The sequence below is a fragment of the Aythya ferina genome (assembly GCF_964211825.1).
Source record: "Aythya ferina genome assembly, chromosome: 19".
NCBI classification, from domain to species: Eukaryota; Metazoa; Chordata; class Aves; order Anseriformes; family Anatidae; genus Aythya; species Aythya ferina.
In genome coordinates, this window is record NC_140309.1 from 11,929,704 (window position 1) to 12,205,403 (window position 275,700).

At 42.6% G+C, this 275,700-nt stretch overlaps 7 protein-coding genes and 2 long non-coding RNA genes across 18 annotated transcripts; 6 read left to right on the forward strand and 3 right to left on the reverse strand.

Annotated features, from left to right (window-relative positions):
- Positions 1 to 8,224: 8,224 nt before the first annotated feature.
- On the reverse strand, positions 8,225 to 34,399 carry AKAP1 (A-kinase anchoring protein 1). Of its 4 annotated transcripts, none has more exons than XM_084492945.1 (11): positions 34,279 to 34,399; positions 19,259 to 20,945; positions 17,149 to 17,282; positions 15,967 to 16,093; positions 15,270 to 15,397; positions 13,876 to 14,053; positions 13,054 to 13,204; positions 12,380 to 12,447; positions 10,850 to 10,923; positions 9,981 to 10,046; positions 8,225 to 9,853 (listed from the first exon to the last, which is right to left on the reverse strand). In XM_084492945.1, exons 2-11 carry the CDS (start codon positions 20,919 to 20,921, stop codon positions 9,791 to 9,793), a joined length of 2,652 nt encoding a protein of 883 aa, XP_084349071.1. In that variant the 5' UTR covers positions 20,922 to 20,945; positions 34,279 to 34,399; the 3' UTR covers positions 8,225 to 9,790. The 4 variants fall into 4 exon arrangements, with proteins under 4 accessions (XP_084349071.1, XP_084349070.1, XP_084349073.1 ...); XM_084492944.1 differs by having other exon boundaries at positions 34,283 to 34,396; XM_084492947.1 differs by lacking the exon at positions 34,279 to 34,399 and adding an exon at positions 33,483 to 33,506.
- Positions 34,400 to 34,568: 169 nt separating this feature from the next.
- On the forward strand, positions 34,569 to 39,073 carry LOC311421257. The gene is made up of 2 exons (XR_014684767.1): positions 34,569 to 35,418; positions 35,873 to 39,073. It is a non-coding gene; the product is annotated as an uncharacterized lncRNA (long non-coding RNA).
- NF1 (neurofibromin 1) lies at positions 38,783 to 132,000 on the reverse strand. 5 transcript variants are annotated; one of them, XM_084492952.1, is made up of 60 exons: positions 131,702 to 132,000; positions 121,620 to 121,763; positions 118,979 to 119,062; positions 116,715 to 116,905; positions 114,961 to 115,067; positions 114,681 to 114,748; positions 114,358 to 114,433; positions 113,586 to 113,743; positions 112,791 to 112,964; positions 112,208 to 112,330; positions 111,831 to 111,905; positions 110,828 to 110,959; positions 109,760 to 109,804; positions 107,547 to 107,681; positions 106,626 to 106,739; positions 105,564 to 105,643; positions 104,093 to 104,216; positions 103,454 to 103,597; positions 102,484 to 102,730; positions 102,092 to 102,165; positions 101,889 to 101,972; positions 100,882 to 101,322; positions 100,305 to 100,444; positions 99,646 to 99,768; positions 99,152 to 99,235; positions 98,584 to 98,700; positions 97,853 to 98,034; positions 97,523 to 97,734; positions 96,785 to 96,946; positions 96,215 to 96,318; positions 95,203 to 95,338; positions 92,819 to 92,881; positions 90,986 to 91,144; positions 90,135 to 90,232; positions 89,834 to 89,980; positions 89,216 to 89,362; positions 88,784 to 88,894; positions 68,396 to 68,828; positions 67,839 to 68,179; positions 66,884 to 67,086; positions 65,722 to 65,915; positions 64,102 to 64,242; positions 63,589 to 63,868; positions 62,220 to 62,434; positions 61,834 to 61,895; positions 61,593 to 61,707; positions 60,616 to 60,717; positions 58,934 to 59,074; positions 58,225 to 58,351; positions 57,519 to 57,650; positions 56,854 to 56,989; positions 55,872 to 56,029; positions 54,892 to 55,014; positions 54,061 to 54,188; positions 53,237 to 53,337; positions 51,676 to 51,818; positions 50,837 to 50,883; positions 49,828 to 50,044; positions 47,774 to 47,824; positions 38,783 to 43,624 (listed from the first exon to the last, which is right to left on the reverse strand). In XM_084492952.1, the coding sequence occupies exons 1-60, from the start codon at positions 131,759 to 131,761 to the stop codon at positions 43,482 to 43,484; spliced, it is 8,598 nt and encodes a 2,865-aa protein (XP_084349078.1). In that variant the 5' UTR covers positions 131,762 to 132,000; the 3' UTR covers positions 38,783 to 43,481. The 5 variants fall into 5 exon arrangements, with proteins under 5 accessions (XP_084349078.1, XP_084349074.1, XP_084349076.1 ...); XM_084492948.1 differs by lacking the exon at positions 109,760 to 109,804; XM_084492950.1 differs by lacking the exons at positions 92,819 to 92,881; positions 109,760 to 109,804.
- EVI2A (ecotropic viral integration site 2A) lies at positions 69,977 to 73,908 on the forward strand. Its single transcript, XM_084492954.1, has 2 exons — positions 69,977 to 70,176; positions 72,415 to 73,908. The coding sequence occupies exon 2, from the start codon at positions 72,431 to 72,433 to the stop codon at positions 73,235 to 73,237; it is 807 nt and encodes a 268-aa protein (XP_084349080.1). The 5' UTR covers positions 69,977 to 70,176; positions 72,415 to 72,430; the 3' UTR covers positions 73,238 to 73,908.
- Positions 77,425 to 83,150, forward strand: OMG (oligodendrocyte myelin glycoprotein). The gene is made up of 2 exons (XM_084492953.1): positions 77,425 to 79,491; positions 80,230 to 83,150. Exon 2 carries the CDS (start codon positions 80,236 to 80,238, stop codon positions 81,553 to 81,555), a length of 1,320 nt encoding a protein of 439 aa, XP_084349079.1. The 5' UTR covers positions 77,425 to 79,491; positions 80,230 to 80,235; the 3' UTR covers positions 81,556 to 83,150.
- An 18,152-nt stretch (positions 132,001 to 150,152) lies between the features above and the next one.
- Positions 150,153 to 158,325, forward strand: WSB1 (WD repeat and SOCS box containing 1). 2 transcript variants are annotated; one of them, XM_084492889.1, is made up of 9 exons: positions 150,153 to 150,341; positions 150,657 to 150,825; positions 151,560 to 151,828; positions 152,270 to 152,401; positions 152,807 to 152,907; positions 155,092 to 155,264; positions 155,622 to 155,735; positions 156,552 to 156,663; positions 157,176 to 158,325. In XM_084492889.1, the coding sequence occupies exons 1-9, from the start codon at positions 150,302 to 150,304 to the stop codon at positions 157,326 to 157,328; spliced, it is 1,263 nt and encodes a 420-aa protein (XP_084349015.1). In that variant the 5' UTR covers positions 150,153 to 150,301; the 3' UTR covers positions 157,329 to 158,325. The 2 variants fall into 2 exon arrangements, with proteins under 2 accessions (XP_084349015.1, XP_084349014.1); XM_084492888.1 differs by having other exon boundaries at positions 156,552 to 156,659; positions 157,169 to 158,325.
- Positions 158,326 to 175,443: 17,118 nt separating this feature from the next.
- On the forward strand, positions 175,444 to 177,523 carry LOC311421550. Its single transcript, XR_014684903.1, has 2 exons — positions 175,444 to 175,517; positions 176,404 to 177,523. It is a non-coding gene; the product is annotated as an uncharacterized lncRNA (long non-coding RNA).
- A 12,462-nt stretch (positions 177,524 to 189,985) lies between these two features.
- Positions 189,986 to 253,340, forward strand: KSR1 (kinase suppressor of ras 1). Its single transcript, XM_084492782.1, is given in 20 exon segments — positions 189,986 to 190,375; positions 222,217 to 222,357; positions 232,026 to 232,173; positions 234,365 to 234,835; positions 234,838 to 234,840; positions 238,073 to 238,133; positions 238,898 to 238,981; positions 239,515 to 239,576; positions 239,681 to 239,787; positions 240,091 to 240,259; positions 241,507 to 241,548; positions 242,177 to 242,231; positions 242,511 to 242,556; positions 243,640 to 244,019; positions 244,867 to 244,963; positions 245,689 to 245,822; positions 246,258 to 246,389; positions 246,696 to 246,831; positions 247,190 to 247,323; positions 250,404 to 253,340. Coding segments are annotated over 20 exon segments (2,811 nt in total). The 5' UTR covers positions 189,986 to 190,045; the 3' UTR covers positions 250,483 to 253,340.
- Positions 253,341 to 256,374: 3,034 nt separating this feature from the next.
- Positions 256,375 to 275,449, reverse strand: NOS2 (nitric oxide synthase 2). 2 transcript variants are annotated; one of them, XR_014684726.1, is made up of 27 exons: positions 275,311 to 275,449; positions 274,071 to 274,149; positions 273,335 to 273,457; positions 273,097 to 273,245; positions 270,894 to 271,056; positions 270,316 to 270,407; positions 269,774 to 269,915; positions 269,247 to 269,386; positions 268,500 to 268,674; positions 267,633 to 267,734; positions 266,791 to 266,985; positions 266,329 to 266,411; positions 265,873 to 266,017; positions 265,519 to 265,623; positions 264,989 to 265,038; positions 264,720 to 264,894; positions 264,050 to 264,182; positions 263,546 to 263,624; positions 262,471 to 262,649; positions 261,669 to 261,832; positions 260,663 to 260,873; positions 260,254 to 260,341; positions 259,541 to 259,662; positions 258,803 to 258,951; positions 257,872 to 258,066; positions 256,547 to 257,254; positions 256,375 to 256,488 (listed from the first exon to the last, which is right to left on the reverse strand). XR_014684726.1 is itself a non-coding variant. In XM_084492770.1 (26 exons), the coding sequence occupies exons 1-26, from the start codon at positions 275,415 to 275,417 to the stop codon at positions 257,153 to 257,155; spliced, it is 3,447 nt and encodes a 1,148-aa protein (XP_084348896.1). In that variant the 5' UTR covers positions 275,418 to 275,449; the 3' UTR covers positions 256,375 to 257,152. The 2 variants fall into 2 exon arrangements, 1 of the variants encoding a protein (XP_084348896.1); XM_084492770.1 differs by having other exon boundaries at positions 256,375 to 257,254.
- Positions 275,450 to 275,700: the final 251 nt, after the last annotated feature.

Sequence of the window (275,700 nt, forward strand, 5' to 3'; positions counted from 1 at the left end):
TACCCAGCTGGGACCAGAGGAACTCTCAGATCTCTGGAGAACACCCACAAGCCTCACCATGGCATGCTACTTAAAAGGTGAAAACAATTTTCAGAACAAGCCGAAGTCAATGGAAACCCCCTAAGGGTTTCTTCAGTTTTCATGTTGTGTTTGCTGGCAGCCCGATGAGCTGTGGCTGCAGCTTACCGAAAGCAAACAGCCCAGGGGCTGCAGCCCCACGGACTCCCTCAGATGGAGGGATGGTTTGGTGTGCCAGGACACAGGCACGCTTACAGCCCTGCTGGTACCGTATGGTGGTCGAGGAGCGGGCGATGGGCAGCCATCATCCAAGCTTCTTCCCACTTAGAGCTTTCTCTTTTCTTAAAATGCACGGAAGTTTTAAAAACTTCTCAGTCACTTCTCCCCCTGCTTTTTGCTCACCTCCCTGTATGGCTGTGGCTCACCCCGCTGCAGGTTTGAGCCACTACAGGGACAACGCTTGGCTGTTCTCTAGCAGGAACAGAAAAATAAGATAAAATTAAAAACAACACCAACTTAGCTGAGAAAGTAATAAGAAGGCAAACTCAATTACTGTTTCATCTGGCATTATTGTAGCTTTGCTGCTGTTTGTCAGGGACTTCTTCCAGGCAAAATTGGAGAGATTATCTTGTCTGGATGTTATGAGGTAGCTAATCCCTTCCGCAAGCGGAGGGGCGCCAAGCGCGCCGCGTTGGGCCCGTGGGCGCGTGGAGGCGGGCGAAGCGCTGCCGCCAGCTCCCGGCCTGGCACGGCCTCTGGGAGAGCACCACCACCCCGAGATGCTCTCATCTCCTCCTCTCCCTGCCTGGCCGTGCCTTTGCTGTCCATGGATGATGTGTCCCCAGAAGAGCCTGCACGCCCCCGGTGTCCCTGCTGCTGGAGCTGAGCTGAGGATGAGGCCGGTCCTGCCTTCCTCCAGCCCACTGCAGGGGTCCCTGCGGCACAGCGCGGGTGGGAGACACCAGGAAGCACATCCCCACCTACACGGGGTCTTAGACAGTGCATGTCACTCTGGGGCCATTCCTTCCAGGGAAGACAGTCAGCTTTCCCTGTAAGGACAGCTATTTCTCTTTCGTTTCAAACTCAGATGTAAGCGGGGTGAGGTTCAACAGAAATTCATAAAGGTCTGATTGTTAATCACACTGTACATTAACCCAGAGCAAGGTGTTTAGGCAAACAGCACCGACACAGCTAACGCCTCGCAGCAAAGCAATGGATCACTATTGCAGCCTGGGGAACGAAATGTGGAGCCCCCCTACCCCCTGCTCGCAGGACCAAACTCTCCGTCTGCCCCTGCTCCCCATGAGAACAGGGAGCAAAAACCAAAAACCAGACCTCACTTGTTCCCCTGGCCCCCAGGAGCTCAGGGAAAACATCTTTGCAATTGGGGGAAATGTAAAGGGTTGCTCAGCTGGAAAAACTGACCAGCCACTCTACCGTGTGTGTATGTATATGTGTATGTACGTAGGGGTGTGCTTAATGATAATGACTTCTTTTCAGCAGCAAGCAATGTGTCTGTTGCAACCAAAAACGATTCTGCTATTTCAACGCCGGGAAATCTGCAAGTCAAAGGTGAGGGAATGACTGCACGGAGCAGCCAATATTAAAAAATCACAATCTGGCAGCCAGCAGCAGCCTGTGATTTCTGGGCGAGCTGGATTGCCAATCATTTTTATACCTCTGCGCTTTAAATAGCAATAATGTGTTGAATGTGAAATTGCCTGTGCTGATGTGGTTTGCTCCGCGCTATTAAAATACAAGCATCGGGACACATATTACACATTTGTGATTCCTCGGAGACATTGTTGGGGGAAAAATACAAACTCCACAAGAAAATTGTGGGGATAAAGAGTCAAATGGGAAGGGAGAACTGGACAACCAGGTCCCTGAAAGATCACAAGCATGAGGAAAGGAAACGGGGGGAACATTGTCTGGTGCATCTGGATACGTCCAGGAAATAGCCAATTATTCCAAAGCCACCGGAGCACATTAAGTGACGGAAATTATTTCCGATAACGTTTATTCCCCGTTTGATTTTTATTTGTTTTTTTGCTCTGGCTTGGCCCATTCCAGAGCAACACTTGGCCCAACACCTCTGGCCCCATCTTGGCACTAGGTTGCTGCTGTGCCTTCCTACGGAGCCAAAGCTCCAGCAAAAGGTGCTCTGTTGCACCTCGCGCAGCCTTGGAAGAGGTGAGGCAGGCGCAGCCCCAGCAGTTCCCGGTGGCAGGAGGCTGGCGCCCACCAGAGTGGAGCCCCCAGCAGTGCCAGCCGGGCCCGGTGCTGCCACCCTGCCACAGGGCCACGGAGCTGTTCGGGTTGCTCACCCAACCCCCCCCCTCCCCTCACATGGTGTCCCCATTGCGTACCTTCCTGCCAGCAGTTTTGCCAGGACTTTCCAGGACCGCGGGTAATGCTGCTGGCAGCTTTGCCTGGACAAGGACACAGAGTGCTAAACCCTCAGCCATGCACAGCCTGCATCTTCACAGGAGCTCTTTTTGTCCCGAAGTCGGTAGCCGTTACACACTCTGACAACCACATAACTCTTTGTGGATGATCAAACCCTTTAATGTATGACTTTATAGCCGTATTTATATATAAGTACCCACATGTAATGCATACTTGTATAAAAAGTACCAAGCCATCTGCGTAAACAGCTATATTCCTGAAAGGGGAAAAAACTGTGATGCATGCACAGTGTTATTTCCATCCACCTAAAAAGTTATTGCATGATTCATTAATCTCCACCCTGCTTTCTGCCCTCTACCCTCTCCCCTGTCAGCACATAAATAGCCGCTCCTCAGTCCCACAGTCCAGGTGCCAAACTACTGCAAAGTCTTTCAAGAATAGGACATTCCTAGCTCAGACACATACAGACCAGGGGCTGAGGGTGAATAAAATAAAATAAATAAAGGAGCCTTCGATACTCTCAGGATTAGTTTTGCTGTAGCATCATCTAGTGACCGGAGCAAAGCCGGGTCCCTGTGGGCAGCTCCTGCCATCAGCAGCAGCACCAGGAGAGAGGGAAGGCACGGGTGGCGGGGGGCTGGGATGCTCGTTCGGCAGACGTGGAACAAAGCAAAGAGATTTAAGGTCCTGTCATACTCGGGAATTTTATTAGTCCTTCTGCAGCAGTTATAGGGCTGATTTTTTTATTATTATTTTTTAAGAGAATAGGCATAGCGGGAAGGTCCTAGTAATAAAAGGTGCCAGAACAGAATAAAAAACGAAGTATCTCTGTTCATCATACTCACGGACCCCATGCTATTGAACCAAGGTCACACAAAACTAGAACTCGAGCCCGTGTTTCTCCAGCCCCTCCACTGCCTTCGCTACGCCCTGCCAGCACGCCCGCTCCTCATCCTCCACCTCGCTTCGTCGTTGCTGAAGCTCAGCCCCAGCAGCCGGAGCGACCTCACCTGCAGAGGAGCTTCCTCTCCACACACAGACCTCAAACCCAGGCAACCAGAGTACAACGTAATCAACACAAAAAGGCCGAGAAAATTAACTTAAAAACGTTAACTGAGAAGAACAAAGACTTTAGACGTGAGCTGGAAGACAAATTGCGCCCAGAGGAGAAGGCGGCGCGGGCAGTTAGGTGCAAAGGCGCTGTGTTTACAGAGGTTGCGACGCAGAGGAGATGGCAGGCGAGATATTGATTTGATAAGCAGATGAGCTGAAATTCTGAACGCACTGGAGATGCTGATAGAAAAAACAGGATAGAGGGAGAGACAGGGGAACGCAGGAGAAACAGCTGTGTACACTGAGATGCATGAGATGTTATGGAAAATAGAAGGTCATCACGATCCACGAAATTCTCAAAAGAAATAGGAGAAGTGGAGATCGCAGGGAGACAGCAGATGTTTTCATGCCAAGACAATGATGGAACCGTAATTACAGCGAGATAGAGCATCCTGCATAGTCACAGCAACAAAGAAACAAAACAAAACCCCAAACCAGACACGTTTGATTGGCAACTGGAAAAGACTAAGGAAAGGTAATAAGCATTTAGCCCTTCTCTTACACACAAGTCAGAAGAGTGAGAGAGGGCACCTCTCCACTGCAGGGTGAGAGCCCTGACCAGGAGGTCAAGCTGCTGATGAGAACCCAGGGGCTCACCTGCATCTTTCACGCGAGCTACAGCTGGGGGCTCACAGCTGAAGCCAGGAGCAGTTTTCTCTCCCTGTTTTCAATACTGGGGACTCCCAACACACAAGGACAGAGGCAGGGACGTGCCCCAGCCAGCACTACCCCAGGCACCTCACCTGAGGTCAGAGCCCAAGCAGTGGCACAGCCAGAGGCAGCAGGGGCTTGTGTACCACAGGGGCTCCATCCCCTCTCCGCCGCCACGGCTCCTACCTGGCAGGGCTGCCTTCGTGGCATTTCCTCCCTTCCTTCTCAAGTTAAGTCCAGGTAGATCATTTGCAGCCAAAAGTCTGATGGTTTGGTACAGCAGGACACAAACCACCTGAGCACCATTCCTGCCCTCAGCCCCTGTCTGTGTGGGCTCAGCAGCACGAGGCCTCGCCCGGTGCTCGCTCTCCTCCATCCTCCTCAGAGCAGTGCTCATGTTCCCGGCTGGGGGACAGCACTGCTGCCTTTGTGCTCCATGGGACTGTGCCCTGGTGATCTCTGAGCCTCTGTCCATGCCCCAGGGCCCTGAGGCCGGCTTTCCCTGCGTGTACCTGGGGCAGCACGGTGCAGAGACTGGGAGAGGTGGTGCTTGGCCAAGGAAAGCAGTCAGGGACGGTAGCCTGTGCCTCGTCAGCCTCCTTGTGATTCTTCTCTGCCTTCTTCCCCAAAGACGAGAAGAGCCGTGCATTATTTTTGTCAGGTCTTCAAAAAAATAAAGTTACAGTTGTGGTACATGGCACCTTAGCTTGCCCACAGGCTCCCGAAAGTGCAATTTTTGCCTGTGTAAAATTAATTATATACATTCAGCATGCTCTCGGTCTCTAAAATACAAAAGGGCTTAGAAATATGAAAATAAAGCTCGAATTTGTTGCTAATTAAGTAAAATAACACCTCTGTGCACTGTATTTGCAGCACCTGAAGAGGAACGTTTCCTCCAGGCTCGTTCATACTTGTCAGGCAGGCCCCTCTTTTATTTATTTATTTAAGTGCACCGAGCTGTGTTTCCAGCTCCCTCAGCCCCAGGTCCGCCTTTCAGTGCCGGCTCACCCCAGGCTGGCCGGGTTTGGGGGCAGAACAAAGCCGGGCAGCGGCCCCGGGGCAGGGCGGCGAGGCCGAGCCAGGAGGGGCCAGGCCCGGCCCGGCCGGTGCTCGGGCGCCCTCTGCTGCCCCGGGGCTCCGCGAGGCCCTTCCCCGCCGTGGGGCCTTCGCGGCCCGGCTGGGGCTGGAAGGGACCCCGCAGGCCCAGGGAGGCCCCGGGGACTTGAGCAGGGGACCCCCGGAGCTGGCTGAGGCGCCTCACGCTTCCCGGGAGCCGAGCATGGCAGCAGTGCCAGGCTGCTGGCCCCAGGCAGGACGGGGCCAGAACTGGAGCCCCGGGGTGTGAGCAGGGTGGTTGGCATTGCTGTCTGTAACTACAAGTGAGGAGCAGCTCCTGAGGGCCAGAAAATGGGCTTCGATGCCTCAGACACACAGCTTCTAGACCCAGACAACACCTAGGAAAGAAACCCAGCTCCACAAATTACGTTGAAAGTGTCATTTTCCAGAAATGAGAGCACCCTCCTGGAACAGCCTCAAATATCACTTCAGCATCCTTGAATCCAAACAGTAGAGTTCAGGCATACTTAAAAAAAAAAAAAAAAAAAAAAAGTCACCCACTCACAGCTCTGGAGCTGGAACAGGCGCTGAGCAGAGGGGGAGCCCCTTCAATCCGAGCCCCCTGTCCCAGGGGAAGGACCCCAAGGCCGCACCACAGCCAGCGCCACTCAGCGCCAGAACTCTGACATCCCAGGGGCTGAGGGAACCAAGGCTGCTGTTGTAAAACACCTGACCACGTTTTTAGGCATGAAAACATAGTCCTAAGACTTTGCAGCAGCTCTTACATTCCTGGTTCAGCAAAAGGAGGAAAGACCCTGGTGTGTGTTCATCTCCCAAAGGCCAGTGTAGAGCTAGAAAAGGTGCAGGGAGGATGCACGGTACCACCAGCTTCCACGTAAGGAGCTAAATGGACTTCAGACGCCTCCCAGAACACAAGCAGGTGACAGAAGTCTATAAGCCTGCAAGTGGCACAGACAAGGCAAAGCAGGGGCCATTACTCACCTGAGGCAGCATCAGGGTGATGGATTATCTGGGGTTGTTCTCAGGCAATTTAGAAGACAAACAGGAAGCAATTCTTTCACCCACACGTAATTATGTTGGGAGACACATTGCCACAGGATCTCGTGAAGGTCAGAAGGACAAACAGACTCAAAAAGCCATCACACGAATTCAACATGTCTGTTAAGTACAATAGCTGCGTGGGGCTCAGAAGCCCCAGCATCACTCCTAGCTGGAAATGGGGCCAGCCCCCAGGGCAGGACAGCTCTGCAGGGGATCCAGCTTCTGCACCTTGTATCTGAATTACATGGGCAAGTACCAGACCGACCTCCATCCCCCCATCCCATGTCAGGGCCAGTCTTGGACCACAGAGCCCCAGAGCACTGGCTCATCCCTCTTACACCAGCCCCAAGCGCAATCTGGCTGCTTTGGGCAAACGGGGCAGGAGAATCTTTCCCCTTTAGCTTTGCGTTGGTGCTGGTCTTTTCTTTTGACAGGAAGGGGGAGGAGGCAGAGGTGGCTGGAGCCAAAACCCAGCCCTGGAGGCACTGAACTAAATGCAGGACACATGTTGGTGGTTCTTGCTCTGTGGCCTCTGACTTGCAGGCTTCCTACTGACAGCACCGAGACAGGGACACGATGTATTTGTATAACTCAAGAGCAGAGAAAGTCATAGCAAACTTTATTTTTACTTTTATAGGAAGAAAACCAGCCAATGAAATTTCCACCACCAAAGGCCAGAGCCAGGTTCCCTGCTGGGCTGTGAGCAGGCTGCATACGTGGCTATGAGAGGCAGGGAGCTGAACCACCCCATGTCAGCACTGCCAGCAGCAGACAGGGGCACCATTCATTACGCTCCATCTGCTCCAAAAACACCCTCTTTGCTCCTCCCCTCCTCACTCTTTAAGAAGTCTTTGACTCACTGTGCTGCAGGAAAAACAGCCCTGTGCCCCCTGAGGACCTGGCCCAGGCACTGCTCAGCTGCCCTGGTGTGGAGGGGACAGGGACAGAGGCCATGGTGGGAGGCCTCATTGAAAGCAGCCCCCAGGCTACCAGAGGTCAGAAGAGCAAGGTCTGGGCTGACACGGGGCCACTCAGCAGAGGAAAGCAGGAGCACAGCTTCGGGCTGGGAGGCAGGAAGCACTCCAGACGGAAGTTATAAATTAGGCATCTCCAGAGACCTCATTCATTTTACCCATAATAAAATTACCACTTCTCAAAGGGGAAAGCCCCTTTGAATGACTTCAAAGTAAGCCCACGGGAAGGCTCAGCTCAGATGCACGCATGCTCAGCCCCTGGTTTGCAGCCAAGAAGAACAGGGCCGCTTCAGGGATGGGGCTGGTTCCCTGAACAACTGTGTGTACATGCACCTATCTACGGATGATAAAGGCAATACTCTGAGTTTAACATGCGTTGTTCTGTGCAATCCTAGATAAATCAGTCCATTCAATGCCTTCATTTCTTATCCATCCATGAAGTGTAGATACATCCTACTGAGAGAGACGTTACCAACTGCAAGGTGCTCCAGTACCAGGGTAAGGACAAAGTGGTTACTGGGACACCAACTCACATCATTGCTCTGCCTGGCTTAAACAAGGAACTTGTCAATACTTTAAAGAGAGGGTTTTATTGCTTGTACAGTAGGAAGACTCCAGTGTTTTGCTTTTTAACACACAAGTGTAACCAAGGGGCTTCCCAAGTCCACAGGGTAAGTTAAAGCTGTTTTATATATGGTGGAATTGAGTACCAGTGCTCAGGGTAAGGCTTTCTAGTAAGTAATTCGTCATAAGATTAAATCCAGTTTTCAGCTCCTTCACAAAGTTTGAAGTAAAATAAACTCTAGGAGATCTGAAGCTTGACCTTTCTGTATCTGTTGAAAACCCATTGGGATCTTATCTCACCTGCTTATCCCACTAAGCTCCCTTCCCAACCCTGCATCACAAGAGGTCTGGAAATGAAGGCTCTTAGTCATCACAGGTTGATTAAGACAGCTTAAAATTCGAGCTTTAATTGAAATGGAAAATAAACATTCCAAAAGGATATATGTTTTATAGATTTAACTGAGTTACCAAATTTAGTTTTCATTGGACATTATTGCAAACATGAACATTAAATCATAAGCGCCAAATAGAGAACTCAAAAAAAGGATATAATCATACCATATCAGAAGGGATCGGACCAAATGCTTTTGTAGGCAGCTATCCAAACATATGATGTACTGATGCGTTAGCTCACAGGATGTAAAGGCATCCTTGAATCCACCTGAAAAAGGTTGAGGCCTGACTACATCATTTTCCTGGCAAGTATCTTCTCCGCCAGCCATAAATCCCAGCTCAATACATATCTAAAATGATATACATTAGAGGGCATATGTTTAAGAGTATTAAGTCAGCTTAAATTACTTGAGCAAAATTTTAAGTTTGGGATAGAAATCTAAAAAGGAGCAAAAAAAATTGAGAAAACACCACTGCAATATTAATGCCAAATTGTTACTTTTTTTTTTAAAAAGAGATCTGTACAGTAACATAGCAAAGAATGCAGTGATCACAATTCAAACCAGACAGCAATTTAAGGGAATGCTAATCCTGTATACAGCAGAGCAGAAACACTCCCCCATTTGGATGCTCCATATATGTTGGCTACCCTAATGCACTCCAAACCAATTCTACCTACATAGGACATTTTGGTGTGAAAAAAAAAGTTTCTGTAAAGTTCCCTTTGTTTCCAGTGTTTTTCTTGTACAAAATATTACAATGTTTTTATATATATTTACAGACTTGCACAGCTAGAAAAATACAAATTACAATTGGGCTTGGCAATCAGTTCTTTTCTTTAAATACATATTTCAAGAGCAAAATCATAGTGGTAGCATATCCTGCACTTCAAGCATCTGCACAGAGAAGCCTTCTTCGTTAAGCATATCAAGCATAAAAAACATGACTGCAGTGAGACATGTGCCACAGTAAGCACAACAAATGCGATTCATCAACCTCCTGGCATCAAGAAGATACAAGATGAATGCAGTTTGTGTACATCAGTGGCATGATATAGAAAATCCATTACTGAATATTAATTTCCTTAATAACATTCATTAATTTCACAGGCAGAGCCTGTTAAAAGAAGGACAATCAATGTAACTTTTTGGAAAAGCAGACATCAGCTTCATGGGGTATTACACATCTTCAACAAGAATGCAATCACAGTTAATATTTCAGGGGCATTTGCTAACTTCAAGCAAGCCCCAGGGTTCTACAAGTTTTTTTCCATTCAATTTTTGAATAGAGGCCAGGGAGGATTTTTTGCTTTAAAGCTACCGTATCTCTCATTATGGCTTTTAATACCCTGCCTTTTACTGAGATGAGGTATGTGTTTCTAGTGAAATGGTAACAGTTGAGCAAAACAAGTTTCAATGGACCACAAAACTCTGTATGCAGGTGTAAACAGATCTTCCTGTAAGAGGTTGCCAAACCGAATTGTAACAGTGCAAAACAGGATTTTTTTTTTTCCCTGTTAGGAAAAGGTTGTCGAGGCATCTAGGACATTGCTAGTAGTTGTCAACCCACTGAGCAAATCCTCTTTCCACCAGAGTTCTGTTTATCGACACCACCTGAAGGCAGAGGAAAAAAGAAGAAAAGGTGAACAAACCACTAGCAAGAAGCACCAAGTTCCTTATCAAGGAATGAGTCTGCACAACCATAAACTTGAACTATACTGAAAAAAGTGCGCCAACATACCTCATCTCCCATCATACTCCACAACTGTATTAGTGGCAGACCTGTTGCATTGTCATAATTTGTGACCTGGAAACAGAAAAACGTTAGCGTGCAGCAATTCTGGTTTCCTCCATGATAGATGCAAGGCTAGCATCAGTGATAGTACTGAAACTCAGGCGCAGGTGTAAGAAATGTAGCTGTTGCCAACAGGCAGATGAGACACTCTGCTGGCAAGTTTGTTGCCCCATTTCTTCAATTCTGTAGCCTTGCTAGAATTAGTGATACATTTGAGAATTGCATTAAACCAAAGGAAGTTAAGGGATTGTCACAAATACTACCAGCTTCCCACTTGTCCCAGTTAGCTTACCGGGATATCTACAGCCACTATTAGAAACACTTCAGAAAAGGTAAGGCCCTCTTTATTAAGATCTGGAAATGCACATGAAAGCCTGTGGGACACTACCAAAAACCTTAGCTTCTGGCCTCTGGCTGGCCAGAGGGAGATCTTGTACATCAGCGTTAGGAAGGCATTCAAGGTTGTCAGAGCAGTGCAGGCCCAGGTGAATACTTGATCTGCCAGGCACTTTGGGCTCTGTAAGCCCATTCGGGCACCCATGCTCCTGGTCTACATCAGCTGACAAAAGGGAATATTCACCCCTCTCCTTGTGCATCCCTTTGAGCAACACAGTCCCGAGCAGTGGTGATGCTTCACAATGAAGTTCTCAGTCTGTTCTCACAGCTGAGACTTCCCAACAAGAACCTCGCTCAGCAGCCAGGCTTACAGGCTCTGCACTTTGTTTCTGATTAACACACACAGCGTGCTAGGGGCAGAAAGAATGACAGCAGCAGTAAAATTATCAACAAGGCTTTTCTGGACAGCTCTCATGTACCTGCGCCAGTAGTGCTGCCCCTCTGGTCATCTCACTAACAGCGGCATCAGCTTCTGATGAAAAGTGATCCTCGTCTTTGGAAAGAAAAGAACAGGAGAAAACAAATTAGATATTCACAGCCTTTAAAGGCCAGAAGGCACTATTAAACTAATCTCATCTGACCTTCCACATAAGTTAGGCCAGAGAATCCTCACCTACAGTTGCTATAGGCACTTGCTGAAACCAGTCTATTAAGCTGGAGAACACAAGTATTATGCCTGCTGTGTTGCTGAAGGGACAGGATGAAGTGCTTTTTAAAGCCACTAGCCAAGTTAATGTGAATAAGTGACTGATGAATTAGGAAGCTTTAAAAAATAAAAGTATTCTTCTTCTGCAGTGCCTTTGAGCTGCCATTAATATTTTGAAGCTTAATAAACTAAGGTCAGGGACCTCAGGACTCCTCAGGACTTTCCTGACCTTGCACTGAGTGCAATACTATATGCAGAAAACTCAAATATTTGTCCCACAGGCTGGCTGGCACCTGACCAATGCCAAATGCATGCTCTGCAAGCACTGGAAGCCCAAATCTCACAACCTGCACAGCTGATGGTGGTGCTGCTGCTAACACCACACACACAATGCAGCAGGAAGCTCATGTCCCAGTCAATGAAGTTACAATCCACACTGTGAAGATGAGACAGGACATAAGTGCTTTTATTTCAGACGAAAGCTGCTTATTTCCTATTAAATGGTTGAAAAATAAAAGTTTCACCTTTGTGGTCCCTGCCCTGAGATAATCTCCAGCAACAAGTGAAGTCCCTACATCTCTGCAAATACTGAAGGAGGTAGATGGCCTCAGGCAATGTGTAAACCACTCACCTCATCTCTGCTAGCAGCAGCTTAAACCTTGCTATCTATCTACAGTCTTGGCAGGGCCTGTACTAAAGTCCTGCCAGCCAGAAGCTCCAGTAATAAAACCCAGCCTGACCCCTAGCTTACCCCTTCTGCACCCTAGGAAGGCCATTTTTTAGATACCAATACAGCAAGAAACTAGGAACCAGGAAACAGAAACCAACCAAAAATATAGAAAACATTTCTAGGCAGTGACTGACATTCCAGTGCTCAGAGGGCAGTCTTTTGAACACAGAATGTACACATCAGGCATTTCAGCAGGAAAATGTCAGGTATTTGTCTAGCAAATTAGAAATCAAGTTTGCATTTACAGTTACTCTACAGCAGAAGGCAGAGTAGTTACAGATGCTTAGTTACACCCTGCCAGACCTGCAAGCTTGCTGTTTAAGAGAGTAATTCATTCTCTTCTTCATGCAGAGAAAAGCCTGGATATTTATGAACTTCCCCTTGAGTCAGACAGCTTGTGCCATACTAGCTGATTCAGAAGAAAAATATTTCTTCCAATCCTTGCTTGTCACCTAAAGGCCGCACTTGCAATAGAAGAGAGAAAGTTTAGACCAAAGCACTGCTTGCAAGTAGCAGGTATTCATTTAAGCCTGCAGGAGGAGTGCCAACAGTAGCTCTCAAGAGTTCCATTACCTGGAAGTGGCACCACGTTGTCTAGTAAAACTTCTGCTCCTTGGAAAGGTAGTGTTACAAAATCAGACCTTATAAGAGAAAGAAATTAAGAACATACCTTTAAATTACTTCTGTATTCTTTAAGGTGACATTGATTAATTAATTACACTACCAGGAATTCAGTTTAAAATTGATGACAGTCCAAAACAATCAGACTGTTCTTCCACAAATCTAAGCAGCAAGAAATTGTCTGATTACCACATCAAATTGGATTGGGCTCCAACCAAAGATCACCTCCATAATGCAGGCTGTGCTTCTTACCCCCCAAGCCCCTGTGGGTTCTTCATAGGGCAAGCGAGTATTTAACAGGCTGGTATACAGCTCTGACAGCCAGTGAGGGTGAGGCATACAGAACTTCAGTTTTATTCCTAACTCAATTATGCCGTTGGGACTCCTGAAAGCATCCTTTTGCATCCACGTGCTGAAGGGGCAGAAGTTGTATGACTTTTTTTCAAGGGGAGAAGAGAAATTGCAGGAGCACAGTAAGCTCTTAAGAAATCCACGCCCTCTGCTGGGACAAGTCATTCTAACACTTCCCATTTCAGCAGTGAAAAACCCTATTCAAACAACACGGATGCCTCTGATGGAGTTTCAAGCCAGATATTGCCTCAGGCTACAGAAAAGGAGCTAGAGACCTGATTTGTCTGAGTGTGTCAATCTTCACTCTATCATATCCTCCATAGTCCACGTATCTGATCTCCACTTCGCTGCTCTCTTTGATGTAGCCAACAACTTGAGCCCGCCACCATGCCCCATCCAGGCCTGGAGCTGCGCAGATAATACCAACTGCAAAGCACAAGAGCACGGAGAGGCTCAGCATTAGAAGACTTCCAGAAATCAGCACTTCACACATTAGCAGTACTGCAGTTATCTACTGAGAATCAACAGCACTTCTTCCACTGCTTTTATCTTCTTTCAGCACCACCCACACCCCCATCAGATAAGGCCTACAGGTGAGACAGAGGTGGGTTTTAGTCTTAAGTCTCTGCCAACATGACGCTGTTCTATGCAGGTATACACCTCTGTTCCAGCCTTTGATCACCAGCAGTGAGGTCTGTCTCCAACAGGAAAGCGAGTGCTAATAACCCCTTCCATGTGATGCAGCTTCTGCTTTACACTGCGTCCCAACAGCTGCACGATAGATTCAGAAGCAGTTCTACATTGTTAGCAAAAACATACCAGACACTAAGTTAATTAGAAAGAAACTGAGATGGATTTGATCTCATACTGAATTTCAACATGCAACTAAGTGGCCTGGGACACACTCCAGAGATGAGTGGCATAAGAAAGTAAAGCAACATCTGTACCCTGACAACAGCTTGAGAAGCCATGAAATGACAAGTGAAATATTCTCATCTACTGAGAGACTTCCCAAACCTAACCCAGGAGCACTGGGATTTTGTATGACTTCAGAGGAAGCCTCAACTAAACAACTTGTGAGCAGCCAAGTTACTTGCCTTCTACAGGTGTTGGCAGGGTTGGAATTCCAGGTTGAGAATAGCAGACATACATCTGCTGGTCCAGGCTACGCAGGACATGGAAAGTGGGGTGCGTATGTTGCTGTAGAAACATGTGTCCTGCATTGACTTGGTTAGCCACAACCACTTCTACAGTGACTCCATCTGGGAGCATCAACTGCCACAGGGAGGAGAAAAATACTCATTAGTGTTTATTACAACACAAGCTTCAGTCACATTAGACACTCAGAGCAACTCCTTGTTCCGCCACCAACTCCTGAGGCTGACAGACACCAGTGGGAAAGCACTAATGTGATGATAATTCACTTCCAAAGGCTGCTTTGGATCAGGACCAGGAAGTACTCAGTGTGCTCAGTACTATGCTGTAGTACAGGAAGTCAGATTTAGGGAAGGGCCCATATTGTATACAAAAAGACTATCAGCACAGAGCAGCTGTAGGACTTATTTACCCAAAAGATCAGTGAGCAGAATTAGCAATGATGCAGGTCAAGTCACACTGCACTATCAACACAGTACAACTGCCTTACCCACAGAGCTTTTAACACCAAATAATCTCTGTGGGGGCTGTCCAAGATTCATCAGAGGTCTCATTTTAAAATTAATATCCCCTGCCTGACATAGAGACACTATGTCTTGGACAACTACATAGAACACAGAGCATTATTGTGCATAAAAAATATCTAAAGTGCCTTTAATGTCACTAGACTCAGTTCTCCTAAACAAAGCCCATCTTTACATCCATGGAGACAGTTATGTGCAGTTACTATATACATTTTAAATGTCCAATGCAAGCAAAAGAGTTTCTAAGCATCTGTACAGCACAAGAAGCATGAGAACTCCTCTGGAACACTAATGTGAAAGCCTTCTCTCAGTGCAATTAGATACCATTAGAAAGTAAAACATTTTGAGAAGACTAGCTTCAAGATTTAGGGCAGTGTCAGTAATGACAACAGAGCAGTGTGACATTTTGATCTCTCAGCAAGTGGCCCCTAAGCAGAAGGGGCAGGCAACCCAATCAGCTCTAACCTGAAGTGGTATTTCCTCAGGCAAACCTCTAGTCTGGAGGACAAAGCCTACTAGGCCAGATGCACAATTACATGACATTAACCCCAGCCTGGTAGAACATTCTGCTACATCTCCCAGTTCTATTTCCATTCTATGTGTAGCAGAACAACAGGCAGCTAATCTCATCTGTAGCAGTTACGCAAGCTGGACAACAGGTAACCACACAGATTCAAAGGTGTTTTGAGGGAACCTCTGAACCAGCATGTTGTTACTGGTAAAGGGCCACGTGGCCATGGCATGCTATGGTGGCAGTGACCAACAGCAGTCTTCCACCCTGACACCAGGGCAGGCAGCAAGCTGAGGCTTACCCAGGAAGTCATAGGGAGGGAATGAAGCGTCAGCGATGGTGGAGGTGGAGCATAGATGTTGGTGAGACTTAGCTCTTTGAACTTCTTGCCAATAAGGCTCAGTGCTTTTTCTACATCATGCTGGGAACCTGGAAAACAAAAATCCAGTAGAAGATCTGTTACAGAAATATACTGGGGACACACGTCCTATGAGAAGCTAGAGAACACTACAGGAAACCTTCTGGGCTACACCAACAATTTAAAAAGTTTTAATAAACTGGCCATGTAATCTGATGACTGGATCAACACGAGCAATGCAGGCTTTCAGGCCCCAGCTTCAACAGCTTTAGCCTCCAGGGTGACCTATTTCACAGTACTGGCAGATTTTTTCAGCTGCATTTAGTCTATCATTCTTCACAATCAGATTCCATTGCTGATACACACCCCATAGCTCCTCCCTTAAAAGCCAGAAGTCATCCCACAAAAGATCTTATTTTTGTTATGAACTACAGCTGCTGAGGATGCTACACTGCACTCTCACCTCTAGAACAGAGGGTTCACGTGCTAGGCTCAGCATATACCTCTACTGTAACAGCGTTGTCTGTGAGCAGAAAAGTTTTATAAAGCACCAGACTCAGACTGTACAACTGTTCTGAAATCCTTGCCCATCTAATTACAACCAACAAGCTAGGTATCAGACTGAACAGAGAAATCTCACCTTCAATGTGACAGATTTGGAAGTCATGGGAATAAGGTAGTGTTGAGATATAAATTTTGGCACCAGATGTTTGCTTCAAGAAGCTCACATACCTCCCTTGTTTGCCAATCAAGCGGCCAACTAAATGCTTCATGGAAGAGAAAAGAAAAACTGTCAGGAAGAGAAATACAAATCAAATAACAACGCTCTCCATGCCTTATTTCACCCACATTCCCAGTTCCTGCAGAGCCAGGCAGGATGAACACAAGGTAACACCATCCCAGTGCAGACTTCAATTGGTCTGTGATAAGTCAAGGCAGATACAGATCAGTAAGTGCAGCTCATTTTAACAGATTTATCTTTATATCTTGCAGAAGAACATAAAACCCAAACAGAACAAAATCAGGCCCAGTAAATGCTACTGTCTTCCTACAGTAATGAAGTCACATCCTCTCCCAGTCTGGACTTCTCTTTTAAAGGTTAAAGGAAGGAAAACATGCTATATTCATCTTTCATTCGAAATATATACTATTCTGCAGCAATTTTAAAGCAAGCTAATTAGCCTGGTTTACTCCCTTTCTAATCTATCATGCCTATTAGGCTACATAGCCCTGGGGCAGCTGTGCAGGGTGCACTCAAGGCAGCAGCACATTTATCCTACCAGGAGATGCAGTTTCGCTTTACTGATCATCAGCATCCAGATCTGCTGAGGAGCAGAACTGCAAGAGCAATGACACGTCTGGCAGCCACGAGCAGTTTTGCATAAAGTTGGAAAGAAGGGATGAACACAGCCCTAAGAACACATCCTCTCTCTTTATAATGACCCAAAAGAAGTTTCATTATGAAGATGGAGATGCAAGCAGCTCCATAGAATAGCTCAGATCAGCATTCAGCTTGTGAGAAGGAGTTTAGACAGGCAGTTGAAACATCCCTCCTACGTAGCAGGGAAAAAAAAATCTCTCTAAATGGGGAGTAATGAGTTTAACGCCCGGTGTTACCCTGGGCATAGCCCTTACATGCCTCTTCTTTACAGCAGTGCACAGCCTCTTCACTCCTGTTGAGTTGTAACAGGAGCTAAACGTTTAAATCCTTGTTTATTTGTTGATCTCCTTGGGATTGCACTGAGCCACTACCAGACTGCAAGAACCAGAAGATCACTATGTAGGACAGGGCGAGAAGCACGATGGGCTGGTGCCTGGTTACCTTTGGAACCTCGATTTCCCAGATAGTGAGGTCAGACTTGCTGGATTCTCCTCCTGGCTTAGAGTTCTGGCGAGTTGCTGTCTTCCCCAGGGCACAGCCACTGTCCACAGAATCCATGCTATTTACATCCGAACCTACAAAACACAGGCACCTATCAGCACTCAGATAACCCACACAATTAACCCAGCCACCATACACAAGGCCATGAAAATATATCATTTAATACAAAGGTTAGGTTGAGCTTTTCCCATGGATTCATGCAGGACGTTCCTGTACCAAGCTGCAGTATTTCAGTAAGAGTCAAGCCCTATCACGCAGTTTACTAGGAGTTTCCTTTTGTTCCCAGAGGAAAACCTGAACACCTCTGGGAGTGCAACAGAAGGAAATTCAATTCCAGCAGGAGCCTTTCAAACAGTGACACCTTAGACAGCAGAGAGACAAGACACTAAAAGTCAGTGTTACCAACTGAACGAGAGCTCTAACATCAGCACAGAGCTGCTGCTCTAGAAGGATATTTTGCATTTTCTGCATGGCTTAGACAGGGCTCATCACAGAAGTTCAGCACACCAGGAGGGGGGCACAGAATATTCATCTGCTCACCATGCTGACATCCCATTCCTGCCCAAACAGGGGCTGCACGTGGAATTAAGAGTGTCAGCTGTGCTCATATTTTGCCTCTTGCCCAAACTTCTCATATGCTTGAGGAAACAAGGAACCTGAATTGATCTATGGTTTGTTCCCAAACCATCAGTCAATATCAAGGTGGTTTCCACTTGGGAAGGAGAAGAACTAAAACAGCTTCCTCCTGCTCAGCATATCACAAGACTGGTCCTTCCTCCAGATGGACAGGCAGGAACACAAAGATCATCTCCTCCTTGTAGGCATTCAGACCATCCAACGTAAGACCAAAAAGAAAAAAAATCCAATAGCTGCTTTACATTTGCTACATCTTAGCTAGCAATACAGCACAGATGCCTAGAAAGTCAAAGGCAAACAGTGCAGCTGTTTGCCACAGCCCTTCTAGACAAGGAGGAGGATTTGAGTCTCAGAGCTGGGTGTGAAGGTCAGCTGTAGGACCTCTTATCCAACACAGACACATCAGCAACTTTACCTGTGATATCCCCTCTCCCTAGCCTTCAGCTGTCTCAGCACAGACCTTTTAGCCCCCGTCATCACCAGGCTGCACAGCACATTCCCATCGCACCAGCATTCACAGCAAGACAAAACTATTTTCTTCCTATAGTTACTCTCACTAGTCACAACACTTTGTGGGTTTAATCCTTAATTTCTGGCAAACTCAGTCCATGTCTTACAACAAGCAGGATCCCCACTACTTTGCAGCAATTACAAAGGCATCCTGTCATGAAGGGCTGTTGGCACCACAGGGTCCTATAAAGGATTTTAACATCCATCCCCAAGGTCACATGGGTCAACATTTGCTCAGACAGCTTTGTATTCTGCCAGGCACACATCATCCAGGATCTAGAAGGCAAAAACAATAGAGACAGATGGAGGAACTCTTTGAGCATCGCTGCCTGTTGAGATTACTTGGCGTGCACCTACCCTTCCAAGGGAGAACAGGCTCCAGGGTAATTGGTCTGCAATCAACTGATTTTATCATGATTTATTAGAGTACTTCTTGGGTTCATGCAGCAGCACCCCAGAAGGCCCCACACAAGAAGAGATTAGATCCCAATGCTTATTAGAAGCTGCCTGATCCAAAGCAGAAATTTGCATTAGCACGTCTCAAACCTGTAAGGTGTTCACCAGCCTGACCTATGCCCAGACACGCTCCAGTTCACTGGGCTGCTCAAGCACACGCTTCACTTTCAGCAATAAGTTTGTGCTGAATGGGGACCAGCCTGTTCACCCTGTTGCAGAATATGCTGAACATCACTGAGCTAACACCAGGTACTACAGAGATGGGAATTCTGACAGCAGATGCTCAGAGTAGTTATATCCACCTGAACAGGGGGCTTAAATATTCATCTGCTGGGAAAAAGTTAAACATGAAGAGGATTTATCTGAACATGGTAGTGAAGCAAGGGGGATTCAGCACATCAAGTGCTTGTTCACCACGCTTTTGTATGAGGTTTTTCAAATCTCTTACCTCCCGAGTGATCTCCATCAATCTCTGCTGTCCAGTTACTGTCCTGACGCGGGTCTGGCCCGTCTTCCTTCAGCATCCCGTTACTGTATGGCACTTTGCTGTCTTCAGGGAGCTTCGGGGTAGGAGGCTTTTCACTTGGTACCGAGCTCTGCTCAACAGAAGTGTCTTGGGCTGCAGATGTGCTCAGTAAGTCCGAATGCTGGCCTGATGTGACAGACAGTGTTGTGTTCTGCAGCGGGTACTCTGCACTTGTCGCACCGTCAGATGCACACATGCTGCACCCAGAGTCCTCCATAACCAAGTGTGACTTTCCCAGTGACCCTCCATGGCTTGCCACAGGAGTCCGATCGACTCCTTGTGACTCACCATGCACACAGTTCTTTACCTGACACTCTTTCGTGTCTCCCTGAACAGGGCTGGATAAACAGCTGTGTGTTAAACAGCTGGAACACGTCACACGCTGATCACATTCCTCCACCTGCGTGGATGTCAGCACCGCAGCACTCTTAGCAGCAGCGTTCTCACCTCCTCCCACAGCTTCTGCTGCAAGCACCTGATCAGAAGGAACAGTGCTTGCCCTCTCCAGAGGCCTCTCGACTCGGCTGGCTGCAGCCTGGCAGATCCGACTGGACACATCACTTACAGAACCAGACAGCACTTCCTCGGTTGCTGCCAAAATGACCTTAGAAATTATCTGTATTGCTACTTGCTCAATTTTCTCAACTTCTTCCTTGTCCAGACTCACTCCTCCGATCCTCTCTCTTTCTAATTCATCTCCTTTGGGCTGCGTGTCCTCCTGACACACAGGTACAGTACTGCCACTCAACTCAGACATCTTTTCTTCCCTGGACTGCTCCGAACAGGCAGACTCTGAACTATCCGGTAACATCCTAATCGCGGAGTCCTGGTGACCTGATACAACTTCAGCTTCATTATTGAGAAAGGCTTGTGGGGTATTGGCTTCCTCCTCCAATCCCAAGTGAGGGGCTGTCACACGGCCAGCATCCGATAGCACAATTTCTGGCATCTGGCTTTCCTTAGGGGGCTTAAATGAAGAATCATCTGACTGCTCTGCATTGCTGATCTCCTCCGTGGTTCCCAAAGACTCCTGCGTCAGTGTCACGGATGCCGATGGCTGCTGATCTTGGTTTGAACTAGAGCCTGAATCCTGTTCAGGGCTGACTGCAGCACTGCTGTGACACTTGGAGCTCTTTGAGACCAGAGGGAGAGAAACACAAGCAGGGACACTGCTTTCATCTTGAGATCCTAGTATTTCTAGTTTTTCACTGTCGTCCTTGACGGTGCTGGGCTGAGTTGTCGTTATTGCTGGGGCTGGAAGGTCCCGTGAGAAGTCTAACCCCTCATGAGACAGATGCAGAAGAGAGGGTGTCATCGACCCTGCCGGCAGCAGGGAGGTCGAGGTCTCGTTCTCTGGGCGTTCCTCTTCTGAGGAGAGAGGCAGTCTTTGAGCAACACGTGCTTCTGTTTTGGGTGATGAATCATTCTCTGGCAGTTCTTTCTGCTGCTCTTCTGCAATGGCTACCACTTGTCTGTTATGATTGCTCGGATGCTTTTTTCTATAGGAATAGATCCACCAGCAGCCAAGAAGTGCCAGCACTCCAGGTATGGCGTACGGGAACAAAGTGCGAAAGCGCAAAGCCATTTTACAAAGCCTCAGCAATTAGACCTAGAAAGGGAAACAGAAAACTGGTATTAAAATAGTCACATGAAAGGTAACAGGAAGGCTAAAGTTTCATAAACGCCGTGAGCTATTTCTGTTAGCGTGGACAGGCTTGTTTTCCAGCCACTCTTCAAATTCGCGTCTCTGCTCTATCAGCAGGCTGTGGAACAATGGAACAAGACCTTTCCCTAGCAGTAGGGATATCGGGACATCTCTCACCGGTACGTTTATCTTGGCAAGCAGCTTCACCTTGCCTCACCTTTGCAGGTCAGTACTACACACAAGGACAGCATCCAGCACTGCACACTTCTCCAGCAGCAGGCTGCGCTCACAGCACAGCTGCACCACAAACATCCAAAAACTAAGCGCTGATACACCGCAGGTCTCCCCAGTTCTCTGCCTGAAAGGCACATCATTCTCAAGAGTTCATAGATGGACACCACACACTCATCTCTTAAATACAGCAACTAGGTCAAACTGAACTGCTCTGCAATCTTCTCATCTACAGTGTTGCAAGAGGGTGGTGCGTGGGCACAGGACTCAAGCCTGCAGTTCAGTAGGTACAGAACAGCAGTGTGCAGCTACTCCACTTTTTTTTTTTTTTTACACACACAGTGAAGGCATTTCCAAACAGAGTGCCTGCAGCCTCATGAAGCGAGTGTCTCCCAATAACCATAAGTCCTTCTAAAAAGATCTTGTACTTTCCAATGGAAAACCAACACAGCTATCAGAAAAAATTCCTGCTTCCCCACATAGCCATTACCACCACAGGATGGGTGTACATTGAAGACCAAGGGACGTTAAGTCCAGTCAGAACTCGCATGCCCCTCCATGCCATACAGTAATCAATGGATTTGCAAGCTAAGCAGATGGGCAGTAAGATCAGTGTCAACGCGCCCATCTGCCTGCCGCTTGGTTTCTGGTAAAAGAACATAGCTATATAAAGGGAGCGCCGCGGCAGTAAATCAGGTCACAGTGCTAAGAAAGGCAAGTTACCTCCCCTGGAAAAACGAACCCCCAAGCCAAGGGGTGTCACAAGATCAGCTGGATATGACCACATTGGACAACACGGACAAGAGAGAGTTACTCTGCCCTGTTGCGGAAAGATGCCAGTGGATACCAGCAACAGGAGGCTCTGCAGGACCAGCTCCTGTGCACAGATGCCCAGGACATGTATGAAAGCTGATCTCAACGGTTTAGTGACAGATGAGGGACAAGATTTACAAGCTTTTATGCGGCTACATGGACTGATATAACATGGGAAGGCCTGCAGTTTAAGATAGCTACAAAGACAGCAGCATGCCAAGGACTGGAGGAACATCCTTGTGCTTGCAGACATTGCTACCCAGGCCCTGAGAAGCACATAAAATGCCTGGCTAGTTAAGGTGTGTTCTAAAACAGCCACAAAAAAAAAACATCTAACAGCAGCTTTTAGAGTCAGAAATACAAGCGCAGTCAGTCACTGAGCCAGGAGGTAAGTGAAAGAGCTGGGCACTTGTAGGGCTGTCGGACAGCCGCGGCAGTAGGTGCATGAGCCAAAAGCCAGGAACTCCAGAGGGGAGAAGAACTCACACATTAGAATTCAAACCAGGCCAGGAAGAAACATCCATCTGAGAAACCAGTTTCAGGTTACTTACACAGAGCAGCTTACATTGGAGCACACCTGAGGCCGTGTCTTCAGCTTGCCAGGCCGTTCTGCATCGGGTGCACTGGTGTTTCAAAATGCCAACACCACCCCCATGAGGCAAGAGGCCCCCAGGCCTTCTGTGACTTGTAAGTCAGCAGGTGGGAGCTGCAGTGAAAGGTGCTGGTAGAAGGCAGCGGCGCCTGCCCCAGCAAACCTCTGCCATCCACATTAAAAGGATCCCAATACCTCTTTTGTGAAGCTTTGTGAAGAGCCCCAAATGACAGAGGACCGAGGTTCAGTTTTTCCAGGAGAGAAGCACGACTTGCAGTCTGCTTAGTGAAGTGTTATTTCAGTTACTTCAATTTCACAATGCATTAGAGGAAAATCAAGCAAAGCAACTCCAAGTGCCTTTAACACCACGGGAACTGTGGCTGGGTTTAAGCTGCCAACAGCTTGCAAAAGCACACAGCTCCTGGTGCAGCGCATTACGGGGGGCAGCAGGATGACCTTGAAGCTTGCTTATACTACCGAAGTGACAGCCGTCATACCATCACTAATGGACAGGCAAGAAGAGATAATTTAGTCAGGACTGCTCCAGCAAAGGACATCACTCACATTGTGCAGGTTTCATGCCAATTTCAGACAAGTACTGATAGATGAATAATCTCCTGCCTTTGAATGACTGAACTCCCAGCAACAAGGACCTCTTAATATTCAGCAGGTGATGCTGTGCTCCCAAACACAAGTTGGGAGCCTCAGCCTGCTGCACATGCTTTGCAAAGATGCTGGGAATTTCGGGAGCACCTATCCACACAGGGAGTGCCAGTGAAGGAACGCACCCTGACTGCTTCAGCGATGGCTCCTTCTAATCACGTTTCGAGCACAAAGCCAGGGAATGGTGTGAGACCGGGGTTGCACTTTCCGAGCACGCAGCCCTCTGGGCCCCGACGCACCACATCCTCCTCCAGCGCTGCTCGCCGCCAGGGAGTTGAGTTTATGCTACGACCAGAATCCAGGACGCGGGCACACTTCTAACATGCTGAAGAGAATCTCTTAATTGCAGTTTCAGCCTTTTCTTAAAAAGGGTTCTGTGGCTTTTTCAGGCACCAAAACAACTTAGGAGCATGCTTTCATGTCTATAAATAGACCAGAAAGCAAGATGGCACACTATGCTTTGCCTCTTCTTTGCATTAGCATGCTGCTTGGATAAAGACAGACGTCATTATGAATCAATTCCACCAAATTAGTGAGTGTCTAGGTCATTACAGTGGCTCGTGCACTGCCTGTTCTCAGCTGGGTCAGGGCATTTGCGCCCCAGGTCCCTGCTGCTCCCTGAAGACAGGCTGCTGAGAAGGGACCACGACAGGGTTTGTCAGAGATGTGAGGCCGTGTCAGCTCCCTTCACAGCCCTGCCTGCTCCAGTGCTTTCCTGCTTCTAGGCCCAGCTGGAAGTGCTCCCTGCCCAGCAGCACAAGGCACTTCAGCATTCCCAACAGGTTATGGCACGGGACCTGCAGGAGTGTGCACACTGCTTGGGCACCCTGGGCTGCTCCACTTCCAGTGCCACTGCAGATAAAGGAGGCTTTTTCTGCACTCTGAGGACCGAGGTTTGACCTCAGACCCCTGCTTTTGATAATCCTACTGCAAACTCTGCCCCTCCCAAAAGGCAAGAGAGCTCTGTGCACCTCAACTCACCAGCCAGCCAGCAGACTGTCAGCCAGCCAGGACTGGAGCTGCAGACACACTGCACCGCCCTGCAGACTTGAAGGACAGCCCACAGCAAGCTGTTTCCAAGAGTGGTAAGGATGGGAAATACACATAACAGCCTTGTAACAGTGACATTAGTCTAGGAAAAGCAGTCTCGATAGAGACACTACTTCAGCATGCAGCTCCAAAGTTTGGTCTACACTAAATTTACTAGGCTGGCAGCTGTTACTCATCTGACTTTCAAGAGGTGAAAGCTGCCTCTCTTACTGTAGAGCGCTTGCAAACCCTTCCCTGCCTGGATGCTGTTGGCACTCGCATCACAGTCATGCTCCTCCATTTACAAGCCTCACCGAGCTACACAAGGCAGTGCTGACATGCCTTTCCTTAAGGAAAGCCTGCAGCTGGAACAGAGCTAAACACTTACCCACGTCCCCTGAACAGCCTTGCTGCAGAGTGCTTACAGTTTACATTTTCCCTGAGCAGGAATTAAAGCAAAACACAATGTGCCTGACGATGCTTACATACAACGGACTTTTCTCCAAACAGGCCTCGACTTTTGCCAGTAAGCAGCAAAAATAAAGATTGTTTTCAGGAGATAGCAAAGTCATAGAAGTGGGAACCACCCACTGGAAAAAGAGTATTATCTAGTTCTTTTCTAAAAGCATAATATTTCTTAGACAAAAGAAGACAATCAAGTTAGTCTGTCGACTATGCTTAGTCTGTCTCCACCGGAAGAGACTTGTTATCAGAGCAAGCACTCCGACCACAGCTTCCAAATACATCTCTGCTCCGGGGCCCCAGTCTTCATGAGGAGCTCCTCATGTTCTAGCTGGGTGACAAAAACATGCCTCCCTCGAGCTCAACCTGAGCATCCAGGTCTCAAATAATCCAATGTTCGCTGCAGATTTTTCACCTCTTCCTCCAGCCACACCTTTCCACCACAGGAGCAAACAACTTTATCTGAGCTAGTTTGGATGCCAGCCTCACCTCCTCATCTCAGTTGTTAGGACTCGGCAGTGAGACAAGTAAATAATGAATATCCAAAATCATGACTAGAAAGTTTCTTGCTCAATCCCAAGTCAGAAGGTAGCTACAGACAATTTAAGAAATCCTGTAACATCTCTAGTACATCATGAATGAGTTATCAATGCTGTTCTGTGCAGGCAGTTGGAGCCTGCATTCATTGGACAGTCCTATCAACATCTTTCACATGAGATACTTCCAGCTGGCTTTATACAGTCAGGTCTGAAGATAAGCTTTTGGTTAATGGCAGCTTCTGAATGCTTCCTCAAACAGATTTGACAGTGAGGGGAAAAGCAATACAAACCTGTACAATAATTTGGATTTAGTGTTTCATTTTTTTAATTTGAACTTGGTAATTAGAAAGGGTGAAGTCTGCGCACTGCTAAGACAAAAGGTTCACGTTTATCCTCTGCAGTACAATGGCACATTGTGAGCCACTGCTAGCACTCATCTGCTGTCCACTTAAGTTTGTAATTAATGCAGAATCACCCCACAAGCTGTCTCTCAGGCATACCACAAACTCAAATTAAAGCCCATCACATAAGCCCATTCCCAGCAAGCTTCCCTGATTAAACAGACAGCCCCATTATTATCCGATTCCCTATTTAGTTGCACCAACTGCACAAACAATAGTCCCACACAGCACTGTAGCACAGGAGACGGTAGCAGGATGCCCCACAGAGGGACAGGCCTGTCCCAAGCCTGGCAGACAAAACAGTTCCAAGCGTTCTTTTGAGCACTGTTATCGTTTAAGATAAGACCTTCCCTCTTCTGCAATATTTAAAGCAGTGGGGATTGGTGGTTTAGCTGACTGCTCCTTGTGGAGCTCCTTTAATTTCTTGGTTTTAATTTAGCTAGTTTCAGCAAGAGCTGCATTACACTATCAGCGACCGTGCCAAATGGGAAGTCCACATCCTTCCATCAGCTAGGCCGGGATGTGAGGCGGCGGTTCCGCACACGATGCCAGCAGACATCGCAGTGTGTTGGCCTGGCTAGGCAGCAGCCAGCACCCACAGGCAGCTCCCGAAGCAAGTGTGACAGGAAGGCTCTGCCGGCCTGGTTTTGGCAGGCTGGCTGTAATGTGGCTTTTGATGTGATGCCTAGAAGATGGCTGATTTTTAACCTGCTTGACTGAACGGTGCCAGAAAGCTTGCAGGATACAGCACCGACTTCTCTTCTGCCTCCTCTGTGAGAAAGCCCCTGAAGCCCACTGCCCAACACGTTCCGGAGTGACAGAACCCCCTCCCCATTGCTAGTCTGACAGCCAGTTCAGGCGTGCAGGGGCAACGGGATCATTTAGGCACGCAGGGAAGAACGCCTGGGGCTCTCCTGCCAGCAGCAGCGCACAAAATGGCAGCTTGTCAAGTCACATGGCCTCCAGCACTGCCAGACCGCAGGGAGCCCGGCCCGCCGGCCTTCGTGCTCCTGGGGCAGGAGCAGCCTGCGGGGGAAGCACAACAACCCCAGGGTCTGGGACCAGGGACAATCAGTGTGCAGACACCAGAGCCAACGTGAAGCACTGACGCCCTGGTGCCATTCCCCAGGACACAGGGCCCCATGCGGTCCGGCACCAAAAATAGAGCCGAACCAGCGCTGAGCTCGCACACTGTACACGCTCGGCCAGCACCACCAGCCACTTCCACTTCCTTCTGGCATCTCAGGAATCCGGCCTAAATGTCACACCTTACTTCAAGGCAGAGCCACACAGCTGCAGCCAGGACACGAGACTTCTCCAAGCAGCTAAATAATCCCCTCGGTAGGTCAGGATGGGACTGGGACAGTGAGGGGAAAGGAGGGGGCAGCCGGCTCCTCAAAGCTGCATTCTGACTTGATTTATGGAGAACTGCTGGTAAAGACAGTGAGATGAGGACAAGAATGGACACACGCTTGCCTACCTTAAGAAAAGTCTGAGGACAGTCAGCTTGTTCACATTAGGGTCCCAGAGCAGTTTTAAGCCACCTTGTTTCTCTAGCCAGGACAAGCAATCCTTCAGCATGCACATCCTTATAAGGCCAGAAATGTTCGCAGCATGAGCCTCACAGAGAAGCCAGATAACTCATCCTTACGGCCTGAGAGGGGAGCTCAGCAGGCTGCTGCTGCAGCTGATTTTCAGGGCACAAGGAGGGTTGTTCTGGGGGAAAGCTGCTGCGAGGCCCCATGGGGGAGAAACACACACAAGCTGCAGGGACCGAGCCCCGCAGGGACGTGCCCTCCCGTGCCGCTGCTCCCGGCCTCCCCCGTGTCTCCCTGGCCCGGCACCGCAGAGGTTACGCTCCAGACCCCGCCGGCAGGGCGAGCCAAGGCTGGAATTAAATACCGGCCTGACGGATCGCAGAGCGAGCAAGCAGGCAGCTAAATTGGAAATGTGGCTTCGAGAGCAAGGCCAGGACGCCTCCCTGCAAGCCCTATGGTTAGCGATACAGCACTCGGGAAATAAATACTATCTGGGTGAAAGAGAACTGGACAAGGCTGGCACAGTTCAACTACATGGGACCACGTGAGCTCTTAAAATTTTCCATGCTAAAAATAACCAGGAGCAAGTGCTCTGCCTTATAGGAGGCATATGAACAAGAGCTGACAAAAACCTAAAGAACTGGAATCCCTACCAGTAAGATTTAGGTAAAGGAAACTACCACACAGGACCAGCCACAGAAAAACTTACTTCACCTATACTTAGCATAGGTCCCATTTTCAACACTGCACTGAACTGCCACAAGACAGCCACCACCCAAACTGCAGCTTCTGTAGAAAGACACAGGTGGTGAGCCTGCGCTGCGGGGACCTCCTGCCTCTGCCAGGTCCCCGGGAACCTCCGTGGTTGGGAGGCTGCAGGTTCAAACAGGGGATGGAAGGGTGCCAGAACCAACACCGACCTCACAGCACAGGCCCGTGAAGTCACAGCGACCTGCCGCATCACCTGGCTGCCAGCCCTTGCATCATCACCCACTCGTGGTCTCTGTGGTATCAGGCAGCCGCAGGAATTTGTGGCATTTCAGATTCCTGCCTTTCCCACCACTTCCTCCTAGGACAGCCTGGTGCACCCGTCGGAACAAACATCACCCAGAGGTGAGAGCTCAGGAGACATGACTCAGTAGCAACAAACAGCCAAAGACAGGTAGGAGCCAGGCAAGCAAGATCTCAAACTGGATGGTACTTACTTAAAAAGAAATAACAGGTGACTTTCTCTTTACTTAATTAAAGTGAAGAGTTCTGCAGCAATTCCTGCCTCAAACACCAGCACTGGGAGACAAGAACAGCAAGAGATACTCCTTAAGCAATACCTTCTTTTTACAGCCTAGTTAACATTGGTTACACAGCTCATGAAGCCATCTCCTCTGTGATGGAAAACTATTAATGAAGCCACCCTACAACCTTACAGTATTAAGGAACCAGCAGTCCTATTTGCAGAGGGATAAATCATGACAAGCAAAAGCCTGAAAAAGCTGGTTGCTGTAGACCTAAACTAGAGCACTGGAACAAGAAACACCACAAACACCAGGCTGTCTTTTATCTCTAAGATAAAAATTGCTTTCAGTGTAATCAGCTTCACTGATGTTCCTACAACAGCTCACTCCCCTCCTTCACAGCTGAAGCTGCTATGCTGACAGCCCAGGCTTTATTAATATTTCATTTTACAGTGGGAGAAAAGTGCATGGAAACAGGGACTAAGAAGTACCGGACCAGCAGAGATCCTCAGCTCAAGCAGCAATATTTCTAAGCCAAAACAGGTCTCAGAGAAGTTTGTATTTACACTCTCACAAGCAGAGGTTTACAATAAAACTATCAGTCTAGCCAAACTGTAGGGTTTTTTTTTGCAGGTGTATTGGAAATCGCCAAGAAGCTCATACATATGTGAACGGCAAGCACCAGCAACCCTTGCCACCTGCACTGCTGCATGGATTAATGCAAGGCCCTGAGCTGATCACACCTGCTATGCAATAAGCCACAGGTTACACTTAGTAATTAACATTAACCCTATCAGATTATCAAGCTCCTTACTTCACTTTATATCTTATTACCTTTCTGCTCTAATCGTTTCATTATTTATAGTTTCCTCAGCCAAGCTAGTGTGTCCCAGTGAATCCATCTCTATCACAGAGAAAGGCAAGATCAATTTTTTCACTGCTTTGTCAGGAAGATGTCTCAGACACAGAAGTGAACTTCACAAACAGTGCCTGCACTGTTTTACTATTACCACCTCAATCCTGGCTATTCCTCAAAATTGGGTAAAGTCTGCCACTTTGAGTCTGCTCCAGACACAGATCCAGACCAAATGTCCTATTGCTTTGAGCTAACCAGAAAAAGTTTAGCATGTTGGCTAGAGACCACATAACCTTTCCATTATCAGCCTGCTTTAAACAGCAGAGAAAAGTCCTCGGATTCAGCCCAACCCACTCCGTGCACAGATATCCCTGACTGGGCAACGAGCAGCACTTCTTGCAGCCAAGAGGCTGAGGCTTCAGGCATTGCTTTCCATACTCCGTACCTTCAGAGACCCCCGGCCAGCTGACACACACAAGAACAGCTTCCTCCTCACCTGCCTGGAGCCCACTGGGACCTGTCTGGTGTGCAGAGATAAGCAGCAGTCAGCATGGCTGCTCTGGCTTGGCCCTGTCCTTACTGCATCTCCCACGTTACCAGGCAGGGGTTTTGTGGGGTCCTTTCCAAATGTAGTTTCTTTCCTCCCCGACACACCTACCAGTCTACATTCAACTCTTTCTGAAGCATTTTTCATAAAATGCTGAAGAGAATGAGTCGTCTGCAGGACAGGCAAAGCAGCTTTTATTATCTTCATGATCTACTGCCACATCATGAACATCTTCCATAAATCCAAGTTTTATCTTTCACTCTTTCTGCATGTTCACCCAGCTTGGAGAATAAAACAAGTTATTTTCTGGAACCTCTGAAGAATTGCATCTGATACTTTTGGATTTTGCATCTGCTTCTCTATCAGTGAAACAAATGCAGCCCTTTCTAAGGACAACACGAATGCCCACTACAGGTGCAGCTTATAAATGAAAATTCAAGCAACCAGTTAAGGTAAAATGCCTGGCATCTATACTGATTTCCAAGGAACAGGCATGCATAACACATAGGAACAGAAACTAAATGAGCCAAATGCTTCCAATATGCTCTGCACACAATAAAAAAAACAGACCTGAGTTTTCAAGGAGACAGAGCGGTGAGGTTTACATCACAAGGCACTGATACGGCTGTAGGAGACAGCACGAAGAGGCAGCGCTGAGACCAAACAGGTATCTGGGGAACAGCATCCAGCCGGCTCACTAGAAGGCTTACTGCACACAGCAACGAGACCTTGACAAGCAGCTTCTCAAAACAAAAGCTGGGCTAAAACAGAAAAGCAAAAAGTGGTGTTGTTTGGTTAGAAGCCTCGTGCCTTGAGCCTGGCTTGCTGCAAGTAAACCGCAGGAGTGCACAGAGAGGAAGGATTTCGAATGTTTGTGAAAAAAGCACTATATTCATCTACATCAGGAGGGAACAGCAAAGGCTTCACTCAGATATTTAGACTGAACAAGCAGGAAGATAACTTGTAGCAAGCTTGTTAATGCACACAAGAAGTTACACAACATACTTCAGACCTAATCAGAGAGAGCCAGGCTTCACTTTGATCTGTATTACAGTAGCACTTACAAGCCCTCACCCGAACTACCTAGGGGCTGTTCCCATACACAGAACGGCTTTCCCCTAAGATTGAAGGCTGCATCCTTCCCTTGGCTTTGGCAGCCCGCTTTTAAAGAACAAAGTGAAGGTAGGCCAAGTGACCTTCCTATAATTGCCCAGAGCTGGAGGAAACAAGGAACAGGTACTTCTGCCAGCCAGCAGCCCATCCTTTTTACAGAATGATACAGGACACTACACTCCATTCAATCTCAAACATTTTAGAGAATTGGTGTTTGTGTTTCTGCCCCCCTAGACACCACAGAACTCTTCTAACCTCACATTTCAGCAGAAGGCAGAACACAAAGCCAAGCTCACAAAGGATGCTCCTGATTACAGAAGGGGAGAACTGCAGAATCACATGCCTGAGTTTTATGAGGAGATTTCTCTCTCCCTCTCCAATCCTTGTTTCAGAAACTTGAAGCTTCCCATTCACTGATTTATCCCCACACAAAGCTAAAGCCCCCAATACAAGAGGCACATGCAGATCATGAGCTTTTGCTAGGAACTGCTGCTATTTATACACAGGGAGTTCAAAACCAGCTAGAGCACATGGTAAGTTTCTCATCCTCATTGCCAGGTGGCAGTAGAGGTCAAAGGCAGTTTTCCCCAGGACCTCTTCAAGGTCTACAAGCAGTGATTTGTAAAATAAAGAACGATTTTAAAATGATCTTTCATGAAGTATTCAACTCTGCTATGAGTAATGTACTGGGGCTGTAAATTCAGTCTGTTTCCACCTAGGGCACAAGATGCATCAGCAGAAATATTGAACAATCTGTGTAGTGGGCAGTAATAAAACAGCTGAAGAGATTGTCTGCAAAAGCCATGAGTGACATGAAAATATAACACCTTCTACAATTCCTGTAAGGAGCAAACTTAATGGCCTTAATTTTCAGGAAGCAAAGCACCTGCAAATGAACAGCTTCTTGCAAGCATCTCAAGGTGGCTGCCCCAAGTGAGTAACTTCACCAGCCAGCCATTTGTGCAAAGCGTTCCAGAGGAGCACTGTAGTTAGAAGTCAGGATTTTAAGAAGGCTAGTCATTAGATCTGAAACACTACACAATTAGAAGTAATTAATGGTTTTTAATGACTTCTAGATGTTACTAAGGGCATGCGGGGCTACCAACCCTAGCTTACTACAGTCCCCTTGGACACCAGAAATATCTTAAATCATTTTTTCACATCAGTTAAGCACACATGAAAGATGAGAGTCAGAGATAAGAGGGGTATGTTGCTTTAAAGCACTACGCTCTTCAGATAACTCTACTATTGCAAAAACACGCTTGCTCCCAAATACACCCCAAGTCAGCCTGCAATGTTTTCAAAATGAACACAGGAGTCTCAACACAGCAAGACAACTGCTGCTGGCTCTGAGCAGCTTTGGCTCAGACCTCAGCACACAAACTCCCATCACAGCCCACTCCCAGGAGAATCTGCAGGAGCCAGGCACCTGCGTACCCGGGTGGGTCTGAACCACAGGTACCTCCACCTTACACTGTGGGTGGTGAGGGGAATTCCTGCTGTCTAATTTCAGGCACCAGGGAATGGCTACGGAAAAGCCAAGGCTTTCTAGGCAGCTGATGAAAGAGAGGGAGGTTTTCAATGCAAGTATCCCAAAGCCTCTCTAGAGAGCTTTAAGGAGGAATCTGTTTTTTCAAACAGGTGGCTGAACTTGGCACAACTAAGGAGAACACACCTAAATAAGCAGCACCTATCAGAACATAAAAACATGTGTTCCTGCAGCACCATCCCATGCAGATCCTGCAATAGTAGCCATTGTTTTTATGTCTGACAGCAAACCATCCGTAGCCCTGCTATACAAGGAACTGTACAACCATGATGAGAGTCACCTGCCTGAATCCCCCAACACTGACATTTCATGAGAGCTTTCAGAAGTCCTTCAAGAGCTCAATGAAACACAGGAAACAAGGTGTCAGATGAAGTGCTAGCCGAGCAGTACCAGGACAGCCAGTGTCACAATGCAGAGATGGATTCGAGGAAGCTCCAAGCACAGCTTGAGCCATCCAGGCTTCCTACTCCCTTTACCTTACCAAAAAACTTTAGTTTTTTTTTTCAGAGCACCAGGTGACACATACAAACAAACCAATGAATCAAGAGTTAAACCGTATGATCAAGATCCACGCAGTGAAGCTGCACTGTCCTTGTTCTGAAAGAGTCCAGGTACTCTGAGAGCACCCCCTGACAGGTACAGCAGTCCTGCAGCCACCTGTGCAGCATTTCACCCCTTACCCAGGAAGCTCATTAAAGAACGAGGAGGTGAAGTGACTTGGTCACCCAGGGACTCTGGCTGAGCAGCAAGCTGAGCTGCGTTGCTCTGACAGCTCTAGCACACGCTACCAGGACGAGCCCTACCTCCCTCGCCAGGGGCTGTGCCACTCTCCATAGCGCCATGTGCTCCTCCTCGGCTGCGCTGCGCGCACGCTGCGGGCTGTAACTCGGTAGATCATTCACAGGCACAAAACAAACAGGAGAAAACTAAAGTTACCTTCTCCCGAGCCTACTCTCCCCAACGACGAGCCGTTTCCTTTCACCCGAGACAAAGTCCAGGGCGCCTCTGATAACACCCCGCAGGTGCTGCTGCGGCCACCCCAACCTCCGCAGGCGGCAGAGACCCCGGGAGCGCAGGAAGGCCGAATTACCTCCCCCGCTCCCATCCCCGCGACCTTCACTTGTGCTCAGCAGACCACGGGCGGCGGGGGGCGGCTTTCGGGGCCGTTCCCCACCGCCGCAGGCAGCGCTCGCCGCCGGGATGCCCCCGAGCCGCCTGCCAGCCCCACGCCGCGCTGCCCGGGGAGCGCCCAAAGCCGGGCCCAGCCCCGGGACCGCGGGGCTCGGCCCCTCCTCGCCTCGAGAGCGGGGAAACCACCCGAGCCCGCGGCGGTGCAGCCCCGGGGCCGAGCGCTGACAGCGGGGCCGCGGCACTCCCGAGCCGGGCCGAGGCGCCCCGAGCCCGGCCGCCCCCCTCCGCCTCTCCCAGCCCCGGGACCCGCAGCGGCGGCGGCCCCGGGGGCACGGTGCGGGCCGGGCCCCCCCCCCCCGCCGCCTGCCCCCACGGGAGGAGCGGGGCCGGGGCCGGGCCCCGGGCGGGCCCCGCCGTGACCTCGGCGCCGGGGCGGCGCGGCGGGGCCCGTGCGCGGCGGCGCTGACCTTGGGCGAAGCCGCTGCGGCCTGAGGGCGGCCCGGGGGGGGGGAACGGGAACGGGAACGGCACCGGCAGCGCCCCGAGCCCCCCGCCCGGCCCGGCTGACAGCGGGGCCCCGCCGCTCTCCGCCGCACGGTACTTACTTACGGACGGACGGCGCTGCCCCTCCCGGTGCCGGTCCCGCAGCCGCCCCGGTGCCGCTGCCGGTGCCCGTCCCGGCGCCCCCCGCACCCCCCGGTGCCCCACGTGCCGCCCGGCCGGGCCCCCGCGCTGGGACATGCGGCCGCGCCCCGCCCCGCCCCGCCCCGCCCCGCCCCGCGCCCCGCGCCCCGCCCCTCTCGCGAGAGCGCCGCGCAACGCCCGCCCCCGCCCCCCTCCTCCTCCTCCTGCCGTGCGCATGCGCGCTGCGAGCCCCGAGCGGCGCCTCAGGGAGCGCCTGAGGGAACTGAGGGGGGAGCTGAGGGACAGGGGGGCATTTCCTCGGCATAACTAACGGCATGGCCGGAGTTAGAATCGCTCGGCTGTTTGTTTACACGTGTAGCAGCGAGCGGTGCGTTAGAGAGCGGGAATGAGTGGCAGAAAAATCACAAAGGTGCCTCAGCAGGGCTGTCAGCCCCCAAGCGCTGCTCTGTGAAGAGCTCCCGCTTTGCCCAAATCTTTGTGGTGAGGGCAGTCGGAGATGAATGCTGAAATCTGCTTACAGGCCATAAAATGTGCGGCCCGAGGTGAAGAACATGCCACAGCGCTGAGACTTTGCCCTTTTAATGTCCTTAATCTGCAGATCGTACGCTGAGAATGCCGTTAACTGACGGCCATCCTTGGCTGTTACGGTTGGGCAATTCAGGCGTTTATGGTGCCTGATCATAAGATGTTAGATTTATCAAAGGTCACAAAGTGTCAGACCTGGTGACTATAAACACTAAGCTTTTGGGACAGAAAGGGTATCTTTCTCTGCGTGCAATACATAGCTGAGCCCTTATAGCAAAATCCACCAAATTTACTATAGGGAAACCAAAAATATGCTCTCTTGAGTAATAATGTTATAATGATAAGTCAAATAGAGCAAACACTGCTAAAAGAAGGAGTAACTGCTTCCGTGTCTGACAAGTCACGGTCCTACAGAAACAGGCCGTGTCTCTGAATTTTTCATGAGTGGGCAGCAGGTCTCTAGGCTGCTAGTTCAACCTTCACGATGATTTAAAAAGCAAAGAAATGTTCCTGGTAAGAAAGATTGGCACCATATGAAATAAAAGGAGTACTGAAAATGAGAAAGGAACAGGTAAGCACCCTCCAGGCCAATTTATTCTTGCCTTCTTTACCTGTGCCTTTGTTGTAAATTACAGGTCTACCCATTAACATCTCAAACAGAACTGGAAAAGTAAGGCCAACAGAAGCGTACTTGCTAAATTTCTTTGTAGGGCGTTTGATGAATCCTCAGAGTGCTGGAGCAGGTTCCTTGCTCTCAGGTGAGCCTGGTTTCATCTGGCCGAGCCCGCACACTCCTGTCAGCAGCGCTGGGTGCGCTGTGCCAACGCTGCAGGTCCCTGCTCACACGGCCACGAGGGACCCCTCGGCCCTGAGCAGCAGCAGCAGAGCTGCCGTGGAGTGAGGCTGCGTTGCCTCTGCCAGCCCTGCCAACCTCTGCGTGGGACTGGCTTGGAGCAGCACGGCTGTCTTTGCGCTGCCATTGATGATGGGTATGCCCTTCAGAAGGTAACTTTTCCTTCTTCCAGGAACTACGTGAGACCAGGAGTTAAAAGCAGGGATGGGCCTGGCTGGAGGGAGAGCAGAGGAGAATCAGACCTGGAGGACAAGATGCAGTGCAGCTTTCTGAAGGACAGAATATGCAGAACTGGTGACGGCCTCTTCTCTTTCCATGAGCAGCTTTTCATGTAAGTAACCTATAGCGCAGCAGGATTCAGCAGCACCGACAAGGCCTTTGTGTTTAATCCCTGTTTCACGGAGACCTAGATGCCAAGTGTTTTGGGCAAATACAAAAGTTCCTCCCCTTGTTTTGCTGTCCTTCCACCTCAGTGGCCTCACGCCTGTTTGCACTGTGGGGCCTTTATGCCTTTGTATGTTTTGCATTGCTCTGAACCAACCTCTTTGGCTCACAGCCACTTTGTGCCCTGTGTCTGGCCCGTGTTCAGTCATGCCTGTGTGTAGACGGGTGGGTGGGTCCTGCAGACTGTGCAGAGCTCTTCCCTGCACCCTTTTTGCATGTGCCGTCACTGTGAGGAGCTGAAGGCCTCACCTTTCACTTGCCTGGCACTGCACGAAATGCACCGCAGGCCTCTTTCTGAGAATGGCTTGCAGTGAGCTCTAGGAGAGGTTGGGAGCAGTTAGTAAACGGAAACAGACTCACCAAGAAGGGGAGGGAACCCTGGCTGATAGTGCAGGTAGGGAGGGCACAGCCAGCACGTGAAGGCACTTGAGAGAAAGCAAATTAAGGTAAAAGGAATGGAGCCCGGGACAGGTAAGGCAGAGGCCAGGTCACTGCCCCACTGACCTGGCATCTTATATCTGTATCTTGAACCAAAGTAGCCTCAGGAGGCTGAGGCAATAAGCTAGAGCGTGGAAAACTCAGTCCCAGTCAGGTCTGTCTCTGATCCGCCTGTTCAGGACCCAGCCACGTCATTTACCTGTATCTTCCAAGGCCGTGGTCGGCACAACCAATTTGTGTTTGGCTCAAGAAAGCCGTTCTATGGAGCACCCAGATCTCCTGTGCAGAGCTTGTTCTCTAAGAATGCTAACCAGGGGTAGCAGCAGTGGAGTAGACCTAAGGTTTCTGAAGGACAGTGTGCTATGAGAAAAAAAATTGTTTTAATGGATCAGTGGGAGTTGCTTGAACATAGAGTTACTTGTCAGTATTTATAGTTTTATCATTTGACTAAGCCTAAAGATGTAGTTGCCAGACTTTTTTTTCCATTACTGCTTTGAACAGCAAGCTTGTACTTGTTTTAACAAGTCACATCACAGGAGGCATTATTCTACGCTCGCCACCCACACAACCCTGGGATTTACTTTCATTTGAGAACTCGTTAAGCGTACCAGCAGTCACCCAAAGCAACCAATGTTCCAAGACGCACAGGATTCACACATATAAATCATGAGTTTTACTGGTGGGAAGAGAACACGGTTGGTTTGAAAGGGAATGGTCAGTAGCAGTCTCCATAACAAGAGACTGGCTTTAGTTTTTACTTCTGTGACACTGTGTGCCCGGGCACATTAAATCTATTTAGGTTCACGTGTTTTCTGCCCATCTTTAAAATCCAGATGGACCTAAGGGGAGGAAAGAAAAATAAAAAGCATTTGACAATCGTGCAAGTGACCGACTTGCAGTAGAATTCAACCCTATGGGAGGATGTACAGGACCAGATTTTACCTGTATCTCATGCACGTGGGCATTTTTCTGAAGTAGCTTTTAACCCAGAACAGTATCTGGTCGTGGCAACAGACAGCTCCAAGCCATTCTGGGGTCAGCCGACTGCAGCAAAGAACAACACCCTCTCCCCCCAGCCCTCAGCAGCTTACTATAACAGATAGGACGGCGCCTTCCCTTTCCGTCCGACGCCTTTTCTTAAACCAGCTGCTCGCAGTTGTGAAGCAGCCTGAGATGGGGCTAATCCTGGCAGTTACCTTCAGACATACCTGCCTCAGTGCAACATTTGTGCCTGTCTGTGTTACCTGGTTGTTTTTGTGTGGCCAATAGACACATGTAGGGGAGACAAAGACAAAGCTTGTGTTTTCTCACTGTTTGCACTAATCTCGGGGTTCATTTAGAGACCAGAAGTCTACTTTATTGCGTGTGTGAAGAGAGGGTTCTTGACACTGTTTGGTTAGGCAGAAAATGTGAATCCAAGAGCTCCTCTAAGACAGGAGTTCAGAGACTGCTGCTCGTCTATTCCTGCAGTCTCTGCTGGCCCCAGGAACGTGGCAGCGAGGCAGCTGAGCCATACACGCCTGCACGACTGGTTGTACTTCCAACTGAGCAGGCTTAATAATGTATTTATTATGCAGGAACAATAAGACGTCTTAGAAGCCAATGCAGTCACACTTTGTGTTTTTACATCCTTTTATGATTCAGAAAGCCAGAATGTAAGTACTTACACATTTTTAATAGGAAAGTAATACAGTCTCCTAAAAGGAAAAATAGATTTGAGTATCATAAAAGTTGCCTGACAGTTGAAACTTCAGGCTTCTAAGCTAGAAAAAGCCCAGATGGACAAATTATACTGAAATGTTCTTTAAAGACCAAGTAGCTGTTTTATTAAAATATTGAATTTACATTTAAAAAAGAAATATTCTGCTTATTTCAGTTACGATCATATTATTGAAGTGATGTGAAATTCATGACAATGGGCTTTATTCTGTCCAAATTCTGTCCTCAGTTATCTGCTGGCAAACAATTTTTTGTTGTTACTTAGGACCATGCAAGATCACACACACAGAAGCACATTTGTCTGGAAAGAGAAATCCAAGACAATGGATTTCAAACTTGATTCTAGTTTTCCCCAGTGTGGCTTTTCAAATCTCAATTTCAAACCCATCCAACTATCACTGCTCCAAGAAACAGGAAAAGGAGTTCAGAATACACCGACCTTATCCCATACCACAAGTGAATGACCTTCGAACAACTTGAAGCAGGTTGAATTTACATTTTACTTCAAAAAAAGGGAACGTACATACATGAGGGGGGAGTGGGGTGAACAACAATTATCAGAAACCAGGTTTCTACCATTTTTGCCTACAGTTACCAACTGTGTTTGAATCAGCATGGCTCTTGCCTGCTGATGCACAATTGCTTGCGCTATGAACAGGCTTGTGAATCAAGGAAACATTTTCAAAGTTGAGGCCCAAATGGAAATAGTAAGATATCATACACAGTGTAGGTTTATAGTACACAGCATGTTTTTTTTTTTAAATGATGTAACGCAACAGCAGGAAGGAGAAGTAGTAGTTAACAGTTACTAACACTAGAATAATCAAATTTGTATGTTATACATATACAGCAACTAACTGCTTTACAAAAAAAGCAAAATAATACAATATATTGTCACATGTATTTACAGTGTAGTAAATATACTTTTCTGTCAAATTTTACACAAAAAAACTATTTACAGGTGAATATACTGCATTAAAAAAAATTGTGGGACCAACACTAAAAGTGACTTTTTGTGGTAAGTTTGTTGCATAACAGTAAGACGTGCTTCATTACATTTGGAAAAATTAACCTTAGAACGAAACAAAAAGCCCTAAAACCTACAACCCAGTTAGGAATAGAGCACTGGAATGCTCCCAGGTGCTCAGTCCAAAATACTTATTTGAAATGTTTCCTGTTCTTGGAAACCTCATGCACATTAAAGCAGAAACATCGGCATAATTAACAGGTAGGTTATGCACTATTCAAATACTACTGAATTATTTTTAAGTCAGGGAAAATACAAACACAAAATGTTAATCATCTTTACAGTACTGTACTGTAGTTAGTGCGTAATGGATAGCATGTTCTAAAACAGGGGTGTCAAACATACAGTCCCCATTATGTAGTTACATGGTCCACGTGTTAAAATCAGATTTTTCTGAAATTAAGTTTTCATTTTAAAGTACACAGACCCCATGGCTGCAGAGGTAATCTTCAAACCGTGACTAAGGTAACCCGTGCAGTGGTGAGTGCCCTGTAGTCTGCAGGCTGCCTGAAGCAGTGACTGGAAGGTCTGAGCTCAGTCTCCCACTTCTTAGATCAGGTTTCAAGCCTGAAGCATCAGCAGCAGCAACCAACTGCTGATCACTAAGGTCAATGGAGTGACAGGATGGGGAGCGAACTGAAGCAGGCTGGACTGGGAATGGAGAGTGGTGCTCAGGGAAGGAAGCAGAGCAAGGTGCGGAACATTCAGAACAGGAAAAGGGAACAAATAAAGAAGGCTGTGAAAAAGAAACCAAACAGGCAAGGTAACAGCAAGGGCTACTACAGGGAGCAGGCTTTCTAAGTGATGAATGATAAGGCACTGAACAACCAGTTACTAACAAAAGTTTAATTATTAAAGAAAGGCCATGTTTTCCCCCTTGATCTAAGCGCGAACTTCCTGAATACTGGCACTGGGAGATTACTTTGCTGTGTATCAGGGCACACACGGCCCTGAATTAAATCTTGGCCCTAGACTGTGGCCACCTAGAGTGGCCATCGCTGCGTTCAGCTCTGCAGCCCCCAAATTAAGACAGACTTGGACCTCTCGGAGCAAGTCCAAACAAGGGACAGGAAGATGATCAGAGGGTTGGAGCATCTCTCTCTCCTATGAAGACAGGCTGAGAGAGCTGGGGGTGTTCAGCCTGGAGAAGGCTGTGGGGAGACCTTACAACAGCCTTCCAGTACTTAAAGGGGGCCCACAGGAAAACTGGGGAGGAACTCTTTGTCAGGGAGTGTAGTGGTAGGACATGAGGGAAGAGTTTTAAATTAAAAGGGGAGATTTAGATTAGATATAAGGAAGAAATTCTTCACTGTGAGGGTGGTGAGGCACTGAACAGGTTGCCCAGAGAAGCTGTGAATGGCCCAGCTCTGGAAGTGCTCAAGGGCAGGCAGGACAGGGCTTTGAGCAACCTGATTTAAGGGAGGTGACCCTGCCCATGGCAGGGGGTTGGAACTGGATGTGCTTTAAAGGTCCCTTCCAACCCAAACCACTCTATGATTCCATGACTATAATTACACCAAAATTCACCTCTCTTTACCTAACACGTTTGACACCCCTGCTCTAAAAAGTTCAGGTCCTCTCACTGAACTATGCAGTGAAAAAATTAAATGACTCCCCTACCTTCCAAAATATAGAACAAATTAAATTGTATTGACTTGCTTTATATTTTTTTAATTTTTTTTTTTCAGCCAGGACTGAGAGCTTCTAGTTCTAGTTCTCACACAAAAGGTGATTTTAATAATTGTCCATTTTGATTTTGCATTACTTGTATTTCTAAGACTGCTTAATTCTATTTTAATGACACCTTTTTTATATAAGCAATGCAAAATACTGGAAGAGTTGCAATGTACTCAGTCCTAACAAAACTGATTTGGTAGTTCATCTGGAATTATTTCTTTTTAAAGAAAATTCGCTCATAGGAGGAAACTGAAAATTACCTTTTCCTACCAGCAAATTACAAGATATTCTTTTTTCTTCCAACCTATGGCAAGAACAAGTCTTCAGGCTTCAACAATTCATTGTCTTCATTAAAATGGAAAGGGCTGGAATTAGCTTGGTTCAGTATAACCAAGAGCAAACTGACAGTGACACCAAAGGCAGCTATTAGCAATTTGATGTATGAGATGAGAAAGGTTTTTAAATCAGTGACTCCCCAAATTACAAATGCATAGCAGCTTAAAAACATGGCACGAGTCACTGCTCTATTCCTAAATTCACTTCTAGCCTCATAATCCCTTTCATAGATCTGTATCAGTTCAGTAATCATGTTTCTACTGCAGCTTCTACACAATCGAGAAGAAAAGATTTGGTTAATTGCACAAGTCTTAATATTTTCCAATGTATCTATTTCAAGATCGCTAATTCTACTTTTTCCTCTTGTTTTGGCAAACTATTTGCATATTAAGTTTGTGTTCATAGTTCTTCCAGGACTGTAAACGAATTAAAAAAAATTAAGTTGTTATTTTATGAATCAATACAATAAAGGCATTTTTATTTACATAAATGTTACATTGTTACTGTGTGGATACATGTGAATTACGTGCTATATCAATAAAATCTGAACACTTAATTGTACCATTCTCTAACAATTTAGCTGTGGAGTTTGATTTACTGAAAGCCACTAATAAAATTACACTAGAGGATTTCCTTTTTATTATATAGTGGATATTTTTTTCTCCTTTAAAGCCACTTATAAATTGTTAATTTCTAACATACAACAGGGATCTCAAACTAGGAAGTACAGCTGTTGTTAGCAGTAGATATACTTAGCCCTAAGATGAGCACCTGGATGACAGGCCTTTTTGTCAGAATTTCTGTTCACCGCTGAGATCCAACACTCCGCACGTTTTCAGTCCGTGCAGGTAGCATCTGTAGCACCCAGTGCCACATCTTTACATGTCACTCAGCATAGCAGCATATTATCACAGTCATCCATTGCTAATACACTACTGTGGCTGACAAGTGATACTGTGGCTTTCACAGTGATAGCAATTTCAGTTTTGTATAACCCCCAAGTACGAACCCTTGCAAACTGAACCCCCTTGAAAGTTCTGCAAGACAGGTTTGACTGCAAACGTCTGTACTGATACCAGAAATTGCACTGCAAACATTCAAACGTAACCTGGATTTGACAAAGTGTCAGTTATTTTTTAAGTTCATGTACCTTAAGCAAACATTACTGTTTTTATGTCACTGCTTGGGCAGCGCAAAAGCAGCTTTGCCAAAAAACCTCCCAGAGCTGGAAGTTAATTCATAAAATTTTCCCCTCCATACCGCAATGGTTTTTCTGCCAGGAATTTCTTGAAGGTGCATATTGGTGGGAAGGGCAAAACTAAAGTATAGGCTAAATGGAAGAAAGAAGCAATACGTTTTCAACATTGCTACAATGACACCATAATAGTCAGTTTGTGATGATTTTCTTTCCACTATCCAACCTTCTTTAGTGCAGTTAAAGTACAGCAAAAAAAAAAAATTGCTTTGGAAAAAAGCCAGTTTGTCCAGTCTGGTCCATATACAGTCCAAGTGTGTGAAGCTATGGTCTGGGGAATGAAGAGACTCATGCGGCCTCCTTGTCCTCTTTAAATTTATTGCTAATTACTAGAAATTTAATCTAATCAACCACTTCTGGTTAAGCTCATTGTACTGCGGCTATCGTAAGTTTCTTTTAAGCATGGTAAAAAAAAGTCCACAGCTAAAAATCCTACAGGTTTGAATTAAAACCAGAATTATAGGAACTTCCCCGGCTCATAAAGCCACTACCTTGACAAGTGTGCAAACAGGATTAAGTATTAACACTTTCCTTCAGAGAAGAAACAAACAAGGCATATCACAGAAGCAAGGTAGAACCGTCTATGGAAAATGGCTTTCATATTTGGACAAGATACTGTACTGCAGTGTTAAAGAACTCCACGCTTTCTTCGGCTACAAAGTCCGTCAGGATCTATAAGCGGTTCTGAAACACTGGCTTAAATCAAAAACAGAAGAAAAGAAAAAGGCATTAAAATTCAGGCAATGTTTCAGGAGTTGATCATCTGGCAACATGGCTGACAGGATGGGAACTTTAAAAATTAAGTGCAGCATCACAACTGGTGGGGGGCCCTTTGCAAGAGGCCCACGTACGTCAGTCAGTTTCAAAAAAAAACAAACCCAAATTTCACACAATCTTTTTAATGCTGTGACGTTTCAAGCTGCCAGCACTTCGCTGCTTTTGCACCTGGCTGGCGGAGCCGTGGCGCATCCTCCCGCTGTTGGCGTGGCCGGCGGTGGGCGAGAGCTCCACGTTCTCCTTGTCGATCCCTGGGGAAATACACAGACGGAGGTTAGCCCCGCTTTGCCCACCCTGCGGCTTAATGCTCTAAGGACAGATACTTCTGCAAATAAACGGGTTAGCATGTAGGCACCTATGTGGTACAACAAACTGTGACGCCTCTGACGCCAAAATAAAGGCATCGCAGGGTGCACGGAGACCGCGCCTGCCAGGCAGCGCCCTCCGGACCACGCAACGGCCAGGTACCGGCGACACGGTGACGGTCGGTGACGCTGTGCTCGAGACACGGCCCAGTTCTGCCATGCGTACAGGTGGCAGTGCGGAAACAGCCCTTCGTAACGCAAGCGACCAGCGGTGCTGCCCTAGCTGGGAAAGCACTTCAGACATCTGAGGAACAATTTATTAAAAAAAAAAAACAAAAACAAAAACGAAAAAACTTGTAACTGTTATAGCAAGACATAACACAGCCTTACTGGTGATGACGACTCGTAAATGAGAGATCTGATACAGCTGATTTACTGCAGTTCTGTAATATGAAAAATCATTTTTTCAGGATCAAACGTATGACTCTCTGCTCAGGGAACGCACAGCCTCTGACCTGACCAAACACCTCCATGTGCTAACTTTTTTTTTAAGCTGCAGACTGGATTTGTTAGTTCAAGCTGCGTCCAAGAATAAAAGACAAAATACTTCCGCAGACACGGGCTGATTTCTTTCAATACGTCACAACACTATGAAAATACACAGGGGTTATGAAGTGGTCACTGAATCCATCGAGTCATCTCTAGCCAAAGAGAAATAGCAATTTTATTTAATATTGGAAATAGCACATATATGTGTAAAGAAAAAGGAGATGATCGATATGATTTAGATGCATGCACATCAGAGATGCACTGAATTGCCCAGTCTGGGAAATTGCTAAATTTTCTTCTCAGAACCTACTTATTAAAAAGATGCTTTAGGTAGGCATTATTCATCTACTTAAGCTGAATGTGCATTAAGGATCTGAAGATGAATTTCTTCCTTTGTCACTCTAACAAGAAAATCCTTGACAAAGCGTGCTGCCATCAGCAGCGGGCCTTTCCGTTCTCCAACAGTCTGTCAAGTAGTACCATTAAAATCAAGTTCTAACAGTATCATATTTGCAAGGTTTCCAGCTGTTTGAAATTGCACTGTAACAACACCTGACATGTAGAACAACCTGGGGAGAAAGGGATGCATTTCGGATGGCCATTTAAATACCTTCGGAACTGCCTGATCTGAAGACCATTACAGAATCCCATTTTCTCATTCACAGTTTGTTCCAGGCACCAGTCACCTACATGTAATAGCAATCGAAATGCAAATATTTGAAAATAGGTGCTAAGCACATGCAAAGTAGCTTGTCCTAACTTCTTATCTACTGCGTGCCACAGCACAACCTGGGCAGTAAAACCAGTGTGCAAATCCAGAGTGAACTGAACGGAGACGTGCGACATCTGCACTTCAATACTGCTGTTCGGTTTACCTATACACATATATTGTAACCATAAATATATACTGACATTCATAGTGACAACAAAAATCACTGCAAATACGCTTGGAAGCTCGCTCGTAACCAAGAGGCCAGTGAGATCCCGGTCAGAGCGCTCCATTTCGGCAGCTGGCAACCCCTGCAGCCGACGGCAGCGTCAGCACCTCCCTGCAGACACAGCTCCTCCTTCGCAGAAGGGACACACTCCAAAATGCTCATTGGTAGAATGTACGTGGGTACTTGAAATAAAATACTCCATACATAACCCCAAAAAGAAGCCCTCCTAAATTAAGAGTAAGGAAACACTAGGGCCAGAGCTTGGAGACCATTTGCATCATCCCTTTTGGAGACCGCTCTGGTAAACAAGGCTTTCCAGCTAGCTAAGAAAGTCTTGTTTGACAAATTGATTTAAAAACATAACTGGAGATCTGCACTGAATGCTTCATAAAGTTACACCAAGTCTGTACAAATGAAACAAGTTCACCGTCTTTAGGCACCTACAGAGGGAAGGCACACTGCAAAGTGCATGGAAAGAGCCTGCCTGAGAGAGACGGGCAGTTCGTGCCTGACTTGGATGCACAGCGCTGCTGCCGTGGGGCTCTTACCAGTGCAGACCCTTGCCTTAATAAGACATTAGCAGTCACAGGGCTGGAATATGGTTTTTAGTATCTGCCAGTTGAGATATGATTACAATTAAAATCATACACAACACCAATTCGATGCAGTTCTCAAAAGCCCAAGTTTTGCTGGGATATCAGGCTGGTTAGCTTGGCCTGGGAACAATCCCCTGGCTCAAGGCCTGCAGATGACCAGCTACATGTACTTACAGAATGGCCAGCCAGCAGATGAAGGTTTCTGCTCCATCCTCACAGCATCCGTATCACTACACGTACTCACTGAAAACCCTAAATGCAAGGCCACACAGCCCTTTTCAGCTACAGTTTTGAGAACAACAAGCAAATTAAATTTAACTCAAGTTCGCAGTAGCAGAGGTTGATTCTTGCTACCAGAAAAGATTTGTGTGTATACAAGGACATCAAAATCCCCCCAGCACTGAGCCTTGGCTCAGAAAGAGAAAGACAAGTGTAAGTATATGAAGTACAGATCAAGGTTTTAAGGACTGTCTCACTGCCTGTCAGGTATCGACAGAGGGGGTAAGTAGGCTTATTTTGGATACATCAGGAATAGAACTGATGCAGGTACTCACTTGAAGAGTTGAGAGTAGACACCAGTTATAATAATGATTTAAGCCCTGGCAAATCAAGAGGGGAAGAACCAAGAATTAACTTTAAACAAGAACAACTACAGAAGCAGCTTTCTAAGAAGGATATTACCAGGAAACACAGAGAACACGTGGGTCTGGCAATTTTAACGATGGCTGCTTCCCCAGACAGAGGTAGGAGGAGGCTTACGGGGTACAAGATGAGGATGAAACCACAGACAAGATTTATACCCAAGTGCATATACCTTTCCTAGAAGCCTCAGATGTTCTCTGCAGGACAAGGTAACTCTGACTATGCTGTGCTAAAAGAATCACGTGAAACAACGCTCCAGAACAAACCCCATCAGTGTGAGCTTAACGCTGACATACAACAACATGTGAAAGCCTTGGGTTATGAGCCTTTACTCTACCACCTTTGGACAGTCTGTCATTCAAAGATATAAATCTAAGACTTGGGCTTAGCGCAGTCATACTTCCCATCAATTATTACTTTTATGATGATTCTACTTCAAGTTAATCATTCGTGTAGCAATATCTTTGTGTAGCTGTCACATTACTTCTGCAACAAAATGATTGTCTGAGGCATGTTTAACAACACCAAACACTTACAGTACACGTGCAGCACTGGGATGAATAGCAGGAATGGTATTTTAATGGGAGAGGCTCGAAGTACAACCAGCAGCAAAAGTTAGGATGTCTGGCAGCAAATAAAAAGGTTAGAGCAAAATCCTATTACTACAAATTATATCTTCCATACTTTTACACCTCATTCCTGTAAGAGATTGATTCTCATCGGCATGAGCAAGGAGAGCAAATACACTCCACTATTCCACAGTCACAGGGAAAAAAAAACTCCAGCCAGAAGCTGCCTGCGGGCTGTCATCCTTCCACTCCCTGTGTGGGTGTGAGCTTACAAAAGTCACAATCTATGATGAGAATAGGAAGCAACCCACGGGTGTAAGTAAAAAAAAGTCTTCTGCAGCTTTTTTCTTTTTATATATATATTTCTCCATATAGAAGCAGAAATCAAATGGTGTTGATGAGTATCCATTTTAGTGAGCCTCTTTCAATTTAGTCCAAACAACTTATGCCTGCTTTCTGGTGGCGTGCAACTGAAGCTTCAGAGGAAGTCATCTTTAACATTACAGCTAATATGAGGCAGTTTTACATTTTACCTTAATACCTGCAACAGAATAATTTTGCATACCAAGATTCCACTTCTTTATTACCAAATTTATATTATCCTTAAACACATTAATGACTTTTTTTGTCTGCTACATCATCAAATGTTATCAGCATCACACAAGAAATTCAGCAGCTTAGCTCTTATACTGAAGCCATTCCCGTGTTCAAAGGATTAGTAAACTACTTCTCATGCCACAAGCCCAACCCTAAAGCAGATCAAGCAGTATCTCGTGCAAATATGATGGAAGTAGAGTGTACCTTGATGAGGAAGCTGCATGAAAACTGCAGATTTAGAGCAAGGCAGAGAAGCTTCACAGACACAGAATGAAAGAAAAACCATAAGTGAATAATGTCCATGACACGGGGAAGGGGAGGGGGTGGAGATGCCGACAGACAAAACATTTATAAACAACCTTGCCTATGTGTTTCCAGATGCAATAAATATTATTTTTCATGTTATCTGCAATTTAATATATTTCTTAGCATAACAAAAAAAGTACTTGGATGTAAGTTGTTTGTTTGTTTGTTCGTTTTTTAAACTCGGTGTGACCAAGTAACTCAGCACTGCTAAAGACCTGATTTTCTTGTTCAGTCATTCTCAAATCAGAGTGAGCGGATGGCAGGTCTGCATTCCATATTAGTCCCATAGTTGCCGTGCTGTTTTAAGAAATTCTGCAGCCCACATTTACTTCATATTCTATAATTCTTTTACCAAAGATTTTTATCTTGGCAGATATGCTTACTCCCTCATTCTTGTCTCTACAGTGAGGAGAGAATGAATAAACACCACCATCAGTGTACAAGAACACAAAAGTCCTGTATGCAGCAATGGAGCTGTATAAAGTGCCAGAAGACCAATTACATTTTTAATAAAATTAAGCAGCTTAAAAAGCAAAGCATGCAAAGTTGCCCTGGTTAACATAACACTTTAAACTAGTGAAACTGTATATTGACTAAGGTGGAACAGTATCATAAATGTGGGATGGAGGAGCAGGTTGAAATGCCCCATGTTGTGACCCGGCCCACAGTTTCAGAAAGCTGGAGATCCCCTGATCTTTGACCAAGGCTTTGCACTGAAATTGCTAGAATGAATCAAGAAAGATCAAACAAATAAGACAGACACTAAAAACCAGTGAAAGATGATGGGAAAATAATCAGTCAACACAAGACTTTCATAAAATAGTAAATCACTTAAGGCAGTTTCTCACTAGCCTGAAATACCTTTACAGGCAGACTCCTTATGAAGATGCCTCCAGTGTGGTTACACAAAAATGGAACCATTAGAAAGTTTTTGCCTATATGCAATTTACAGTGTATCTGTGTTCTTAGTACAAGACTACAGAAAATGAATACAAAGCAATACTTTATTCTATTTAAACAATCCGAAATTTAAGTTTTAATAAATTTAAATGTATGACCTCCTGTATCTGCCAAAAATCTTGTTAAAATGTTCCTGTTTAAAATACTGCTTAAAAAAAAATACCTGAAGTCAAGAGATACAAACCTGCAAATCCACTTTCTAACTTTTTGAAGGAATTCAAGACTATTCAAATAAGTAGTCTTCATAGGCTGTACTTCATTACAATTTATAACTGTTGGAGTTGCCACTGATGCTACATTTACATGGGAAGAGGCTGTCCACAATGTACTTATTTTCACATTGATGGCCATCTGTATTTTTCCTCCTTTAGTTTTATCCTTCTGCCTGTTCTAACATCACAGATAATTTTTAGCTGTATGCTAAATGAGAATGTTTCTATCAAACCACCTTCCTTTTCCATAACCTGGTTGTTAACTAACCCTAACAGAGTGCAGGTATGGATAATGCAGAAATATTTCTCTATACAGGATGAATTGCATAACACAGCAGTTGCATTATGCCTTTGTAACAAATAAATGACACCGTAAAATAGTAATCTGCAAAGCTTCTCCAACCTCAGCTTTTACCTGTTCTTACTGCTCAAATCAAATGGGATGCCAGGAATGCAAAACAAGGCAACAGTACCATGGCCACAATGACACAAAGGTCTCCTCTAAGCTGAAGTGCCATTACTTAAGTAGCAGAAAGAGAAGTAACAGCTGTGGAAAATACCCTTCACATTTTTTCTCCTCATTTCAGACGAATTTATTTAATATAATAAATCATCCTGAGTTGGAGGAACGGGAAAACAAACAGTTTAATATTCATTTGACTCAATAATGCAATGATGCATAAAAGCACCCCAAAAGACAATGAGACTGAGCACTTGGCTGCATAAACAGTAAATTCAATATATTCCCCTTACCTATGTAGTATCACAACAGCTACTGACCTGGGGAGTGCTGGGAAGTTGCGAGCGAGGTCATAGAATTGGAAAGGTTAAGGTTAGCAGTAATGCTAAGTTGGCTCTGCACTGCAGGAGGATATGGAGATGTGGGTGTCAGGAGAGATTCTTCACTGGTTTCCTCATCAATTCCAGGCAAATACGTGTCAATCAAGGCATCAAGAAACTTCACTATGAGTTCAGCATAGTCTGGGATTTGTGTTTGCTGTGGGTGATGGGGGAAAAAAAGATTGATTCCTTTCTTTCTACTTTTCTGTCAATATGAGCTTTGCCCCAGAACTCACTCTAAGATTATGCTGGTTTTGCCTGGAAATTTTAAAAAGCGTCTGAGGTAAGTATAAGCAAGAACTGATTTGTGGTCTTTTCCAGATTAATCTAAATGCACTTATTAAAGATCACTTGTAGGTGTGATTTCAGTACTGCTGGGAACTACAAAGCCAGAAAAGTTTCACTCATTAAGTGCCACAGATACCCAAGCCTAACAGATTATTAATGCCCCGCACTCATTACTCATGCCCCATAACTGAACATCCAGAACGCTGCCTATCCTGCTCATCTGCTTCTTGTTACAATACTAGAGGGAACAGATAGCAGTACAGATGGTAAATGCTTTTATTTTTTCTGTCGTAACAAAATTTATTCTTATGGAATTATAACTCTTATCAATTTAATTCCTTAAACTGTAAGACAGAGATGATAAACTAAAGAGTTTCTGAATGATGTACATGTAGTGAACTTAGGAATGCTGGAAAGGTGCATTTACACACCTGACTGCTTGTAGCCAGCTTTGGTTAAGTTAACTTTACTGTGTCTATGAAAATATCCACTGCAGGTTAGAAAACTGTTTTAGACACAGAAGTGAGCCTTATGGTACTAATTGCTCATATCAACTCTGTAATTTACCATTTATCTGCACCCCTCCTGGAGCATCAATGTTCTTTATAAAGAGAATAAGGGTAAAACACTGATGAACTTACATACAGCATACTATTCTTACCTTAGAAAATGGGCCAGCAAACCTCCATAACCCATTAAATCCAAAACCTACAACAACAAATTGAATGTTACCACAAAAACACAGTTCTCAGTTGACAGAAAACAATTAGAAACTGTACATGGAGGATTACCTGGATTTACTTCAGCATGGAAATTCAGTATTTTACTTGGAGACTGAAAATACTAAATTTTTGTCCAAACTGAATAAGATAAAATGATGGAATTCTAATTTATTAGATACATGGGTTAAAAAGCCTCAAAATCTCAGAACTGTCATGCAGTAAATTCTTGATATTTTAAAAAGTAAATTTAACCTGTGAATATGTATCTCATTTTGGAAATTATATCACCACATTTTTTTCTCAATAGTCATCTGTTTCTTATGAATCTTCCTGGAGAGTCTTTGATTAAGGATCATAAAAAATATTTAGGTTTTAAGTGCTCAAGCGTCACATGAAAGGGAAGCTTAGGTGTTAAAAAACAAATGTTGCTCTATAAAATTTACCCATCATTAAATCAACCCATAACTTAAAAGGTTAACTTAAAGATCACCATTCATCACCACCGTATAATTTGGTTAGTGGAAACAGAATACTGAGTATTATACTTTTAATAGCTGGTGCATAACTACAAAAACCAGTTTTAATGGTCATGTCAGTAGCTGTTTTTTTAATATGCAAACACTTAACTATTATTTGGCTTTATGAAGTTGGAGAGCATCCACAAAGCAAAGCTGACTTGCTGTTTCATTAAGGCTGCAATAATTCAGAAACTTTTCATTAGCACGTCTAACTTAAAATTCAGCAGTTTAAAAAATAAATAAATAAATAAAATATTTACTTTGTAGATAAGAAGTTTGGTATTGGGGTGGAGACTCTTCATGGTAGACAACACTCTGAACAATCCCATGAATTGGATTCAACAAATTCGGATCCTGGCACAGTGACAAAAGGGTATTGATCTTGGAATCCAATAAATTATGCCTAAAGAAAAGAACAGTGGCTTATTTTTTTTCCCACAAAATAAGAATACAGTTTACAACTACTTTAAAAAACAGCAGTTAAAGTGGGATTTTCAAAAGTTCAGTGATTTTAGAAGTACAATGCAGCAAGGATGTTAAGAGGAATAACACTTCTGAAAATTTGTAGTAACAACAGGACCCATCAGAGCATTCTCTTTTCCTAGCATTTTATATTGCAAATATGTTTATCATTTTCAACCAAAAAAATCATTCCCTGGATTTGTGTGCATGTCAAAGGTGAACTTTCAAAGCAGTTTTGTAAACTTGCAAGGGTACTGCCTCATTTGAGCTCCCTTGCAGAACTCAGGCTTTGATCACACTATTACTGCACTAGATCATGCCCATCAAGCTCGACAGTCAGTTTAAGCCTACACAGAAGAGGACAGAACAACATCGTATGTTAAGCTCACCCCATGATTTAACGGAAGAAAAAAACAAAACAAAACAAAAAACAACTTATAACTTGGGCAGTAACAATACAGGCAATTCAAGCTACCTCTGTGTTGACCCTTTAAGACATCATGAGCTCAGAGAAATCCCTGTAATGGGAAAGAGGGCTGTCTGTGCAAGGCTTCCTAATAGCATTTTTTCTTTTGAAGCAAAATGCCTGTTCTTTACAAATGTGATTTCAGTAACTCACAGAACTTGTTTATATTCTGACTATTATTTTATAAAACCAGAAAAAGGTACCATTATTTCAAAATCATGCACCAGTCAGTTTTAAAAGTCTCCTCACTTTACCTTCTGATAGCTGGGTTTCCCTTGTATATATTGCCTGTAGTGAATACTACTTTTAACCTATATCTAAAGAGATGCATTCAAAGAGTACGTTGAACCACACTTTAAATCAGTTTTTTTGGGTTACTTATTTAAAAAAAAAAAAATCTGAGTCTAACTGGTACAAAAATAGTACCTAAGAGACACTACATATAGACTTCTATAGAAAACTATATGACTACATTGAAACATAATTTGACTCCCTACAGTAACAAGTAAGTGATAAAGCCATGCTGAGCCACTAGAACAATGGCAGCAGTGATGCTGAAAGCTTTCAGGAGAACCTGATGTGCACAGCCCGGCTCCCTAGCAAGAGTGACACAGCGCTCTCCCACGCTCTGCCAGCCTGCCCAGAACCCGGCGCTGAGGAGTGCTTTGGGACCATCTGGAGCACTGCTATCTGAGGGTGCCTATTCTAGCATGAACATTATATTAATTTAATGTAGGGAAAAAAGGATAATTCCCAAATTGCAATGGACATTTGTCTCAACGAGGCAAGGACAGATTGCAGCTAGTAACCTGCGAATGAGAAGTACCTCATACGTGCTTGTCTGCTCCAGAGACTTTTTAAAGGAAGGCCAAGTCAGAGCTTCAAGTACTTACACAACAGGAAAGACCTTTGGGAAGACAACACTGGCTTCTGCTAAATACTCGTACAGAATCCGCTGGTCAAACTCGTCAGTAGTGTACTTCACTAACGTTGCCTATGATAATGTAAAGGATTAAATTAGCATGCTTTAATAGGAGAATTTGAGTAGTTACAGGCTTTTTTATTTGTTTTTTGTTGTAGTTTCCGATTTTAGTACTTCTGGGTTGCAGAAAAAGCAGCACTACAGAACATTAATTTGTCCTCTTCAGACATGGAATCAAGTGACTTCATGTCTTCGTGGGACACAATAAGAACAACTGGCAATAGCTTCTACTTTGGCAAAAAAAAAAAAAAGGCCTTTTTTTTTTTTTTTTTTTTTTTTACATAACTGCAACTGACTCTGTGAATTATAACAGGAATGCAAACTGTACTGGAGCATCTGACGAAAGCACTCTCATACTGGTAGCTACATTACTAGTTAGTCAAATTTTAAATTGAATCATGCTGGAATTTCAAAAAACGTTCACTTAACTTTTAAAATATAATATGTGATACCTTCTTGCTATATAAAATTAGTTTATAAAACAAATCTGCAAGGAAAATGGATCAATTGTTGGACAAGTTCTGCAAAACAATAGGCTCTCATGCATTTTTCAAATACATTTATAAAAGTGATTCCTAGAAAGTCTGAAGAAAATCGACAAAAGTACAGATTTACACATTACATACTGATTCTGATCCACGTGAATTTAGAAGCACTGCAAGGAACACACATGCTTCTTTGGAAGATAAAAGAACATCAGAAAATAATACAATAATACACAGAAAAAAGGCTTACAAGAACTGTAAGCAGCAGTGCTTGAATTTTTGGGTCAGTCAGAACTTCTTCATCTAGGAGGACGTTTGACTCAGAAACAGAAACTTTTCGAAGATGTGGGTGTTGCTGTGGTGATATTCTCTGGGTCTCTGCCAGATAAAAAAGAGCAGCTCATCCAAAGAAAAATGTACCCAAACCAAAACAAAATTAGCTCTTGCACAACAAATTCAGTTATATGCAAACTTCAAAGTTCAACAGAATTTTCATAAAGTATAAAAGCAACAATTATGCTGTAATACTAGCGGCGCTAGGCTGTCACATGGGATGTATTATCAAATGGTAAACAGTAACCCCAATTTCCTATTTAGTGAAATACAGGCCCAGGGGTGGTAAGTACCATATTCAGGGTCAGGCGGCAGACTGACATCAGATACAACAGAAGAACCCTGGTCTTGCATTGCAATTGGGGATGGGGGCACAGGAAGCAGATGTGGGAGAAGATGAAGAGAGGCATTCTAGGCATTATGTCACTTTTCATCTGCAAAAATTTGCAGCTAGGGCTTAGTAAGTCATAAAAAGTCAAATTTTACTTATTTAATTTCACTCCTGTATACAGTGCTTTGTAGCTGCCCCTTATTCTGTGTCTGCAAACTGAGCAACTCTAATTCCAATCTCAATTGCCAGTGATAAGGAAGACTGTATTCTCCACAAGCCATTATTAAGATATTTCTCCCTTACCTTGTAGTACCTTACCTAAGCAAATAAACACTGAATTTAGAAATAATCCTTTGTATATATATACAAAGCATTTATAATTAGTGTTATTCTGAAAGTGTTAGTCCTGTTTCTCACCCATTTCATAATCATTTTCGGCTACTCTCCTCATTTTGGGAGGCGTTGTGATTCCAGATTCCATGTCTTGCCTTTTAGGAGCCTTTGTGTCCGATATCAAATGGTCAAAACTTTTCCTTGTACCTAAAAACAATTTATCATGAAATTAAAAACATTAAACCTAAATCCATACACTTAAGTATTTCCAATTTTCTGGCCAAGCTATCCTATCTACAATATATTGGTAGGAATCTGGGGACATTTTCACCAGTTCCAGGGATGGTAAAGAAAATATGGTCACACCATGCCGCTCTCCATCACAATTTCCAAAATGCTTCACAATACATATGAGGATAGCATGCAATTTATTCCAGTATGTAAGCTGTGGGCATGCTATGGTTTCCTGATCAACACATCACATTGAATAAACATGCCAAAATGTGATTACTGTAAAGAAAGCAGTAACAGGATTGTAATGAAAGAAATGTCCCTCTTCTTCCATATATGCCACAATGTAAAAGGGTAACCAGAAGTTATGAGAATGAAGTCATATCATTTCTTTGATACTAAGACTTGCTTGTAAACATGATGCACTGATAAGCCAAGTATAAAAGAAAAAAATGATTGCTTCCAAAACATCTAAAATGTTTTGGGACCATTTCTCCCACCGTAAAATAGAATACTCAATATAGCAACTAAGCTTAAGTACTCAGCTTCTTGGTTTTACTAACAGAGGGCTGGTGGCAGAAAATTAGCACTATGAACCTTTGGTATCTGGAATATCGTGGGTTTTTTTTGTTTGTTTGTTTGTTTTGCCTCTCCCCTCTCTGATCAAAAGAACTTAATTACTCCTCTCTATTTGCATTTTGTAGAAACTACATACATTCCTCTGACTTGGGAAAAAACACTTGAAGTCAGAACAAATACTCGTAAAATTTTTCTCTAATAACACTTCCTGGGGTATTCTGTAGACAAATTAGTAAATTAGGTATCTTAATAACCTAGAAGCTTTTTAGTGTTTGCTTGTGAAGGCTGCCCCATATCCAAACTCATGGATTTTCGTGTTCGAGGACTTATCTGTCCCACTGTCGGGTAACTGGCAGCCAGATGTCTGTCTGACCCCTTTGGTGATGACCATGGTTGATTTTCCTTTAGTGTCCTGAAAGTGCAGAGAAATTAAAATAAGAAAATCTTTGAAACTGTTGCATGTTTAGGCATTAATTTTTAAACTAGCCAAAGTATCCTTTATTAAAGCCATCTTTTCTAACAAGTTAAACTTCCAGAAATACATATTAAGAAATAGTAATTACTTTGCTAGCAAAAATGTGTGAAAAATAACAATCTATTATGAATGTAATTTTGAAGAGATAAAAATAAAGTAATAACAAAAACACAAGGAAATCAGCATCTAATAAGGCAAGATGCAAGAGATTTAATAAGCAGCTCTCCATGCTGGATGCTAAAAAGACAGGTACCGAGTAAAGCACTCTGTATTGAAACAAACTGGCTCTGCATGTCACTTCTAGGTTGACTTCCTAGCTACCTCAGCGGCCATTTATGGACAGACTGTAAGATGTCAAGGTTTTCCAATGACAGGAACCAAGTGATTAACTTAGTATATGTCCTGGAGCTCTCAAAAAGACACAGAATTTTCTTATAGAATATAAATGAAAAATGAGGTGAAATTAGGTCTTGTAAAAAGGGGTTAGCAAAAAGATTAAGACCTTCCAAAGAATTTAAACTCTGAAACAGCTTCAGAGATCTCAAAATTAAATCTATACAAATTCAATACACAAATTCCTCTATGACTCTTGAGCACACTGGTCAAGAAGCATGCTGGTCAGGAACCAGCAATATGTAGCTGAACATTCACGTAGCTTTAACGAATATGGGTTTTAGCTTTCTATATACTACAGGTTACCTTTAGATAACTTACTAAAGGAAAGAGATACTGAAATTTTATCTAAAAGTCAGACAACCAACCTATAGCTAGTGTCACTGTGATGTATGGGATATGTATCCATAGGAACATTTTCCATTGAAACATCTGTCAACAAGAGAGACTTCCTATGTTTTAGGCTGCAGCGACTTCGAACTTCCTCAGACACTGTGAGCAAAGCTAAAAATTAAAAGAAAGCTAACGTAAGTTTTCCATGGCAGGAACACATTAAAGAATGTAAGCAACAGTCCCTCAATTTAGATTTTTTACTTAGTACAAAGATGACCACAGAGATGTAATTATACCTTACTGAAATGTACAGAGTAAAAGTAGGTCATACAAAAAGAATTATATTCCCTAGCCAGTTAGAATTACATGACTTAAACATTTGCCCTCATATAGTCACAATTTCTATTTCTAGACCAATATGAATGCTCTAAAGCACACACTCCAGTATTTAAACCAAGAAACCTTCAGCCTCACTCAGATATTTTCAAAGTTGCTCAATAGGTCCTGTGCTGGCAAGCCTTCAGTCCACAAAGAGCTGTGGATTGATGTACCTCAGGCTAACCAGACTCTTGTCCATTTCCAGTTATAAGTTTCCTTTATATTGATACAACTTTAATCAACCCAATAACATAAGAATTCCCACAATTAGTTCATTTCAGTTAGCACAAGCTTAAAAGAATGTTTGTTTGTTTAATTTTACCTGCTAGGTAAGCCACACTCTGGGTGTTCACCTCAAACTTGTCACAATTCCTATGCTTATTAACCAGAGCTAGTAGTGTATGTAAAATCCTCACTGTTCTTGCTACAGTGGTAGGAGAAGGATGCCTGTACCCTAAGAAATGAGGTTAAAAAAAAACAAATACTGTATTTAATTTTTGAATGCATATTTATGAAGCATTAATATTTTAAAAATATTTATAAATATTTTTCAGTGTGTCCTCAGGATGCTTCATATAAAGGGTAAGGAAATACACACTAACATAAATTGCACACTTGGGACTATTATTTCTGTCCCTCTGCATAAAAACTTCACATAATTACAAATGTCTCTGCATATGTTATCTATTAGCTCACAAATCAGTCTTCTAAAAGAAACAATGAGCCCAAATAACAGGCACACATAGAAGGAATTCTTGGAAGAGGACATAATGAACTGTAGCAAGTGAAGCCACACACTCCTGTGACAGCAAAGAATTTATGTCATTTGCACTGAAAACCTTGATAGGATATGCATAATGGAAACCCAGCAAAGTCCTTTAGTCAAAGAACATTTAATTTTCTATCTGTTCTGTGATCTGAGTTACCTAAAATCCACCACCCATTTTTATTCCCTTTATTCTTGGGCTTGTGTTTACTTATGAATTAAGAGTATTCATGTAAAAATAAACAGCAACATCTGTATTTACCTTTCAGGAGGTGTCCCACTAGTGCGAAGTTGAAGTTGGAGTTGAAATTTAGCCCTACAAAATGATCCATCTGCTTGCAGTGCCATTCAAGTGGTCTCCTGATCTCCATAAACACCTCTTCTGGGCTCTGACCCAGAAAAATAAGATACAAGAGTATTGCATACAATCATACAATGGTTTGGGTCAGAAGGGATCTTAAAGAACATCCAGTTTCAAACCCCCTGCCATGGGCAGGGACACCTCCTACCAGACCAGGTTGCCCAAAGCCCCATCCAACCTGGCCTTGAGCATTTCCAGGGATGGGGCATCTGCAGCTTCTCTGGATAGACTGTTCTAGTGCCTCACCACCCTCACAATAAAGAATTTCTTCCTAGTATCTTGTTTCTTTGAAAATTACTCCTCTACTCATTTTTTTAAGGGATAAAACTTGGTAATTCTAAGAGTTTACAGGAAAATATCAATTGCACTCTTGATTAGAATATATCTATGCATTTCTGTTCCAGTTTAGAACAGAATAATAAGAGCTTCATCTCTGCTTCTAGGTTTACTGTTGATATTGTGCAAGTTCACAATGCAAATTTCAGTTTTAGTTGCTTGACTACTGTTCAAGAGGATAAGGAACTATTTTTTTCTTTTTAACAGGTCTAACTGCTTACATAAATTAATTATCAATTAATCACAGCTGGTTACTAAAAGAGGGCTCGCTTACCTTATCATTAAACACTCGAAGGCTATCCAAGGTATGCAGATTCTGTTCAAGTAGTGCTGTACCTGCTGAGTACAAGTTGACTTCATCTAGCTGCAGTACTGCCATAGCTACCCAGAAGAGGGCCTTGTGCATAGGGGAGTCCTGGAAGGAGAAGGAAAAGGAAAAGGCCATGATTCCACTTTCAAGTCAGTTCCTGTAAGTGAAAGACAAATAGGATTGACACGTTTTCATATATGCATTACTAACACAGTAGCAGAGGTTCTGTTCTCAAACACATCCATTCCAACAAAACAGGTATTCATATGAGCCCAGAGTGCTGATATATTTAACAGGTGAGTAGCAGAAAGCAAATTAATTTCAAGCCTTCTATTTCCTCCCCTGGAAGCCATCCCTTTCTCTTCTATACCCCTTTCCTTGCTCACAAAAATATCAGAAGCATATTGCCCTACATCAGACTGAAAGACAGTATCTTTTGTTATCAACTTGGAATGCAGGTTGAAAATGAATTGCAATTCTGCACATATAACTGGCCCAGCAATTCAATCTCCAAATCAGAAAATTAGGCAGGAATAGCTGACATTCAGCAAATCCTGGGTCCCTTATGCAGCCGATTTTTCAAAGAACTAACTAGCAATAGATACATGAGACTTTTTGTTGTAATCTTCCCTGCCTAAAACCACATGCAGGAAAATGTGTGATATAAGCATGGAAGACAAGGAAGGCTTGTAGAGGACGGTCACATCACTCATTGGTTATGCGTTTAAAGGTACACTCACAGGGTGGAAAAGTAGTAGTACTATGTACTAAGTACTATGTACTAAGTAGTGTACTTTGCTCATGGTACACTAACAGGGTGGAAAAATGTGCAAGTAGCCTATCAGAACTGTTTGCTCTTGTTAATTTTAAATACCACAGTGCCATCCAGATGGCACACAAAGACTGTCTGTGCAAAGCTACCAAGTACAGAGTGAAACAAATTGTAGACAAGATTAGCCAAAGACTTCTAAAAAGTTTGTTATGTACATGAAAGTGAAACATGCATATTAAACCAGCCATATATGTTGGTAAGATTTTTTTTAGCACATTTTCTAATGTATTAACAAATGAGAAAGCTGCAGACCCATTCATGCTCCCCAGAAACCCCCTTCTAGAATTATGCCCTAGAACTATATTCTTTCAGATGTGTGTGACAATGCCACTCCACTAGAAAATTTTAAGGTGGTTCATTAACAGCACACCTATTGGTATGCCAGTCAGTTCATACAGTAACACACAATGGCTGAATTAATACCTCATTAGACAAGACTAAAATTTATCAGAAGCCATGATCAGAAAGACATGCATGAGGAATTACACATTTGAAAGCCAAGACCTAAAATCTTTTGGAGAGAATTAAGGCAGACTGTGGTATAGCCTTTGTCTGTATTGCTATGGCCCAGTTTGGTGAAGCAGAACAGTACATTCTAAAGCTTTTTTTAAAGCTTGCACAGGTCCCATACACAAACATCTGTGACACATTTCCTATATGTATTACTTTCAAGCATGAGTCATAGCAGTCATAGCAATGAAGTGTGAACATCAGATACCACAACACTTCCTTATATTTTTGAAGTTATACTTGCAATTATAACTTCCATTTACAAAACATATTCTCTGTTTATTCTAAAAATCCAGTCGTTTACCTTATTAAGAAGAGGCTGCAGCTTCGTGAGTGCTATTACGGTAGCTTCTATTAAAACTTGGCTATTGTAATTATCAGGCCCTTTCAAACAGCTCTCAAGTCCCTTTTTGTAGAAAAAAAAAGAATAATAATAAATAGAATCCATAATTAGATTTTGCTTTGTAAAAAAGATCAAAGCTTTAAACAATAACTGTGTCTCTCAATTAATTTACAAAAGTTAATTTTTCCAATTTGCAAGGAATTTTAGAAATTATGATGCACACTAGTGATATATATTGATATATTTATTTGATATTGATATAGTGATATATTTAATATATTGAAACAATTACACGGTGTGTATTAGAAAAAGAAGAGTGCAGGACAGGGTGCAAGAACTACAAAATAACTATTCTTCAGTTCAGATGCTGCTCAATTAAATTTTATGTCCACAGAACACTAATAAAGTACTTAAGGGAAACTTAGATAGTGGACTGTTTACCTCCTACAGAACACAACTTTATTTACAAAATATGGGTATCATTACCAAGCTAGGTAGCTCATTTCAAAGTTTTCTTACATAAATTTTATGCTTTCCATTGTATTTAGTTGTAACATACTAGATTATTAGCTTCCTTTAAAAAAAGGAACTTGTGAATAATGTGCATGCAGACAGATGCCTTATCAGAAAAAAATGCATTTATTTAAATACTGAGTTTTATGGATCAAATTTTAAGTGTCTCAAATTTTAAGCTCAATATTGAAAACTACTGTTACTCTAGAAATAGCAGCACTGATGAAACTTACTGCCACCAAATTAATTTAAAATAGAAAGCCAGGCCTACAAAGATTAAATTTCCAATCAGGTACCTCTCTGTACAGGAATATATTTGAAGAAATTATTTATTATGAAATTATAACGAGTTCTATATTTGAAGGGAAAAAAAAAATTTAGCTGTTTTATGAGTCACAAAGGAAAACAGATATAGACCTATATACCTTGCTAAGAATTCGGATTATTTGTTTTATTTGTCCATGAGAGACACGCTTACTTATACAGCCAAAGACAACAAGTGCTCTTGGCTGCAAGGATGGATTATATTGGAATGCAAACCTGTGAAGAAACAGAGTACACCATATTAAACAAATATATAACAAACAGAATTGTCAACTTTTCATTATACAGTCTAAGTGTACTACACGGGCAGTTAGGGGTTATGTTTTGAGGTCTACAACATACTTTTGAGCTAGTTCAGTCCACTGGTCCAGCCACTTGCACGTTGGAATATCTCTCATACAAGCCTAAAAAGAATTATATTGTTTGAATACATGTAACATGAAGAAAAGGTATTACTTTCAGACAATCATAGAATGGTTTGGGTTGGAAGGGACCTTGAAGATCATCCAATTCCAACCCACCTGCCATGGGCAGGGACACCTTCCACTAGGCCAGGTCACTCAATTTTAATTCAGAATATTCAGTTATTTTAGGTCTCTGAAACTACTGAGCTACTTAGGCATTCATTAACACATTATGGGAGGTACATCTCACTACACTGCTTGCCTGTAGAAAAGGGTAAGCAGTGCCATTCTCCTTTATGGGTAATTTTGTTTTGAACCACATACCTCCATGATCTCCAACAAAGCTTCAGTAACTGTTTCCAAAGAAGTCAGTGCAAAAGTCTCCCTCTCATAGGAACCAGGTGAAAACGACCTGTCTCGATAGCTGGAGCGGAAAGCTATCACTGCAGCTGATTTCACTTTGCTGATTCCAAACAGTAAATAAAACTTGGGCAGAGAAAACTCAGTCAAGCTCAGCCTTAAAACTTGCTTGGTCTCCTCTGTTGAATAAATTTTTACATATTAGACTTAAAACAATTAAGTGCATTCCATATTTTAAACACACTGAGGCTCCCACAAATACACGAGTAGATAATCATCCTATGCACATTTGAACACTTTTTTTTTTGCCACTCATCTCAGAACAACTGTGGCCTGTCGCATGGACTGTTAAAACCACAGCCACCAGGAAGATGCAGTCTGAAAACAGGTAGAAAGAAACTTGTCTAAAGATCTGGTTCTCTGAGGCTTCTCCTTCTCATATGCATTAGGAAAACAAACCTGGAGAGCTCACGGTTTGAAAGACCAACATTACTGTAAGGTTCAAACTGTGATCAAATTATGTTTTTGACTCTGTTACTACAATTAACCCATTTAAATCAGAAGAAAATGAAGGCCCTGCTATTAGCACTGAATATTTTTACAATTCTGAATTTTTGTTTAGTTCATTTCAGTGTATTTCAAATTCACTGCTTAAACAGGAAGGCTTGACTTTCTCTTTGTGTATCCTAGCAAAGCTTTTCTTTAAATATACATAGATACCCGTGTGTGTGTGTACACATCTATTCACACACTCAGTCAATACACAGATATAAAATGGGCTTTCAGATACTTAAAAAACAAGATTACATAAACTTTATATTTTTTTCTTCACAAAATCCAGCCTGGTTGCATACCGTACTTCTGCAATAAGAAATGACAGCTACGTATTTGCTAGCATCAATTATTTTAGGACTGCTGAAACACAGCGGTATGCAAAATTCTTGCTTTAACCATGTAATTCCACAATTTCTTTACATAATTTATATTTTTGTTACTCCATTATGCAACCATTCAAAAGATACATATCAGCCAGTTTTAGCACAGATACATTTTTTCTTTAATCTTTACTACTGAAACTTACTGGTACTTTCTTCCCTTTTTCAAAAATCCATTACACAATTTATGACACTCCTGCTCTAAACCAGACAGTCATGCTTCAATTTCATGCTCATAGTCATTCTAGCTCATATCCTCATTCTGGTTTGTACACAAGCTTAATAGCAACACGGTATTTTCAAATTCTCTGAACAGTTAAAAGAGAGGAAGACACCTCAAATATTTCTGACCAAACTAAGAAGCAATCAACTTAATCCTAAATCTGATGAGAACTTACCGCTAAAGTGAAGCTGTGAACAAGTGCACAGAGAATGAATGATGTTGATGACAAGACCATGCGTAGAAGCTCTGAGAGAAAGGGGACCAGTGGCCACCAATAAAGTAACTACATGAAAGAGGTAGGGGAGATGGGCTGCAACATCCAGAGAATTGTTAAAGGAGAGCATCAGCATGTAACGTGCTAGAATAGCAATATCATCCCACATTAGGTGCTGTTCCAATGTAGGAGTTGGGGACAGACAAGTCTTGTCGATTATTTTACACATTCTTCCAATCACCTGAAAATAAAACAACCATTTTGTTTCAGTTAAAGAGCAGAGCTCAACCTTTCAGTAACAGCCATTACAAATTAACATTGGAATTATTCTATTGCTTGGAACCTGTTTTATGTTTGTTTTTTTTTTTTTCCATTATTTCCTGTACTGAGTCATCAGAAAGCATATCAGTGTCACATTACTATTTAAGGTGAAATTACTATATAAGAAGAAATTAAGGCAAGGAGGGAACTCACTTTGCTTGAAACCAACTTTACATTTCCAGAAGCAAGCGCTACTGCTGTGTCTGCCATAACCTCAGCTTTTATGGATCCTAAGCCCCCTGTGGCACTAGTCTTGATGAAACTGTCCAGAACTACATCAAGGAGATCTGTTATCTGTCAGAGAAAAATAATTCTTTGTTATTCCCAGTGTGGTTAACATAATTTTTCCACAGTAAATCGCCCTTTGTTTAAGCAATCATTATATTTTTAAGTTAAAGATATATAGCTACTATAAATTGAAGCTATGGTTTTAATAATATGTTGTCTTTCTGGAAACAAGCCTAATGTAAAGATTAGAAATGTAAAGATGAATTCCACCAGGTTTTACTTCAAATCAAAATTCTTCACAACTGTGGAAGCAATATGATATGGTTTGTATCTTTTTTTTTTTCATTTTAAAGTATAACTATTCAGAAAATGCTGCATCTAACGAGAAGAAACGGGATTTGAGGTGGAAAAAAAAATACATACTTCCAAGAAATAATCAAGATCCTACCTGCTAAAGATTTTACTTAGAACACTCATCATGCATGAATACTGCAACCAGTAAAACAAGTTTCTTCTCGTGTATGAAGAACCAAATCTAAGTGCACTGGGAACTCTCTCTAAATGTAATATACAAGCTAAGATTAAAAGCTATTTCAGTACTGGTTGAAATTCAGCTTTCACTGTATCATAAAAATTGGTTGAGATTCTGGATCAACAAAATAAACAATAAAATTCCCACTGACTTCTGTGATTTTTTTCATTTTTTATTTCATGTTCTCCACGTTTACCTGTTAATAGATTTTCATACTACACAAAATGATCATATTCATCTCAGTGTGATTCAAACTTCCAAAATACATTGATTTTTATCAGTCCAACTGGACCAATCAAGAAACTACACTTATGCATCCATTTGACAATTCTCACATTCTCCAAGAGCAACTTTGTGATGCTGTGCTGGCATCAGTTTGGACGACAGTTAAAAAATTAATAATAGTATGACAATGAGGAAGTCAGCTTGCTTGTGAGCAAGCCTGGTCATGGCAAATACAGCTGGTCTCATTTATCTGGACACTTATTTCGTGAATGACATATGAAAACAGCTTTTCTTTTTTTTTTTTTTTTTTTACTTTGTGTGGAGAATAGGGACAGTATTTGGTAAGAGTTCAACTAATAATCAACAGAAGGATTGACACTGCTAATTGTAATCAAAATGCTTCTGTTTTAAAAGTGCAAATAACAAAACGGAAGTTCTTTCATCACCTTAGGCCTAACATATCTGAATGATAGCACTGGGTTCTATCCATAAAGTACCCACACATTCAGGAGTTTTGATGAAGTAATTACTACTATCACCAGATATTTCTAATTCTTAATTCTCAGTGGGGGCCAGGAACAGAGTACTAGAAGCAAGAGTTCAGAAATGGTTTTATGAAGTATTTTAAAGAATGGAAACATCAGAGAACTTGCTCATGACTCTCCATACAGCAAATATATTTAGGTCGTGCCAAGTTCCATTTTATCTTTTTGCATTAATATTTAAGTGACTAAAAACTCTATAATTTTATTATAAACAAATTGCAAGAAATCATGCAGAATTTGTACCTGTCCAAGACTTCCCCATATCTTAGCCTGAATGGAAGGATACATCTGTTTTTCATTTATTGTCATTGTTATTAGCTTATCAAGAATAGCAGTGACTCGCTGACGCTTAGCATCATCATTGTGTTTACAGAATCGGACCAGATTGGACAGCCAGGGAGTCATATACTCCAGACAAAGATGTTTCAGTTCAATACCTGAAATAAAAATTCACTTTGTAACAAGAAATCAGCACTGATCTCTATGCATAGGTAAATAATTATTTGTGAGCACCTTTCAGTTTTCTTCTAAAATAATTATCATCGGATTCAAGCAAATAATACTGGGCAAACAGACAAGCTTCAAAAAGAAACATACCATAACAACAACATCCATGAAACATTTGTAAGAATCTGGCAAGATTTTGACATTTTAAGTATCCTAATAAGAAGTGTGACATAGGTGTGTACATTTAGGCATACAATAGACAGACTATTTAAGATAGAATACATTCTCAAGATTAAAAAGAAGTTAAACAGCTTCCAACAGTATAGTCAGAGCTGGTTTATGTCTGTAAGAAAGGGATAACAAAAATAGCATAGTAGAACCTGATAATATCTCTCCACTGTAATCTACCTGAAAGGATTAAATTTGAAAGAAAGGACCACGTAACGCTTTTGTCAATGTATCTGCTGGAGTTCAAAACCTCATGGAACTCAAAATATTATATATTTTTTTCAATGTTCTTACTTCTGGTGTATGAAAGAAGTAATTTGTATTGTGATCTCTGAATTAATTTAATTGTCTAAATGAAGGAGATGTTTTGCAAAACTTTTTTTAAATTCTAAGTTAGAAAGGCAGGGCTTGGATTTTTTATTTTTATTTTATTTATTTATTTTTTTTTAAAGGATCTGCTTCATTAGAAAGAGTACATTAAAACATACAAATTAATGTTTTTACTCCAACAGATGCCACTCCAGTTCATGACACTGGCTTAGTATTACAGAACTTGATTATTAAGAAATAAATAAGTAATCTTGAAAATATCTAAAACAGTTCAAAGAAGCTTTTTTAATTTAAACTTACTGTTACTCAGCCACATAAGGATGCTTGTTAAACTTGACAGCTACCAGCTTAAATCTTTTCAAATTCATGGTTAGCATTGAAGAACACCAGTGTTACTTACTAGATTTGCTAAATCCAGAAATACACTCTTCCAAGAATTCTAAGGTAAGGTGTGGTTCATTAGCTGCAAGGGTCTTACTAATAGACACAATAAAGAGTGTGTTGTTGGCAGGAATACACAGACCTGAAGTTTCCAGTAACTGGCCCTCAATCTTTAAATTAAAGGTACAGGTTAAGGCACATAGAAGATTATAGGCAGCAGACCTGTAACAAAGCAAGCAATGTGACTTGTAATAGTTTTCTTGTCTGTTTTAAAATATATACATTACACTAAAAGATCACAGTAATACAATTTTCAAAATCACTTAAGCATTGCTAATATCCAGTACTATATTTAAATCCTGAACTTCTTTCCTGCATCACTTAAGCTTTAGAGACAACACTACCTTGGACAAATAATTACATTACTACTTTTTTAAAACAACTTCTGATAAAGTTAAAGAGGATGCTTGAAGAACTTTGTACTGGATTTCTCAGAAAGGCATTCAGTTCCAAGAAATTCTAGGTATTTCCAAGTGCACCTGAGCAAGAGATTGCCAACAGCCCCAGAGGCTCTCCTTGAACCAGGACCCGTTTGGAGACAGCCCTCTGACAACATCTAAGAGCTTGGTCTAAGTGGTACAGCTCCCAGTTATTAAACAAGAAGTTCAGTACCATGAAAATCAAATGTACCTAGTAAGCACATATTGCAAAGCGTAAGTTTTTTTCTCCCTCTTAAAGAGAAATTAAGCTACCAGTTACTCCATCATTACATATGCCTTTCTTCATCTATACAAAACGTAATCTTTTTCGAGATTACTAAGTACGTTTTGTAGAGCTGTGGTGAAAGTAAAATTGTGTTGTTCAAGTGAGATTTGCTAAAATTAAGAAAATCTTGGAAGAAAATGTGATCACATTTTCTTCCAAGTTGAAGAAAGTTGAAGTTGAAAGTTGATATTAATTTAAAAGATCAGTACCGCAAACTGGGGTCTGAGCTTCCCAAGTTGAGCAGTGCTATGTTCAGTAGTGTTCCAGGGACATCCTTAGGGCGAATTTTAGTGTGCTGTGGGATGGAGTCTGGTTGCGACAGCTCCCACCTTGTCCGTATATGAATAATGGACCTCACAATGGCTTCACACTCTTGATGCATGAAGGTGAGTGGTGTGCCCTGGTTGGCAATCGTTAAGGTAAACTGATTCTCATCAACAAGACAGATTTCCTCAATTTCAGATGCGTAGTATATATCATTTAAAAACACTGTCTGTCCCAGTACTCTTGTACGCTCTGCTGATGTCACCTGCACAGCTGTTGATCCAACCTTAAAAAGAGAGAAGAAAAATGGTTCAGCACCTATTGTTAAAGAAACAATGAGAGAAAAAAAAGTCTGACGCTTATATTTTAGGAAGATAAATATGTGAAATTGTAAATTAAGTTGTGATTTCTCCATGAGACAAGAGAATTAAGACAGTAAAATCATACTCAAATTCTTATTGAAATATAACAGTTCACTAGGAACAGCATGAAGAAGACTTACTTTAATAGAAACTTTGGTGTCTTTATGAGCCAGTTTGAGAGCATTGTGAAATACTTTCAAGTCCTCTTCCAAAGCCAAGGTAGCTGCTGGGAGTTTCTGCTGGTCATGTTCAATGTGCTCTGCCAGCTTCCCCGGAGAGTCTATGAAAATAAGCCTTTTGCTTCCTTTCAAACCTGTCAAGAGTCTTTCATGGTATTTGGTGTATTCTCTGACCCAAGAATTACAGTTATAAATAAAAACTGCTGAGACATTTTCATAAGCAAAGCCTGGAAAAACTACAAACCATTTAGAAAGAAAGTCTGTTTTAAAGCGATTACTGGGGCCAGCATGTGTGAGGTCCACTACAATTTCATATGGCTTTGCATAGTATGGCTTCAGAGTTAGCAGGACGTGGTATATCAGTAAATCTCCATTGATCTGACCGGTCTTGAATCTGTAAGAAAACAAGACAGACACTGTTTGGTTTGCCTTTAAAATCCATATCAAAACATTTTAGTAGTGTATCACACATACTACAATGCTGAAACAAACTGATCTTTCACATAGTCCAAAAAATGTCAAACTCAAGCAATAATATGGGATTGACATCCATAGCCTAAATTCTGCCATGGCCCATACACCAACCAAGTTTGGAGCCCAATATGGTGAAGCTCCAGTTGGAGGTAACTCAACTTCATTTTGAAGTGCCACACAACCTACCATAGTAGTCTCTAGACAGAAACAGGTTCATTCAGCATCTCCAACAAGAGGGAAAAAAAAAAAATCCATGCTGGAGAGGAAGAGCATATCGATCAGCTCAAAACTGTAAGAGTTGAGGGTTTCTTTAAAAATAGAAGTAAAATAGCAATCCCGCAAACTCTTTTTTACATTTATACAGATTAAAATTACATTAAATTTTATGTGTGGAAAAGATTTATTTCAATAGCCTTGATTAAGACTAATTAAACATCCATATACCATTTTTTCAAAGGGTCACAGCTCATTTTATTTGCAATCTACTGCAGCACATAATGCACTCTAACGCTTGGTGGAACATTTCTAAGAACTATGAGTCCTCTGAGTAGCACAGAGGATTGGTCTATACAGTATTCAGGTACTATATAAAATATTAACCACCTTTTGTTCTTGTTTAATGAATTGCTGAACTCTATGAGACTTGGTTTAGGCAGATGTTCTGTCCAGTTCCCAGAGTTAGCATAGCAGATGGAATTCTACTAGAAATACTTAATTATGAATCAAACTTACCAGTAGTTTTTGCACTTTATAACACCTAGAGCTGTTTCAAACTGTTATTAACTCAACTCTTTCAAAGCAAGACAACAACCTATAGAAAGAGCTAATAAATACTGTATACACCTACGTAGTTTTGATCACAGTGAGACAGAGCTCTTGGTAACATTTGAGGTAAGCCACTGATAACTAAGAAGATGAACTTCATGAATGTTAAATATTTGTCTGCCTATGACTTTTTCCTTGTGTTACTTCCTGTTGTTCGGAAAGCTAATTTGGGCAAGTTGGTGTTTCTCTGCCTCTAACATGTCATGGTATAGTTGTTACAAAAAGGAAGTGTGTCATCACTGTGGTTTTAGTTCCCTACTTAGAGTAAGCGACATATAATTTCAGTTACAGATTTGCTTAAAAAATCCAGCCTTGTCTAAATCTACTTGCTAGATGCTGATGGTCGTTAGCATCCTTGGAGCAAATATACACGCAAAGAAATCTTACTGTTAGAGGATTAAATATCTAAAACACCAACTTTCTTTTGACTACATCCTGGCAAGGTAAGTGCATATTTTCCTTCTATTTTAAGTTCTGCTTCAAGGTTTCTTAGATTTTGTAGAAAATCTTATGTAAATGTTTTTACTTTTTATGTAAAAGATTTTAGTTTAGTTTAGTTTACCATATGCAACTCAAACAGTAACAATAAATAAAAATATTGTCTTTGACTGCTTTAAGGAAGTTAATAAAACAACTGTATTTTTAGTAACATTAAAGGCTGTTCACAATCAGACTCCAAGGAATGAGCAGCGACAGCCACCAGGTTGCTGCGTTGTTCCTACACATTGCAGCTCTTACTGTGTACCGACAGAAGACCCTACCAATACCTAGACACAAAGGGTTGAGCTAAAAAAAAAAAAAAAAAAAAAAAGCTATTTAATGATCAGTTCCTTTGCTCTTATGATTTTAAACGAAGCTCTTAACACCACCAGCCCGTTTATTTTCAATAAAAGCAGCTCTGGTCCAGATCACAAGTAACACTGGACTTCTTGTGCTCTCGGAGGGTGCAGGCAGAGCTCTGCAGCCCTCAGGCAGTAAGCACTGAGCTACATTTGTACCAGCAGCTGCACCTCAGTTCCGCACAGCATGCAGAAACTTCTTGTGAAATGTTTTGTTTCTAAAAAAAACCCCAACCAAACAAAAGGTTTTGCTGTTGCTGCTTTTATTCCTTTTTAAAGTATGGGACCAGGCATTCTCCAGGCAACTGTTACCATATAGGTAACAAAATCTTTTACCTGAGCTGCAGCTGATTACTAAAATGGTTTGTAGTTCAAATTTAACAACGAGGATTCATCTCAGAACAGAGTCTGGTTTTACGATTTAGTTGAACTGCAAAGAAAGATACATATTTTGCTGCTCCTTTGCCATGCGAGGAGACACCCATTGGTTGTTCTCTGGCTACAGATCAGGTCTATCACCCCTTTCACTTTCCTGGGGGACTTCAACAATACAAAGGACTGCCACTTGGATATTAAAAACATAAGCAACTTCACCTCTCTGACTTTTGAGTGTGAATACATTAAGTTCTTTGGTAGACATAACTTTTCCCTATGGCAAAGTAAACACCCTCTGGCATGTTTCAAAATTACCTAAACTTAGAAGCATACAGATGTGCTTTGTTGTCTTTAAAGTGCCATAAGAAGAAATGTATTTCTACAAACAGCACTACTACTTTCAGTCATTCTTTACAGTAGTTATATTTGAACAAGATGTAATACGTAACACCCAGAAGAAACACTTCTGATAAAGCAGGTGAAAGAGACACACTGGACAGAATAAGCCTTACGCTCTGAAGGTGTCTCACACACGCAAAATTCAAGAAGCATCAGCACTGAAGTAGTTCACTAATTTGTCTCATCTGTCACCGTTATTTTGAGTTTATCATCTTTGTATCTGATTCATCTAAAGATCAGTTTCCTGTTCTCCAGACAGATTCAACAGGTAAAGATTATAGTGCAAATCTGAGTACTACACAAATGTAAAACAGAACATACTAATGGTAATATAATTTGCATAATCTCAGAAGTTTTAAAGAAAATGTCACAATCTGAAGTATGTTTATGAGGAATAAGATGTGAGAAGTACACTTGTGGTAGACAGCCTTTTGCATAATAAATCAGAAGAATTAGAGAATTAAGATTTTCCTAGGTATTTACAAAATGCTACAGACAGCTGAGATAAGGAATACAAACAATTAAAATAAGTTACTGCTGTCATTTACAAGAATATTTTCAATTAAAGCTTTTCATCTGACCATCCATAAAAGCATGGTTACATTTTGCAAATTCAGGGCAACAAAGGAAAGAAAAAAGTGGTATTTTGTAAATTTTACATGGTGCCTCCCTTCACCATTTAAAAGCAGAAGTAATGAATTTACAGATCTAAGGTGGTCAGCTTTAGAGCGGAGGAACTACTACAGTGTGTACATTCACACTTCACTGAGTACTTAGTAGATAACACTTTCCTTTCACTACTTTGCTCCATGTTCTTTTTTCATCTTCACATACATTATATATAAACCTCCGTCAGAACTTAACAGTTTAAGAGCTGAAGTTCAAGACCACCTATTCAGTGAGAATTCCCAGCAGCTGAACGCTTCCTCCTACATGCAGTGAACAGGAGGTCAAGTTAAAACACACTTTTGATCAAAAAGGCTGCTGGCTACTATTCCCTGAGAAGTCCGATTCAAACCTCTCAGAACCAGCACTGCTAAACTAATACCATATTTTGTTCTTTTGCAGGTGACTAAAGAGGAAGATGAAGACAAAGATACACAGTAAACCACATTTTGCCTTCCCTGTTGTGATAATTTTTGCTTTGTGTTTGCAAGTAAGTGCAAACCATACTGAGTACCCCAGAGTTATAAATGAAACCTGGAATCCCATCAGCCAAAACCTAAGTGGCAGCATAAATGAAACCTGGAATCCCATCAGCCAAAACCTAAGTGGCAGCCAGAACATAATGGAAGCCAATACAAATCCTCCTCCAACCATCAATTTCAACGGGAAAGCAATGACGACTGAAATGCAGACAGCCACCCCTCAATCTCTCTCTTCAACAATGGGCCAAAACTCTTCAATATCTTCTTCTTCCAGAAGTACTGTTTCTGCTGCTGGAGGACCTAAGAATACCAGCAAACCCAAAACTACATGGTCAAAAGAAATGTGTGAAGACAGTAAGTCTCTTATCCTGATTTGCTTCATTATAATAGCAGTGCTTGTGCTCATCTGCACCTTCTTGTTTCTGACAACAGTCATAATAGCAAACAAAATGTCTTATCTCAAAAAAGCTCAACAAGGAAAACGGAGGCCCAGAAGCAATGGTGATATTCTGGCTACCAACAGCTTATGGCCAACTGCAGCAGGAACGTGGCAGAAGATGCCTAAGGAGGAAGCTGGAACTGACTTGATAATGCAAGAGTTACTAGCAGGGAGAGATGCCGCAATCCAAAGGAAAACCCAAGATCAAACTACTGAGAGAATCACTAGAGAAACAGATAAACATGAAAATGAAGAACTGAAGTCACACAAAAGCATTTTAACCAATTTTGTGGTTGAGATTTAAACCAGTCAGCTAAACAAACCTCAGCTTTTACTTTTTTATTAATTAATATGATAAAAAAAAGATTAATATGAAACAAAAACTTAGCTTTCGAATAACAACCGGAATTGTAACACAGGAAAGCTAAACTCACACCTTAGGGTTTTTCATTTTATGGTAGTAGGAATGCTGTACAAATGTGTAGATCTAGGAGCAGGACTGCATTACAAAGCTTCTTCATAAATAGTGCCAATAACTCCTTTTGACCAGAAATCACAGCTGAAGTAGCCAAACAGGATAAAACAGGACAGAAGTTTGTCCATTCTCAAAGACCACTGGGGGGAAAAAACGAAAGCTAGTCTAACAAACACAGCATACTCTGAAGTGCCACACTGGCATATCCAGGTTGCTATTTTAAGAGAACCGTAATTCAGTCACAATTTTGACACAATTACTGCAACAGGAACTAGTCTCTCAAAACGCCCCTTCCACTTTCTTCATCAAAAACTGCTTAAATCAGATTAGCTGTTTTTGAACCAGATTGAGAGCATCATATTTATTGTTTTGACTTTGTGCATAAATATATGACATTTGTATTGTGTATTAGAATATAAAAAGTCTTCCATTTTGTTATCCTCAATAAACCAGCATCATCATTTTTTAAATAAAGTATATGTTATTTCTCTAAGTCAAAATATTGTAAGAAATATTACTGTAGACATTTTGGAATATCATATCCCTATCACATCTGCTGAATGTCAGTAACCGTCTGATACCTAGGCGTGATTTCTTACCTTGTGAAAACATCCACAAGGAAAAACACTACATTTTGTCCTACAGTTACCCTTTTCTTCCCCAAAATGACCATAAGCACACGAGGCAACAGCAGAGGCACTGCAAGGACTAAAAATGAATCTGGGATAGCAGATGTGGGAATCTAACCTGGTGTAAAACTTGTCACAGCGAAGAAGATAACAGAACTAAAAAAAAGAGAATGAATCTGTAGGAGAATTAGCCAGCCTGGAACAGGAACACAGTAAGTTGCTAGCAGAAAGCAGATAAAATGGGTGAAACAACATTGTCATCAAATAAATTAAAAAAGGAAAAAAAATGATAGAATCACAATCCTATCAATGGAAAGAAGGAAAAGAAATAGTAATGAGGGTGTGATCTGTGGCTCAAGACAGGTGGAGACTGTGATGAGTGAAGGCAATGTAGATGAGATGAAGGAGTCAAGAAACTGTGAGTTATTATGTCAGTACGGGCTCAGGATTTGTCTGTGCTGCAGGAGTAGGGAGAGACTGAAAAAGAGCCGGTGCAACCAGAAGAGAAGCACAGCGCATACAGGAAATGAAGAAGCTGCAGAATGAGGACATGGCACTAGCTATTATTGTAGGCACAAAAACACACTTGCAAAATGCTGTGAGGACATTTGTGTAAGTTTCTTTTGCCACACAGCCTTTCTAAATGCTTAAGGAGACAAAAAATACAAAGTAGTCTGGGTTGCACTAAGGGATGTGGACAAAGAGACAGTGGGAAAACAACTGCTCAGAGAGCACAGTCCCCCTTTAATGACAACAAGAAGTACCGAAGTTGTCCAGACAGAAAAATAATGTGGGGAAGAGGAGGCAGGGGGAAGGGTAAAATCTATAGTTATCCACCTTTTAAAACAACTACGCACATGAAGATGTGTAAGCAAGCCAGTATCTTGTGATCAGATGGCTCTCTATGACTCACCGCAATGAACCTAAGGTTGGTTTTCCATTAATAATCCTGACAGTTCATCAAAACCACCACCAAAATTATATCTGTAAAAATAAAATCCAAACCTACTTCTATGTCAATCAAAAATTTTGTAACTATTTTCAAAGACAGGAAAACAAGCGTTTATTAATTTCTTCATAATAGACACATACTCAATAAAAGCCACAAGTATGTAAATATTTAAGTTTCATCAAATCATCAGAGCTGAAAAGTTTGCTCTTAAATCATGCAAACCTTGAGCTAAGTTTCTTAGTAATCTCCCTACTCTTGGCACTTCCTGCAGCAAGTATTGGTAAACTTCCTCTTCAGCTGCAGAAACTTGCTTCAATGTGAGAAAAGCCATTTTAAAACTGCTCAGCTTTCAGCACACAGTCCGTCTTTCTAAGGCTTCAAACAAAAAATAAGATGCTTGCTTGATAAACCATAAATGTCAAGGTAAGAATCAACTTCAAGTTGTCGTTGCTTCATATCTGCATTATTTGCTTTTAAATGGAACTGCGTGCAGTGCTTTGTAAGCTTCTGACACAGTCAAAGCTCTTGTAGAATATCTCTATCTTACAAGCATTATCTCGGTCCTAAACGGTTGTTGTTATGAATTATCATGAACTCTATACGTACTATTTGACTGTATTTTGAAAAGAGGGGAGCAGAAGAAAATGAAATAGTGTCATTTTTATCTGTTATGAATTTTATATGGTTTAGATTATAAGGTTCTCTAGAAGCACTAATTAAACATATAAAATTAAATTTCAGGTGCTGTAGTAATGCATAGTGATTTTCTGAAGACCGTTTCACATGACTAATATTATAATAATAAATTAGATCAAAATGCACGAAAGTAATTTCAGAATAAAAAAAAATAATCACATATAGTGGCTGTATTTTACATGATTTGTCTCATACAGAGATATTCAGAGACCTGAACTCTAAGCAGTACAGGGAAAAAAGTGTTTCATCCCAAACACTTAACATTAACACAGCCCCCATCATTACAAAAATGTTCCACATGCAGGAATTTATACTAAAGCAGCCTGAGCACGTTTGAGCGATGTTCCATTACAGTAGCAGGATTTGGAAACTTGAAAAAAATATTACACTCCAACTGCAGAAGTGAGGCAAGAACAGGAAATAAAAGTAACAGAACTGTTAACAGTTTTTAACTCAGGCTTGGCTTGTCTCTTTCAATCTTTGAGGTATAAAACAAGACAATTTTATTTGCTTTTGTGACAATAGCGTTTGTCAATACTTCTGTGAGTGTTTCATATTTTGTTTTGCATCTGTAACCATCTAGGCGAATGATTAAAGTTATTTTGAAACATACTTTGGACTTCTTTCCCAATGCCTTTTTCTGATAATGTGAAAAAATAGTAATTATGACATTCTCTTCAAAGTCATTTAACTTCAACGATCAGTAATACTGAAAACCTGTCTGCTGCTTGTAAAATCAGTGACAAACCTGCTGGTTATACAAATGGCAACAGGCATGAAAGTTCAAACAGCGAGTCTAATCTTATTTTTATACTACGTATAACATAACATTGTCTGGTGCCTGTAAAGCGGTACTTCAGAAGTTCAAATTAACATGTTCTACTTTATTTCTGCTGTAGGAGAGGACGCATTTCAATAGACTGCAGGGAAATGGTGGGCAGCCAAATAATGCTGGTTCTTATCTCTGGAGAAATCTTGAAATCGCTTTCTACCGAAACACCCTCAGATGTTACCACGAATGAAAGAAATGTATATACCAGCACCAGGAGTCCAACAAAAAACAGATCTACTGCATATCAATCGCAAACAACCAGACCCAGTCTGCACACGTTTGGCAGAGCACTGACTGCTGTGACGACAACACCTTACCCGACTGAAATATACAAAGAGCCTAGAAGTGAAAGCCTACCAGCAATGATAATTGGCGTAATTTTGGTTAGTATGATAATTGCTATTATTGTGATTATTCTGTGGAAGTGCTGCAGAAAGCCCCTTCTAGTCAATTCAAACTGGGCTGGTCGTTCTCCGTTTGCAGATGGAGACACACCAGACATCTTTATGGACTCTGGCCAGGCTACCAAGCGTTCATCGGTTTTATCTGTGTTGCCTTGGAAATTTAGAGAAGATACACACTTCCAGCATGATCTTACCGCATCAGAGAAACCACCCAGCTGCACCACCACTCATGAAAGCAGCCAAGTGCCTCCACCAGCAGAAGACTGCTCTGCAACCAGCATCTCCGTTTCCAGCGCTGCTGCACCGCCCGTCTCAGACGCAGCAAGCTGCACACCTGGCTCGTGTCCTCACCCCTCTTCTGAGCCCTCTGACCTGCCACCTCCACCTGACTGGCTCAGGGAACCAGCTGAGGATCATAGTTTGGATCCCAGCAAACAAGAGGAACTTCTCTCAGAAATAAAGGAACAATTCCCCCCGCCTCCTGAGCTAATCATTTAAGAGATTTGTGAATCACTGCCTCAGCCAGAACACTCTCCCATAGATGGGCAAAATCACTTTCCAACATGCTTCTCATTTTTCTTAAATGAAGCGTTCTTCAAATAACTGAACAATGGAGAAGTTGCCACAAGCAGGAACAACCAAACCACAGCACGAGCAACGGTTCCCCAGCACTTCTTGACTTCAGCTTTCACAGAAGGGAACAACCTAGTTCTGCCCAAAACAAATCATGCCAAAATACAATACAGATGGAGCCCACTGCATAGACAAGTAGCACCTCCAGATTTTGGAGACTACGGAAAACAGAACATGCATACCTTTGTGTGTCAGCACATACGTATACATAGCATACTGATACACGGAGCTTTCAAGAAACAGTATAAGCTTTCGAGGTACTCAGAGCTTCTAACAATTGTTTGTCCTATTAGGCTGTACAAGTGAATGCAATGAATTCAAGCCAATTTTAATAAAGCTTTCTAATTCAAAGATGTTTTGGTTGCTTAAAGCACAACAGAGAATTTGCTTAGATACAAAGCTTCCAATTCAGAGCAAAATGCGAATGCTTTGACATGCATATATATCGGCTATCTTTCATAAAAAAAGGTCTGTTTTCTGCATATGACTGGAGACTACTTGGTAACAGCGGTTGACAGGCATTTAAAATAAATCCTCATAACAGCCATCAGTTGTTCTTCATTAATAGGAAGGAGATTTCCTCCAGATACAATATTGCCAAAATATTTAGTGATATAAAGTCTCTAGTCACTGCACATTATTTTTTGGTAACGCAGAGAATAATAGTGAAAGTAAAGAATTAATATAGTGGTCATGAAAAAGCTGAAACAGGTCCAAGCACATGAAGAACAAGCATGAAAAAGCCTTCTTTTACCTAGGCACTTTTGATTTTTGTGGATATACAAACAGTTCACAGAACACCCAAGACAAATAACTATCAGAATGAGTTGTGCACGTTTACTTATCTCCTTTGAAGCAGTCTTTTCAGAAAAGGTTCAATCTTATTTATATAAATTTCAAAAATTGATTTACAGTTGTCTAGATGCCAGATGCCTTTTAACTCCAGATGCTTAAGTGTTTTAGAGGTTCCTTTCTGGGCCCTGGCTACAAGAGAAGCTTGCTGCCCTGTCTAGAACCATGCATTTTAATACGCTACTTGATGGGAAGTTGAAAGGTGGTCACAAAGGTAAAAAGATGTGCATATACAATTCTATGCTGATGTGGGTACAATGGGCACAGGAAAATATATTTACAAGTTTCCTTATTGTTTTTATAAGATGTATACATCTGTATGCCTGAAGAACAGCTTTCCAGTTGCTCAGAGACTTCTATAAGGCTGTTGCACTAAATGATGTTAAAATTAACAGCATTATAAACAATATATACTCTTACGATATTGTTTGGAGAAACACAGATAAAGCTTTCCTACAGAAAGCAGTAAAATCCTACAGTCTGGGCTATATTATACCTGAAAATACAGGGACAACCTGATCTGAGCAGCAGAAAACTGAACATTTTAAAATTATGAAAAGATATTCTAGCACTGTTGCTTAAAAAAGCTCAAGATAGGAAGCCTAAATTAACATTAACCTTTACTACAGAAGCAGAGATTAAGTGAAGGTAAAACAGAACACAACTTGAGTGACTTTTTAAATAGGAACATTTAAATGGACTCAGAGGTTAAGCTAAAATAGCCCACCAAAATTCCACTCAGTACTGTTTACTTAGGCAATTTTATGTACTATATTATGATGCATTAACAAGGCTAAAAAAATATAGTTAGGGAGAAGTTAACGAACTCAAATTACAAAAGCCAACTATTTTATTGAATATGCACGCTTTGCAATAAATTTGAGTCAGCACCAATGACAGCTCTGCAGTCCTCCAATGTAGTACAGATCAGGTGGTTGCAGAGCCCCAGCTAGCAGCAATACGATGCAGCTGAAGAGGCAAGCACAATCCACAGACAGCAACTGTAGCTACTCTCTAGAACAAGACGACCTCTAAGCTTAAATCTTTCACAGAAATGATGTGCTGATATTGCAGAAGAGATTACGGTAAGTTTGCATTTTTTGTTTTTAATCACAAAAACCTACTGCAAATTTAGAGATAGAAATAAAAACAAAATTATTAGTTGATGACAGATGCTTGCACCAGAAATTTGCTGCAGTGTCAGAGATTTCTTACTAACATTAAATCAGCTTCAAACATGTGTTAGCAGCTTTGAGAATGTAATTGACGTGATAATAAAGAAAAATAGCAATATGCATGTTACCATGAATGCAGAATTCGGTTTTCAAACTAAATTCCTAACAATTTAAAATGTATTTTAACCAATTCTACTTAAGCAAATAGCATGCATGTATGGGGGGGACTGCTACATTACTGCAGAGATTTGTGAAGCAGATCCAGTTGACAGCCATTTTTTCATCTTGTATAAAAGAACACATTATTCCAAACATAATATAGGCTTGAAATCACTAAAAACAAGAAGCAGACATTGTATAACATTTGGAAGAGACTTGCATTTTCGGAAGAAAGCCCTCATTTGAGCTTGATGGGGAAAGGGAGATGAAAAAACAAGTCTCATTCTGCCAGACAACATGACAGTCTATGAAGGGATGCTTTGTAAAGTCTCTCTTGAACAATTATAAAAAGGACCGTACCACAAAGGGGTTTATTGATATTTTTACTTAATCTCTGCTGCAACTAATCATTGCAAAGACAGCCCTTACAAATAAAAAATATATATTACATAGATTTAAAGGGTGTCATTTTGGTATATTTATTTTTAGGGAGCAATGGAACACCAGATATTGAAAGCATCTACCTGTCTGCTGGTCCTTCTGTTATTCATACCCACTGTTTTGGTTATCTGTCCTTCTAACTGTACATGCTCAGGAAACAACAGGAATGTGGACTGTTCAGGCAGAAACTTAACTGTACTGCCACATGGACTTCAAGACAACATTACATATTTAAATCTATCCTTTAACCAGTTTGTAGATCTTGATCATCAGCTGACAAGATTCACCAACTTGAGGACCCTTGATATTTCAAATAATTGGCTCAAGAATATTCCTGCTCATCTGCCCAAGTCCTTGTGGGAATTATATGCCATAAATAACAACATTAAAGTTCTTCAGAAACTTGACACAGCTTACCAGTGGAATCTTAAAGTGCTTGATATTTCTAGGAACATGGTGGAAAGAGCTGTTCTCATCAACAACACACTGAGCAGTCTCAAGTTTCTCAACCTCAGCAGCAACAAACTTTGGACAGTTCCAACCAATATGCCCTACAACATAGAGACAGTGGATCTATCCAATAATTTCTTGTCCCAGATACTTCCAGGAACACTGGTGAGATTACAGCACCTTACAAGCCTCTACCTACACAACAACAAGTTCACATACATTCCTGACAAAGCGTTTGACCAGCTCTTTCAGCTGCAAGTTGTAACACTATATAACAACCCCTGGTCCTGCAGTGATAAACAAAACATCCCGTATTTACTTAAATGGGTGCAGGGAACCACCGCCAGCGTCATAGGGGCTCCCTGTGCTAACGAATCTGTGCTTTGGGTGAACGCCACACCATCCGCAGCTGCTCCCACAGTTCCAGTCACTAACCTCATGATTAAAGGAATAAAGGCAGCAGACAAAGCTGCTTCCCCAGTGGCAACTGAACCAGCCCAAATGACAAAAATGTATAAACAATTTAAAGCTAAGGAAGTTACTACCTTGGCTACCTTAGGCCAAACTGTACTGTTTACAAGCACAGACCGGCCACTGCTCCTCTATCCAGAAGACCTGACAACTAGGAAGGTTAGCGCTTACGAAGCAGCAGCCACACACACAATCTACATTAAAGATTCAACTGACGTGAACTCAAGCCTGGCCCATCCAACAGGATCATCCACTACCCCCATGACTCTAAGTATCACCAGCGGAATGCCAACAAACTACTCGAAAATGCCTCAAAGCACAACTGCTACCTTAAGGAGAGAGGAATCCACCACAACTATTTTAAACACTGATGTGCCCTCCAAAGCAAGTATCTGTGAGGTATATTTGTTTTATGCTGTAATGCTTAATGCAGTGGCAATGTTTATTGGCTAGAGGCTTGTATTCTTGTGAGAAGTATTGAGCTTATTCCTGTGATACATAGCTGGAGGTAAGACATCCAGGTCAAATAATTAATCAAAATACAAAAAATTTGAAGTTCTGACTGATCTAAAGAAGATAACAGTTCTTAAAAGAAGCGCACACTAATGTCTGGATACTAAGCTGCTACTTATTTTAAAGTCTTAATTGAGTAAAACTAACCTATGATTTTGTTTTTAAAAATGTGCTTATTTTGTATTTAAATTTTTAATTTTAATTGCACAGAATAAAACATCAGAATTTTAAGTACTGATTTTATGTATGATTTTGTCATAAACAACTGGAAAAAATAGAAGTCTTGTATCATATCTGCATTGTCTTGCTTGACTTGCCGATGAGCAATCCTTGTAATATAGCAGCACAGATTCTCTGTTATGATGACATGCATAAGGAAGGGAAAAATAAAGAAACTAAACCTAGCTGTTTCACTAATCAGAAGTTATTCCTGAGAAAAATTGCTAGCATGTATATCTATGTTTGCTTCATATGTATTAGGATATTTTAAATATGAAGAACAACAGTCTTGAATTTAGGAATTAAATATGACAATGCCATGATGTCTATCTAAGAGAGGGTAAACTGAGAAGCCAATGTGGTCCAACTTCAGCATGGGAAAAATGGTAGGGGCTGATACCTCTTTTTGCTCTGTCTTGACTTAGAGGCTGCAGGCAAGTTATTTCTCGCTCTCCATACTTTAAAAAAAAAAAGATAGAAGGAAAACACAAGATGTTCAATGCCATGACACTCTCCAACAAGGAACTTACCTACACAAATTAACAAAATTGACCACTAAATTACAATCAAAAATCGGAAATATCTGTCACTACGTTACGCCTAAAAGAATGCTGCAATTCAGCCAGAGTGTTTCAAACTACTACTTTTTGAATACTGAAAGAAAATATCAGCCAATTTCTAATGCAAGTTATGTAACATATATCAAGTAAGCAATTAGTTTGAAAGCTGTCATTTAAACACTCCTTAAATGTTGTGACTTAACAAATTAATTCAATCCATGGCATTGAACATGCCCAAATCCTTGCCTTACAATGATGAGCACGAACGCTATTCTCCTTGACATCTGCACCATCAATGTGTAGAAATAGATGCACGCATGGTTTTGACCACCTTAAGAAAATTATGTGGCAAAGGTACTTGATATACTACTGATGAAGTTTTGCAAACAGCATGAAATGAAAACTGAAGAACAAGTTCACTGAAAAAGTATTATTCACCTAATACTGCATATCTTTATACAATGATTTCCATGCATTTCAGGCCATTTAATTTCCAGTTATTGTAGCATGAAGGTGCTGCAAAATCCAGAAAACCTCAATACCAAGACTGGAGCCCTCTACCTATTTCTCCTAGGTGTCAGTGAGGGCTGTAGACCACTTACAACCTGGTATCAGAGAAATCATAACTTTCCAATTGTGAACAATATTTCTATAATCAGAAATGTGTTTTAATTTCTAACAGTAAATGTTACACGATGAATTTGTACAGTTATTTCATTGGCATTTAAGTAAAAATAAAGTTATGTTTGTATTGAACTGAATTAGTCACAGTGCTTCTTTTCACATAAGCATTGCTATCATATACTCTTGGCAGATAGGTAATAATTGCTGAATAGATACTATTTTATTATACAAACCTACTTCAAGCAGGCACTTGGCTCAATCTCTATGTCTTATGGGGGAAACTATGGTATAAGCCAATTGTATTATTCTGATATTCAACTTTTCCTAATATTGTTTATTAATAAGCTGATGTGATAATGGTAACACAGCCTACCCTTCTCATTCTTACTCTTTAGAAGTTGCAACCCCTTAAGACATGTCTATGTGCTACAAAAAGGTAACTTCTCCATCTCAAAAAAAAAAAAAAAAAAAAAAAAAAGTATCTTTGTGTTTTACAGAACAGAAAGATTTAAAGAAAAAAAACCACACCACTGGTATTTCATAGGCATTTGAGGTACACAAGAACTAGTTACCCAAGTCAAAGTTAAAACAACCTGGGCTATAAGCAGGATGTGCACAGTGCCTTCAGTAGCCAGAAGTGCCTCATTAACCTGAGCGGCTACCAGCAGGCTGGAAGTTCCCCACTTGCACAAGTTCCATATATTTTCCCCAGGTTAAATAATCTGACAGAACTGAAATTCCAGCAAGTAGGATCAATATCTGAAAAAATGCCACCGCCTGCCACCCTTTTTGGACAGGTAATGTATTTGCTAAGTACTGACTGACACTAAAACAGTATCAACCTACTTTTTAAATCAGAATTAGGAATTTCCTAGAATTATCTCACCCATATGGTTTCATCACACACAGTTTAAAGCAGCTTAGCTTGCAAGGTAGGACAGAGATCACAAAATGAGGTAATATGACTACAACGTCTAGAGTGAATTATGTTGAGGGAATTACATGAAATATTACATGTTTTTGCTGAGCCATTCAACACAGGATGCTAAATCTTACTGGATGCAAAACGTCTACGTGAACTCAACTTTTAAATGTTCCGAGCATGTTCCACCTATAAAGAGACTACCCAGTGAACAGTGAAGCTATGAGAAAATCCTATTTTCCACAAGTTATTTGGGGCAAATGGCAAGTCTACTTCAAAATTTTAAGCATGCTGATAAAAGCCTGGATGTGCACATGGGGTTCTGTGGTTTTTCTAAATACACGTACTGATTGGGAAACATCACAGATGTGCATGGAAGCGAGACGGCACCTCCTCCCAAACTCCAGGGCTATCTCTTTACCCACAACTCGTCCTTGGTAGGTGCAAACAAGGGCTTCTTAGTCAGATTGCCTTCAACAAAGCAGACCGAAATTTAGGCTCCTTGTATTTTTCTGGCATACAAATGAGTTGATAACAGAGCTGGAGTAGGCAGGCGACCGGGGGAGTTGGGCACTTGTTGCTTGGCAACAGCGCAGTCAAATTGAAATAAAAGCAAGAGGCAAGGATGTGAACGCTACCGAACCAGCTTCCTTTTAAACATGCTGGTCATTCGGCCTCTGGTAATACAAATACAATAACCTGTCCTCAGAAAATTCTTTGTTGGAAAATAACTATCCAACAATTCAACATGACATTCAGTAGTCTTTTTGAAAATGGTGCTGCCTTCTGACTATTAATTGATTACCCAGAAGAGGTCTGGCACGCCTTCTTGTAGAGATGTTGGCTTTTAAAACATCAAAATTGCTGCAGGGATAGCTGTGGTGTGAAACAACTCAGAGGTCCGTATTTCCACATTTCCTATTAATTAGTTTGGGATATCAGCTCTAAAACTTGATGGCAGTACTTCAGGATCAATATCTATTGATTTATCAATCACTTTAGTAACAGAGTAAGGATTAGAGACAGAAGATCACTGGCTTTGGAAGTCTGGTTGTTACCCAGGAAACACAATGTGGAGAAAAATGACAGACAAGATTAAATTTCACAGCACAAGAAGGATACAAACTGATCCAGATATATCAGTAAAATGACTCAACAATGCCTTAGCAACAAGATCTCAAACTAAAAAAAATAATCTGCTTGCTGCAAGCCCTCAAATGTCCTTCCAGCTCAAATCTAAACAGTCACTCCCCATTTCACCCCTCAAAACACGACATCTGGCTCAGAACCCTAAGACAAATACCCCAAGTAAGCACCACGTAGACCCTTTTGCCATTCCACAGAAGCACCGGGGAGGCATTCGCCGTCCCAACGCTGGGCACTGCTCTCTGCTCACTGCTGCTGTGGTGCCCTGGCACACGTCGCTCCCCGGGACCTGCGTGTTGGGACCGCAGGCTGCACACCCACCGTGGGGGGGTCCCCACGGTCCCACCGGTGCTGAAGGGGTGCAGAGCACCAGCTTGCGACAGTCAGGCCGATGTCCTCCACTTGGGCAGCGCTAACACTTTCCTACGCCCGCCGAGAGACCCCAAATAAAAACCCCAACCTTAAACTGAAATGCTTCCCGCAAAAGGGGTAATGCTTACTGCTGCCATCTTCACGTGTCTTCCTAATGGAGGTCAGTTCTTTCAGTTTTCACACACGTACGCTTCGCAAGCGGTACATATTTTACATAAATCACTTCCATATGAACTCATTTTTAAGTCATAACCACCATGCCTATAAGCTTCCTTAGAGACCGAACACTCCTGTTAAGTTAGCCAGCTGTGGATAATTTTATTTTTCTGCTTTTAAAGAAAACGTAGTACGGGCTCTACACCTCGCAAGCATGTGTTGCATGCTTTTGTACCAACTTCTTTCCAGAAATTCTTTCTTTACAGGTGAAATAACCATTCCTTGCTCTGCAAATGAAGGAAACACGGTATGTCAGGTCTTCCCAGAATAGATAAGGATGCCCTGGATCAATGCCAGACAGAGTAAACTTTGTGAAGATGGATTGTCACTACTCTTGGCATATGTATACCTAATTTTTTGCCTGAACAGGACAGGATAACAACGCAGGCATTTTATTTTACTTGACATGAAATAAGACAGTATTCAATGGAAAAACTGGAGGAGAAAAAGGTGGCAAGCAAACAAATTTTAAAGAGAATTTAAAGACAGTGTATTCTAGCTTAAACACCAAGGACTTTACCTCAAAAAAAAAAAAAAAAGTAATATTTTCTGTCTTATTAGCTGCAGGCTCATGTCCAAGATAGGAAAAGATGGGTCTACCTGTATGACTACATTGGCTCTATTTATCTATCCTAAAAAGGAGATATTTTTTCTTGTGACACATATTTGCATCAATGTCAGAGAAACAGTTTCCAAAATTACTTTGACAGAATTGAGGGATGGACCAGAAATGCAGGTGGGAGTGGAGAGATGAAGTGACTCTAGCTGATCCTGCTAACTTGCAGTAGAAGGATGACAATTTTTCAAGCTTATTCAACCACAACAGTGAACAAACACAACAACTGGGAGATAATCTGAGTTTCCAAACATCCATTTTATTCCTGTGTTTTCCCAATTTGTTTTTACTATTGACAGCAGCACAACTAGTTTAGAAGGGGTCTGAACATAATACATTACATATTCTTTAAAATTCTACTGACATTCAACTGTATAAAGTTAGTTATGTTGTCTAAAACAACCAGCATGCTTTTCAAAACACAGTTATTTAAGCTGATACATGCTGTCCACGAGAACCATAACCCTTCATAAGCCTATGCAGAAATTAACTTCAGCAAAACTCGTAATCAAAAGATATGTCACTTGCACAATGGAACATTTAAAAAATGGGTCTTTAAACTTTACTTTTTCTCCCCCCCCCCCTTTTTTTTTTTTTTTTTTTTTTTTTAAAGCGTAAAAAAAACCCTTTGGCATGGCAGCACAAAATTCCGGAAGGAAAGAGTTTTGAGATTTGTTTTACCTTCCACATTTGATACTGAACAGAAGCTTTTTTGTTGTTGTTGTTGTTCTGAAAAATCAAAACCATAATCAATGAAAATGTGAACAGATATACTAATCTGTTGGATCTCTGGATAGGAATCCATATTTAAGTAGCAGAATACAACTATAAAGTTAGAGGTTATATTCAGAAAGGTTCTTCAAAGCTTGCTGTTTTTTTGGCCTTCAACCTGAATTTGGAGTAAGGTATGGTTATTATATCAAGTAGCAAAACAATAAAATTTTCCAATTATTAAAATTGTTCCCTACTTGAAAAATTGAAAATTTCCTTGGGGAAATAACAAAAGTCACATGGTGTAACAGAGCACAGACTTTTCTAGAAAGTTTGTAGGTCAATCTACAACACAGAATAAAAAGTACTACTGAATGCAATGAAAAGTTCTAAGAGTGAGTAAGAGTAGGGATTTAAAATTTTAGTTAATTGGAAAAAAAATGAAATTCATGTTGGGTATGATTTTCACTGGAGATAAGTAAATTTGAAGAATGCCTTATTTGCAAACATATATTAACTGTTTACGTAAGTTGTTGAATATAAACAGAATACGCGGCTTCAGAAATGCTTTCCCCTGCTTGCACCCATGTTCTTACGTGAGCTCAAAGGGTCTGCAGAAAGTTTGCCACTGAGGACGTTTCCTCAGCTTACGGCAACACTTTTTATTGGAAGCAGCACCATCACTGAAACTGCCACTGCCAGCAGCAGAGCTACCCCCAGCACAGAGCACACGAGGACAGCAGTACTGGCATCACCACCGAAAGCTGTGCTCCCAGTCCTACCCCAAGAAGCAGCTCATGACCCCAGGAAACAACCACGCCTAACCATGCCAGCAGTGAGCACGCCATCAGCAATGGTCCTGCAAGCAAGCACCCCACTGGTGCAGCAACCACCACTGGCAGCCTAAACCAGCAGCCCATCAGCAACAGAAGCACCTGGAGAGCCAAAGCACGCCAACAAGCTCTACACCAGCACTACTGCCTCAGGCAGCTCCACCAGCACCAACTCAGCTAACCACCAGCAAAAACCACATTGGCAATGGCAGCAGAAGCAAAACCAAGAGCCCCACTGGAGCACAAAGCGATGGCAACCATCTGACCGTGAAGGCCAACATCCAAACAAGACCTGCTAGCATCAGCCAGCGCCACAATGACACGAGGATTCAGCATCCGACGTGGCACCAGGGAGAACTCCGCAGACCATGGCAGCAGCGCCCCGCCGGTGCCAAAACCAGCGGCCCCTGCTGCCAGCCTGTACCTCAACAGCGGCACCAGTACCAAGGGCAAGGGCACCACCAGCACAGCTCAGAGAAAAGGTGTAACAGCTACAGTCTTGGTTTTCAATCCTGATTTGATTGCACCCATCAGTTACTTGTGAGCACAATGACTCTCCTTTTCTTATGAAGTCTGCGAATGACTGGGATATGGGGACTTTTTTCAGTTTTATTGCTTATTTTAGCTTGTTATTAATTTTATACTTCATAATATGAAGATGCTAAAACCTCTGATAAAGGATTAATAGTAAAGTGGTGTAGATGCAGTTTACTTCAAACGGTGAAAAATAAATAAAAATTAAAGTCTCAGGCATATTTCTGCAGGTGTACATATTCCTAGGTGGAAGAACTAGTTCTGATTTAGTTCTGATCACCGTTCAAAACTTCTGTCACCAATATTCAGCAAATAAGTTAATTTCAGAGTCTTGTTTGCATCTCTTTCATATATACACTTCATACTTCAGCTTTTACATGTTTATTTTAGACAGAGGAGGTGAAAGATGCCTTACCGCCGAGCAATGTAGTAGAAAACAGGATTGCCAGCTTTTGATGTCCCAGCTTGGTAGAAAATATTTAATGTTTTCAGTGCTTTGAACTCTTCTTTTTCATGCACCTGATGCCTAAAAAGCAGTACATGACATCAGCTTTTCACAACTGCCTTAATAAAACAAAAATCCCAAACACTATTTATTTGCATCTTTAAACAGAAGCATTAAATTCATAAAATCTTGAACCTCTGTTAAATCACAAAAGCTACTGCATTCCGATTTAATTCTGTTTAATTATTGAAATTAAAATCTTCTATTCACAAACCTAACAGGTGTACATACAGCCAGCCTTTTAAACCCTCCTTCAAAATGAAAACTCAAGTCTTAGTAACTACTTCCTTGCTGAAGTAAGAAAACCCACAATGAGCTTCCCCTCCACAATAATCTCATTACCTTGTCATAAATTCTTCAAACTTGGAACTAGTGAGATTTAAACTGGACCAATGTGTATCTGCCACAGGTTTGTGCTCAGGTGGACCCAGATAGGCAAGAAGAGTAGCCATTTTGTCAAAAGGTCGTCTTCCAACAGCCTTGTGGTCCCTAGAAACAGCATTATTACTTAACAGATAAGTCTTTATTTATTCAGCAATTCCTGTTTTTTGTTTTTGTTTTGTTTTATTATTTGTTCTATTTGTTTTTAAATTTGTTTTATTATTATTATTATTATTTGCCTAGTACCCTTCCTTACCTTGAAGAGGTTACATATCCTTTTCAAAATTATAAAAAATGTTTTCAGTGAAGGAATTAGAAAAATGTGTATTATGCATATCGATTTTTACAAAGATTGACAGACAAATATACACTTGTACAGAAGGCTGGCAGCAAAACAGGCAAGAAAGATATTAGACATGCACCCAGTGATGAGGTGTCAGTAAGAGAAAAAAGTATCCAGAGGTAAGACTTTTTCAGCCACCATATTCTTCTCAGTAGTAACAGTAAAAGCATTTGAATATAATTCAAAATATTCACTCCCCATCAGCAGCTCCCTCCATAATATTTCTGAAGTCTTACCTGTTGCTGGAAAGGTACTGGCCAATTTTCTCCTGATTGTTCCACAGCAACCGGTGCAAAGCAAGTACGTTGCCATCACTGATGAAAGACAGGCTGTGATTGACAGTGTCGCTAGCTGGGCAATCAGATGCAATATCAAGGAAAAACCTAGAGTTGAAAACCAGTGATTGCCATAATTGTGTAAGGGAAGTCTGACACGCAGACCCAATGCAAGTCAAAAGCCTGCAAGCATACATGACTTTTTTTTTTTTTTTTTTTTTTTTTCAATATTTGGAACTAAAAAAGGTTCCAAAGGGCCTACCTTCGTGCTGCGTCAAAATTGCTTTTTACAAAATCGTTAAAAGGCCGCATATGTTCTTCTTTTGTAAACAGGACATGGTTGGCAATACTCTGAAGTATCTAAATAATAAAAAGATGGAAGAGGCACATAAAGGCTTAATGTCTTAACTGTTACAACTGCCAATATAACTTCACTATTAGAAATACACATTTTAACTTGTGAAACTTCAAAACAAAAAAAAAAGGGACATAAGCCACCTAGTACAAAGTATTTTCTTTTACATAATTCTAAATAACAGATTTCACTTCTGAGATTTACTTGGGCTTAAACCAGGAAAAGAAATCATCTTTCAAAAGTGTGCTTTATTAAGGGTTAGTATTTTTTCTGGAAATCACAAACAGGTGTAAAGGCACATGCCTATTTGAAGAAAATCAAAATTTCTCAACAATTAAAACAATTAAAACTGGATAATATACACAAGGCAACAGAAGTTGTACAGAACCAGTAAACTCCTCCCCACACACTTTTTTTTTCTTTTTCTTTTTCTTTTTTTTTTTTTTCTTTTTTTTTTTTTACAGGAAGTAATACCAAATGGTACCAGTCCTGAGATGGAAGAAAAAAGCTATTTCTTCAAAACTTCTATAAACCTCATTAATACCAGATATTTTCACTACTGTTGAAGTTATGTTGGTTTCTTTGATTTTACGTCATGCTATGATTTATAAACATAACTCTGCAGTTTAAATAAGCGTGATCTTTGTTATACAAAACTAAAAAGTTTAACTAAATTTTCTCATTCTTGTAAATTGAAGAACAGAATTACTTCAGGCAGAACACACAATATGGCCAAATAAAAGTATACACTGATTCACCTTTGACATCAGTTTCAATCCCCTTTCAATTCTTGGTGGAGGCTTTTTATCTAAAATCCCTGCCTCGTAAGGGGAGACAATCGCAGGATTGATGAACCGGAGGAACATAGCACTTCCAACTGCTCCAATGCTGTTCTGAGGAAATCGCTGACTAACAACCTATGAAGTTGAGAATTATAAATAATATATTTGCATTAAAGAAAAGGGAAAGCAATCTGAGAAAAGTCTTGTACGGCAGTCCAACTTTACATATTCTTTCCATAACAATCAAGTTCAATAGATTTGAGTAGGATTCTCTTGGCTTTACAGGTCTTGTATTGTAAGACAATCAAGAAAGAGAAGGAAAGAAGAGTAAGGGGGTGAGGGGGCTATCCAGACACTGGCAAGGCTTACTTCAGCTTTCATATAAACTTTCTTGCTGGGGTGAAATTCCTGCAATAGCTATTGTACAAAGCTAAGAAAGTAAACTACAAAGTTGCTCACCAGTTAATTTCAGCCACTGACAGTAAAGTGGACAAATGCCATATGTTCACAATCAGGTGTGCACAGCCTTCCAATCAAACAGATAATTCTTTTTAAATTCTCAGGTATTTTATTTGAATAACTATTTCAATATTACTTTCAAGGCCCTCCCCATCAATGTGAATTACATGACTTAAAGTTTCAGGACTAATCTAAATTTGAGGGAGGGAGATATTTGAAGAAATCTCTCTCCAGATCCATCGTATCTCAACAGATTTACCAAAGAAGGAAAGACAGAATGATCCAGAGCTAAGTAGCCAGTGTCTTATAAAAATTCAATATCTATATATGTATATTTTTGTCCAATTATCAACTAATCATAATGTCAGATTCTACCATTTCACAGAACAAAATTAACAAGTTTCATATATGAAGTTAAATTGTTTAAATAAGACCCAATTCCCAGCTTACTATACTACTTCAAAGCATAACTAGTGCAATCTCAAATCATGCTTCTTAAAACAGATAAAGCCATTAGTGCATACACGTCAAGAATCATTATGGTTTGGTAGCAACCTCAATCAAATTATCTTGTGATGCAATTATTTATAATATTTTCTTGTAAAGTATTACTTTGCACACAGATTTTGCATTTCAACATGATACTAATCCGCTCAGTTATAGCAAAAAATATGGGAGTATTTAATAAAAGTCTAAATTTCTATTCTGCCTCAGTATTATTCACACATTGTATTTTGAGGTCACTGTCAAAGAAAAGGGTAAGCCTTAGCTTATAATGATACCACTCTATCACAATATATACATCTCAACTCTTCTTTAACACAGTAAGTTAAAGTGGAAAATCTCATCTTCCCTCAGTAAATAAATAGAAATGCTATTTTTTATTGCTTAGTTAGAAGGCAAACAAAAGAAAGTATCAGAAATAAATCATAGGAGCCTTTTTTCAGCAAACCATGTGTTAATTGTTCTTCTCCCAGGATGCAAGCTGAAGTCATGTTATCTACGGAAGTATTAAAGCAACTAAACAGACTCAGATTTTCCCCCAGACCAAATATTTTCTTTCTCCATTTTTTTTGGAAGATGGTGGTAAGGGTAGAGGAATCAGAATATTAAATGCTAAGCTGTAATGTTAAAGATGTATTTTTGTTTACTCAGATAGGCACACAGAGAATATTTTAAATATAAAATAATTCCAGTGTTAATTGAAATGAAAGCTATTTTGTGCCAGAATTAGTAGAATGATTTTACAGTGAGTTCAAATAGACTGAAGTGAAGATGTTTTGAATAAACAGCAAAAGATTTCTGTTGTGGTTTGAAAGAAATGGCTAGTAAAAAGGTCTCCAAACTTACTGATTTTTTGTTTTCCTTTTTTTCTTTTACGGTAGCTTTATTCAGTAGAGAGTGGCAAGTTGCCTACAGAACAGAGATGAGCACAAACAAGTCACAGCACCAACTACATACAGCAACAAAAAACCAATGTTGACTTGTACATAAATTACACAGTAAAATGTAACAAACATAACCAACAGAAAATGAAATATATAAACTAAAGACTGATGATGGAGGTTCTATTCCACATTTTTTATTACATCTTATTTACAAAGCACTAAATACAAAACAAGCAAATGTTGCGTTTCAATCATTTCTACTATTTCTGGCTAGATTAAAAGTCAAACCACATTAATGTGCTCATGATATACAATATTGGGCATTAAATCGTATATTCAGCTTTCAGACGTATTTCACCATCCCAAAATAATTTTAATAGTAGAAATAGTAAAGTGTTATACCTTTGATATACACATTACTTTAAAAATAAATTTAGAGTTTTAAATCTTCCCAATGTTTCTCTGTGTGTCCTTCAATTTAGTTAGATCTGTGATTCATTATGGTTAATTATTACTTTGAGAGCTAAAAGATAACATAAAGTAGTTCTGTGGAGAATGGAGGGAAAAAAAAGCCAGCAGATCTACATCAAATTTATTACAGATTTCCAAATTTAGACATTTGACTTGATTATGTTAATTTCAAGGCAAAGGGACCCACCACAAAACCTCACGTTCTCTTGTATTTTACAACAGGATTTGAGCAAAGATATAGCACATCAGCCTTATGTACTGCTGCCCTGCAAAGAGGTAAATTTTGCTCTTGCAGCTCAATCCTATGTCTTTCATATTAGTTGTAAGAATAAACTAGCATCACTGAAAAGCCCCATACTAAGTGAAGCCTGGAATTCTATCAATAGAAAGCTAGCAATATTTAGCTGTTTGAGAACAAGCACACACCAACGATTCATATATAATCTTTAGAGAAAAGAACTGGAAGAAAATTCATATAACTTAAAGATGTGACAGTAAAAAAGCAAGTCAGTGAAAGCGATTCCACCAACCAAGCTAAATTTAAACAGCTCAGATTTATTCAAGACCTGTTAACTGATGTTGTCCTTACCAAACTTCTGACTTTGTGCAACTTCTAGAAAGAAAGAGCTAACTTTGGAAGCATTCTTATCTCTACTCTATTCATCAGGCTACTGCATTTAAAGTAAAATTTCCATCCCTCTTTATTAAGAAAAATCATGTAAATTAGCCTTTTAACTGAAACAATATAAAGGCAAAAAACAATAGAACTGATATGCTCCCACAGCAGAATCTTTGAAAACCACCCCATTGCAGAGTACATTCCAGTAACTCCAATTCACGTCAGAATTAAAAATGGTTTGCATAGGAAGAATTTTTAGCAAAGTATCACTGCAATGGATCTAAGTCTGATGCACCCTAGCAACAGCACATAAAGCAATTCTAGGAAAACATCCAGGACAAACCAGCCTAATGGAAGCAAGAATCAAGCACGCATGGCATTTTCAGTGACACATCCACTTGCAGTCAATGTCTGCGAGACTGACCATCTGATCCTAAAGGAAAACCAACTTGCCCACCTCGTTTCCCTATTTAACGCACACACAGAAACCCAAACAAAAAAACCTTCCACAACCTGGATACAGTCTGTTAAAACCAGAGGCAGAAAGAGAGCCAGGTGACTCGAGAAGCCATTTACACCAGCTGTTACAGCAGAAACAAAAGGCCAGCATTTGCACTCCTAATTCCTCCCAACAGCTGAGGACAACAACCCCAGACCCACAACAGTCCCAACACAATGCACTGGTCTTCACCCCCAAGTTCTGAAAATCACAACAGTATTCACTACAAAAATTATTAATAACGGCTAAAACATTATCAGTGCTAAGAATAATGATTAACATTGCATAGAATGTTTTTGTACTACTCATAATTAGTTCAAAGTTTTGTTTCTCTAAGACAAGGATGCTTTCACTTTCCACAGCAATCTCGCACATGCGGCTGTGGTTGACGATAGCTCCTTTGCATGCTCTCCTTACAAACATAGCTCAGAAAATCTGTTTTCCTCACTTTACTTCAGACCCGAGATACAGACTCCATGGCAGAAAGGCCAACAATAGCTCTTCCAGAACACAGAGAGACTGCAGCTCACAACCTCTGCTGTGCACAGCCCTTCTGCGACAGCCTCCTCCAGAAGGACAGCAAACTGTATTTCCTACTGGTCCTGCGGGCAGCAGGAATATCCATCCCCTACTGGAATTTTAGCAGCCCACTATAAGAAATGCCCACTATGCACCCATTACTAGACCAAGATGCAAACTACTAGAATTGTAAAATCAAACCCTAAAGTTTAGGGGCAGGCAACCATTGCAGGCATACCTGGTACAAACAATGGCACACACTGCGAAGTTGTGGGGGGAACTCTGAAGAAGAATTAATGATTGCATGAAAAAATTTTTCTGTCATTTGTAAGAGACTCCGCTGGTTCTCTTCAAGGCTTTCTGTAGGCTCCAATCTGAAAGAGACCCATAAATGTATAACCAGCAATCAAATCCTACTGACTATGCTTGTATTTTCAGTAGTAACCTTATCCCAAGGGGTAAATAAAAATCTTACAGAAATATTTACAATCTTTCACACAGAAGATTCCATCAATAATTTAAATTACATAAGTGACAAATACAAGGTCATTCAAAACTTAGTAATAAACAGAGAGCTGTAAATTGGATTCTCTCCCATCATTCCATACTAAGACAAGTGTTCATAATTCCAAGAGGCCTGCATTATCAGTTTGATGATGGTTTCTGTGAAAGGGATTTCTGAGATAGACACAGTTGTTTGACAGCTAAACTATTAAAAATAAAACCTATCTCTTGGCAAACTACTTAAAAGAAGAATTTTGAAAATTTTTCAAGAGTTAAAGAGAATTCAAAACAACAGAACAGCTACTAAATCCAAATCTTGAATTGATATGAGAAATTAAAGCAAAAAAAAATTACAGTATGTATGCATTCCAACTTGCTTCTGTAACTAATCCAATGACCTAAAGCAGATGCCTTTTGGTACTACTGGAAAACCCCCGCACTAGTGGCCTACAAAAAGTATGAAGTAGCAAGTAGGAGAAGGGGTTTTGTAAGGACTCTCTGTCTTCCTTACTCTCTCAGGGCTTAGAGGACATGCAGCGGAACTCATCTCAATGTGTTGGACAGCTCTGTACAATTCTCCCTGGGTATAAGGACTGTTGGTAGATAAAATGAATGTGTCTGGTGTAGTGAGGAGCAGAAAAGTATGAAAGTGTGAGAAAAATATTTACAACAAAGAAAAGGAAATCACAATGACTGGGAGACAATTTTATAAATACTTTTGTTTCCCCCCGCCTTGAATCTCAAACCTTGTAGGATCCACCTCAAAGCTAACATGCTGCCATTCAGAGGACGTGATCACAGTCCTTAATAAAGGTTCCAGAAGTTTCTGCAAATACGTAGCACCATACACCTATTGAAAAAAGAAAATCAGAATATGTGGCCAGATTAACATAGCAATTCACAGGAACACTCCAAAATTCTGTACGTTACAAGAGCTTGAAAACACTTGATTTGTTTTGGCATAAGCCAGATGTCTGTAAAACTGGTGTTCTGGAAGACTCACTTCTGAAACACAATCGTGATGGACTTCTACCAGTATTTTATTTAATTTTCAATCTAGAGCAAATCATAAATCAACTTAATAACCAGATGGAAATCCTTCCTAGAGTATACTGACGCAACACCCTAGCTCCGTTTGTATAGTACTACACAACATTTTAAACTGAAATGAAAGACCTTGGAACTTGTCTTCTCTTTAAATAGAAGACAATTAGAAACAGTCTTCAAGCTGGTACTACACCCCAAATCACTCATGTAACTAAGGTAGTCATAAGTTTAAAAAGATATGTAGTAGAGAGAAAGGTTAGGTAACATACCTTAAAACAGAAAGTCATTATTTTACTAGCTAAGCTGTTTCCTCGGAAGAGTGTCTGCATGGAATCTGCTAGTTCAACTTCCTTTGAAAACATATTCCAAAGCAGCTGGTAGAGTAAGTGCCGGGAATCAAAGAGCGTGACCAGGACACGAGCTAGCTCATCCTTAAAAGAAGCAGGAAATGGTCATCTGAGCAGCGAGTCAAAGATTGCACTAATTATTTAAATTTGCTATTGAGTCTTGCATATAAATATCAAATTAAGCATGCACAATCTTTTTTTAAATCTTCCCTATGCTATTGTTTGCCTAAAAATCTCTCTCATGATAACCACTCACGCAAATTCATAATGGTTAGTCCAGACAGATAAGCATTTATTCTGCTGTATAACAAAAAACAATTCATCTTGTTAAATTTGAGGAGTAAATACAGTTGTGTTTGTCTGCATTACAGCACGCAGTTTGTAATAAATAACATCAACCAAAACAAATGCATTTATTATAATAATTGTATACAAAATTGTTCCCAGGCATTAACTGAAATTTAATATAAAACTACTGTTGATAATCACGATCTCTTGCAGCTGGATTTCTGAGAATACAATAAGAAAGGCTAGTTATTACGAAAGGTAGGTCTAATCTCTCTTTAGCAGGCTGTTGTTACACCCCCAAAATGTTTGACCTAATTATAAGTCTTATTATTTTCAAAACACTTAGGAAATAAAATGCAGGAATTAACTTACCCACTGAGAACAAGGCACCACATTGGCTAAAGCCATAGCAATAGGGAGCTCCCCTTGATCACCCATCATTGTAACCAACTCCACCAATCTCTCAAACCGATCTGCTAGCACTGTTTCTGCTAACGTATCAAATTCTGTTCCCTGCTGCAGAATTTTGGTGAGGACTTCCATAAAGGTAGCTCTTGTTTGGAGGTCTTTATGATAGCCCAAGCCTGAAAAAAAACAAAAACAAAAACAAAACATAACTACTAAGGGAAATGTAAAAATGAATCAAACACCAATGTCTTCATTGTGTATTCATTTATGCATAGCTTAATCGAATTAGTTTACCTATGGAGTGCATAAGACCACTGTCCACATTTGCATTGAGTAAATTTGACATAGCAAGAACAGTGCAGTGTCGTAGCGAAGCTAGTCTTCGAGACATTCCACGTTTCCTGCCACCAGTTTGTGCACTGTCATCTTCAACTTCACTACAGTCATTTAGAAGGTTCATAAACAGTGTGAAATATCTAAAGAAAAAGATAGACTTGGATAGTTAAAACAGATTCTACGAAGGCAACGGTCTGGAAAGATTTGCATACAAAAGTAAATAGACCATAAGCCTCCCAAAAAATCCCATCCATCCCCCCAAATAATCTTCCCTGTAGCACAGTTTAAACTTTCAAAAAATATGTTGTAAGAACTAGGAGGCACTGCCCTAAAAACTCATATATAAGTTCCAGAAACAAAACAAACAAATTCCACTGGTGTGCCTTTACAAACAGCTGTTTTGAAAGAGATTTTAAATTTCATGGATGAAAATGCAATTTCAAACCCAGCTAATCCCTCCCATGAACTAAGGATATGTCTGTATTAAGGGGACACAAGGACAAATTTAGTAATTATTTTCTAAATGAAAATGTTTCCATAAACCTATTAGGCAGAGATTTGTGAAATGACATCTATACGAGGTAATCTCTACTTCTGCTAGAAGAAAAAACTTAGTTGGTAGTAAAAGTCATATGGTGCTTCCACTCTGAGACATTGTATAGTAGAAATAGTTAAAAGTCACTGTTTACTTAAGAAATAACTGAGATTTGGCTTCCATCAACTCAACACCATCTCCTTCTTCAGGCTGTAACGGAAGCCCAGCAAGAAGAGAGACCACTGCTTCCATACTCGCTTGGTCCAGATCTCTGAAAAAGTTTTAAGGTTTTAAGAATCAGTTGTTAAACTGATCCATCAGGAAAATAGCAATCACATTCTGTGGTACAGGTTCAAGCAACACCTTATTAAAGGACTACAACTAAAAAGGAATGTTTTCACTAAAAAAAACTTAAGTATGAATTCAACACTATAATCTTTGACAATTTTATTCTTCATAATGTATCATATGAAGACATAGTTCTAGGAAATAAAACAAGCAATTCTAACACTAAATCAGAAATAGCATTAACAAGATTTAAATAAAAACATGTACATTTTAAAAGAACCTGCTCACAAAAAATTGAGTTTCAATTTTGGTCTTTTCTTTAGAATTACTACCACTACAGAAATTCCACATAATCCAACTGATCTGTGGATATCAAATGGTATCTGGAACACTGTTAGCAACTTTAGAAGCAGTTTAATAGTACCCTTTCTTACCTTGTCAAGCATTTTACATCCTCATCTGTTGCTTGATTAGATGTTCCCATAACCCAGTCTGTCAAATATTCTACCATTTTGTTTCTGTGAAATATAGATACAAAAACATAAAACTGCTAGCTTTGTTTTTTCCGTTTTTTTCCCCCCTAAATAATAACCCACACACCTAAATACACCTACTACTGCTTGCACTTAGTATTACAAATTCATATTCGAACCACCAGATATTGAAGATTAACTGAATTTTATTATACCAAGTAATACCCCACTCTGTATCAGTTTTTTTACATACCTTTAGTATCCCCATATTCAAAATAAAATTATAATGCAATACTAGATTCTAAACTATTAACACTGAAGACAAAGTAAAAATATATATATATATACCATTATAATAAAGTTTTCTTTTATTTTTTTTAAACATGTCACCAAAATTATACTTGTCCACATTACACTGCCCAAGGTGTTTTATTATGTCTAAATTTCTTTCTTACCTGAATTTCATTTCTTGGCAAAATGAAAGGTCATCTCTTCTCTCCATCATTACTTCTACTAACTGACAGAGCTTAGTTTTTATTTGAATTGCATGTACCAAATTTCCAAGCACACGCACATATCTGAAGATAAAAAGCAAAAAGTAAATACTTCATGCTGTACAAAACGAGGCCCATGCATTTGAAATCTTTTCAGGTCTGTGTCATAATCTACACATTGGCCGATACAACTCTGACTTGCATAGTGGGTTAGCAAGTATTTGGGCTAATGTTTTTTCCAAGCCTTATATCAGCTGAAGACCAGCACCAAGTTTCTTGAGGCCAAAAAGGTTTCTGATTGGCATAAAAGTTTCTGACTGGCATAAACCCAAACAGAAACCTGCCCTTCATCTGGTTTCTAACCACTAACACTATTGTACAGAAAAGAAAACAGAAATAATTCCAGGAAAGGGGGTGAGGTATGGAATGGTTGGTTCTGAAGAAAATAAGTCTATGCTATCATTTAAGTAATCTTTATGACTACTGAAGTTGTCAGAACAGTAAGAGCAGGGATCAACTTCTTTCTCCATGGGTAGAAGCAGAAAAGATATAGAACTAAAAGGGTCTACTTCACTCCATAAACATATAACTTTGTATAGAAGATTAACCAGGTTTCTCACCTAACCAGATTTAGCATCATTGTCTCAATACTAGCTTGTCCAAGATGTTCTGAGCTCCCTTCCGTATGATTGTCAAGCAAATTCTTCATTATAGCAATGGTTTGTTCTACAAATTGTGTGTTGGTCTCAGTTAACAAAACCTAAGGGAAGAAAGTTAGTAGTGTTAACTTCCTGTTTGCAGTTAACTCAAAAAAAAAAAAAAAAAGTGTTTTCATAAAATATACTGCAGAAAATATAACATAAATATTTTTCTAGAATCACCAAGTCAAAAGAATTGCAATACATATCAACATTAAATATGCTAACACTACCAACCTTAAATATTCTGAGACAATTCTCACAGGTTCTGTACTCTGAAAGTTTACTAAGAATTCAACAATGTTTTTAATTACTTTATGTTAAACATAGCCTGGAATAAAATATGATAATTGTATGACACATGCGCTCAAATACAATCACAATGTTTGAATTTTTTTTGTAGAAAACATGAACAGATAACCCATTTCAATTACCTATGTGAAAAACAAGACCAATACTTTCTAAGATACGCAAGTGAAGGAATATATCAACAGTTTACCTGTCCTTGAGAATCAAAAAACTTGCTGATGGTATTCTTCAGTTTGTTAAACAGCATTGGATAAAGTGCTGGACTCAACTCCAAACCCACCAGATCTTTAATATTAGTCCGTATTTGAAGTCCCACTTTCTCGTGGTTACAGACCATCAGAGTCAATAATCGATCTATGAATTTGCTAACAGGAGTCTCTGCATTTCCCTCAGTGGATACCATAGATATCATGGAGCCCTTACGCTCATTGACTGGGCCCATAGGTGGACTGTAGGTTGCTAGTCCTGCATTGCTACGATGCTGTAGGCACACTCCTCCAAGGGCACATAGGAACCCCGTCATGTTGATCCATTCCTGAAGAGAATCTGTGTCTGACAAGTCTATGGAGCCTCCCCCACTAACATGCGACATTCGTCTCTTAACAATCGTCTTATGAAGACTTTCCGTAACCTAAAAAAGAAGGACTGAAGATGAAATCTTTTCAATTAAACATAAATAATGGAGAAAGATCAGAATTTAGAAGTATGTCATAACATATCCCACCATTTTAATTCCATCTCAACAAATTACTAAGGTTTGCATCTTACAGCATGAACAAAATTCTATCCAGAGGGGCTATTTTTGTAGAATTTGAAGAAACTGAATTAAAAAGGGACCAAAAGGGGTTGCCTAGATGACTCCCTGCTCTGTAGTAGGACAAAACGTATTTAAATCATGATAGTCAACAGCTTTTTTTTTCCTTAAAAAAATTCCAGTGAAAGAGATTTTCTAATTTCTCACTATTTTTTTTTCCAATTATTAAACTCAGCTATCTCCCTCACAGCAATTTAAGTCAAATTATCTCGTTCTCTTATCAGTAAACACAGAAGACTTGATTTCTGGAATATTTTCATGGAGCTTAAGTCCTCCTATACAATTCATTTTCCAGATTAAAATGAAATTTCTTAAAATACATAAGCTTAAATAGTTACTCTGAATTTCTACAGGGTTAAACCTAAGGAAAAATTCATAGTCACCTGCCCATCTTCCATTTTGGTCTTTGGATAGTTAAGGATTAGTTTTGTAGCTTGTTCCCATTTTGCATGTGTATCCTCCCAGGCCTAAAATAAGATATATCAAGATTTAACTTCAAAACTACTCATAGCAACAGTCTTTTCTGTGTTCAAAAAAAAGAAAAAAAACACATATGAAATGGACAGAAATTTAGAAGAAAATTTACCTCTGTGTTGCCCGCAGTTGGATGTTCAATGCGTCTTAATAATGCCATCACTCTTTTCTGAAGAGCTGCTCTCCCTACAAACAAGCACAGAACATTTATGAAACAGATTTTTGTAAAGCCACCTACATCAAATATGAGATAATTGAAAGTAATTATAAAAGAGGAACATATCCCCTTTAACTGTTTAGAAAGATTCTCCTTGTTACTCTTTTAAATCCTCATGAACAGTTACCCAAATTCCCTACTCCCTCCATCAGTTTCAATGGCTAAGATATTTCAGTGAAAGCAGGAGTTACAGCCAAATCAAGAATATAAACTTGTTTAAAGAACTCCAATCCAAACAAGTCTTATTGTACAGGTTGAAAGGCATTTTCCAGACTCATCATTCTTACCTGTTGACATCATATTGCTAACAGATGCAAACTCCATGAAAGTGTTGTAGTTTGGCAAAAAATTATGAACTGAAACTTCATCTACTCCACATCTGATATCTGCTTCTTCGCACAGGTGACGGAAACAGGACATTGCAACAAGGACTGCCTCAATATCTGGGCTCCACAAAAACATGTATAAAGCGACTTCCAATTTTGTTTGGGCTTTGCGACAAATAGGTGTTCCACTGCATCCTGCTGTACTTTCCTTGGGAAACACAGAATTCCAAGTTCAATAATATTGCTTAGAAGTATGGCAATTTTCTTAATCCAAATTGTTTTTCAAACCTGCTTTCATTCTAATAGAAATAAACAATTTAACCAACATCTGAACTCTACTGTATTTGCTGTTGCACAGTGGCAAGAAACTGCTCCTTTCACAAAGATAGCCACATACTTAGCAAAGTCTTATTGATACCAAAAAATTGTATGTTAAAAAAGAGAATGAAGTTTTTGGCTCATAAAAGATGTTCTAAATAACCTTGTCACTTTTCCCTGTGGCTAAACACTAGACTTGTCTGTCAAAGGGCATACTTTACTGAGATGTTTGATTTTGATGATCTTTCACAGTCTATTCTAACTGGATGCAATACATTAAAAAGTGAGATTTCAGATTTATTAACAATGGACAAATATGTAGAGATGTTATGTGTGATCCTAAGAAAAAAAGGATTCACCAACTTTTTAACCTGAAAAAAGTGCAACTTCCTAGAAGTCTGAAACCCATTACTCACCAGCATATTAGATTCAAAACTTATGCATGTTACAGCTGATTATTGACCAGAAAGAGAACAGTAACACATAGTAGTATGTTTTTTCCTCCTCAGAAATAATTATATTTTTAAAAATTACACTCTGTGATTTAATTTCTACTTGCACATAATTTTTTATCCCTAAATGTTAATAATTAATATTATCCGCTGTTACTTACCATGGAAGAATTCCCTTTCCCTCTCCTGAGGGTGGCTCCCGGGGTACAGCTTTTCATCTCCTCGTGGTCAAGAGACATTTGACTAGTTCCACCTCCAGAGACATCATAAAGGAAGAGAAAGTGACAGGAGCTCCTATCCGATTGCTGTAAAGAGAGGAAAGAAAAATAATTAATCACCTTATCTTTTAAAACAATGCAGTTCAGAAACTGTTGTCACTAAAGTAAAAAGCTGTTCAACATTTACACAGCATCTTTTACGTAGGTGCTCTTAGAGGGCTTTATAAATTTACCCATATTAATGGTATCTTAAAATGACATTTCCCCTTAAGAAAATAAAGTATTTTGAGAGTCATCATCAAAACATATCACCTTGATATAAGCACATCATCATGCCTTTTTCTTCCTTCCTTGGGGCCTCCCAAAATCCCAGTAGGCTTCTTGGTTTTACTCCACAGTTTATATACCAACATAAACATAATTATAATTTAAATGCAATTAAGTGTAAAGAACTACTTTAGTTCTTCAGTAGCTACTAAATCTCTTTCCATCATAAAAGTAACCTTATAAATAAAAGCAGTAACAAAACAGAGACTAATTCATTTTAATGATCCCAAAAGATAAGTGATAATATTTGCTTACTTTATTTTTTAGAAGAAATTTATTCCTACAGATGAGAATCTCTCGCAGCCACTTGAGGATTTCTGTACTGCTGAGCATCTGATGACTGGTTAGTTTCTTGCAGATATAAAAAAGCATTTGTGAACTGCAGCAAAATGAAATTTAGCATTAGCTTTATCATCTAATAATAATATATCTGATAAAGGTATTATTACTTTTTACATAGAAATAGACAATTAGCATGAATATCCTACAGATAAGCTAGCATCTTCTTTTAAAATGTACAGTAGATATAATATAGGTGTGTACTTTAAATGACAAAACCCCTCTGTCCCTTCCCACCGCCCAACTGGCCTCTATAGTTCCCTAGAGGAAGTTAAGCAACTTGGGTACTTGTTAGAAGTCCAGACTCCAGGGCTGTCGATTCAGAAGTCCTCCATTTATCCACAGAACAGATACAGCACAGACAGTGGCAGTACAAGTTTACCTACACTGCTCTGATAACGTGTCTCAACTCTGTTCTGGAAGGAACACATCTAGGGATGTTCCTTCTTCATATCCATTCAGGCCTCACACTCTCTGTTAAAACTGCCAAAGGGTCCAAATTAGTGTCAATTTTAATGGGTTTTTCCCCCAGCCCGAACAGACCACAAACTCATTTCTACTACTAGAAATTACAGTAATGAGTTTTAGTTATTGCCCATCTAGGTAGGACTCAGCCCCCAAACTATCCCATAATAAGCCCCTTGAGCCACATTTAGCAGTCATGCAGGCCAATTTGTTGATGCTCAAAGTGTTCCTATTAGATTTTAATTCGCTTTCTTCTAAAACAAACACCTGCACCAAATCAGATTAGATCACCAAACATTTTTCTTAAATTGTTTAGCTCATGCAATTCTTAGAATTCTGAGTTGCCTAGTTTTTTGGTTCAGCTCTTTGTGTAACTGATTATTTTGGAACTTTATGTTTTTTTAATATACTCCAAGAAATCAACTGCAACAGCTGCTGTGATGTTATAATAAGCAAGATGACTTTAACCAATAAAAATTCTTTAGATACATAAGAAAGACAAATGGAGACCACAGATCAGGGCAAACTACTACCTTTCTTAGATGAGGGCTTCAGACAAGATCAGCAAATCCACACTGCTAGAATTGCTTTGCATCACCCTCCCTCAGCCCACAGAGGATAAAACAGAATTCAAACAAACACTTGAATGCAGGGCAAGACTTTAACATTTTGAAGGAATAATCATTGCTATACCTTAAGCACAGGCTGAAGAGAGTCATTAAGAAAGCCAGCAAAACATGTGTTGTTTTTTTTGTTAAATGGAAGTAGTATAAGGAAGATACTACTTTGTCATCAGAAAACAAATCATTTTGACTGCAGATTCAAGCCAATGTCATATAACTTTCTCAAAACATTCACAGCTATTGCAAAAGAGAAGACAGATCAAAACAGCTGTTGCTCTAATTTACAGAAGTGAACTTACCTAATTTCCCAGAATGTTTCTATAGGCGCATCAGGATTCCACAAATCAATGCTGTCTAACTGGTGAAGAACTAGCAAGGCCTACATTCAAAACAGAACAGCATCTCACTTAAAGGCAGAAATTGACAAGTCACTTAAGAATGGGCAGAGAAATAGGTGTAATCACAAGTCAATTACATTGCTTAAAAAATAAAAGATAGAAAAAGCATTTTATATAGCAGAACAAGACTTTGTTGCTAATACATGTGAAAGGTATTTTATTTTATTCCCAATTAGATTTACCTTTTATTTCCATAAAAACCCATGCTAGAAACACAACCTTTTTAAAAGATAGGCTTTGGCTTCAATATTTACTGAATGATCCAAACCGCAAAAATATTAATGCAACACATTTTACATAAATAAACTTCTGGTGGCAACAACAAAATTTCTGTAGTTCAAGCTTTTTGCCAAGGACAAGCAAATACTTTCCTCTTTGTAATTATTCCCTTCACAACAGAAAACCTGGGTAAGAATAGCTTCTGACCATATTCTAGGGCTTACTGGTGAACTAAAGCCAAAACTTTAATTTCTGCTTTTGATTTAGTCTGATTAACTAAAAGACCTCAAAAATCAACTATTTATAAATTGAAGACAATTTTTAGAAGAAATGCATATCTCAAAAATTCAACTGGTCAAAGACTCAAAACAAACATAATCATTGATTAAAAGTCATTTACCCTTAATTAGCCCAAGCAACTATGGCAAACAAAATATCTAATCTGAAGTCCCCTACTACATGGGGCTGTCTGATACGGAGGCAAAGAAATGCAATGACACTAGGGAAAATACAAGTTAAAAGACAAATATGTAAATCTTGACTATTTTTTCTAACAAATTCTGAAAAAAAAAAAATCAAATACCACAACACAAAGTTTATAAGTGTTATGCTGCAAAGGGGTTGTTTGAATACTGTTAAAATGGCAATAAAAAATAAATTGTTCTCCAACAACACTGAAGTAGTTATTTCAAATTGTTTCCTAGTTTAAACAAACTGCTTGGCATACAGAACATTATCCCTTACCTCCATGGCTTCTTGTGCTATATCTGGCATGCTGGACTGCGGAACAAGTTGTACAAGGCCTGTAATTAATTCAGCAGTACTACCTTGTGTCTCAGGCCCTTGCTTCCTTGGATTCTAAAAAGCAAAAAGGAAAGCACCTTTAAGAAGCAAAACTTTTCAATGACCAACCATGTTACTGACTGCTAAGCAATAGTCTTATAATTAAAATAGGTAGATTTTAAGAGTACCTCATTTCTTTTTAAGCCATGATACTCTTGCATATTATATCTTTGATACAATAGAAATATTTTAAAACCAAACGATAAACAGACCAGACAAAATGAAAATACTTAGCACACTGATTAGATGCTAGTAGTAGTACACTAATTTTGGCAACACTGCATAACACATGCTCTCCATGTGTAGACATTATCAGATTTTATCACCACTTAGTTTACTTCTGCAGCTTCACAGAGTTCATAAACAAGATTTGTAAAGCCACAAGGTAATATTTGAAAAGAATAGAATATTAATTCCGGCATGAATTCACAAGAAAACACTGTTAAACATTAAACTTGTTAAATTATTTTACTCAGCATCATAGACAATACTAACAGAAACTAGCAATAACCTAAGAAAATATCTTTCTAGTCACTGGAACAATGGCTTTTTTTTTTTTTTTTTCCTGATTTTAGTTTTCTTTTTGTTCTTTTCTCCTTTCCTTTTTCTTCCTTCAGAGCTTTATGGTCCCTTTCATTGTGATTGCTCTGGTTCTGTAATATCTCTTACAGGTGCTTTTTGATGTTGTCTTTTTGCTTTGACAAGTATTCTTGATGTCAGGTTTATGTTTTTAATCTTTATTCATTTAGAAGCCTCAAAAGTAAATTTTACTGTTTTGTCATGATTTTGTCTGGGATAGAATTAATAATATAACATACTTACACACAGCAAAAGCTTTGGATCAGCATGGATTAGTTTTACCAAGGATAACAGCAAGAACTTGTAGCTTCTGGTTTCCAAGTCAGTAGGTTTTTCTTTAAATTTAAGGCTTGTCATCTTCTCTTTAAATGTAAGACTCTGACAGGAGGAAAAAGCACAGTCACTGTCAGTGAGGTACTCTATGGAGTAGTTATAATTAAACATCTTATGAAGCAAATTGGTTGTACTATCTATAACTCATGAAAAAGTTATAAATCATATTCAATTCACTCCAGTATAGCTGCATAGCCTTCTACTTAGAAATACCCTATTAAATATGCATACGCTATCACTATTATATCTTTAAGCTTTATTTAAGAAATATTTTAGTAATCTGCAGATGGATATAAGAAAAGATTTTGTATAAGACAAGCTGTACAAAAGGAAATTGGATAGAAGGACTAACAAGAATTTAGAGGATTTCCTCTTGTCAAAGAAAGACAAAAAAAGGATCCCAAGTAAGCTTGATTACATGACAGGGTAAGGATTTGTTTTATTTTCAAAGGCAAATCATTTTCTATTTTCCTGTCATTATCAGTCTAGATGATAGCATTTTCATCTGTACAACCTCTGAAAAATGTACCTTTCAGTTTTCACAAGGTACACAATGCATCTTAAAAAACAAACAAACAAACAAAAAAACTAGCTCCATTTGAAAAAATCAGTAAACTGTTTCATTCAACCTCCTCATCTGAAATGGAAGATGTTTTAAGGTATGTACTGAGAATTCATACAAGGTATTCTGATTTGACTCCATTATGAACTGTATCGTGTTCTACCACTGCTGTTCACACAACACAACCCAGATAACAGTATGACCAATACATGTAACTAATAGTCATAAAGAGTGTTAGCCGTGAAATAAGCATATATGGATGCTACTGGTTATAAGGATTTTCCAAAATCAAGATTATGCCTCAATACAGTGTGCACAGTACCCCAAAGTGAACCACCCTGTTGCATGGCAAGTGACTGCAGCACCTTCATCTTAACAAAAATAATCTGGACACATGCTAAAGTGTGTGAAAGACTATATAATATAAATAAGTATCAAAATATAATTTATAATATATATATGCACACAAAATACAAGTGAATATATATAAATGTGAACTTGCATTAATTGATCCTCAGAATGCCCAAGCAGAATTTATATTTTCATGAACTTTAGAATCACGTCATCAGGGATTACGTTAGTATTTTTACTTACTCTTACCAAAATAGTTAAGAGACAGTAACGTGGAAAAAAAAAACACACATTGTGGATATTCAACACAAGACAGAATACAACACTTCAGAAATTCAGCTTTTAAAATTATTTATTCTAACTTCTTATTTGATAAAATCTCAATTAAACAATAACATGAACTTGTTTTTCATTTTCATTAAATTTATAAATTTTTCAACAAAAAAAAATTAAACTAGCTTGAAATCATCCTCAAGGTAACTGAAGTCTATATATGATGCTGTAGAATTGAATTCTACAAGAAATGCTAGAAGTTCTTGCTATTTTGCTGAACAGCTATATGAAAACAGAATAAAATTTACCACTTTAAAAGTATCTGATCAAGAAATTGATACTATGCTGGTAGTGGTAATTCATTCTGTGCAAAATCTTAATTTGGTACAGCTAAGTGAATTCTGAGAAGAGGTACATGCCAAAAGAAGCTGATTAGTTTCTGTGAAGCGACTTATTTACTTCACACAATCAAAACTAAGGATTATCAGAAAACAAAGAGAGGGAGATGGATACTCTCTGCACAGACATCAGTGGGATAAACACCAGTTTGAACCTGACAGACAACACTGGAACAAAAACACGTGGGGACAACTTAGACACAAGTAAGTTTAGGCTGGAAATTAGAAAACAGCTTTAAACACCAGAGCAGGGAGATTCTGGAAGAGCACCGTGATGGAAAAGTAGGGGTTAGAAAGAAAAGAACACACCCAACAAAAAGCCTTTACTTCTACCAACGAGCTCAACAGATTTGTGTAAGGGATGGTGTTGCAACTGCCGGACCAGCAGTGAAGAGGTCTTCTCCAGTCCTGCGCTCTCACGTAAAGCACGCCACCTTTCGTGCCCGAGATGAAGTGATGTGACTGCAGTGGTAACTATGCACAGAAAAGTCAGAGCAATGAAAGGCTTTTCTGCGGTAGTTACAATGGGTCATACTTACAGCAACAGAGGCCCACTGCCATGCAAAACAGTGACTGGTTGGCATCTGACCATGAGAGCGACAGCAGCCAATAAGAACAGAAAATAAGAAGCAGAAGACAAAGCACCACCAGTCAGAGTTGCCATTACAACATCCCTGCTATTTTCTCTACAGATGAATATAGATATGTATATATAAACATATATATACACACACACATATAAAGCAAGTTAAACAAGTTGTAGCTTTCAACTAAAAGTATTTTGATCATTTGTTTTTGTATGAGAAGCCCAATAGGAATATTTTCATGCAACATTTTAGGCCTTCTTCCAAACCAGACATCCAACACTTTGGGACTACAAATGCACTTTGAAACAATTCAGAAAACCAATGAGCTAACTTGACGCATCCCAAGTCCTACATGGAAAGTTCAGAAGAAAGGCAACGCAGCTGCATGTGAACTTACTGAAAAAATCTGGATGAACTACAATTTGAATTTCCTTTTTTTTTTTTTTTTTTTTTTCCCCCCTCTCCTAAGGTGACCAGGAATACCGGCTTTATTTCATAATGTTTGAAAAGTCTGGATCACTTCGGTGCTGTCACCAAGACCAAACAGTCAACTTGCTCAAAGGAAATTAAGCAAGACAAATGAAGAAATATTCATGCCAATTATGGTAAAAGCATTGCAGTTTTCAGAAATTATGCTCACATACAGAACACTTTTGTTTCTCAGATTAAATAAAAATGGACATATTACCTAGTTAATTCACACAGCAAGTAAGCTTAAAAAGAACAGTTAGCCACGGGACAGTTACAGAAGAAATACTGCTATACTGCCAGTTTAAAAGCAGCATGAAAAAAACCTGAGAAACATACATCACTAACTGACTAGGAACAGTTAGTCAATGCACCAAAATCTCAAAGGTTTACACAACATGTATGGCTGGCTCTCTGTTGCTTTTTGGATTGCAATGTTCTTCCTCCCTCTAGTTTCCAGTCTAAAGTTAATGAATAAAAAAGCTGTAATGGAATGGAGACAAAGGAAAAACAAGAGGCTTGTGTTTTAACAACTTCTTTACAAGTCTTTACCGGAGTCATGCGAATTGCTGGATGTGCCCCGCAGCCCTGGATAGCTTTATGAAGAGTCTCACTGAACATGCTGCGAAGCTCCATGGAATGGCAGTACACGGCATCGATCTTGGGCCACCAGTCCAACGCAGACTAGAATGAAAACACAGAAATGCTCAAAAGGTAAACTGGCAACATGAGAGTTACATTATGATTTATCTTAGATACCAAAGTTATAAAGCTGTAATATAATGAAACTTTACATGAGTATTTTACACAGTATTACAAGTGTTATTTTTTCATTGTGTCAATAAAGCTGTCAATGTTTAAATGAAGTACAACAGAAGCAATGCTTCCAAGTCAGCTGCTTACTATATTTCTTCTCCTTCTGAATAAACACATACTCTGAAACCGCGGATACAGGAAACCACAGCAGGCTTCAGGATACAGACAGCTAGTAAAACTTTAAACACTTAATGTGCTCTCAAATTATTCTGATACACTAAACAAAATAGAAAACTAGTCTTTTGAGTGCGTGATAATATCTGAAAAATAGTATTATTCAACACATTAAACACGAGTAAAGCATAGTGCCTGTTTTGAAAGTGTACAAATACCAAAGCAATATAACTTTAAACAACTTCATTGTTTCTCTAGGTACACTACCACATCTACAGTAGCACGTTCTTCCCTATTTGTCAAAATGTCTGATTTTTTTTTAGTGTTCTCATTACCATGCTGGGATAAATGAAATAGAAAATATTATATAAATTAAGTAAGGCTAGTTGCTTAACACTGACTGATTCTATTTTCATCCTGATCAGGAAAAGCTCTCAAACTGGGAATCCAATTGGTGGATAGCGCCAACTAAGATTTGCATGGGCTTGTGTATTAACAAGCAACTCTGAGGCATAGATACAGGCAACAAGATTTGGTCTAGTATTTAGATTTTATTTAGTAAGCAGATGTGGATCCGAAGAGAAGCCACAAATAGATAGGCTAATTAAATACTTTCAGAACTTACATTTGTGATTATTCGGTGGAGTGAATTTACCAGTACATAATGAAATGTTGATGGGGAATTCTGTGCCAAGCAGATCTACAATAAAAATAATACATAAAAGCCACTTAGGGACATATTTTTCTCTGTCATCTTTCATATCACAACGAGCATCATACTGGAGCCTTTTTATTAAATTGACAAAACTGTCAAATCTAGACATGAGAATAAGAAATTCTAACCAGAGAAGAAAAAAAAAAATGAAAACGTGAAGGGAATCGTCAATAAGGGATACTTATACAATTGAAATTATTTATAAACTTCCAGCGTGCTTATCTTTGATAACTGACAGGTCATCGACAGTATGTTGATAACAACTTACCAGTAAGTTGTGTTCTCACCTTAAAGTGTTGGTTATTATGAGGGTTTATGCGGAAGCATGAGACTAAGCAGTCAATCATAAGGTCTATGTCTGCGTTCTGATTGCCTCTTGAAAAAGGTTTACTTGGATTAAACAGCAAATTCTAAATATATAAAAAAAAGAAACCGAGATTATTCCTGTCTACTTTCAATAAATCATACTGCGGGAAAAAAAGGCTGCTCTAAAAATTACACTTTTTCCAAATTGCATCTACCAATATCTACTACTTAAGCGTCAAATATTCAATAGCCATTCTTGTTAATACTAACTAAACAAACCAATCTCCACTTCTAAGCATTTTTTAATAAAACTTTTTATTTTAATGTTCAGCCTCTTGAACAAACTAAAGTTTTAGGAGGCCTAATGGAGACCGAAGAAAATCCACCAAAGAAATGGAAGACTATTCCTCCTTTGCCCTTCAACTCATTTCTTTATTTTATATAAGGAAAAAAAGGAAAACATTCATCTGAAAAATACTATGGTATTTGATTAAGAAGTTTGAAGCTAATTTCAGAATTTAAAAATTCAAATTTCTCCATTGCAATTAGGAAACATATTTTTACCTTAAGATCTACAACCATGGACTGCACTAATAGGAAAATGACAGAATTATCTTCCCAGTTGATGTAGGTAGATGCTTTGCAAAGTTTAACACAAGCAATAGCAGCACTTTCAGTCAGCTGTCTGCTCCCACTGTGGCCTGCAAGTGCTTTCCTGAGATTGTCCAGGAAGAGTTTCTGCAGAATTAAAATTGGGAATAGTTATAACCAGAGCTTTGGTAATGCATGGTCAGGGTTTTCAGAAACTTCAGTATTAAAACTAACATCACTGCATTTCCTGATCAGAAGTCATGGATACTGGGGTTGCAAGAAGTAACTTGATGGAGCATTTTGGAGAAACATGTTTAACAAAGACATTCATTTTGGATAATTCTAGGGCAACTGGAATACAACTTGCAATCAGTGTTTGCAGCCACATCAAATTCTCCATCTGCTACAGGTACTGCAATTACAGAACACAGTAAACACACTGCAGAAACCTGTAATGGTACAATACACGCACACCAGTTAGAAGTTAGGCTAAGCTTGCTACTGGTGGAAGCAAGGTAATCAACACTCGGATTCACATCTCCAGGGTGACGTCCAAGAGAAACAATATTGTTCGGGCCATACTATTTGTATGAATTATTGACAGTGGATCATATGCTAGGTGAGAACTTTAAAAGGGTGCAGAAATTTATGTATGGAATTCTAATATGCTTTAGGAATAAAAAACATAGTAAAATACACTTGAAATACCAAAAAAGCAAAGACAAGCACACTTTAGAAATCAGAATTAAGATATTTTTCTTCTCTTACCTTGTTCATTTTAGTTTCCTCTACCACATCCTTTGCTATATCTTGGATTATCTCTGGGCACAGGACCAGGAGTATGATTTGCAGTGGCCAAACTGCTGCTTTACGTTTTGTGCTTTCTGCAAAGCCATCCACTAAGTCAAACAACTTCTCTGCACAATCTGCATAAAAGGTAAACCCAAGTTCAACACCAATTATAATTATGAAAAGGCAGATAATAGGTATAAAAAAGCAGAGTGATAGCTCCACCTACACAGAAAAAAAATATCTATTTTGCATATTAGTAATATGCTACCTGAGATAAATGGGCTCAAACCATTTAAAGCCATGGTTTATCTGAAAATATAAATTTTCATCCCTTTTTGACTAGAGACAAATACAGCTACTGTTCTTTTATCAAGGTTTTCATGTTGTTGTTGTTTTTCCTGTACGTAGATGAAAAATATTTAAAGAGTTTGCAGCTTTGGGTTATATCTCCTTGTATTGTGAACCACAAAATGAACCCATTTAAAAGTTGCGTCAAGAGAGAAATCAGGCAGCCATACATCCCTGCCTGCCCTGAAAGTGTTGACAGGAATTTGTTTCTAACATGCAGGCTTCATAAGAAGCAAAGACGGGACAAAAACGAATGTGGGGATGTCTTAGGGGGAAAAAAACAAAACAAATAACAACAAAAGAACACCCCCCCCCCCAAAAAAAAAAAAAAACCAAAACCTTAAGACTTAACAGGAAAAAGTAAAACCAACTTCCGAATACATCATTTTTTACGCCTTACCAGCCATATCTGTCTGTGGTGTTTGATACAGCTTTGTGAATTCATCAGGATAGTTTTCCACCCAGTTCCAAAATGCCTGCAGGTAACAAAAAACATCTTTACATTCCAGAGCTTAAAAATATTTTTATTTTTGCATTATGTATTTAAATGGAGAGATTTTACTCTTACTTCTAAGAACTCAACATTTCTTGCAGAACATATGCACTGAACTGATGCACAAATGCATATTTTACATAAATTTACGTAATTTACTGAATTGCAAATATTCGTAAACTAGAGAAAGTCTACAAAGTAGCAATGAAACAAAATATTATAATACTTACCTTTTCAAGACTGTTGATAACAGCTAACTGTGCTACTTTCTTAAGGGCTTTAAACTTGAATACAGTCTCTGTAAAGGTAAAACATTCCACATTTAAAACAATGACTTCATGCTACGCCAATATTTTTTAACGTTTCAGTAAAAATATATATGAATATTTGGAGTAAAACACAGCAATAAAAAGATACGTGCATCAATACTGTTGTATCATCTCCAACTAGTCATATACAGATGTATTTCAAAAAAAAAAACAAACCAAACACAACACATTCACATCATACCTTGCAAAAGTCGTTTTAGTTTTGAACAATCCACACTGATGTACTGTAAAAGTTCAATATCATGAACATCAGCATTATCTTCTGAACAAACAGTCAGTTCCTGCAATCTAAAATATACAAAATAAATTAACTTCTCAACCAGATGATGTCAGGTAGGTAGAAACTCACACCTGTGATTTTATGTACTGTTGAACAGCAGAAGAATATTATATGATGATGCCCTCTTATAATTTTTTTCATGTTTAGAAACAAAAGACAAACTTTGCATGATTAAGAGCTAATATTAAAGTCTTGTTCTCAGCCATACTGAGAACAGATCTAGAAATACCAGTGATAAGTCTCACAAGACACCCATACCATCTGGTGATAGTCTGTTTATACCCAAGTTTTGTCTAAATCCTTCTGTTATCTCCCATATTTTAGCTATAATCTTGCCATTTTTTCATCTAAATATTACAATCACAGAGACATGACACCTTTATACTACCTCTCCTTAGCAGCAAGTCTTGTCCCAGCTAACTTCTCTAGAGCAAAGCAATGACTGATGGCAATTAATGGCACTGAAGTAAGTTACAACCATTTTTTAAGATGAAAAAAGTCCATGTTTTTTTGGCATAAGAAACAGGATGAAGTTTAATCATACCATTCTAAATCCAATGGCGCCATTTCATACTTTTGTATTCGACGATTTACTAAACTTCTCATCAGATACTAACCCACTAATAACTAAATCATATGTTCTCACAAAACTAAAGATTGCCGTGTCTTGTTCCAAAGCTACAGATGTGTTTTTGACATGGAATGCGATTTCTAGTACTACACACAAAAGCAGCTCTTCATTTCTTCAACGCCAGGGAAGTTTAACAGCCCACGCTGGGAATGGGAAGGTCCCCACTGCTGTGCTTTTCGTGCCAAAAATCCCCCAGCTGCTGTACAAGGCCTAGAAATATGCCTAAACAGGAAGCACGGGTCAAAAGATCAGCAATGCTAACTGTCGGCAAGCTGACCCCTGTGGAGATCAGCAACAATTGGTCAAGTATTTAACTATTTCTGTACAAGCCATCTTGAAGAGAAAAGCAGGTTGGGGAAAAGCACTACACTCCAGCTCAAACCCATGGTAAGAAGGGTGTTGGCGCTTGAGAATTAAACCATGCTAGGGACATGTGAATAAGTACAGATTCATGAACTAAATTCAGATTGTCAAAAAATCTCATCCGAAAAATACTTCCTATAAAAGGAGCAAAAGAAATCATTTCCTTTTCTATAAGCAACAGAACATAATCAACCTATTGAGTAAAACCACATCCTCCATGCTAGCTGCCAAGTCTATGTTCTTGAAACAGTTACTGAAGTTATTAAGGGTTCTTTAAAAGTTTTTAAAATACTTAAAATTTCATATAATTTTAGTTTGATTTCTAAAATGCAAATATTTTTTTTAAATGGAATTCATTTTTGTTTACATTATAAGGAGCATATACTTTTTTTTTTCAATTCAATTGGCATATTCATTGCCATTCAACCATATAAGGGTGTGCAAAATCCCCTTCTAATACATCAAGGATGTTGGTAGCTGTAACAATGTGTGATAAGAGCTAAGCTGCTTCAAGCAACTTTCAAAAAACATCAAAGCAATTCAGTAATAAAACGCTCAATACACATCTTCAATGGACTGAAGTTCATGACAGATGTTCTAGACAGCAATATTTAGTAGGCATTCTAATACAGTGGCTAAGTCAAGCTACTGAAACACCTACCTGGTGGAAATGCGGCTGAACACAGCATTAAAGTTATTGCAGCTAAGAGAAAAAAGAACCCCCGAGGCAGAATTGCGCAGTTCGGCTGCATGCTGGTTGCCTTCACGGTAAGTGTGGATGAAGTGGCAGATTTCTGGCAGCAACTGTTTTACCAGCATAGTCTCGTCTAGTCGCATGGTATCCTTCGGTTGCTAAAAGAAAAATAAATAAATAAATAAATAAATTTGGTAGTTCATGGTATTCTATTTTCTAGGTTTGTACAATAAAAAAAAAAAAAGAGCATATGCCATTGGTGGGACAGGACCTGAATCTAAACTTCAAATTCTGCCTGCACACTACCACTGACCATAGCAGAGTACACAGAAACACAGTACACAAATCACCTAACCTTTTCAAATTAATCTCCAAAATACATAGGACACTCACTTGATCAATACTACTGAGCAATATAACAAACTAGGTTTCAAAGTGAAATATGTTTCCTTTTTGAGAAATGTACCATCAGCCTATGCAAAACATTAGCAGTAAAGCATTAACTATCTTGTCTTTGAATGGAAGCTCAAAGGGCAAAGATCCATCCTTACTCCTCTTTCTCTTTTCTTTTCTTTTCTATTCTGCCCCCTATATTTTGACACCTAGTAATTTGTGTTTGTTTTTTTTTTTTTAAAGGAACTGAAAAAGAAGTGCTCCTCCATTGCTCTTGTCTGGGATTGTTCTATATGAGTGAAAAACGTCTCTACTTTCCTGAAAAAAGAGAAATCCAATTTTTGCCAGTTTGTACAGTATGAGACATAAGGAAACTATTTACAAAAGAATTTGAAGTGAAACTTTGCTCTACTAAGAACGAGATTTAACAGAAGGGTCAGCATTAAAGCTTTCTAAAATTCTACCAATGAATTTACCATAGGGAATTGGGAAGTTTCAGAGACTCCCACTTAGTTGACCTGAGTCCTGTTGCCATGAGAACTTGATGAAACATTGAGCAAGAACAGTGAGCAAGAAATACATCTGAAGATATCACAGAACACAACGCTCTTTGTATAGAACTTTGGCTCAGTCTTATTGAACATATACTGGCTCAACTTGCTCTCATTTGAATGGACAAACCAAGAAGCATTCAGCATAATTTTAGGCTGTTCAAATATCATCATGTATCAGGAAAAGCACGCTAACGTTTTAAGCAAAACATACGTAATAAATTTTTAAAGAAATTAATTTTGGAAGTGAAACAGTTTTTTTGGCGTGGGTTATCCGTTGTTTTTTTTTGATTCATTACATCAGAGACAGTAAATGCACCAAAAGAAAAGGTACTTACTTCAGCTTTTACAGCTAAACATTATTATGCAAAATGTATTTACATGGATCTTTTATGAATTTAGATGAATCCACCATTACTCAGGTTGTTTCAGTACTGTAATACAAGACATGCTACTTGACAAACCTAACCATAACATAGTTGTTACCTTACAAGAAAAGAACCTGCAAAAACAGTTACAGGGAAACTGCAAAGAGCCTAGATGATTTCATGACATCCATCCAGGAATACAGCTTTAAAAAAAAAATCCTTCTTGTTAAAGGAATAAGCCACAGATTTGCAAATTCTGCTCACAGAGAAGTTTGGCTTTGCAATTACAGAGTTTAACACAGTGAGTTGTACAACCGTTTACATCCCAAAGGTAATAGCAAACTGCCTTTCAGCACAGCTCTGATTGGAAAGCTCAGGACTGGGCTCCCAATGGAAGCTTGGACAGAGTTAACTAATGTAAACTAGGAAACACCTGGAAAAGTAATTTTTTAGAGTAGCGATAGCAAAGTTTCTGCTGTATATACAATTACAAAAAAACTGAAATGAAATTATTTCACCAAATGAAAGTCACAAGAAATCTTCAGAAAAATCAACAAATTGTTACAAGAAAGTCACTTTTTGTAACTCCAGAAATTAGTTGAGTAGTGGGAAGGACAAAGTCAAAAAATTACTTGGATCTATATAGCTGAAAAAGTATTTCTAATCATTACTACTAAAGCTACTATTATTAATTTTAGGAAGTAAAAAACCATCCCAAAAATCCTTAATTTAGCAAATACGTAAATTACTTGCATTTATAGAAAGTTTTAATATTTTTAAAATAGTATTAATCCCACTTTGCTCTAAATCAGAAAAGTTTTAACTTTAGTACCAGTAATAATTGATACACAGACATTTGACTTACACCCTCTAACTCTTTTAATACCAAGTTAGCAATTGCTTATGCAAGCCTACTTACCCCTGCCAGACATTTTTCCAGTGTATCCAAGATAATCAGCTGAGATAGATATAAATTCTTTTCAGCAGTTTCTCCAAATATTCTCTGGAAGAAGAAAGGATAAGGATTCATCCGAGACGAACAAATTTGACTCGTAATGCATTAAAGTAATGTAGTAGACTGGCGTAGTAAGTTACGGCTCCTTTACCACTCTAGTGTTAAGTTCAGAAATAAAACCAGAAAATATAGATTGAAATAGGAATTAAAACCTGAAGAATTTACTAAAGAAATTACTGAAGAAATATCTTTGTTCAATCTGCAATGCCAAATCTAGTAAGGAACAAGCAGTTACTGCAAAATAAGACTGGAGGTGTGCTGCAGCCCCTTGCCTTCCTCAGACCATCATTTTCTTTATTCAGAAATGAAGGTTATACCTTTTCACAAACTACCATGGTATCAATTACTCTTATTTAATTTTGTATTTCATTGCCAACATTTTACTCAACAGAAATGACATTACAACAAATCTGCATCTACAATGTTACTCAAGTGCTGCACAATTTAGCAGAGACCACAGAAAGAAACACGAGACCCTCCAAAAAGATGCCACACTTCAGAAACAGGATGGAGGTAGAATTCCATCCAGCATTTAAGCTGTCGTCCAATTTTATGGCCAGCAACAATGACCAGTTCCAGCAATATGAAAACAGCACAATAAGGCAGAAAAGATTTAGCCCAACCTGTATCAGTACAACTGCCTACACATGCAACACAACATGAAGTTGCCCAAAGAAGTCACATTTCAGACCGCATGACAGGATAGTTCAACTCATTGCAACTTTGAGCAGAGTGCAAACCCTCAAGACTTCTTTCTAGCATTAAGACAGTCTCTTGGTCCATTTTGTTCACCCTACAGGAATCCTTTAAAAATACTGCTGACTCATACAGTAGCTCATTTGATCAAACACAGGAAACCTTAAGTCTTGCTCCTCTGCACAAAGCAAACGTTGATTTGTTTTTCGATTTTATTTATTTATTTATTTATTTTATTTATTTTTATTCTTTCAATTTATAATGCATAGATTTTGAGAGGAAACTTGTTTTAAATACATAGGTTTCTCACAATCTTAAATATCACATTCCTTCATACTTATGAAGTTTAAATAAAATGAATTCTCTCTTGAAAGGGATTATTGGTAGTTTTAAGCAACTTAAAATCACTAACAATAGGGCAACCTATTTTATGATTTTATCAGTCCTTCATAATGTTACAGCAGATGCAGGTCTCTATATAACTGACAACCAACTGGGCTCATTGCGAACTATGTTACCGAAACCATTAAAAAAAAAAAGAAGTATTGCTAGAGTTTGGCTGGTTCCATTACCTGTCTGCGGAGATGCCAAATGATCGATCACACATCAGATGGCTTCATGACTCAACGAACTAAGCTTTTCTCATCACAAATCCAAAACCAGATCTTCCTTGAAAAAAAATCAAACTGTATCTTTCTCCTCATAAAGGATTCCTAAACTTTCTATTTGTGCAACTTGATGGCAACAGTTATTTTTCTACAGTGGACACTATGGATATGCACCAGGTTTTTTCCTTTTGGGTTTCTCTTCTTTTTGGTTCACTGAGGTCTATTTTAAATGATAGTTTTAGCGTTGCTGTTAATTCAAGTATTTTGTTGTATTTCAGGAATCGTTTCATGGTTCCCTCGGAGGCAGAAGGCAAAGCTAGTACGCAGAAGGAAAACATCTACCTAAGACATTTGGCTCTAGAGATTTCGCTTTGGAACGCATAGAAAAATCATCTTGTACCTTATCCCTTCACATCAATGCCCTCAAGTACCAATATTAAGTGGTTCAATGAGGCTGAAATCCACATCAAATAATAATGGGAGCAATGTGTATCGCTTCTACACAGTTTTCATTCCTTTTTCCTACTGACTAGTAAAGCATCCCTATCCATGTTTCTGATAGAAATTCAGCTGGTAGTTTGTTAAATTGTTATTTTTTTTTCTACACATGGACACAAATGCTAAAGCATCCAAACAGCCAGGAAAATTCAAATAACCTAAGTTTTAAATCTTTTTCCCTTCTTCTTCCAGCAGAGTCACTCACTGGCAGGACAGCTGAGAAAAAAAACTCAATGCGGCTGCTCAGTAGCTACCTTAACCTGCTGCATTCCTCTAAAAGCTTTGCTCGCCTGCTCCCCTAGTTACCTGAAGCACCTCTCCATGTGATGGAACACGTCCTCCCCCATCTCCCACCAAGCAGTGCATTCTACTGGTTGGCACAGCTGGTATCTAACCACTGCTTAGAGACCCAAAGTAGTGTTAGGTACCCTTAGGCACCTGCTCCTTAGCGAGCCACATACCTTCCCAGCTACAGACCCTTCCCATGACTGACTCAAGAGTCCCCTTCATCACCTGCCTTTAGGTTGCTCTGCCACAACCATATTTACTAACGTAAATACGTAATACGTAACACAGCTCAGTGCTGTTGGTGATGGCATATGCAAATGAAAAGAAAATACTTAAGTGTAAAAGGCGATCATCACTTTGACTAAACTTCAGTTATTCTCTGCAGAGATTGTATAATATGAATACATAAAAATCATTATGAAAATCACCCAATGATCCAAAATTAGAGAACTTACCATGTTATTAACATTTTTTAAGATATTAGTGAGACCACTGATGACTAGGGAGAACTTGTACTTGGAAATGTTTATGAGACACTCCTTGTTGTGCTCCGTGCTGACTTTGGTGTGGGTATTCTGCTGACCAGCTTTTATTGGAAGCTACAAAAAGAGAGAAGTAGTATAAGCTTTTTACATTGAGATTTACATCTTTAGAGATAGATTAAGAATTTTTAAGACACCAGGAACAACCTTGAAATACATTCTACAAGAGACAAACAAGTTGATTATTTCATCTGCACTTCTCTTTCTACTAAAGATATCTATAATTCCAACGCTCACCTACTTCTTTTTCTGAATTGAAACCAAACCTCTATTCTGTGACAGTTTTTCCACAAATCAAACGCCGAAAGGAACAGAAAAATGTAAGACAGAATTCTGAGAAGACAAAACTTTATTTGAAGAATAGGCTAGTTAGTTAAATACCAGAAGACTTCCTAAGGGTAACACCTGCAAGCTAGAACTCACGTCCTGAGAGCTGAGTGGAGGTAAAACTGAGCTGCTGACACCGGAGCCGAGCTATTCGGCGGTTCCATGGCCATCCTCTGCCCCCCAGGACAGAGCCACAGGGCCCCTTCCGCCCCAGGCCGCAGCTTGCTGGGAGCCCCAGCAAATGCCCCGTGGCTGGCCTCCCGACAGAGCCCCCCGCGCACTCCAAGAGCCAACCTCGACTCATGAGCCCCACCTCAGCCACCTCTCCTCACCAGCCAGCACCAAAGGCAACGTTCCAAAGCTGCAACGCAGCTTTTCCAGAAAAGACAAGATTCAGTGACTGAAGAGAACCGCGACGTCGATCCTACAGAGTGACCACCAGACACTGTTTCATACTGCACACAAATTCTGCGAGGGTCCCAAACTAGCCACTGCCCACACACAGTCACTTCCCTCCCATGTTATTCGCTGGACTCAATCAGTCCCAAACTATCACACGAACATGTGGAAAGCAATACTTTGTAAAAATTCATTTTACTGAAGATCTATATTTTCATAAAAGAACAAGAACCAAAAAATGGGAACAAAAAAGGTATGAGTATTCTTGTTCCTTTTCATAAATCACAGGAACCATTTACACTGCAAAGTATGAACCAAGAGTTCCCCACCTAATCAAGTGCAACTACGAGTCCTAAATTCAACTAGAATTCTCAATGAACGTGTATTCCGAAAGACACCAATAGCTCAGTATGAATGCCACAATGCAATATTTTCACACTGGAAAGGGTATCTTGCCAAAAAATAGACATTAAAAAAAAAACAAACAAACAAGAAATTAACAACAGCTCTACAGCTGCAGCACACTTAAAGACTTCTGTCAGTATTTTGGCCAGTTGGAGCACTTTACCAGTTACATTACGAAGTACGTAAATATAATATTCAAGACACTAAGTTTTGTTTGGCTTCTTCAACAAAGAAACAAGGCCAACCATCAAAACTAATTTTCAATGAAGAGAAAACGTACAGAGAAGACATGGCTTTCTTATCTCTGAAAGTTGTAATGCAGACTTTGAAGGATTGAGAGGGCAAAATGGGAGAACAGGAGAAATGGAATGACCTAGACCAGTAAACCCCTCTTTCTGCACGAACCTAGGCTTCTTCCTGTCTTAGACCTTTCAGAAGGCGCTGAGCACCTTTCCAGAGGAGTTAACAGAACTTTCTGCACAAGCAAGAATTCTGCACTGGGGAAAACAGAGAGGGAGAATCGGAGCAGTCTGTGTTGGAAGAGACCTGGCGATGGCAGTGTGCAGGCTGCTGCTGAAGGCATGGCCGTTACCCAGGGCCTTGTAAAGCCAAGTCTCCTCTCCAGCAGAGCTACGTCCCAGTCAGTCATTCCCAGCCCTCACAGCTGCCCGGTTCTGCTTCACCCCAGATGCAGGATTTCACGTTTACCCATGCTGGCCTCGCTCGCGGCCTGCTCAGGTCTCTCTGAGGCGGCTCTGCCTGACAGGGCCCCGCTCCCGCCCTGCTCCTGGCACGGGCTCGTTCCTCACGGTCACCCGCCCAGGAACGTCTCTGCCAGCCCTCCAACATCACTACCTTTGCTGTTGACTTTGAAGGTCCCTATTTAACATGCTTGATGAACTGTACTAAAGAACCCAAAACTCAACATGTTTTTTTCAACAATACTTTTGATCGCATCGTTCCTTGCAATCTACTTTACATCAACGTCTCCAGTCTGTAGGGAAACGGACCTCTAACACACTGCCTCGCTTTTATGCCTGACTGCAATTTCCTCTGCACAGAAATTGTGGCTTGGTTTCAGTATTGGTTCTTTTGGGTACCAGAGACTAAGACCATGATGGAAATGCTGCTCTCCCTGAGGCCAGGGCAGCCTCCTAAGTCAAAATGAGCGAAGGGGATCGCACCAGACACCTGCCTCGCACAGCACCTCGCCTCCAGGAGCAGGTACAGCAGCTACTTGTGGAGGACAACAAGCACTAGGAAGGTCTACGAGGGACGCTTCCTTTCAGTTCAGTGGCTTTGGGATCTTTTGCACCCAGTGCTGCATGCAGAGCACCACAGGCAGAGACAGCCTCCGATCCACCCCTTCCAAGCAGCTCTGCCAGGTTTTTGGCTGCACAGCGCCGGTGGCAGCAAGCTCCGCAGGGCAGGCAGCGCGATTTCCACCTCATTCTGTAATTCGCTCGCAAGTTGTCAGATTGTAATGCTTTAAAGCAGCGTGATGTATTTCACTGTGCTAATTTCAAAACCGGGAAAAGCACATCAAAGCATTTATGACTCAGGCTTTGTTTTCATTGAAAGATGTTATTTTTACAATATATTTTCGGAAGTCATTAGTGGAAAATAGATACATTTAATTAAAAATTTCAGCATTACTAGTACTTTTTATTTGAATTTTCAAGTCGCTGTGCTGACAACGGCAGAAAAGCTCAATACCACTGAGTGATAAAACACTTCAGAACTGCCTCTCAAACGCTTGTGTCAGAGATCTTCTTCTGTGTGCTTCCATGCTACAGAATCATCGTATTACACACTTCTGGAGCTTCCTGCCACAACAGCCACTGCAGCAAGGTCACCTAGAAGTAAAATTGCTTTTTATACTACCATTTAAAATAGGAAGCAATATAAAAAGGAAATATTAGCACTGACTTTTTTTTTTAAGATTTCTCAGCTATTTCCGCTGGGCTCTCTGACACGCTGGAACACTTTCTGCACCCTGACTGCAGGCAGCGCCAGTGCTGAGCGACCAGAAAGAACCTGGTCAGCTTCTACACAAACATCCACCAAACTAAAACTTACAAGAAAAAAAAAAAAAAGAGTTCAATAGCTTCATTTTTATTGTCTTTGTTTTAGAAAAGAAGGAGACTGATGCAAGTGGTTTCCTCTATGGCTTTTATTTGAATTAGGAAAAAAAAAATAGAGCACAAAGCTTAAATATAGATGGAGCTTCCAACCACGAGCATAGGCATCGTTTTGACCTCATCCCAGTTTAGCAAAGGGACAGCCACTGCTCCAATCCAACTGTTTTCACCACTGAAATAGGAAGCAGCAGTCAACAACTTTATGAACTATGCTGGTGCATGGACAACCCGCATAGAGACATGCTGTGATACAGCCTCTCTCTCTTACCCATATTATCTGAGTCAGGTTAAAGTGTCAAATAAGCTAAAGAGGACAGGAAGCAATGGCATTTTGGTCCTTGAGTTGCTTTATTTTATGCAGCAGGCAAAGGAAAAATGTGTAGACAATCTGGTATTTTTCCAACTATTTTATATCTTTACAGATGAATTGAAACAGAACCTTGCTGCAAGAGACAAGGAAAAGCCATTATGTAGCTGAGCCTGACAGTTGCCATAACAGAGTAGAAGACCCTGCATATCCTGAATTCAGGATAGAAATCATGCTTTCAGGTACTGCTGAAGCAACTAGAAAAGCAAAACTGTATACCAGCACACATCAGCCATGCAAGCACCCTGTTAAACTGTTAAAGCACAACATTTGACCACACAGACAGTCAAACTTTGTCTCTAGAAATGCATTTCTAACTTCACTTTAAGACAGCCTCCTGATCTATGCGTAATTTCTCCCAAATCTGTTACTGATACTTGTCCTGAAACTCAACAATTCCCATAAAGCTTATTAAATGCAAAGAGGTAACGAATTACTACTACTAGGAGAAAAGGCAAAAGATACATTCTACTAGATTATTTGTGTTGTTTTCAAAAGACATAAAATAACAGGTAAACTTTGGAAATATTAGAGATCTGAATGACATACCCTCATTAGGATTGTTAGAACCAATCCAGTTGAATTAGTGGCAATTACAAGACGTATTTTTTAAAAAATCAATATTTGTTATCTACATGCAGATGCAGAACCCTCTCTCAACTTGCCGAAGTAAAATGATTTTTTTCTATCATCATGCAAAAATTTTCATGAATTAAGTGATTTATAAATAACATTATTTAAGAAAAAAAGTATGATTAGGCCAACTCACAGATAAACACAGCCACAGTATCTTAGAAAACAAGGAAAGCTTCAAATGGCTTTCCAACAGACACCACATTTGGCATCTGTTAAGTTACTGCCTCTATGCGTTAACATGGCATAAATTATTAAGTATTCTACAATGGTGCCTGAGGGCCTTGAGTCACCTGGTCAACTTTCTGTCTGGAGTGATATCCGCAAGGTCCGTGACACTGGCTGGAGAGGGAAAACTCAAAGGCTAGTCACTCCTAAAACCCATGTCTAGTCACTCCTACCTATCTGGTTCTGGAGCGAAATGTTGCAGTCTTTTCAGACCTGTGAGATAACTTTGCCAATTCAGAATTGGGGAAAAAAAAAAAAAAAAAGTGGCTACTCCAGAAGGAAAAAAGAAAAAAGATTTAATATGCATGCTTAAGAAGACCTTTATGGTCAGATAAAAACTCATTTTGAAACTTTGAAATGCAGAATTGCAAAGCTGTTTAAAAAGTGGAAAGCACTGAGGTATCTGATGGTACACAATACCATAGCACCTTTGGAAGCAGCCTCCTTTAGAGACTGATGTGCTTGTATCCAAGAATGTTCAGTTAAGGAATCCCTTCGTTGATCATAGATGTCAATTATTAACAAAATGGATCTGTTTTCCATATGTGTAGAAGAGATGCCAGCAGCTGTTCAGGTATCCTCTAACCTGATACAAAAGGTACAGTTTTTTGATGAAAGTATACAGATATTGATTTGCAATTAATAACACCAATAGCCTTGAATATATCTGTACCATATTCCACTCAGTTGAGAAAAACTAACATTAAGCCATGGACTTTGCTTTATCACCTGTAATTAATAAACAAAAAGTTAAATCATCTTTCTTTATCTAAAGACAGTTTTTAATGTCCTTATTTTCAGAGGTTACAGAACAAGCTTATGAGCTTTATCACGGGTTGAAAAGAGCTTTACCAGTAGCTGAAAATCACCACTTCAACTTTCTTGTGCAAGATACAACTTTGCAGAACTTCAAGACCCCAGAATCGGGCCGATGAACTGTCTGCTACAGGCCCACGACGACAGCGGCTGACTCGCTATCGGGACGACCCCAACACAGGCAGCGGCCCCCACCCAGGCGCAGGCAGGGCCACTGCAATTCAACTTTCAATATTTCCCTTCCAAGCGGTGCCAAAGTCTGCAGAGCCCCTCGCTGCCCCCACCATGCCCACTGCTGGAAAAGCAGCAAGGTTTAAATCTCCTTGGCGAGGGGAAAATGGGAGCCCATTCCAGGCAATTCACCTCGGGGAAGGAAATTCCCAGCTTGTCTGTAAGGGGCCCGTCATCTTCAGCAAGTAGCTGGAGACGTCTGAACACACCGAGGCTTGTTCCTTTGATTCAGGTTCAAAAGTAACAAACATAACATCTAGAAAAAAAAATCTCTAGTGCTGTCCTTACAGCACAGAAACGTACCTAGCTTTTTCCTCTCAAATAATTTATTGGAACTTCTCCAGTAGGCTGTAAAGCACAGACATACAGGAGAGACAGAAAATACGCACAGCACCATTATTTCCTCAGCATTACCTGTTACAGATCTCTTTAGAAATCAACGTGCACCTCCTCCCGCAACTAAAAACATGCACTGCATCACCTTCTAAAAAGCATTCGTTTGGTAGAAGAGCCTCATAACTAAGTCTTCTGAAGAACAGGGAACACTGAAAATACTTTACAGATGTTGCCCTAAAAAAATAACATTTTCAAAAGGTTAGCTAAAAGTTGGTATTTGGGGAAAAAGAAAAAAAGTCTATTTACCTACACCACAAAGTGCTGCATTAAATAGGGAAGAATCATCAAAGCACCCTGGCGCTGTTCAGCAGCTCACTAAGAGACTGGGGTAACATCTGCTGCACATGGACCACTCCTGTACCTATTCTTCAGGGCACCATCTGCATGCACCCTAGCAGCTCTTTTGCAGTACATTACATACATTGGTTTAGAAAAGTAAAATCAGGGCTGCTTCAGGTTTACGCCAGAGAAGGATGAAGTAGCGCCCTTTGTGCCTAAGGGCAGGGTCACAGTCCCACTGGGCTCCCAGGTCCTGCAGAAATCTTTCAGCCAGAGCAGTTGCAGAAAAAAAGCTCCATCCTCTGCATAGAGCAGCCCTGCCTTACAGCAGATACCATTTTGCTTGAGGAGCACAGCCATTCAGAACTCACATGAAATACTTTGAAATACGTACTTATTACTGCTAGGGGTTTCTTAACAAGCCAGGATGAAAAACAGCAATGAAAGACACAAAGCCAGTACTTGCAGCCAGTGCTTTTCCAGGTTTCTGACTCCGTATAGATTTCAAATGCCACAGAGAGAAGCAACAGGAGGAGGGAATATTTGCTTTAACTTAATGCCTTTTAATGAAAGGAAGAATGGACCATTCCTAGTGGCGCTCAGTTTTTACAAAAGCTTTCGTAACTGAAAGCAATCATATTCCTCAAACTACAAATGGGGAGCCTAAACCATAAGCCACATAATAAAGGGCTTCTTTCATTTAAGTATATCATAATCGCTTAAGTCACCACAAGTTTATACAGGATTAATACCTTTTATTCTATCTGATAGCCTTTAACACACCCTAGATTTAAATGGTTTAGGCAGTAAGGCTTCTCTGACTAAGTTTAGAAGAACCATTTCACTACCGCATCAGCCTTCCCATGACTTCAGCTGCAACACATTAAAAAATACTATAAAAATACAGTACATAAAACTGTAAGTGAACATTTCCATGGGAAAAAAGAGACCATTTTATTTTACAAAGACCTGATTATGTCTGAAATCACAGAGAATTTTACTAAAACATAGCCTAGCCTCTTTGTGCTACTGAAGCCTAATTCCATCCAGATCACTGAAAGTTTTGAGACGTACAGCAATAACCAGCACTACAAATGAAATCACTCCACGGATTTTGAACGTGCTACATCAGAAACGTGATCTAGTCTCCCATGAACCGTCAATAGCTTCTTTCTGCACCAGCTGAAACCTTCAAGCAGTCTTCAAGGATAGCTCAAAGAAGAGTGCACTGCAGCAGTCGAAGTCTGAGAAGTGAGCGCAGCTGGGCAGAACTGGCACTATATTTGAAAAAATGTATTCAGTGAGCCACTCACTGGTTAATTCATAAAACTATGCTTGCCATTCAATTTAGGCCCACAGAATCATACACACAAAAGCAGATTTTGGTTAAAGCAGCGTTTATAACAATAAACAAGAGTAGACAAGAACAGACTGGTTTGCACTGATTTTTGTTGTTTTCAGTACAGATTAGCATTCTCTCAGTTTGTTGTTCATCTGTCTTAAAATGAATTCAAGCACTTAGCAAATGAATGAAAAGCCTGTCTACATCAATAAATTTTGGTGAAAGATGGTTGCATTTTCTTCCTTTTAGAAGAAGGAATAAACCTTGAAAAGCTGTATGTTCTCTCCCCCGCAGAAAACAAACCAAAACAATTCCCAGCCCAAAGCAAACACGAGTTCCCCTGCCTTACTCAGACACGCCGGTGATATAACACGTAGTGGCAGTCCGGCTCCCTCAGTGCTGAACCAAAAGGTCCTGCGTTCAGAAGGGCAGACCCAGCATGCAAACGCTCAAAACAACATCACCACTAAAATGGCACGCACTACACTCAGTATATTTTTATGAAATACAAGCTTGATTTTCAAATGAGCAATCCAAAATACAGCAAAAGCCGGTAACTTCATAGCCACAGGACTACCCGAAGAGGACACAGAAGTGAGGAGTTCCAAGAAGCACAGAAGCATCACCAGTGATTCAGAACACTGTTAGTAGTAGTGAGGGTGTCACAGTAACCTGGCAATTGAGTATTCCGCTAAGAACAGAGTCACTTTTCCACCATGAAGATCAGTCAGGCTAGGCCAGGTGGAGGAAACAATGTATTAAAAGAAAACAAACAAAATTGAGAACCCCAAGCTGAAATTAATCAACGAGAGGGAAGACTTCTCACAAAGAAGTAGACACTAGTATCTCATCTTCGCCTCACTGTTTCACTCACTAGTTGATACAATGCAAAAAAAAACTTGCACTGGTTAAAGAGAACCATTCACTAAAGGATCAAAATATTGTAAAAACACCTATTTGCGAGCACGCTGTGACTGCAGCAGTCAATGCTGCACGCTGGGTGCGCTTTCCTGCAACTCCAACGTTCTGGCACCTTGAAAATCAGGACAGCCTCTTCCTGCCAGAAGAGGATCCCTCCCGGGTACCTGTCTGTGCTTCCTCTGAAACGCACAGAGAAATACTTCTGTTTAAAAAGCTCAAGTTCTTAACTCCTACCAGATGTTGGCAAGCCCAGTTCCACAATATACATAACAGAGCAAACGACAAAGCCTAGGGCCTTTTAACACCAGTACACAAAGAAACATTTTCTTGCATTACTGGGAGCATAATCAGTACCATGCCTTTTATGCTTATGGAAAAAATGATCTATGACTCAAGATAAGGTGGTGGGGGGGATAAGTTAGCTATGCAAATATCATGCCTAAAATGTATTGGAAAAATCTGCATCACTTTAATGTCAAAAGACAAAGTTTTATGTTTCCATGTTTTAAATAAGCCTCATTCATAGGAGTTTGCAAATAAACATAAAAAGGAGCAGCCTATTTTTATTCCACTAGGCTGCAATCTTGCTGCAGGTTGTCAAAAGCCAAGCATCACTACGAGGGACACGTGAATAAGGCAGGCGAACGAAACCCAGTCTACAGGACCAGCTTCGTGCCTTCGACAGGAGCTGGGCTGGGCCCTTGGAGGCACAAAGGAGGTACTCACAGAACAGCAAGGTGAGGCACGACAGAAAATGACCGCTCTGCCTAAACCGACCTCCCGCTTATGTGCCAGGAAAGCATCTTGGGGGAAAAATGCATAGGGTAAGCACTGAGCTGAGCCTCGCTGAGCGAGCTGTGCCGCCTAACCCCAGCGAGCAGTTCCTTCAGGTGGGTCAGAGAAGCACCAAGTCCAAGGCCAACGTGCTGCTCCTCCTTCTATCCAGAAAGCCTTTCTCCCCGCACTGACTGTACAGAGAGCATTCAGTACGTGTCACTGCACAGCACGGCCCGGGACACCTCCAGCCCGGCACTGACACCGCTGCCGGCTGCGGGCTCGGAGGCAGAGCTGCCTGCGCGGCCGCACGTAGTCCTGGCGCTGCCCTGGGGGCTTTAATTCCCTCCTGCTGAACGAGAAGAAGTTAAACCCAAGCGGCGACACCCGCCAGGCCCCTCCGCAAGGGCCCAGCGCCTTCCCGGGGGACCTGAGGGGGGGGGAGCCGCAGCCGCCTGAGCCCCAGCCCCCGGGCCCCGCGCCCCCCGGGCGGTGCCGGCAGCGGGGCGGCCCCGCGGGCCCCACCCAGCGCCGCACAAAGGGCGCCCCGAGCCCCGCGCCCCGCTCCCCGAGCCCGCCCCGCTCCGGCCGGGCCCCGCCAGCGCTGAGGAGCGGCGGAGGTGGAGGTGGAGGTTGGGGGGGGGGGGGGTGTGTGGAGGAGCCCCCGGCAGGGCCCGGCCGCGGGGGGCAGGCGGGAGGCGGCCGCCCCCGGTGCAGCGCCCGCCGCCCCCGCTACCTGCTCGTCGAAGCGGTTCACCACGGCCTGCACCCACTCCACCGGCTTGTGCGCCGCCATGGCCCCCCCCGCCCGGCCGGCCAGGCAGGGGGCGGATCCCCGCGGGGGGCGGCGGCGGCGGCGCGGGGCGAGGGGCGAGGGCGGCGGCTGCGGATCCCTGGCGCGCTGCTCCGGGGGCCCCTCGGCTGCCCGCGGCCCTCAGCGCCCGGGGCCCGCCATGACACCACGCCGGAAGCGGGAGCCCGGCCGCCCCCGCCCGCCCGCCGAGCAGCAGCGCCGCGGCCGCCGCGCCAGGGGGAGCGCCGAGACGCGGGCGGCGGCGGGCGGCGCCTGCGCGGCCCCCGGGCGAGCACCGCGCATGCGCCCGGCCGCGGCTCCGCGCCTGCGCCGCGCAGGGAGAGGGGCCGCGGAGGCTGAGGGGCGGCTCCGGGCCCCGCCGCGGTGCCCCCCGGGCTCCTCAGGGCGCCCGGGGGGAGCGGCGGGAGGCCCCGCGGGTGCCCGGAGCACCGGAACGCGCCGCGCTGTGTGCTCAGAGCGGCCGGCGGCTGAGGGGGGTTGCGCTGAGGGCGGGGGGGGCCCTGCCCGCGGCCCCTGAGGCACAAAGGGCGAGGCCGGCAGCGCGGCCCCGCTGGCTGGGGAATGGCGAGGCCGTTCAGTACCAGCTCGCTGCGTGCTTCTGGTACACCCCAGGGCTCCGCCGCCCGCAGCAGGGGCCTTTAAAGCTCGCTACGGCCCCGAGCCAACCGCGCGTGACTCAGGAGAGGAGGGAACGCGGGGCGCAGGACGAGCACAGCCGCTTCCAGCGTCCTTCTCGGGAGCGCGGAGCTGTTTTCCTTCTGGGCAGGCAGGAGCACCGAGCAGCGCCCTGCCGTGCTGCAGCCGCGTTACGTGTGTGGTGATAGAAATAAATGGGCAAGAGGAGGTAGGACTTCCTGAACGAGGGGTTTAAAATTGACACATGCGAAGCGAAGATCTGAAGAATGAATGGGCTTTCTTCTTCTGGTCTTGCTTCAGGTCCAGATCTGCTCAGACTGTGCCCAGATGATTAATTTTCTTTGTCTGAAGCATCACGAATGCAGCGTTTACACTGATTGATTGCCACAAAGCACTTTTAAGCTGTTTCAGACACAAAAAGAGCCTGTCCAGTTTGTCCTGCTGTAATCTGCAAATCTGTAATTCCCACAGGAGGGAGGGCAGGCCCCTTCTCTTCCAAGACAGAATCATTCTGATGAAGTGCACCATTTTTTATTTTTACTTCCAAAGTTTATACGTGGGGTTTGGTACTGCCAAATCCTTCCTGCGGGATGTAATCAGGCCATTATGCTACAGTGTGCTTAATATGTTCTGACATGACATAAAAATACAGCCATGTATGTTGAGAGTGTACTAGACGATAAACTCATCTCAGTTTTTGTTTAATCCCATTTCTTCAGTCAAATTTGAAACATCTGCTAAACAGATATTTCAATCATCAACTTGAATTAGTAAATAAAAAAGTTATCAATCATCTTACTACAGAGTAAAATAAAAACTGAAAATAAATCCAGCTGCTGAAACAAGGACACGTCTCATTTTCCATTTGCCCAAATGTGGAAGAAAGTCTCAAAACGCTATTTCAAAACCAATAATGCAAGCAGCATAAAATTAGGTGTTTGGTTTGTACAGAGACTTCTTAGACATTCCTGAGTCAGTATCTGTGATCTAAATAACCTAAGCAGTAGCATCAGGAAAAACATTTTAGCGTGTAATCAAGATGCAATTGAGCCTAAATACAGCACTGTGGAAAAACATGGAATTAGAGGAATCACCCAATACTATCTTTTTCCAACCTTGTCTAGCTACTGTTTAAACCAGGAGGGATACTGCTTTTACTGTGCTCACTAGGGGCCTTGCTTTGTCTTGGATAGTGTTGCTGTTATCAAAACGCATATTAATTGTCAGCAAAAGCACATGAAATATATTCTGAGGTAACTTTCCCTGTAAATAATGAACAGTGGAATTCCTCTAATTCAGAATTACAATGTGAACAATTCCATTGCATTCTAGCAACAACCTCATAGCAAGAATTTGAAGAAGCAAATGTTTTATAACAAAGATGAAAACCAATCACAAATATTTTACTGAGGAAAAAAAATGCTTGAAGAATAAATAGTAGTTTTCTGTCTGTAGAACTTGTGGTACTACCTTTCAGGAAATGCAAAAAGCATTCTGATTTATACAAATTGTGAAGTCCAATATTGGGCTGTTAAGTGCACTGAATTTTGCATTATTCATTTGCCATCTACAGTAAACTAGTTGTGGTGTAAAGGCTATTGATTCCTTTGCATTAGAGTGCATTATAATGGTCAGCATCGATATATTTCAAAAATCTTTTTAAAACTAAATGTTGAATTATGTTCTAGAAAAGACTGTTAATGTACTGGTTATATATAGCTTTACATCCAAAGCAAACCTACGTGATATGGATACATATTTGCTTAATTATCAAAATCTTAACTGAGTTGGACGGAGAATGAAGCTGGTCACTGGAACCTTTTCTAATCTTACTTTCTATGTCTGCACTCAAAGCAAATCTCTGCTGACAACCACATCAGCAAAAGAGCAGTTTGTATCACTGTGTCATTTCATAAGCACTTTGTATTCTCCCCAGCATTCCTGCTGGAGAGGTGAATGGTTACCTCCAACCTGGGAAGACAGGGTAAGGTTGGGGTTCCGCTGTCCTGCTGCGACGTCCACGTGCAGCTGTGCAGGGTGTCTGAGACCAGGCCAGCACTGAGTTTTCTGAGATCCCTGAGTCCGGTTCACGATGGTGTACACACAGAAGCTGCTGGGACTGGCAGAAGTGGATTTGTCCTGAGGAGTATAAAAGAAGTAATGAACACAAAACACCCATAGGCTTCAGTGGAGCAAAGAACTTACCTAAAGCTGTTTATCAGAAGGGTTCCAAAGAATGTTTGTCCATATGGTGACAGCTGCTTTATCTGCAGAAATATAGAGAGATACTTACTCCATGGTAAAAAAGGCCCTGAGGGCTGGTCTCATCTCTTCTCATAACAACAACAGTCCCTTCTGCTGGCAGAGGAGCATTTGGTGGGGGGCAGTGACAAACTACTGGAAATTATAACACCTGCAGCCTGCTCAGCTCTGCCTGGAAGGGGACTCCCTTACAGCGTGAAATGGCACCCTTAAAACCAGCCTGAAATTTCCTGGAGCGAGCCTCACTCCAGGCGCAGCAGTGTCCCTGGAGATGGGGTGGCTTCACCATGGGGTGTCGGGTGCTTGGCCAGGACCACAGGGACACTGCCTCCTCCCCGTGCAGGCAGCTCCGCTCCTTTAGCTCATCCTCACCCTTCTCAGGGGCTCGAGCTGCCCAGCTTGTGCTGCTGGTGGGAGACGAGAGGGCATGCCCAGCATTTCCCTGCCAACCCTCTGCTATGGATAAGCAACTGCAGGTGGTACCGGCAGAGCTGTTCATACACCACGCTGGCTGCACATGCGGAGGGAGCAGGGGCGACCTCAGAAATTTTACACAAATTTGGATATTCACTTGCAATGTCAAATCTGAGGCCCAAGAGCGCTGGGTGCTCACCTTGTCCTTTCAATTTTCACCCGGCAATACAGCCACAATCTTCATCGGGATCTCTGCCTTCTGCCAAAATCTAAACAATAATAATTCACTGGGGGGCGGGTAGGGGGGCAGGAAAGGGCTTCAGCTGACTGATATGTGTATGAAAAACATGTCTCCAAGAGCCAGGAAGAAACCAGAGGTGATGAGGTTAGCTGAGAGAGAGGCATCTTGGGAACTCTTGACTTTAGTATAAAAAGATTTCTTCCCCTCAGAATTTACTAAACAAAACAAACAGTGCTTCTTCCTGTTTCTCATAGTGCAAAGCTGTTTTCCCAAAGCAAATCTGTTCCCTAAAAGCAAACAGGACTTGCTACAGCCTTCCCACAATTTGGGGGGGGCAGAGGAGGAGCCTCAGAGGTTGAACGGTGACATTGGAAATTCTCAGAGGGTTTCCCCCAAACTCTTTGGAAAATTCCAGCCACAATTTGGCCAAGATCATTCTTTCCCAATGTTCTCTGTTTCATTTTTTTTTTCTCCTTCTTCCTATGTTCAGTACAAAGTGCCCCCAGACCCGTGATCCTAGAAATTACCTACTGTACTATCCTAGAAAAAAAACACAGTGGCCCTGCTGTTATCTTTGGTGCTAGGCCTTGTCTGCCGGACAGATGAAAACCTGCAGGATTTTGCCCCCTAACAGGCAGACTCACGGCATATATAACTGCTAGTTAGGTTTTATTTGAAGAGAAATCATCCCAAGTTCTCTGGCTCCAGATAAATTCTGAGCTATGGTACCATTTCTTTAGCAGCTCTGGACAATCTGGTGCTTCTTGGTTATTTTGGTGGGGTTTTTTAAGACACTTTAGCAAGAACTTCTTAACGCACTTCCTTAAGATTAAATGTAAACTCAAACAAGAAACTGCAGCCCAAGGCATCCACAAAACAACCCCACTGTCTCATCAGGCTTTAGGTTGAATGTTGCTGGGATTTCCTTGCTAGAAATTTCCCTTTGTGGCTGTCAAAAGTGACAACAGTGGTAGAAGTCGTGTAAGAGAAAAGCCCCTGCTACATCCCCTGCTGTCTCAGTACAGGCTCAGACCTCCTGAAGCCTGAAGAGCCAAGCCACTAGAGTAAGAGTTGGGAATTTCTCTGTGCAGAAACAGTCCCTCTCGTGACGTTTCCAGACACTCATGATTCTAGTCGAGCCAAAAAATGCCACTTGAATCACTTCCTTGGAGGTATTTTGGCACTTCTGCTTTTTGCCTGAGTAGGAGGCTGGGGAAGCAGATGAGAAAATCGAGGCACACAGAGATTTGCCTTCTCCATAAGGCACACGTTTGATCTCAGTTCCTGATGGATGGGGTAGCGTTTGGGAGGAAATGTGCCAAACCTGGGACCAATGGCAAAAATATTTCCCTGCTCTTTGTAAGTGAAGCTAAACAAACAAATTTCAGCTAAATGAGGAAGGAAGGAAGGGAGGGAGGAAGCAAAGGATCTGCCAAGTTTTTAGTAAAAGGTGACTTAATATCTCTAAGCTACAAACTCCTAAACACGGATTTTAATCTCAGAGCTGGCAGGCTCCCAACGAAAGCTGTTCAGCCCATCCGGCAGTGCTGCAGCTCCTTCTCCATTGCAATACTTGGTGCTTTCACCCCTTGTTTGCACGTCTCTGAAAGGACATTGCTCCAACAGATTTGTCCATTAGAGGGCATTAGAGGCCACTAAAATCGCTGAAGTTTGAACTAAGTAGAGAACAGACCATGTTTATTTTTGTTTGATAAATGGTGGTTTTCCTTTTTTTTTTTTTTTTTTTCTCCTTTTTTTCTTCCTCTCTTCCCATTACATTTACCTTACTATCTCGCCTGAGATGCACGGGATAGATTTCCAAATGTGAAGAAATTTTTATGAAAGATTAAAGCCAAGGATTTTCTTTTGTATTCTCTGTTTTCCAATCTCTCCCTGACTTGCACTAGGATCTGTTCAAAATGAGCAGAGCAAGTGAATGAACTAACTAGATTAATGGTAATCACCGAATGATGGATTACGCTTTAGAGAAATTGGAGGATCTGCACAAAGTACTCATACTGGAATTTCAATGCGAGATAGTCTCGTCAGCATAGGATAATTAAAATTGTAGCACGTTGTTTCACGCAGTCGATTTCTAAGAGCTGAAATGTAAAGGCAAATATTTTCTGTTCCAGCAGAAAACTCATTTGGATGCAAAACACCAGTTTAATCCCTGGCACTTGTTCTGATATGAAGAAATAGTACACTATCAAGACATCATAATTAAAGCTCATATCTTCTCAAGGAAATTAATGGATCAGAGTATTTTCTGAAACCAAGGCTTATGCCATATATTAGAAATGGATAAAAATATATCAAGTCTGCCATTTTGCCTTAGAGGTATAAAACGAGCTCTTTGTCAAATCTGAGGTGGTTTGATCACAATGATTCCCAATGACTCACTCTTATAGGAGGGCGAGACTTCATGCACAGAGAGCTGGAGGTCTGGAGTATCACTGGGATAAGACAGGAGAGACATAAAGTCTGTAGGAGCTGCCAGCCACTCATTAACATCTGTGCTCCGTCACTGTAAGGTGTTCTCATTACTTTTGGTCTTTCGGGCAGAGTGATTATGCTGTGCTTCCTAATTACACTGAAACACCTCAGCATTGTTTTTCTCCTTCATAGCAAATCAAGAATATTGCAGATACGGCAGCTCTACTGCTGGGAAGGTGCAGGTTGACTCCCCACCATCTCCCCACGGATGATGTAACTATAAATACCACAAGCTTTTACCTCCTTCTCTTGGTTGTGCTGTGATGAATCATTTTCATGCTCTACCTGTGCCTTATATTGCTGCATCCCGCTGCAAGAAACTGCAGTGGCAGTAGTTGTGCTACGAGCTCTGGGACAATGTCGTTCCCATAATTAGGGGCTACAGTCTGTTCCAGTCCCTGCCCACAGCCAGACGATTGCCTCCTCTTGCTGACTGTTCTTACTCTGCTTATGTTTATGCTGCTCAGCGTGGGGTCTCACTGGGATATTCCCTCATGTTTAGTCAATACACCCACTGATTCACCCAAGACATGTTCCTATCTCAAGCACAATGTGTGTATCCATCCACGAGCATCGTACCTGAATCCGTCAGCATTGCTGTCTGATGCCTTTTAAGCAAAACTTGCTACATTTGCACAGCTTCTGTCTCTCTTGGTGGCAAAGCCAGCTACCTGCTGGGGGTACATCCTCCTGCAGCACAGCCCACCTGGGAGTGTGTGAGCTCTTCCTGCCTCGTGTTTTGCGGGATGATCATCCCTCCTCCCCTCACCTTGCTTCCAGTCTCCATCTGCTCTGCATTCTGCACTGTTTCTTCTGTAAGCAATGGTCATTCTGGGTAGTGCCGTGCCTTTCCTTCACAATGCAGGATTCCTCATAAAACTGTTATATTTGCTTGAGCGTTCTTCATAAAGCTTCCCGGTGCCTTGTGATCACTGTACACGCATACCTTTGGCACAAAGGTGAACTAGATGTAGTAAAGCTGTGCCAAAGGCTACTCACACCCAACAAAACCTACCCAACAGGTCACAGATGAATGCCCATCACTCATATAAACTGTGAAATTGAAACAAGTTCTTAGATAAAACAACTTGCCTAGGGATACAATAAAGGCTGGGCATGATACTTTTTCTTCCCCTGGCACAATATAAAACCCAGTGCAGTTTCCATTAACTTCAGTGGAATTGTTTCTCAGTTAGATCAGCTGATTTTAGATTATAATCACACAGTCTCAGAGCCAGGGTTTGGATTCAGCTACATCTGCACATCAATAAAGCATATATTTGCTGCAGTCTGAAGTCTAAGCTCTGCTGAATACTAGCATCCATACCACGTGCAGTCCAGCAATGACAGCATGGCTGGTATCAGAAGCATATTATTTACTTCCACAGGTATAAGCCAATGGTTTAATGAAGATCTGCGTAAATTAACAGTCGGTCCAGCTGCACTGTCATTTTAACCTAACCACAGACGCTTGTGCTGCGTGCAGAAATGCCACTGGGCCACCTCCCTCACCAAGGACTGCTTTCTTCTTCTCCCCCTCCCTCTTAAATAATCCAGCGTACAAGAGGGACTGAAGAGGGAAAGGAGAGTGTCTGCTGGAAAGATAAGTCTCTAAGAACTGAGAGAATCTCAAGACTGGAATTTTGTGTTCTGCTTCTTAGACAAGTTCTGTAAGCCTGATGTTAGCTTGTATCAATTTATGAATATAAAGACTCTCTGTTACCCAACAGTTCTTACCAGCTGCTCTATTTCCTTCCCATGAGTCATGCTATTAGCTTCTGCTGCCCAATTTAATTTCAACTGCTGCTTAAGCCCACATGAACTCCTCTGAAATAAAATTGTTAAAGCTAATTTAAAATACACACCAAGTGGCTCAAACGTTCGGAGTATGGCACTGCCCTGTGGATACAGCACATGGCAGCTCGCTGGGCTTCCAGAACAGCAGAGTCCTCAGCTGCAGTGTCTTTGGGGTACTGTTAAATGGAGCTGAAAGCTGAGAATGACGTCTGCAGTGCATCACCTGTAGGACAGTGAAGTGACTGTATTCCTGTTTGAAAATCCATAAGGAGAAAAGGTAAATTTTAACTCCACTGCGAGTAATTAGACTTGAGGGTGATCCTTTCCCTGACTAATAGATAGATAGATCGATAGATAGACAGACAGATAGATAAATGGGCTTTTGCTACGTTTCCAGGTATTTGCAAAACAACTGGGGTTCTATTTCTGCTACTGTCTTGGAAGGCGTCGCTACGTTTGGCACCGTGCAGTGCTGTTATCAGTGACAAATGGTGACCTGACTGCGACTAAATGTCAAGACCTCAGTCTAAAGTAATAATTAACTGACTGACTGCTGCCTCACAGCAAAGCCTTCCTTTTGTGGGCTCTGGGAAGCAAAGCACAGGCTTATGGCAACACTTTCCATCAGTTCTTCTTTTGGACAGATAAACCCACAGAGAAAAAAACAGTAGGAATGATCTGGTGGATGTGCCGAGGGCTGCTTCCTGTTGCTGAGAACACCGGGCATCTCATTATTTTTAATCCTGAAAGCAACAGCATACTTGGCACTGTGAAAGGCCCCCAAGCCATTGCCCCCGTGGGAACACGATGTTTGCATTTGCAGTTTCCTGATAAACTCTTGGCCAGTGCCCAACCATGGATCCAGTCTTTCTTCTTTATTACTGTTATGGTTAACTGGCCGTGTGGCCAGTGAAACTATTGCAGAGCCAAACTGCTGGCCACCAGGAGTTATTGTTGCCCTCAGCTTCGTCCTGACCCTTTAAGCTGGGCACTCATTAACCCCTTGTGCAGATGTATTTTTCTCATTATGAGGGTAGTCTGGCAGTACTGAAGGTCCACGGATTTCCTAAATATCATCATATGACTTGAAAGCAACAGTGAAACAAAGACATCACCTCTGCCTTGCTTTCTATCCTAACAGGGATTGAGAAACAAGAAAACATTCCAAAGCTGCAAAGGGCAGGGAAAAATGCCAAGCTCTTTCTAGAGTATGTAGTATGACAGGAAAAGCCAGCTGAAAAAAAAAAAAAAAAAAAAGAGAGAGTAGGCAAGAGGAAAAAATACTTCCTAGATCAGCAAGAAGGGAAAAGAAAAGACAAAGTCTCAAATGTTTTCTTCTGTTACACCTGTCAAGCATGCGAGCTTCCCCCAGGTTTGTTCTCTAGTGGAATGACACTTCTGATATTTTGCTGCATTAGGCTGGAAGAACAGAAGTGGTCAGTGCATCTTGTCCTCCCATACACAGAAACAGTTACATGGGTAGAAAAGTTTATTTCTATTCTGGAAAGCAAAAGTATTGCACAGTGCTGTGTGCTTTTACAGCAGTGTAGCTGTTGTCTTTACCAGAGCTTTCAATGGCACATTGATTTAAGTAAAAAAAAAAAAAAAATCCCCTTTCTTGACCCAGCCATGCTAGCACAACCTGCAGACACAGACCGAAGGGGGACTGCTGTCCTGCTGAGCAGAGTGAGGAGTCCCGTGGCAGTTTAAAGCCTGGAAGCTGCACAGGCATAAGCTGGGCACGAGTGTCTGTCTGCCCAGCCTCCACATGTCAGCTTTATCCCATTCCCAGCCAAGCTGTGTGACAGCTCTTCACTACACAGCCTGCTCTTTGCATTGCAGCATGCAGTAAAGACTCCCCTGAAACCTCGACCCCTTTACATAAGGTGCTGTACAATGCAGATTGAAGAGAGATCCCTCTCTTGAAACCTCAACAGACAACACAGGCAAAAGTTGAAAGGGCGAGCAGAAGCCCAGAGAGCTGGTATGACTAACTGTGCGGTCATGCAGCAAGGCAGCAGCACTGCCACGAGCACTGTGTCAGCCTCCTGGCTCCTCCTTCGGTGCTGTCCTGTTGGGTCCTGTCAGAAGGCTCCATCTGGTCCCCAGATCCTCAGAGAACAGCTTGATCATCTCTAGAAGGATACTGGTTTGGAGCTCAGCAGTATAAGTAAGGATAAACACTAATTCATGGTTTCTAATTTGCTTAAAATAGCATCAAAAGTGGCTTTTCCCATTTTTATTTACTGCTGCACTGGCAGGTACTGTACCACTGAGAGCTACCCTCATGTTACTGCATTGCTTGACACCACCACCAACCTTGGCTTTTCCAGTCAGCATCCCACAAAGCAACGCAAGCTGTTGGGTTGCAGAACAGTGACATGAAAGCACACAACAGCCAAAGCCCCATGGGCATGAACTGAGGCGACAGCTCCGATTTTTGAGCCTGCTTGGGGTTCTGCCGTGGTTACAGGGCTCGCCTGCTTTACACACCTTCATTGCAGCCGAGGGTGTAAGTGGAGGGAAGCTGCAGCCAGTACTGCAGCTGTACCAATGAAGCACGAGCTGCCCTCAGCGCTGCCGGGCAGGGCGAGTGGCACTGAGAACGAGGTGCCCGAGCAGCACGCTGCCATCCCGTCCCACCAGTGCTTCCCACCAGCGCTGACTTTGCTGCACTGCCACTGGAGGCCAAGTGCCCTGGAATAAAACTGCCCCGTGTTTGCCTACCAGCACTGCTATCAGCCTCCTGATTGCACTGTAACCCGAGCCTGGTGACACAGGATGTTTATAGGGCTCGATGTTATGCTGGTTCGTGACAAAGGCTTATCACATGATGCCACAGCATCAAATCCTCGCTGCTTTAAATCCTCACTGCATTAAATCCTCATCTGCTCATGGGAGCACAAAGTGCTGTTACATCAGAGCACAGGATGCCTGACCGAAGAGCAGAATTTACAGCCCAAACTCTACCAAGCATATTTTTAACATACAGGGTGTAACTAAATTAGGATATGTATGTATTTCCTGGTCATGTCAGGATATAGGCTTAAATTTTAGGTCTTGCAAAAAAAATCTCTCTTCTGTGTTTCTTTATTTAACAGCAGCCTTTACCCACTCAAAAACCCAGTGATCAGACCATCTGCAGAACCAAGGAGGCAGCGTACAGCTGCTGTGAGACGAAATGCTCAGCCACAATTACAGTTGTTCTGCAGCCAATAAATCCATCTGTGGGTCTGAGCACGTACATCTCATCTCCCCGGGGATGATCATCCAAATGACATCTGGCAGAAAGGTAGGTTACACCCCCACACCCTGCTTTGCTTTAGTGAGGAACTTATTGCTATTGCCAAGACTTATTTACCAATATTTTCTATACAATCTGTGACTTCCAGAGATACAATGAATGTACGACTCGACATCTCATCTGTCTCTTTTGGAAAGACAATTTAATGACAATGCGAAATAGATGCTAGGTGAACTTGAAGTCACACCCGTGTACAGACTGCCCATACACTTCTTATAGGAGATACTTGACACATGCTAACTTCTGTATTTTCAGTACTAATGGCAGCACTGAGCTTTTACTTTTCGTGCTGCAGAGCTGCTGGAATAATGGAGCACATAATTACATCCAGCCGTGCTTTAGTGCTCAGATTACAAAACCAGATTTCTGTGCCAGGCCTTCAGGAAGTAAGACGTGGGAGGAATCGGACAAATAACCTGCAATTATATTAATGTGGAGAGCAGGCCCTTCCCTTAAAAGCGATCAAATTCACTGAAGTGCCTGTGTCTGGCTGATCACAGAGCCAGACATGACGCTTCAGCAGAGAAAAAAGCAATGCAGGAAGCAGATCACAGCCATGGCAGTTTTGCTGCCTCCGCATCCAGGTCTGGTTAGAACTAGACGTGATGAAACAAAGCCCTCAGTGTGGAGCCACTGCCCAGCATAAATGTGCCTGTATTGCTCTCGCTTATTCCTTTACTTTACAGGCATGAGCGGTGCTCGCAGAGGCCACGTCTGGCTACAGCTGGAGGTGCAGGAGGGGTGTGCGGGGCCACCAGTACTCCTCCTTCCCAGGCTGGTTTCTTTCCAGCCACTGCAGCCTCGCAGCCAGACCTGCCCAGAGCTCCCCAGCACCGACCGGGCACTGCTCAACTGCCACTACAGGAATTTGGATAAAGCAAACAGCGACTGACAGGGAAGCCAGAACTGAAGATTTTACTGAAAGGCGTGACATGGTCAGCTTTTCTTAAAGTTACATTATCAGATGAGGGCATTACAACACCCTGACTTTTCTAGACCAAGAGCTCCTTAGGTAGCCCGCAGGGTTTGTGAGAAAGGATAAAACTCACAGTGGGAAGGAAGCTCCATTAACCCATTCCTATGAAAGGAACTAAACAACCTTCTTCTGAACACTGTTTTTACCTCTCGTTATTAATGGACCTTTGCTCCTTTGCTCAAAATCTTTATTGCTTATTTCTCTTCCCTTCAATTTTCTTCAGCTGTTAAGTGTTACGCCTGCTCTTCAATATGCCTTTCCTTACTGCTTCCTTTTCAGACTGCAAAACCGCTGAGAGATTGCACTCCTGGACATTTGTGCAACTGCGAAAACAAGTAGAAACCTCTTGCAAAATTTACAATGCAATACCAGGGTCATGTAAATAAAATCTCCCAAATAATTGCCAGATTTTATACAAAATCTTATGTCTCTAATCTTGTCCAATTCCTGTTCCCCTAACCCATTTTTCTTTCTTCTTCCTCTGCCGTTCCTTGATCCACGATTATCTGCATCTGTTACTGGTAGGAGTTCTGAGCCAGTGAGGTAACAGAGACGACCCTGTCACTAGTTAGCACTACCATCCCACCCCGTATTTTATTCCAAATGTGCCTGCCTGAGATATTCTGCACTCTGATTGACAGATGTGCTTGTGGGAATTTCCTTAAAAGCTGTGAGGTGTACACATTTCCTAAGAAACAAATGTGGTCCCGGGGCACTGCTTTTGTTTGCCCTAATCTCTCTCCTTATACTACTATTTACTCGAGTTCATATTCTGATATTTACTTTAAGGCTCCTTTACGCCACTCTTACTCCGTGTACGCTGGGTAAACACAGGTGCACATTTTAGGTATGCTGTGAGAGGCTGCACTGCAAATAAGCAATATTGCTCTGATAGCTATTTCCCAGCAGTTTAACAAGCCATCAAACACAGGAGCTAGGCAAGATCTTCAGAAATTATCTCGTCCAGCCTCCAGCTGCAGAGAACCTCCATTTCTCTCAAACTCTTCACCTTTTCTGTAACCCTCTGCGTATTCTTCCTGCAGCAACAGGCCTGGATACAAAGCACACAAAGATTTCCAGGCTCAACTCTACAGCAGCCCGGGCCCACCTCTGATCCGTAAGCAAACACGCTTTATCTATAAGCAACCTGCCCTTTCCCAGCCCTGCCGCAGCAGGAATGCAGCCTCCTCCATTTCCAGGCAGCAGCTGTCAGACACAGCCCTGCAGTTCTCCAAAACGCTGACTTTCTGCTCTTATTAATGTATTGATCTGCTTTGCAGAATGTAGGTATTCAATCATTTCATTTTTCCTATTAAACTCAACTTGCTTCTCTATAAATTTAATTTGTAGAAAAACTTTTGAATTTGACAAGGACACCCTTCATTTCATGCAATCGATTTTTCCTCTGCGTGCATAATCTGGCGAGTCCAATGCCAAAACACAGCCCTCATAAAAAGCAAAAAAATATTCCTCCTACTGTAAACACATCCAGCAGTTTATTACTGACTACAGTTCAGGTTAGCATAAATCACTGTATGCTTCTGTCCCCGGCCAGATATCGTATTAAAAAAATCAGGACATATTTTCATATCTACAAAAAGCATATGGGACTGGAGAAGTTCAGAATATTCCCTGTTATTTTATCATCTGTTCCGGTCACCGTCGGCCAGCACGTAGCCCTTATTTTGACTTGTTAAGCGACTGCTTTGACATTCCTCTGGTCTCACATCAACTTCCTAATCCCAGCCCTTTCAAGCTAACGCACGGACGCATGGAGCAGCGGGGCGGACGGTCGCTGCTGCAGACGTAAGGTCTGTGGTTCCAGCCCACGTGCAAGCAAGTGCTGAAGTGAGGATGCCAGGGACGGGTTCTGGTTCCTCCTCGCCTGCCCAGTCACAGCTTCCCCCCCTCAGCAGGCTCTGGCCAAGACATTTAACTGCACCATGCTATCAGGAGCAGGGAACAAAATGCAGGACAGAACAAGCCGTCCAAGAAAGGTCCTTTCAAACGTGGCAGACAAGGCTTCTTGCAGACCAAAACGTCAGCTGCACACATCCTCCTGCTCCGTATCAAAGAGGAACGAGCACCTCCCCTGCCAGCACTGCGGTGTTGGGAGCTGGGAGCTCAGCCTGGCACGCACCAGGGTGTGGGCACAGCGCAGTGGCTGAGGCTGCCCTGCTCTCCCTGTGGTCCAGAGACCCTTGACTGCTATCACTGTTTAGGACAACTCAAGTTCAACACGCTCATCGTGACCTTCAGCCATCTGAGATAACAGCTCTGGTAGCTTCAGTGGGTAAATTTAGCGCAGATGTTCCTGACAGGCCCCCTGATGAGGCACAACACCCATGGGCAACTTCCAACAAGGAATGGTTTTGAACCAAGAGAACAAACCCGAACCTCTGCCTCCCTCACTGCAGAGCAGCTACTCCCAGTGGAAGTCCTGAACTCGCACGCACAGTAAGCCATCTGCTCTATTCACTATACCACAAAGATGTGGTCCAAAAATGAAGAAAACCCTAGGAGACCAGAAGAATGCAGAGAAAAAAATCCATCCTGTCTCTCTCTGATATTCCATCTGCACAGCTCCTCCCCAGAACTCCCTTTTAGCCGGCCCTTACAGATTAACCACTCGGGTACCAGTGATGGGTTTTGCAGCGTGTGCTGCAGCGCTGAGGGCAGCTGGGCTGTTCTGGGCTGCTGACGGCGCCTTCATCCCCCCAGCAGCACAACTGCTCTGCGGCTCTCTGCTTGCTGCAGCCCCTTTTTTTCTTCAACCCTTGCTGCCCTCTTTCTCCATTCTGCTTTTCCCTTTCACCTTCTCTTCTGCTTCCACAAACTCACGCTGAACTTTCTCCAACTCAAGGAGGCTCAAAACAAACAGGAGCTTGTGAATTATTAACAGCGTAGACTATAAATAGTGCATTTTTAATGACAGCCGGACCACCGGGATGCATGCACTACTGCACGGATCAGCTGCTGGGCCTGATGTCACTGCCCTGCAGTGTCCCCTCACCTGCCATTTGCCATGGGTACTCCGCAGAAGGGCAGCTGTGGAGAGGAGGGGCAGAAGCCCTGGGCCTGAAAAGCACCATGGGCTCTTCTAGTCCTTTGCCATGTATTTGACACTCCCTGGGCTGAGCTGGCTTCCAGAGGTCTGTGTATGATCCAAACAACCACAACAGAAACGCAGCCCGGTGGTCCCCAAACAGGAACCCTCGCTGGGACAGCCTGCACAAACCCAATGGGGATCTGCACAGCGGGCAGAGCATGGGTGGAAACTGTGATCAATATTCTCTGCCAATCCATACTAGGATTCATTAACTGGAACGAACAGAACGGCCTCTCCATGGCGGAAACCTTCCAGCAGAAAGCCACAGCAATGGAAATGAAGCACTGCAAGCGCCCTGCTGAGAGTCCTGCACGTGCCCAGGAGGCAGAGACGCGTGACGCAGACACCTCCACTCCTTTTACAACTCCAGATAAAATGACAAACGCATACAGCCCCATTCTATACGGGCAGCACAGTCCCTTAGTTGGAATGCACCCCGATTTCAGATGGATTGCCTTGTCCAGCCTGGTAACTGAATGAGTCAAAAAGACTTCCACAAAGCTGATTAAAAACACGGATCATAAATCAGTTAAAAAATTCAAAGAAAAAACAAATGCAATTTGTGTAACTAGATTCACCGTGGCAGTACACAGGAACGTGGAATAAGCAGATTCTGGTGTTTCAGCAGCCTGAGGAAAAGCCCCGTAACCTGGATCTTTGAAAGTATTTAAGACAGGCAGACAACAAAAGTCCTCTTTCATTTGTGAAAGCTTATAGCAGCGTGCAAAGTCTTGATGGAGAAAGATGGCACTGAGCTTATTAGCCCCCCAGCTGAACAGTGCTGTGCAGACTTGGCAGCTGCATCCGCAATGGAGGATAATGGAAAACACATAAATCAGCCCTGAGTCATCGCACGGTCTTACAGGCCCTCGCAACATGTGACTGTGTGGGGTATGCGGCCTGGTGCCACCCCTGATTCCACAGCTATGCCTCACCAGGAACCCGCAACGAAAACCATCCAAAAAATCATCCAGTTTGCTGCACTTACAAGGACAATAAGTATGGCAAGGGCTCTGAGAAGCAAAGTGTGAGTTCCTTCTCTCTCCGAGGTTTGACTGATTTTTAAAAAGATACTGGCCAGAATGGTTCGGTTGGCAGCGTGCAGACAGAACCCAGCCTTCCACCTCTGCTACCTGGCCTCAGACATGAGACAACAGCCCGTGCAGGCAGGCATGAAGAGGGAAGGTGTTGGCAATGTCCCCAGGACAGCCTGTGACACCAAACAATTTCTAATGCACTTGCAAAAACTCAAGACTTTACACATCACAATTTATCTCTGCGTCCATAAGACACAAACTACGGCCTGGGAAGGTCAAAGACTGGCAGCTGGACCGTGGTGTTGTACAGGCTGAACAATGGGGTAGCTGCTGGAAACCCTCACTGCCAGACAGTGCCCCAGGTCACAGCGATTCCTGTGTCACACAGAGACCAGGCTGAGCAATCATCTCTTCTGGCCCTCGGATCTATTAAATGAGTGAACAGAAAGCATGCTGAAGAGGAAACACCAACTACTGAAGCAGAACTTACAAAAATACAGGAACTTACAGAAATAATAAGTTGACAAATACTTCGCTTTTTTAAAAAAAGTGAACAAGAAGGCCAGTAACATGGCAACAGTCCTCCAAAGCTGTGTAACCTGACTGCTATCTTTCCCGGCTGTACCAGCCCCCCAAGGTAAGCAAACAGAACCCAGCCTTATCCTGGCTGTGGGGGAGGCTCAGGCCCCCAGGAGAACTCTTACAACGTGAGTCATCTCAGCCACGAGCTGGCCTGGTTCAAACGTTCACGACTCGTGTAACTCCAAGGCAGCATTTCACAATGCCTACGAATCTGCCTTGTTATGTGGAGACAGCCAGGCAGGGCTCTTCCATCTGCAGCAGCAGAGGACGGGTAGAGCAGGAGCAGCACTACGCTGCCGGGAAGGCCTGGGATAGATCAGTGCTAGGATGGGCTGAGAGCACCACACAGACTGGTGTTAATCCATGCTACTGTTTGGACCACCAGAGATATTCAGAACTTCTTCCTGCTCCTTTGTTTGACATTGTTTCTCTAAATGATTTTAAAAATGCTCCACTGGCCTTGATTACACAAGGGTAATTCCTGTTGCTACAGAACAGCTGATCCCTATGGCTATTGCAGTGTTTCCACCAGCAGGGCCACTACGGAATGGGATCATAGTTATTAGCTGCAGTTAATTATACTACGTGCTGTCTTGAAGTACAGAGAGAGCACGGAAAGAGCCACCAAGTCTTAGAAGAGGGGCAGAACTTAGGTGTGTAAAAGGAGAAGGGGAAAAAGGATGGGGAAAGAACACCCAGACGTTAAGACAAGACCACACAGAATGAGGTGGCCTCAGGAACAAGTAGTTTAAGGGCAACCCCATTAACCCTAACTATACATTTAAAAGTTGAGCATAAATCAGATCATGCTGGATCTAGACAGTGAACTGCACAGTTTTATAATGAAACATCAGGAGAGTAGGAAAATGCCAAGAATTTTCCAGCTCCTGGCTAGTGAAGCTAGAATTGAGCGTGCAGGTCAGCACCACACACGCGTTCTGCAATGCACTCACGTCAGCTTTCGCATACTTTTTGTTTTACGTGTTGCCTTGCAGTCCCACAGTCAACGGCCACAGAGGATGTCACAACGTGCCTCATCAGATAATGGCGATGACCTCTGTCCAAGGCAGGGAGGCAGCAATGCTAACCGCAGCTGGCGGGGCGCTTCGGCTGTTGGGATGTTTCGTATCCCATCTGAGGACCCTGCAGCTTACCACTGAACCTCACCAGTACACGGCCCCAACAGCGGCTATAAAAAACCTCCTGACTGCAATTCGGGGGGGTTGCTGCGGTTTTTCTCCATGCTGTGCACCCCGGGTTTGGCCAGCTGGGCTGGTGCAGGCTGAGCCCGCTACCAGAGTCAAGAGGCGACCAGGGGGTGGCTAAAATGGGCAGCACCCGCGGGCCTCGCCACGACAGCACCACAGCCCGGTCCTCCTCCCGGGCAGACTGGAATTTAGCACGCCAGGGCTGCGGGCAGGACGGGACGAGGCTCCGGATCCCGAGGAGGCCGTGAGGAGGCCGTGAGGAGGCCGTGAGGAGGCCGCCCGCCCGCGGGGCGAGGCCGCCCCTCCCCGCCGCGCTCCTCCCCGCGCGGCCGCCGCCATTTTGTCCCAGTGCCTGCGCCCCGGCCAGCGGCGGTCGCTCGGTCGCTGTCCCTCAGCCGCGCTCGCTCCCGCCGCAGGTCCCCGCTCCGCGCCCCAGCCGTTCCGAAGGGCGGCCCCGTCGATGGCCAGCTTTCCCCCGAGGGTCAACGAGAAGCTCATCGGTGAGGGGCGGCCGGGACGGGCCGAGCTGGCCGGGTTGGGGGGGCCGGGCGGGGCGCGGGGGTGGCCGCCGGGCTCCCAACCGGGCACCGGGCGGCCGCGATCGTGGCGGGGCCGGGGGCCGCCGGGGGCCGGCCGCTCGCCCGCGTTGCCCCCCTCGCGGGGCAGCCGAGGCCCCGGTGCCTGTGCGGGGCCGGCTGCTCGGCCCTAGGGACTGGCCGTAAAAGCAAAATGATGAACGTTTGGCCTGGTTCCTCGGTAACTTTTTAAAGCATGCTGAGTTTCTTACTGGAATTTCCTCTTTGTTTTCCTTGCAGCACGGTCCCGTACTGTAGGAGAGCTCTTAGCCCCCACTTCTCCTTTTGACAAGAAGTGTGGCCGTGAGAACTGGACTGTCGCCTTTGCTCCCGATGGATCTTACTTTGCGTGGTCGCAAGGACATCGCATAGTGAAGCTGGTCCCCTGGTCCCAGTGCCTTAATAACTTGTAAGATAAAACCACACGGCTCTTAAGCTGAAACACTTGTGAATTTCCAAATAGAAGATAACATTTAATAGATTCAAACTCCTATCTTGTCTCTTTAAGCCTTGACATCTTAGGGAAAAACTAGTTCTTTAAAGTACCAGCCATTATCCCGTTCTCTGTGGCCAGCCAGAGAAATGATTGTATTGCAACTTCACAGCGGAGTGACTTACCAATTCAGTCAAGTGCTCTAAAAGAAGCGGAATTTAAAATGAACGTGGAATTTTGAAAACTAAAGCAGATCTGGACTTCTACATTTCCTATCAGAAAGCTATTTTATTTTTACTTTTTAGGAATTTACTTAAAGGCAGACCCATTATTATTCACTTTAGAGTGAAAGTTAAGTTCCAAAAGATGTTTTATTTTTCAGTTGTAGGTTACATTTTAATGACGTTAATATCTAGCAGTTTTTCAGAGTGAGTTAAGTTAATATGTTGCTTTCTACAGAGGTAAAGACATGGACAGTCTTTGTAGAAGTTTTCTAGGGGTTAATAATTCTTGATAGTTATAAGAAAACCCAGCTTTTATAATTTGGAAGTGAAAATGCATTCTTACATGCCTCCAGAATGTGCATCATGGCAACTCACAGATTTCATTACATATTAAAGACCTTTCTGTTCTATTGCATTCTGAATGTCACACGATATGTAGCTACTTATTTTTAAAGGCTCTTTATATTTTCCTTGTTTGTTTTGCAGCTTGTTGCATGGCACAAAGAATGTTGCAAATTCTATCAGTACAAGACTTCCAAGACAGAACAGTGACAGTGGTCAGAAAAACAAGCCCTGTGAACATATAATAGACTGTGGTGATATTGTATGGAGTCTTGCTTTTGGGTCTTCAGTGCCTGAGAAGCAGAGCCGCTGTGTGAATATAGAATGGCATCGTTTCAAATTTGGGCAAGACCAGCTTCTACTTGCAACAGGCTTGAACAATGGGCGCATCAAGATATGGGATGTATATACAGGTAGAGTGTGCGAGGGGAAATTGGTGTGTCAGTGTCACTTCATGCAGTAGTAACGTCAATACTTAGAAAAAAATGTTTACAGAATTTTAGTTGGGAGTTGACTCTTGAATACAATTCAAGTATTTTTAAAATAATGAAGTGCAACTAGGGACATCTGATACTGCTAGAGGAAGGAACAGACTCAGGTCATGCTTTGAGATATAAGTGATGTAAGAGAAAGCCTTGGTGCTCCAAAATGGCTAAGTATGTGATTAATTTCGGGCATAGTGGTTGCTTAGTCCAAAATGTTCTGGATTGTAGTTTTGGAATACTTTCAAGCAAAGGAAACTTTAACAACAAGAAGTTACTCTGTCCTTGAGTATGGGGAAGGACGTATGTCAGCAAGTACCTTGTGTTTTTTAAAAAGTTAATATTGTTTTAAATACTGTTTTCACGAAACAGGAAAACTCCTCCTTAACCTGATGGACCATACAGAAGTTGTTAGAGATTTAACCTTTGCCCCAGATGGCAGCCTGATTTTAGTGTCTGCATCCAGAGACAAAACACTGAGAGTGTGGGACCTGAAAGATGATGGTATGCATTTTAAGTTCATCTGCTGTAACACGTAGGAGAAATATGCACATACTTTCCTCATTTATTGCTATAAACACAGGTCAGACTTTCTTTTCAAAAAAATCCTTCTGTTAGTCTCTGAATCTGCATGTCCTCTTGAAATTCTTTATCTATATATCTATATGTACTCTAAAGGTACAAGCTGGTATTGAGTTAAAACAGTACATGAAGTGACTTTTTAACAGGGACCTAGGATTTAGAAGCTGCAGAATATTTATTCCTGTGTAGACTGACACTGCAAGATCTTGTTAGGAAAGAGCATAAAATTTTAAAAAGAAAAAATAGGAAATATTTTTCATATTGAATATGTAATATTTAATCAATTCTTATGGGATTAGAATGTCTTTTTTTTTTTTTTTTCCCCAGGAAATATGATGAAAGTGTTGAGAGGACATCAGAATTGGGTATATGGTTGTGCATTCTCTCCAGACTCTTCCATTCTCTGTTCTGTTGGAGCTAGTAAAGCAGTATGTGTCAGAGTTTCTTGTTCATTAAATCTACTGAATTGTATGCATAATCATTTTAAATCTCAGTTAACATTAAGCTTGTGCTCGGTGTCATGAACCTCTAATGTTTTATGATGATGTAAAAGTGCATGAAATTAAACTAGCAAATGGTGCGTTAAGACACTGATTTATGAATTGAATTTGCATTGCTTTTAGTTGAAGAAACTTTAAGCATTTTTTGAGAAATAGTCCTGCACATGTTCATAGTATAAAATCAAAGAAGACTAAAGCTTCCAGTGTTAAAAGATACTTAGACTAATGCATAAAACTATTGTATTGTTGATTTTTATTGTTTCTATTTCCTGCTCAATGAAAAGGACTTTCCAAAGTCTGAGCCAGTCATGGTATCTCCTGCTGAACAAAAATGCTTCTACGTGTTCTCGAATACAAATGGCACTAATGTGTCTAAAAGATGTAGAACGAAGAACAGCATAGTGGTTTTGTTTACAGCTGTATTGTAATGCCCTGCTAGAGAACTGAAAGCAGTGCAGGTAAAGCACGCATACAATAAGCTGCTTTTCTTGGCACTGAAGAATTAGGATAAAACAGAAAAGGGAATTCAGTTTAGTAACAGGGGCTTTTTGGGTAGTTTAATGGAGCCTAGCAATGCTGAATAAAAATCACAATTCAATCACTGAGTACTACTTTGTATGGTTGACTGTTCAAATGCATTTTATACTTTAAGTTATCAGTGCAGATCTGATAGAGAATAGTTGAGTTTGGGGTTTTGTTTTTTCTTTAAATAGAGCAGATGTGGATGTATACATTGATATCTTTAGGCTTTGTGTTTTCCATAAGCTTCTTGCTTTCCCTGTCACAGGTGGTGGCAGCAATATTGGTGTGATTGAGGTTAAGCTGGCACCACTCACACAGGAGCACAATGGTGTTAGCTGGGCAGAAAGAGTGGCATCTCTGGCTACCAGGCTGGGGGCGAACTTTACCATAGGATGAAGTAACCTTGCATTCGACTGCAAGGTGTACTGTACGTACGCAGGTGCTGGTTGATGTCCACTTTCTGCTTTCTTTCTTTCTTTTTTCTTTTTTTTTTAATTTTCCCAGCAGTGAAACACACTGACTCCTAAAATGTAGTTTCCAGTTCTATGGAATGTTGGGGTCTTAGAGGAATTGGTCAACACGTTTATAACTGATTGTAAAATGGTTCAGTTGTAGGAAGTATGTGAGGCACTAAGGCCATGTTTGCTTTGGTCAAACATACATATTTATCCAAGATGCCTGCACTTAATCTGTGCAGTAAGACTGAGTCAAGGGAAAAAAATCAAGAACCCTAATGAGCTCTTTCAGGGATATATTTTATGCTAAAGACATTTTCTATAAACTTATGATTCAGTACATATAGTTCGTTCTATGAAGTAATTCTGCACAGTCTTCATTTTGATTATATATAATGTACAACTGCATGTAAAATCCCAGAATATTATAATCTTACCAATGTTTATAATACAATATGCAATTGGCCGTGTAAATTGTAAGCTTAATGTTTTGTGTTTTTTTAATTGTTGACTTGATTTAAAATGCGTAAATTCTTTCTAATAATGTGGTTAGACTTCCCTGTTGTTTTGCCAAAGACGTAACTTTTGGCTGTGAAAATTCTCTTTGCTTGCAGTATCTGTTTCTCTTCCTAGGCTGACGTTGGTGATCCAAGCCAATTGTAAACAAGTGATCTTAAACTCAAAGGGATGCCACTGGAGTAACAATATGTTAACCTTACGTTTTCTGTCTGTATATTTCTTAAAATTTTGGTAGTTACTGAAAAGAGGGGACCGTAGAGTTTAACCCTATTTATTTCTGCATATTTTAATAAAATAGTTTTGTAATACATGAATTTCAGTAAGCTATATGGTTAAATCGTGTTGCCTTTATCTTATATTTTGGCTTATTTTGTTAATAACATTTAACAAACTTGAATTAGAACTTGCATGTCTGCTTTAATTATTTTTTTAAAAAATTGATTTTAATCTGAGTATGACACTGAGCATATTTCTTAATTGTAGTAATTCATAATGCCTAATTTTAATATAATCCTAAATAAGACTAGCAGCTATACTTTAAAATAAATAAATAAATAAAGTAAATGTTTAATTGCTTCTTTGAGCAGAGCTATAATATTAGCTTATTTAATTGCAGGTTTTTCTCTGGGATATGGATAAATACTCCATGATACGGAAACTTGAAGGACATCACAATGATGTTGTAGCTTGTGAGTTTTCTCCTGATGGAGCTTTACTGGCTACTGCATCTTACGATACTCGTGTCTATGTCTGGGATCCATATATTGGAGTAATTCTTATGGATTTTGGGTAAGTGAACTAGTCAAATCTGGAAACTTTCTCCTAGAATGAAGGTGACTGCTAAAGATAAATGGTTTCATGCAACTAACTGATAACTAGACCTGGGAGAAAATCGTAACAGTGGTTGATGGAAATCCTAAAATGGTAGAACAGCAGAGTTTTTCCTCTGAGAAAAAATTCATGCATTTTCAATAAAGCTGAAATGTTCAGTACTAAAAAATATACAGTAGTTCAATATGCACTCCTGATTTCATAGTTAAAATACTCAATCAATTTTTTTCTCCCTCATTTTTACCAGTCAGAGCTGAAGGAAAACATTCCATAGTTCTTAAATATGATGTTAGCTAAGTTTCTCTTTATCTCCAGGCATCTGTTTCCCCCTCCTACTCCAATATTTGCTGGAGGTGCAAATGACCGCTGGGTTAGATCAGTATCTTTTAGTCACGATGGACTACATATTGCAAGCCTTGCTGATGATAAGTAAGTATGAAGAAAGATTTGTTGGGACTCCTTTAATTCTTCCCATATGATATGAACTTTTAAATAACGTCAGCTTTTTTTTTTTTTTTTTTTTTTAATTGGGAAATGATGTTTAGTGGTCTTGGTAAAAGTAGATGAGTTGTCTGGTACATGTTCATGTTCATTCTGAACGTAGAAAAAAATGAATTGTGTACAGGGTGAACGATCTGAATAACTTAAGCGTGTTAACAACTGAAAATAGAAAAAAAGGGGTTGTAAACAATGTAAATGTAAGGAGATAATAATGCAATGAAGTCTCTTGTAGTTTTAGATTTGAAAATTAAATTAAAAGTACTCAGTGACCTGATATTCAATTTCTGCTAACAATGCAACTCATGTTTTGAAGTACCATATTTTAAGCATATGAAGAATTCTTCCTCAAGATGACAGCAAGGGTATTAAACTATGTACAAGAGGACTGCTTAATTATTTTCTTTTTTAATTTAATATGAGCATTGTTGGGATTTCCTAGCTTATATGATGACATTGAAGAGAGACTTTGAAAATCTTTAGGTTATTATTTTCTGCTGATGAAGGCAACCTTCTATTTTAATTGGCAGAGCTAGAATGGTTGAAGAAATACAAATCAAAGTAAATATCAGGAATGAAGAAGTCATAATACTTCAGGCCAAATCTGAAACACATTGTATACTTACTAAATGTTTATAAAACTGCCTGAATTTTGTATCAGACCAGTTTATTGTGCAGCATCAGAGAAAATATGAGATCAGAATAGACATTTAATTCTAACTTACTACTTCATTCTTTGCTTTTCAGAATGGTAAGATTCTGGAGAATTGATGAAGAGTACCCTGTACAAGTTGCACCTCTGAACAATGGGCTCTGCTGCACCTTTTCTACTGATGGCAGTGTTCTAGCTGCAGGGCAAGTATATACATTTCCCTCCACCCTCTCTGAAATATTTAAGTTAGCCAATGTTTTTAACCTTTTGTGTTAAGTGTTCTTAAAATACCTTTGATTGCAACTTGATGCTTTCGACTCTGCTTTACTTTTGGTTCTATTTGTTTAAACGTGCCTGGAATAGCAGTAAAATCTGGAGGCTGATAAACCCATTTCTTATCTTTGAGAATAAATAAAATACAGACCCACAAATGTGGATTGGAGTATTACCATTACGAAATCAAGTGCAGTTATTCTGTTGCAGGTAGCATAGCTATTGGAAGATCAAGCCTTTCATAGATAATGAGCACATTGTTGTTGTGCTGCTCTAGCTAGAACTAAGCAACTGTTTAAAGCTTCTTCCCCCTAACTACATATGTGAGGATTTGTACCAAACTGAAATCTTTCAACTTTCAAGTGGGATAATTGTACAGTTGTGTTTGTTGGGGGTTGTTTCTTTTCAGTTTGTTTATTTACTCCTTTTTGCTGTGCAGGACACAGGATGGCAGTGTGTACTTCTGGGCAACTCCGAGACAAGTTTCAAGTCTCCAACACCTATGTCGTATGGCAATTCGGAGAGTGATGCCAACCAGCCAAGTCAAGAACTTGCCTATCCCATCAAAAGTGGTGGAGTTCCTCTGTTACCAGATTTGAACACACACACGGAGGGGGAGAAAAGAAAAAAAAAAAAAATCAAACTGGCAGACAGCCCAGCTGCTAAAACTGGCTAAACACTTTAAAGAATCCTCAAACTTCACAGCCTTTATGCTTAAAACTCTACAGGTTTTGAAGAGCTATTTAAAGTGATATCATAAATACTATTTTGTCAAAATGCCTGACAGTTAAGTTTTTAATATTTATAGAAAACACAGTAAAAGTATTCCTGATGTTCTCAGTTTTCTAAAATATAACTGTGAAAACATGTACATACATAGACATAAGCTGCTACGTGCTATTGGTGTACCTTTAAAATTGCTTTTATGATTTTTAATGTGTATCATGTATATATTGCTTTGGTAGAGCCATGAGATGCATCTGTGCTGTAAAGTGGAAGCATAGCTATTATTCTGGGACATCAAGTTAGAAAAAATATTGACTTAAGGAGGTTTAACTGCTCTGTGTGTATGTACATTGGTTGGGGTTCAGGAAACTGATCCACCAATACGAATTCATGTTAGTTTATTTCATGAAGAGGTACAGTTTGGCCTTTTAGAGCAACGTCTGGTGAAGGGAAGTAGGTTAAGGTAGTAAGGGATGGAGCATATCTAATGTAAACCCAAGAATTTTGCCTGTGTGTCAGCTAAAAGTAGGCCTTACGTTCCATATCAGCAAAACAGGTTAAATTTCAGTATTGGGCAGTGTTAAAGAAATATTTCCTTACATTTCTAGAAATCTAACTACTGTATTATTGCCTGATACTTTGTCTGTAATGAGAGAAGTTTACAGACTCAGTTTATTATTCCTTGACCCTATAATATCTCTTTAGGGTGATTATCGGTTAATGGCCAAAGATCAGCAAAATACTTGTTTTTGCCTTCTGTTATTTATCTGTACCTGCAGATATAAAGAATGTATGCATTGCATAAAATGCCTGATTATATATATTTTGTTGAATTTTTTTATTAAAAACTTGTATAAAAGTGGTTTCTGATACTGCGTCTAGTGGCTGATTTATCAACACTGTCTGCGTGCAACAGTTCTCCTAAGAATTTACTATTGTAGCTGTTAGGTAGTTTTTCTTTTCAGGATCATAGCCTTGGTGAAGCTTGGGGGGGGAGCCACAGCAAGATCAACCTTTTGATGTGGAGCAGGTCAAAAGCATAGGGTGATGTAAGTGTTCCCAGGCTCCTGAATAGTGCAGAACATAGGAAAGGGAGTTCTGACTGCCACCCTCCTTCCATGGTTGCTACAGGCTCTAAAAATGCATAAACTGAACATTGTTTTTTACACCCACATTATTCCAGAGTACTTTTTTGGTAAAACCCTTTTTTGGGCATAAATATTAAATTACACATTTGCTGTATAGCAGATGTAATATGTAATGTATTTGATGTATAACTTGTGAGCAAGATGCAAATTGTTGAACGCGTAGCCACAGCCTTGTTACAAACTAAGCACACTAAATAATCGGCAGCTACACGGCTTCCTTTGTGGGTGAGAGGTAGGCGAAGGGCTGCAGAGCCTAAAAGTGCAAAAAGCATTTGCTTAGGGATGGGAAGTAACTCTCCTCTAACCGGGTGCCAAATCCCAGGGGAGTTTACTGCCTGTGAGATCCAGTAGAAGCTCTCCAGAACACAAGTCAGCGTATTGAACAGAAGCTGGCAGGCATGCCATGCGGAGAAGGCAACCTTCTGATGGCCTGTTTGCACAAACCTGTTAAAGTGTGTTTCTTTTTTCTCTATTACACTGTTTATTTGGACAGAAGGACAAGGTTAGTCTGGATGAGGAGGCCAGATGCTGAATCATCACAGCCCAATCAATAAATGTCCAGTACAGTTAAAGCTGTCTAACAATCACAGCATTTGGCTTTGCAACTTTGGTATAAGCACTTTGCATTTGCGTGAAATTCCCACATGGAAAATCAGAGACTGAAGCTAATAGGGAAGGAAGATGTACAACTCCTGCTTATCTTTAAAAAATTAAAGTGACATTACATAACCTGATTTGATCAAGCAATGCATCTTTTTACACGATAGATGCCTAACTGTCTTCCACCAGCTTAGCTACTATACTCAATAAATACACTGAAATCAATTCTTTCATTCTCAGGCATGCTATTAGCATTTTAAGAGACTGGGACGCCTTGGAACTACAAAGGCACTTTTCTACTTCAACAGTCTGGTCTTAGTGGATTTATTTTCTGATCATGTCCTCGTTTTCTTGGATGAAGTACAAAAAGTCTCTGACAAGGCAGAAAGAACTCTTATTGAGCATAGCCCAGCAGGCCTTAAACTGAAAAGAACAAAACAAAACTCCAAACCTATAAATATCCCTGTTCCTTCATGTCTGCATTGCTCCAGCACAGTCAAGTGGCAACACTTGCGTGTGGGACTGACAGGGAAAGAGAAGCGATGTGGTATTTCAGTCCATTCTCAATGCAATTTGTTGTATTTACACGTGTACAGAAGACAATGCCCAATAGCAAGCGTGCAATCTTTTCTTCTGGAAAGCTCAGTCCAGGCACCCAGGCCTACTTTCCAGGAAGATTTCCCTGAACACTGTTTCCAAACATCATAAATCAACTTCCCACTTTCCAAAGACTACTACAAAACAAAGTCAATGGAACAGAACTTCCTCAGGAACTAAAACTCTGCTGGCAAGGAAATAGAAAGCATACGTGTCACCACGTTACTTACTGACTCATTCATTTGATGCAATATTTTTCATAGACATTGTACAAAATTGAAGCATTTCTCTTTTTTTTTTTTTTTTTTTTATATATATATTTATCATTAAGAGAAGGCTTCTCATACATTGTCCAGCTGAAGGAAGAACTGGTGAGATCTGTACCCCCAAAAACATCTCATCTCAGCTTAAATGCAGAGACAAGTATCAACCAGGCATGAAATTTTCTGCCAGGAGGCTTTCTAATTTAAAAACATGCTCCTTCTAAATGCAGTCACTCTGATCAGCTGAAGCACTGTGTACTCTGTTTTGCACTCCCTGCTGAAAAGTTTGTCCTGAGGAAGCAGCAGCCCTTCCCATCAGATAACCCAAACCAAAAAGCAAGCTGATGCTGATGGATCTACACCAGCAAAGATGAAGCAGATGGATGCAGACAGCTGTGATTTGAAAGTATGTACTTAATAGCTCTGCCTGATGAAAGAAATTATTCTCCAGCCTTAGAACAACCTGTAGCTAGAAAATTTGCCAGGGCCATTAGTCAGGAATGGTTGGAAGAAACTGCACCTCTGGAACGGTGTTAACATGCACGGAAGCAGTTGTAGACTAAAGGGTGTTTTGCTGTTGTTACCATGATGTAAACAGTTTACACTAGTTAAAAACAGCTCATAAAGAGGAAAAGCTGAGCAAAGTAGCCCCTTTGTGCTGGTGGAACACTGTTTAGCTGGGGCCAAGCAGAACTGGTTTAGATCTGTTCAAAGCCATCTAGAAACACGGCTAGTATTTCTGCAGCAAACATAATTGATGTCCTTAAAGCATTTTGTAATCCTTTACTGAAGTGTGCTCTGGGTATTAAAGAAAGTCAATGAAGTTGTCAGGAACAGAGCAGAGGCAGCAGGAAGCAGAGCTACTCCCCCAGCACGCTGTCGGCGTTGTCCAGCTCTTGCAAGCACAGCCTCCCCGGGCAAGCAGCGAAGACAATGAACAGGAAGGAGGGTGATGCAATGATGCGATGGCTTGCAAAACCTCCGGACAGGGACAGATACATCAAGCAGTGGAAGAGACAAATGCAGAACTGAGAATCTCTGGATCAGTTCTTTTAAAAAGGAAGCGTGTTAGCAATACAAAAGCAATAGACAAAGACAGTCAAACAGGCAAGAGGAAAACAGAAATTTCTAATAAGCCGAGGAGGAATTGGGTCATTTACTCTGTGACTTGCCACTGAAAATTCACACCTTGCTACTCATTCCCACAGCAGCTGCCTGACCCTGCTAGTCCTCATGTTTTTAGGGGGTGGCAAACTGGTATTAGAAAGGTTGTTGTGTACTTGGTTTTCATTAGTGTTACTCTGCATTACTCCCACACTGCAGCACAGAGCACGTTCCTCCTGGGGGCAGGACACTGCGCTACCTGGAGGATTTGTTCATCAGCTCCAGCCCTCCGTGCCCAGGCACTGCAAAGCCCTAGAGTCACCATGATAGGGTTAGGGCTAGGGCTAGGGTTAGGGTCAGGGTTAGGGTCAGGATCAGGGTCAGGGTCAGGATCAGGGTTAGGGTCAGGGATAGGGTCAGGGTCAGGGTCAGGGTTAGGGTTAGGGTTAGGATTAGGTACTGGCCACAGCCGAGGGGCAGTGCTGACAGCTGCCGGGGCAGGTTGCAAACTGGTTCCCAGGACCTGCCACCCTTGGGACCCTTCTCTGCCTGCAGTTAGGGCTGCGGCAGCTCCCTGAGACTGCATCCAAGAGAAGTCCTAGAGACAACTGGAGATCTTGTCAGAAGGAAGGCCTTTCCCTGGAAATGCTCTGAAAACAATAATTGTTTTCCGTATTCGTACCTGGCATTTTAGTTGAATCTCTCAGAGACAGACTGAAAAACACTCCTAAGTACTTTGAGTGACCTATTTTTTATTCATATTGCAGCTGAATGAAGTCTTCCATTGGAACAATTTAGAAATAGGGCGGATAAATCCCACAACCTCTTTTCCATATATATATCACAATGTTATCATAAAGGACAGAAGTTACAGAAGATCCCATGGGGAATCTGCTAAAGGTGCCATGCAGAAACTGTTTATTCAAGTTAATTACTTCAGATTAGAACCACCTGAGTAAGGCAAATGGGTTTTACATGTGATGCTGGCTGCTGCACAGGGATAATTTTGTTTTATAAACACTATGCCACAGCACACAAATCCAGCCGCAATAAGCCATTGCAGAACAGCTTTCATTATTGATGTACTAGAATGAAAGGGAAGCCAATGTAAACTTCAGATAAGTAATCAGTAACTTTGTTTAGGTCACTAGAACAATATCAGCTATCAGCTGGGTTATGCCTTGTGTAACTAATTGGATTCTGAACTTCTCACTTCTTCAGGTGCCTAGGTGGCCACCCAACATTAGCTGCTGTGTGTGCCTTTACGAATGGCTTTCCACTTGCGCCCCGATATTTCAAAGCTGTTGTGGTTTCAAAATCTAAACTGAATTGGGAAAAAATAAGTCTGTTCACATGCAGGGCTGCGACTACTCAAAATGAGTGATTGTTAGGTTTCAAATCCACTTTCTAAAGAGTGTCTAAAATAAAGGCATTCTGTCCATCTCCTGAACCGTCAAAGCTGTTAGAATTATTTTCAGTCTGACAAAAATGCAGGGACTTCATATAGGTAAAACTCACATGTAAATTTTATTTTATTTCTTTAAACCCAGAAATGTCCCAAAGACTTGGCTGACGTCTGGGCATGGATGCTCTGAGTTTAGTTGCTTCATATAAGCTGCATGACACTGAACAAGCTAGAACGCAGAATGGCCGAGGCAAAAAGTAGCATTGCATTGCTGGTGCTGAGATTTCTGTCATTTCAAAAGACAAGGGCAGAGTTACAGATGAACTCTTCCTTTGGAACGGAACACTGACTGAGAGCTGCGTTGGCATGAGCTGGCCTGGCCCGGGTCCCGCGGAAATGAATAGTGTTAGTCACGCGAGCGTGCCCTATGGATCCATTCATCATCATGAACAAATGTGAATTATACTGCTGTAAATAATGATAACGCTGTGCCGAATTACGCTCCCATTGCAAGGTACAAACTAGCATTTTCAAGGAGGCTCATTAGAAATGACGATCAAAGACAGGAGTTTCGGAGAATGTAAAGGCAGAGAGGAAAGCTGTCACTACGCATTGCCGACAGACTGACATAGGAAGCTTTTCCTTACTTTCTACCCCCTCAGCATCTGAACTACCATTTAGTTGTGCTTTCTCCCATCCACAACCTATCCAAATCTTGAATAAGCTGCAGAAAAAGCAGTTCTTTTGGCATGCCAAGTGGGCTCTGCCTTCAATGATTTCACCCTTAATCTCTTGAAAGCCTAAGTGCAGAAATAGCTACTCTGATGGATAGGATTCAATTTAAAACATCACTCACTAAGACTGCATTTTTATTACTCAGATCAGAAGTTCACTACAGATACGGTTAAATGGAGAAATAGCCATACAATCCAACAGAAGCTTTGAGTTCCCTTTTATTTTGTCAATAAATGTCAGCATTTGAGAGAAATGCCTAAATACTAATTCTGCAAGTAGACTAGCAACGTGCCCTTTAAAGTTGAATTATAAAAGAAATTTATATATATATATATGTGGTGTTCTTTACTGCTCTGTCATTTTCTGCTTTTTTTATGCCTTTTCTATTATTATTTCAGTTACGTTAGGCCACAGAAATCCTATTGTGTTATGGATCTGTGGCAATCCAAAAGGCTCATCAGCTCAATGACCCGTGGAAGCACATTAATTATACCAGCCTAATTAAGCCACTGCGATTTTACTGATGCTACTTCCTTCTCCATTACTTGCTCAAAAGAAAAAAAAAAAAGCAGCTCTTTGTGAAGGCTATCCTAATCTGCTTTCACATGATGTACCATCAGCTGGCAAAAAGGGTCTTATATCAGAATAAATATCAGAATAAAACTGGATGAAAAAATATACCGGCATATGCTATTTGCGGTGTTGATTCACATATTCCTGTGCACCTGCACAGCTTCCCTGCTTAGATGAGCCATTAGGATATGTTTTGATGGCATTATTAATTATTGACTAGCTCCTCCTGGCCACAGCACATGAAACATGTCCAGGGGAAAGATTTAAAAAAGAAATATTGCTTCATCTTAATTGCATCAGGTGAAAGAAAAAAAAAAAAAATCCAAGGTCCACGCCAGATAACAGCAGTGAGAAGACTTAGTTTGGGAAGAACTTTGATCCTGATGTGGCATGTCACAAGACTGAGCTGTGTGTTTGCTGCTGTCCCAGCGCAGAGCTGCCCGCTTCTTAGGCCATTGGCATCGCAACAGGGGCAGCTAAAAACTGCCCCGTGCACATAAACCACAGCACCACAGTTACAAAACGGCAAGACATCCGACAAGGGCTATGGGCTGCCTGGTATCAAAGGGTATCACACACTCTAATGTGCCAAGGTATTTCTTGACGTTGATTCCCAAGGCCCTGTTCTGTCAGAACCATGAATCAAGCGACGCTGCTACAACCAGCACTCTCAGGACAGCAAACAAAGGAGGAGGGGGCACCTTTTCTGGTGCTGCTGTAAATCAGCACTAGATCTGACGTACAATTTGCTAATGCCATTTCTCTGACCTCAGTACTGTCACAGGTGAGCTTTACCTATTGCCTAGGGAACCTCTTCTGAATATACTTGAATACATCCCGAGTGAAAACCCGGCTGACCAGAGTACACCGTGAGAGCAATCTGATCGAGTGACCAGATCCCAGTGAGTCACACAGCAAGAAAAGATTTGCAGTAAGGAAAGGGAAGTTTTAGATATTGTTTCTGATGTAACGTGGATCGATGTGGGGCTGACCGCCTCCACCTGTGTGTGTCTGAGTGTAACTCAAACCTGGCGGTGTCCAGCTGCCCCCTTTTGCTTGACCTAAGCAAAACTGCTGTCTGCAGCAGGGTATGGAGCTCTTTGGGGAATGCACTCCAGAAGAAATGAATTCAATATGTCCCTCTGTGTGGGTGTAGCACTTATTAGATTACCCTTTTCCTATTGAGTTCTTTGCCCAGGAAGCAATTGCCACCAGACCCCGGATTCCCCTCAACCAAGATTCTCACATACAGCTGGGAGGATGTTTTGTACAACGTGACCTGCAGAGAATGGTTTCCTCTTTTTAGTATCAGTTCTGTCTAGCAAGTCATAAGAAACGTAGTGTGGAAGGGCTTTTTTGTCTATTTTTTTCCTGAATAGTTCCTGGCTTCAACAGCAGATGCTATTAACTACTTGCTATTCTGAAATAAAGCAGTGCTTTGAGTAACAAATTACCTTAAAACATACTTTACTCAAAACTTGAGTCAGTAGCATACATGGAATAAAGTAAGGACAGTAGTGTTCAGAATGTTTATGAAATCTTTAAACGCCTGAATCATCTCTGAGTGCAATGTAGCAGCATCCAAGCCTTTAATAAGTAAGTCTCTCTAGTCCAAAGAACTCCTAAGCTAAGCAGACAAGAAACAAAGCTGTGAATGGGAAATGTAATCCCTCATGTATAGGCAAATAAATGAGGCATAGAAAAGGAGTCCAAGGAAAACTCTGAGACTACGTCTTTCCTCATAAAGGCACCTCAGAATATGACTTTCCTTCCTGGTGTGGTAAGGCAGTACCGTGGCACGTGCCTATCTTGATTCTCGCAGCCAAGATCAAATGTAACTATGGTTCTTTAAAGTCAGTCTGTAGATACAGGTCCAGAGATTTTACTCCATTCATCACAGATTCAGCTTTGCTGATGAGTTGATTTTCCTCTGTTCTTTCAAAACAGATTACTCTTGTGATTTCACACCAATTATTGGTGTTTTTAAGAGCTCAACTTCTAGAGTAAATCTGAGCTGAATCTCATCTCAGAGCAAGGGGAGTAAAATTTTATATTTTTAGAGTCATGTCTGACAACGTGATCTCTGTTTACACACCAAAAATCAACATGTACCAGGGTACCTGGTTGATGCATTTTTTAAAGTCACGTGTTCTTTAAAGGTACAGTCAGGATTTTGTACTGACCTTCCCATTTCAGATGAGTGGGGCTGGCAGCCCTACACCGTGCTCTAACCCTGGGTGCATCCTGTTGAGTTTTATCTTTCATATATGCTCTTGGCTGTGATCTGTTTAACTCCTCCTGAGAAGCTGAGACTTGTTTGAATTACTGCTTTTGCCTTTGCCAGAAGGAAAAAAAAAAAAAAAAAAAAAAAAAAAAAAAAAAAGGCCTGAAGAAAGAAGGAGAAGAATCCCCCACTGAAAAAAAAAAATAATAAAAAAATCAGAAAATTGTGAGGATCAATTTGTGAGAATCCATCTCCCCAGCCTGGAAGCCTTCCTGGGTCTGCAGTGCTCTCTGCTGGGTGACACTCGGTATTGCTTGCTTGATTCAGAATGGAAGTAGCTCCTTGGAAGGAATCCGAGGGAACCGCTGTCTGCCAGGTACATCCCTTGGCTGATGGGTCTGCAGAGATGGTGAACTCTGTGTTGTCAAGCTTCAAGGTGACATCTACCGTAGAAAATCAAAAATGTTCATGAGAAATGCAGCCAAAACTACAGCATTCTGGTGCTAGCAGACGGCTGCTGTTCTCATTCATCGGCTGTACTTTGTGGCAGCTGCCATGGGACCAAAAAGTGAGAGATCCCGGGATGTATTCCGGAGTCCTATGAGCATTTATTTACTGGAGTAAAACTGAAGTTTTCAGCAGTTGCAATGATTAGAACACTGGCTTTCTTCAAAAGGTGTTGTGAATCAGTACTGATAGCAAAGGGACTGCCAAGACAGCTGAAGGGGCAAAATTTGGAGTCTCTCACGCAGTTTGAGGTCACGTAGGGAAAGGAGGCTTTTGAAGGAGCACAAGAGAGTGCATCCTACTCCCGTCCCAGTGGCTTTCTGCTGACTGCAGAGCTGCTCCCATTCCTGCTGTGACAGGACCCCGTGCACCGCTACCTTTGATTGCAACTGGAGGCAGAGCAGGGCTGCCTGGGGCAGAGCAGGGTACAGCTGCAGCTTCGGTCCCCAAGCCAGGGTGCTTGCTCGCCCCACAGGCTCCTGCAGAAGACAGGGGCATTCACTCGCTGCCTCCCTGTGTTTGTGCATGAAGGGGGAGACTCTGATGTCAGACTGAAGAAAAAAGCTCCTTAGCAGGCAATAAAACCACAAGGGTGCGTTTACATGGGAATGTGCACTTTTCCCAGGGTTTGGAGGTAAGATTCCTGCAGCAGCTCCCCTCTGCATCATAACAGCATCCCACTGCAGTTTGGACGTGTCAGCTTTAGAGAAAGAAAACAAGCTGCGTGGGATTTTCTGATCCATTAGTGTCCTGGCTTCTTGTAGGAGGCCAGCTGCTTGAATACATCACAAGCAGCGGCAGTGAGTATGAGACAGTCCTGCCAGGGTCAAGAAACAAACCTCTGACTTTTTTTTGTTTGATTCCCTTGCTTTAATTTGTAAAGAAACAACACATGAAAAACAAGCAGCCCCAGAGAACCAAACAAATGCATGACTTTCCTGAAGATAAACTTCTGTCAGCTCTTCCTGCACACCTCTTTCAGAAACACCCCTTTGGAGACCACAACTCAGTTGGACCGTATGTAAAGGGCTGCCCTTGACGAGGGAGAGGAAGGAAATCACACATTACATGCAGATTTCTAGGCCTTTCTTGATATACTTTGTGTATGAATCATCAGAGCATGACAGCTGCCTGACAGTGGCTGGAGACCGGCACCTATTGAAGCTTGGTTTCCTCCTTCTGAAGTTGCTCATTTGACAACTGCAGGCAGGATTTTTTCTAGGCCTGCAAACAATCATGCTTTTGTATGGTGGGGCTACATTGGAAGAGTCCTTCTGATGGAAAGTATCAGGCAAGTTCCAGCTAAGGATGCTCGTTTTCATCACTTCTGGGAAAGAACAGTCTGGCTCCCCGCCTAAGGAAGAGTGGAAAAACTGTTCTTCCAGCACGCACTGCGGCATTGCGTTCTGAAATCATCCCAAACACAATGATGCCATCAGTCATCACTTCACAGGCTGCCAGCTTTATAAAGACTCTGTTCCTCTGTCACACACAGATGACATTTTGTTGAAGAATTGAGGTTTTGTTGCAACTTTCAAGTCTTAATGTTCTATTTTGTTCACCATCCCCAGCCTGTCTTGCAAATAACGTCCTTCACTGCCCCGTTAGCAGTTGCTTTCCAGAAAGGCAGCTGTGGAAAAGCGGGATGTGAGCCGTGAATGCAGGTAACTGGCTCCCACTTCTACCTCTGCAACCATCTGCCTGTTTCATGGAGCCTTAACTTCCTGGTGCCTCTTTTCCTAATACTGTCCCATTACCTTATACACAAGCTGTTAAATACATGCATTCAAACACCTGAAGAATGATAGGAAGCTAATTTAAAAATCATAAATAAAATTGTGCTCTTTATTGCCGCCTTCCGGGAACCATGCAGTCATACCTGCAAGCTTATTTTATTCTTCTTTTTCTGAAGTCGTGAAGAATTTGCCTTTTTTTTTTTTTTATTAAGGTGAAAGTTGAGGTTTATGTGAAACCACGTGGCTTCAGGAAATGGGGCTTTTAAGTGAAAACACCAAGACTAACTGCAAGATTATGAGACCAGGCAGATGTGTAGGAGGGGCTGAGTTGTAAGGGCCAGATCTGTAGATCAAAAATACTGCTTGTGTTCAGACACCAACCTTCTCTGTACCGCCTCGGTAATTTCCCAATAGCACAGCCGTGATGGTTTTTGCTGCTCCTTAAAGGATATCGTCACTTATATTTTTATCTCAACCACTTTCCAGGGACAAACAATAGGGATCTGGCCAGAAATGAGAGGAAAGGATGTTTGCCTCTATTCAAAAAAGAAAAAGCCAAGTTTTGTTGTGTTTTGTTTTGTTTTTAGTAAACAGTAATGTCACTACTTCTTTTACAGCACTCTTCTGACCCAACCTAAGGCTAGAGTGTCTGTGCTGAACACAGATGCCATCAGGATTGGCTAGACCTCCCTGCGGCTGTACAGCTGGTAGAAGGTCAAGGAAGGCAGGAGAAGAGCATCTTTTTGTTCAGAATTATCACGTCTCCACAGCCCTGTACTCCTCAGAGATGCAGCCCTCCAGTACAGCCTAAGCAGCCCATCTTTGTTGTTAGGTTAAATCAAATAAAAAAATAAAAGGACCTCGAGGGGGCTTATAATTCCCAGATGCACGAAAGGGAAGAATTACCCTCATTCATCATCAGGACGAGTTACAAATGCCCAGTTCCTAATCCGGCAGCAGGGATGCGTACAGCTGCCTCCCGGCCTCACCGGCACAGCCTGGGATACGGCTCTGGTAGGAAAGGAGCAAGAGGAAGCACCGGCAGCGTGAGGAGGCTAATACAAAACGTGCTGTAGGAACACAGAGCTGCTTGGAATACCGGTGTCATTAACGCTGGTTTGTTCAATGATTATCACACCCGAGACAAAGAGCTTCTCCCCTGTGGACAACGCAACATCACCCCCATCATTTATCTTTCAGAGGCCTCCTCAAGGAAGTGTATTTAGGAAGGGTTTTAACCAGGCCGTGCTCACAGTCAGGAAAGAAGTTCCAGGAATAGCAGGTATGAAATCATGTCTCCAGACCACATGCAGTTCAAGCACTAATTTTAGGCAAAGGCCTAAACTAGAAGTTTAACGCCGGTCTTTGAGGACCTGTTACTGTTATTAAGATGAAGATAGTTACAGGAACGCTGCCTGAGGTTCTGCAGTCACATGAAATACCTGAGGGTGTCAACGTGACTTTTCAGCACAACATAGAGGCTTAAATTAGCAAGGGCACGGGAGAATGTTTAGGAAAATGCACTACAGTGGTATTTACAGAGGGAGGGGACTACGGGTGACGTGCATGACATGCACTGAAAGTCAGGGCAAATGATGCCTACAGTGCCTTTCATGTTCCTACCCTTCATTTACGTCTCCACACGGTGTGACAACCACAGCTTCATTAAGAAGGCCCCTGAGCACCACCCACTTTGGCACCATGATACCTTTGGGAGGCGGAGAAGTTCTGGAGTACATCTGAAATACAGAGAAGCTGGGGGACTTACCCAAAGACACACCTGAAGTCTGGGCCAAGTCAAAGATGTAAACATAGGTTTTTCTATGTCACTGGCTAACACTCGGATGCCAGAGGTCTGTATTCCTTCTTTAAAAAAAGGAAGGAAAGAAACTGGAGCTGGCTACCAGTAACAATAAACCTGACTTTTAGCAATGTATTATGGCTTAGCAAAATACTGATTTGGTACCCCTTAATTTATTAGCTGAGAAACAGGATTAATGGGACCTGTTAGACTACATAGTCTACTAGCAAAGTGTTAAGACTTGCATAAGATAATGCTCTCCTGTTTTCTTCAGCCTTTTAATTGAGGCCCAATATTTGTCAACCCGATTTTTTTGAGTTAGAATTTGTTCCTGTACTTGTGCTCCAGACTTGCTTGCTGGGCCAGACGGAGCTGGTGTGGCTGCTGGAGGTCAGTTTCTTTAAATAAAAAGAGTAATCCAGATCAATGGGGGATTACAAGGCACAAAATCTCCTCACAGCTAAGTAGGGTCAGCATTCTTGGATGACAAAACTGCCCCGAAGTTTTAGTTTGCAATGAAATACCTGGCCTCTTCTTGGTTGAGCCCCCTCCCGGCACTGACACAGTGCTGTCTTGCTTTTTCCTGACCTTGGTCCTGCTGAGAGGATGTGCTCCACACACCCGCAGCATGCCAGCTCGGTGCCTGCTCTGCAAATGAGCTCACGAGTATGGATGCATCCTAAAGTGCTGAGCCCTACAGACAACCTGTCCTTTTCCTGGGTGTCGAAAGTGCAGCTGAGTAGGCAGGCCCATCTGCCCATATAAACTTTCATCCTTATGTTTCTCACTGTTTGGATTCAGCGGTGTTTCTGGCCACAGGGGCAAACTTTGGGTATCGTGGTAGATCACACCGGTACCTGCATTCAGGGAGATGAGGGAATTCCCAGTGTGCACACACGGCCAGGTACAGAGTTACGCTGAGTCAGTGATGGGGAGCCTAATCTCCTTCTGAAATTGCCTTGAGACACAGACATAGCTACTCCTAATTTTAGGATTTCTGTGTTAGGACACTGTCATCATGAAGTGCCTCTCCTGTGTCTCGTTAGTTGTTCCCTATTTTTACCTCCCATGAAATCACCAGCAGCAGGAGCTATTTTAACTGTGCTTCTGACAGAAGAGGCAGGAGCGTTTTGCTCAGACTGAGACTCAGCAGAGGCACCAAGTCAAAGGCAGTGTTTAAAGCTCACTTCAGGAAGAATCTTTACATAGGATGGATGAAGGGCATGTAGTTTGTCTCCTGGGAGGGAGAAATGCCCTGGTGCAGTGCCAGCACAGCTACTACCTCAGCATAAAGCTGGTTTGACTCAATGCCCCTATCCCTGCCTACGGGCAATGCCACCTCCTCCACGAGGTACCCCTCATGCCCATCCCCATGGGGACACGGGAGGGTGTCACACTGCAGCATCCTGCTGGGGGTGCCCCAGCCCCCCACAGCTGACAAGGGAGGGACTGGGGGCTCTGTTCTCGTGCTAAGTGCCCATTGTGCTTGCTGAATGACATCTGCCAGCTAGAAATAGACTTCAAATGGACCCAGCGAGTCCTGAGCAAATGTACAGCTGGCCGCCAGCATGAAGTGACTTCAAAGCTCTGAGCTAGGCCCAAGGGGTCCAACATCCTCTTCCTCTGAGCTCTCCAACACCTGGGCTCACGCAGCAGTCACTCTCAGGCGCTCCTTTTCCTGACCAGAGATGCTAAGACCTACACACCAGGGGCTGAAGGCAAGGCTGTGCCAAAAACATCAAAGTCAACTTCTATTTGCAACTGTACCTTTGAAGAAAGTGGAATATGCAGGACGTTAGCAATGGTTTTAGAATAGTTGTGTTAAAAAGCATCTACTTCAACAACAGGAAACAAAGAATGGAAAGAACTGAAATCAAAGTTCTCCAACAGAGGACATGCTACAGCATGGGGCTCCAGTGAGGAGGCTCGAACCACTAAAACAGCCACCTGAAAAAATACTTCATCGGGACGTTGGAGTGACCAGCCCTTACAGATTGTCGCTGCTCGGAGGTCACCCCCTGGTTAACCTCCACAGCAGCTGCTGGCAGGGCAGGAACGGGCAGGTGCCATTCCTGCAGCACAACTGCTCCAAACCACAAGCAAGTAGCTCTGACAACAATTAGACAGTGAGTCCCGACCGCTGCTGATTTACTTCATCTGCTTACTGTCTCTGGGGTCTCTTCCTCCTGACATTGTTTATATTTCTGTGTGTTCGTGTATGCGCATACACACTCTATATATTTCTACATACACAAAAGTATACATATACACATTTCATATAAAAGCAGGTGTATGTAAACACACATACAGGAAATGTTTAGAGGTGAGTACCATTTTCTTATTCTAGGCCTGTCTCTCGCTGCATTCACTGGTGACTCAAGGAGTGGGGCAGCAGGCCCTTGTTTGTTTTGAGTGAGGTTTCTAGGGTAAAAACACAAATAAATGCATGACACGATGCAGAAAAGAATATTTAGGTTCAGAAATAATAAGAGATGCCAAAGGCTTGTTTAAATGCAGGGACTGGATGTGGGGAGGAGCCTGTATTTCCCTACACTGCAAGTATATCCTGTGCACGAAGCAGCACTTGGACTCAAGGGGCAAGAGGACAAGGAGCAGAAGAGGTCTGACTCGCAGCTTATCTACGCTGCTGTTATTCCAGTGGTTGCAAGAGGGCTGCTCTTAATTTTTGTACATCTAAAGAAAGCCAGTCCTTTATCTGTCCTGCACACAGCTCAGTTAAAGCACAGAGAGGATGTCTGGGTTGTATTTCACAGAATTCACAGACGGGTAGAGGAAACACAATGTAAGGGGGAGAAATACATCCACCCTCACCCTCTGCTCCATGTGCACACGTGCCTGGACAACCTCAGGGGCTGCAGGCCTCCCTTTCTCGAAGAAGGCAGCCTCTGACACCCGAACAGCAGTGTGTGGCACTCACCTAACGCCTAACGGGCAGAGCAGCCTCCGTGCTGCAGCTCTGCAGCCACACAGCGCTCGGGGCATACCCCAGAACGCTTCTGCTTCAGGACCACCTGGCATTGTCACCACGGTGCTAGAGAGCCCCTGGGGCCAGACAGAGAGGCACTGCCGTGCAAGGGAAGAGAAGGGCTTTACAGCCCCACGGGAGCGGGTTCATCTGGCCAGTGGCTCCGCGCCAAAACCTGCAGCACTAAGCGCCTTGGCCCAGCCGGCTCGGTTTCTTAAGTCATTTCCCGGACTGGGAGAAAATGCAGAATTGCGCAAGGACTCCAGGCGGCTGCTTGCCAGCACCGTGTCACCTCGAGGCACAGGGTGCTGCTGAAGCAGTGTGCTGCCCAGCGGCCACAGGCAGCTCCAGCCAGGGTGCGGGGCCAGGTGGGATGCGGGCGCGCAGGGGCGAGCTCGCAGGCAGGGCTCTCACCTCCACAGCTGCACAGACACCGACACACATAACCCACCCTCAGTGCACACACCTCTGTCCCTGGGGTTGGTAACACAAGGAACAGAAGCTCTCCTGACTTTGCAGAGATGTAGAAGGGGGTTAGGGACTCCTCGTCCTGATTGTTCTCCTTCCCCGTGCATCTGAATGCATTAGAAAGCAAAACAAATCCACCCAGTAAGGACTTCCTTGGGACACACCACAGCCACCTTACCGGCAATTAATCACAGAGCTAACTTGTTTCCCTTCTGCTGACAAACGCTTACGCCAGCAGGGAATTGGGAGGTTGGTGCAAAGGCAACCAACCCTATAAAACAGCCGAGTTTGAACTGGGAGCACATTCGTTAGCTTCTAGCAAATTCAGTGCGTCTGTGCCTCCAGCTTACTGGGGGATGCTCTTCATGCAGTAATTAAAGAACTGTCTGTTTCGGGCAATGGGAGCACTAACTGAGAGACAAGTCAATCGCAAGTCTTCTGACAACTTCAAGAGACCCTGGGTCAAGTCCTGAGGGAGCAGGAAGCAAGCACGACTTATCTGCGAGATCAGTGCTTCGTGTTCGGCAGCCTCCATAGATAGCTGGCATCTGCTCTGCAGCTCTGCTTACAGGGTAGAAGTGTTGATACATTTTTATCCCAGGATCTTTAAATAGCCAGATGTTGTGTGAAAACCGTCATAACCTTCCCTGCACGTCCCAGGCAGGAGAGCAGAGCCCCAGCCCTGAACATCCCAAACCCGTCGGTATTTCAAATCTCCATCTGAGCTTAGCAGACAAGGCCCTGTATTGGCAGTGGCAGAGGACTGCGTTTCCCCATGAGCTCATCATCCACCCCCTTGTGACATCACTGCAGGCTGTTTATCTGAGAAACCTGATAAACTCTTCAGGGTTTTTTGCACATTTAAATCAATCCATTGTTGCTCCAGATAAGCGGCCATTTGGGGTTATTTGAGTGCAAACTGCAGATAAGAAAACTGACTCCTGGAGGCTTTTGTCATCTCCTTTTGCAAGTGTTTCTTTGTTTCTGTCCCTCTCCATACACAAGTTCTCTGTGAGGTTCATCTGTGGGAAAGTACAGTGCTGGGGCAGTGGCTGGGGAATGTGCTCTGCCCTTGGGACTCCCAGAGCCTGAATTTGCATGGCTCGCTTGCATGCGTGACCTGGGGTGTGTGTGTGTGTGTATGGCCCTGCTGCAAGTCCCCAGTCTTCCCCCAGCGCTCCCGCAGAGGCTGAGGGCTGGGCAGCTGTTAGGGGGGCAATGCCCCTCTGGAAAAGGCTGTGACAGAATTTGGGAACTAGGAGCCTTGCATGATAAAAGGGATCCAGCTCTGTATCATCTTTTGTGAACTTACAGCAAGATAGGTGGGAAGAGAGCCCTTTACTTTCCATGTGCTGAAGTAAATAAACAGGGACCCTGTGATTTGACAAGGATAAGAGATCCAATTTCACTTGTGAGAATGGAATAGTACCGCAAGCTGAGAGGAAGTTTTAGCCAGAAGTACAGGATTCACCCAGCAAGGTCTGATTCCTACAACTCAGCTGTGCAGGGGCAACTACACCTCCTCACTCCCCTGCCCCCAAGGCTTTTATTTATTTTTAAGGTATTTATTACCTCCCCTGGCAGAACGAGCTGCCTGTGTGCACATCAGCAGCACGCAGGGCCATTCATCTGCAGCTCAGCCACAGCAGGCACAACCTTTCCACTGAATCCTATCTCGCAGCCCAGGCCAGGTGGATTTCATGTGTATCCAATCAGTTTTTTCTCCTTTGACAAATAACTTCAAAATACACAGCTGGCACAATGGGCTAATCTGCAAACAGCTGTTTCTGTGCACCTATAAGTTTAGGTGTGAGGTGTAGTGGGCTATGCTGCTTTTCAGCTAAGTTTTTACAGCTCTTTAGGACCAGAAAGGAGCTGTTCTGACCATCCAGCACAAGCCTCCTGAAGAGCCCAGGTCAGTGCCTTCCCCTCCGATGCCCCGGTACATTCCTGCCCTTTGCCATCATGTCCAGGTAGTAATCAGAAGGGAGTGCCACGGTCACACGGGAATGAGGCGGTCCAACTTATTTCCTGATTTTCAGGATGAACAACTCCTTATACCACTTTGCTCTCACACAGCATTTCCCAGAGGATGTAGACCCATGCTACTGGATGAAACAATTGCAGTTTGCTCTGCCAGTACCCCACACTGCAGGGCACACAGCTAGTTCTCCTTCCTCCATGCTGCAAGTCTTTGAGCAGCACTGATCTCTAACGTCAGTTTAGGGCCTAGCATATTAGGGCCTCTGAAAAACTCCTCAAAATAGCAGTCATCATGATAAATTACTCCTCATTAACTAATGAACCGTTTCAAAAACCTTGTGGAAGTTCTGCTTCCTTCAGACAGCCCAGAGCACACAGTCCTACCACTTGACTATGAAGTGGCCATCCTAGACTGCAGGAACTGCTACGCCTGCTAAGCTCCCCTCACTTCTCAGTAGGACATACAGCAACTGCCACAACCCCCCAGCATTTCCCCTGACTCAAGCAGTTTAATTGAGCATTGAAGATAATCAGTTACAAGTCATTTGCAGCAGCTGAACTCTAATTCTCATCATTTGCCGAGCTTCCCCCCCCCCCCCCCCCCCAGATGTAAGCACAGGAGGGGTCTGTGCTATTATTTTTTGGTCTGTTTTTCCAAGCTGACTGAGTCTGCACCCTTCCTCCTGACCACCACACTAACCATCAAGGAAGCATCTAACACATCCTTGAATTTTTTGTGGCTGTAATATGATAACTCAGCTCATCAGGGCACATATGTTTCCTGAGGAGAGTGTACAGGAAGGGAATGTCTCTTACAGGAGCGTGTAAGGCTGCAGTGCTGGACCTCTCAGGCTGTGTTCCCCCACTACCACACAAGTAAGACGGAGTTTCTCCTCTCTCCTGAGTAGCCAAATAAATAAAGGCTATTTTAACATGTTCATAATTGTGGCTTTATCCTACAAGGTAAGACACCCTGGGAGAAAAACCGACGGGTACTTATTTCTGCAGCTCCCGGTATTCCTACTGCTTGTTACTTTGGTATCTTTTTGATTTCTCTGCATATAATTGGCTCTAAACATATATACCTTTGAAGCACCTACTAAAAGAAAGCATTAAATAAAAACAGCCTGCGCAGTAGTCATGCGTTGTGATGACTTTGCTAAGCGTTGTGCCTGTTTGCTATTTACAAGCTTCTCCCCTGCCCTTGCAGCAGGAATGCTGTAGGTAGCACTAAAGGGAGGACAAAAGCCAGGTTTCCCTGGCAGCACCATTGATGTGCCTTTCTAATGTGCTGCCTTATCTACCTCACAGAACACTGATAGCCCCTTGCAGAAGAGAAAAATAAATTACACCATAATTAGACACTTTTATTCTGCCTTTCTTGTGTTCCCGGTAGGGGAAGGCTGTGTCATTCCACCCGCACCCATTTTGAGAGAAGTGCATCCCTGTTTACTGAGGGCCTTGGACACCTGGAAATACTCCACAGGGCAGAAAAGTCCTTTAGGTCTGTGCAGCCAGCCACCTGATACGTTTCAGTCTGTAAAGTTACATGGTCATTTCTTCATTTGCTCCAGGTGGGGGCAAAGCCCCACGTTCCTATTTCCTGATTGCTGGGCTGTCCTCGCTCCTCCTCTTACTTTCTTGTGCAGCTCTAACCTTGGCTTCCAGGATTACCCAGGGGCCTTTCTCTGAGGTGAGGGTTGCTATACGAATAACAACTGCAAGTCAAAGTTCAGGTTCTTTTCTCAGCTCAGCGTTAATGCAAAGATTTATTTTTTCTTCCCCTCTTTAATTCCCAGCTGCTTCTCTGGGGGGAAGCCCCTGTGTTTGGGGATGTTGGTTTGTGCTGACTGCAAGAGCCTGGATAACTCAATTCACAGAATGAGCGTAAGAGGGGACAGCCCTTCATTTCCAGCCTACTTCTGAATGATTGTGTGGCCTAACACAATCAGTTGGGCTGCCCGTGCATCATCTATCAGATGCGTCAGATAATTCTGTGAGCAAAAAGCAATTTGGGTTTTGTGGCTAACTGCATCCCCCAAATGTAGCTTTTCTGATGGGAACGTGTGAGACCTTTTCTCCAGTGCCTGATCAGTACTGATGTCAAATGAATGCTTGGAACTTTCATCACAAAGTTCCCCAAACAAGTCAGGACCTAATTATCTGCAACATCTCTACTCTTTTATGAAATTTGTCTGAATCCAATAAATACGTTATTAGGGATCCCCACAAGCTGACTTGATCTGCCCAGTATTTCAGAAGCAGAGGCAGTGTACCACAGGTAACAGGAGTTGGTGCATCTCTGCGGCACGCTCTGCTGCACCTGTATGTCTCAGGCACTTAGCGGTTTGGCCTGAGAACTGTCTGCGTAATGACTAATGGCATCAGAAGTCAGTCTTGACTGGACCCTCTACACATCACTACATGAAAGGAAAAAAAAAAAAAGCATAAAGTCTGGACTGCTAAAAGCTAGGTTGAAATCCTCTGAGCACATCCCAGTAACAACAATTAACAGGGCTGGATGTCTCCTGTCATAGCCTATTCCCAGCCCTCCCTACGCTGCTGGACTAAGCAAAGCAGCCTGTTTGTTTTTCTAGCACAAGCTGACCTTCTGTGCAGTCGATATCTAAAACACATTGTCTGAGAAGAGGGAGTTCACAACGCTGAATTATGCAATTATATGAGTGCACCCAAGCGTTTAGCAATGCAGACTGCATCCAGGCCTGCTGACTAGTTGTGATTTTCAGATCCATTGGAACCGGCAGGTCTTGAAATGTGAATTCTTTGCAGATGGCTGTGTCTGCTGTAGGCAAAACTCTGCTATGATATTCTAAGCAGTTCTCCTATTGTATAGCTCTGGGGCATGTGTGAGAGGGAAAGATGTGAGCAGAAAGACATTTGCAGCTCCAGTTCTGTTGTTTTTCAGATGGGTCAAGGCTGATAAGAGGAGACGGGAATATTTCTGTAGCACCCTTTCTGACTGTGATACTTCCAGTTTCAAGGGTATCGAGGGGTCAGGATGTAGAGAAAGTACAGAGAGCAATGACTTGCTAAAATTCTTACCTTCAAAGCATATTTGAACAACACATGCTATATTGAAAACATCAAGGAGAGCCAACAAGTGCTGAAACTCTACAGGCATATAGCTTTGTAGCAGAACTGTAGCATGGAAAAGGACCATATGGGTTCTCTCATAGCTTGCATACCTACATAAAATTATTAGCAAGTCCAACATCCTGATTATCCTTTAGGGAAACATTTGTATGCTTGTGGTTTTGAGGATCTGATTCCCTATTTCAAATGTGAATTGTTTAGGGTTAATTACTGTGTTTATAGTTTGGGGGGTGTGTCATTTTGGTTAAAAAAAAAAAAAAAAAAAAAAAAGAGGCAATATTACTGAGCTCTGCTTTTAGATTTGGAGGAGTTTGCAAATCTCAGAGATGGTACAGAACTGCAGAGCTAACAAGTTGAAACTGAAAAGACATTCATGGACAGATGGGAGCTGGAGATATTCCATTCCCAATAGCCACGAATACAATCCCATCAAAGAAAAGGAAACAAAAAGAAGCACTTAGATCTAATATTTTAAGTTCCGGCTTCATTTAGCTCAGTGAACACTTGGAGAAATTCCGCTAAGCCAATGGAATAATTTTTTATTGTACCACTGTAATGGTCAAAACCTGACCTATAGAAAAGGATTCTGGGAAGTACGGATATGAATCAGATCTATCATTTTCATCCTTGTAATTTTAAATCTCAAGTGCTCTGTGTAGTTTTAATAGATGTGTCAGACAGAGGACCCATTATCATCCCTACTTCATGGGGAAGCTACCCGATCAGATGATTTGCCCAGGGCTATACTTTCTGAAAGAGCCAAGAACTGAACCAGACTGGTCCAGTCTCAACGTCTCAACCACACGGTCATCATTCCCTTCTTTGAAATGGTTTCTGAAATCATGACTATACTGTCTGGAAGCCAAAGTACTGGAAGCACGTATTCCCAGTAAACTGCAAGCTACAGTTAGGGACTCTTTCCTTGCATTACTGAAAGCATTTACGAATATTTCCCTTAGTTCTTCAGGGCATAAAAACACATTCTGGCCTGAGGAGGAGACAGAATTAACAAGATGAATCTTGGTTTTGAAAGCAGTTTTCAATTTTTATTGAACAGGACTTTCCATGGGAAAGAAATACAGTGTGCTGCTTCATGCCAGCATCTCCGTTCCCTGTAACTATCATTTTATTTATAGGGAAGAAGGGAGTTCATCCGAACAAACAGAAACTGCATTGAATGGTGGAAACATGAGCACCTGAGATGTGAGAGACACCATGCTAATCCACTGATTCTTTAGGCCAGGTAGCTGACCTAGTTGCTTCCTCGCACTGCTTTCCTCTCATGGCTTAGTGTTATGCTTTGGGCTATTCCAGCTGTGTCAGTAAATTATAGATGAGGAGGTCTGCTGCAAACAGGTTGCATTAGTGTAATGCAAGCGACCAGAAACTGCAAAAGCTCTCAACTCAGAATCTCTTGTGGAGTGTTTGGAAATACATTGGCTATAAAAAGAGCTGAAAATAAAAACAAGGAAGGAAACAGGAGTGGCATGCAGATGGCTGTTGTAGGACTGGTGTCACTCTACTGCAATCAGAAAAAAATTCCTCCCGGTTTTTTTAGATAGCTTTTCAAAGAGGATGTGTTTGTATTACTTCCTGGCACGGGGGGTGCTGTTATCAGTGCGTATGACGAGAAAGCATTCCAGAGAGGAAGAGGCCTGTGTAAACTGGTTGTCATCCCCAAGTACTGACTGAGCCAACTTTCCAAAAGCCTCTTCATGATGATGAAGCTAGGCCTAAGACTATAATTTCACTCTCTCTTTCCCTCCTGATGACTGTTTCCAAGCTCCTGTAGCATCTGTCACGTTAGAGTCACAGGAAAGCTTTATTTTCTTAATGTAAATTCTTTTTTTTTTTTTTTTTTTTTTTTTTTTTCCAAATTTTTGCCTTCATAGAGATTTGCTTCTCCCCAGATAGTACGTTCAGAAAATACAGTGGCACCAGTTTCAGGCCCTGCAGTTAGAATTCCTGCCTTCTCAGTCAGAAGCTGGGAATCGTGCACTATTTAGTGATGTACAGGTCATTTAGTCTCATGGCCTCTGCTCAAAACCTGATCACAAGCTTTCCGAAGTCAAGGGCAGTTTCTCCTCCAGTTTAAATTGGACCTATGCAGCTCCTTACAGACACACTGAAAAGATCAGTGCCTTATGGGAGAATGAAGTCTTCTGTATTAGCTTTTTCAACTTTTTTTTTTTTTTTTAATTAAAATAACCCACAGTTAGGGATGCAGAAGGATCATTCTAATGTCAAAAGCTCGGCTTCTGCCACCTTTCTTCCTGTAATGGAGACTATACAGAGTGAAAGGTACTGCAACATGCTCTGATTTAGCAAAACACTTTACTCTCTGCTGGTATGTGTTCCTTTCCAAGGCAGCACCTGAAAGTGTGCTTAGGCAAAGCCTTTGCAGCAGCAATTAAAAACAGGTACTAACTTGACTTCAACGTAAATGCTTTTGTTGTATTGACTGCTATGGCACTGTAACATGGACTTAAAATTAACTTTGTGCTTATGCAACGTCCTGAAGAAAACACTTTCCTGCGCTGGGACCTCTGTCCCTATTGTGATCCAATGCTCAGGCCTCGTCAGGTGGTATTCCCCACCAGAAAACAATGGGGACTTTTACCTTGTGAACTGCAGAAGCCGATTATTTCTCAGCTGGATGAATTCTTCAGTTCTGCAGTGAGGGCAGAGGTAAATAAACTTGTGAGCTGCTGGATCAGGAAAAACTAGGCTCAGATATGAGGGAAAGTGGTAGGAGTTTACTTTGACCTTTCCTGTACATTAGTCTTCCATGAATGCAAACAGTTTCCTATTTGGTGCTGCAGAGCGAGAGCCAGGATTTTCAAAACTTTGGCTCAGTTCCTGCTAGTGTTCATGTTCTGCTTATCTTGCTTCCGGGGCAAACCATTTCCAGAGACAGTGTTACTGTGAAAGTTGATGATTGCGATGGAAACTGAGGAAGAAGAGTTACCAGAAAACCAACAGACTGAATTCAAATGCTGATAAGTACTAACCAGGACCTTTCTCTCTCCAGAAGTTACTACCAAGGGTAGGTGTGTGTTTGTGCAGAAATGGGGCAGCTGAGCCCTACCACTAGTGGCTACTGACAGAAATAGGGTAGTGAGATAGGCTGTGCTTTCTAGCACTTTGTCTAAAGAGGTCTTTTTCTTTTTTTTTTTTTTTTTTTTTTCTAAAATCGGAGTGCTGCCAGTCACCCCAGGTATCTGTTAGGAATATCATACATGATAACCACAGAACCAGAATGGAGAGCATTTATACCATGGTATCCTTCAAAATTAGAAACTTAAATCAAACGTTAATGTAAAAAATATGCTTATTTGGTTTTATAGACTTCTGTGTTTGAATAGAACATGCGTTTCACAATTTCCTGCAGCATCATCAGAGAAAGATTTATCTGCATGTGCATTTGTGCTTTGTGAGTAGTTTGGGTAGGGACTACCTGGTGGTTGAAAAGTTAAGTATATGCACCAAGCCTTGGCTCTTTACACTAAGACAAATGCTCCCATTCAAAGAAGTTTTGCATAGTCTTGTACAGAAGGTTTAGGCTATCATTACTTCTTGCGCTCATGCTAGTGTATGCTGTTAGCTGGTTAATTTGTGGATGTACTAAGTAGCTTAAATATGGTATGACTACTCTAATCCAAAGTCTGAACTGTACGCAGAGTTCAAGCAGGGATTTGGGTAGTACGTGCCCTTTGAGGTGACTTTCAAAAGAAAGAAAAAAGAAAAAGAATTATAAATGTTTGTTTGCTTAGAACTGAGATGTACCAAAATAGCCTAAAGGGATTTTAAGGATGTCTCTTTTCATTTTGCTTTCACCTCACCAACTCCCATTTGACCAGAACTGTTTGCTAAATATAAATGTTCTATCAGGTGAAGACTCCTGGTACAAATGTCTAGTGACTGCTCACACCTGAATGGGAAGGGAGCATCATCCTGCGAATATGAACAGTACTGTACTGGGTTCTCTTCACTCTACCACAATCAAGACAACAAATAATTTGCAACTCCCAATGGCTCACAAATCAAGATATAAACCTCCCTCACATCAAGCATTTGGCCTACAAATCATCATAGAGTAAACTGATAAGTTCTTTTAATTCTAGTTAAGAAGAAAGTTTCTTCGTACTGCTTTTATTTTCATTTTTGTCTGACTTATCCTCTCCCTCTAGGCTTTTTTTTTTTTTTTTCAATGCAGTGGTCCAGTGGATGCTCTTTCATGGTTTCTATGTGCCCTTCAGTATTTAACTCTTACACTTGCATCTCAGTCCATTGGCTACCTTGAGCCCTGACCCAGTTTTACACAGCACGGTGCACAGAGCCCTTATTCCTCAGTGACCATCCCGGACTTGAACAGAGCCCTGCACACTGTTTACATCACAACTTTGGGTCTCTCGGTACTAGTCTGCCATACAGAATGAAAGGAAGGGGTTAAGTTTTCTTGTTAGTTCTGAAAAATAGGGTGCCAGTGTGAGCCAAAATTAAAGTGAGAAAGAACCCGAACACAGTAGTTTAAGATATACGTTTTCTATAGATCTCATACCGCCTTTTCCCTTCAAAATACCACTTGGTTTCTAACATATATTACAGCTGTTATACCATTACATAGAATTCTAATTAAGAACATTCAAGTAACATCATAAAATCTGCTACACCAGAAACTACGATTCTCCCTGTAAATATGTGCCTCTTAGCTCTACAGTAATCCATGCAAAAAAAAAGAAAAAATGCCAGACCCTAATCAGCCCACTGCAGGGATGGGTCGTGAACACGTTTATCTTTCCTCTCACAAGCCTCCCCTGGATAAAGGAAATGCCCTAATACTCAAGGCATCTTGGACACCAGATGGCTGATTATTAGACATTTTATGGAGAGGAAGGAAGTAAAGAGAAACAGCCTGAATTTTCATGGTACTGTAGGGACAGTGGAAAGGAAGGCAGAATGAGGACCTCATCCAAAACACACTGACAGGGAAGACACTGATTTCAAAGGGCTTTGAATCAGCAAGAACAAACATCTGCGTTTGTTTTTCCTTCTGCAGATTAATTCTCAGCTCACCAAGGGCTAGAATAATTGCTAGGTGAATATAATGTCCTTTCTACTATCACCACTGTAATGACTTATAGCTGAACCATTTTTAATTTCCAGGGGACAGGTTTGAGTTTTTAAATATTCACAATAATGTTATAAGCTTTCTTTAGACTATCCACAGGTTTTCATAGACCTGGTCTCCAAGAGCCTGCCTCAGGGAGCAGGAGCATACTGTGAGGCCAGGAGGAGCCCTAGGAGACACAGGCAGTGCTTGCAGAATTCTGCCTTCCAGAAGAAAGGAGTCAATAGGCAATGCCTACTGGAAGCATTTGTGCTCATCCTCTACTAATGTGAGTCGATCTAATCTGTTTTACCCTGGCTGAAGTAACTGATGAGGTAGGTAAGTTATGCCATGCCTTCAGCTACACACACAGCACTATAGCTTAAAGTAAGGAAAATACACTGTAATCATAGATATTTACCAGAATATTGAGAGTATCCAAAAGAGACTAGAACGAATATTTGCGAATACATACCACTTGTGCAAGAGTCATTCTTCCCTAGCTGAACTTTTAGAAAACTCAGAAAGCCAGCTCCTTCCATGTCTACCTACCACAGGGCCCTAGCAACTTTCCTAAAGCAGAGGTGTTGATCTATCCAAGCTCTCCCCAGAGGTGCCTACCTGACCTAAGAGACACATGTGCCAGAATGCTTAGGGCAAAGAGACTTCACAGCTACTTCACAAGTGGAAGATGGCAGTAATTTCTCCAAGGTCACACCATGCACACTGGAGGGACACGGCTACTTCAGATGTGCAGATGAATCTTGGGAAGAATGCAGACGTCAAACGTCAGTCTCTGTGGTCCTTCTCCACCCATGGAATGGGATGTGGATTAGCCAGCAGGCCCTGCTGATCCCAGTACAGCCTTCTTGCTAGCTATGTGATGAGAGACTTAATGAATGATTTGAGAAATGTATGTGGCCACCCCACTTCTGAGGCATTGCACATGCAGACGTGGAAGCAGAGTTGCAGAACTGGAAGTGAGGCCTCCCACAGAACAGTGTAAGAATTAGTGGTAAGATGTCTTTCCACAAAGAAGGGGCTGCAGCAGGAATTTTTTTTTTTTTTTCCTTTTGCCATTAAAATTGGCATGGAGACACAGTTTTGCTGGCAGAAATATGGCATACAGGGGTGTGAAGGGTTTTTTGTTTGTTTGTTTGTTTGTTTTTCCATTTTGATTAGCAACATAACTACGCTGCCAAAACACTGAAGTACAGGATCAGCCTTACTCGGGGTGTACACAGCAGACCAGCTCGACTCATGTCCCTTCTATAGGCTCCTCACATCAAACACGAGTGCAAGGTACAACATGAATAGATGATTATCTGTCAAACTCTTTTCCCTTTGTTCAGAACAAGAAGAGAGGCCTTGGGGAAATTAAGCTAATAGTCATGTGGGGTAACAGCTCTGAAAAATATCACGGGCTTTGGGACTTTTACACAAAGGTGTAAGAGGGGCTGTTGTGATGCAGCTCAGGAAAATGTGCTAATGACAGAGGCAGTGGCGAAAACAACTAAAACCTTCAGCTGTGGCCGAGACTCAGAGCCGTAATCTCCTTATGCAATACACTTGACAAAGCTCCCTTGTGGAACATGAGCCTGCTTTTTCCACCACAGTATATACCCCCTCCCTTGACATACTGTGGGTTATTGCGCTTTATTTCTTTATTTTATTTTTATTCTTGTAACATAAAAAAAAATAAGCTGCTTCTTTTGATGCAGATAATACAAACACGGGGAAGCTCTGCTTACAGAGGGGTGGGTATGCCTGCCTGATGTGAAGCGCAGCATATCACCTGCTGCAGTGTTTTGAGAGGTAAAACTGCCTAATCATTTTTGATTATCCCTGTGTTGTTTTGTTAACCAAATATTTGTCTTTTTGCCTCACACAAACATCTAATGCCAATATACAAATTGCACAAGGGGATTATGCCAGCATGAGTCAATCTTGGGTGTGTTTATCCGTGGAGAGACACAACCCTCTGTTTTTAGAGGCGGGTGTTACTTATCCTTGTTAGACCTATGAATATCTCTCGCCAACAAAATTTGTCGCTTTTCACTGCTGGCATATCTGCTGCTATAACAAACCCTGCAGATTGGCAGGCCTCCAAGTGGGGTGGGGGCTAAATCCTCTGTGACTCTCATTATTTAGTATTTACATTACAGCAGAGCTTAGAGGCTTATAGCCGAGATTCAAGCATTGCTGTGCAAGCAGACAGTAAGACACTTCCTGCCCCAAACAGCTTATAGTCTAAACAGAAGAGTCTGGTAATAAATAGCAGAGAAAAGGCAGTATTATTGCAACACAGCTAGGTCTGCAAGTACTATGAGATTTTTCTAAAAATAAATGTTAAGTTTTTGTAATTGTATTCCAGACTATTCAAATTTGTATTTTCAAGCTTTCTTAGTCCTTAAAGCTGAACACTTTTTGTTTGCTATTACAGCTACAACTCTGGCTTACTCATGTGACTCCAGGAGGTGAGGTCTTTTAAGATAGGACACATCTTCCCAATGATTTCCTTCCAATCCTATTTCAGAGTTCCCTTCTGCTGACCTGTGTAAAAAAAAAAAAAAAAACATTGATTACAGCTACACAGCTAGATTCCCATGCCTTCCCTTTGTGGAGCAAGAATTTCTTTTTATCATATTGCCCAAGCACAAGAGTTTTCTCCTACCAGTGCAACTAAGTTTTAAAAATAACAGTAATGTTTACTTTTCACATCCCTTCCTCCGTTACTCTCAGTGTACACTTCAGATACCTGTATCCATCCATGGCCTCATTGGTAAATATTACTGTCGAACCTGTGGATTGACTGTTCCATCCCTTACTTTTGACCAAAGTGGGTGCTTTGCCTGCTCTAACTTGGCCTTTACTGTAATTAGTGCAGTGAACCTACCAAACAAGCACCTGAACAGGAAAAAGGCTATGGGAGAAGTGGACCTATGCTAAGCATTTTATTAGAGGTGTAGGGCCAAATCTTGAACTGGCATGAATTGATTTGGTTTGGTTGCAGGCAATGGAGATGTTTAAACTGAGGAAATTGGTGAGGATTTGTCCCATGAACACTACTTCACCATCGTCATTTTCTCTGTAAATCCTAAAGAGAAAACCCAGCAGCCTGTCTAAAAATAGGACCAAAGTTTCCTAACTTCACAGCAGACAAGCATGCCAGAACCACCATGTATTATTGTGCTGTGCAGCAGAGAGAAAGGAATACTCACACTGTCTGTGTAGGAGGAAGCCTTTGAGGGGAAAATCATTGATAATAAAGGCCTCTTTTATTTGAAACACCTAACATTTCAGCTCTTCAAATCCCAACACTGCATTTTCTTAAAACAGGTTTCTATTACCTGTGTTAAACACATCAAATTGAGTAATTCAGTCTCATCATCTAAATTCAGTGTTGTGATAGCTGAATGAAACTGGGACAAGCTAGCTAAAAAGGTAATGGAAGCCTTTGATAAAAGCAGCATGTGAAATGCATCAGTGCTTTTCTGCCTTTGAAAAAAACCTCTCTGCTTTTTTCCAGTGAGCTTATGTTACTGAGGTGAAGACCCTTGCTAAGGTCTACGGGGCAGCATTCGCTAGAGGTGATTAGCAAGATTACGACTTCACTGTGGTAGGTAGTAAGGGAAAATCTTTGTCCCACAGAACTTAGTCTGTGCAGTCAAGAGATGGGGAACAGGAAGGAAGACAAATCCTTTTAGATCTTAGGTCAGTGGCTGAAACAAGCTTTTAACAGTTCTCTCTGAGAGAACTCTTAGAGCTCTTGAAAACAGTGTGTTTAAGGAATTAAAGGCCTCAAAATGTATGTTTGTGTGGGTGTGTGAGGAATGGAATCTGTGTCCCGTAAGAACTGCTCTGTCAGACTTGATTTTGCAGGGCTGGAATAAGGGATACGCCTCTTGTGAATTCCTGCTGGCCTCATCCATGAAATCCCCAAAATTGCACTCCCTTCCCACCCCTGTGTTCCCAAATGTCCTGCTCCTGGCACCTCAGCATCACATCTGCTCAGCGCCCACCTGGTGTGATGCAGGCTGCAGCTCTGCGGCACACCCGAGGTTGCAGTCCTGTGCCACCGCAGCTCTGGGGTTCGCCTCAGCCTGACAATGGCTCCGTGGTGTAGGTGTGCATCTCCCTGCCTGCTCTTTCTGCCTTGCTCCTGGAGTCAGATCAGCTAGCTAGGAGAGAACAGCTCATCTGTGTATAACCTGCTTCTGCAGAGGAGCGCTCAGACATTCTCCATTTCCCCCGTGCACGCACCAGCCTCATGAACAGGCGAGCCAGCAAGCGATGCTGAGCAGGGACAGGGACGCAGGGCAGTGCAGTGTTTAGTCAGCACATTTTTCCATACAGCCCTGGAGGGCAGTCTTGTACGCCGGGACTGGAATGCTGCCCACTTATGGCAGCAGTTAATGAGGCCGGCACTCCCAACGCAGCACATAAACTCTTGCAGAGAATGCCAAGTATCTTGTGATGCACAGCCCACATTTTTCCTGGTTTGCTTTCTTATGCAATAAACCTTGCTTACTGTCCATTGGCAAATGGATGTTCTCAGGCAGGTATACAAAGAATGTCCATGAGAATAATACCCTTGTTAATAACACTGCTTAGATGCACAGGCACCTGTACTTGAGGATTTCAGTCTGTCGGACTTCTACAAACTATAATTTCCAGTGCTAAATTTCCAGTGTTCCTAAGAGGAGGGGAGAAGATACAGACTTTTTCATAAGGGATGATGAAAAGGGATGATGGAGGTAACAAACAAAGTAAGCAACTTTCCCAAAACCGCAGGATGTATCACATGGCAAACTAATTAAACCCTAATCCAGAAAAGCCCTTAGTATATATAAAATTTACATGAGCATGTGAATAATGGCAATGAAATCAAATACTCTGCCTGACCCACCTGCTTAAGAAAATTACTGAACAGTTTATGCCACACTACTTGATGCAAATGCAGCCGAGCTAACACATACACCAATATCCATCCAACCATGAGAGAAACAGCTGTGTCAACAGATTTGCCCTGCTCCACTGCCTCATGCCCTATATTCAGAGTGTATTCCCCCCTTTTTTGCATAAAAGTCTTTTCTGTTTTGCCACACATGGCTCAGATATCATTTTAGCTTTTAAAATCTGGTGTCAATCTCTAATAAATTAAAGAGGCAATCTTCTGCCAGCGGGGTGCAACTAAGTTGTCCTTCTGGGTCCCTCACAGGAGACGAACAGCCCTCACCCTGCTAGGAGCGGGGAGGCATTATTCCTGCAGGGACATCTACCTCCCACACGACACCGGCCCTGTGTAGGTCCCTGGGCAGCCAGGACTCGCAGCTCCCTCGGCTTCCTCGAGGTCCTGTGCTGAAAGCTTTGTCTTTGGCGGTTCCACAGGGCCGTGATAAATTTCCCTCCTATTCACGATATGAGTGAACCCATACAACTACTGCACTCAAGTGTTTATATTCACTACAAGATGTTTATAATAATGCCCACTTCATGTGCTAGACCTGCACTTATTCTTTACTAGGTAGACGTTTATGTCAAATAAAACACACATCTGACCAATTTATAGAATATCTCGGAAAGGCTACCTCAGGAGAGCGCGCTACGGCCTTACTAGGCGACTTGGTTACGGCCAGTACGTGGCTGGTATTTATTTTACACCGTGGTGTAACGTTTTACACCGCATTTTACACCGTGGTGTAACGGCACAGCCCTGTCAGTGAGCTCCCCGCTCCTCTCCTCACGCCGTGACAGGCCCTGACCCACCGGGAGCCCCGCGGGACGGCTCTGGGGCCGTTTTTAACCTCCGCCAACCTCCTCCCAGCGCCTGCCACCCGCAGCTGCAGGAGCGGCCGGAGCCTGGGCCCGCGGCAGGGCCCCTCAGGTGCTGAGGTGAAGGGGCCGCCCCGCGCCGCTGTCCCCGCTCGGGCGGGCCTGCGCCAGGGCTCCCTCAGGGCTCCCTCAGGGCTCCCTCAGCGCGAGGCCGGCACGGCGGGGGGCTGAGGGCACCGTGCGGGGGCTGAGGGCTGAGGAGCCGGGCCCGGTGCCTGTCACTGCGCGGCGACAGCCCGGGGACAGCCGCGCTGAGGCGAGGCGAGGCGGGGCGGGGCGGGGGGAGCCACCGCCTTCCCGCCCTCCCTCCCCGCCGCCCGCCTTCCCCTCTGCCCGCCCGCCGCCGCTCCCCCCGCCGCTGCCGCCGCCGCCTCTGGTCGCCGGCCTCCCGATGCCGAGGAATGGATAGAGCGGCTGCCCTGCGAGCCGCCGGCATGCTGGAGAGGAAGGAGCGCAGCGGCGGCGAGGCGGCGGCCGGCGGCGGCGGCGGTGGAGGCGGAGGCGGCGGCGGCGGCGCGGGGCCCCGGGCGGGTCCGGGTCCGTTCCCGGGTCCGGGTCCGTGCCCGGGTCCGTGCCCGGCGGCGCGGGGCTTGCCGGCCGTGCGGAGCACGCTGCAGCAGTGCGGGCTGCTCCAGGACCTCATCGACATCTCGCTGTCCAACCTGCGCGGGCTCCGCACCAAGTGCGCCGCCTCCAACGACCTCACCCAGCAGGAGATCCGCACCCTGGAGGTACGGCCACGGCGCAGGGGGGGCTGCCGGGCGCTCCCCCCCCCGGCTGGGGGCATCCCGCGGGCGGCCGGTGCCGGGAGGGCGGAGGCGGGGGCCGGCGGCCGGGGACAGGTGCGGGGAGCGCCGTGCCCGCGGAGGGGGGGTGTGTGGGGGGGCCGCGTTTCGCTGCCGTGCACGCGCTGCGCGGCCCCGCGGCCCTCCGGCGGCGCTCGGCCTCGGGGCGAGGCGGGCGCGGTGCTCGGGGGGCAGCGGGGGCGCCCCGGGAGTGCCGAGGTGCGGGCAGGTCGCTGGGGGAGCTCCCGGGGCTCCCCTCCGGGCCGGCCGCTCCCCCCCCCCGGCTCGGTGCCGGTTGCCGGGGGGGTCGCTCTGTGGCTGCTGGTGCCGCAGCCGTGCATCGGTGCTGCTCCCGGAGGAGGCGGATCCGCACACGGGTCTGCACGGGCGTTTAGAAAGGGGATTTGGGTTTGTTTTTGTTTGGTTCGTGTGAGCTTTAGGTTCTCCGTAACCCCCTTCGTGCACCTCGCGCTCAGGTGATGCTGCGCTGGGCAGGGCGGGCAGATCCCCCCCAGCCCTGTCCTTGAGCAGGAGCCTCACGTGAAGGCCCCGCGGTCCCATAACCTGGCACTGGGGCCATCGAGCCAGCATCAGGCTCAAGGCAGGAAAATCATTACAACCGTGTAGCTCTAACAGACACACATGCTGTAAAACCCATCGCTTAAGACATGAAGGTTAGAAAAAAACTGCAAAACAATAGGTGGTAGCTTTTGGCACAGCCTCTTCAAAATTTATCATTCTTCCTTCTCTTCTTCCTCTACTTTATTTTTTATTTATTTTTTTTAATTTGGAGTGCTCTTTTTCCTACTGCCACCTCTAAATAGCCTTCAAAAGGCCATTCTTCCTAAAACAATATTTATATAGGCTTTTGGCAACCCTACTGACTGTCTTTTCAATGCTTACACAATGTAAATCACCATCGGTTTGGAAAATGATCATTAGTATTTTGCTGGTGGGCCCATTCTAAAAGGAAACCTTTATTTAAAAAGGTTAAAGGCCTGCTGTCATCTTCAGGTTGTTCTTAAAGCAACAAAAACAGCATCTGCTGATAGCTGCCAAGTGTGTGCGGGCGTTCCTATTGAACATTTATCTGCTTAAATAAATGGGTGCCACATTCAGTAGTGCTCATAAAAGTTGCCCCTCATCAGAAATAAAAAAAAACACCCCTCTGATGCACTGTCCAGTGTATGATTTCTCTGGGAACTGAACCACGAACTGGATGTCTGCCAGCCCGTGAAGCTCCAGGAAGGGGCACGGGCTCTGCCCTTTGCTCTGTGCCGTTGCCTGCGCCGCGGTCCCTGCTGCTGGGCACAGCCTGTCAGGCACGGCGCTCCGCGGCCCTGCGCCAGCCCCAGGTGGCTTTGTCTGCAGATGCAGGGCCCAGGCCGAGGAGATGAGGGTCTGTGTTTACTTCTCCGAGTTGTAATTTCCGTGGTGACACCGGGGTGGTGGGCTGCCTCAAGTGACAGGCGGCCCGCCTGGGGCACTGCCCCTGTGATTACCGTGCCGTGGTTAATGTGTCAGAAATGCACGCGTGCGTGGCCGTACGCATTTGCCTACCAGATCGAGGCAGCGCAGCCAGGTGCCGTGATGGTGCCTGGAGCCGGTGTGGCCGATAACCTGGCTGCAGCCTGCAGGGACTGCGTGCACTGAGGGCAGCTCCTCACCTGGCACTCCCGTGGCGAAGTGAAGCACCTCGAGATCTCCAGTGCCTGCTGGCTTCCCTCGCTGGCCTTGGCGGGCTGAATGGCTTCGAGGGCCACGATTAGCGGCTGCTGGTGGTACGGTTGCTGGGCCTCATCTGTGCTTTGGTTCTGTTCTTATGCAGGAACTTCTTTGTGGGAAAAGAATTATGAAAACTTAGCTGCGTTAGTGTAACTGGTAAACTGTATAGAAAGCCACAGGGCTGTGATGGAACGCGAGATAGGTACGGGGAGCAAACTGGAAGCGGGAAGTAGTCATTTGGGAAGGGAGGGGACTTGACTCTGAAGTTGAAGAAGTAACTCCTGAGGCCAAATGCCAGGCTGTATGTGTGTCTTTTGATGACAGTCCAATGTACAAAGTCAAAAATCAGTTTTGATTAAAAACAAAGAACTTGCATTGATAAGGAACGAAAAAGCAGGGAAGTGTCTTGTAATGCAATCTGTGTATAGCTCATATCTTGACAAGTGTTGCAGTGCCTAGTTTTGGTGTCAGAAGCGTGAACCTAACAGGATACCTCCCTGAACACAGTCCTTGGAACCTGTCAGCCACAGGCATGTAGGAGGGAGGCAGGTGGACGCGGCTGCCCCGTGCCCTGCGTCCTGCGGCCAGGGAGCGTGGCCACTGCTGCCTCGGCCTCCCGGGCTAACTTTCTGAAAGCAGCTGTAACGTGAATGGGCTTACTAGCCTAAAACACCAGTGAAAATGAACGTAAATGTGCATTTATTTATTTATTTTTTTTCCCCAAGATCTGCTCTCTTGGTCCTTTTTGCACTGCTTTCCTCCGAGTCTATTCGCAGCTCGGACAGCCGTCGTGTGTGCCGCGTGATTCATAATGTGCGCGTGCCTCAGTGGAGAACATCAGCCCAACTGAGGGTTAGGCTGTGCGTGCTTGTGTCCCTCCCAGCTTACTGCAGTGCTTCAGGTCCTTCCTCATTCCTCTTGTGCATGAGGTCTCAAACCGAAGCACACAGTAGATAAGGATGCCAAAGTGGGACCCTGACAGGAAAAAATAAGCACTCACGGCCTAAAGATTGCAGGGAGAGCTTTGTGTAATACAGGAGGGAGAGGAGGGAAGAAAGGGCTGTGGGAATTACTGGCAAATAACGCGTCAGTGTAATGTGTTACATGAACTGCCCGTTTCACATGTGTGAAGGCTGTTTCTTAGAAGGGCAGGGAGTTTCCCTGTAGTGCAAAGTAGATTGTGTTAGTTTAGTTATTAGCCGAGTAGGTTCTCTGATACCACAAGGTCTTGTATTTTTTTAAAATTTTTGTATATTTAGCTGAATAAGTGCGTGTTTTTCTTTTTACCCAACGCTTTGGTATATGGCTTTCTTTCAGTTCTGTCCTCGCAGGTTACTCACTTCTCAACTAGACTGCAAAACTGAAATGGAAAATAATGGTAATTCTAAACCATACCTAAGAGAGCAAAAATTGTCCTACCATATGGTAAGCACCCAATGTTACCCCCAAGTGTCTTTGGAAAGAAAATACTCGCACAGTTTTTAACTCTGTCTCAATGCTAATCCCTTGCATCACTCTTAAATGGGTATTGCAAAGTTAGAAACATATCATTTCTAGCTGTATTTCTTTGTGAAAATTAGATCTTTGTGGATCTCTGGCTACGAAGCTGGTAACAGGACCAGACTTGACAATCCGTAGCGAGGCACATGAAACCTCTACCACTGCAACTCGAGCCACTCTGTTGGAAGTGCGGAGGAGGATACGGTCCTACATGCTGACGGCAGGGAGAGTTCCTACGGTTTCTCAATCTCTTGTGTGGAAACAGCATAGGTGGTTCAGTAAACTGTGGGAATTACCAGGCTGAGGACGCCTTTATTTATTTATTTATTTTCCTTTAGCCTAATTGCAGCGAAGATGAAGCAGGACCTGGCTGAACTGAGACCTCAAATGTTTAGATTGCAGATGTAATTTTTTCTATTGTGGCTCTTACATCGTAAGAACTAGCTCCAGTGTTTCTGGCAGAGAAACTGCCTCCAAACTGGTTGGGGTGGAGAGGTGGCGTGTGTTGTGAAGATCTGTCTGCTCTTTGAGGAAAACTGTCATTGCTCTTTGGCTGGACTGTGTCTGCGATGGAGATGCTCTTGGACCAGTGTGCAGAGATCACTTTGACCTCTCCCTCAGGAACATCTTCTGTTCAGCACCACCAGAAATGTAATGCCAGAGAAGAAAGCCTGATCCCAGCTGTGCTGTGTCACAAATGAGTCTACAGCTTCGCAAATCAGTCTTTCAAGTTGGCTGAATGATACCTGTGGATTAGATATGTTTGAACTTGCTTTTGCATAATCTCGATGCACGCAATTTGACTAGGAAAGGCTTATCTCTTACCAATGTCTGAGAAGAAAGAAATGCTTTGAAAATGGGTGAAGGAACAAGAAGAGAGGAAGAAGAATTGTAACCATCCAAACTTGCAGACTGGAAGTTGGACATGTGGTATGCATAAGGAAAGGAAGACTGTGTTTGTAAATTTTAAGCGGTGGGAGTAGTAAATTTTTCAGGCCAAGCTGCAACCTGTAGCCACATGTTCATGAGCCTTGCTCAGCTGAAAAGACTTCCTTTTCCAGCAGGTCTTACGTAAGAGACCTTCTCTTACTTCATCTTACTATTTGTATATATGCAAGCCATTTTTTTTCCCTCAAAGGTGACTATTCTTTTCTGTAGGACTTTTCTTTCTTTTTTTTTTTTTTTTTCCTAAACTGGTGCACTTGTCTAAAAGAGGTTTCAGCAGAGACTCTGACTTGGATGGAGGGAAAGCTACATGTTACAAGGTCTGTATCATTTGTCTTCTCTTGCAACAGTGTCTCTGTATATGATCAGGATTTGCACATCATCATGGAATTTAGCTTATCTCCTACCATTGATTTTATATAAATGTTGACACAAAGTCAGCAGCAATGTTTTAATTTACCTGGAGTTTCCAGGTTAAGCGGTGATGAGTAGATCACCATAAAGAAGAAGATATGAAAAAGGCTGTTCTTCACTTTTGAAGGTTTATATGTATTTTGCTCCATGGCTGGATTCTATGAAGCGCTAATTGGGAAGCGAGAAAGTATCAGAGTAAGTCCTTACAGTGCCTTTGTCTCTCTTAGATTGCTTTAACATAATCCAGTGGCCACACAAAGAATTACTCCTGCTCGTTTTTGTGCAGAGTCAGCTTGGAGATCCTTACAGCAACTGAACTCCAGGAAAGTTCAGCAGAGCGTGGCACTGAGACCTCTGTACGTGCGTGCCTACACACACTAACAGGAACCCACAGTCTGGTGTGCTAGACAAGCCTCAGTCTCCACATATGAATTCTGATGTGTATTGCAGGTTCAGAATTGATTTGATCAGTCAGGTGGCCCAACTTGAACTCCAGCTGTGTCTAGCTAAACCTGTGGATGTGACGAGGCTTGGATAGGTAGCACCTGAGCAGAGCTGGGTCTGCTACTAAGTTCAAATGCTAGCTAGTAACTGTTTTACGCAAGGAAAACCCCAAGGAGTGTTACAGCTGCATACAGGTGACAGATTTACTGATATGAGTCGGTGTGGTGGTACATAAATTTATCACCTGGTGTTGTTCATAAATAGCAACGCTTAACAAAAGAATTAATGTGACACACAAAATTATTTAGGGAATAGCTATGCTTAAAATAACATTTCCAGCATAGATCGTGTAATCTTTTGGATGCTTGAGGAATAAAACCCTCGCCATTCCTTTATGGCTATGATTTCCCATCCTTGTTCTCAGCCAATAGCAGAACTGAACTTTCTCTTTCCAAAAGATAAATTATAATGAAATCATGTTTGGCTATTTCCCACTGTTTGGGGGATTGGAGAATGTATTGGCTCGATTACTGCTGTGGTGAAAGGCACGAAAGATGATGTATAGGTGGCACCACCCAGGGATACTGACTCAGACATCTCTTAGAGACTTCCCTCCCTGCTCGTTTCTCCCTCCCGTGGAGTAGTCCCACACATCCGACTGCTACAGCAGCACAGGGGCTCAGTTGCCACGGCTAACAAGCGTGAGGAATGGGGGGTCTTTGAGCCTGGAAACACACCTGTGCCACAAGAAAGGAACCCTTCCAAGGTACAAATTGTGAGCAGTTGTGCATGGGAGTGTTGCGGGCACTCTTGCTTCTCAGTGGGAGTCTGAACGCAGCCAAGGACTAGTGCAGCATGGTTAAGAAAATTTGGCAGTCTGGCTTGGCCCTGACTGCAGCTGTTCCCTGTGGGCACAACCTGAGGGAGGGTGGCAGGGGGTCATGGTCTGTGCCCCCAGAATCTCAGGCAGGGTCAGCCCCAAGTTAAACCAGAGAAATTCCAAAATGCTGGTGAGTGGAAGGCCCACTGAGAGCCACCAGGTACACAGGTGCTCAGAGTCCAGTCTGCTAATAGGTGTCTTTCGTGCAGCACACGGAGTTGGAGCCTGAGCTGTAGGGGCTGTAGGTAGGTGGAAGATGCAAATCTCATTGGACTCGAGGCTGTTTAAATAACAGAAGCCTGTACCACGATGCTCTAAATTGCTGTAGAAACCAGTGTGGTTATGCAAGTACGCAGCAGAGGAGGAGCTGCCTAGAGTTGTTGCTTCCAAGAAGTGAGTGGTTTTTGTTTTTGTTTTTTAAAAAAAAAGGAAAAATGAGATACTAGATGGAAATAGCTTGCAGCTGGCTGCAGAAGAGTACAAGTTTAGCCTGGCAGAAGGATGTTCAGCATAGTGGGAAAAGCACATGACACCAGAAAGGTTTTAGTGTTTGTAAGGAATAGACTGAGTAAAACGGGACTCAAAGATAGGATATTTACCGGCGTGGGCTCTGTTTGAGGCTTTTCGGGTGTTACTTGGGATATTGTTCAGCAATACCTAAAATCATTTGTTTCCTACGAAATAAAGCCACGATGGCAGGTAAAAGCAGACAGCTCTTCAATAGAAACCTTCCCACCTAAATATGGGATAAGAATTTTGTAGTTCAACTCGATACTGCTTTTGGGGAGGGAGCTGCAGCAGAGGGTGCCTGCAGAACGTGTGGTTAGATGACTGACTCAAATACATTTTTAAACACTGAGGGGAAAAAAGAAGCAGCTTCCTATTTTCTTAGTGATTTTCCTAAAAGGAGAAAGCAAAAGGTTTCATGGGTTTCTTTGGGTTACACTTCAGGAAGTTGTTGGAGGGGCAGTGCTGAGGGCTGGAGGCTGAGCTCTGTTGCAGGCCAAGGGCATTCTCCGTCCAGTTGCAAAAACTCAGAATAAAAGTGGCCAATGCTGCTCCTTGCCTCGAAACGTGCTGTGTGTGTGTGTCATCTTCCATCCCCTCCCCTGCGGGACAAAGAAGGGTGCCCTGGCCCATCACAGCGTGAAATAAGTCACTGACCAGCATGTCCCAGTTTTGCGTTGGGGTTGGGAGGATCTGTCTTGGTGCTCTGCGTTTTAGAGGGCTGGTTCTGTGTCCGCCGAGACTCACCGCAGGCTCTGCCCCGTGTTCCCCTGTGTCTGTAGGCAGAGTTAGCTTGCCCTAGGTTAAGGCAGTGACTGGTCAGAAGGCAGTGAAGCAGCAGTTACCCTTATAATGACATTGTAAATGGGGTTACCGAAGCCCTCTGTAGCACCCCTGATGCTTGGTGTCAGTCTGCGAGCCGCTGCAGTGGAGCAGCTCCGCGCTCAGCAGCCGTTCCCTACCCGTGTCTGGGATCTGGGATCGGACACAGTGCCTCCATCTTGCTCTTGGTAGTTTTAGATTTGGCTTTAAAGTTAAAATCTAGTTGTCTTTTCTCTTGGGAATGTGTTCTGAAGTGAACACAGGAAGGGAGGCCAGGCCCCCATCACTTTCTGTGTGCAGAGGAAATTAATTCGCATTGCGTGCATCCTGGGGGCATGTGGTCGGTGGAATAAGGAGCCCCGCTTGGCTCGGGCTGTGGAGTGCCTCTGATCTGATGATTATTGGCTATCCCAAGGGGAATAGCTCTAATAACGGAAGCTGTGAGATGCACAGAGCAGTGATTGGCATGGTGCTGAGGAATCCTGCTCGGACAAAGGGCCCAGGCCCTCCCCTGGGCTGCGCGGAGCTGGGTGACGGACCTGCACCTTCCAGAAGCCTTGTGCAGGGAGCTTTAAAAGAGTGGGCAAGCACTTTCCTGCCCGGTCCTTCCCTGATTATTTGCTTCTAAAACGTGGGGTTGTTCATTTGTCAGAGAACTTTCACTTCTGTCTGAAGCAATCTAAATTTAGAAAGGAAGTCTCGAGCTTCTGGCTGCTGCTGGGGGGGGGCTATTGTTGAGGCTTGCAGGTTCTAGCATGAGGTTTTATTTTTAGTTCTTGCTGATGCTGAATAAACTGGAAAGAAGAAATTAATACTTTTTTCCAGACTGAAAACCTCAACCAGGTGTAACCTCTTTAAGATATTAGGTGGTGCAAATGAAAGTAGTCACTGGAAGATGCGCATCAGTGTCCCTCGTGCTGCCCGGGAATGCTCAAGGACTTCTCGGTGTTTCCCTATCCATCTTTAAAGCACAGAGAATTTTCTAGCAACAGTTTTCATTGTCCAGAGCAATGTTTTCATCTTTTTACCTTTTTAGTAAGCTCGAGGGTTAAATCCTGCGTATGGCTATAGCTGTGCTGAAAGAAGCAGAAGTGGTAAGTTTTTTTGTTGCTTAAAGCTTCAGGGAAGAGAGAAACTGTTTTAGACTGAACTTTCCACAGAAGGCTCCTGACTTTCAGACGTCTCCCTTTTAAAAGCTGTTCTTCATCTGCCAAGCAAAACATTTCAGTTTACGGGCCTTTTGTCTTTCTGACCAAAACCGAAACTTTCCACATAATAAAATTTCCAACTTTAACGCTCCCACAATTTCAATAGAGATAGTTCTGAGTGCCTCAGATCAGTGCCAGCTAACAATATTAGACGCTCTTAGTGCATGTGTAGATCAGACAGCATTTTTTGCCTCGTTTTAGTTAATTCTGGAAGCTATATCTTTGCCTGTTCTCCCTTGTTTTAAGGAAACAACTAAAACAGGTATTGGTGTCCTGGAACTGACCCTTTGGGGAGATTTGCATAGGCTTTCAACTGGCTCCCTTTGAAAAAATGAAGGTTTCTTTTTCTGTTTTTCCTGAGAAACACAGGGGTGTGTGTAAGCCCTTCGGAAGAGGAAGGGGATGATAGCACTGAAGTAAGCCAAAGACTTGCAGCATTTGCTTACACAGCTAAGGTGGGAGAAATCTCAGCGTGGATGTCAAAGAGCTTGTCAGCCCCAGTTGTCTTAAGCCAGGATATTGTGTGTTCAGACTGGTTTGGTCTTGCTTTGTGGGTCAAACATAATATTCATAAAACCACCGGCTGCGTGCCGCGGGCCTGCTTTAACCACTGCTGTGTTGGTGACAGTCTGTGTGGGGACAACGGCGCCCTTCGGTCAGCGCACCCTGGGCCACCTGCAGTCATGGCTAGTGACACGAGCCGTGTCTGAAAGAAGGGTTTGGAGGGGGAAAGGAGAGCTGCTGGAAGCACCCATCTGCTGCTACTGCCCTGAAATGCTGGCTGGGTCTCTGCTGAGGCAGTGTTTGGAGGAAATACAACGCAGCTCCTTGGGAGGACTTTTTTACAGTGATGCTCGATGCACCTAACTGACCGTCCCTGATCTGTTACCGGCTGCCAGTCTGCGATTGGAGGCGTGGCAGAATACTTCTGGTGTGACACTAATATTTAGGTTTTGATTCTTATGGAAACAATCTACAACAACATCCTGCTGCCAAGGCGTGCTGCAGCTCCACTGATGTGTTCTTTCCTTTTTTTCTTCTTCTGTGTTACTCAAATTGCCTCTGTTGCCAAGAATAACTAGTTTGTGCTCTGAAGCTAGGAGCTTTGAAGTTAACGGAGTCCTGACGATGTTAGATTCAAACTGTAGTAGCATCTCTCCATTCATCTGGGTGAGACACGTACTTCAGCAGCAGTGCAGCGTGGTGCAGCGGGTGTTACTGTGAATGCTTACACCAAGAAGGGTGACTCGAGAGAGCCTTAACATCTGGCTTCGAGCCTCTGCTTTCTCATGGCAGCACTGGGAGGAGAAGGCAGAGCTGACAACTGAAGATGCCTTTCTGAAAGCGGCAAGCAGAAGTCACACGGGTAGGTGCTGTGGCAGTTGACTCTGTGATGCCGTGTAGCCACTGAGAATGGTTTGGGACGGGGTGAGGAAGGCTGAGGAGGAGCAGTGACCAGTGCTGGTGGCCGAGGTGCCTTTCTGACGGCAATCCTGGTTCCTCGGGAATGGTTCGGTCCCTCCAACAGCTTCCCCTTGGCTGTCTCCACCTTGCGGTGTCTTTCCAGCTGCTTTGCATTCTGCCTTCTCGCAGGGCTTTGTCCTCTGGCCTCGGTGGTGCAGACACCTCCTGCAGAGAGGGCTTGACCTGGCTCTCCTGCACGCTCCTGCCTTGGCCATTCCTGCAGCTGTGAAAGCAGGGGACAGAGGGAGGGGGAAATCACAAGGCAGAACACAGAGACCTGATCCCTGCCTCTCCCCTTCGCTCATCGTGGGTCCTGTACGTAGGTAGGCTGGCCTGGCCGTTTTTGTGATCCCCTCTTCCTTGTGTGAGGAGCGTGGTGTGAGGCCAGGCGTGGCCCCTGTGTGCTGCAGGGAACAGTCTGCAGTCAGCCCGCTTTGCAGGGCGGGTTAGCAGCACGGTCTTTCATGACAAAGCGTTTGAGCTGTGGGAACAGTATCAGCAAGCACTGCAAGTCTCTGCATTGCTAGAATTCTTTGGAGTTCTAAATGCTGAGCCTGACCTCCAGCCGCTTAATGAAAGTTGCTGTGGCTCTAAGATTTATCTGGCTTCAAATTCTGGGGCAGAGGACATGGGGAAAATTGGAGAGCCACCCTAATGGGTGAGGGATTTTGAAATTTACCAGTGAGAATGGCTCATTTCTTTGGGAAAAATGATGTTAAGGGTTTTTCCTTACTGAAGTCCTTGTACCACCTCTTCTTAAGTAGCCCAGAGCACCTTCTTCTCACACTACAGAGCACTATGGCTCCCATGCTGCTGTGCAGGTAGTTGCCAAGTTTTCTGAGGATAAGCCTTTCTGAAGTGCGTGACCTTCTTGTCCTTAAATCACAAGCATTTGGGCTGGCAATTCTCCTTTCTGGGAAAGGTGCCTGACAAGTCAGCCTGCGTGGTGGCAGTTGTGGGAACCACCAAGGAGAGGGGTGAGTGTGCAGTGTTTGTTTTCAAACTGTGAGATAGTTTAACCATTTCCCCTCGTAACAAAAAACTTTATGTACTCGATGTCTGTGTAACTAACTGCAAATAGACGGCAGCTTGCGTGAGATCCGCGTGGATAACGCGGTGTTTGTATCAGGATGGTGTCTGATCAAAGCTGTACTTTGGTCTCCTGTGGCTGCACCAGCAGCATGGTTAACTCTGGTGAGAGCCTGTCTCTGGGCAGTAGGTTCTCTTATCCCAGCTGGGATAGATGAGCTCAGAGACCAAGCTGAACCCTCTTTCTGCAATTGTTGGAAGGGTTACTGTTGTCTTTGTTCTTGCGAGGTTACCAAACGATGGGGAGACCTTCCTCAGCTTAAAACTGAGGCCAGTCGAGACATGGGCAGAAAGAGGCAGGTTTATCCAGAGACCAGTGTCCCAGCTCAGGAGGGAGTGCTGGTTTGGTGCTCATGAGCTTTCCAAGTCTCTTGGGAAATTGCTGGGGTACACGAAGATTATTTGTAAAATGAGAACAACGGCACTTAATGCTACCAGCCCTCCTCCACCCACCGTGCCAGAGACACAGCACGCGCTTCCACTCAGCATGGAAAAACCTCAGGGCTGGTATGCACAAATTGTTGGAGTTGATTTCTAGGGTGTTCAAATTCTTTTCATAGATAGATTCACGTGAAGTAAGACCTATTTGCTTAGGCCCAGAGTCTGACCCCAGAGCAGGAAGCCCTTCCTGCTTGCTGTCTGGCGATCTGGGGGTCTCAGTGCCCCCGCCGCTCGCAGTAGCGAGCTCCCAGGTGAGCGAGGCTGGAAAAATCTTTTTCCATAATGGCTGTTGTCTGCTTGAAAGGCTGTCTTCTAAATCTGTCTAGAAATGGTGTGTTTGGGGACTTGTCAAATTTTGATTTTAGTATTTTTTGTTTCATTTTGTGCTGTGCTTTGGTGGGTTCGTTTTTTGTTGTTGTTTTTTTTTTTTTTCCTTCCCTGCTGGGATGTGGAGAGGGCAGTCAGCAATACATCCTCAAACCTGTTTCCAGGTGCTGACAAATTGGGCTATAAATATATATTTGCAGCTGAGGGCTGGTCTGAACAAAGGAATGATTTATTTTGGGTATTGCATCTTTTAATGTGGGTAAGAGTTATTCTTCTGGGTGTCTGGATTGCTAGCTTTTAAAAAAGTACTGAATATTCTGTTGCAGCGGCTTCCACTCAGGTTGGCACAGAGAAGCTGTGGATGCCCCATCCCTGGAGGTGTTCAAGGCCAGGCTGGACGAGGCCCTGGACGACCTGGTGTGGTGGGTGGCATCCCTGCCCAGAGTGGGGGGATGGAACGGGATGATCTGTAAGGTCCCTGCAATTCAAGCCATTCTATGAAGTACTGTACTCATTAATACTCCTCTATACAGCCTTTATATAATAATAAAAAAAAAAAAGCCAGTTCTGTGGCTCATGTGGTTCGTAACTTACCTGCTGTCTGCTGCTCATCGCTAAAAGATGCAGTAGGCACTCTCTAACCCAGCTGCTGAAGAGATTAGGCACTTACTGCACAGGTGCCCAAATGCCAGTCATGAGGACAGCCAGTACTCTCGCTGTCAGTTCAGATGCCCAGAGGCAGAAAGCAGGAATGATCCCCAGAACAGTCAGCATCACACAGGTGGAGGTCATCGCAACTCAGTACAGATAAAGGTACCCTTTTCTAAAATATTTCTTCATGTTCTGATGAGCTTCCACTTGCCATCTGCCCTTTACGCAGCTGTCATACAATTATCTGTTCTTTCTGAGACAATTTAATTAGATCTTCTTTCAGTAGGTTTTAATCAAGTATTATGGGGTTGCTGGTAAATTATTTACAGCCATATCACTTGATGGAACACTTGGTCTGCTAAAGCTATCACGTAAGTGACATATCTTTAGCAAAGAGTACAGCTGGCTTTAACTTAGGACCTCGCTTGTGCTCCTTGGGGTTATCCAGTTGGCATTCAATGAATGCCAGGTTATGTGAGCCTATTTTTCATTTACAGTAGTAGTTACTGAATGTAGATGTGCTGGAGACATTGGAGTTGAAACGGTTTAAAATGAGAGTAAGAGCTGAATTTAGCTTTAGTCTATGCCTGCTCAGTTCTTTAAGTGCCTTTCAAGGTTGAGTACCCTAAACAGCGTGGCCTCGACCCTCACTCAAAGATCCAGCTATTTCAACAGAATTGCTGTTCGTACTGTCTTCACTTGGTCTGATGCAAAGTAAGTGCTTCTTGAAGGGGCAAGGTAACGAAAAACAACACTCAAACAGCAAAGGATAACAAACTGAGAAAGTGGGTATTTTTAGAATGTGAAAGGATTCTTTCTCTGCCTTATTGAAGGAAGGCAGTACCAGGAGTTGTTAAAGGTAACTACTAACTTGCAGGAACAATGTCCAATCCGAGCCTTGTATGAACTGATAAGAGGTGGGTGATCAGGTGGGCTTGTTAACATAGAGTTCAAAAATGAATGCTGTTCTTTATTACCCATGTGAATAATAGTGTAACATGCATTGATCAGACTCACCCTATCAAATTTCCTAGCTCATTGGGCAGCCAATAATATGTGGAGATCAACCTGCACCAAGTTCCAGGTTCCTATAACAGCACACTACTGTGTCACCTCTCTGTTGTGACCAGGGACCGTTTCAGAGTCCGCACAGATTTCTTTCCACTTCAGTAGGATTTGATTTAATGATAAGAAAACATGTTGTTAGTATATTTATATGAATATTCATACATTTCCCATCCTGTTCCAGACAGGGAGTGCTCTCAGTATTATATTTGCCAAGAACATGGCATTACTCTAAATCCACAACCAGTTGTTCCCCAAGCTGAAGATGCTATTTATTAGTGGCTTTCAAGGAAAGATAGCAAAGGCTTCTTGGGTTTTGGCCCAGTTCAGTATTTTTTCCCAGCGCAGATATTTAAGTACTGTTTTCTTTTTTTTTTTTTTTTTAATATATGTGCCTTAGAAGTTATGTGATAGTTCTGTAGCAGTGGTTTTAGCAATAATACTATCTTTATTCCAGGTAGGCGACTCGCTCATTCCGTATTTGCAGTGAGTCTAAGCTTGGGTGTTTTTTTAGCACTTAGTCTGCAGGCTGTAGATGCAATTCAAGCCTCATTTGTTACTGGAAAATGGCTAAGTACTTTTAAAGATGGTTTTATCTTTCTGGCCTCTGTTAAATTCCTTTCAGTGTTGGAATTAGGAGTAGTTTTGCAGATTCTTGATGGTGTCTTACCTCACTTGATTCCTTGCTGAGGTAGAGGAAATATGGCTCAGTTTGTTCTGGGTCAGATCCCAAAGCTTTGAGGACAGTAATATAGCTTAATTTTGAAGCACAAATCTCAACTGCATATATGAAGAAAGGATATACGATACACGATGGAAGGCCATATCTGACATCAGAACCATGTCTTTACCCTAATTCTACTTCTCCATAAGCGCGTTAGAGGAACAAATCCAGTATCTCTTTGGAGGTCATCATTTATCATGATCCTTTTGTGAATGAAAAGACTATGCTGTTGTCTTTTTGTGAGGATAGGTAGGATGTGCCCGTGTGTTTGAAGGCTCTTCAGAAAGGACTATTGAGGTGAGGAGTTGGGTACTCTGCGATTTCCCCCTGCAGTAAAAGGGAGGACTGCCTACTTTGAACCTGTGCCTTTTTTTTCCTTCCTCATTCTCCAGAATGGTCAAGTTCAAGAAGGGAGCCTTACTAACATTCCTAAATGAAAGCTGAGCACGTTGTAGTCTCACTTGAAAAGGAGCTGAAAGCAGTCCACCTATTTGTGAGACCATTTCTACTAGCCTGTTTTTCTAACCTCTTTTGACAAGTAAGTAGGGCAGACACATTTCAGAGAAAGTGTTTGTGGTCCTGATGCTCCTGGTATTTGGGAGATGGGACAAAGGTGGAAGCAGGACAAGAAGTGACTTCCCTGCACTTTGTTATCGCACTGTAATTCTCCCATGGAAATGGCACAGATATCACAGATGGTATGGTTATGAGACAAATGGAGCCTTAGTGTTGCTTATCTGTGGCTGATATCTGAAGCACGCTCCTGACAGGCTATCTGCTGGTCTCAATGTTCAAACTCAAGTGAAACTGTATAGTATCTTGCTTTATAGCCTGCTCCTTCCCTTCGGCCTCTCTGTAACCCCAAAGCTTTTTCCTCTTTCCTCCCATTGCTGTGGCTGTCGGTTCCACGTACACTATCACTGCTCTGAAGCTTTGTGCAGCTGCTGAGAGAGTATTTGCCTTTGCAGCAGAAGGCAGGCTGCTCCATGTCACTGGAAGTGCTGCGGTCTGTCCTTTCCCCACCCCCAGAGCTGACTATTATTTATGCAACGTGATCTAACCCAGAGTGTCTAGGAGATGATGGTCCAGAGTTCATTTCCAGTTATTATTGTAGTACAGAGTCAGTCTGGTTAGAGGTACTGATTTCCAGCACAAAACATATACCCTTTGAAAGCATAAACAAACTCCAGGTCAGTTTTACTTAGCTTCGTACAGAAGTGCTTCAGCTAAACAGGAAAAGCGAGATAAAGTCGAGGAATTGCAAGAAGCTGGTCCAACAGTCATCCATAGGGAGCTAAGGAGGGCCCCTTCTAGTAGAAGGGAGATAGAAGGAGCACTAATCTCTAAAGCAGCAGTGTAAGTTTTCCTTTTTAGTCTCTGGAGATGTGTACTGAGCACAGGTCTTACCTTTGCCTCAGTATGTGTTTAAACTCCTGCATTGGGGCATACGTGCATGAAACATGCAGAATTACCTCCCCAGGCTGGGGGTCAGGCTTCAGTGGCCCTAGCAGATGTGTCTATTTCTGCCTTTAATGGCCTGAGTAATTATGCCTGCTGTCACAACCCTGTTCAGGTATGTGGGTGTAGCTGCTCTGGGGTTCAGTCATCCGAGCTGCCACTAACCCAGCTAGTCACCGTAATTGCAACGCTTTGTTTGTTTGTTCAGCTAGGACTAGAAACCCTTCACAGTCAAGGCCCTGTCTTTGAAGGCAGGCATGTTCAGAAGTTGGTGCGGTCTCCTAGGCTGCAGATTAAGAGGTTGAACTAGGTGAATCACTACCTGCAAAGCATGAACTAGCATCGGGGTACCATCTTCCCTGTCTGAGCAGCCCCAACATAGTAAGCTGATTGTAACCGTAACCAGCACTGAAGTAGTAGGGGAGCTGGGTTACTTAAACAATAAAGCCTCTTTTGCATGCTAATGCAGCGATTTTAGATCTGAGACTGAAAAGACACTTGGCATAGCTTTGTATTTGTAGCTGGAGATGAGACTACCTTATGGTAATTCATTCTCATTGCTTTGTTCCAGGTGGTAATCTGGATGCTGCTCCTGGAAAGCTGGGGGTCAGGCAGCTCATGAAAACCATGGTCCCAAGAGGTTGTTAAATTCAAAGGCCAAGTCTAACAGGGCAGCACAGCTGGAGGGGGAAAGGGCTGCCTCTCAGCTGGATGAGCAGCTCACATGGGTTTCCAGAAACTTTGTCCCTATGAATGCAGGGCACCGAGGCTGCTGGAGCCGAATGCTCTCAGGTTGGAGCAGGACCAAAGGTTAGCAGAGTTGAGGCTTCATCAGGTACTCCAATGTTTAGGTTTTTGTTAGCAAGAGTCCACTGGAACAGTCATTGAGTTCTTTGCAGTTCCACCTTCCAAGCACTACTGATGTCATTAAATGCACGGTTTCTAACCCATAATAAACAGCTTCACTTTTGGTCCTTGATACAGTCTTTCCTTGCTTTAGGGAGACACCAGCTTGGATATCATGTTCCAAGCATTTCTGCCCTATTTAGGGAACAGAGGTCACATCCTGCTTGGCCTCAGTAGAGCCGACTCCTACTCTTCCTGTTGCCTCACTCTTTCTGCCTGTCCCCTTGCAGAGTAGCAGGGGGAGTAGGAAGGAAGGAGAACCAGTCCAGTACAAAACTTCATTCAAAACAGTCACAGAAACCCAGCAACTGAACAGCAATCTTAGAGCACAGTTAAGTGGTAGAGCTTGTGTGTAGCTCACCTCAGTAAGTTTAAGAATCAGGAGAAAAGCAAGAAGTAAAGCCTTTCTGCAACACCGTTCTTCTGTTTCATAGCTTTTCCCCACATCTCACATTAAACCCAAGCATCTTCAAGTAGCTCTTCATTGTTGAAGGCGTGCCTCCCATCAGGGCTCCTGGGCTAGGTGCTTTGTGTCCCTTTGCATCGTCTCCTGACTTGTAAGTCAGCGACACAGAAGTTCACCAGCAACTGTAATGTTCCTGGTTTGAGACAGCAGAACGGCTAACCTGCGGACACATGGGATTGCAGAAAAAGGGGGAATTGGAAGGATAAGCTCTATGAGTTTACGTGCTTTTTTTCTGGGAAGGAAAGAAAGCTGAGCAGGGAAACAAGCTCAGTATGAGTCCCACATAATAATGGTATACCCAGACCTGGAGGAAAGAAAAAGAAAACTCATACAGACCACTTTTATTTTTGATTTCTTTTAGGAGCTTTTGCTAGAGCTGAGCTGTGGGTGATCAGCTTTCTACTTGGCAGCCGAATCTCAGTTGTGTTTCCAGAGAAGATTTTTCATTCCTATATTTCCTGCTTTGTGCCTCAGTGCATTGTGCAGAGCGCTCAGGAAGCACACTGTAAAGCTGATGAGCAAACTGAAAATCTCTGATTCCTACTGCATGGCACAGCATACCAGCAGTTTTCTTTTTTCCTCCCGTAAATTTATGGATCAAAAACATTTTGAACAGAGGGCTTTTAGTGTATTTTGTTTTTTGACAATCTCAAACTGCAGTTTCATAGCAGCTTGTTAAAATTAGGTTGTTTTGCTGTTTTAAAAAATACTTTCAGAGAATATGGCAAGTTGCCACATCCCAGTTAAGCAATTTCCTATAGTTAGCTTTTTTTTTTTTTTTTTTTTTTTAAAAGCATATGGTTTTCTCAGCCATCTCCTCCATTTTCACTGCAAAATGCAACCCCCAAAAAACAACAACAAAAAACACAACACAAGCCCCAACCCCCTTTTTAATGCTTATGCATTTGAGGTGCCTGTTCTTTGGGAAGCTATGGAAGGCCAGTGCCTATCAGCAGCATGCTTTTATGTTTTGATTCATTGTGTAGTGTAAACGTTTTCTGATCATAAACATCCCATAAAAACAACTGATAATATGGGATCATAGGGAATATTTCATAAAGTGAATTTTGTAAATAAAGAATACTTTCTCTTGACGTTTCTTTTTCTGAATGGGTTGCATATTTAAAAACTGGTTATACTGCAGAGCCTGAAGTTTTTTAGATGCTTTGGAGAGAAGTGCTGCTGATGTGTTATTACTTGCTAGCATAAAATGCTCATTGTGGATGAAAGATGTCCACAGCAATAGAGAGCCCACTCCCAGGAGCCGAAGTCTGTCCAGCAGTACAGCACTAAGTTATTCTTAGACATAAAATTGTTGGCAGTACAAACATCTGTACGTAAAGAAAAAAAAAGCTTTTATGGGATCCTTTTTTTTTTTTTTCCCCTCTTTCTCCCTTTCTTATGGCTCCTCTGCTGTTGTCCTCCAAGGGCATTCAGATGCATTCAGAGAGCCCACTGCTTTTTGCTGAGAAGTCTCTGTGGAAGCAGTGCTGGTAGCAGCAGCTCAGAGCAACCTTTGCTTTTTCATCAGAACAGAACCTGGAGCCTTGGCACTGGTGATTTGTAACACGTATGGCAAACAAAGCTTTAAGAACGGTGGCTTTTTTAGAAATAGTCTTTTCTTTCATGAGGATAGATTTGCCTTCTATTTCCTCGGCAGACCTCAAAAGCAACTCACTAACAGTTCTTGGGAATCCTACCCTTACAGATTTGAGCTTGTGATAGGGGAAATAAGGGATAGTACTTTAACCACATCCACAGCAGCGGTGCAGTATCTGATGCCATCACACAGTTTCGAGTCTTGCTTAAAATGTCTTGCACTTTCTCACTGAAGCAAGGGAGTAGCAGTAATGCCTTCCTGAGCTCCTTTGGTAGATGCATGTACTGAGAAATCAGGTTTTGGCAGGTGCATTTAAGAGCTGAGTAACTGCCTTAAGAACTGATTTAAGAACAGCTGCTGAGTAATCAGGAAGAAAGGCAGGCGAGTCCTCAGCATTGTGAGTAATGCTATAGCTTCCTATTTTGGGGTGGCAGTGCTTGATCCTCTCCCTTTCTGTTATCAATTGAAGAAAAGGACTGGCAGGTGGCAGTGCTGTAGAGACGAGATTTAGTGTGCAGGACTTTTTCAGGCAGCCTGTGGAAGTGGACTCAGAAGATGAAGCGCCAGCCTGCCAACCAGCTTGGGCAGCCACAGTGTTTGTGTTGGGCTCCCAAATGCCTCTGTTTTAACCAGGGGTAAGGCCCTAATGCCAGCCCAGACAACAGGCAGGACCCATCCCACCACTCTGGGACATCTGTGAAAATCTCTGATAATTTCAGTATTGTTTGAATGGGGTCACAGCTGAAAGCCAGTAATAGTCTGCTGCTCGTTAACTGCACTTCCAATAGTAAACAATCCAGTTTCATTTATCATTTCCCTTTGCCAAAACCCAAGAGAAATGACTACAAAGAGATGATGAAGGTAGAGGGCTTTTCCTGTTTTAAGGTATTTTGGATTCAGAGGCTGGGTGCTGAAGAGACTGCTGATACTCAGGGAATTTGGCCTGCTCGTCTGGACCTTGTCAAGCTTTGGGAGGACGCTTGTTTGGTGTGCTCCCATTTTCAAACTAACACGTAAGTGAAATGTTAGGCGAGCTGTGTGGGCACGGATCGGTGCCTCTGAGAGAAGCAGGGAACTACCTGCAGTACAGCTGGATCCCTCGGACATTTGTAGGCCTTTGCTGCGTTTCTGGCCATGAGTCCTGCACAAAGAATTGCCCAGGCGGTGTTTCATAGCACACACAGCGACAGGTGTAGCAGGGTACTGGTACTGGTGAAAGGCATTTGGTGCCTTTCAGTGCCCAGGTGCGGTGTGCTGCTTCTCAGCTTCCTGGGGAAGCTTTTATTTAGAGCAGTGCCTGTCATATTCGTGTTCCTCTTGGAAAGATGAGTCTGAAAAAAAGGAGTGATCTTTGGGTAACTACGAAGTGTTGGTTGGCTGCTGTGGAAAGTCTCGAAGCCTAAGGAATGAATTTGTATCCAGTGCTCAGAATTGTCAGTTCACAGGCAGAGAAATACAACATAGGATCTCTTTGTCTTCCCCCCGCTCCTTAGGAGGGGGATATTTCTGTTACAGAATAGCGTGCAGGCTGGTAACAATGGCTTTTTATTTTCTTGTAAGCGGGCATGGTTTTTTCTCCTCTCTGATTGCTGTCACTCAGTGGAGTCCTTCCTCTGACGCAGTCATCTGAGCAAGATTGAGCAGAAACCCTGAACCCAAGAGGCTGCTGAACTTACTCTGCAGTGGATAGGCAGAGGAGATACGTTAAGATGAAAAGGATATAATGAAGCATATGTCATGTGAAGGGAATGACAAAGGACTGCTATGAAGAATGTTTCCTAAGAAGAACATAGAGTGTGAAAAGTGAAAGATGTAAAAATTGCAAATGCTTTTACCAGAAAGGACCGTGGGCTTGAGGATGTGGACCTTTGTCAGGCTCATACTTTTCATAAGTTCTGCATAAAAAAAAAAGTTGGGTGACACACATGCACAGTGCATAAATTCTGATCTTGCACTGGCACACTTCCTTTTATTGTACATTTAATTCAGAAGTGAAATCTTTTTTAAATTAAGTTTTTTTTTTGTATTACAAAAACATGTTTTGACAACTTTAATCTGTTTCCGTAGAACAATTTCAAAATGGGAAGCTTACCAAAATCACTTTCATGGAAAAGTTGGTTTTAACAAACTGCTTTTGACAATGTGGTTGTCTTAACAAATGGTCAAAACAAAGCGACAGCAACAAAACCTTTTTGACTAGGCACAGACACAGATTTGCTGTGTGGAGTTTCTGTGGAAATTCACAACAATAGTGGATGTTGTATCTGGCCTACAAGCACGAGGGGATCCTGAACTTGGAGCCTGTTGTCTCTGCACACGTGTGTGATCATTTTTCAAGTGCCGATTAAAATCTTTCCAGGCTGCTGCATGGTGCCAATAGCTGTTTCAGCATTGTCTGTCGTGTAGCCAGTTGTTGCTTATCAGTCTCCTGAGCATTTTTTCTCACACAGCTATTGCTGGGTCAGCAACTATATTTTCCTCTGCTTCTCTAAGTGGACACAACATGGCCTAAATGAAAGCCCTGGTCCAAAGAAAAAAATTTTTGTGTGTGTTGGGGATCTGGATCCAGGTGTCTCCTGCCTGAATGCTGTATTTGTACCTGAATAATGATTGAAACACTGCTTGATTGCTATAGGCAAGTGTTAGCCACAAAGCCCCAAAGAGATTTTCGTGCGAAGAAAACGCGAGCAGTGAGACACAGCAGCTTTCTCACGCAGTGTCTGAACAGAGAAATGTGCCCCTAGTCCTTGCCAAAACAGCTCTGTTCTTTGGAGTAGAGTATTTAGAGCATTTTGCAAAGTATCATTGCTTAGATAACTGTCTTCTAATGCTGTATCAAAGAAATCTGCAACCTGCCCCTACCTAGGCTTCATCTTTTTCTGTATAAGCCTCTTCTGCCACGTCCACTCCAGCAGCATTTAGGGGAAGCATGCGTGGCAGAGGGAGGAGGAGAAAGGTGGAGCTCTTGAAATGCCCAAATAATTGAGTCAAGTGAGCAAAGGATTTGATTTTGTGTTGTTTTGTTTCCTTCCCTTGGTCTGCTAATAAGCCCAAGTGCTGCAGAGAGCAAGCTGCTAATCTTTTCCCAACCAGCACCTGAGGGAATGGAGGGGACAGGAGGTTTGTGAATGTTTTATTTTTTCTGAGGCTACGGAAATAGAAATGTTGGCAGAAGGGACATCGGGAAGGCAAGGGGAAGAGAAACGTGAAAAAATCTTGGGGACTGTGGACAGCATCCTGGGCAGTAAACTCTCCTTTAGAGGAGCTCATTTCCTTACAGACCTCTGGAGACAGAGCAGTGGCAGCTTTGGGGCCAGCCCTGCAAGGTGCCTTGGTCCCTCGCCGTCCGGTGGGAGCTGGGGGTGCTCAGCACCTTGCAGGATGAGGCGTCCAGCGAGGAGGAAAGGGAAGCTGAGGAATATGACGGGGACCTAGAATTAGTCATTCCCTTCCTGCCCTTTCTGAAGGAAATGCCTGGCTTTATATTTTTTGCTGTAAACTCTACTCCTTTATGCTGTACATGCTCACAGGTTGTTGGTTTCTCTATGCCCGCCTCCCCCACTGTCAAATCAAGTACACTGGAGAGTTATTTCTACAGAAGTGTAAGAATGGTTAGCGTTATCTTAAAAATGACGGGGGATATCAGCTTTAAAGGCACTGTAAGTTTTGAGTTTTACAGAGGTCCATGGGTTGTAACTTCCCCCTCCCCCTGAAGATGACCTGTTGTTTCCTCTTAATTTTCAGAAATGTTTGTAATCGTTCTCCCTGACACTTGCTGCTTTCTGGCTGTGGTCACTGTAAAACTGGCAGGGGGGTTGAGTCGTTGTTTTCTTTAAGGGAGGAGAGAGACAATAGATTTGCCAAAGGGCTGAACAATTGCAGGGAGAAGCATGGCGTTAGTATGATTTTCAGGCTGCATTCACCTTTGTCTAGCCTGACAGGCTACAGCAGGCAGGTTGGACAAGGAGTGGTTTATCTCAGTACTTTGGGAAGCCTGTGTTGTACGTGTGGGCACCCCACGACCTCCCTTTCCTGCGGCTCAGTGAGGCAGGGCAGCACCACGAGTGCTTGGGCAGACCCAGACGGGAGCCTTGGGGCCTGCACAGCGCGGGGCCACCGCTGCCAGCCCCCTGCGCATGTCCTCAGGGTGCCCGGGAGTGCAGGAAATGGGAAGGAGGACAAGGATCTGGTCCTCAGTTTCTCCAGCTGTCAAGAAAGATTTACTCAGGGCTGGTCTTTTCTTGGAGCGGGAGATGGAAGTCTTTGATTTCTTGAGACTCTCCAAATTTCTTTCAGAGCTGTTACGACAAGGGTCAGAGTCAGCCATGGGACTGCTCTGCCTTTGAGTTGCAGAGGCCCAGAAGTGATCTCTGGAGATCCTTTCTGCTTTCCTGCCAAAGGCATGATTAGCTCTGCCTAGTCCATTTCTTACAGGTATTTGTGATCTTATTGTTAAAGACCTTGGTTGAGGGCCAAGACTCCCTCCCTTCGGAGCCTTGGCTGCTGAGAACCAAAGTGACAGTGATGCTGTTCCCAGGTCGTCCCCCAGCCTCCAGCAGCTGTTTGAGATCTGGCTGCGACCTGGGACCCTGGGGAGGGAATCAAATGAATGAGAACGGGAGATTCTCTGTGTTTGGACAGAAGTTTTGTGCGTGGCACGATAAAATCATCAGCTTTCTGAGTGGCACATAGACTGATTTCAAGAGTGAATAGGAAACCTTAACAAGTCTTCAGGCTAGTTTGGAGTAATGATATCCTTCAGGATCCCCTTTTTGCAGGGGAGGGATTGTTCTTCCTGTGCTCTGTATGGAAGTACAGTTCAGCCTAATGAGGCACGGCTGAGCTGAAGTAGCTAGGTGGGTGCTGGAGAGAAGTGGGAGCTGAGGGAAGGTTGAGCTGCAGATGTGATGTGGCAGCAAACAGCAAGTACAGTTCTGAGTCTTGCGGAGCACTCCTCATCGTTCTGCTGCAGTTGCATGTCTTTGGGTTATAGAGGAAGGGGGAGGGCTTTCATTTTTAGTGTGCACTGGGTGTGAAACCTTTGGTATTTGAGCAGAGGACTGTGCCTGGGGCTGCATTAGGCTCATGTGCCTCTCTGGGAAGAAATCTCTGAAGAGAATCGTGTTATCATGTACAGGCAACCGTCTGTGCAGCGTCGTCCTCCCACTCCTACCCGTAGCTGGGGAGGCCTCAGCTGTGCCTTTGCAGCTCTTGGTTGCTGGGACTGTGGAAAAAGAAAGGAGGGGAGCGGAGAGAGGTGGTACGTGGCCTCCAAGTGACCCAGAAATGATGCTGTCTGCATCATCTGACAAAGCAGAAATAACATACTGTAGTGTTTGGGCAGTGGGTATTGTGTCAGCCTCGGGCGTGACTGAAGGTTCAAAGGAAAATCCATCCATCTGGTGTTTCATCTCCCCCTATCCCTCTACCTCTCCATGCTTTTATTTACTCATTTCTCTTAGGCTTTTTTTTTTTTTTTTTTTTTTGAGTGTACCTTGTGTGTACACTTTTCTGCTGGCTTGTGCTGGGTGCTGTTTTGCAGGGTTTGTTTAGCAATGCATTGAGAAACTACTTCCTTTTCTTTTATAAGCAAAACCAAAAGTCCTTAAGCCAGCCCAGACAGCCGTGTTCTGCAGCAGCAGGAGGTGGTCTGGTGTTCCTGCTCTGTAGCTGCTGCAAGCGAGGCTGGCATGGAGGCTCCAAGCACAGACCCTCTGCTGATGTAAATTACCACAGCTTCCTCGCTGCAGCGTGGTGTGGCTGCAGAGCTGCAGTCACCTGGTGCTTGCTCCTGTCCTTGCCATCGTTCCGATTCCCTCTGCTTTTTGGGAGCCCCACAGCAGTTACTGCTGCTGTGCTCTAGTGGTTAGGGCAGAGGACTGAAAGATGGGTCCTTCGTGACCTGTTTCTAAAACTGCTCCTGGACTTTGTGCAACCTGTTTTTAATCAAAGTGTTTTTAATCCTTGTTGTGAGCGTGTTAATGTTCATAAGTTGGTTTTGGCATTCAGAACAGTAACACTGTTCTGCAGGCTTTTTCAAAGGGGGCTGTGCTTGTGGTCCAGCACAGCAGGAACTTGTATACCCAGTGCCTCTGACTGCATTTCTGTAATCAGTAAAGATGTGGATAAGAGACAGACACCAAGAAGTAAGTGGTCTGGTTGCTGTGGTAGCAGAGCTCGAACGAGAACACAGCCTCTCCTCTCGGACAGGAGGTGACAGGAGGTGACAGGAGCTGTGCTGCACGCCCAGCCACACTTCTGTGCTGAACGAGTCAGCTGGGTGCAAGGGAACGTGAGTTCCGCTGACTGCAGGTCGGCGCCTGACATGCACGAGTTCCTTTCCTCAGATATCATCTCAAATAAATGATTCTGCTACCAATTCTTTCTTTGTACTGTTTTACCTGCGAGCTTGGCCTTCCTCCTACGTCTGGTGAAGATACATGACAAAATATTATCCTTCAGTGTTGTTCTTGAGGGCAGAATCATGTGGGTGAGAAATTGAGTGACCTCGTTTTGTAGGATACAAATAATTCCTGAAATGTTTTTTTTCCGTCTTTTCTTCTTATTTTGTTGCGTGTTTTGCTCCTGTGCAGCTCTTGTGCTTGCCTTGAAAAGAGCTGTGTGAAATCCGTGCTGGATTCAAAGCAGCTTCGAGGTTTGTAAGATCCTAGGAGTCACCAGCTGAATCCTACATCATCTGAGTGCTCCTAAGGAAAGCACAGATGGAAGCAGGGTTTTCTCTGCAGTCAAGCAAAATTTTCCATGAACAGGTCTGGATCAGTTTTCACTGCAAAATGTGAGCGTATGTCATGTGAAAGGGCTATCTACAGACTTGATTTCTGTAAAGTAAATTTTTTACACTTTACTTCACCAGGCAGATGTGGTTAAGCCAGTCAAAAGCAGGCGTTGGTTTAGTTCTCCCTCTACTAGAAAGGGAACAGTCCATACTGCTATAGAGGTATCTTTATACCTATACTCACGACAAGCTGCTCCGTTGAACACAGAGGGGAAATGAGGACCTCTGAGACTTCAGTTGCTGCTTGGCGATACTGTGAGCAGATGGTGATAAGAACTGAGATAGCCAGGAGGCATTCAAATGAGTCAGCTGCTTGAGGCAAGTTCACTGAAGGTGAACTACTGCTCGGTATCCCCTGCGTTACTGTGGCACGCAGGTGACTCCGTAGCTCTGTTGGAGCGTGAGGCACTGCGGGCGGTGGCAGCGCTGTCCCAGAAGTGCCGGCCAGGTCCCCTCGTTGCTGGGCCATCGTTCCGGGCCAGCCAGCAAGGGCTGGGTTTGTTGGGCTGCCTGCACGGGCTGTGCCGGGCTCTTGTTCACGCCACGGGTTCTTCCCCGGCTTTCATCCCCAACATAAGCAGCACTGCGTACAGCGCAGCTTGCTCTATAAAAATGAAGTACTGGTTCTTTCAGTTCCTTGGATCGACTCAGTTGCACCTTTTTTCTTTTTCAGTTCGGGTGACTTTGAAAAAGGTGTCCTGAAGTACACTCACAGCGCAGCTGGGCTCTGGATGATTGTAGAGATCTTTATCAGTTTCTCACATGGTTTCTGAGCAGGGCTTCTGAGACAAATTTGGCAAGTCAGATTCTGACCTCTTTATGTTCTATTCAGTGCTCAGGTTGCTCAAGATTTTTTTTATTTTTTTTTTGTCTGACTTAGGGTTTGTCTGTGTAGTGGCACTGGGGAAAATAGGTAAGAGTCAGGTAAAGGTGTGAAGTGAATCCCCTTTCACTGGATGCCTTAAGATGACTCACTTTACTTCTCCCAGCGTCCACGTGCAGATAAACCCCGAGATCAGAAATTTTGTCTCCTGTTGCAAAAGGCAGAAGTGCAGAACCTCCCTACTGTGCGAGACACTGATCCCCAGATGTGATGTCCTGCTGCAGCTGCTGTCTGCTGCTTCAGAGAGCACACCCTTGCCCTCTGGGTCCTGTTCTTGGCAGGAGGTTAACAGAGGAGCTCTTTCCTGGTTAATTCCTGCCTGGAGGAATACAGGTGATTTGCATTTCTCTTAGCCACATGTAAGAGCTGGGTCATCCATTTTCAGCCACGGGCTTGTTAAATTGCAAGGCAGTAAGTGGCTGTAGGCTTGGAAGTATTGGTGGAAGCTCATATTAATTGTCCTTTCAAGTGCTGCCAGACTCTGTGAGATTTCATCTCCTGGGACAGGAGAAGCATGACATGCTTTTGAGCATGTCCTTGATTTGTTGATAAAATAATGTCAACTGCCTATCTTGAATGTTGCAAAAAAAATCTTCAAAACATTGCGTAAGTTCCAAGTCGCCTAGAGAAGTTATAGGCATCGGTGAGGAGAACGTGATAGTTAGTGTGAAAACATGAAAACATTTTCTCAACCAACCGTTGGGATTCTGAAGGAATCTTGGCTGGTACTTTGGTATAGCAGAGTCCCTAGCAGAGTACCTTTGAGAGTCCCAAGTTTCTTTAACGTGTAATTTCTAGCTCTACAGATGCCATTGCTTTCATGTGCCATGTCTGCAGAAATACAACTGAAGAACTTGTGTGTGTGTGTGTGTGTGTGTGTGTCTATGGCTATGTGTTTGGTTTTGGTTTGTTCCTGTTCTGTGAAACTCCCAACTATTGACTTGAGGTCATGAACACAGGCAAACTTGCATCTCAAGAGATCTGGCTGTTTATTTTGTATAAATAGATAAAAATTCAAGATTGGCATGTTTTTCTTAAACATCTTGGGCCTGATTCCCACATGTGCTGTAAATGGACATCTATATAGAAACAAACAAACAACAAACCTGTCAGGAGGAGATAAATGTGCATCCAGGACCGCACCTTGGAAGAAGTGTAATTCTCATGGCAAATGAGCACGCGGTGCCTGGCCATCAGCTGCAGGCTGCTGCCGAGGGCAGGAGGGCTGTGATGCAGCACGCCCTGTAACCAGCTGCTCTGTGTCCTGTCTCTGCTCTGGTTCTTCCGCACTTCTGTGGGTTAGGGGCAGTTGGATTATCACCCCCTCTGTTGTGGGATTTGCCATTTGTGATGAGTAGGATGTGCCGTTTGGCAAGCAGGCAGTGAATAAGTTACTATTGGCTTTATCTCTCTGTCTAGTTCGTGGTTGGAGACCTGCATGTTGTTTGTGGGTTTTTATGTGCGTCACTGAACCCAGAAGTTTTATTATGTTCTCAGAAAAGGGTTTTGCAACAGCTCAGCTATTAAAGCCAAACCATGTAGTTGAGTTAAAAGTCTGGGCAGGAAATAACAAAATGAAACCCATCCTAGGGGAGAAGCGTGGTGCACGTAGGGTGGGAAGAGAGTGCAAATATACTATTTATAGGAACGGAGGAAAACAATTCTGGACTCGAAGAGTAAATGTGAAGGAGTTGTCATGGGAAAACCAGACTTAGCAATCTGAAACACTCAGATCTGTGCTGTCAGACTACTTTTCCATTTCTGAGGATTACATTTTTGGTTTATCCCAGTGAAGAAGGAAAGTTTTAACACTGAAATCCGTGCAGCACTGGGTAGTACCTTCCTGCAGTGTCCTTATAGTTTATGCTATGGATGAACCTTGTCAAATGAAAAGATTTGAATCCATATTTTTTAAGCAGTGTTAAAATAATTGAAGACAGTGCCTGCTCTAGGGAGTTTATGCAGGCAGAGCCCCATGCAGGATGGAAGAGGAGATGGATTATTTAATTTGCTCCCAGTCACACAGCAGGTCAGTGGCAGAGCTGAGAGTGGAGTCCAGCTCCCCAGAGCTGAGGTCCAGTCTCTTACTCGTTAAACATGATGTTCTGGTGTTATGTTGAAATTGGCGAGGAAGGCTTTTGTGGGGGATGTGAGAAAAGTGACTGTACCTCAAGAATACGCTTCCTTTAAGCAGCATGCTGTCCTCGTGATACTGCAGAGATTGCTGTAAGATAATGTGGGTTCGTATATCTTTTGGATAATTTCTTTGACTTAATTTCTGATTTTTGTTTTATAAATAGGTGTTAAGTCCATCCTGCTTTCTGTTGTAGTTTTTGGAACGAATTCCCACACCTCTTACTATCCCAGTCAGTGCTTGCAGTTCCCTGCTTTATGCTGGGTCATGTGCGAATTGTAAGGGGTTTGCATATCATTAGAGCTACATATAACTAAATATGCTAAATGCCGCAGCTCTAGAGACCATGCTGATATCTCATACTTCTTTGAGGAAGACAAATCTTGCCTGATGTAAGGTCCTACACTAAAATACCAGATCACTGATTGTGATTGTGACTGAGGAGCCAAGCCGCTACTTTTACACATAGGCCTGTTGTGGCTGGCACTGCCAGTCCGAAATCCCCGCTCAGGCAACCTTTCTTCTTTCCCTAGGTGCTCAGCAACCTTGAGATTTGGCCAGGAATGGGGAAGGGGTGAGGTGACCTGCGGGAAGAAGCAGTAACATAAAACAGCTCCCTGGGAATTCTGCATACTGCGGCTTGCAGACGCACAGCTGACTTGTTTGCCTTTGGCTGGATTTTGTGGTTGCAGTTTGTATATCAAAGTGCATATAGTCATTGAACCTTACTTGGAATGGCCTCCAGAAAAGAGAATGCTTGGGTGATTTCAGCCTTCCCTCTCCTCTCCACGACATGCCTATTGCACAGACGGGAAGCTGTGCTATTTTTTATTTGTGTAGGCTGACTTTTGCATACTGGGGGCTGCTGTGTAGTCCTCAAACTTCCTGCAAGCTCCTCTCTGACCCTTATTAGGAGACCTTCCCTCTGCATCCATACCAGTTCTTCTTTGTTCCTATTGCCTCTGTTCCTACTTGGTGCCCTTTGTTAACCTGACTTCTAGCCCATGGGCTGCCAAGATCCCCTCTTCTTCCTGAAGGGCAAGGTGTGCTGCCCTCACTTCTCCTGTCAGGGCTGTGCTTATTCTGCTCCTGTCGCAGCTAAGTCCCCCCTTCTCATTCTAATCTCTTCTGCCCCAATATCTTCTGAGGGAAGAAGTTAGGATGCAAACATGCTACGTTTGGAGGCAATAAGAGCAGAACCAAGTATCTTGAGTAGAATGAGACCCTGTAGATGAGAACGCCAGTTGGTCTTGTTAACACATGTGCACGCATGCAATATGCACAGCCTTATTTTTAATTGCTATGAAGGTCTGCAAAGTCACACCATGTCTAATGCGGGCCAGCTGGCTGTAGCCTGTCAGAGTGTGTACGATACAAAGCCAAAGCGTGAGGTGGGGGAAAAGTACAATGAGCAGCAGAAAAAAAATGAAACCAAGCAGCTAGCAGGAAAACACTACGAACCGCATCTCCAGGCGCGTTTCTCACCTGACTGCAGATCGGGGAGCTCACCGGGTAGGCGAAAATACCTATGACAGCGAGAAAGCAGAAGGTCACGACTTAGCCAGGCAAGACGTCCTGCGTGCCCCTTGGCTGCACTGAGCTCGCCCTGCAGCAGCAGGGCAGGCACGTTGCAGAGCTGTCCGAACTCTGATGGTGCGGCTGTGTAGGAGGGTGCTGCCGGCAACCAGCCTCAGAGCGGGCACGTGCAGACCAAGCAGCAGCAGTGTCTGGAAGTCACATAGGCCCTCTGGCACGTGGCATTACCGAGGGAGCGAGCTGCCTCGGCCCTGCTTGGTGCGGCAGTGCCTGGCCGCCCGTAGCACACCGGCAGCCCTGCGGGCCGGGCCGCGCTGCTGCTGGGAACTGACCGGGGACAGCAGGCAAGGGGTGGAAAAAAGGAAGCGCTATCATCCCCTTTTTAACAAAAATGGGTACTGAGAAAGATTGAATGGGATTTCCAAGGTAATTTCTGTTTGGTCTTATGCTTCAAAGCCGTGTGAGGAAGTCAGGGTTAAAAGGTTCCCCTGGTTTCGGCTGGGTGGCCAGGCTAACTGCAGGGCAGTGGCCGCGTCTTCTAGGACACAGCACTTCTGTTGTTGCACAGCTGCCTCGCCTCAGAGCGGCATTGCTTTGCATTTCTCTGTTTGCTGAGTGAATCGCTCACTTTTGTTTGTATCAATCCACTTTTTGATAGATTTCGTACTTCATGGCACTGCTGTCTGAACTCAGGAGTGCGATAGTTGCTGGTAGTCGGATTGCTCGTAAAACCCTCAGCGGAGTTTACAGGAAAGCACAAGCTAGAAATGTGTTATTAACAGCTGATTCCAGAGCGAGACCACATGGATCAACACCATGATTATATGTTTGCAGGACTGGCTCACAACGAAGTCAAGAGGGGAAAAAAATAATTTTTGTCTCCCAGTAAAACAATTATATGTGGAGAGGGGAAGTGGGCTTAAGAGCGAAATCCCCTTTCTGAGGTAGTTAATCCTGTTGCCTGGAGTTTTGGCTCCAAGATTTCAGGGATGTGTCCTGTACTTTACTACTGATCAGGTTCTCAGATCTTCTCAGATGCCTGTCATCAGCCTGTGCATCCAGGAGCATCTCTGCCGTGCTGTCGGTGTACTGCCAAACTGAGGAGCAGGCCAAAAGCAGCATTCTCCACATGGGGGTCATTTAGCTGAGATCAAGTGCAATATCCATTTTCCATCTAATTTCTTACACATCCTTTATCTGGGGAAGGAGGAAATGATCTAATTGTCTTTCCCCTGTGTAACTGTGTGCATAGAAGTCTTGTGTAGCATTGTTCAGGTACATAGGCCAGAACATTTTGAGCAGAAACTTGAGAGAGATTAGTGGACAAAGAATATATTTGGTTTTGTTTTTCCTTTTCATTTGTAGTCTGATCTTGTCTCAAATGTTAAAATTTGTTTACTAAGGTCATGTTTTGGTTTATAAATCATGGATCAGCTAACTTGCTTTGAGGCATTGTTTTGTTAGGAAGGTTTTGAAGCTAAAGTCTGCCCCATGGGATGTGTGACAGTCAGAAATCTTCTGAGAATATTTTCTTTTTGATAAGTAAGCATAAAGCACAAATTATATTCCTTCTTGTTGTTTTGTTTTTCTGTGCCTGGCATGACAGTTTCTGTGTAGTACATTAGGCATGAGAATGGTGACAGAAGTTTTGGAATAAAACTTAGTTTCTTGTTCTTTTAAGATCATTTAAGAGCCCCACTCACAAAGCAGCATCTCTGTTGACTAGGTACTGTACAAGCATTGCCTGTGAAGGTGACAACTTATCCCAAGGAACTTAACTGTTTATTTCTGGATCCGAACAGGTGAAACTGATCGACTACATCCACAGACAACGGCAGTGTAAGCTGAGTGTGCCGCTGAACGACAGGACAGCAGAGCTCAACAGCTATCCAAGATTCAATGACTGGTTAGACATTGTCAACGTGAGGAAAGAAGTTGTACAGGTAAGCGGAAGACAGCCACCAGCAAGGTGGGAGTGCGTGGATAGCCATGGGGACCTTTGGTGGAAAGGGTGCTTCCATCTCTCCCTGGAGCAGAGATCACACAGTGGGAATGCTGAAATACTCCCTTCCCTTTGTCCTCCTCAGAGTTAGTAGGGATCTTCTCGTAATAGCATTTGAAGCAAAGCCTCATATCTGCTACTCAGTATGAGACAGAGGTCCTGTGGTATCATCACCACCTCTCCTGCCTGCTAAATCCAAGAATGACACCACGACTTACTCAATAGCTTTTATATAACAATGATGTACTGCGCTATTTTCTGTGTCCAGTACTAGCAGAAAAAGGACCTAGAGTACACTGATATACCCAACAAATGAACAAAAATGTCGAGTTGTTAAAGCCTAGAGTTTTGTTGTTTCCAAAAGCATATAAGCCTCAATTATAAATCAGTGAATATCCAAAGACAGCCACTAGCACTGCATCCCTCTAAACTCAGATCGCCAGAAGAGTTCTGAAACAGGCTGTCACAGTGCTCTGACTGAAGAACAAAGTAGGCTGCAAGCCAGTATCCTCCGTAATGGGCAGGTGTGAAGCCGTGGTTTGGATTTGATAAGGAGTCTTTACTCAGAAACATATATATATGTTTTTTCATTACACAAACACCTGCTCCCGTGAGTAAAGTCTGGTTCAAACTGATACCTAAGAACATTGCATCAGTGTAAAAGAATGGAATGAATAACTCTGCTGTGGTGGCCAGCATCAGCTGTTCATGCTCACAGACCATGGCTGCTTCTGATATTTACAAATTCCTTATTGCTTAATTCTCAACATGTAAATTTCTGGAAGCCTCTTTACTGCACAGAGTAATCTGATGCTTCTGCTGGAATCAGAAATGACAAGTCAGTGCCCCTAGCTCCTGTCTGGACACATTTTTTTAGAGCCTGAAAAACTGGCTATGTTTAGATGATAACTAGGACTTCCAGTATCACAGGGAACTGGCATCAGATTGTTCCCTTGGCTTTGGTCTGTGCGTGATTTATCCATGATGTTCTCTACTGGGAACAATTCTGTTCAGTGTAATGTTAATGGCAATAGAAGTAGAGCTTGGTCTCCTGGTGGCTAAACAAAGCAGAAAAGGCTTTTTTCCACTTTTTTTTTTGGTGACATTTTTGGCACTGCAGGCCAGATTACAGCGTTCTCAATCGGTTTTCTTTGATCTTTACACATGCAAAGATTTTCTTTACAGGCAGATTCCTGATGAAGTCAAAGTCTGAGTGAGAAATTCAGCAGGTTTCTATGGCAGTTATTCCAGATTGGTCAAGATGTAACTGAACAGGTTCTGGTGAAATAGGATGAGTTCAGGACTGAGCTATTCATTTTATTTACTACTATTGCTTTTGAACATGATGCTTTAAATGGATATTGCCTTCCAGCCCAGCTAGGGTTTAGATAGCACAGCTGAAGGTACAGCAGCGACAATGAGAGAACAGAAAAACAGCCTGTTGCTGTGGCCAAACAGCCAGGCTCACAACTATTGTTGGTTTCTAGGGTTACTGGAATTGCTTGAGCCTAAAAGAATGTCTTTGTAGCTGTTTTTTAAATCTTTTGTGATGCCTGTATAACTGGGGGAAGGGAAGAAATGAAGAGGAGTGGAGCAGGGGGCAGGGAGGTGGACAATTCAAGTCTGACACATCTGATATTTTCAGGAATCTGAAAGTACCAGATTTTATTTTCACACTGTCAAGACTGCCCTTCCCTATGTGTGGTCACCAAAGAATGTGAGCAAATTTGATTTTGGTCCAAGTCAGGAGAGATCATTTTCCAACTGTTTGTGGTTTTTATTTGTGCTCTCTTATTACCTTCACCCAAGCAATGACCAAGGTAATTAATTACGTTCCTTCTGCTCCCTGGTTCAAAAATACAGGGTGCACGAAGCACCTACTGAAATTACTCCATGATTCCAAATGTGGGGCTATTTTGTAAAAGTTCTGCATCCATTTCATGCAGCTGCAGAGAGCTTCTGTAGCATTTAGATTAGCCAAGCAGGAGAACTGCAACTCAGTCTTGAAAATGATTTTTGAGAGACTGAAATATCTGGGCTAATAATAATAATTTAAAAAAATGCTCCAAAGAGCAATTGGATCTGTAGCTCTTGAAGTGTTTTTGTTGTCTGTAAAACTGAAGTAATCATACTGGGTTTCCTTCTTAATGCTTCCAAAAAGCCCTAAGTGGGAAGGAAAACCTCAGATGAGTTGTAATCACCTTTTCACGTGAGGCACGTAGTCCTCTCTTCTCTGAGAATTTAGTCTCTGAAGCTGACTGGAGAAGTTGCCAGCACCCGTAGTCTTGTACAACGTGTGCCCTCGGTGATCCTCGGAGGCCTCCAGCCGCAGGGCCCTGCCATGGCCACCTTGGCTGGAGACGCGCAGCACAGGAGCTGTGCGCAGGTGAAAGGCTTTCCTGTGGCCCACTGCTTGTCAAGGCCAAATCGGGAGAGAGGCCTGAGTTCATGGTTGGTTTTTTTTTGTTTGTTTGTTTTTGGCTTTTTGAAATGGTTTTGATTCCCTTCGCACTTCTACTGTTGCTGGAGACATTGAGAGATTGTGCTAATCGGTGACATAACACCTTTGGAAAACAGCCTAATTGCAAGCAGTTCTTTAGCTCAACAGCTAGAGGAACAATGCTCTTGTTCTCCCTCCCCCTTTTCCCTCCCCTTTCTCTCCCCCCCGGCCCTCTCCCAAATAAAGCTGCCGTGCAGGGAAGCACAGAAGCTCCCAGGCTCTCGGTCAGAAATAGAGCACCGGCTCTAATTTAGAATATCTGCTGACTCCTCTTGTCCAGACTGAGCCTATTTTTGCCCAGTGACTTGCTGTAGACATTGTGAAGCTCGAAAGCTCTTTGCTGTTAAAATTGCTGTTGGGCTCCTTTCTTTCTTTGAAAACCTATATTTAAAACGAGAATAATGACTGCTTGTAAAATCCTGTAGTTCTGGAAGGGATTATAGCAGTAACAATGCACTGTTTATGGCACTGGGCGACAGCTAAAACTCCTGTGAACATGGATAACAGTCAGCGGGTCACGCTGCGCCGAGTGAAAGGGCTGTTCTGCGTGGACCTAGCAAACTTGGAGGTAGGTGGTGAATACGAGCTTCGACTTTGTGATCCTGTTTGCGCTCTGTGAATACGCGATTTTGGAGGGGTAAGGAAAATTGGAGCCCCCACCCCAACTCATGCTATTTCTGTTTCTTTGTTATTGTTCTCTAATCGGTTGCCAGACAGATTTTTATCATAGGAAACAGTGGCTAGTGTGGAGCAGACTCTGCTGTGGAGCTGGCCTAATACTGTTCTGTAATTTTCTTTTTAAGTATTTTTCTAGGAAATGCTGGAATCCTTGGTTTTGGCTAGAAATTCTGGAGATGGATTAGCACTGTGTATGTGTAATTTACTGCCAAAAATGATGCATAAATAGCTAAATATTGTGGATTGAAACTGGGAAGAGATGTTTGAGCTGAAAATTAGAAAATGTGGAACAAGGAAACATATGGAGAGGTATATTGAAGCTATGTAGTCGTCTCCAGTGCGTGAAAGATGCTCTGTAAGTGTACCTAGGAAAATACACTGTTCTGTATTGTCATGGTCCCCTTGAGAGCTGGAGTCAGGAATTAAGAGGGAGGTGGAAGGAAAAGACGATGTGAACAGAGCTCTGTCCCCACTCAGGCTGATTGAAAGAGTCTCTTGCAGAGCTGCTTACTGGTTTCTGGGCTTGGGATGTATCTACCAAAAATATAAGAATTTTTTATTTTTAAATTTCTACTGGCTTATTTTCTTCCATGTAGAAAAATATCTCTACCCATGTCCTTTCCAGAAACTTCAGGATTCTGTTTGTTCCCACAGCTAATTTGCCATCGTCTTAAAAAGCAATTTAGGAACAGTCATCTCCTTATCATCTTCTGGAACGTGTCCGAACCAGCCCTGCTCACCATGTCGCAGGGGTTCCAGTCAATCAAGTTCGGAAAGCTGTTTTTAGCATAGATAACTGTCGTGCCCAGGGAGGGGCAACGCCTGGCCTCATGATCGCTGGCTGCAAGCAGAGCTCTGCCACCACGGCGGCCGTGTGGGAGCCGTGGAACAATGCGCTCTTGTCGGGGTCTGGCTCACAGCCGCTCTCTGGGGAACGTGTCTGACTCCCAGTGTATAGGGGGGGTTGTAATAACTCCTGTTTGCGTGTGAAACTTGCCTTGCCCCACACTTACTGTTTCTGCAAAAGACCCACTTTCTTGTAAGTAGGTAGAGATGCTGGTAGATGATGGTGGATGGTTTGGCTTGGTTGGACTGTGGTCTAGCTTGTAGCAGATTATGCCAATCACTTGTTACAGGACAAGCGTGGTATTTGTGTGTGTGTGAACCTTTACTTTGGTTGGAGGGGGTACAAGAGGAAGATCTGCCTAAGCCCAGCAAGTTTCCATAGATGCATCCTCTCATCTCCTGTAAGGATACCAGCGTGAGCAGACTCTGAGGGCTTCGGCCCTTTGCTGGGGATTTCGTGGCTCTGGCAGCAGAGGCTCTGATCAGACTGCTGGACAGCAGAGATCTGGAAGGTGCTAACTGGACGTATGCAAGTGAACTCCATCCTGCAGGCTTCCTACACCTAAAACTCCATCACCGTGTTCAGCAGAGGGCCCACCCCAGTGTGAGCAGCTAGTCCGTGCTACTGCCGGGCTCTTGCCCTGCCGTGGGAGCCAGGCTCCCGTGCAGACCTGTGTCACCGTGCACCCTGTGTCACACGAGGTCAGCGTGAGGCTCACCCCGCAGCCGCTGCATCTCCCTTCCTACAGAAATCAGCAGCTACCCTGTGTCAGAGAGCACCCCCCTCGTGTGTGAGCGGTGAAGTTATGCAAAACCATAGCCTGTGTATACTCAACTTAATGCAAGCTAGAAATTTAATGTGAGAAGCTTTCCAGAATGCCTATAAAATCTCCAGAGACCTAATAATAGAACAATTTTTCAGTACCTACTTCACCAGGCACCAGAAAAACAGAGCAAGATGTTCTTACGAGCATCCTTACACGCTTTGCTTAGAGCTATCAGTGGGAATTTAAGCACCTTATGTAATGGGCTTTCCCTCCTAGCATCTGCTGCTTTACGGGACGATGACTGCTGAGGCAATGTATTGATTTAAGAGGAGGCACTTCAGGCCTCGTCAGCTGTCTGGCTTTATAGGAAGAGCCATGTCTGCTAGGTTGAGGGGCAGGTCAGACTGATTTTTCCAAGTGCTAGCAGCAGCATTAGCTCTGTAGGCTTATCTGCAGGGAAGAAAGAGTCTTTACCAAAAATACCTCATCCACTGTGGTAGATATCAGCTTTTTTTTGCCATGTTTCAAGGATTTAAATTGGACAGTAGACAAGATTAAAGACCTCCTTACACTATCTTGAACTCTTCAGCCTTGCTAATTCAGCATAGCTTGGGTGGCTTCTTGGACACTCTGGTTTGCTTTTCTCCCTTTTAAATGTGCACACTGAAGCTCACAGTCCGTGTGTCTGATGAGCAGGCAGGCTGTGTAGAAAAGTCCCCTTACCTGCTGTAGAGAGGGCTGATGTCCTGGTTTGGGCTGGGCGGTGTGTGGTGAGAAAGGCTTCAGGTTTTGCTGTTGCTGCTTCTAGGTGCAGAAAGACTGAAAGCAGGTTCTGTCTCCTGCCTTTTTTTTTTTTTTTTTTTTTTTTTTTAATTTCACCCTATTAGAGTAGCATGTGAACGTCTTGCAGCTTGACACGTCATTCTGTAGCCGAGGCGAGTGTGCCAAGGAGATGGTACTTCTGTTGGCCCTAATGCAAGCCTGTAAGCTGCATGTTTTTTTGTAAAGCTGCATTTTTTTTTTAAAAGCTGCAGCACCCATGAAGAGGCAGGTAGAGACCCACATTTCTCTGCTGGACACACGTTGGTCCTCAGTGCTGCAGATGGGCAGTGACTGCTCTCCAGGTGCCCAGGATTTGCCTTGCACCGAGGGGGCTGGCGCCCACCTCCCTCCCAGCACACCCGCTGAGCCTGAGCACCGGCACTGATCGGCTCTGTTGTAAGATCTGTCTTGAACTAGTCACCCTCATCGTTTTCCCGGAGGCTGAGGGGGCTAACACAGAGAGAAATTATATAAGGCCAATCGTGCAGGGCCCAGGCTGACCAGTTTTATATTAAGCCACCGTATGTGTGCAGCACATGAGTGGCTCTTTAAAGAAAGCCTCTTACTTCCCCTCCCTCCCCCTCTTCAAAGGCTTATTTCTTTTGTCGCGTGTCATGGGGACTGGCAGCAGGTTCAGAAAGTCTGAGCTCCCAGCTCAAGGTCATCGGGATTGTTTAACTATAATCTCCTTTTCTGTACTTATACTTTCCTACAACTTGCTAGTCTGTTTTACCAAAATTAAACTATCGCGCAAAAGAGTAAATTGGGCTTTACGTGCTGGCCCAGGATGGGGACAAGCCAGCAGCAGGCCGGGCTGTTGGTTGGGGTGTGTGTGTGTGTCTGGGTGAAACTGCTCGGGATGCAGAGCAATGTGGGCAGCATGGAGACAGGGCTGCCGTGGCTGCTTGTGGCCACGCGTTGGGCTGCAGGGCACAGACCTGAGGAAGTGAAACCAGGCAGCTCGGGGTGATCGAGTTCAAGCCCTTCCTAGTGGTTGTGTACTGCAGATGAGTAAGGGAAGGAAAAAAAAAATGCCCCGACACTTCAGAGAAGATCAATAGATTGGAATGTTTTGGTTTTTGAAAATTTATTTTATTTTTTTTCTGTACAACTAGGAAGGCTTGAAAACTAAAGTGAAAGGTGGAGATTCCTTGTTGCAGGGGGTTGATCTTTAAAAAAGAAAAGCACTAAACGCTGTCAGCCTTGCAAGAATGGGCAATCCTGGAGTTTAACCATGAAGTGGGACAAAAATGGCAAGTTCTCCGTGCCAATAAATGTCGGTGATGCTCCTCTGGGAGGGAGAGAAGGGCCTGTGAGGCTCTGAACCCCGCTGTGCAGGACCACGGCCGTTCCGTGAATATTGCAGCCACCCCTGCCCACCACCCTCCTGCATCTGTAGTGCTTGTGATAACAATTTTGTGCTTGTGAGTCGTCCCTTGGGTGGGAGTGCTGTGCTCGGAAAGGCAGGAGCGAAACCGAGATGCCATTCCACATAGCTCTTACAGCAGGGCATGGGAATTCCCCAGTTAAGCCTTGTCGATACTTGCACAACCAGGAGAGCTAATTTGGGGTGAGTTAAAAATAGCCAGCTCCTCGCATCGATACGACTTGAAGTTCACTTTCAATAAGCACTCAGTTTTTTCAGTATGAAGGCCTAATGGGCCAGTCCTTACTCCGCTGAGGACCAGCTGCATGGGTGTAAGGCTCTTGTCACAGGTGCTGTAGCACGGGCCCCAGGTAACTGCTGTACTTTGCCCTCCTTGTGGAAGGAGAGCAGACAAAACCTGACTGCATCACGGCTACTTGAGTGGACTCAGGCTTGCAGAAGAGACTTCCTTCTTTTTTCTAGCCTCCATGTATTTAAAGCATATAGAGCGGTGCTGAGGAAGTCGGATCCCCGGGGGCCGGCCAGCCCACCTGGCCCTGCTCTCCTCTGCTCGTGCTGGCTGTTGAAGCCTGGGCTTCAACATGGAACCGGCTATGAAGGAAGTGCTCTGCTTTCCTGGGGAAATTGTAGTCTCTTTCACTTTACTGATTGACCTGTAATAGCTGTAATAAGTTACTGGTTACTTCTGTGCCGTGCAAAGGCTGGGGAAGTGCAGTGATGCTGGGTAACGTGACTTGGTAGTTTATGCTGGGATCTGGCACAGCACTGTTACTTAAAACAGTGGCTTGGTAATCTAGGTTGTTTTCTTAGCAGGGAGTGGTGGCAGTGAGGAAATGTTTCAAGATAACACAGGAATGGCATTGCTGTAGTCCCCTGTAAAAGACTCTGTAAAAGCATGAAGGGGGCTAAAGCTTTTTTTTGTAAGAGACACTGGCTTTCTTTTATGCTTGGTGGAAGCATTAACTTCTTTGCTTTAGAGCGCAGGGTCTCATGGTGGTGCAGAAAGCTTTCTCCCTGCCGTGCTCGTGCCATGGCTGCCTGCCCCCGTAACTCTCCCTTTCAGAGCAGCGTGTGGCTGGTGCCCTGCATGGCAGAACTGGCCTTGTGATGCAGCTGAACAAAGATGCCTCTGTGCACTGCTCATCTGCCTGCAGGGGGCTGGAATTCAGAGGGTGCTGGGGAAATCACTAAGAGTCAGACTGGGTTTAATGCTGTTGTCATTAGCCCAGTTGGCATGGGGCATTTTGGGAACAAACCTGTGCTGGCTGCCTGCTGGAATCTTTGAGTTGTGGATTTTAGGGCAATTAGTTCAAACCTAAGATGTTTAACATTGAGATGCCTAAAGTAGGGCAGGTAACCTTTATCTTAGTTGCTTTATAATATGGTGTGATTAGCTAAGTGCTCTCAGTACAATGATTTGAGCATTTTGGAGTGTTTGAGACCAGTTACCTGTATTAAAGCAGTGAAAGCAGTTTTGATTCATCGCTTAATTTTAGGAACCAGACTAACTTCTATCTTTAGCCTGGATTAGGAAAGATGTGATCTTAAAAGGACATTTAGTAACACTCATTCAAATCTGATTTGTAGTTTTTTAGTGTTTGAAGGGTTGGTGGGTGGGTCAAGCTTTTTGTTGTCAAACAGATACACTTAAGTTTCCTGTTTAAATAAAAGTTGAAATATTATGTATCATGATTCCAGGAGTTGAAATGAAACTTTTAGGAAAGAGGCCAAATATTGTGAAATTTGTGATCTCATTGTGAGAGTAGGCAGCAGTGAGGTTTGTTTAGGCAAAACGTTCAGGGAAATTCCTGGGTATCTGCACTGAGTATCCTGGTTTTGTTTATTAACCACAGTTGCTGCAGACTTACACTGGAAACATTTGATGGAGGAGAGAGGCAATACAGCTCAGTTTTGTAAGGAAACGTCAGATGATTTCATGCTTTCCAGCGTCCTGCATCTTTTGTGTCTGCCTGATTTAAACCTTGTTATTTTGGGGCATTAGCATATTAAGGGGCACAATGAGCTCTTCACAAATATTGTTCTAAGCAAGGTATTGGTAAGGCTGGTCCTTCAGTGAAGGAAAAATTACTCAAGGAAGAGGTCACTATCTCTTTGTAGTTTTGTTATGCCATTTTCCACACTTTGCACTTTTTATTTCCTCACCAGAAAGCTAAATACCTTTCTCTGAATTTTTTTTTTTTCCTGCTTTGTTTTTTGATGAAAAAGATGAACTTCAGTTGGTAGCTTTTCAAAAATACTGAGTGAAAACTTTCCACAAGGAGAGGAAAGAATATTTCAATCAACTGTAATCCTAACTTCAATATTGGAGACAGACAATAACATCCTAATGATGCAGAGCACACTCAGGCACACGCCTGGTCTCTTGTGGTGTAGAGAGGAGAGAGAAGCTTTAGAGCGCTGCTGCTGCATGATCATTACTGACCCAGAGGTCCTTAAGAGAAATGCACTACCAAATGACTAAATCATGGGTCAGACCTGGTAGTGAGACAACGGCACTACATCAGAAAACCAAATGACAGTCTTATTTATATATGTATATTAAAAAAATGTGCATTGACTTTTTTTTTTTTTTTTTTCCCCCCCTGCAGAGAATACCGGAGGAACTAACCTTAGATGCCTTACTCGAAATGAATGAGTCAAAGGTGAAAGAAACAATGAAGAGATGTGGTGCCAGAGATGAAGAGTGCTCCAGACTCAATGGGGCGCTGAGCTGCTTAAGGAAGGTGACTGAATCAGGTACAGACTGCCTTTTCTGTTCTGTGGCATTAGGTTCTCAGCAACCCAGATCACATCCTGCTTCCTTTTATGTAAGACAATCTGCAGAAACCTTTGGGTCTTTGGGTATATGCTGTAACCAGTTTCAGGTTGTGGTTCTTGGATGTGCAAGAAATTGCAGTGATCAAACACATCCAGAGCTATGGAAGGGATTTGGTTTTGATATCATGTTCAGCTATTGAAATAAAGGTATGTGGAAGTACCCTCTCCAACTCAAGAGAAACCATATGATTATTCCCTTTGTGTTCAGAGTTGAGTTTGATGCTCCAGTTGTCTTCCATCATTCAGTATCCTTGACCTAATGATTGCAAACAGATTTCTTGTGGGTAGTCCCCTCCCCAAATACTGCCAGCTCAGAGAGAAGGTGCAATTCTGTTTAGTGTGATGTTGCTCAGAAACCTGAGTATTTTTCAGCTCAATGCTTTGCAAAAGCAGAACATTCCTCTGACAGCCCGTTATCACCGCATAGCTTGCAGTCTGCCAGTTGATTCACTTCTCTTTAAAACTCTTGCTTCCTGCTGTTTTTCTGCTGGAGTTGATAGAATCATTAGCCAAATACCAGTAGCAGATGTAAGAGCTAGAAAGAACCTTGATTTACATTGAAATTAAGTATAGAAGGGTACTGTGTAATTAGGAATGTGTGTTCAGTGTGCAAGTTGATCTGACCAAGTTATTTAAGAACAGACAAACACACTTCCAGATTGCTGTTTCACTGTCTTCTCCTGTCACCTGCCCCAGGCTGCTTTCAAAGCACTGTGAATTTGGTTGGTATGAGAGCATTTCTCACAGCATACTGGTACCAGTGTGCATCAGATCTTTCTTTGTAACAGTTATCAATCTGTCACTGAAAGGTGCTGTTTCCTGTTGGTATTATGACAGTTCATACCATTCGCAAATCATAAAGATTAGTTAATGGAAAAGCCAACAAACAGCTCAGTTCCATATTTCCTTTTTTCTAATCTTTCCTATCCTGCATTGTCAAATATTTCCCATCCATACTGTGAAAAAAACAGCCATTGTTCAGAAGGCATGGCATCCACTCACAGAAATGGCATCTAGCCCAAATTTTAGTGTACTTGTATTAATGTTCCTCTCTTTTCGTTAAAAAAAAAAAAAAAAGAAAAGTGTGTTTTGAGAGAGAGGATTTTTTTGTTTTAGTCCCAGGTATATGATCTTTTTTTTCAAACACTGAGCAGTGTTTGAAACATCAAGGCTTGAAGTTTTGACTTCTTGCCTTGATTTAAGTCATTAAGGACATACATAAAATTAAGCCAGAGAGTTATCCTGCTGAGTTCTGCCCCAGGATTATCCCAATAATCTATGCCTTCGTGCTTTGCCGCCTGCAGGCCTCTGTGCTTGTTTTTGCCATTTATACCTAGAATTGGTCTGCGAGTTGTACTGGACTAGTCTGAACTACAGAGCCGAGCATTGCAGAAGGCAGTGCTGAGCTCCACCAGTGATCCAGCAGGTTGTGGTGGTTCCTTTTTGTCCAGCTGTCTGTCCCTGGTGAAGCTCTAGCTAATAGTCAGGACAAACACACCAATTCTGTGCTGAGTGCTGCTGCTGCCTGTAACTGAACAGCAGTGCCTCAGTATTCCAGCTGGCAGGTAAGTTCTGCCAGTGGTTACACGCCAGAGAAAGAGTTGGCCAAATGAGTGTTAGGAACATCTCAATACCTTTTATTCCAATCTAACAGCTTTTCAGTGTTATTTGGCAGTTCTGTTATCTAACAGAAAATGATTTCCTCTCTTTACCAGAAGCCAATCTGAAAGATGTCAGGGTGCTAGGTTGGATGTACAGATTTGTGTAAGCAGGTTGGTACCAAATCCAAACAGGTTTGCAGGGGGATGCGGGTGTCTGTTTCATGCAGATATGCGTATCCCATGTTCTTCAGTGGTGCCCCGATCTGTTAAAACTCAGCCCATCTTACAACATAAGACCTCCTTTAAGCTTTGAGATACAGTTAGGAAAAAAGGACAGTTACTGCCATTCTCAGAAAGACAACTTCAGCTAATGTCTTAGATGGATCTTAAGAGAAAGAATTGCTTGGCTAGATGCAAAACAGGAGGAAACAGCAGCTTGTAGTTTAAATACATTTACCAGCTTTTTAATTTTTTTTTCCAAATCTAACATTACTGTGCTTGCTGCACAGGTGGGGAGTTAAAAGATGATGTGCTGGTGAATCTTCCTGAGGCACGCCGAGAGCACAGCGCTACCAACACGACCGAGTCCCCTGGCTCCTCTGCACCCGCACGGACTCACGCTGCACTGAACCTTCCCAAGGGCAATAGCCAGCAGGCACGGTCTGTGTCAGTGTCTACAATCACATCTTCAGATTCTGTCTCCTCCAGTCATGGACCTTCTATCTATGCAGATAACCTCCTGGACCCTTTTGCCTTCCCTGCACACAGTGGAAGGTTAACACCAAGGACTCCTCATAGCATCACCATCACTCCCCCAACCACTCCTCAAGCGAAGAGGCGGCATAAGTTGAAGCCACCACGGACTCCTCCTCCCCCTTGCCGGAAGGTTTTTCAGCTGCTACCTAACTTTCCAGCCCTCACAAGGAGCAAGTCCCATGAATCACAGTTGGGAAATAGGATAGATGATGTTCCCCCAATAAAGTAAGTGTGATACTTCCTTCCCCACAGGCATTGGTGGGCTGTATTCATCCCAAAGGGCATTCGGGGCTGCAGTTGTGATGCTGTGTAAAAGATCTGGTGTCCAGTTACCTGACTGTGGTTTCACCGTGGTCTTACAATCTGTATCAGTGGGATATTCTAAGATAACCACAAAACCGTCTTTTTGACTGTACTTTATTTGAAATTTCACCTGCTGGGGAGGTTGGGATGACTGCTGTTATTAAAGAGCCCCACCAAATTTTCTCAAATATCTAACAGCTAATTCCACATCCTGTAATTCTTTTTTGACCTTAAATGTTCCTCACTGTTCAGGTGGCTAGTGTCCTTTTATGTTTTATCTTAAGATGTGTTTTAGCTGCTAGTGTGAGCTTCAAAACATCTGTCTATATGACAACTATACCTCCACAAAAAGACAAATGGTCTTAGGCTATACATCAGTATTTTTTGGACTGTTCCAGGCTTTGAGATGCACTTTGTTGGGGGGAAGGTGGGATGAAAGGTATTTATCTAATTTAATTTAACTAATAGTTGAAACCGGGAAACAAATGTGCCTTCCAGAAACGCTGGCTGTCTCTAAACATTGCAGAAACTTAGGTCAGCATCCAAATTCTCTAGCTGGCAGTGGACCACTATAACTTAAATAACACTGACCTCCTGGAAGAGTTCAGAGAGCCTGTTGTACTCAGGACCTCCTTGCCAAAAATACATTTTTAGATAAGGGAAACTAGCCTAGCTCAGAATGGAGCTGAGATTTTGGATGGACTTTTGATGCTGTAGTACTGGACTGCCGGCTCACTGACACGAAGGAAATCATTGTAAATGTGGGGCCTAGTAAGCAGTACGGTGTTCTTTCACATTTTGAGTGCATATGAAGTGTACACTAAAATGTGCAAATTGCCAGGCCTCTAAACGTAGCAAGTAAGTGGTTTCCATTTAAGAATGGGTGAAAAATGTGACCTTGAACTGAAAAGACCTGTGGCCAACACACTGCTTTGTACTGAAAGTCAGTTGTAAGAACCTGTTTCTGCTGTAATACAGGTCCTATTGATAAGCATGATAGGAGGTGCAAAATCCGGCACGTTCTTCATTCAGACCCTGCCCTGTGGAGCCTTCCAGCTGTCTCAGTTGTACAGTCCCATTCACACGTCACAGCTGCAAGCCAAAATTCAGGTGCACTCTTGTATGCTCCGTTCCCGGGCTGCAGCTGGGGCTCTGCCTAGCAAAGCCTAGGATTTGTAGGCAGGCAGATATTGGCTATGGAGTGACTTCAAGAAATTGCGCAAAACCAGAGTTGTTTGTAAATCCGATGTCAAAGGCTGCAGGAAAGTGTTTCTGCTCTAGCAAAGTGTGTATCCTGTCACGTGAATATAGATGTCTTAAAAAACAAATTTCTTTTCTGTTCTCTAGGTTCGGTAAGAGATTTTTACAGGGTTGTCTTCATTTCATTGACTGGGAGAGAAGAACCTGTCCTTGCCAACTACCTGCAGTGTGATCATCTCTGTGCAGCCTTTGGAGGTCCTCACGAGGGCCTTGTATCCCTGAGTTTCTGTTAACTTTAACAGGAGCTTGGCCAGATGAAGAACTGCAGGATGCTTACAGGGTCTTTGTAACTGGTACTTCTTCAGATAACAAAAGCAAGGAAGGGGAATACTGATGTTTAGAGGGTTAAAGCAAGGGGTTTGTGTGCAATTGCTTGTCTGTGACTTCAGAACAGATACTGGTGTCCCTTGGTACTAGAAATAACTTCACATCTAACCATTTGTCTTTAGATAGTGTCTTTGGATATCCACTGCCAAGTACCTCTGTATTGAAATTAGACACTTGCATGCAACTTTTTGAGAAACTCTCCAACAAGTTGCTAAACGCAGAATACTTCCTCTGATGTTGATGAGTCTATTCACATATTTAAGGGTTTACAGGACTAGGACTTGTGCTTTTATCCAGTGATGTATCAATGCCATTTGGTATTTTATCTCTCCTGATGAGACTGCGTGCATCTCATTTGCTGATCCTGATGAGACAGCGTGCATTTATCTAATGGCCTTTAAAACAAAAATCCCAGGAATTACTTTGAGAAATGAAAAAGTATAAAGAGAAAATTCTAAAATGGAGATGTAAGCAGACGTCTGAGCATTTCTCTGTGGAGACTGATGGAATTTATGCAATAAATAAAAAAAAAGGGCATAAGAAACAATTCAAACAGAAATTAGGACTTTTGGTGCTTCTGTGCACATAGTCATATTGTCTGTTTTAAAAATTACCCTGTAGGCTCTTTTAAGTCCCATTAAATTCCAAACTTTGTTACATTCCTTAGAACTCTTAAGTAAGGGTTTAGACATCTTAACTGATGTGATGATTAATGCACGATCAATTAATTGTGGTTTGGATGTTCACACTAGCTCAGCAATATTCCTTGAAAAAACAGCTAGTGATGCCAGCCTTTTCTTAAGATGCAGAAGACCACAGATGCCTTAAAACGTTCACTGGAGTGATCATAAAAGAGAATTTGGTGCCATCTAGGGCCAAAGAGAGAAAGTGTCTTTTTGTAAGCCTTGACAGTGTCCAGTCTTGAAGCTGTGTTGCTGCCTGCAGATTGAGTTTTCTCCAGATTTGTAACATGGCTATAGAGTTAATTCAGGAAATACGCCAGAGTCTTAATATTTGAGAGGTCTTACAAAGTTTTGTGGTATAACCACTGGAGAACTAGACTGGGATTTTGGAGTCTAGGTCTCATTTTCTGCATTTACTGGCTAGCTAAGTGATCCGACCTAAATCATTTTATTCTTCTGGGTCACACTGGCTCTGTCTAAAAAATGGTAATAATAATTTTCAGTGTAAAAGAATACTCTGACACCGTATGAAAAGCAGGTGATAGTATTTGTGGTAAACTAATTAAAAGTAAGCTAATGTCCACTTTGTTTTGAGAATGGCCTAGACCTAATCAGATGAACTTCTGTAATCCCTAAATATAAAACATAATGATTTAACAAAAGGAAGGAAGAATTATGATTCCACCACCAAATCTTACCTTAAATTGCCTCCATGTGAAACAAAATAAGAGTAGTAGCTGGTAGTTTTACCACAGAAGGCAAACCAATCTCAGCTGTACTCCTACTGGAGTCCTGGCTGCTAGTTCTTATCTATGAGTGTTTACATCCAGACTTGTAGGCATGCTGGTGACTAATACGTCCCTAAAATATCCTTTTGTTCTCCATCAGAACTCTCCCAAGGATCCCCTCAAACAGTACGAAGAGATTTTGGCTTAGCTGTAACACACAGGTAAGTGATGCACACTGTGGAAGCCACAGAGGGAAGGGGACAGCCCAGGCCAGCTTCCTACTTATCGTGTTTGTAGAAGGGAGGGCTGTTATTAGATGGGCTTGAAGTTGGGTTGGGCACCTCATTTTTCTCAAGTTCAGCCGTAACTCTGTATTTCAGATCCATCTGTTTTTAATGTCTCTGATGTGTCCAGCCCCTGAAATCTTTTTTACAAGGCCAATTGACTTGCGGTTCCACAGTGACTAGTGTAGCACTGACGTGAAAGGAGTCGGCACCTGGTGGGCAGCGCATGCCTGTGGGCTGGACCCGCACGTGGGGTGTGCTGGCTGCCCCCTCTGAGCACCTGCTTGTTTCACAAGGCAAAGCTCGCAGTTTGAGCTGCTTTTATGGAAGGAGGTGATATTCTGTCACATGGGTGTCTTTGTATGGGGCTTCAGAGCTGCAATCTGCCTTGTCTTGCTGAGCTGCAGTTTTGAGGACCTTCTGATACGTGTGTTCATGTTCACCCTATTTCCACAGTCAGGGACACCCCTGAGCACCTCTCAGCCCCATTTCAAGAATAAAGGGCTAGCAACAGTTCAGCAGAATTGATGCCAGCCTTCTTTCAGTTGCTTTTGATCAGAAAAATCAAGAAGTCTTTTACATAACACCACTTGCCCCTTTCAGAAGAGGCAAAAGGAGCGTGGCTTGTCCATAACTACCAACAAGCTTAGGTTCCTTTAGATAGTAGTTAACGTAATTTTTCCCCTCTTCTCTCTGCTTAGGTTCTCTACAAAGTCTTGGTTATCTCAGATTTGCCAAGTCTGTCAGAAAAGCATGATGTTCGGGGTGAAGTGCAAGTACTGCAGGTAAGCACACAGAGATGATCTTTAACATAACAAGTATCTCAAGATATGCACTACTAACTGTGGCATCGCTTTTTATTTCAGTCAAACTGGCAATGGGATGCTTTGCATGATGTGCTTATGTCAGGAGCCTGACATGGAGGAACCAAATTTAGTTCCCTGCCACAGGATTCGTACCTGATAATGGGCAGATCTTGTAGTGGGAACTGGATGCCTAAATAACAGCAAGGCCTTGGTTTTCTCCGTCATATTCTGAAAGTCCAGAATGTTGAAATTTTAGCAGATCCCTGTCGTAAGACAGGAGTCAGTGAAGATAATGATATTAGAAATAAACGAGATACTAAGATGTCTACCTACCTTTCATTAGCCTAATGGTGTACATAACAGGATTCTTCATATAAATGTATGGGCCTGCTCTGGGGCCCAGAGCTTTCCAGAACTCTCTTTGAGATTAGCATAAGTAGTACAAATTAAGGTTGGCTGCTTCTTCTGGGGAAAGAAAAGTTGCTGTTTAACATTTAATGTTTCTCTTTTAGACTAAAATGTCACAACAAATGTACTAAAGAGGCACCTGCTTGCAGAATATCCTTCCTCCCCAGTAAGTTTTCTACAGATTCTTAGCACTTCAGTGTAACCGATGGTATCGTGAGAGCAAGTCTGATTTAAAGGTTTTCTTCCCTCCCTTCTCCAATCTGATTTCAGTAACCAAAATAAGGAGAACAGAGTCTGTCCCTTCTGATATCAATAATCCAGTAGACAGACCAACAGAACCGCAGTTCGGAACTCTTCCCAAAGCACTAACTAAAAAGGTACGTGGTGACAGAAGTGAGTCTTCTGTCTGTAAGTCACAGGGGAGCTACAGTAAGGAGAGGTCACAGTAGTACCTTGCTGGTTGGAGCAAGAATAGCACCTCAATGCAAAGAGACCTTGGGATGTGATGTTTCCAGCTTGTAAAGCATTGGATGTGCACAGCTCCAGCCCCCTACTCACTTAAAGCAACTATGCCATGATTGAGGCTAGGAACAGCTTTCTTCTCTCCGTTGTTCAGTAAACATTGAGGGGAAATCTGTATTTTTGTTATTTTCTCAGTAGCAATTTTTCTTGCTTTCCAGGAGCATCCACCAGCAATAAATCATCTGGACTCCAGCAGTAATCCCTCTTCTACAACTTCTTCCACACCATCTTCTCCAGCACCTTTCCAGTCTTCCAATCCTCCTAGTGCAACACCTCCCCCAAACCCGTCTCCCATGGGCCAGAGGGATGGACGATTTAACTTCCCAGGTAAGCCCATCTCTTCCAGGAGAAAAAAACTCTGCGGAGATGAAAAAGGCATCTATGCAAGCAGAGGCTAACCACGACTTTTTAAGTAGTTTCAGGTTTCTGAATATATAGTTGTGTCTTATGCAAAGTTTGAAAGTATGTTCTGATACCTGATAAAAGGAAATGATCTGCTTTTAGAAGTTTTAAAGTTGTATCGACAAGATACCTTTGCAGGAGACAAATTATTGAGGAGTGCCAGTACTTTTCTTACATGATATGGTCTTTCTGCTTTCCTTTTCTCTGAAGAGTACTAAAAAAAAAAAAAAAAAGTGATACTCTTTTTTCTTCCCTTTTCTTATTGTATTGTAAAATGCATGCTGCCTGCTTTATGATTTAAAACCTCTGGTGACCAAATAAGTAAGCTGATTGCTAGAACAAAACATTAAAATGAGAGCTGGGATGAATTACTTCGATCACTATCTTCCAAAAGATAACCAACAACCAACACTCATTTTTAGAACATCCGACAGATGTGTATGGTGAAAGTAATTTACTCCACATACTTTACAGATTAAGGACACAAATGTGCAGTCTTTACCAAAGCTGATAGAGGCAAGACTTACATAGTGAGAACAAACCTAATTCCTTCTATCTGGAAATGAAGTCACATGCTGCTCAGTACCTGCTGCATCTAGCCTTTAATACTGCTGCATTGTGCATCAAACTTTTGATCTGATCTTGCCTACTCGTAAGGAGCAGAAGCAGTGCCAGTTTAGATCAAGGATTCTACTGCAACTACTTTTGTTAGGACATATAATTCAAATTCATTGAGATTAAAAAAATAAATGCTTGCAAATGGCTCAGAGCTTCGCCTCTTTGCACGCGTCTTGGAAAAGCTGAAGCTGAAGAAATAAGAAAGGATTGAAGCACCAGCTTTTATCCAGGCCTGCCTTTAAGCATCCGTAGGTTCTCAAAGTTTGCTTCTGCCACTTCAAGTCCGAATGTATTGTTTTCCCACCAGACTGTTAGCTTATTGGTAACATAGCTTTTATTTGATAGGTATCATCCGTCTTAGTCTTTGAAAGATGCATGTGCTAAAATTCACCCCCCTCAAGCAGGCTGATTGATAATCTACTAATCAGTTAAACAATGACTTGGGACTAATTCATTGAATGCATACGGGACACGTGCTGATGATCCTCTAACTTGTTTTGTTTTGTTTTTTCCTTCCTCATAATTTTTTTTTGCTGTCCTTTTATTAAAAAAAGCTGCCTACTACATTCAGCATAGACAACAATTTATCTTCCCAGGTGAGTTGATTGTTTTAATTCTACTAACCAGCTTCTGCTGCCAAAAAGTAACTTTTTGGTAAAATTCTGCATGCTGCTCAAGAATGTTAATTCTGCTTTTAGGGAAAAAAAAAAAAAAAAGTGTGCAATACAACGGAAATGTATCTCAATATATAATTCAGGCCACTCTCTCCTTGTATTTAGGTACGAAGGTACAACTGCTAATATTCAGTTGTAAAACAACAGATTTCTACTATGGGATTCTATACACAGCTGTGTTTTTTCTTCCATAAAGGATAACTTTTAGGGTTATATGCTTAGTATAAATAGGTCCAAAGTTCAAGAGTGCTTGAGTTCACTTTTATGAACTGATTTTCTTGCCTGTGGGATTTAAGAATGATGCAACAATTCATATTTGGTAATTAGGTAAGTGAATGTGAAGGAGACTGGAGCTGGTAATATACAGCCATGTAAGTACAGGAAAGATTAGGATGCTTTTTAATAAGTAGATGTATAAAATCCTATGGTCAGGGGTTGAATTTATTTTCTAATTCCTAAATAAGAAGCAAATACCTGTTACTGTAATGTTTAAATTTCAGATCAATAAGAGATCATGTAAAATATGTATCGTTTTTTTTTGTTTTCCCAGAAATTCCCAGTCCTGCACAAGTAGCACAGCCTTCAGAAACAGCTGCAGACACTAAGTAAGTATTGTTTCTAATTTTTTTTTCTTCTGTAGTGTTTACCTGATAATCTTCAGATCTTACTCTCTTACTTGCCACAGGAAGCTTAGAAAGTTCTTCCCTGTTAAGTGGAACAGTAATTGTATTTTCCTTTGACCTACTATAGTGCTATCAAGATCTGTTTTCTATTTACTACTTCTCACTACTTACTCCACTAATGGCATATGTAGCAGCCTACTTTTCCAGCTCAGGTGGACATGTAAACATTACTGTCATTGTAACTCTGTCTTCTCTTGCTAGAGCTGAGGAACAGCCAGACGCAGATGGAGTTGAATGTGAAGCAGAGGTAGGTTTTCTGGTTTGCCCTTGTGTACAGTCAGAGGTGGCACGTTGAAGTACCACATAAAATTTGTGGCTGTGGAACTGTGGGAGTAGACTAGCTGGGCCTCACCTCAGTTCCACTGTACTGCAAAGATCTCAACTGAAAACTCATGATTTCTGTAGCTAGGCTGAAGCAATGAAGTACTTGTAATAAAAAACAACTTTTTTCTAGTTGGGCTAAGATGACATATTTCAAATGTCTTGCTCGCTCAGTTTGGTGCAGCTGCTTGTACATTACAAGAGCTGCAGGCCTCCTGCTGGAGTTACGAGGTCTACGTACCCTGCAGACCTCAAATCTGGAAGTGCTGCACGTGTAGGTGCTTCCAGTGTTCAGGTTAGCTCATGGTAAATCCTGCAAGCACAATCCATAAGATTGTGTGATTTCTTTAGTGCCTAAGCACATGTTCCACTGGCAGTACGGACTCTGAAATGCGTTTATTTGGGGGTGGGTAAACTAATAGAGGTAGAATCAATGATTTCAGCACAAATTACTGGATTTTGTGTCAAGCTTGCTGATGTTTTTGGAGCAAGTCTTACAGGAGAGTTTTAGTAATCTCAAAAAAAAACAACAACAAAAAACAACAACAATCAACAACCAAGCAAAAACAAAAATCACACCACGACCACCAACAGCAACATAAGAAAGAAGAAACACCACAAACTCGAAACTTAGCACCCCACATTTATTTGGAGAGTGAAGTGGTTTTGGAGGCTTCCTTTTGGAATGGTCTGTAGCATTTTTTCATTTACTGAAGGGCCATGTTCTGAGTGACACTGAGCCCCTAGATGTTGGTGCTGGTTCTAGAAGTTTAACTCAATGGGATAAAGCCTTTTGTGTCTTCACCGGACCACACTGACATACAGAAGATGTCTTTTGTAGCTTTCTAAAATGGCTTTGTCCTCTGAAGCACATCTTTGAGCCGTAGTCAAGTATGTCCATCCAGCCCACTGAAGTCCTCTCAGAACAGCCTCTGTAGCTGCCTGGTAGGCTGCTTTGTCCCTCAGGTGGGACTCTCAGCACAGGTTTCTTTTCTCTGTTTATAAACAGGTGGAAGAACCAGAGAGTAATAAATCAGAACCCGAAGATGATGAGGATGAGGTGGAAGATCTGCCAAACAGGCGGCCACGCTTGCAAGGGATGATTTATCGCAAACCTAGCCAGACCAGCGTCTACCTGCAAGAATGGGACATTCCCTTTGAACAGATTGAACTAGGGGATCCTATCGGCCAAGGGCGATGGGGGAAGGTTCACAAGGGGAAATGGCATGGAGAAGTAGCCATCAGGCTGTTGGAGATAGATGGGAACAATCAGGATCATCTCAAGCTCTTTAAAAAGGAGGTGATGAACTACAGACAGACCCGGCATGAGAATGTGGTGCTTTTCATGGGAGCATGCATGAACCCTCCTCATTTAGCAATCATCACCAGGTGAGGATATAGCACCTTATCTCAGTATTACTATACATATTTACTGCCAATAGTAATAATACCAAATAAAATTCTATAATTATATAAATTATATATTTGCGTAACAAATAAAGTATTTGTGATATTATATGTATGTATTATAGTTTAAAATAATTATATATAAAAAATCTGGAACAAGCTGTTCCTCTGTCACCTACTTCCAGATGCATCCAGTTCAGCACAATGGCAATAACACAATACTTGAGGTTAATAATACAACAGTTATCTGATCCTTTCTGTTCCTTTTAGAGACACTCGCTGATTAGGCAAGAATATTACTATTTTTCTCTCCTCTTCTGTCTTCAGTATTTTGTTGCTATTAGGATTATTTAGCCCCTAGATAACAGCTTTTGGGGATGTTCATATGAAGGCTGAATTTAAGTCAGGCCAGCAGCATGCCACTCTCGTAGCTTGGCAAGGTGGTACTTAATCATTTCCAGTTGTCAGTTCCAAAGGAAGTTTCCTGCTTAAGTGAGCAGTAGCCCCAGCAGAAGCCGGTGCTCAGGTTTTGAAAACTGGACTTCAGCTGTCAGAATAGCATAGCAAGAACTGGGCCTCTGAAGAAACACATAAGCATTTGTTGTATACGCTTGAATGTGCTTTAACAGTGGCTCACCTGTACATGTGTACACCCATACAGCTGTGAATCAATTGGGCCCTTAAAATTCTTTGAAATGGCATTTCCCAGCAGTTCGAGTAGGAGTGGGATTCTGTCAACATAAGAAAACCAGTTGAGCATCCAGTGTTGATTTTTGTTTACCTCCAATGTTTTAAAGGCATTTTTCAAGACTGTTCCTCTTTTCTGTAGCTTCTGCAAAGGAAGGACGCTTCATTCATTTGTAAGGGACCCCAAGATATCCCTGGATATTAATAAAACCAGGCAGATAGCACAGGAGATCATTAAGGTAAGAGCATACATCCTGCTAACAGACATCTGCTTTGTGAGCAGTGCCTCAGCAAGAGCCTTGAGAGCGCACAGCGGGGGTGGTTCAGTAGCTCTCAGTAGCCACACCTGTAACTTGCCACAGGGTGTTGCAGCAGGAAAAACATGAAATTGGATAAAGAGAAGTGGGCAGTAAGCTAAGGACCTGAAAGAATAGAAATAGACTTTTTGCTTGCTAGTAAGGGGCTGGGGAGGGAGAATTTTGGTAAGGGGAACCATGAAGAAATGCATGACACATTTCCTAAGTTAATGCATTCTGAGGTAGACGTGTTCCCCCAGACTTGCACAGTTTTCCAGTACTTGCTTACAGTATTGCTCAACCGAAGTAACATTTCTAAAGCTGTTGCAGTGTTTCTGCTGAACTGAGCAGCATTTCTGCTGGTTTTCTTCCTGGCAGAAGTATCCTGTGATTTTCGTCAGCAAGCTTGTGTCAGTAGCTCATTGTTCTTACGCATACAGACTCCAGAATGACGTCATTTCAGAGGCTGAGCACTGAGCTAGAATCTCCTTGCAGACTTTCCCTGTACCCTTCCTGCATAAGCCAGACAGTTGCTGTGTCCTCACTTAAAATTCATTATTTATTCTGGAGTAAATGTGTGTAACAAAGCAACAAAGCAAAGCATGCCCAGTTAGAGGCTTGTAAACAAGAAAATAAAAAGACATCTCTGAATATCAACTTTTTCCTAGGGCATGGGCTATCTTCACGCCAAGGGGATTGTACACAAGGATCTGAAATCCAAGAATGTTTTCTATGATAATGGAAAAGTTGTGATCACTGACTTCGGATTATTTGGGATTTCAGGTGTGGTTCAGGAAGGAAGGTAGGTGGAGGTTTCAATGCTTTGGTCCACTTCTAGAGTGATAAATAATGATCAAATAAGGAAACATTTTGATGCATTTCACAGTACAAGTGAGGAGTGGTGATTGCTTTAGTACTTAAAAACGTTTTGGAATATGCACTTCTTTTTTTGAAAGCAGAGTCCTTTCTACACATCCACTAGCACACAGCTAGAAAGTTATGTATAAACTAAGGCTCAGAACAAAAATAACTTCAAGCCCAAAAATGAGCTGTACAGTCAGGCCAACACTTACATGTCTTTTTTTTTTTTTTAATGTGGCTAGAAAAATAGAAAATGTTAGCCAAAACAAAACATTTCAGTAAATAAAGGCATTAGGCAAAGCATAAATATGAGCTATGTGCTGGTTCTGGCTTTACACGATAGCATTTCAGTATGGTTTCTTTCTTCTGAACTCAGGAGGGAGAATGAATTGAAGCTGCCTCATGACTGGTTGTGCTACCTGGCCCCTGAAATTGTTCGTGAGATGGCCCCTGGCAAAGATGAAGACAAGCTACCTTTCTCCAAAGCTGCAGATATCTATGCCTTTGGGTAAGAGAAGAATACCTAAGAGTACCATGGGAGCTTGCCAAATGAGACATGATACAGACCTGAGCCCTGCCAGTCAGCGACCCTCTTTTCTCAGATTGAGGATTTTAGCTAGGATGTGTTTTCCTCACCTGCTACAAAAGATGTGGGCAGGACAGTTTGACAGGGAGGTGGGTAGGCTGGGAGGGATTTGCTGCACAGCTTTATACGCCTTCCACAGCTTATCTGAAGAAATTGGGACTGTGTCAGGGTTTTGCATCTTTCTCTTTAAGAGTGGGCAAAGCCTTGATTTCTCTGTTGATGTTGCAGGACTGTGTGGTATGAGCTCCAAGCAAGAGAATGGCCCTTCAAGAACCAGCCTGCAGAGGCACTCATCTGGCAGGTTGGAAGTGGTGAAGGAGTGAAACAAGTCCTTGCAACTGTTAGTTTGGGGAAAGAAGTGAATGTAAGTACATCAGTTGCAGGAGACCTTCCAAATAGCTGTTCACTGGGGATGCTGGAAAAGAGGGAGCTGCTTAAAGGGATTTATTTTACTCTTATTGTAACTCTAAAGATAAAGGGCAGGAGAGAGAACAGATTAGAATGAGACAGGTTAGATTCCAAGTCTCTTCCCATTATTGTCATACAGAAGTGGGCATCTGCTGGTACACAGGATACTGTTTGATTATTAGAATGTCCAAAACGTCTGTTAAAAAGCAGCTCTAGCTGGGCTCCCACAAATCACACTGCTCAGTCAGTTGCTTGGTCTGAACAGCTGACATGAGAACTAAGTGGAGATAATGAGCCTGAAATTTCCTTTGCAGGAAATTCTCTCAGCATGCTGGTCATTTGATCTCAGTGAGAGACCTAGCTTCACTGTCCTCATGGATATGCTTGAAAAACTGCCAAAATTGAATCGTCGTCTCTCCCATCCAGGGCATTTCTGGAAGTCTGCTGAGTGAGTATCTGCTGTTGTTGAGAATACTTGTGCTGCTCAGAAACTGCTAACTGGTAATTCCTGTGCTTTATTTTGCCTTCCTGGGGTCCGTCAGCCCTTCAGTAGCAGAGTAACTGCGCGCTGTTCTGCTTTTCTAGCAGAACAGCCCAAAATTCCCACCTCAGACACTGTTGCCTAATCTCCAGTGCTGTACAGCCTCGCTTTGGGCACACAGCAGGGTCTGCAAACAAACTCCAGTTGGCAGAAATGGAGCCACGGCCTCGTGCCTCCCCTAGGAGCGCTCATTCCACAAAACCCAGGCGCTTGCCAAACTACTTCCAGGCACAGCTTGTGGTGGCCAGCTCTGTGCCGGCCACCTCAGGTGGGCGCTTTTCAGCTCTGCTGCCCCTTCCCTTCAATCATCCTGCCGCAGCTGTGACAGTTTCTCTCTTTTTTTTTTTTTTTTTTTAATTCTCCTCTGTCTCAAAGGAGGATCATGGTGTTCAAATGGTGTTATAACTGCTTCTTTGCCAGGAGATTTGCATGATACCACAGTGCCCTTTGTTATTTTTTTTCCCTTTCCACAGAAACACAGTGCCCTCCACCACGATGGCTCTGTGTGGCACCACTTTCATGCCCTCATTTCTCCATACTATCAGATCCACTTAGTCTGGATCATTAACTCTGGCTGTTTGGCATCTTTTCCCCTACCTAACCAGACAGGGCCGAGCAGCCAGAGCCCAAGCTGTCTGCACATTCCCATGCAGGCAGTCACACAGCCCTGCATTGTCCTCTACCAGCACATTGGAAATTAACTTGAAGTAATGCTTCCCATTTGGGCAGTCAGTTCATGAGAGTGCTCATTTCCAGAGTAATTTGCCAAGTGATTATTCTGGATTAGTGTTTCCATAGGGAGTTCTTCATGAACAGCTTGTGGAACTGTGCCTTGCAGAGCAGCTTCCCTAATTATTTTCGCAGACCCTCCCCCTCCTACTGCAACTGGTTCCTGCACATTTGCATGTATTAATACTTCCCTGCTCAAAGCATGTAACAGGGGAGAATTACTTTAAGTGTCAGCATTACGTATCAACGCTGACAGCTGAAGTAGTGCTCAGTGAAATGGAAATGCAGGCAGCTCAGTTGCTTTTTAGTCCCTGCAAAGTACATCACATTCAGGTCACACTTGGAAGGCTCTCCACAGCCACGTCAGGCAGAGATCAGATCCAAACCCAGTACAGACACGTTCACATCTCCTCCAACAGATCTGCTGAGAAATATTGCACTAACCCCACGCTTTGTTCTGATGTAAGCTTTATAATAGTTCACAAGGGCTTGCTTTAAATAACTGAAGACTAACTCTCACGGTGTCTTTTTCCCTCCCCTCCCATATTTCTCTGTAGGTTGTAGCTACTGGTGCAATAATGGGTTCCACCTTGCATGCTTCCATCTGTTGCATCCTAACCGGCAACTCGGACAATCACCTTCCATTTAAAAAAGCGAAAACAAAACCACGAAATTAACCCATGGACATAATCAACACTTTATCCGAATTCTCCTTTTCTGCCTTTTTCTGCTTGGTGTGGGCTGTTAGCTTGAATAACAACAACTGTCTGCAAGAAGTTACTGTCTAACAACGTGGCCATCTCTCACTTCTGAAGCATTTCATCGGGCTGTAGCTCCCTCCTGGAGAGGGCCTAGTGATCTGCTCTCTGACTAACCAGGTGCACGCAGCGCAGGGCCGGGCGTCCTGCCCAGCAGGCCGGGGGTTTGCCGACACGGGCAGGATGCACAGGTCCCCCAGGCCTCGTGAGGCAGAAGGCTGCATCCTCCTAGCTGCAGTCTGAGGTTGTGCTGTCAGCCCTAGCACAGGGCTGGGGTTTGTGACCAAACAGAGCCAGGTGCATTTTTCAAAAGGCACAGCTGACAACTGAACACTTCACTTGTGTTGCAAACCACCCTGACTCAAGGGCCAGATTGCGCCGGTCCTCCTGTGGGATGAGAGCCAGGTAGCATTGAACTGAGGGGCAGTTTTTTTTCAGGGGGTGCAAGGGTAATTCTTGCATGAAAAGAGGGATGGTCCTTGCTCTGCTTGGGGCAGATTGCAGTCCCTTAGCCTACTTGGGAACAGGCCCCCAGTGGTGCCCAAAACTGGCCCACGTGGGTTGGCTGAGGTCAGCTACAGTGCTGTGCAAAAGAGAGGGACTGAAGGGCTTTCCTTCTTTCTCCTCCCCTTGCAAATCTGGTGTTTTGAATTCTATGGTTTGCTCGTGTTTACATCCTCTGTTCAGCAAAATGCCTGACTTCACATTAGGAGCTTTGCGGAATTGTAGGTAACACAATTATGTGCCTTTTTGGAAAAGATTTTTTCATTCCTTACTAATTCATGATTTTGATTTTTTTTTTTTCAAGGGGAAAGAATAGGGACAGAGGAGGGTAAGCACCAGGAACCAGGGAGAGAGGTTCTTACTGTCCTCAGTGAGGACAAATACATCCACATACTCATTCTTTTAGAAAGTCAGATGCTTGCACACAACACCAAAAAGAATGTATTCAGGCTGTCTGCTTTGCTGTCACCTGAGTGCATATGTGTAAGAAGGCATTTTGAAGTGAAAATGTTTACAGCTATGCTAACAGCTTAAGGGTGAAGGAAAAGACATCTTTATTCACTTGCTACAATCTATAAAGAGGAGCAAATGGTTTTTTTGAAGTGATTGATGTACCTTGTCAGAACCGTTCCTTTCCCTTAAAAAACAACAAAAATCAAACCAAAACAAAAACTATGTAATTTTTTCCTTCCCTTTTTATTTCAAGGAAACCAGAAGCCTGTTGAAAACAGGTCTTCTACCCACCTTAAGTATTTATGAAAATCTCCTACTTCTCCCATTTGAGTTGTATTTTTTCACTAATGAGGTTAGCATAAGTAAGTTCACATGTTTGCTGCTTAATTTCTTAAAACTCTTTGCTGGATGATCTGAAGTTGTATGAGACCAGAATCCAACCCATTTAAATTTCTGTTTATATGACTGTAGCTTTACAGGGGGAAAAACAACAACGAAACAAAAATAAACAACTCTTTCCCTTTACCTCCTCCCTCTTTTCAGCATTAACAGTAGCAAGGTTGTCCTGCGTTTTGAAAGATTTGGCTTGGGAATCCTGGAACCAAGTAATCAAAAGATATAGCATGGCGTTTAATTGTCTTGTGATAATGTTGTCTACCTACTTACACAAAGCATCAGAAACCTTCACTGAATCTTCTAAGCTACGAAACTGGTGCAGCCACAGCTGATAGCCGCACGACCATCAGTTCACAGGCCTGTGTTGTCTGAAAAGTCTGAATTCCGCCTGAGCACCAGCAGTTATTTAAAGAATGTTTACATGATACTTTTGTGTGAACTATATTTTTTAAAACATAATAAACGGTGAATCAAGCTTAACTACAGCCATTCAAATAGCACTGAAAAGAAACCAACCTATTTCTAGTTCCTTCTTGCGTCTGCAGTGTAAATAAGAGCTGTCTTCTGCCTTCAAAGCATTTGTTTTCCCTAAGACAGGTGGAAGTGGCTTCTTTCAGAACAGCTATGCAGCTCATAAAATTAAAACACAATTTAAAATTATGTTTTCCTTTCACTAAGGCAAAACTGATCCATTGCATTATGATTTTTCCAAACTGATTATTCAGTTTGTGATTACTCCGTGATTTGCTTCAGCAGGGTTGGTCCAAGCTCTGGGTTATCTTGGTTTAAGTTACACTAATACAAATCTACTTCGTATAGGGGAGTTTGTTATCGCCCCCCAGAGCAGGGTGCTGACATGCTGCCAAGATCGGGTTTAGCTCCATGCACGCGGGGAAGGCAAGCTCCCAGCTGCCAAATTCCTCTTCCACAGTTTCAGGCACAGCAAATTCTAGTCCCCTGACCTAACAGCACTGTTGGAATCATAACGCTGCTCAGCCAGACTAGATGCTTACTGGCCCAATCACCACCCCATTTGCAGAACAAGCGATATTTTCCAGAGCTCCAGGGAGAGGCAAGAAAGACAAGAGTAAAAGCTATCCATTTCTCTCCCCTGTGCCCTCTCTAACTGGCTCCTAGAGGCGGACACATAAGTTTGCAAGCTGTTGGTTTTAAGGCATTTAGGACTCAACAGTAGTTTTGGGAAAAGCTAAGCACAACAAAAACCTTACAATCCAACAGCTCAGACTTGTTTCAAAAGTTAATTTTAAGATATAAAACAAAACACATGCTCCATTGTGTAATATGCAGCTTATAAAGGACACATTATTACTGCATTTAAGGAGACCAATGCATTATCCCACTTAACACTAGTACATTACACTCCTCCTCTATACTGTTCACCATCATTACAAGGATTGGAAATGAGGATCGCAGAGAGAAGAGCTCTGGAGTCCTCCATAAAGCATGCAAAGGGGCAGGCCCTCAATTTGGCTATTTCACAGATGGCTGACTTTCATAGAAAATTAAGTGGCAAAAGACTTCTGAGTCCTGTTGAGCAGAGAGCTTCACTCCTGCTACATGCGTAACCCAGTTATATTCTCTTAGAAATATTGTGCTACAGTGACTGACTTTTAAGATGTGTCTCAAATTAAAACAAAATTTGGTGGTAGCCAGGTGTGGCATTGTGGTACTCGACCTCCTTCCTCCCTCCCACTTTGTAAAGCAAGTAACCCCCCTCCATGCACCCTGTGCATCTAACCCACACCGCCTGCTTCTCGTCAGGATTTGCTGTTTGCTCTCTCACAATAATACTGTGCCACAGGCTTAAACAGAGGTTGTTTTCCCAGCAAGTGCTGCTGAAGTAACAACAGCACCATACCCCCAAAAGTGGGGAGGAATGCGTGGCATAGTGATGCTGAGAGGCAGACCCCCGGGCCGAAGCCCTCCCTTGGTTGCAGCAGCCCAGCTCCCAAACCCTCAGCCTTTCCTCGGCCTGTCCTCGCCTGCTCAGCAGCGGTAACGCTGCTGCGGCCACGGGCAAGCACAATGCTGAGCAAGCAATGTATTCTCATCGCTCTTAATAAGGTGAGTGGCTGGATGGACAGCCAGCACTGATGACTAGCCAGCTTAAAACAAAACAATAGTATTGAAAAACACAGAAAATTTGTTTCTCCTATGACTGCCTGCAGGTGTAGTTCAAGAGCAGCACTGGTCCCCTGCTTTCAGGATGGCCACTTGCCTAAAACCTCACGTCCCTTCGTGCTGCGCTTTGGGGCGTGTGGAACGCCAACAGGAGGCTTATCCCTGCACACTGGCTGAGCAGTGCCTGGTGGTGGGAATCCTGTCCTGCTGCTCCAGGGAACGGTTTCAAAATACGTCTTTAAATCCTGAGATTTGAGATCCCAATTCAACCCTTCCTTGGATTTGCGTTCAACTCCCATAAATTGCCCTTGAAAGCAAAACGCAGCCTCCTGAACCCAGTTGTTTCAGAGAGCAGGGACCAATTACTGTCTCTGGGATAATATTTGTTTTAATCAGCTGGTGTGATACACAGAAGTCAAACAAAACCAGTGGAGTTGTACAGCTGTGAAGTCAAGCTCTTATCCCTTACTATGTTGCAAACCAAGCGACAGTCATTCGGTCTCGGTCGCATTGTACTGTCACGTGTGCTGTCTCCTCGTGTGCTGGTGTAAGGGCGTGAAGCACGGTAAGCCTGTACCATTGTAGAGTTGTAAATGTGAAGCTGGCTGTACAATGCTGCTACAATAGCCACATGTCAGTAGTGAATGTAAATGGAGTCTGTAATATGGTGAAAATGGACACGTTTTCTTTTCAAATGTGATGTAAACTTTGTACAGTAAAAGAATTTTTTTTATATTTTCTATCAACTGAGTGTCTTCCAGAATTGCTATTAAATTAATTAAAAATTGTTAGTATTAATAACAGTTTCTGTATTAGTTTATGCAACCAGCAAAAAAAAAAAAAAAAAAAGACAAAGTGCACTCTATGCTAATAAAATTCTGGGTATGTAGGAATCTCTTCAGTGAATAAATCTTTGCTCTGGATAAAGCAAGCATTACAGAATTGTGTTTTGAGCTTTTTCTCCCCGTTGCCTTGTACCTTCCTGCCCCGCCAAGCCCTGTGGAGGTGGGTGGCAGCCAGGGCCGGGGCTGGGCGAGCCCTGGAGGTCCCCGCGTTGTCCCGCGAGCCCAACGCTGAGCCCTGCCCCAGCAAGGCAGGCTGGCCATGGAGCCGAGGGGCACCCCCAGCCCCTGTCCCACCTGAAGCCCCCTGACCCTTGTCCTTGCGAGCTCGGCTGAGCAACAAACACCCCGGCTTTGGGGCACCCCATTCACCAGTGTGATCCCCGGTGGGTTTCGGGGTAACGTGCTGGCTGACGGGACGTGGGCACCCTGAGCACGCCGCTCCCTGCAGCAGGATTGACAAACCTTTGTTTCCCGGTGTTACTGTAACCCTCCAAAACCCCAGCCAGGGAAAAGTAAAAAACAGTATTAGAGCCTACGAGGGCAAGGGCTACAGAGAGGAGCACTACATCCTATCGGCTTCCCTCACTAGATAGACTTGTTAACCCACAGCCTTTGAGCTATTTCCTTTCCTCTCCCGGTATTAGCTGTCAGTCACTGCATCCTTCCCACAGGCCGTACTCAGCGTGTCTGTGCTGTACCCGTGTCAGGATCAGACGTAAGGGGCCTTCAGCAGCGGGCAGACCTTTCCTCCAACCACTTTAATAGGTGAAGCCAGGAGGCCGCTCACGTTTTTTTTTGGCTGTAACCCGCTCGGACTCTTGCGACAAATCCTATCCGACTGAGCGTGCCCGTGGCTTTACCGTGAAGGATTGAGGAGAAGCCGGCCCCGGCCGGCCCCCAGGCACGAACCCGCCCTTCTCGGGGCTTCCCCGCCGCCTCGTGGCTGCCGCCGGTACCCGCAGCCCTCCCGGGGACGCGGAGCCCGCCTCGCACAGGGCAGCTTTGCCCTCCCGGACACACGGGGCCGGGGCTCTCCGTGCTGTGGGACGGCGGCGTTTCGTGCTGCTGCAGCGCTGGGCTATGCGGCGAGCAGCACCGCGGGGCCGGGGGCACGAAGGCAGGCAGGGGACCGGGAGCTGCCCCGCACAGCGCTGCTCAGACGCCTCCCGATACCTGGAGGACTGAGGCCTGCCAAAGCGCGTTGTATGAGCTGTGGAGTGGGGCTGCCTTGTGACGGGGCGCTCACGTTTAGTTCTCCACATAGCACGTGGTGAGCTTCGATAAGTTATCCTGTGAGCTGAGACAGGAGAGCTTGCAAAGCATCGCACAGACCATGCCCTCCTCGGTTTCACTTTCTGGAGGAATTGACCCAAAAGCCCTGCTGTGTGTGGGGCGGGGAGCAGCAGAAGCAGCCTTTGCACCGTTGGGGTTACGCTCCCATCGACCAGGAAGAAATAAGTGCTGGGAAGGCTCCCTGGCTACCTGCAGGCTGTGGTGGCAGTGGAGCTGCCTGCTGTCTGCGTGCACCCCTGAACAATTCCTCTGCTTCTAGCAGAATTACTTAAGTGCTTAAACTAATGCACATGCTTCAATCTGTTACTGACTTGGGGCTGTAATGAACACTTTAATAACTGCAGAGCAGGCTTTTTGATCATCTTCGGGATTTTAAAATATATATTTTGTATCTGGTTTCTTAAATGAAGTTTCAGTTCTTGTGTTGGAATAGAATAATTATCCACTGACCTTAACATCTGCCTTTTATCTTCCCCCTTTATTCCCCATTTATTAAAAAAAAAAAAAAAGCAATTATACACAGCTTCAAACCAGTGCTGCAACTGAAGTTAACTTACAATTGGGCCGGTTTAAATAAATTCACAGAGTTGAAACAGATCTCTATTTTTATTTTTATTTTTAATCCTTTCCCTTAACTGCCTTAGAACCTGTCTGTTAGGGGGAGATTTCTGCAATGGTGGAATTAAGATTAAAAAGTCCCCAAGTAAAACTTGCTTCATCAACTTAGAATGTATCAATGGGAAGTCATGCAATTTCGGAACCAATACACAAACACTTGGGTCTCTTGCTCTGACCTGTCAGAGGTTTATGGGAATTTCCCCCTCTTCATATGAAAGTGAAATATGGGCAAGCATTTGTAAAGTATTATGGTAATACTTAAAAGTAAGTGATTACGCAGAAGAAAACCATGAGATGTTAAGAAAGGATCCTAGCAAGAAAATGTACCTATTTTGTTATGTGCGTGAAAAATGGGTTGTGCTGTAATGTACCTCCCGAAACAGCAAAGAACACATCGGACTTTTAAAATGCAGAACTTTTGTTTCCTGCCTTTGTGGCGTTTGAACTCCAGTACTCAGTGAGACCTGGGCTTATTGAGAACTTTCTTAATGGAACGTGAAATTACCTTGTTCTACTTCCATCCCACCCCAAAACTGTACTATCAGAGAACACTTGTTAAACAAAATATGAAATAACACTCACAGTGTATACTAGGTGCCCATCAGGACCCCATACTTGCTATGAACCTCCTCTGTCCTTTACTGTCTGTATCTGCTGTCTGATACTTCCTGTTCTCTGCCATCACTGTCCACATTCTTTCAATTATGCTGTATTTTTCATCTTATGCTTAAGGCTGTCCTGAAGTACATGTGAAACACTGTATGTACATGACATTGTTGACTTCTGGGTGTCAGCTTCATCAGATTCTAGCTCCTGGAGACAAAGGATGACAGGAAAATCTCACCTTTAGCTTTTTAATATCATCATAAAACCCTGGTAATTTTAGAGAAAGAACTATAAGTTGTGACATAACTGCAAGGCATAGAAAGAGACAAAGTCAAAATATAACCACAGCAAAATACATTGCTCTAATTGTTATTTTATACTCTTTAGTTCACAAGCCAATCTCACTAGGGACAGATTCACTCTTTCCAGGCAGTAACAAAAATATGTAACTAGTCTTTGGTGGATTGTGTAATTCACGGAGACGGGCTCTTTGTGTAAGGAGGGAGTGCTGGTCGGAGCTCAAACCCACTCTAATGGTACCCGAGAACTTACCCACCTCCCCTTTTTCAGGCTGAAGACAATAGCACAAAGAAGTACATTTAAGCTACACCAACTTGTTTGTCTCAACATAAAGGTGTCTTTTATTGCAAACAAATCAAGTAAGTCAGAGCATACAATTCAAATGTGCAAAGTGCTTTGGAATTTTCTGAGTCTCACTGGCACAGGCCCTGTGACAACAACAATTCAGGTTGATACACCTGAATTGCATAAAGCAGAAATCAAAACTGCTACGTCCTCATGTGTATACATCTGAAGTGTATGCAGCAGGTATTTCCACTTATGAGCCATTATATTATTACCACATTTGCAAGTACTGCTTCAGATTCAACAAGAGGTGTCACTAGATATTTCCAAGTGACACAACCGTTCATTTTATTGCTTTAAAGTGAACATAAAACAGTAAAACAATATAAATAAATCCACACAGATAAATAGTCCATTTAAAAACAAATAAACAAAAAACCATTACTTCTAGTTCATAGTAAAAACCACTCTATTTTCCTCGTGAGCAGGTTTTATATTTTTTATATTTACAAAAGACAGTAGATGTGTACTAGCCTAGACAGAATTAAAAAAATAATTTTCATCTTCACTATTCAGATAATTAAAAGAAGTCCCAGAATAAATAGAAAAAAAAAAGAAAAAAAAAAGTAAGTTATATTTCATATTTTTTTTTTTTCATTAGCCTTACTTAAGGCTAAGATTTAGGATTTAGAAGTCAAATCCTACAATCAGATATGTGTGTGTTATTTAACATGAATAAGGAAGAGAATTTGACCCCTTGATCTTTGAAAATAACATCAAATGTGCAATTATGGTTTAAGATGTCTGTTAATTTGTGCTTGGACTGATGGGTTGCAAAGCTTTTACATCTCTTTTGACTTCATGTGGGAACACAGCCCCAAATATATCTTCATGGTAACGTTTTTGGCTCTGCAAAAATAAAAACAAAAACAAAACACCAAGAGATGAATTAAATCCTGCTAGCACCTCTTTATGTAACAGTTGAGTAACTAAAAGGTTTTTTGCATTATGACCAATTCTGTGATGGCGGACTTTTGCTGTCAATAAAAAGAAGTTATCCAAATCTCAGCCACACATGCTTCAGGACAAGTTCTGCTAACAAAATGGTCCTAAAAAGCCAGCATACTCAGGCACTGTGTTTTCAGCAACTGCCTCATCAACTTCTTAAACTCACATTCCTCCTTTGATACAATAAAGTCTCAAGCTTTTGATGTTCCAGATACATGTCTCATGTATCTCCAGATACAAAGCTCATGTCCAGGGTCCAAAGACAGACACTGGGCAAAATGGTGGGCATAAGAGAGAGGAACGTGACATGTCACCCATACAACCTAACCAAAGAGAAGCTATGCATTTTAAATAATGGTGGTTAGACTAAGCTGATTACTTAAGCTATTTTCTTTAGCATGTTGTTGAAAAGAAGCTCATTGCAGCCTGTAAGATCTCAAGTGTAACTCTGAAGTCTTCTCTAACCCACACGAGAGCACTGTCTGAATGGAAAGAATCCCTTGCACACCACAACATACCTTTAGCTCGAAGAAATACTCTTCTGCCTGCTGCTCTGTGAGGTTCAGTTTTTTTACAAGTATCCCTTTCAAAGTCTGAGCAACATCCCTGGCCATGCGTACATCTCCACAGACATACAGATGTCCATCCTCTTTATGCAAGAGATTGCACACTTTGGCTTCCAACTTGTTTTGAAGAATGTCTTGAACATAGACCTTAGAAAAAGAAAAAAGGATCATCAGACAAGGTCTTTTTGATGCTACTTTGGCTATTGGCTTTTCTAAATTCTATTTGGGCTTACACAGCAGAGTAAGGTTAAAAATGCCCTAACTATTCCATGTACTGTACCACAGCAAAGGAGAAGAAAAATGTCTTCGTGCTGTCTTTACAAGCTCCAGATTTGAAGGCTGGACTTGCCTTTTGATTAAACTAGAGCAGATTAAGACTCTTTTCCTTAGAACTAGTTATCACTGCCAAAGATTCCTAACTTGCCAGGGTAGGAGAACTATTGTCTCCTCCAATCAAGATTTCTTATAAACAACAGTAATTTCCAGGGTCACTGTGTCATTGAAATGGTGACAAATGACCGGAGTCAACTCATTTCTAACTCATGGGTTAATCATAACCTGCAAAATATAAGGTTTCCAAAAATGTTCCAACATCTAGTTTCAAAGGCTGTTTGCACTCAGAGGTTTAATTATATGTCTATTGCACCTATTGATATGGCAGTGAAGGTTTTAAAAATACATCTTGCTCCTACAGAAGTGAATAGTGAGATTGTTTTGAAGGAATGGGGCCTTTGTCACTCGATCACAATACGGTGAAGCAAAATGCTAACAGTTTTGTTGTTGCTTGTTTTAAAAAAGAAAATTGCTAATAAAGCCCAAATCTCAACTTGAGGGACCATTCCCAAAGGAGCCAACCCTTAAAGAACAAAGGAACCAGCCTTACTTTAGCTTGGCCAGGTTGCCTGGAGTAAGCTGTAAAAACTTCTTTCAGAACTCCTTTCCTCTTCATTTCTTCTATTTCTTCTCTGTAGATATGATCCATGTCTGGCTGCCGGCAGCCAAACAATAATGTCATGTCACCACCTTTGATCCCTGAAACCAACATCGGAAAGGTTTTTTTGTCTTTCCTAGTAAGACCTATTATTTCCTATTACCGTCCCCATAGAGGGTCCTGCTGTCACAGCAACTAGTGAGGCAATGCAACTGTTATTTCTGATTAGCCTTTCTCACTAAACATCTGAGAAGGGGTGTGTGTGTGTGTGTGCACACCTGACAGATTATGATTTTAGGGTCTGCAGTAGGATTGAATCTACCTGAATCTTTGAAGAACTATGTGGAATTACCTATTGAAGCACATTCCCCAGCCAGGCTAACACAGACAGGCCTAAGCTTTCTTCTTTGCATTGCAGCCCCTTTGTGAGAGCAGGGCAGTCACTGCACATACAGTATTTACTAGGACACACATAAGCTGTTCCCTCTGAGTGACCAAAAAGCTCAAGACCACCAGAATGGTCTCAAGTGGGATAGAATTATTAGCTGTTTTCCAGTGCAGTGTTTAATCAGTCTAAATCTCTACATGGTTTACTTGGCTAACGTGCAGAGATTTTGTTTGGAGGACTAGGGATGTCCCCTGTGGCTGCATGAGTTCTGACCTCCCCCATGTGGCAATCCCTGTAAGTACCTTTCTTTTCCAAGTCATAGAGACGTTGCTGCCAGAAACTTCTGAATGGAGCAATTCCTGTTCCTGGGCCGATCAGAATGCAGGGCTTGGTTGGCTCCTTTGGGAGCTGGAATCCATTACCACTAACATGCAAAAACATGTTAAATAAGTAAAGTAAAACTCAGAATAGGACTATTGCTACAAAGCTGACAGACTGATACCTAGTGATCATCTCTGGTGTCCTGAATCTTCTCTTCTTATGCTTAAATATATGAGGATAAACTTATCTTGAAACAGTGAAGAATCAGACTATTTTTTCAGATATATGATAAATATTAACACTGATAAGTACCCAGTGATGTAAGAGAATAAATATCAATGATTTTGTGGAAACACCAGTTGTCTAAGCCCTTACCCAAAGCCACAAGGTAGAAAAAAGTACATGATCATCTCCTTCTGTTGTCCCCTCCTCATCTCTAACCTGTCTAGTTGGAATAGTGTCACATTTTCAGAATTTTCTAATGATTTATGATTTTACTCAACATAAGACACGGTAAAGGGCCTCATCTCTGGAAGACAGAGGTTCTCGCTCCTCACAAACTCATATATTGCAACGTGTAATCAGCAGTTACTTGACAATCATGTGCAAACGTTGAAAAGAAAATACCAAAGAAGCTTAAATAAAAATTGGTGTTTTTTTGTTTGTTTGTTTGTTTGTTCTGGCATACACTCACCTGCGCACAAAACATGGCACTACTTCATTGAGACTTATTTTATTCAGCCATGTGCTGCAAACTCCATGATGCAAAGGCCCTTGTCCATCTAATCAGAGGAAAGGAAAATCAATAAGTAAGTATTCAAAAGCTGTTTTTCAAAAAGCACAGTTTATGCTTAAAATGATTTATACTTAAAATTATCTAGTAATTGTGTATAAAACAAGGATACACTGATGATACAGTACTTTAACATACCCTGATACAGTACGAACATCTGTACTGCTATGTAGTTTTCTGCATGTATCACAATATAAACGTTCTGTTACAGATATGCTTCATGCCATATAGCATACACATTTTTTTCTGAACAACAATACAGACTAAGTATCACTTAATTAAGAGAGAAATTAAAACAAGAATTTGTTACCTCTTGTCCTGTAATTGACTACTGCAACTGTCAGATGAATCTCTCTGGGTGTCATGTCACAGGAAGAACTGACAGAATAGTACCTGGGTTTCAGAAATGGCAGCTGAGTCAACAAGAAAGCTGTTGAGACTTCAGCAGAAGGAAACTCTTCCAGGACCTCCAGGATGTTTGGGCTGTTGTAAAACTTCCATTTATTGTATTCTTCTGTGTTCTAAAAGCCAAAGGCCACCATTACAATGTTACCAGGTCATTTTGAGTTCAGGAGAGATGTTTGAAATGTAACTTTTAAAGTAAGATTCCTGCTTTACATTCATTTAAATAAGCAGTAAACAGCAAATCAACAGAGAATTCTCAAAACTCTGCCTAGACTGGGGTTTCCTAAAAAGTTGTTTAATTTTTGTAAACAGAAATACCCGCTATAATTTTTCTAACATATAAGCTCTCAGAGAGAGGATGTATAAACTCAAGCAGAATCTGTTTCTCAGTCCTCTGCTACAGGATATACACCAAAATGTGTAGGCTCAAGTCCTGATACCTACTGAGTTCTTGCTGAACCCACTAGGAGAAGCAAGCACCTACCACAACTGTGAGTCTTTGGTTACTTAAAGTGACATCCCTCTTACTTCCATGGTTCCAAATTCTGTGACAAAAGTATCTAACAGTTCCCCTACAACCTTTCCACCTGCAAACTGATTTTTTTTAACTGAAAGATTTTTTATAATGGTGTATCATCAGAAACCACCATGGGGGTGCCAAGCGAAACAGGCAGGCAAAATGACCCACCCACAACCACACAGGAAATCTCTCTCAATTCCCACGCCCGAGTCAAGCCACAAGACCATCGTTTCTCTCACTGCGGTTGGTTTTATAAGCACACAGAACATGTAACAAAGGGATGACAATCAAGTACCACTACTACAAAAATGTATAGTTTCCGCTATATAGTAAAAGGGCACGGAATGGCCCAGTATACGGTACTTTTAGCATAACTGCAGCCCAAACTTACATGACATAGAACTTCCAGTCTCTGTTTGTCTCCTTCTGCTGTTACCAGCTGGGAAATCTTTTTTAGCAGTTGTTGGGAGGGTGGAGTAGTGATATCAAGCAAATATGTCAAAGCTTGGGAGAGTGTGCAGGCTGGAATCTTTTTGTCACTTGTCCAGTAGCCACCTGGAAACAAGGGAAATAAAAGATCACTCGGCAATTCCCAAGGTATTTGACAGCTGTAGAGCTTTGCAAAACAGTGTCCTTTAAAGTATGACTTCAGATTAGGTTGCACACAGGTCTCGACCACAGGACCTTACTGAAAATAGGTTAATGTGAGGTTTCAAGCTTTTTGTAATTGGCGAATCTAATGTATAAAACCATATGATAATAAAACACCACATTTAAACAAAAGAAAAATGGAAATCATCTGTATGTGTGTCAGAATCCCATGATTTCATAGACTGAGGCTATTAAGATGGAAAAAATGGTCATGAGATATAAATCTATTTTAGAACACTGATATGTAACAACAATAAGCAAACTCTGTTGACTAATTTAAATGCAGTCGATAGCCAATTTAGGAACTGAATTACAGTGTCAGCCTAAGATAACTCTGCCAACATTGACAACATTACCATGGACTGCATGAGAATGTAAAAGCAGAATGTAGAATCAGAAGTATACCTAAAACCATCAACAAAAACCTATTGAAACTTAAGAAGAGGATAACAGAATCAAATTCAGCCTATAAAAATTCTTAGAAATTTTAGAAAAAACTGTCAAATATTTTCTGTTACTTTATCTGAAGGGAACTAACATACCTTCAGTGCAGGTTTCAAGTCTGACAGTCTGATCAGCTGGAGGGGCATCCTTAACATGTGAAATGAGGCCACGGACCAGTTCTGGCTGGTTGCCTGGGAAAATCCCAATATGTTCTCCGGGCAGGTAGCGCACTTCCTGATTAGTCTCACAGGAAAGCTTAACTAGAATGGTAACACGACTAGATATAGAAAAAAGAGATCAGATAGATCTTGGTTACGTCGACAGGATTTCCCTTGAATTATACAGAAAAGGAATAAATCAGAACTGACAATTGCCAAGGGCTTACTTGTGTTCATTATCAAATTATCAGACCAGCTTAGTAATTCATGGAGACTTAAATAACAGCTTAGAGATGTGAAGTGATTCTACCAGAACAAATAAGATGCTGAAGTGCTGCCTGATCTGTCCAGTATAGAACAAGTCTGCCTGTAATCAGCCAATGGAAGGAAGCATAGCTTACTGAAAACTGAGTACAGCTCACATCTTAAACCATCTCAGAGTACATCCTATAAGACGACTTTATTTAGAACAGGGATAAAAGAGACTTACTGGAGGATGTTGAAGAGCCACTCATGGACACTATTTTTAAGACAGATGTTGGCACTATTATATTGTCTTGTTTCAGCTTGCTTTGTAGTACAACTGAAAGCAGCAGCTTCTTGCACTGTAACTTTTCCTTTTTTTTTTTTTTTTTTTTTTTCCCCTTTGCTAACGGTCAAGTTTTTCCTAAATGAAGTAAGTATTTGCCCAACATGTAGCATACCAAGCAAGGGAGAAGGACCACACATCTGAACTTCCCCATGTAGTAGGCATCAAAGAGGTATTTTCACCAAGTTATATTGATCCCTGCGCTCCCAGAGAGTCCACTGGGAAGTCAGTTACTAACTAATTAGAAGCTAAGTCCCTAGGTATTGTTGTGCTCTGGTGATAATGATTTACTTCTACTAAGGATGGTACAAAATTCAAATACATTTCTTAGTAACTACAGGGAGGAGATGCTTATTTCTAGGCATTTCTGTTGTTAAAGATTTTAGTAAAATGTATTAAAATATCAAAAAGAATGAGGTATCATACCTGGATTTTAAACTCTGAAGATTCTGTCTGAATTTCAGCTTCATGGGAATTACATCCTTTCCATGAATGTTTGTAAGTGCTGTTGAGAAAAGAAGATATGACTCAAGAAAATTTTTGTGACTAGGTTTGTTTAATATTTCTGTGTATTCAAAAAATACACAGAAAAGAACTGAATAGTGCTTGTCCTAGAATGCAAGATACTTCTAGTCAGTCATGTGTCCTCTGTGTATGCCTTCCATGACTAAAGTAGTTCATCTCAGCTCTTGTTCTTCTGCGATTGTCAAAATGTATGCTAGCTCTGGTGTTCTAATGTGTTTACGCTGGAAGACATAATGATTTATTCAGTGTAAATCAATGTCTTTTTCTCTCTGACCACTGTATTTCATTATACAAATTCTATCATCTAGCACTGTAGCAGGACCATTATAAATCTCAGACAGCCTTTACAATTCAGACCTATCTGAAGCAAAATTGACAGAGGAAGTGGAAGGTCGCAGGTAATACCTTTAGCCAAGTCCATGGTTTGAGACTCATGCAGTATCCTGTATTTCTTAGGATTCCAGATTTCATCTGAAGTATACATCTTAGGCAACTGAATACTGTTTTTCCCACGGATGTTAAAAATGTCACAGGCAGTCTAGAAAAAAAGAATAAAATATCACAATTAATGGTAAATAAATATTCTTACTGTTGTCAGTTTGCTGGTGTTATCTTTATTTCAATAATAACAATGACACCAGGATGAGGAGTTAGTGTTAATTATGTTTTTATTTAATCCTAGTGGGGAGGCTCCAGTTTCACTCACTGTTGTTATTTATTCAGTCTGTTGAGCTCAGTGATGTTATAGAAGTTCAACAAGATTCCACTTCTACACCAATACAGATAAAAAAATGATCTACTGAGCAAAATTGTGAGGTCTACTCATACTGGACATCCCACTACCCCAAAGGCTTTATGGAACTTTATGTGAATATTAAAAAATAACAGAAAATGGGCCCAGTTTCCTCTTCAACTTAAGCATGCAGCAGAAGAGAGGGGAGTTCAAAATTCAGATATAAATGCATGTTTGTTTTCCTTCATTATTCCCCATTTTTCTGGGATGCTAGTGAAGACTGGAATAAAGGAAATGAATGATTGAATGAACTAATCCATAAACTAGCTTTTATATAGTCACCTTGAATGCACTGACTGCCCATGTGCGAAAGGCTTCTTCTTGCCCATTGAGTTCATCTCCTTCACCTATTGGAATGAGCTGTGAAGCCCCTAGTTGGGCCAGTTTTTGGTCAATGGCATGAGCAAAGGCACAGAATTCAGGATACATGGTAGATCCCAAACCAAACACGGCATATCTGCAGAATGAGATACAAATAAGATCACTGTTTTACGCTGAATGAAATGCAAAAGGACTCCATTGTATGCGAACCAAATAACAAAATATTTTACCTAATTTTCTTTTTCAGCAATTTCAGGGTGAGCAAGGAGTTCTTCAATGTCTGTATAAAAATTCATAAAATATTTAAGGTTAGAAAAACACTCTTTGATTGATTTAAAAACAGAAGTGAGTCCCTGATCCATTTCTTACTCATGTACATTGGAAAAATGAAATGTTATCTTTGAAACACAAAATATCCTGAGTTGGAAAGGACACACAAGGATCACCAAGTCCAACTCCTGACTCCAAATGGGGCTACTTAACAAGTAAACCACACATCTAAGATTGTTGCCTAAATGATTCTTGAACTCTGGGATGCTTGACGCCATGATCACTTCCCTGGGGAGCCTGTTCCAGTGCCTGACCACTCTCTCAGAGAAAAACTTTTTCTCAATATTCAGTCTGAACTTCCCCTGATGCAGCTTCATACTGTTCCCTTAGATCCTATCACTTGTGACCAGGGAGAATAGATGAGCATCTCAGTGCTAATCTCAGTAGTCTTTGAGTTGAGCCTCATAGATGCTTCTGAGGCAAGTATTACCTTTCCATTATTTGGAGAATCTCCATTTCCAAAAGTGCTAGTAACCACTAAAAGAAGCGTTTCTTTTTCCAGGTCACTGATGTTGTATTCATCCATGCACAGAATCTGGAAGGTATAAAGCTCATGAGAAATTGCTAGCAGACATAAGGACTAGCGTTAGATATCTCTGATTGTCATGTGTGACCAAATTTACAAGCATTATTCCATACGAATAAAAAATCAAAATCTAGTCCAACTTACTTTTAGTGGCCATTCTATAAACAGGAGGATTAGAGAATGAAGAATCTTGCAAAAGCTAATAAAACTAAGCAAACTTCATCCTCCATTTGGTGTGAGTGCTCTATACTTTCTTACCTTAGTGTTGAAGGCACAGCTGAACAAGCTGCACAGATTGTTGGCTAGTGTTTCAGATTTCCCAGTCTCTGTTGCATAGATCACAGTGACCTTGGACCTTGTTGCCATTGCTTTTTGCATGAGTGAAGATGCAAAGAGTACAGCCCTGAGGGGAAAAAAAAAAAACAACATATGTTGGATATACCTATATAGTACTTCAGATTGATTCCCAAACAATTTCCTACATAAGGCTCATATTGAGCATGGCTTTTGCTTGGAAGCTTGTTTAGGAGAAATACACTACAGATAGCCCTGAATAAGAACCTTAGATATGAGTATTACCTAAATGTGGAGATGTAAGTCTGTGATTCAAACAATTCAGGTGGTCCCTACTGTAATAATTATCCAAAAAATGTATAACAGAATCATCAGGAAAAAAAGAATAGTTGAACAAAATCATGAAGATGAACAACTTACTTTGCCAAGACACTCAATTTTATTTCTCTTTTCATTGGCCTCTGAGACTCATCATGCCAGATGTGTGTTTTCCATGCATCCACCTAGGAAAGTAAATTAATTTGCAGGTAAAATGCAAAACAACAAATATACAGTTTCTGTATCTTTGAAAGAGACAGACTTATCAGAATCTGTATATATGATTCACTGTCTGTACAAATACTGGATCAGTCTCTAGCAGTAAATTGCATTTTACTTGCAACTTAGGAATCCAACAAAACTAACCCTACCTTCCACAGTATAATAGAAATTTCCTGCTATTTTATGAATCTTTCTAGTGAACTTTCATTTGCATATACCATGACTAAGAGTGATATGAGGAACAGGAGCTTTTTATTCAGACTTTTCCATGTTTCATATTAGCATCTGAACTGCTGAAGTTATCTAATAGAATTTTTATTTTTATTTTTTGACAATGCATACCTGGTAGTAAAAGAAGGGAGTGAGGACATAGTTCAACATCTCCTGGTGGAACACGGGAGTTATGCTCCCTGACATAGGAGGTACAATCCACACCCAGTCAGCTGGGCAGCCTCCTCTCACACGGTACTCATTCTGCATATATTTCATGAAGGATTCAGCAGCTGAGTGGTGATCCATGATAGTAACATTTTGTTTCTAGAATAATTGCAAAAAGACAGATATATTAAAAATCTAATCCTGATTTTGTTCTTAACATAGTTAAAGTACTCTTTTTGCTTTGGTTAGTATTTCGAGGACTTTATGCAATGCTGGGAAATAGTATTGGCAACTATTACATAAAGATCTAGGTGGACCTTGGACAAAGGACTCTTACTAAGTCCTATTTATTTATTTATTTGTTTGGGTTTTTTTTACATCAGCTTTTTACCACTCCAGCATTAGGAGAATGAAAAACCTTCAATTCAGTTTTCCTGTCTTTCATATTATCATGATATTTTAAATAAACCGTAAATGCAAATGAAATAAATTAATCCAGTGGCTTTACATAGATGTTGACACTTAGACATCTGTGCTAAAAGGGTGAACAATCTTGCCCTTAACTTCCTTTTCTTTTTCTCTCCATTTTGCCTCCACCTGAGATTTTTTTTTGGCAACAACAGGAAATACGGTTTCCGGCGCTTTTCCAGGTGTAGATGAAGAATGACTCAATTGGAATTACACTGATAACCTCCTGTACACTGAGTGTACCCTGGCAATATATTTGCATAAACCTGTTGTAAGTGAAATGAAAAAGAGATGCACATTATTCTATGTCTCTCCAGATAACAGACTCGTTGACTTACTTGGAAGCTATAAAGCACAGCCACATTTATCTCTACAACAGCTCGGTCTTTCCATAGTGATGAAAGTTTGTTTGTTTCCAGTCCCATTCTTCTTCCTACCTCCTACAAGTGAAAAAGAGAGAGAAAAGGGAAAAAAAAAAACTTTTTATGCTAGACTTAGATCTCATAATTTCTCCACCTCATCATATTAATATGCAGAAAAGAACATTACAGGAGGGGGACAAGTCAATCCTATGCCAGGAAAAGTGATGGTAGTGCACACTTGATACTAGAGGTAAGCTTTTATTATGAAGTTATGGTTCTTGAAGCTATTCCAGTTTGGGGAAGTGGAGGGAGGGCTCTTTGGGACTAAATGGTTAGAAAGTGGCAGCATCTGGTTGTAAGTAATCATCATTAATTTGTAGTGGCAAGATGCCCAAGACCTGCAGCTAACAACTAGAATCCCACTGCCTTATCAACAGCAGACTGGAACTAACAAATACATCTCTGAGAAATGTACAGTTAAAGACCAAAAGTCCTGAATCAGCAGTATTCAAGTTAAAAATGGGGAAGAAAATTGCTTTAGGACAGCAATTTCTGTATTTTTTTTACAGGTGTGGTTTCTCCTTTCTGGATAGGTATTTGGAACAGATACAGCAGAACACCGCAAAAGCAATCATGCAATCTGGCAGTCATAATCCTGACAGCAATTAAAGATGTCCTTAACAGCCACGAGACTACGTCAAATTAGCACTGATGTGTTAGTGGGAAGTCAATACAACACTCATCCCAGTAAAGGCTGATAGTGTCTCTTTTTTCAGAAACATTTCACCCCCTGAGTCTATCTTCCTCTCAGATCTCCACAATCCTTCTACTTCAGAAGATTACCTTCAGGATATTGTACCGCTGCACATCACAGAAGTCTCGCACTCCTATCTCTGTCCCCATGTACCAGCCATTGAAAGGACACGCAGTAAATTCCAGGCCTCCCACCTCAAGGAGCATGTTGGCAACAGCAGGCAGTGCGTACCACTTCAGATCTAACTCCTTAAACCATTCATACCTGTTAAACAAGAATTTTGATTTATTACTTTATGTATCTTTTCCTTCTTTAGGCAGCAACCAGGTAAGTCCAAGAAGTGGAAGAGTACTCTCTGTAGGGAGAATGACCCATCTGCAAAAGGTGGTAGCAAAGTTTTCATTTTCAATGTGGTAACTGGGAATTGCCTGCTAAAGAGATTGCAAAACAGTATAACAGAGTTCTGCTACCTGCAGGCCACTCCCAGTGCAAAGATGAAGAAAGAAACAAAGAGAAAAAGGCAATAGATATTATGTTATGAGTGAAGCTATGTTTCACATGTGTATTACACCGGCATAAGAAGCTATGTTTTTTTAATTTGGGATATGAGTGAAACAGAGATTAGAAAAAAAAAAAGATTTCCAACAGAAACGCTATTGGCTTCCTTAATTTAAATCTAATTTCATTGTTTTAACAGGCATTTTATCTTTTAGGACAATTTACCATAATTTCATCCTAACAAAGAACTCATAAAATGACTGCCACAGGCAAAGGCTAATAACTTGCCAAGGTGAGGCAGAGGCAAAAATGCAATTATCTAAATCTGGTGTGCTTACTTTGGATGCTCCATTGGCACTTCAAGGATAATTTCTGGCGGGAATTCAAATATTTCTGGATCTTGGCCGTTTGCTTGGAGAATGAGTGGAACTACATCAAAGCGGCCATATTTCGGCTTCCACCCAAGCTCAATGCACAACTGTAAGTAAAGAAAGTGGGTTTCATTTTCTGAAGTCCCTCCATCCCCGGATTTGAAGAAAAAAAGTATGTTAACCCTCTGAGGTAAATTCTCAGTGGTAAAGGTCTTTTCCATTCAAACAGCACCAAGACATGTTGTTCAAGTACAGATTGTGTACCTCACTTAAGGGGAGCTTTAGCTCTCCTTGTTCTGAGATAGAGGGGAGTATTTTATTGGAAAGTTAGAAATTATTGCTTCAGCCTGCACCTAGAATATGTGGGGCTGGATACCCCATTTGCTTCTTCCACCCACACTTCCCTCCCACTCTGCATAAACATGCAAGAAAAATAAATGAAATACAGATAGGGGACATGGAAATTAGTTACAATTCTGCATTTGGAACTATACCTTTGTGAACTCCACACTTGCAGGGTCTCCTAGGACAGACCCATCTGGCATTTGATATCCAGCATATCGGATGAGCTGGCTGTTCCAAACACGGAAATCATGCTTCCCATCAGTCCTCTGTGGGAAGATAGTGATGGCTGACCTGCCAAGAGAGATGATCAAATCCCATTACATAACAGCAGCACATCAAACACATTCTAATTATTAAGACATAAATTGTTGCTAGCTGAAATTATTTTATATTTCTAAAATAAACATCAGTAGAAATAAAATCATCCATTCTTTTCCACCCACCTCCCCAAATCTTCAAATAATCTTTTTTTCCCCAGGATGAAAGTTTTTGCAATTTCAACCATAAAAGCTTTAACTTTCAAAGTAGTTGATGGTACATATGAGAGGACCATGTGAATACCAGAAGACTTAAGAGCAGAGACAAGTTGTCAAAATATTTATATAGATTATTTCAGGCCTATTGTGAAGTTTTGAATGCAGACCTGGATGTGATATTTGTTGTTTAAAATTCAAATGAAATAGAGGCATACCTTATGTTTCCATTGTTTGTTGCATACTGAACATGACGACAGATATGCTCAAACATTTCCTTGGCTGTTTTACAGTCACGTGCATCGAATACCTATATGTTTCCCAAATAAATGTGAAGAAAGTAAAATGATTTTGAAAGAGTAATGTAAGCTTATTATTTCTCTAACACAGCTACAGAAAGGAAAGATTAAGTAAAACACTTTAAGGATAAAAGGAAAAAAAAAGGAAAAAGGAAAAGATTAAGTAAAACATGAAAAATGAACAATTTCTCAATTTACTTGTAGCTCCACTAGGGAAAGTTTGTTTTTACTCTTCTTATATGTACTATTTTCACACATAATAATCCCTCAAGGTCCAAGACATGCACATGGTTCCATGACTTAATTGGTTCCTAACTAGCATTCCTACACAGGCTTTTATTCAAGTATGGAGTAGAGAAGTACAAAAAAATGTTGATTTTACAATATGTACAGGAGGGAGCAGTCCTTAGCTGAAGCAACTGGCAAATTTTACCAAATGACATTCTGATTTACAGCAGACAACTATTTGGGCCTTAATTTCTAGACTCATAGGTTACCTGTAGGTTGGACCACTGGATTCTCCCAATACATCTCGGAGCATTCCTCCAGGCCTGTTTGGCAGCAAAGATCAGTTCATCCTGTGTCAGATGGTAGGTTCCTGTTGTTTCTATCTCTTTGGTCACTGCTTCCAGTCGGGCCAGGTGTTCTTCTATTTTTGACCTGTTGAACAGGAAACAGCCATGAAAAGAAACAATAAGAATATCATTACTTAGAAAACTAATTTAAACTGCAGACTCTCCTTATATTCTGGGTGAAGAAGAGCCCAGGCATTACTGAAGCCAGAAAGCCTTAGAGTACAAGCCATGCTTTTGCAAGAGACTTCCATTTTCACTGATGATTTTATCTGCCTGGATGTAGGTAGAGCCCTTTTCCAGTGACGGGTTGGTTATCTATGTTGATTGGGATATGGCCAGTTTGAATATACACTGAGAAATCTGTCCTTGTTATAAATCTACACTGTCTGAATATGAATAAAGAAGCCAAAAAATACTCTATCATTTATGAAAGCATCCATTACCTCAAAAAGTCAGCAATTTCACTGTGTTTCAAGTGTGAAAAGTCACCATCATCTGCTCCCTATGTCCTCTGCTGCACCACATTTTTGTCCCCAAAGCATAGCTGTTATCTACTGCAATAGTCCAGGGTCTGAGATTTTTACCAAAAAAGACCATAAAATGATGACTTAAGTACATATGACTGTGACTGAGGTCTAATGAGGAGTATTTTTCTTGGCTTCATAATTTAGGAACTGGCCTTAATGGGTGCAAATGACAGAGCTTACTAGCCTTATGTTACTAATGAAAGTAACATAATAGAAACTTCAGTAACAACACTGTCCTTTCACCACCCAGTATGTACATGGATTGATCAAAAGCTTTTCTGTGCAAATTTTCAGTTTAAATTCAAAATTTCTACATTAGCTTAGTAAAAAGTGTCAAAACGCAAGCAAATAAAATTTAGAGAACAGGTTAACTTCAGCCTAACTGCACTCTCAAAGTTCTATTATTTTCACAGGGACATAGGTCTTCTGAGCAAAGTAAGTTGATACCAAAAAGGAAGTGCTGAGCAGTTCCTTTGTCAGAGAAACCAACTCTAAAATTCTTTTGTTTGATAATAGAGAATGAAGTCAAAACATTTGGAAATATTTATCACAGAACAGACAAAAATTGTTTTGTTGGCCTACAGACAGAATGAAAATAGCCTGCACTGTCTGAGAATTTTCACATTTTCAACAAGATGAAAGATCAAGGGCAAGCATATAAGATAGTGTAAATCAATGTGATCAGACAGCCATGGGCAGAATCATAGAGATGCACAAATACAATACTCTGGCACGTGAGCACAGCCTGTGTGCAAGATCAGGATTTTCAGAAAGATTTGTCTGGAAGAAAGCTTTGTAGAAGAGTTCAAAGTGTCTAAAGAAGAAGCCATTATGTGGCTGAGTCCCTTTGAAAATTCAATAATGTTTTATAATGAAATGAGCAAGCACTGAATTATGATTTGAAAGCCTGTCACTTGAAAACTTTGTCACTGCAAATTCTTGGACCTAAACCAGATGTTCCAGCTTTTCCTGTGACAGCTCTCTGCACCATCTCCATATCTGCAAAAACACAAACCTATTCTGAAGCTACAGCATCTCTCTCAGCATGCTCAGTAAGCTTATGTTGACGATATCACAAAGCAAGGTTGAGAAGCAAGACAGTGTTCTTCTACCCTGTGGCCAAAGCCTTGAGATACAAAACATACAATAAAAGAACACAGAGAAAAGATGATTGGAACAGCACAAACTAAAAGCATTATCCACGTTATCTGTATGTCTAAAACCAGTATGAGTAGGAGCTAATCTCATTAGCATCCAATGTTAAGAAAACAGAAGGTAACATTCTGGAAGAGTCCAAAGCAAGCTGCTTGCTATGATGTACTATAATGCAACACACTCAGAAGAGATAGGGCTGAGGAATGTGCTGCAAAGTGTCCACGCCTGTATTCCCCAGTACTGAGACTGGCAGACAGAGTGTATGATGTGCAGTAATAGTTCTGTTTGCGTTTTGTAATAATCCATATCCATTTTTGGAATGCATACTATGTAATGGCATAGCTGCCAATAGCTGTGAAGAAATCAAGTAGCCGAGTCTCACAGACAGGTAGGTAGTTAGGTAGAGGATTTTTATACCAAAAATGAGGATAAAGTTGGCTTACTCTTTAAATGAACTGTAGTACTGCTTGACAAAGTCTATTGCCTGAGGTAAAAGCTCTGCCTGAGGAACTGGCCCATCTCTAGTGCCCCTCACCAAGCCCTTTGGGGTCATAAGTGCCCCTTGGCATGCTTTGGTGCGGCAATTGATAACCTGGAAAACAATAAAATGTTAAAAGCAATGTTGCACTATGGATCTTTTCAAAGGTATGAAAAATCACTGCCCACATTTATGCATCTTACCTCCTTTGCTGTCAGGTGTAGTGTGTCAAGAAAGCTGGATCCATTTTCCAAGTTTCTTACTTTTATATGTCTTGGACATCTTGATATTTGGTTTGAAGCTTTGATACCATTTTCTGGGGGTTTCTGGACAAGGGAAAGATAAAAATACATACTGTCTTTGGACCTACTGAATATCTTAATGCTTGATTTTTATTTTTATTTGACCATTGGATGCTAAAAATTAAATACAATGAACTAGGCAGAAATGTGATCTTTTCTAACATAAGTACATTCACTTGATTACAAAACTATTGATCCAATCCACGGTTTGATATGAAATAGCCAAAAAGTTAAGTATTTTTGTACTAATCAAACAATATTTGCCACTGCAAACACCTTTTTAATTTCATTAAGGCCTCTTAACATAACAGTCATAGTCTCAGGAAAACAGTGATTCAAACAAAATTAGAGAAAGGACATGTTTGTTACTAAAGGCTAGGTTTTAGGTGTAAAGGCAAATAAAGGATTTTGGCACTCCAATCCATGTCCTTGGTATCTCTTTCCTTTAAGGCTTACCAAAGCATCTTTTTATTCAGAAAAGATCTTTCATCCAAAGATCTCACAGCAGTTCTAACCTCTTGTAACCGCAGTGACTCCTTGTATGAGTCCTCTGAGAAGTTTCGAGCAGTAAATACAACCTGTGTGAACTGTCAGTATCAGTCAATGAAGCTAAACAGAGCTCTCTCCCACCACTGACCTCTGCTGAAGTTACGATAGGCAGCTTCTCTTTCTGCTTCTTGATTAGATCGTGCAATTTGGCATCATCTTTCACTAAGCTTTAAAAGAGACAAAGACAATTCAGTATAAGGTAACATACTTAGTTTTTATTTGTTAGGTTATCCTGTAGCATCAGTAAATTGATGCTCAGAGTTGTCCCTGAAAGTGGCACTGAGTCAATAAGCCAAACATCCTCAGCAGCATGAGGGATGGAGTGGACTAGAAGTCAATAGTAAAACAACAAACATCCTTTCCACATCTCCATGTGGGAAGGAAAGCAATGGAGAGGGCCCAGAATGGTAAAGGTTGAGTAGCATTGCTGTAAGCTAAGCAGAGGACATCTGTATGATCATGATCGGACCGGAAAATACTCAGAGGAATTAAAGAGGGTGAAAGCTTCAGAGAAACTTTCTGAAAATGTGTGAAAATTTCAGAAAGCTCAAGTCAGAAAGCTCACTAAGCAAATAGTATTATTTTATATTAATTTCCCTTGTTTTCAATATTAACCCTGACTTTCTGCACTCCCATTTTTGAATTTGGATACTGGCAGCCAAATTTCAGAAGGTGTTCATAAACACCCAAGAGACATCCAGCCCATGACCTCCAAACCCCTTAGTTCAGAGAGTTATATGTTACAGGTTTTATCTAGACAAGAGTATGTGATCACCCATTTTCACTTCCAAAATAAGTTGGTTTCACTTAACTTCACGTTTGAACATGAACTGCTTTGAGCAATGGTAGTAAAGGGTAGGGTATAAGCAGAGAAATAAACTATATGCATTAGAGAACTGACATAAGCAGAAGACTGAAAACTGGGAAAAGTAATATGCATGTACAATTTATTTTATTCAGTGCCATGTATGAATTGTATCACAGAAATATTTTATCAACTTAAATACTTTGCTAATTTTTATTGTATGCATATGCCTTTTAAGTCCCAGCATACATGTAACCATTACAGTACACTAAATACATTTAGAAGTTTGAAAGATAAACCATGACGATTTGTTTCCTCAATAATTGTGTAACTTAGACACAATAGCTGAAATGTATCTTACTAAGTCAACACCACCCAGTGACTCCCAGGGACAACTGTTCTTTTGTTAAAATTACTGCAGTGGAAACACACTACTAATTTCTCCAGATCCCCATGTTAGTTAATATCTTTACATTTCAAACAAAAGAGAAACTATGAAACCATCAAAGGACAAAGATCTTACCCATTGATCTTCATATCTTTCTCCACGTTATTATTGATATCCGTCTCTTTGGAGGACCGGTTCTTAACAGCATGAGGTTTGAATGCAAACTGCCATGGGCACAGCATTTTTTATACCTTATTTACAATTTTACTTCACACTGCTGAAATCTTGTTTTGAGTGATGTTGGAACACTTCTGAGAGGAGGAAAAAAAAACAAGGTCAGTTTTTGACTAAGAAGGTAACTCCCTTTAAAAGGATGCAGAAACTCAGCAGACTAACAGATTTGGTCTAATTAACTTCCTGTATTTAAAAATAAGAATTACTTGACTCAGAGTAATGACACACTGACAAGGAGAAATGTTAATTTTAGTAATGCCACAACCCTGCTTTATTCTAAACTAGAGGGAA

Bases quoted from the DNA above. Each gene is read 5' to 3' on its own strand.
- AKAP1 (XM_084492945.1), bottom strand. From the start codon at position 20,921: ATGGCTTTGCGCTTTCGCACTTTGTTCCCGTACGCCATACCTGGAGTG. The intron at 15,398-15,966 runs GTGAGATTTCTC...TTTGTTTTCCAG, and splicing joins CCAAATCTGTCACATTGAAG to GTTCCCAGCATGATGTAGAA. The intron at 9,854-9,980 runs GTATGTTGGCGC...CTCTGCCTTCAG, and splicing joins GGAGTATGATGGGAGATGAG to GTGGTGTCGATAAACAGAAC.
- EVI2A (XM_084492954.1), top strand. From the start codon at position 72,431: ATGAAGACAAAGATACACAGTAAACCACATTTTGCCTTCCCTGTTGTG.
- OMG (XM_084492953.1), top strand. From the start codon at position 80,236: ATGGAACACCAGATATTGAAAGCATCTACCTGTCTGCTGGTCCTTCTG.
- NF1 (XM_084492952.1), bottom strand. From the start codon at position 131,761: ATGGCGGCGCACAAGCCGGTGGAGTGGGTGCAGGCCGTGGTGAACCGC. The intron at 119,063-121,619 runs GTAAGTTCTCTA...TTCTTCTTCCAG, and splicing joins TAAAAAATGTTAATAACATG to AGAATATTTGGAGAAACTGC. The intron at 92,882-95,202 runs GTATGCCTGCAA...TCTGTTCTGTAG, and splicing joins TGTGCCATTGTTTGTACCAG to GCAACTTGCCACTCTCTACT.
- WSB1 (XM_084492888.1), top strand. From the start codon at position 150,302: ATGGCCAGCTTTCCCCCGAGGGTCAACGAGAAGCTCATCG. The intron at 152,402-152,806 runs GTATGCATTTTA...TTTTTTCCCCAG, and splicing joins GTGGGACCTGAAAGATGATG to GAAATATGATGAAAGTGTTG. The intron at 152,908-155,091 runs GTATGTGTCAGA...ATTTAATTGCAG, and splicing joins CTGTTGGAGCTAGTAAAGCA to GTTTTTCTCTGGGATATGGA.
- NOS2 (XM_084492770.1), bottom strand. From the start codon at position 275,417: ATGCTGTGCCCATGGCAGTTTGCATTCAAACCTCATGCTGTTAAGAAC. The intron at 269,387-269,773 runs GTATAGTTCCAA...CTTTACTTACAG, and splicing joins CAAGTGTGGAGTTCACAAAG to TTGTGCATTGAGCTTGGGTG. The intron at 260,874-261,668 runs GTAAGTTTGGGC...TTTGGCTTTTAG, and splicing joins GACTGGAAGTTCTATGTCAT to AACACAGAAGAATACAATAA.